Below are 269,110 nucleotides of genomic sequence, written 5' to 3'. Positions count from 1 at the left end.
CCAACACGCCCCTCTGCTCCTCCGGCACAAACTGCGATGTGGCGGCTTGCTCACTGCCATGGGGGTGAAGAAGGAGGTGCGAGACGACTTCGTGCAGCACGGCCAACGGAACGCCGCTCATTGAGGATGTGACAGGATTCCTGCAGGCGGTGCGGAGGAGCTGCACAAGCGCCTGTGTCACTGCCCTCTGTAGGCAGCGGGCACAGCGAACGTGCTCGGCAGCGCCACTGCTGGCCCCTGCATAGGCATTAGCGGGGGTCGACGGCGGCGACGCGAGCTGCAGCACCTTCCACAGCGCGGGCCACACGACATCGCGGTAGAGCGACTCTGCCGTTACGCCGGAAGACTTCGGCGCACGAGCCTCCATAGTGAACGCCAGAAGAGAGGGAGAGAGAGGGAGACAGTGCGGGCGACGGGAAGGGCACGCGAACGGCGGCAAAACGAAAGGCGTCCCAAGAGATCGATCGAGAGAGCGTCTTCTCCGGCCCTCAGGACACCAGCCCAGCAGCGGCTCCCACCCTTACCTCGTGGGCCCGTCTTTCTCTCTCTGTCGCCTCGCTTTCTCGCGTTCTTTCCCTCCTTCTCTTCTGCGTCTCAGCGAGCACGACCGCCACGAGCTGCGCCGGTCAGGGGTGACCGACGAAACGTTTCGACGAGACGTGCGTGCGCAAAAGGGAGAGAGCGAGCGAGGGCCGCTGCTGCCGCTGCTGATTGACGGGGAAGGCGGAGAGAGTACACAGTAAGAAGACGAGAAGCCGCTTAGAGGCGATGTAATGGCGCGACAGGCAGTTCAAGGGTGGTGCAATGGAGCCGGTCGACTGTGTATGAGCCCACTTATATTTGGATGTCACCTCTGTACGCCTGCCTCCCCCCTCTCTTGACCCTGGCGAGAGCTTATGTGCACACACAGTATTGCTCGTAAGTTAGCACTAAAAATGCCCGCTTGGGCACCAAAAAGCGCACGTGCGGAGTGGGCAGTGCCGCGGACGCAATACACCACCTCTGCCCCTCACGAAGGAAATATGCACTCCGCGATAAAACGCGCAGACGCGGTGTGGGGGGTACGGAAAGGTAAGGGAGGGAGGAGAGGGGGAGCTTCATGGCCAAGAGTCCAGAGAGCGCAGCGGCGAGCCACCGATCAGAGAGGTGATGGTGGGAAAAAAAGGGGGCGGAGGAGGAGGGGCGTAGAGGGCGACCCGGAGTGAGCTCGCCACACACTTCGAGCGCAGTCATCGCGGAAACAAGGTAAAGAGAGCGGCATAAAAAAGGCCCCGATTGCCTTGGCCTCTTTTCTCCCTTCTCTCCCTCTCTACGACTTCGCATGGCAGTGACACGCATCGATGCTCGAGTACGCCTCTGGGCTTCTGTGCCTCCTCTCCACTTTGTTTCGCTTCGCTTTAGGTGTACGCAGAGGGGTCTGTTGCGGCATACAAAAGTGCGTGCACGCATAGGCCTGGTCCAGTATGTGATTAAGGGTATTACTCGTGAGCCATGAAGGGGGAGGGGAGGTGGAGAGGGCTGAGGCGCACATGTACAGCTTACGACAGCAGACGCGTTGACGGAGATGTAGAGGAGGCCCACAAGCACAGAAAGCGGGAGGGAAAGCGGAGCACTCCCGACGTGCTTGAGGCCCGCTGCGGCTTTCCTTCGGCGGAAGTGCGCACCGTCAAACGACTGCTTCAGCCGACGTACCCATTCGTGTCTGGTCAGCGATAAGTTTCCTTGTCCCGCATCACTGGAAGAGGTTCTTCACGATAACTTCGCTGCGCTGCGTATCGTCAAAGGACTCGGGCACCATAAAGGCGACCAGCTTCGGCCGTGGCTCATAGTTGACGGCCTTGCCCTTCGTCATTCGGTGAAAGCCCTTGCGCGCCGCCTCGCGCGATGGCAGCAGCGCCCTCTGCATTTCCCTCACCTTCTGCTCCAACTGATTTGCGACGGCACCGCCGCGGCGCACCAGCTCCCGCAGAAAGTCAGCGTCGTCGTAGATCTCTTCGTCGACGTCGCCCTCGGCAATGCGCAAGGCACGCCGCGCCTTAAACTCCGCTGACGTTGCCGCCTTCACGTGCTCAGGGTGCGCCATGATTTCCACGTGCGAGCGGTTCTTCTGCACCTTTGAGCGCAGCCGTGACTTGGCGGACAGGATCGCGGCGATCTGCTGCGGGAGTGGCTGCGCAATCGTTTTAAGTTTCGCGCTGTTCGCCTGGACGAGTTTGCTGCCCCAGTGCTCGAGGCACATGTCGGCGTGCCGCAGCACTTCCGCATGGTGGCGCTCCACCTCGGCAAACGATGGAGTGGAGAGGCCCCCGTCCACCTTCGCCTTCGTGGACGCATTTGACGCGAAGGACTCGCGCGCATTGCTGCCGCTACGGCGTCCGCTACCCGTCGCTGCGGCGTACAGGGTGGCGAGCACCTCCTCCACATCCTCCTGCAGCTCTGCGTAGTGTCTCGACATATCCGCACGCATTTCCTGCAGTTCCGCGGCGCCGTCTCGGTCGGAGGCTGCTGCCGCCGCCGCCGCATCCACTTCAGCATCGCCGTCCAGGAAAAGTGATCGAGCGTAGTACTGCGGCATGACGATGGCTTTGGTGACCGCCGGCTGGAGCAACACGCGCAGACGCAGCAGCTGCCCGTAGACCATAATGAAGTGCTGCACCGCGTCGCGGGTCTGCTGCGTATCGCTTTGCGCAGATAGCGCAGTAGCAGTAGCACTCGAGATTCCCGCACTCTCCGCGTCCCCTGCTGCAGCAGCGCCTACAGCTGGCACAAGACTCATCTGCGCCTGCCGGAGATCGCTGAGCTGCCGGAGGATGTCTGCCTCCTCACTGTTTAGTCCAGCGTCGCGGACGCTGCTAACATCACCGCCAAAAGCGATCGACCGCCGCTGCTTACCTGCCTTCTTAAGCCTGTCGCTCTTCCTCTGGAGCCACGCTGTGTACTCCTCCTCCGTCAAGTCCTTTGCACGGCGCCGCTTTCGACCAACAACATCCTTCTTGGGCACCGCACCGCCGACATTAGCGTCGTTATCGCTCGCTTCTGTATTCGTATCGTCCTTATCGAGGAGCTCTTCGCCCTCCGCGTCCATGTCCCCCATGTCCAGTGCGCCGAAGATGTCACCTATGGCAGCCTCGACGTTCACCGGCGTTGCGGCGTACTTGCCCTCGCTGAGGCTAGCATCGAGCGGGCCACGGTGGCGCAGCCGCGACGCGGCCGCAGAGGACGACAGCCTCTTTTCAGTTTTCTTTGCTAGCTTCTTAGCAGCTGATGACACGGCCCGCCCGTGACTTCCCCACTCAGCGTCATCTTCGCCGCCCGAGTCATGCGGGTTGACGTCGTCGTACTCATAATCTTCCGCGACACCGCCGTCGGCGTACTCATCATCGTCTTTGTGGTACGCACCCTCCGCATCACCACTGCTGAATGCGGAGACAGTTAGCTGCTCATTGACCGCATCAGCCAGTGACTTTTTCTTCTGCTTCAGCGACATAATGTTGCGCCGCCCGCTGGAGTTGGTGAAGCGCGGCATGCGTGTAGGCGCAAGTCTGAGGGCACGCTGAAGTTCTTGTGCGTGTGCGTGCGTGTGGTGCGCTGTGCGCTGCTCGGTATCTTCTCGCTCGGAGGGCGTTCCATACGCTCAAGAAGGAAACGTAGCATGGAGAGGAGAGGGAAGGGTGGCGTGTGGAGGAGGCAGTGAATCAGAGCACATATGTGTCTGTGCATGTGGGGATGTGAGTGGTGGTGGTGGGGACCTGCGCCCTTGTGCGAGTACATCCGCGGCGCGCCGAGCCGATCTACGAGGTCGGGAAGGGCGAAGAAAGCGGGCGAGGAGCTGCAAGAAAGACGGCAGAAGCAGAGCACGGAGGAGGAGACGTCAGAGGAGGGAGAGGGGAGAGGACCATCACTGGCCACGCGCCCGTCACCGACCACCCAGTCGCCACCACCACCACCTTCGTCTCCAACGCGCGCCAAGTTTACTGAGCTACCCTCCAAACACACACACACACCACCTTCTTTTCCTCGCTTCCTTCAATGAAACGCCACGCTGATCGTGGCTGCGATGCATGGCGCCACGCCTCTCGCCCTCCCCCACTCATTCAGCAGCTGCCGTAACGCTCAGCAGGAGTAGTTCGGCCTCGTTCAGACGAGGCGCCATATGCTTTGGGCGCACATAAGATGACACGGCTCCTTCGGTCGCGTACTCACTCGGTCATCGTCCCCACTGCGGTGCACCATGCCTCTTGCCTGTACCCCTCGGATTCCTCAATACTAGGCGGAGGAATCACACCGAGCGTAGCTGCTTTCATTCGCTGACGTGTCTGCCTGTTTCTTTCTCTCTCTCTCTGTGTGTGTGTGTGCGTTCTTCTGCTGCTGTGCCGCGTTCGCTTGCGAGCACAGAGCACAGAGAAGTCAGAGGAGCGTCGCCAGCCGTAGAAAGCCAACTGCACAGTCGCGCACACGAGGGAGGGAACCGAACGACGACGGCGATAGACCGACCGATTACGTTTGCAGGCCGAGCTTGCGTAACTCAGCTTCCAAGGCGCTTGCGCCACCATTGCTGCCACTGTCGCTGCTGCAGCTGCTTGGAGGTCGAGCGGCGGCACCCTTTAGGCGCCTTAGGCGTCGTGACGCGTTTCCGCAGCGGCTGGAGCTCAACTGTTGCTGTTGCTGCCGTGGCGGAGTGCTCACGCGCTCTTGTTGTTTCCCCTCTCGCTTCCCCTCTCTCGATGCTTCACCTGATTGCCTACCCTCCACCCCCTCCCTTTGAGACCTCGGTTCCGCGGCGCATCTAGCGGGCAGTGCTGGCGCGCCTGACGAAGAAGCTGAGGGGCTGTCGCAGAGGGCCTCTCTGTGTACGGTGTCGCGCATCAGCGTTGCGCTCAGGGCGCAGGCCTCCTGCGAGTACTTATGCTGCATCCGCTTTGTTTGGGGTATGGGGCGCAGTCGCACCGGAATCGTGGCGAGCACCCCTTCACGCCTCAGCTGCTTGTACGCGTACAGCCGCCGGTTGTTTTGGCTGTAGTAATGCGCTCCGTCGGTCAGGACGGAGAGGAAGGGCAGGTCGCACGGGTGCAGTTCGCCGTCGCGGAACTGTTGCAGCGTGCTCTCAATGGTACGTCCGCAAGAGAAGCGTGGCCGTATGCGAGAAAATGTGAAGTGCACGATAAGCGGGTCGATGTCAACCACCTGCTCCGCGGCTGATGAGCTGACCTTTCCGGGTGGCGGCATCGCCGTGCCTTCTTGTCTCGAGGCACGTCAATCTAGTGTGCTTTATGCGTTGCCGAGAGTGAGCGCTCTGACGCTGACCATCCTAGTCGAAAGGGGAGGCGCCGCTCTAAGGTGCCGGACCCATGCACCTTCTCCATCGTGGCGTTGGGACGAAGGGAGTTGCAGAGGAGGGGAAAAAGGGGAGGGGCAGGGGAAGCGCAGGTGAAGGGACGAGGGGAGGGGGGGTAGCGGGGGTTCAGCTCCCAGTTGTAAGGGGGGTTTACGATTGAGAGAGGGTGATGGTGGAGGCGCCGAAGGCCGACTGGGCTCGGGCCACCTTTTCGTACCCGCCTCACTTCGTCTCATGCTCGCAGGCCAGTGCAAAGGAGCAGAGGAGAGAACATATGCAGGCGTTCCCACTGCGGCACCCACCCTGGGCGGTTCCCCCTCACCATCCCCTTCGCCTCACGCCTGCCGCGCGGGGACTACACATCTGCACAAACGACTGCGAGGGAGGGAAGAAAAGGGTTTGCCGTCGGGGGCGCCTTTGAAGACGGCCTAAACGCCCCGGAGAGACTCCTGCCCGCGGTGCCGCCAGTAGCTCAGTGCCGCCTTTATCCGCGCCTCGTCCGAAGGCAGCGCGCCTGCGGGGGAGCCCGCTGGGGTGGCAGCGCGGAGCAAGGCAGCTTCCACGCACGCCCGTTCCTCAGCCTCTGCCACGGGGTCATTCACACCGACAGCCACGAAGGCAAAGACACCGCGGCAGAGGTTGCGATCTGTCACCACGCCAGCTGGCGGCGTGCGAATGTCGGGCGGTACGTAGCGAGAGACAGCAAACGTGCACGCGCAACAGCTCTTCTCGTCTGAGGAGGCATGACCGTCATCCTCTCTCTCGCTCGGTGCAGCGGAGAGGGCCGGCAGGCCGGCATTCTGCAGCGTCCACTCAGCCCCCTTTAACAGCCGCGTCGCATGGGGTTGCGAGGCGAAAGCACGCGAGGACGACGACGCCGCGAGATCGTAGAAGCCGTCGCGGCAATACAGACCACCCTCGTCCATGGAGGCGAAAAGTTGACGCGCCGCGGCCGTGCATGCGACCTCCACATCTGAAGAGCCCGTTGTAGTGTTCACTGAATCGTTAGGCGCAAAGCTCACGAGCTGCGGCACCAGTGTGGTGATGAGCATCGACCACGCGGGCGGGGTAGAGCTCACCACGTATTGCATTCGACTCGGCTCTTCATGAAGCAGATCAAGGCGCTCGTAACTCTTCTTTATAGTCGCAAATACGTCCGAGTTGGTGTGGTGACAATAGGTCATGCTTGGGATGGCCGAGAGCGGCAGGAGGCGCAACGGGTTTGGCGCGCGTTCGGGGTAAATGTGTGGATCGGTAAAGAGACGCGGCAGCGCCGGCAAGATGCGCGTGTTACCTAAGCTAATGTGGGCCGAGAGTGTGAGGGAGGTCAGAGTGGAGGAGGTCGGGAAGATGGGCGGAATGCCCGCTCGTCCGCCCGCCATCTCAGCCGTTTCTGCAACCCCCTCTTCCGTCTGCTGCCCCCTATCCGTGCCGATGTCGCCTACCCCGACTAGATCCATGTGCCCGCCAGCGCGGGGCTCCTCGGCACCCTTTTCGGCTCCTGCTTCCCCGTCAGTGGGCGCTTGTTGCTGCATCTGCTGCGAGGGCGACGGCGAGATGTCGAAGAGGTCCTCGAGCGCAGAGAGCGACACATTCGAGGCCGCTGCACCGGCGCGCGACAGCGGAAAGGACGCTATTGGCATGGTCGCACTACCATATCCGGCCACCGGTACAGCGGATGAGACGGCTGGCGATGGCGACGCTACGCTGCTGACCGCGCCCCTGCTTCGAGCCCGACCCGTGTTGGAGCGCTTCTGCGGTAGCACAAACGGACGCGTTCGCGCCCATATTCGTTTCGCCGCCAATTCCTTCGCGAGTGGTATGGCCGACGTGATGAGGTCGCGCGCGTGCTTCAGCACGATTAGATCGTACAGCTCGGTAAGGCAGTGCTCCACGAGGGCGACCAGCTGGACTTCTCTCGCACCGTTCGTCTCCACATACTCCACATCATCCTGCAGCTTGGGCACCATGCCGTACAGATAGAGGTGCAACTCGCCAAAGATACCCTCCACCAGATCCGCCTTGACCTTCCCATGCCCCAGCCGCGAGTGAGCCGAGGACGACAAGAGGCTCCACAACTCGAGCGTGTCGAAGACGAAGTCGAGGTTGACATTCATCTCGCACGCGTCACGCACCAACGTGAAGGTGCTGCAGCGCTCGCTATACAGCCACTGCTGGTCAGGGTACATCAACAGGATTCGGTTCGAGATGTTGTTACCCCAGCAGTTGTCGCCGATGTACTCCAGCCGATCAAAGGCGACGCGACGCCGCCGTTGCTGTGCGTCGAGTGCACCTGTCTGCTCCGTCAGCTCCGCCGCCGCAAGGGCCACATCAAGCACACCGACCTGCTTCAGCGCCCGCAGGACGGCCCTGATTTGATCTGCTCGCTTCTCGATAGACCACCGTGGGTCTGTCAGGCCACGTATGCGCGGAAATAGTGGGCAGTTGTACAGAAGGTCGGCCCATACCGTCATTATATTGTCGATGGGGTATCCTCGCATGGCCAGCAGAGTCAGTGTCTCGAGCGCAACCTCGCGCACCGGGTGAGAGACGTGCCGCGACCGGTCAGCCACGGTGATGTGTGTCCGTAGTGCTCCGTCATTGTCGAAGTTTTCGCGACACAGACGGCAGAACACCGAGGGCACATCCCCGGCAGCATTGCCAGCGCCCGCAGCGGAGCGCCCTCCCTTGTCGAGACCCGCGTGGTCGAATTTGGAGACGTTCTCCTTATGGGCACCTCCGTCAGTGCTGTTGTCACCGTAGTCCACGTCGAAGTCACTGCTTGCCGTCCCTCTACTGCGGCAGGCTCTACTACCACTACTGCCGGTGAAGGCCCCGGCTGCTGACGAGCCGACCTCAGACTCGGCCCCAGGAAAGAAGAAATCAACGGCTAAAGACGCAGGCAGCGTGCGCATGGGAAGGTGAAAGCCGATTTTGGTGCGCGGCGGCCCGTTACTATCATGCGGTTCATACTTGGGCAGACTGTCCAGCGGTAAGTCTGGTGGCGGAGTGGGGCTGCGCCGCGTCAGCTCCACCTCCGTGAAGCCTTGCAGCGGCAAGAAGATACCCTGAAACGGATCCCTCTGTCGGGCGAGCTTCTCTCCTCGTACGCGGGAGGCCGTTTCGGTGGAGCTGCGCCACGACGCTCCGGCCGCTGCTCTGTTGGAGTGCCGGAAAGAGCCGAACGTGTTGGCGTGGGCGACGGCGACTGGTGTAAGAGCTCGAAGTGTTCGTGTGGGGCGATAGGGCAAACCGCTGCCCGCACCTCCGGCGCAGTAGCTGCTGGTCAGCTTTGGGTGGTGAGCGGCCGCCGGTGCCTTCGGTGACGAGCGGACGACTGGATGGCTGGGTGTCGCGGATGCCGTGGCGAGCCGATTCGGGGCATGCGCAGAGCTGATGCGAATGGTAGGTGGCGTCGCCGCTGCTGCGAGTCTGTGTGCCGTGGAGGAGTACAACGCCTGCGTGGTATTGAGATACAGCGATGAGGTTGGCATAATTGTTCGCAGTCTTCTTGGCCGCAGGCCAAAGCGAGTGGCTGTTTCGTTGTTAGACCAAGGCGCGGCGCTCGCACCTCGTGCATAGAAACACTCCGAGCCGGAGAGCACTGTCCCCTTTTTGGACGAGCAACTATATATATATCTGTGCGTGTGCGTCTTCCCTCACCCGAAAGAAAGGCGTGCAGATGATGAGAAAAATATGTGAGGCCGATGACCCCTCCCCCAAAGAAAGGAGTTGGGGGAGCAGCCGAGACATAATGGAGGAGGGAGAAGGGAGGAGAGGGGCACGTGGGCTGTATGGGCAGTGGGGGAATGACCACCAGCAGGAATGCTGCGGTGGCTGCAGGCGACCGAAAGGCTCGCTGAAGTGCCTCTGCTGCCCCACTCCCTCTCTTTTCCTCTTTGTGTGTGCGTGTATTCTTGCGCCGCTGCAGGAGAGCGTTAGCCGAAAGCGAAAAGCGCGCGTCCTTCGCATTCAATCGCGGCCCCCTCACTGACACCTTTCGCTTTTCTATTTGCCGTTGCGCGTTCGCCATCATTTTTCTTTTTTTTTTGCGAGCACCAACGTCTCGTGAGGGGTAAAAGAGGAGCGAGCTAATGCGATCAGGGGCACACACACACACACGCATCCCCTCGCCTCACCTTTCCCCTCTTCCCCACTCTACCTACACGCATAGATGTAAGCATGCGGCATCCATCGCGGATGGGGGCACCACAGCAAGAGACAGCGACCAAAAATGCAGAGCACATGTCTTCTTCTCCCACCCCTTTCCTTCACAGAAATGCATCGAGGGGAAATAGGAGAGAGGGGGGAGGCAGAAGAGGCGAGGAAAGGGGGAGGTGAGGGGGAGCACGCGCACGACCGCGGAAGCCCCTCCCGTGACATCACCATTCCCCTCCCTCCCCCCTCCCTCCGCTCGGTCAATCAGAATCGGCAAAGAACGCCGCAATGTCCACCTCCTCATCCACTCCGGTGATTGTGGGAACACTTGCGAAATCGCTCCCTGGCTCATCGGCTTCATCCAGCCGCGGTGGGGACGACGCCGGCAAGCCCTCCGGATTCGCTGGGGTAGCGTCCGCAACGTTTTGGCTGCCGTCATCATTGCTATCACTGTCAAAGAAGCCCACCGCTCCTGTTACATGCTGGTCTACCGTGCCGGTGAGAAGGCTAGTGCTCATGTTAGGCGCACAAACGCTGAACAGCCCATTCTCACCGGTTTCCTCGCCTCTCCGTCTACGAGCGCCTCCGCCACTGGCGCCGTCGTCCTCGTTGACGCGCTTGCGGGTGCTTTCCGCAGCCGCCGAAGAGGATAGGCCGGTCGATTCGCCGACGCCCTCCCCCATGTGTAAGCGCAACAGTGCTGCGTACTGCTCGTTAAAGCGAAAGAAAACGTCTGCCTTGTTCTCCAGCGAGGGAACGAAGGCCTGGACGCTCGGGTACGGCAGATCGGGCGGCACAGGCTTCAGCGAGCAGCAGTACGTGCACCACACCGTCCCCTGGCGGAGCCGTGGGTTGAGTGTGACGCGGATGGTGTTCTTGGCGTCGCAAACAGGGCAATCGAATGTGCGCAAAGCGTGAATACCGTGCGTGTTCGCATTCTGATGATAGCGACGGGCATCGTAATGGTGCTCCTTGCTGCTGCCTTTCACGCCTCCCGTCTCACCGCGCGCTTTGCGGCTGGCGAAGTTGCCACGGCGAGGCGGTGCCCCGTCTTCCGCACCTGACATGATGGCTAGTCGGCCAGTGTCGGCGTGGGTGGGCAAGGCGGCACGTTCGAATCGATGCTTCGCTTTACTCAGGCACGTAAGGGCGTGTGTAGGTGTGTGTGTGTGTGTATGATGGGGCCGGAGGCAAGGGAGAGAGAGAGCGGATGGGGAGGAGGAGGAGGAGGCGAGAGCAAGTCGTAGAAGTGACGAGAAGAAGCTGAGCGCCCACGGCTGTGCGCCTCAGGCGTGCCTTTTCACTGGCCTGCCTGTCAGAAGCTGCGAATGTGCTGTGCGCGGCAAGGGAGGCGGAACGGTACGATTTGAGCCGTTTCCTTCCATTACGCGTCTGATGGCTCTCAGGAACAACTCCGAAAAGCGCGCGGAGGCTGCGCACAGGCGGCGAGGCTGGAGGGACGAGTCGTTTCCCTGGTGAGACGGTAGCTTCGAAAGGGCACACGCCGCCCCCCCTCCCCTTCCCTGCATAAGCCATGGAGTACGGCGTGCTGGCAAAGCGTGCGATTGGCGGAAAGAAAAAAGCGCAAGCAACACAGCGAAAGAGGTGATGCGTGCGGCATCCTACAACCCAAAAGAAACGGCGGGAGCGTTCGGTAAAGTAGAAACGCTTGGCAAGAGGAAGTGGTCATGACGCTCTCGGAAGTGGCGCAGCCGCTTTCGAGCACAGACGTGCGTGCGCGCGCACCCCCCCACACACACATATGCGGGCACAGCTTCCATCATTAGCCGCCCACTCTGGCCTTTCCACCACATCACACCAGTGGTAGCACCGCACATGCGGCGAGGCATGGCAACGACATCGATTGGGAAGGAGGGGTAGAGAGCAACACCTGTAGACGCAACGAAGAGCGCCCCCTTCTTCACGCGCATAAAACAACACAAGAGAAGCAAGACACTGAAGCGCACGCAGTCATGAACACGCCGCGTGGGCAACATCGGCAGCAGCGAGCCCTCTCACTGAAACAGCTGGTCGTATTCGTCATCCTCGTCCTCGGCGCTGTGCACCTCCTGACGAGGGGCGAAGTAGTGGGCTGCCGCTCCTTTCGTCTCACCCTCGTAGTCGTCGCCAAGGTCAATGGCACAGGAGGCGGTCGGCGCCGTTGCCAGACCCGAGCATGCTGGCATGGCCAGCTTGCGCTGCAGCTCACCCAGAGACTTGACGTGCCTCGATTGCGACGCACCTGACGCGGTTGCAGCAGCGGCAGTATGTGAGCTGAGCTGAGCCCGGTCCGAGACGGCGGCGTCCCCTGGAGAATACACCTCCTCTCCTGTGTTGCTCTGGCTCCCACGGAGGTTGGCGTTCGTCACGCCGGTGCTCAGTCGCGCCTCGCGACCCATTTCCACCCTCTGTAGGTCGTCGTGATCGCGCTGAAGGAGCGCCTCATGAAAGCGAAAGAATACATCGACGGGCTTCTCGAGGCGTATCACATTCCACCGCTTCGTGCCTCCCACGCCGCATACGCGGCACCGTACCGTGGCATCGCTCGTCGCGCGAAATATTTTGACGACGATGGAGGACTTGCTATCACACAGCGGACAGTCGAAGCGGGTAGGGATCTTGTATTTGCTCTCTTTCTTGATGGGCCCGCTGGATGACTTCTTGCGCTTGCCGCCCATCTGCTCCTCATGAAGGGGGAGGGAGAGGGAGAGGCGTGTGCTTGTGTGTGGGGCGTGGGCGCAAAAATGGGGAGGGTGAGGAGGCAGGCGTGGTCGACCTTTGCACTGGTAAGGGTGAAGCCGACACCCACCCAATCGCCCACATACACACACGAAAAAAAACCTATACAGGGCCGCGCAGTATGAGCAAACCTGACGAAAGCGGCAGGAGCAGCTGTTGACTAGACAAGCGAAGTGGACAAAGCGGGAGAATTGCTCAGAGAGTTAAAGGCACGTGTAATACATGTGTGCGCACGTGTGTGTGTGTGTGCGTGTGTGTGTTGAGAGGCAGAGGAGGAGAGATGGGAACGGCACCTTTCCATGTCACCACATATCAACTAGGAAGTCAAGCAACTTTCCACGTGCCATGGACATATTGAAGCCTCGCATGCACAAAACAAGGGCCGTAACGGGGGCGAACTTGCTGTATGCATCCGCATCCTCCGCCTCCAAAATCTCATTCACCGCCTTCCACAGCCACGTTTCGGCCATGCGCTCAGGTCTGTGTGTCTGTGGATGAGAGGGCATCCAACGCTGCGATCAGCCCTGGTCCTTCCTTACCTCGGTGCGGACGCCGTATTAGGTGAGTCAGTTTAGCTCGCCATCTTAATTATGCATGTCAACATGCAAAGGTCCCTCAGAGCAGTGACTGCCCGCAGGGAAAGGGGAGAGGCGCCATCGCGCTGTTTGAGTGATGCCATCCACTTCGGAGAAGAAAAAAAAGGCGAACTCCACTCCTCTTCTGTCTCGCCACAATGGTGTGTGTATGTGTGTGTGGTGGTTGGGGTGTGAGAGAGAGAGGAGGAGGGAGAGGCTTGGAGAAGACGGCTGGCGTGTTCACTGGCAGGTGGACATGCGTATGCCGGCGGGGTCGATACCGAGCGAAGGGTGCGGCACCTTTCATACTCTTCGCCCTCCTCCCCCCTCTCCTATCCTCCCCAAGTGTACCGTCCTTGGCACCTCACGAGTGCCGTCGCGCAGTCGAGCTGCTGCCAGCCACCGCTGACTTTAGCCTGCTTGTGCTGGGGGCGATGCTGCGGTCTCGCTTCCTTCCAGAGGACACCTCCACCTTGCTCGCATCTGCGCCGATGCTTGCGCTCGTCATCTTTGCTGAGGCGGAGCTCCCTGCGATCGCGGCAGCAGTTGCTTTCGCCTTCGCTGCCACTGCGGCGGCTGACTCCAGCACTGAAGCCCACCGACGCTGCAGCTCGTGCTGGGACTGCACGAGGAACTGAGAAGCTTGAGCCACCCACCATTCGGCGGAGCCGACCTCTTCAGCGGCTGCTGTGGCATTGGTACTGGGTACTGAGGTTTCCACGTTCACTGGCAGCGCAGCACTCCGCGGCGCGTCCGTTGCGGTTGAGGAGGTGGCCACCGCGCCTCCGCTTACGCGCGAAGGCGCCTCAGCAAATCGGAAGAAACATCGCTCATACGACACCGGTAGCGTTCTCGAAAGCGATTGAGACAGCCGCTTGTACAGCGCCATCTCACCGTCCTCCTGCGTTCCGCTCGGCCCGATCTTGCTCAGCAGCAGGTGTACATGGCCGGGCCGCATAGCGCGCGCCGTGCGCCCGGCGCGGTGCACATACTGCGACACAGCCTCGGGAGGATGGTACATGATAACGTGGCCGACGTTCGGGATGTCGATGCCGCGCATGAGGGCGTCTGAAGCTACGACGCAGGAAATATCCGCGCTATCGGCGTCGGCCGTCCGCTGCAGCAGCGCGCGGCGCCGCTCCGCTTCGCTAGAAAGCGTTGTGAACTCGACGGACGAGATGCCGGCAGCGGCGAGGAAGTGGCTCATGACACGCGCCTCCTCTGCGGTGGCACAGAAGATGAGAATGCCGGTGCCCGCCCTGTCCTCCGCGTTTGGGTACGACGGCGATGCAGCAGTGGCGCACGCGTCCCGCTCCTCAACCACATGAGGAAGATCTGCATCTCCCTGCGAAAGATCGTCGCCGCCATAGGCAGCCATGTCGGTCGCTATCCGTCGAGCGGTAGTCTCAGCACGCTTCCGTGCAGCTGTGGCGGCGATGCGGTCCCGCAGGGTGTGCACCAGCTTGAGGAGGACCGCTGGCCGGTACGCATCCTCGACGAAGATAATGTGCTCCTGCAGCGTCGGCGGGAGTGCAAATTGTGTGCGCAGCACAGCGCCACCAACAGCTGCCATGCCTGCCCCCGTCGACACCTGCAGCGGTGATGCCACCCCCTGCTCCTCGCGTTCCTCGCCGTTGCTGTCGAGAATGTAGTAGCTGCAGTTGCGCAGCTTCACGTTAGAGATGCGCGCGATCCGAGAGGAAAGTGTAGCGGAGCAGAGAATCTTGTGCAACACAGGGCCTCCACGGGTCGAGAAGGCCGTGGCCGTGGCGGCGCCGCAGCAGCCACCAAGCCGTTGAGGCGTAGCTGGCGACGCCCTGATCCTTGGCTCGAAAGGCTCACCGGGAGACACAACATTTGAGGTGATGGCACGCGTGAGCAGCGCACACATGCGCTCCTGCTGGCGTAACTGGCGCCGCTGCAGCTGCTGCACCTCCAACTCGTACCGCGCGTTTACCTTCTGCACCTGCGCAGCGAAGTTGCCGGCGAGCACCTGATCCGCCTCGTCCATCACCAATAAGCGCAGATGTGCGAGGCGCAGCCCACGCGTGTGGTCGAGGTGATGGAGGAGTCGCTGCGGCGTAGAAACGATCACGTCGACGTTGGAGAAATACCGCGCTGTTGTGTCTCTTCGGCGGGGCTGCTGACGACTGGCGAAGCAGAGGGTGTCTTCGTCGCCGTAGCCGTCGTCGTATTCGTCGTCGTCCGCCGTGCCGGTATCCTCATCACTCTCGCCAGCATCGCTACATCCATCGGTGGTCCATTGCTTGGTGCCATCAAAACAAGGCACCTCCACTCTTCGCACCAACTCGCGGGCCTCTACTGCCTCTAGCTCCAGCGATGAGCTCCTTGCCGCATCGATTGCCTCGGTGCAGATGCACGCAGCTTTGATCGAGGTCGAGCGCGTCAGGCGCTGCAGCTCGCGGTACACTTGCTGCCCCAGCGCTTGCGTCGGAACGAGAATCAAGCACCGCAGCGCATTGTCATCAACGCCCTTTTTGGACTCTGTGAGGAGGCGCACCAATGGGAGCAGGTAACAGAGCGTCTTACCGCTACCTGTGGGGGAGGTGAGGCTGACGTCGTTTGGCACCCCGCTAGCGAGCGCCCGCGTAATGGTTGGGATGACGGCCTGCTGAACCGGTAAAGGCTTGGGGTAGCCGAGAACGTGCTGCAGCGGCTCCCTCAGCCACTTAGCAGGCCCGATGCAGTCATCCCACGCCACGAGAGAAGCCATTCCGATCCTGCGGCAACACGCTTTCCCGCCCTCCTTGGGTGGATCGCTGTGCCTTGCGTCGTACGTTGGTTTGGGTGTACGAGGGTGCACTGGACTGCCCTCTTCACTCGCCTGTCGTGAGGGATCCGTCGCGTATTTATGGATGCTCGAAAAGGGATAGCGAGAGCAATAAAGAGAGAGAGGGAGAGCGTTGAAGAACACATGGTGGAGAGGGGGAGGGCACACTGCAACCCTTTTCTACCACCCGCCCTCCCCGCGCATACACACACACACACAGACTATACCTGCACCTTCCCGCGTCAGATATCTCCATCGAGCACGTGGCTGCCCAAGCCAAATAACCCCAAAGCGGCAACGACGGCCACGTGCTCGGACAGACACACAGATAAATAAATACAAGGCGCCCATACACTAGAGAGAGAGAGGCAGGGGATAGCTGAGGAGCGGAGGCGACACTTCTGTTTGAGCGCCCAAAGAGAGTCGGCAGCAGTAACTATTTTGTGCCCCTGCACTGCTGGCGAATGCGTCAGCGACTCCGTCTTCTTTCTCCTTCCCTCTCGTAGCTCACGCATGTGCCCAGCACTGTCGAACAAGAAGGCCGCCCCTGTGGAGTACACGGTAGCGACTGGGGATAAGCCCAAGCAACAACAGCGGCAAACATACAGGGAGAGGGGGTGCGATAAGATGCTGGTCATAGACACACCGACGCACGCACGCACGCCACTGCTCGTGGAGGAGAGCCAAAGAGACAGCAGCAGATGTGCACAAGCGCGTGCGCTCTTCTGAGCAAGGACCGGCGAAAAGGGACGACGAGAGCTCGTCCAGAAAAGCTCGCGTCTCCCCATGCGCACTTTTGCAGTAAGGGGGCGACGGAGGAGAGGGGAGGGGTGATGGTGGGGGCGCGGAGGGACTTATTGTGTCGCAATCGGCTGCCGAGGGTCGATTGTCACTAGTCGCATCGCTGTATCAGCCCCCTTTTCGGTCTTCTTCCGCCTCACACCGTTGCGTAAACGTACTCGCCTTCGCTGACCTTTTCGTACACGTGAAGGTTTTCCTTCCTGGCGAGGTTGAGGAGATGCGCACGAGTTCGCATGGTGTCTGCTGTGCACATCCTTCCCGCACAGAGGCGCTTCACTGCCATGAAGTGCATTTGTTCATCGAACGAGCGCAGTTTTGAGGTAATCACCGACGAGGCGAATTGGTGGTACAAGTCGGAGTGAAAGAACTTCGCCATGAGGGCCCTCTGGGTGATGGCGGCCTCGCTCAGTACATCATGAGTAGTGAGGAAAGCCGCAATAGATGCCGCGGCACCTTTTCGACAGGGGGCTCGATGGGTACCATCGAGGCTCTTATCAGAACTTCCAACAGCGGTGGCGCCGCTGCCAACTGGGTCTGCGGATGCCGTCGTATTGCCTCCGATGCCGCCGGTACCTGTGGAGGAAGATACCACTGCCATCGCGTTGACGGCAGCGGGTAGCTTTACCGACTTCGCAGGCGGCCTTCTTCCCACCGCTTCTTCGTGCACCAAGAGGCCCTGGAAGAAGACGCCCTGAATCGGCAAAGTGCGCGTGGCGGCAGGCATCTGCAGCTCTGCTGGATTTGTGTAGTCCTTGAAGAACTCGCATATTTTGTCGCGGCCAGCGCACAACTTAGACAGACGGTAGTTGAGAAGCTGCGACTCGAGGCGGTCCTCAATCGTAAATGGCGATCCCGGGGAGGCGCAGATGCCCTGCATTGCAGCAAAGGCCTCGACATCTGCGCTCAGAAGAGGCAGGAGCCGGTACATGAAGTGCGGTTGGTGGATCTGCAAAAATGTTTTGTAGTCAGGAACGATGACGTCCTTTGGCAACCGTGGGAGCCGCGGGTCTTGGCCAGGTGTGTGGGTCATGAGCGCCAAGCGGCGGTTTCGATATCCCACAAAGAAATCCTCAACAAGATTTTCGGTGAAGACAGCGCCGTTCAGCTGCAGTATGCGCACAGGGGTCTTGCGCCGGTTGCGGAGCCGCACAATCGTCGCGTAGGCGTCTCTCTGCATTCGCGTGTATGTGTAAGAGCGGGAGTACGGCATCGACCACGAAGGCGCAGAGAAGGCTGCGGTGCACGTGTTCGTGTTCGCAGGAACATGTGTATATGAGTCAGGCGAGGGGGAGGAGGCGTATGTGCACCTTCCCCAAGTGGAGCTTAGCCCCCCTTGCTTTTCGCTTCTCGAGCCGGGCGTCACGCAGCCAGTGTGATGATGACTGGCATACGCAACTACGGACACACGCGAATCAGCACACCGACCAAAAAAAATGACACAGCATACACGTGGAAAGGGGTGTGCGCGCGGGGCTTGGCTGCAGCAGTTGAACGGAGGGCAGCAAATAACGAGAAAACACACGCGAGCGAAGCAGAAGAGAGAAGACGAGAGGGTAGAGGTGTGTGTGTGCCGTGTGTGTGTCATGTGCCGTGTGCCTGTGAAGAGAGCAGTGAGATGATACCGATATGCGCATCCGATAGCACGCCCTTGCATGCGCTCGGAGGCACTAAAGAAGCTGCGGGGGAGGGGGAGGAACGAAATAGACAGCAGTGAAACGCCTATGCCATTACCTTCTGGTGTGAGGGCGCTGACGCTGCTGAGCCCGCATAGAAGCCCTCCACGCATACACATCCGTTCCTGCGTGCGGGGCCAGAGGAGGGCTACGGACAGCGCCAGCTGCTGCGGGCACGAGAGACGTCAAGGCAGCAACACCCGCTCCACATGCCTTTGCATCGGGGCAGACGCAACGAGAGGGAGAGAGGACGGCAGCGAAGGCGTGTGCGCACATGCTGCCATCGGCACCTCGTACCCTGCCACTGTTGCATTCTGGCACCTGCCCTTTCCCTCTGCATGCATGGGCAGCGATGCGTAGGCATGCGCCGTCTGACGTGGCAGGGCCACGGAGCACGGCAGAATTTGATATATATATATACATATGTACATATATATATATATATATATATGCGTATTAGACTCTTTGTTGCATACCCCGTCGCTGAAGATGATGCAGTGACGTCACAGCCTTCACGACGGACACGACAGATTCTATTTAACGGGGATGGTGAGGTGAGAAGATCGGTAAGCAAGAGGCAACGCTGTCGCCGACCGGCTTGACCGTCAGTGTGGGAGCAATATCGACGACAATAACCAGTGAGGATAAGCACACGCACAGAGAAACCTGTGCCTGCTCCAGCGTGTATTACTTGGACACACTATCGTAGCTGCGCAATGTTGGAAGCAAGCTCTGCCGGATACCGCTGCTACGAAAGATCTGTTGATGCAGCAAGGCAAGGCTGATTGCGCGCGGCTGCTGCAGGAATCGTCTTTGCTGCCGACGCTTCGCAATCCATTTCTGATAGGTCGCCCTTTGGTCTGCGGTAAGATCCTGCCACGAATGTGCTCGGTGGTCGGTGCACGAAGACGACGCTGCTCGGTCGAGGTCGACGACATCCGGCGTGTTCACGTCCATCTTGAGGAGCTCGCGCACAAGCATGCCAGGGTAAACCCCAGCTGGGAGATGCAGATGCAGCTGCAGCGTGCTGCCGTGGTGCCGCGGTAGCCATGACGGAGCCGGTGGCGCTCGACGTCGGCGCAGTAGCTGCTGCTTCGTCTCTGAGCTAGACGTTAACGAGTTCCCAACCGACGGCGGTGCTCGCAGCAGCTGCGAGGTGCCGTTCCACTGCCGGTGGTGAAGATACCCGGTGGCCCTTCTGGCCGCAGCTGTCGAAAAAGGGCCAACATCTCTGGTGAGGCGCGCCCTCTGCGACGCCTCGGCGCCTGGCGGCGCTATCGGATGCGAGTTCGTTTCCATTACCGCGCCAGCATCGGCATCGTCCTCCCCTCTTTCCGGTGACAAGCCTGATTCCACATTTAGCAGCTGAGGCACACCACACCCGTTCACCGAGGTGGCCGCGCTACACGATGAGGAGGGTATCCACGCCGACTCTACATCAGCAGGGAAGCTAGTGTTCGCCACCTGCCCCAAGTCGAGTGCTCGTACCTGTGCTCGGGTGGCCAGTCCCCATCTCTGGTACGGGTCGCCAACCACCCCCTTCAGAAGTCGCCACTGCATCATGTCGGCGTTCGGCCGCACTAGCGCATGGCGGTAAGATGCGGCGATGGTGACGCCAAGCAGATTGCCGCCGCCAGCACGCAGGTCCGGCCTCAGATCCACCGCATCAAGACCAACGTCCGCCTTCAGGGTACAATCACCGGCTCCAAGGTGTCCCCCGTGACGCTCACCATACAACGGAAGTGCGTCCGTGCACGGTGTGCGTGAGCTCAGCTCTTCCTCCATCAGAAGAAAGGTCGAGGTCAGATTGTAGTACGGAGACCGTGGCGCGCAGCTGGGGGACCCATCTTCCGCTGCAACCCTCGCCCTCAATGGCTCCCCTCCGTGATGAGCGAGTGGCGACGGCTTGAAGCAGCGCCACTGTCGCAGCTCGGGGTCGAAAGGCAGCCCGTACCGCTGCAACGTCACCACATACAAGTCCTCCGTGTGGTTCTGTGGAAGTTGGATGTCGGCGCCGGGCAGAGGCAGAGTTAAGTCCCACACTGAAAACACTCCGCGGTCAATCTCCCCGCGGGAAACGTAGACCAACGGCGAGGCGGTGGCTCCGCCTCCTTCGTGGCTCTCCTGTACGGCGGTAGCCGCGACCCCGCCGGCCCTCACAAGGTCACCAGGGAGAAGCGTGAACGTGCCGTAGCGCTGGAGCCGCTGGTTAACGATGTCGTTCCAGAGAAAGCTCAGAAACTCTTGGATAAGCATCGCACACGCGCGCGGCCCAATCACCCGCAGGAACGCCTCAGCGCAGGGGTCGTCGTCGTCGCCCTCCGTGGTGCTTACTCTGGCGGAGGGGGCGGCATTCCTCTTCAGGTTGGCTACTGTACCGGATGTGCGCGACTGGCCTCGGCCATAGTGTTGCCCGGACGCTGCCGTTAATGGTACCCGCCGAGGTTCGCAGCTGCCGATGCCCTGACCATTCAGGCCAATGCCACCGTCAAGGCCATCATCGCCCCCAAGCAAAGCGGATGCCTGCAGCGCGTTGTAGAGCACCCGATGCATTGGTGTTCCGTGCTCGGCAACAGAGCGGTGCGTTCCAGAGCGTAGGAAATCGGGCAGGCGAGCCCCACCGTACCCTTGCAAAGCCTGCATGCGGGGGAACGCTTGCCCGGTGCGCTTCCGCTCTGCCTCTGCCGCGACATTGAGGTAGAACTGCTGCACTAGAATGTGTGCTGCCGCCCTAAACTCACCCTTCAGCAAGTGGAGCCCGGGGTGCATGTTCATGCGCGTGTAGCTGGCGAAGCGCTGCGGCCCAAAGTAGTTGATGAAGCCTTTGGATGCCACGGACGTTACAGCAGGGGCAACCAGAGGAAGGTGCTTGTCCGGAATACGCCGCAGGTTGAGAAGGTAGTCGTACCCCGTGCAGTCACCGGCGCGCAAGTCGTACCGCGCGCTCTCCGCCTCCATGTCGGTGCAGAGGTACTCGAAGAGCTTCTCTGGAGCCAGTCCTACTGCTGCTGCAGCTGGCATTTCCTTTTTGTCGGTCGCCGACCATTTCGTCTTTTTCTTGCCACCTCTTTTTCGCTTCCGCTTGGACGAGATGAGCGTGCCACCCACATCATCCTGCTCCGAGCCAGCCGTAGTTGTGCTGCTGCCAGCCGCGCTGCCACCCGGCACGAGGCGTCGGTTCAGCAATGCGAGGTGCTCATGAACGCGTGGGGGGAGAGACTGCCACGACTGACCAAGTGCGTCTGCAGCGTCGACGCGATCGTGGTAAATGACCTTCATCCCCGAGAGTCGGTAGTAGTTCTCTTTCCAAAACTGGCGCTCGTCGTCTGTAATGAGCGCGGAGCTGTCGGCCGCAAGCGTGATCGTCTGTGAGCGCGCATGACAGCTGCGCGATGTGGCATCGCCGAGTTTTTCTCCCACAGTACAGGCGGGCGGAGCGTTGTGGCCAACGAGGCGCTGCTGACTGCTCGGCGCACGCACAGCACGAAACGAGAGGTTTTCCGGAAGCGACCACAATCCTGCGTGATCATTGTGGTCCCTGCTGCTACTTGCTGTTGCGACAGCTGCAGAGGCTGTTGTGCAAGGCAGAGTCCTGTCGGTAAAATAGCTGCCAGCTTCATCTTGCAGAGCTGCTGCTAGCGCCTCGACGTGAGCGAGACAGCTGCCGCGAATGCGAACTCGCTGAAACGAGTGCGTGCCGCTTTCTAGAGTTCCAGCATGGGAGACGACAACTTTCGGCTCGTACAGCACCGGAACAATCTTTTCTCGATTTCGCACTGCAGCGGTACTGGTACTCAGCTTGGCCTCGCTTTCCTCTACCTCAGTCGCCATGGCGTCGAGAACACACAGCCGCTGCATCTCCATTTGTTCTTGCTGCATCTCCGTCAAGGTGGACACAATGTCCTCGACAACCATGTTGTGTGGTAGGCCTTTGCGCTCCAGTGTGCACTCAACAACGACAAAATCGGCGGAGATAGGCAGGTACAGTTTGCGTGCCTTGCCTGCCACACCCGCGGCCGCGAAAGCCGACGCACTGCTGAGAATCAAAGTACGGGCTACGTTCGACGTCTCTACGAGCGGCCCGGCAGACTCTTCCGCGTCTCTGGCAGCCTCCAGCTTCTTCAGCTCGGAGATGTACGCATCATTGTCTTGCCACTCCTGCCGACGACTGATGGAGACGTAGAGGTAGTCGAGGTCGCCATGGACATGGAGGTCCTTGACAAGGTGGCCCCACGCTCGCCAGACGGAGCTTACAGAGGCGCGCATGCGATCGACAGAGGGATTCTCATCCGAGTCCTCTGCGCTAAACACTACGCCAGTCACTGTGGATACCTTGGTGATCATTTTTCGAATCCATGGAATTCGAATCTCACTATTATCGTATGATGAATCGTAAATGTTGTAAAGATCACGCTCGTTTCCCGATGCTGCCAGGAGAAGTGTGGTGGAGGTAGGTGTTGGCTCGTGCTGTTTCATCATAGTCTTGCCGATAAACGAGCGCAGCATGCGGACACCACTCTGCCCAACCGTCTTCTCGAGCTGGAACAGCTCAGAGGAAAAGTAGATTTTCACCTCGACACGTGGTAGCCGATGCGACAGCGATGGCGACGACCTTTTTTCAGGTGCAATAAACTTGGCGAGGTGAAACGGGAAATCCTTCATGACCTCCTCACTCGCGACGATGCCTCCGGCCACCCATAAAGAGTAGGAGACGTCTCCTTCAGCGGCCGGGACACAAAAAGCGCCGCTAGTAAACGCTTGCATCTCAGCTGCATCTTTTCGACCAAAGAGCGTCACCGCCATCTCCACCGGCTCAAGCAGATGGGATGAAGAAGATAGGCTCTTGTAGCTTTTCACGCCGGACTCTGACACTTCGCTAATGAGTCGATCCACAACTGATGCCTGGTGCTCTTTGGACAAGAGCGCACCACTTTGGCGCCGGGCCTTTAGTTCTGCGAGCACATTTTCCATAATGAGTTGCAGAGTCGAGGCCAGCGTTTTCAGGATCAGCGACTTCGCCCTCTTGAAGGCTTCTTGCTCTTGCTTTATTTTTTGCGATACTGCCGGCACGTTGCTGATGGCGCTGCTGTGACTAAGAGCCACTTTGTCTTTCGTTCTCGCCGCACCACTTTCTCCGGCGACGGAGTCGTTATCACCATTCCACACTTCTCGTATTAGAAAGTCATCTGGAGAACCTTTCATGTATGCTTGAAAGCCTGGCACGCTCGGCTTCGTGAAACGGCTGATATGGCACTTGCGCTCTGGGGCAAGCCCATTGCGCTGTCGTTGCGCGACTTGAAGTTCATGGTAGATGCCCTGATTATACCGCTCGTGTGCTACGCGAAGAATGCTACGGGACTTTGGTGTGTCAAATTTGCTCTGTGCGTCCTCAACGCTGAGACCCAAAATAAGACGCCGCAATGACCATTTCGAGCGATTCATGTTCTATGCGTATTTTCCATGACCATGCTAGACTGCAAGCGGAAGCGTCACTCCTTCTATTACAGTTCTATGTTGTTCATACGCTCGTTTATGTGAAAAGAAAAAAATGCCGTAAGTAGGTTCCGAAGCTTTACAGCAAGACACCATATGTGTCAATGCCTTTTGTCGCGTCGATCAGATAATGTGGAGAAGGGAGGCAGGCACGGCGGGAGTTCCACGCCGACGAGCTTGCTTCCTTTGTCGACCTGGGAAAAATGTGGAGTAGTCACGTTGAGGGGTGAAAATAATGAAAGCACGCAGGGGACAGAGCGAAGAAAAAGGAGAATGCCCTGGATACCTTTTCGCGGGGCACGATGAGACATGGCTCAGAACGCTCGGACCCCACGCAGTGTAGAGCATACGACAACAACCTTGCAGACTGTTGAGCTGCATTTCAGGTTTTCTGTTAAGAAGTAGGGTGGTCATTAGCAGCCCTTTCCTTTAACACTCCTGTAAAGCTTTTATGTGACGCAGGCACATATGCTGCTGCGAGTACTGGGCTTCATAGAGATGAGCACTTTTGAGTACGATGGAATGGTACACCATTGATGAGGAAAAAAAAACAAAGGAAAAAACGGTAAAGCTTGGCGGACAGGTATCCAAAAGCATGGAAAAGGACTCTTGCACATTTTCCCGCTCGACAGAATCATTGTCTCGACCCCTGACGGGTATCACTGAAGCCGTAGACGTCAGTGAAATGAATTCCAATTCGGTTGACGGTGTCTTCCACTCCCATTTCCTTGAAGAAAAAGTCTTTCATTTTGCCGTCTGGACCAACAAGGTAAATGGTGCTGCTATGATCGAACTGATAGGTGTCATCGATTTCTGGCACCGCCACACCGGCTGCCTCACGAGCGTCACGCTCCTCCTCGGATTCATCTACCGACGAGTAGTAGACCCTCCAAACACGTGCAGCTGCCTCGACTTCTGCCCGAGTGCCGCACAGTCCTCGAATGCGTGAATCGTATTTGCGTACAAACTGCTCGACGACCTCCGGCGTGTCGCGAATGAAATCGATACTAAGGAAGGCTGCCTGGAGCTTCTTTTCTTCGACGACCAGATCGGGGCTAGAGCCATACTTGGCGTCGCAGGCTTTCATAACCTTTGAGATGAATACCAGCGTGCTGGGACAAATCTCTGCACACTTTGAAAACCCAAAGTACAATAGCGTCCAATGGTTTTGGAAGAGTTCGTCGTTAGTTATGTACTTTCCGGTTCGGCTTTCCCGCAGTCGGAACGGACCTCCAAGCTGAGTTTTCGGTTTGAGGGACACGGACTGCATTGATTGAAAGTCCGGAGCGAGATCCAGCTTCTCCAGTCTACGATTTTCATACCAATTCATGATGATGACGGAAATAGGAAAGACCGAGGCACCACATACCAGCCCCCAAAACTCTGCCTTTGATCGTGGCCCATACTTCCATCGTTTGCGTGATGGGCCTTCTGTGGATATTGTACGAATCAATAAGCGGTGTTGCAACGTTCTAAAGGGGTGCATTATTGCACGCAGCAAAGCGCGGTTCATTCGCTTAGATTAAGAATGAAGCGGTAGAAAGGTTGAACAGAAACAATTTACGAGGAAGACCGGAAGCGGAGTGAGAGAACAGAGACCCTTAGTAGACACTATGCAGAGTATCAGCCGAAAATGACCAAGAGTGAACCCTCGTTTATCGCATGTAACAAAGAGGCACGACACTCTGGGGAGAGAGAAAGAGTTTGCATCGGCTTATTTTCTGCCTTTGGAGGATCTGCTTGAGCGGCAGAGGAACGCTTTGACCGGTTGCGCCGCCTCTCAAACACCGAGCGTTCGCCTATTCTTGGAGTTTAGATAAAGCACAAGTGCTGTAATTGTAGATGAGCAAAAAAAAACGGCAGCGATCACAGTAGGTCCCTCGGCAGGCTAGTCGTGGAGCGCAGTTTCTGGGGACACAAACATTACTTCGATATCACCTTTCACCACCCCTTCCTGAAGCACTACTGAGAGGATATGAGGAGGGGTTCCAGGCAGCATGAGAGATGAGCAGACCCATGGATGCTTAGTGTTGCCCTGCAGTGAGACCATGAGGCGGTGCTTCGGTACAGTATAAAGGGATCCAGGAACCGCGTTCGATACAACAAAGAGGTTTTCCAGCCCGACTCTGTCTAGGAAAATATCACGCATTTTCAGCTTCTTCGAGAGTCCCAGGCCAATCACCTTCAAAACACATTCCTTTAAGGACCAAATGAGCGCAAAAAGTGACGCCCACTGCTGGCGCGGTACCACTTCTATTTGCGCAAGCTCTTCCTTTGACAAGAAATATGAAGACAATGCTTCGTCTTGCGGGTAGACGGCGACTAGGTCAACTCCTAGAGGAGCTGATGAACAGGCGCAGCACACCCACTCGGCCACGTGTGTGACACTGTAGTTTCCATCTCCGTAAGATGCGGTGAGCGGCTTCCCGTACGCTGAGACAGGTAAGCGCACTTCTCTCTTGCGAAGCCGATACTTCCCTTGCGTGTCACGAGAGTTAATTAGTTCACAAAGGAGGAGGTGCCTGGCTAATAGGCGCGCTTTGTTTAGAGCGCCAGGATGCAGCTGGCTGGCGCACGCGGTTTCGATTGCGCACCGAACTGCGTCTTCTCCGTGCAAGTGGTTCAGGGCTTCGCGGAATTCGTCCGCTGTGGGTTGCCACGCGCCCGCGTTGGCGATGAGAAGATTTGCCATTTTTTTGCTGTGTGCGGGGGGGGGGGGGGGGGGCGTTGGGTGTGGGTTTTTTTTTGGCGGCGCGGGGGGGGTTCCCTGGCTCCTGCGCGAGCGCCAAGAGGGCCGGGCGCGGCGGGGCAGGCGCGCCCGGCAATTTTTTCGTAAGCCCGAAGAAAATTTCGAGGGGCTCGCCCTTCCAGAGGAGGCGCGGGCCCAGTGCGCCTTGGCGTTGGGGGGCCCCGGCGCCGGCGTGGTGCCCGCCATCGGCATGCGCCGGCGGGTAGCGGGCGCCTCTTTCGGCTCTGCGGGCCCTCCTCGGGGCGTGTGGGAGGCCCCCCTTTCCTCGCCCGCGCGCCAGGGCGTGGCGGGGGGCCCGGCCGGGGCGCCGCCCCGACCCGCCCACGCCGTGGGCACTAGAAAGCGTGGCCGCCAGAAGCGATCGGATGGCGGCGTGGGCATAAGGCCGCGCCGCTTGCACAGAGGGAAGGGCATTGCACCTTGGAGGCGCTGCTCGGTTGAGTGTGTGCGCCTCATCGAGTGGAGCGCACGAAGGTGAGGAGGTCAGGTTGAATCGCGCAGCGCGCTTCCTCGCAGTTTGCGAGGGTGGAGCCCCCATGGGCAATTAGGTGCGTTACAGCACAGCAGACATGACATCATCACAGAGGAGACCGAAGTACAATTGAGCATCGAGCGCTCATGGGCACCAAATGCGCTCTTAGTGCGGCTCTGCGTACTGCACAGCAGGGTTCTCGAGTGGGCGGCCAAGCTGATGGAGGCGCAGAGCCCACAAACGCCACAACAAAGCACAAAATTTGAGCGTGTCGAGATGGCGTGGCAGCTCGCAGATGAGATTGAACTCACGCTTTTGCACGACGTCGGTACAGGGCGCATCTTGCACCGTGTCGCCGCCGCCCCTCTCGGCCTCCACTGCCAATTTCTTTGGCTGCTTCACAGCGACCTCGTGAAGGCCTACAAACTGCAATACTGTGCTGAGCTGTACCGTGAACACCTGCAGGGCCGTCGGAGCCACAACGCCGCTGGGGATGCCTTGAATGAAGGGCGCAGCCGTTTCTTTCTGCTCCAGGGAGATGGAGGGGAGAAGGGATGCCACGTCTGTGAAGAGAACGCGCTCTTTGATGTCTTCAACATCACCCTCGACACCATTGCCGGTAGAGTTGTTCGAGCTCTCATTGGATGCCGCGGCCACGGCGGCCGCTGGCGCTACCTCTGGTTCACAGGAGCAGAAATACAGCCCACAGTTGGTCGCAAAAAGTGAGCCGAAGTGCCTCTTGCCGTAGCTGATAATGAAGCCTTGGCAGCTGACCATCACGATGCTCGACTCCTCCGCCGGGTTCAGCTCCAGCTGGCGGGAGAAGGCGTTGAGGAAGGCGGCCTGGCGCATCTGCGCTAGGTTGCTGGAGGCGTACTTCACCACATGCTTCCACGCACGCCCGAGCCAGCTGCCCTTCTCGTCACGAGAAGCACGGCTACTGCGCTGCTCTCGCATCACCGCACCATTTGCGTCCAACCGGTCCGCTGCCAGCATGAGTAGCGCCTCGAATATGCCGTCGATTGAATCGCTCGGGTACGGCGCCGTGTAGTACGTCAGCACAGCGGCACGGCGAAAGTCACGCGGGCCCTGCGGCGCATTCTTGGCTCCCGCGGAAGAAGCGGGCGCCAGCGGCGTCGGCCCGCCTGTGGAGGAGAGAGGCATAGCTCGGAAGATGAAGACGTCTACACGTATATGTGTGTATGCGCGTGCACATGTGCCGCATCTCGCGTCGGCGCTGGCAGGCAGGGGGTAGGCAAAAGCAGCAAGAAGAGACTCGCCACTCCACCCCGCACTTCCGCACAGAGGGGTGGGGGAGGGGCCCGAGACACCCGGGAAAGGCAGTGTGTGTTGGCAGGAGACAGAGCGAGAGAAGTGAAATGGAGGAGAAAAGCGGCGGCTTCGCCACGATAAGACCACCTCGTCTGCGTCATAGAGTGTGACCGCATCATAAACGCTGCCTCGCCCCTCACTGCGCTTTCTCTGCCCACACAACGAAGGGGGCCACCCAGCGCAGAGAGAAAGGGTCAGTCGTCATGGCACCTGCCCACTTTCGTGCTGCACAGCGGAGCTTTTGCATCATTCCTGTCCCTCCTCCTCCGCATCGATGTCTGCAATCGCCGTGTACGCCAGCACCATAGACCTTCACAAAAGCGTTGAGCGGCACGCAGGAAGGGGCATATACTCATAGCAACCGATGGCCTCGACACGGTGGGATGCAACAACCGCCAGGGACAACTACAACGCATGGAGCCGCGCCTCTTCCACCGTCACCCCGAACACTCACGAACGCGCGCGCGCGCACACACACAACCCCATTAAGGGAAAAGAAGGGGGAAGGGAAGGGAGAAGAGGGGGTGGGGGCGATCAATCGAGCGAAATCACAGCGACTGGTGCTGGCGCCTCGTTCGACAATGAACACGAAAGACATCAGAGGCGTGACTGAAACGAGCAGCTAATCAGCCAAATAAAAAAAGCACCTCAGCCCCATCTGCGAGCACCAACAGTGTGAGCCTACCCGCACAAGAGAGTCACAGAAGCGCTTGGGGGTCGGGAGAGGCGAAGGGCGGCACCTGGCGCAGTTGGGAGTGTGTCTGCCTGCGCGGCTACGGAGGAGGAGGAAGGTGTGTGTGTGTGAGGGGGGTTAGCGACGTACCCGTCAGCGTCGTTCGGCGTGAAGGCTGCGCCGAAGGGGAGGGAGCCTGCAAAGGGCATCGAAACACCCACATTCACGACGGCGCGTTCGTATCCTTAGTACTCGCCGACAGACTCCTTAGCCCGCGACATGGACTGGTACGTGATGAGCGGCCGCCCGCTGTCCTTCTGCTCCGACGCCATCTCCAGGAGCAGCATTAGCTGTTTCATTGGAACGTCATGCGACATGAGGCTCAAACAACTGCCCATGTCCTGCGGAGAGGCGAAGGCGAGGCCGAGCCCCTCGCACACCTTCGGAATCGCTGACACAGGAACGCTCGGCAGGTGCAGCTTCACCGAGAAGCACGCCCCCAGCTCCAGGCTGTCCATGATGTCGTACTGCGCCGTAGTGCCCACCACCAAGAGTTTCCTCCCCTCCGGTGGCCGGCGCTTGATCAGCACCAAAAGTGCCTGGAGCAGCGTGTTGCTGTAGCGTCCGCCGAGTTGTGAGAAGTCGATGAGGCGCTCAAGGTCGTCAAGGATCACACAGCTGGCTGGAGACTTGTACGCGTCCTCGAAGGCCTTACGCAGAATGTTCACTCGCTGCATCTCGCTGTAGCCGACCATGTCCTCAGCCGACACCACTTTGAGGTAGGGAAAGTCAGCGATTTCCGCCAGGTACGCGCTGACCGCGGACTTGCCGCTTCCAGGGGCGCCGTCGATGAGCACGGCGAGGGAGTCGATGCGCTTGCCAGCAGCGTTAAGCTGGTCGGTGTAGCGCTTGCAGCGCGACTTGACCACCTCCCACGAGTCCCCGTAGTCGATGATGCCGCCACGACGCAGGTTGGCGCACTCCTCCTTAGCCTGGCCGAACGCCGGCGTCACCTCCTCCACCGCCTTCATGAAGTCCTCGCGCGTGACAAGCACGTTTGTGTCGTCGACCATCTTGTCAGGGTGGTCCAGGTCGATGTGGCGGTTGAACGCGTTCGACGTCGCGTCGCGCACGACGCCCTCGATCTCGGCACCGGAGTAGTTCTTTGTCATCTTCCCTAGCTCCTCTAAGCTGATGTCGGTGGACATGATGTTGTTCTCCCGCATACCGCGCGTGTGGATGCGGAAGATTTCCACGCGGCCTGGCTCATCTGGCAAGCCGATCTCCACGTGAACCTCAAAGCGACCTGGGCGCAAGATCGCCTCATCGATCAGATCGATGCGGTTCGTCATGCCGATCAAGAGAACGTTGTTCAGTGAGTTCACACCGTCGATCTTCGACAGCAACTGGTTGACAACGTTGTCGTTTACTCCCGTCGAGTCCCGCACGGCGCCACGCTGCTTGCAGATGGCGTCGAACTCATCGAAGATGATGAGGTGCAGTCGCGATTGGTCGCCTTTCTCGGCCTGCTCCTTCTCCGCGTCTGCGAAGAGCTTTCGAATGTTTTCTTCGGTGCCGCCAACGAACTTGTTGAAGACCTCCGGACCGTTCACGATCTTGGGCTCGTGGCAGTTCAGGATCTCACCAATTTTACGGGCAATGAGTGTTTTACCCGTTCCAGGAGGGCCGAACAGCAGCACACCCTTGACGTGCTTCAGACCAAGCTTCTTGATGAAGGACGGCTTCAGCATGCGACTCGCGAATGCGCGACGGAAGACCTGACCAAACTCAGCCCGGAGGCCACCAATGCCAAGATTCTCCAGGTTGAAATTGCGCAGCAGCTGCGGCTGCTGTGCATCCATCTGCGCCTCTGACACGTTCATCAGGGCGATGCCGCTAGACTCACTGGCGGTAATGATTACCTGAGACACACCTGGGGTAAAGCAACCAATGTCCAGGCTCGCAGCAGACGCCTCATTCGATTCCACCAGCTCCGTCGCCACCACAGTGGCGCGCATTCGCTCGCCCGAGTCCATGACAATGGCCAGCTGCTGCGCGATGCGAAAGTATTGACCACGGAAAAGTTTCTCCATATGGGAAACGCAGGCTTGACAGTCCAGCGTTATCGACTGCCGCGCCGATATCGGCTCCACTTGAATCTTGAGGATGCGCATGTCCGGTACCCTCGACGGGAACGGCTCCAGTACCACCGTGCTGCGCGCCCCAGTCGAGACGCCAAGGAGGCGGCGCTGAATGCTGTTCATCGCCACCGCGCCACGCTCTACGACATCGCTAGGGCACACCGTAAAAGGGAAGCCCTGAACCAGCACCACGAAGGGGCTGCAGGCGGCTGCTGCCTGATGGCCCGCCACTTCGGCAAAGTCCCGCGTGTTCAGAAAGATGCAGTTTGTTCTCGTGTCATTATCCGTTGGGACGGAGCAGACGCTGAAGTAGCGGTTCATGGCTCGGCCACGGACCACACCAGAGAACGCGAAGATGCGCAAGAAACTATCTGTGTGAGCGGGTGCGTACGTTTCAGCAGCAGTTGCGGAGACAACAGAGACAAGTCGGGCGTGATGACTCTTGAAAGCGCGTGTGCGTCAGTGCGAGAGGAGGGGAGGGGGGGGTGCGTGTCATAAGAGCAGACGAAAAGTGGAGGGTCACAGCTGAAGAGGAGGAGAGGATAGGTGGGGGAGATGATGTGTGTGCTTCTGTGTTAGTGTGTCTGTGCGGGCCTGAGTCAGCGAGTTGCCTCAATCCTCAGCAGGTGCACGCGACAACAAGACATCGCATGGGTAGAATCACACATCGCCGTATGCGTGAGGAGCACAGCGGAGCACCTTACGAAGTACATCAAATGGAAAGCCTCCTTGACAAGAGGGAGGGGAGAAGAGATGTTCGTGATACGTTGCGCTCGGAAGGCTGCATGACTGCACCTCTACCACCCCAGGACAGGCGCTCGCCTCAACCCCTGTCCGGGCGCTACCCAAGAGCCGTTCCAAGAGCACCTGCTTTGGCCACCCCCTCGACATTATCTCCCTCACTTCCGCCTTTCAAAACTCCTGCGCCTTCTCCGCTCGGTGCCACCCACCCCTTCCTTTTAATATCCACGCGAGGTCCTCGCAAGGCCCCGCGCTGGCAACTCACACTCTGCTACTGCCACCAGTTCTCCTAACACACTCGCTACCTCCTACAAGACGGAATACGCACACTGCCTTTCACGCTCGCCTACTCCGCGCTCCTCCTCCGTTCATGCACCGCCACGCGTGACCCGCTATTTCATCCCTCCAAAGTTCCTCTGAGGCGATCCCAGTTCCGCGCGACGGCACCGTAACCAGCCACTTCTACTCACAGACGCCTCCACCCGTCAGCGCGCCACGGCACTCGCGGAGGCGACCGGCGACGCGCCTGCACGACGCGCAGTGCGAAGGAGAGCTCGGGGGCGGTGGGGGAGGAGGGAGGGGCGCCGCAGCGCACACACACGCTCCATGTGTGCTCGTACACCGCCGCCTCGCCCCTCTCTTTGCCATCCACGCGCGCACACACCGCGCCGCACAGCAGCAGCGACTGCCCGTCAGTGAGGAAGCAAAAGGCGTATGAGTTCATCAGCGAGGACGCTCAGACGAGTTGTTCGTCGCAGACCTGAGTTCATCATGCAGTCGCGCCACGCACTCGTCGGCTCACACACACATACACACACACACACAACACGCACACACCCATCGGCTCTGGTATTAGGTTCGAAGGCAACAATGATGTCACGCACCGCAGTGCGAATGCGGTGTCCGTGGAGAGATGCCACACTCGTCATTTGGGGTGGTGCGTGTGTATGTATGAGAGAGAGGGGGGGGGGACGGAAGCGCACACACGCACACGGGTCAGCCAACTCGATGAATGGATTCGGTTACTCAAAGTGTGTCATGTCACCACACCGGCGACGCGCGTCGGCGCTCGACAAGAGATTCCCTGCTTTGGTGTGTCATCACACACATGTGCGTGGCAGCGTACGTACACACGCACGCACACGGCTTCGCCCCACATAGCATGCACAGCGCTTCATTGCTTGGTAGACAGGGTTATCCACTCGGCGCCACGGGAGGGCTCGGACTCATTACATCAGAAACTCACTTGTGTAGTAATCCTGCAGCGGCATGCGAAGGCGCAGAGAAGGCGAGGGAGGGAGGGGGGCAGGCTGGACGCCAGCACGGAAGGACAGGCAGCAGCGGTGACACACCGCTAGTGGGGCTTGCGGCAGCGCTGTTACGCGTTCGCTCAGACATGCAAAGGCACACACACACACACACAGGCACGGTCATTAGGATGTATCACTGCAGCCTCGTGCACACCGCGCCTCCTCAGAGAGCAGCAGTGGGACTCTGCGGAGGACAAGTTCATCCGAGTGTTGAATCATGTGCCGCCAACAGAGAAGTCCAGGGCGAGCACCGGCACTCGCGGAGGCGACCGGCGACGCGCCTGCACGACGCGCAGTGCGAAGGAGAGCTCGGGGGCGGTGGGGGAGGAGGGAGGGGCGCCGCAGCGCACACACACGCTCCATGTGTGCTCGTACACCGCCGCCTCGCCCCTCTCTTTGCCATCCACGCGCGCACACACCGCGCCGCACAGCAGCAGCGACTGCCCGTCAGTGAGGAAGCAAAAGGCGTATGAGTTCATCAGCGAGGACGCTCAGACGAGTTGTTCGTCGCAGACCTGAGTTCATCATGCAGTCGCGCCACGCACTCGTCGGCTCACACACACATACACACACACACACAACACGCACACACCCATCGGCCCTGGTATTAGGTTCGAAGGCAACAATGATGTCACGCACCGCAGTGCGAATGCGGTGTCCGTGGAGAGATGCCACACTCGTCATTTGGGGTGGTGCGTGTGTATGTATGAGAGAGAGGGGGGGGGGACGGAAGCGCACACACGCACACGGGTCAGCCAACTCGATGAATGGATTCGGTTACTCAAAGTGTGTCATGTCACCACACCGGCGACGCGCGTCGGCGCTCGACAAGAGATTCCCTGCTTTGGTGTGTCATCACACACATGTGCGTGGCAGCGTACGTACACACGCACGCACACGGCTTCGCCCCACATAGCATGCACAGCGCTTCATTGCTTGGTAGACAGGGTTATCCACTCGGCGCCACGGGAGGGCTCGGACTCATTACATCAGAAACTCACTTGTGTAGTAATCCTGCAGCGGCATGCGAAGGCGCAGAGAAGGCGAGGGAGGGAGGGGGGCAGGCTGGACGCCAGCACGGAAGGACAGGCAGCAGCGGTGACACACCGCTAGTGGGGCTTGCGGCAGCGCTGTTACGCGTTCGCTCAGACATGCAAAGGCACACACACACACACACAGGCACGGTCATTAGGATGTATCACTGCAGCCTCGTGCACACCGCGCCTCCTCAGAGAGCAGCAGTGGGACTCTGCGGAGGACAAGTTCATCCGAGTGTTGAATCATGTGCCGCCAACAGAGAAGTCCAGGGCGAGCACCGGCACTCGCGGAGGCGACCGGCGACGCGCCTGCACGACGCGCAGTGCGAAGGAGAGCTCGGGGGCGGTGGGGAGGAGGGAGGGGCGCCGCAGCGCACACACACGCTCCATGTGTGCTCGTACACCGCCGCCTCGCCCCTCTCTTTGCCATCCACGCGCGCACACACCGCGCCGCACAGCAGCAGCGACTGCCCGTCAGTGAGGAAGCAAAAGGCGTATGAGTTCATCAGCGAGGACGCTCAGACGAGTTGTTCGTCGCAGACCTGAGTTCATCATGCAGTCGCGCCACGCACTCGTCGGCTCACACACACATACACACACACACACAACACGCACACACCCATCGGCCCTGGTATTAGGTTCGAAGGCAACAATGATGTCACGCACCGCAGTGCGAATGCGGTGTCCGTGGAGAGATGCCACACTCGTCATTTGGGGTGGTGCGTGTGTATGTATGAGAGAGAGGGGGGGGGGACGGAAGCGCACACACGCACACGGGTCAGCCAACTCGATGAATGGATTCGGTTACTCAAAGTGTGTCATGTCACCACACCGGCGACGCGCGTCGGCGCTCGACAAGAGATTCCCTGCTTTGGTGTGTCATCACACACATGTGCGTGGCAGCGTACGTACACACGCACGCACACGGCTTCGCCCCACATAGCATGCACAGCGCTTCATTGCTTGGTAGACAGGGTTATCCACTCGGCGCCACGGGAGGGCTCGGACTCATTACATCAGAAACTCACTTGTGTAGTAATCCTGCAGCGGCATGCGAAGGCGCAGAGAAGGCGAGGGAGGGAGGGGGGGCAGGCTGGACGCCAGCACGGAAGGACAGGCAGCAGCGGTGACACACCGCTAGTGGGGCTTGCGGCAGCGCTGTTACGCGTTCGCTCAGACATGCAAAGGCACACACACACACACACAGGCACGGTCATTAGGATGTATCACTGCAGCCTCGTGCACACCGCGCCTCCTCAGAGAGCAGCAGTGGGACTCTGCGGAGGACAAGTTCATCCGAGTGTTGAATCATGTGCCGCCAACAGAGAAGTCCAGGGCGAGCACCGGCACTCGCGGAGGCGACCGGCGACGCGCCTGCACGACGCGCAGTGCGAAGGAGAGCTCGGGGGCGGTGGGGAGGAGGGAGGGGCGCCGCAGCGCACACACACGCTCCATGTGTGCTCGTACACCGCCGCCTCGCCCCTCTCTTTGCCATCCACGCGCGCACACACCGCGCCGCACAGCAGCAGCGACTGCCCGTCAGTGAGGAAGCAAAAGGCGTATGAGTTCATCAGCGAGGACGCTCAGACGAGTTGTTCGTCGCAGACCTGAGTTCATCATGCAGTCGCGCCACGCACTCGTCGGCTCACACACACATACACACACACACACAACACGCACACACCCATCGGCCCTGGTATTAGGTTCGAAGGCAACAATGATGTCACGCACCGCAGTGCGAATGCGGTGTCCGTGGAGAGATGCCACACTCGTCATTTGGGGTGGTGCGTGTGTATGTATGAGAGAGAGGGGGGGGGGACGGAAGCGCACACACGCACACGGGTCAGCCAACTCGATGAATGGATTCGGTTACTCAAAGTGTGTCATGTCACCACACCGGCGACGCGCGTCGGCGCTCGACAAGAGATTCCCTGCTTTGGTGTGTCATCACACACATGTGCGTGGCAGCGTACGTACACACGCACGCACACGGCTTCGCCCCACATAGCATGCACAGCGCTTCATTGCTTGGTAGACAGGGTTATCCACTCGGCGCCACGGGAGGGCTCGGACTCATTACATCAGAAACTCACTTGTGTAGTAATCCTGCAGCGGCATGCGAAGGCGCAGAGAAGGCGAGGGAGGGAGGGGAGGGGCGCAGCGTTGCTCTGTACGAGAAGGTGAGGAGGCGCCAGCGAAGCTGGACGGGAGTGCCGAAGGGGGTAAACCGGCCTCTCCTGTGGTCCTGCCTATTCAGATGTGAGAAGGTGTGGGGCAAAAGGGAGACGAAGGGGATTGAGGGGAGGTGCAAAAGGGAGGGGTTTGATACGTGGAGGAGGTCGGGCTCAACGGAGGAAGTGGTACAGATGGCCGTACACGAGGGGTCCGAAGTGGGCTATCCGTATCAGGGATTGGAGCAACGGTAGCATCTCGAGGACACACCTTCAGCAGACGGTCTTCACAACGGATGTGCCACAGGGTGGAAGGTCGGGTCGGGGTCGGGAAGGCGGAGAGAGGATCGCGCCTGCAGCTGACGGCCGCGATGGTGTCGGTTATAAGTGGACGGTGCGCCTCTGCGTACCGCAAGATGGGGTTCCGTTCTGTTGTTTCTGCACTCTGTATATATGCGAGGGAGAAGAGGTAAGAGGAGCAGGTGGTGACACTGGTGGGAAGGGGGCGAGGGGGTGGGGGTGGTGGTAAAAACTCACACGCGCAAAAATAAATAAATAAGGGAAGCGAGAGGTCGGGGCGGTGTGCGCGTTGGGGAAAAAGGGGGAAGGTGAGGGCCGTAACACCTAGGGGTAGTGGAGTGTGCGCGACCACGGACACAACGGCTTCTCGCAAATGCGCTGGCACGCGGGCACACCTTCGCAGAATTGTAGTCCAAGTGGGGAGGGAGGAGGTCTTTGGTGACAATCGTTGTCAGCCCTCCCCCGTGCTACGGAGCTGCTTTTTTTTCTGCTCCTCCAGTGTCGCCACTTTCGCCTTTGCCTCCTCGAGCTGCTTTTCAAACCCCTTCGCCTCCTTCAGCTGTGTCAGCGCCGTGGGCTTGTCTCCGCCGCGTAAAGCGGCGAAGGAGTGCTGCTTGCGTGTCGCGATCACGCTCTCCAGTTCAGCTATCATCGCCTGCTGCGCTTCTATCTGCACTCGAAGCGGTGTCTCGTGTTCGTTAAGCAGCTGCTTGACTTGCGCCTCGATCTGCTTTGCCTTTTGCAGCTCTTGCAGCGCCGCTACCTTGTCCTTGTGCTCACGCAGGCACACAAGGGACTGCCGCCGATGCTCGGCCATTTCTTGCTGAAGGGCATCGATCCTGCTCTGGAAGTCGCGCTCAATCTCCTCGTCGAGGTCATCAAGGCCCTGCATCAACTCCTCATCTGCGTAGTCGGAGCTGTGCACGGAGATGCTCGCCATCGCCTCATCGTCATTGCCGTCCCCAAGGCTCCATCCGGTGCCTTTGGCAACCTTGAGTGCTACTGTCAACGCCGCGTCACCGTCAAACATGCTGGCCGGGTCGGCACCGGCCTCATCGAGATCCTGGTCGACATCGGGGTTGCCCAGCGCGAGGGCTTGAAAGGCCGCCAGCTGCGCGTTGATTTGCGCCGCGGTCAGCATTGCCTCCGCCTGAGCGTGCCGGAGACGTTCTTCATCGCTGTCGCTGCCGCCACCGCCTCTCTGCGAACTGTGGTTGACATCATTGACACCATTCTCCTCGCAATCATCTTGCCTCTGCTGAACCGCCAGCGCCGCATGCAGGGCTTCTCTTCTTCGCTTCCGCTCCGCGGCGTTCGCCTCACGGGCGGCGGCGTTCGCCTCACGCTTCGCCTGCCACTGCTCTTTCAGCGTTGGCTGGCGGTGCCGCACATGCTCTGTAGAGGTCAGTGGCTTCTGCGTCTCCCGCTCCTCGAGTTGCTGACGCCGTTGCTGTGGCCTGAGTCGGGCCGGCCGCTGTGTCCGCGGGCTTGGCTTTGGCGCGCTTTGGCCCATTTCAGTCCGCGTCACAAACGATGGCGCCGCTCCCCGGTGAATGTATGCGTGATGAAGGGTTGGGGGAGGGCTGGCTCACGTCACGTGAGAGGGCAGCGATGGTGATGCGGAGGGGGGAGGGGAAGTCTGCTGAAGGATAATGATGTTGTATAGATGTGCGTGCAGGTGTGCGTGTGTGTGTGTAAGTTCCCGTTTCGAGTAGTGCTACACGCAGAGAGAGAGTCAGGGGGGCTTAGAGGCGAGGAGACAGTGCAGGAGGGGAGAAGGGAAGGCGAAATGCAGTCGGCAGAAGGGACTCGTCACACCGCTCTCGTTCCCATCACGTTTACCTCTCTGGGCTCTCACGCTTACAAGGGCCTCTGCCGAAGGGTAGTGGAAGCATGTGCGCGTGTGTATGAGATGAGGGAGGAACGGAAGGCGATAGCAAGCATAACTCTTGACGCTTGACCCTCTAGAGGCCCTCGTGATTCAGAAAGGTACATTGGCGAGCTCGCTTCAGGATGTGCGCCCTGGCGCAGACGCGAGCCAACGACTCAAAACCGCGTCGAGACGGGATGGTGCTGCCGCCAGCGTTACACTACCCTCTGCCACTTCCATCAGGGCCCTGTACTTCATTGCCGAGTCACGAGTCGGAAGGAGGCGTGCGAAGTTGACCGCGCGCCGGTGCTCCTCCTCGGTAGTCAGACACGCATTCAGAGCTTCGTGGTCGCTCAATCCATCGAGAAAGGGGTCGTTGTAACACTTCCGTTCACCCTTTGCAGTGCCCCGACCGCCAACCGCGGAGGAAGCCGCTTTGGGCGGTGGCGGCATCAGGCCCACAAGCGTCAGCGCGTCGGCGATGAAGTTGGCTTTGATGCGCTGGTCGAGGAGTGAGTAGTGCGTGCTGAGAGAGGGCATAATGTTTACCTCGAGTAGCACCGGCTGCAACGTGCTGGCGCTTGCCGCTACCACTGCCGAATTGTCCGGAGAGTTGACCTCGCTCTTGTCCAATGTGAGGAGCACATCGACGCCGAAGGTCTCAAAGAAAGGCGATATACCGTTCGCGGCCCCACACAACGACGCAGCAGGCAAAGACGGGGGTGACGGCGCCACATTGCTGCCAGGGCTCTGTAGCCGCCGCGCCAACGACGCGCGCATCGCGGCTCGGACTTCGGGGGTGACCGAGAGAAAGACAAGCCGCAGCAGCTCATGAATGCGCTGTAACGTACCAGGCCAGTCATAGCCCATCGATGCAACATAGGCAGCCAGACTACTCAGCGGCCACTTCAAGTCCTGTACACTGGCTGCCGCACCGGCCTCGGCCACGCCTTCGTCTCTTTCCGCCGGCGGCACCGGCAAGGCCCCTTTGCTCAGAGTAAAGTTTGTCAGATGCGCTCTCAAGTCGGACACGTCGGCGAGCGCTGTAACCGCCGCCGCCGATGCTGTTGCAGTTGTGCGCGTGTAGGGCGCGGATGCGATGCGCACAAGCCCTTCCCGGTAGAGGTAGAGCCGCACAGGATCATAGGAAGTGACAACGACGTACAGCCGCAGGTCGAACTTGCGGCCGTCCAGCAAAAAGGGGTTCGCCATGTATCGCTGCACAATGAAGGTGCTCCTCGCCGTCTCCGTGGCGGGGGCGGGGACCACGGCGGAAGAAGTGCGGATGGACTCCTCAGCGGAGATACTGCCAAGGCCTCCGACCGCCGCCGCCAACGACGCGACCGCCGCCTCGCTCCCACCGCTTATGAGGAAGATACCGTTACCACCTGCCTGGTTCGTCGGCTTCACGATGAAGAGAGGCGGGGTTGCCGCGGAGACGGACGGCTGCCGGAGCGCGCGCACGCACGCCTCCGCTTCCTGCGGAAGAAGCCAGCTTTCAGGAGTCAGGGATGCCCACGTCGCCGCGCGCGTCGTGCGCGCATCGCTCGGGGCCGCCGAAGGCTCGCTGCCCGCTTGCCAACGCTCTCCAGCGCGTCTCAGCAGCGCGCAGAGCTTATCTTTTCGGCCGAGCGCGTGCGTCGCGGGAAAATGGTTCACCTTCCGGTAACCTCGCGGCTGACCTGCCAGCAGCTGATCCACCATGCTCGGCAGCAAGCGCTTCACCCAGAGGAGCGAATGGGTCTTGTGGAGAAGCGCCGCACGGCCCGAGACGCGGGTGAAGCCCGCCGCACGAAGGGTAGCGAGCAGCGCCGTGAAGGGCGTGCAGCTCTCGTCCATGACGTAGCTTAACCTGCTGTAGGGACCCGTAGGGGAGCGGGTAACGACCCGATGCTGTGACTTCGAATCGTTCTGCCAGGCGGCCGCCGGGTCGCCTCCATGACTTCCGCCGAGAACATCGTCCAGGATACGGGAAGGAAGCCTCTCTGGTCGAACCAGGACATCGGCATGCATCATCGCGCTGCCCTTTTCCGCTCCCTTGCGGCTGGAGTGACGTTCATCGCCGGCCGCCGGCCTGTCGTACGGCACGAATGCGAGAGAGGGGCGGCGCTGCTCGTACGGAGAGTCGATGAGGTAAACGTCCGTTGAGGTGAGGCCAGCGTTCTCGTCCACTGATGCAGCAGCGGAGGGGTCTAGCACGACACTCGGCGACGTGAGAAACGGCTCCAGCACACATCGTGCGCGCCGAACAGCCATCGCGACGTCGCCGCCACTGCATTTGAGGTGAGAAGGAGGTGCGACGAAGCTCCCTGTCACTTCCAGATCGACTCCCCCAGCAGACATATATCTATGTAAGGGCGTACGGCGTGACGGGAGAGGATCTACACGTAGAGGTGACCGAGAGGGAGTGGGTGCCCGCGAGGCGGAGGGAAAGCCGAGCGAGGTGGGCTGGGGTGCATAAGATACAATCGGTGAGTAGCTTTTGTCAAGCAAACAAGCATGCATGCCGAGTCGGTTGCCCACTGCCACACAGCGAGGCAACAGTTGCCTGGATGTCGGACTTGGCTGTGCCTCTTTCCCACGCTCTCGCTGTCTCCCTTTCGACGGCGAAAACCGGGTGCACCATCACAGGATACCCTCCCACTCAGTGCGCGAATAAGGAGTGTGTTTCGAACCTGATGGTGCTCTTCTCCTCTCACCGCGTCGACCTAAAGAAGGTGCAAAGGGGGGAGGGAGGGAGGTGGCAGAGGCTAGTGGTCATGAGGGTGAGACGACAACACGAAAAGGGAGCGAAGGCAGCTCTTTCCTGCCCCCCCCCCTTTTGTTCCATATGGATGTACGCCTCGCTCTTCACACCACGCGGCACCCCCCCTCTGCTCCCTTCCCGTCCTCCTCCTCTTCGCATCATTGCTTACTTAGGGGATAATCTTTACCTGAGTCGCCTCAAAGTCGCGGGGACGACATGACGGAAACACTGCCGAGGCACATGCACGACGATGGGCAGCACAGCAGCGTGCTGAGGCTCGTCTCTTGCCCTCTCTCTTTATCTGTTACTCAAGCGTCGTAGTCATCGCCGCTGCTGTCTTCGGCGTTCGACAGGGGCGCGTGGTGATAGTCATCGAAGAGCGCCAGCCCCTCCTCGAGTGCCTCACGCCAATCATCCCTCTCCATTACGTAGGCGTCGCAGTAGCGGTCCATCTTATACCGCAGTGCCGCTTGCGCCTTCGTGTTCATACCGCGCAGCATCGGTGCGGTGGCATACGTGCTCAGCACATGGGCCCCGACATCCACGCTCTGCACAGCATTGCGCAGCGAGGCGATACCATCGCCGTCGCCGCCCCCCTTCCCTCTACGCAGAGTCTTCACCGCAGCAGAGGGGTCGGCAAAGAGGAGCTCCATCGGGAAGGTGCCGGAGATCGGGTAGCTGACCTCCGTCAAGAGCGGCAGATAGGTGGACGTGCGAAGAGGTAGGCCATAGCGCAGCATGGCCTCACGCGCCGGGTACACCGTCGCCGGTAGGCGTCCAGCGCCGCGCAGGCTGACTGCGTGGCCAAGTACTTGACCAGAAGCGTGGGCAGGCGGATAGGTCGACATGCTGTGCGTCAGCGAAAAGAATCTGGCCTGCAGCCGCGTCTTCTCAGAGGTGGCGTCTGCCTCGGCGCTGTCTTTCGCACGAGTGACGCGTTCGTCGAGAGGCGGCACACCCGGCAGGAGTGGGTTTGCTTGCAAAAATTCCCACAGCTCCGACGCGGCTGAAACGGGCTGTGGTAGCGCACCCATTGCAACCGCCACCCGCAGCGACGGCGCTGGTCGCACCACGCGGCACCACTCGTCCATGTAGCACAGCGGGCCGCCCGACGAGGCTCCACTGGCACGGCTACCGTCTCGGAGCCCGTAAAGAGCAGTGTCCACGACAGCCGCTAGCAGCTGCGCCGTCGCCCGGTCATCTCGCAGCCACTTCGGCGATTCGGTGGGCGACGCGGCGGCTGCGGCGCCTTCGAAAAAGATGTCCCACTCCGACATGGGCACCGGGATGTACACGACTGATGGGTGACGTGAGAGGTGCAGGGTGGCGAGCAGTTGGTTCAGTGCAGCTTCGTCCATGCGGCGCTCGCGGAACGCGATATCAGCGCGGTAGGCCACATCTGTTATGACCTGCGGCATGCGTGCAAAGGTACAGAGGTTAACGATCGGCGTCTTGGGGCCCGCTTCCTCCCACAGCTGCTCGAGCACGTTCGCAGCGGCCCCTCCGAAGAGGCCGTCGCCGTCGGTGAAGCACTGCACACCTTGCAGCTGATCAGCTGCCTCCAGCTGGTGACGCAGCGCGTCGCTGAAGTCCATCACCTCGCCTGACCTGCCTCTATCGCGAAGGTAAGCCAGGCCGTAGCCGAAGCTGTGCAGCGCCGGTAGATCACCGGCTGCGTCCGTGTGCTGGAGTGGCTTAACAGAGGTGACGCTGTTCGGTGCGAGACCGGTGGTAATGTACTGCCACCACGGAACCGTGGTGTTGTGCTCATCGAAGAGCCTTCGCCTTAAGCGGGCTGGACAGTGCGCTTGAGGGCGGCTTGCCGCGGCGCCGCGCCTTCGGCCATCGTTCTTTTCAGCATTCTCTTCAAGCTCTTCCTCGGGCAGATGCGCAGCCGCGTACTCGTCCTCGCCGTTCTGTACCGCCTCCGCATCCCAAGTGTCCTCATTGTCGCTGCTGCTGCTGCTGCTACCGTCGTGGCTGAGGCCATGTTGCTCAACGACGCGACGCCGGACGGCGCTGGCCACACGGGCGAGCCAACGGCTCTCTTCCTCAGCGGCACTGTCCTGGAGTGCTCTGCATGACGACGATGATGAGGCCCCTCCGCCCAGCGCGGGTGCCGGCGAGGCTGTGGAGGGCTTGCACGCAGGGTCACGGCCTTCGTCGATTTCGGCGTCCTCTTTGTATTTGCGAGCCCACGCGCCGATGTCGTCAAAAACGCTCGCGTAGGGGGCGTCGAGCAGCAAAAGACGTGGCACTCGGACACGCCCGTTGGTCGTGCCGCCGCCGCCGCCCAGAACGTCCCCGCTGCAGCACTCAGAATACAGGGTACTGTGGCAGGCGTCATAATATGAGGTGCCGTTTGCCCACTGCGCGGCCACGAGAGCGCTGTAGTTGCCAAAGGCCAAAGTAATCAACTCCCGCTCTCCAAGCATTCTTTCAGCAGTCGTGGGCAGCGCTGAGCCCGTCTGCGTGCGTGTCTGTGTGTGTATGTTTGTGTGTGCCGGCAGGTATGGCGCGCGTGGAAACGGCCGGCGAGGTCTACTGCGCGGCCAAGCCGGAAGCAGAAAAAAGAGGGTTGCCAGAAAGAGACGTGGCCATTGTACTGGAGGAGGGGGGCGCGTTGCAGGAGGGGCAGCGCAATCAGAGGAGGGGGAAGAGAATGAGAGGACGGAAGGGGAGCCGGTCAGCGTTCTGCGCGCGCACGTGTCTCCTTCTATCGCTGTGGTTCGGATAGCACCGAGTTCAATGCGCCAGGCGTAAGCGCGCCTCATCGCTCGCCGCTCTATGAGTGTTACGCCGATCTGCACTCCCTTGAGAGCGACAGAGAGAGGGAGATGGTAGGATTGGATAGATAGGGTCCTCGCCGCAGCCGCTTTGGTGCGCGCGCCTCAGCCACGCGCTGCCGCCTCTACCCGTCCGTCCGGCCATTGGAGGCGTTTTCATTCCAGCGAAGATAACGATGTTAAAAATGGGAACGGCATCGCCCATTTTCTACACACTGTGCCTTCTCCTCTTCCGCCATACACATCTCTGCATAGAGCCACATGCCCTGCAGAGACGTAGAGTGGAGGGAGGGGGGGAACAGTATCCACGGCATCAACGTTTGAGAAGAAAAAAGAAGCCGCGAAGGAGGCCTCCATCATCAACTACGCGAAGAAATTGTTGAGATGCCGATGCGTGTATGCCGCCCATTAATGTTGCTCGCCGCCACGGCTGTATGGGAAGGTGACGCGGACAATGAAAGATTGACAGTCGCTTAGCATTCGGAGAAGCCTTCAAGGCGGACGCCAGGAACGAGACGGGGCGGCCGAGCAGATCGATCTCCAAGGGGCGGGAAGGGGGTAAAGTACCAGCAGCAGATGACATGGCACAGACACAGATAGTGCAATGGCAGGATGCAACACTCACCCCCCGTGACCTGCCGCGGGCGCTTATCGACAAGTCACAGCAGAAAAACGAAAGGCGCACGGCGCCAGCAAAACTTTCAGTCCCAACCCCTCTCCCCCAAACACCCATACACACACACAAGCAAACATACACGCGTGCGTGCATACACACAGCCGCATGCATCTTTGTTATGGACACTGTCGCTTCCCCATCAGACCGTGCTTCGAGTCCTCTGAAATGAAGATGGGGGAGGGGCACTTCGCGCGGGGCTACTGCTGGGCCCCATTAGTGCTCCTAATGCTCTCCCGGCACACAGTTGTCCTCTATCGCAATCTCTACGCTCTCATGCTCGCTAAGCTCCTCATTCTCTTCGTCGTCGTCGTAGTCTTCGTAAGCGGTGCTGTCATCACTGGAGAAGAGAAGGCCGCTGTCGTAGAGGCTGCTGTGGTTGCCATCGTCCCCCTCCTCTCCTTCCTCGCTCTCCTCGGAGCCGCAGTTGCCTCGGTTCCGTACCGCCGCACCCCGGCCATTATTGCCCCCAACGGTATTTTTCTCTATGCTACCACGGCCCCCGTTGGCGCGCATCGCGGCGTACTTGTTCAGCTTGTGGAGCATCTCCGCACGCCGCACGAGCCGCTCTGCTCGCTGGCTCGCTACAGCGCCTTCAAATATGTCAAACTGCAACAGCTCCTGCGCCGTCGGGCGGCTTTGCGGGTCGACATCGAGACAGCTCTTCACGAATTCGTACACGAGCGGGTTGCCGGAGAAGAGCGGCGACAAGTCTGGAGTTTCTGTCAGCTCCGTGAGATACTTAATGATCCCCATCCCCTGCGCGCACTCCACGTGTGCGAACGGCGGGCTGCCAGTGGCCATCTCCAGCGCGATGCAGCCCAACGACCAAATGTCGGCCTTGAAGTCATAGCCGAGACGCTGCTCCACGTCCGCGGTAAGCACCTCTGGCGCCATGTACTGCGGCGTTCCGACCATCGTGTAGAGGAGCTGATGCGGCGCCAAGTGCTTCGCGGTACCAAAGTCACCAATCTTGGTGCGGTTGCGCGTACCCAGGAGAAGGTTCGCCGTCTTGAGATCGCCGTGCACGTAACTCTGCTCGTGCACGTACGCAAGGCCGTGGCAGATGCACGAGAGGTGGTGCACAATCTCTGCGAAGGGTAGCGGCACCCCTGGCAGCTCCCGAATCTTGTCGCGCAGCGTGCCTCCGGGAGCCAGCTCCATGTAAAGGCGTAGCAGTGTATCGCTCTCCTTCTCGCAGTAAAAGTACTGAATGATGTTCTCGTGCGTCAGCGTCGTCATGGCCAAGATTTCCTGCACCACCTCATCGGCCAGCAGTCCGTCGTGCAGCCGCATGCGCTTCATCGCCATCTTGCCGCCTGTCAGTGTGTCCTCCACCTCGAACACGTCTCCAAAAGTGCCTTTGCCGATGCGTTTGCCTATCTTGTGGCGCTCGGCGGAGCTGTTCGTGAAGGTGCGGCGAATCAGCTCCAGCCGCTCCTCCTCATCCCGCATTTCGGTGACGAGCTGCTCTGCCTCCTGCATCGCAATGTGGACAAGGGCGCCGGAACCGACTTTGGGTAGCTCCACAACAGCATGCCGCTTCAGCAGCTTCTGCACGCGCCAGTCGCTGAAGTCAGACGCCATGACCACAAGCGCTAGTCGAGTAGAGAGGATGCGGATGTCGTCAAAGGGGTCGTCGCCCAGGAGCGACTCGTAGTCGTCTGACACGATGTCGATGTGGAGTGGATCGATCAGCAGAATGTCGGCGGTATTCATTTCCAGCTTGCGCCCCAGTTCGCGAAAGCTTGTGACCGGTACGACCGCGTGCTGCCGCGCCCAAAGAACACGGCAGAGCTGCTGCTGGTGCAGGCGGTTGTTGTCGGCGACGATCACGGTAAAGGTACGCGTGGCGCTGGACAGCGGTGCTGCTGCTCCGCCTCCGCTGCCGCCGTTCTCGTCATCCCTTCCGTCATCGGTGGAGCCAGGCACGACGAGCAGCGGCAGTTCCACTCGCACCACGTTGCCAGGGGCCTCGGGTCGTGTGAAGCCATACACGACACCGCCGAGATCGGCCAGTATTTTTTCGACCTGCTCGAGCTCTGCGCCACGACGCGCGCTGGCTGCAGTTAATGTGAGGCTCTTCCGGCTGACGTCAAGACCAGTGCCTGGCTCGCCCCCGCCACCGAGGCCCTCAAAGACTCGCTCGCTAGTGTGCGAGGTCGACTTGGGCGAGGTTGGCTTGTCGGCTGCCGTATCGTCAACAGAGGTGCTCTCTGACAACGCGTCGCCGTGCGTGCGCTCGCTTGCCCTTGTGTCGCGGTGTTGGAGGCAAGGTATGGTTGGCCCGTCGTCGCGAAGCTCGAAGCGGATGCGTCGCAGCGTGGCGGTGAGAGTGTTGGGGATGGGCGCGCTTGTGAAGCCGCGCACTCCAGTTCCGCTCGACGCCGTAGAGCCAGGCGCAGGCCCTGCCGCGACCGTGGTCGGTGAGCTGTCCACTACCCCACCCTGTGCGTGACCGCCGTTGCCGAGGTTGCTTTCGCTCACGAGGGTGATGAGAGGGGAGTCGTAGCGATGATCGGGGCGTGCTGTTTGAGTGCCGTGTGGCTGAGGAGGATGGCCGCGTGGCAAAGACCGTGACGGCGAGTAATCCACCTTGGCGGCCGCCTCAGGCAGAGGGCTAGCGGATGCAGGGGCAAGGGGGGTGGCGTCATTGGAGTTCGCAGCGGAGACAGGCGTGTAGATGACCGGGTAACTGGTCTTCGCCGGCGTGGGCGTCGGGGCCGCCATGTTTCGCTGCCCGTCGGCGGTGGGGCTGCCAGAGTGGATCTCTGACGGCACCGTAAATGACGTACTCGACGGGGCGAGAAGACCGACAGGACGACCTACGCCGCTGCTGCTCCCGCTCACACGGCCGGCAGGACTCCCGATGCTTAGCGGCACCTGATTTGTGTCCTGTGGCTCTACGACCGTCACCCGAAGCTCCGAGTGTGCAACGATCACGTTCCCATCGTCGTCCACATTGGGGCACTGCAACGCGTCGCTGAGCAGTAGCCGCAAGACAGCCAGGACCTGCGGAGCGTCCAGGAACACCTCCACCTTGGGCTCCACCAAGTCGATGTTGCAGTAGTACTCATGCTGCTGCTGCCGCGCAAACGCCATCGCTTCTACTGCGAAGCGGCGCAGCAGCGCCGGAACTCGCACCGGCCGCCACGACTGACTCACCACCTCCATGTTGAGGAGCGAGAACTTCGTGAATTGCTCCACCATGGACATGCACGCATCGAGGTTGCCACGTACCTGCAGCGCGTCCTCGGCCGTCAGCTGCCAGCCATGCGACTCGATCTGCGCCATGCGGCGTTGGAACTGGCGCAGCTGCGGCTTTAGAGACCCCTCCAGCCACTTGGCCACGTCCGCGGCGTACGTGTTCGCGGCCCGATACTTTCCCTCCCGGCCGATCAGCAGGAGCACCTCGGCCGTCTTGGCGTAGTTGGAGGGGATGACCGAGAGCGCCAGACCCACTTGGTAAAGGCCTGTATTCTGGCGAAACGGAAAGATGCGCTGCTCTTTCAGGCCGTGCAGACTGTACTGCTCCCACTTCCCGGCGTAGCGCGCGGCGACGGCGAGGGTGTCGCGCATGTGCTGCCGCCCGTCATCGGAGATGATGAAATCGAAAATACTCTTACCGATTGCCTCAAACGGCGCAAATCCGGTGACGCTCTGCGCGACGGAGTTCCACCGAATGATTGTACCATCCACCACGACGGCAATCATGATACTTTCATTGATGCTCATCGCCTCAGCACTGAAGCGGTAGAGGTTTCGGCTTCCGGAGAAGACGATCTCTCCACGCGTGCTGACGTGGCGCCGGCGACTGGTGGTGGTGGATGAGTGCTTGGTGAAGCTGGTACGCCAGCCAGTCGTGGTGTGACGCGCGGTGGCGCGCGAGTGACGGTTTCGGCTACCATCGCTGCTACTGTCTCGATCCCTCGCCCCATCCACGTCGCCCGTGGCCGCACTCGGCAGAGGGGTGAGGGACGATGCATCTTCTCCGGCACTCTTGGCGGCGACTTCAGCGGCGAAGGAGGGCCCTTCAGACACAGTTGGCGCTGCTAGATAGCGGGATGTGGAGGGCTCCATGCCGGTTGCGTCATTGCTGCCGACGATCACTTTTTCCGCCGACGGGCGAGCCATCGTTGGGTTAGGCTCCCGAGGCGTCGTGCGGAAGCGACAGTGACCAGGGTGCAGCCACCCGCTCCCTGTCTGCGAGTGGCGACTATCGTCATGTTCGCGTCCACTGTTGTGGGCGCGCGCTATGGAAGCCGGCGGTAATGTTCTAGGAGTGGTGCTGCCGCTACCATAGATCGCCGCGTTTGGGCCGTTGCTAGAGCCGCCCGCCCCACCGTTGATGCTGCCCATGAGGGGGGTCTGATAATGCCCCCGCGAAATACGGCGTGACAAAGCTGTGTGGTGCCCGAGCGGCCGTCCGACGCCTTTGCTCTCTCTGTTCTCTCCGACGGCGCCGCCGCGGGTTCGTGGGCCCGGCATCGCACCATCCGCATCTGTCACCGAGTGTCGAGGCAGCTGCTTCTGTGAGAGCCGGTGACGCCGGCGTGCCGCCGGGCCGACGTTCAGTCGAAACAGCATGCGCCGCATATCCTCCTTCAACTCCTCGGGCACAGTGAGCTCAAAGAAGTAGTAGTCGGGGTTGAGCAACATGCTCCGCTTCATCTCCTCAACCACGGAGCGGTTCATGATCGCCTCAAAGTGTAGACGACTGATGCGCGCTGCCTGCACGGGTGCCGTGGCGACGGCAGTGAAGAGGCCCTTACATTTGAACATGAATTCTGTCTCGCCGACCAGCTGCCCCTTTGAGCGCTCCACCACGAGCACGACTGCGTTACCGCTGCTAATAGTATTGCTGTTGTTGCCGCCACTTGCTATCGCGTCGTTGCCGCCCACTGCCCCTGCGCGTGTCACTGCTGCGCTCAAGAGGCAGGTCGTCGGCGTGCTCGCGGCATTGGCATGGATGGTGTTGTCGAGCAATGTGTTCGCCGACTGTTGCAGAGAGGCTGGCACGACCAGTGGCGAGGGCGGCTGGTTTCCATGGGCATCAAGCGAGCCTACTGACGATGTGAAGGGCAGAGGGGAGCCTTGCCAGCTTGACGCGCTGCAATCGTGCTGCCCTTTCCGTCTCCTTCTGCGAGTGTACAGACTGAGGGACTGCGGCGGCCCGTCAGCCACGCCCGGCTCTTCGAGGTGATCTCCACTCCTGCCCTGGCTACTCCCGTAAGGACGCTTTGCCGCGGGTGGCTGCAGCAGCTGTGGCGGGCGCTGCATAGCGGCACTGGCGCCAGGTGAAGGGGACAGCAAGCTCATCAGGGGGCTGCCTTTGGAGGCCTCGTCCAAGAATGGGGCGCCTTCTCCCGCGGACTCCGGCTGCGGAGCACTTGTTGTCGAGCTCGCCGCTGCCGCTGGGGACAACAGGACCGTTGCAGACGGTATCTGGAGAGTGACAGCCAGCGGCGTCAGCGAGGATGACCGGGAGACGTTATTGCCGTTGGGCGCGGTCCCGCATCGTGTCACGGAAGTCCCGGCGACAGTCGAAGCCGCCGCGGCCGAGGCGACGCTAGACATGAGCCCCTCGCTGAATGTCGAGCCGGCCAAATGGGAAAACGAATACGAGGTGGCGGTCATGTGGCGCACATCCTCCTGCGACGCCGCAGAGCGCTTTGACACCAGTAGATCACTTGTCTCGCCACTGATGCAGGACGGGGCCCGGTAAGCCATGCACACACTGCCAGACATGAGCAGGTACATCCACTCCACCGGTGCGCTTTGCTCCGTCAGCTTGGCACCTTGGCGCAGTCGACACACGCGGAAGGAGTCGGCCAGCCGCATCTTGATGTGCGGGGACAGTCCTTTGAAAAGGACACATTCGTTGACGTACTGAAGGAACATATACCTGCGAGCGTCCTTTTCATGGATGACGAGCTTCTGATAGTCCACTTTTTGGAGTGCGTAGAGTACCACGGTGGGTGTCGCGGCTGTCAAGGTGACGCGGCTGCGCTCCACGTGGTACGACATCTCCATTTCGCCGTAGAACTGCCCACGTGCCAGTGTGCGGGTTACTACTCCTTTACGCGAGATCGCCACCTTCCCGGAGACGATGAGAAGCAGCTGCCCTAGTGTGCTGTCGCCCTCGCACACCACGGTGGCACCGCGCTGCAGCTCCGTCCGCGTCATCGTGCGCACGAGTGCCTCCAGCTGCGTCTCATCCAAGGCGGCGAAGGCATCGTAGTGCGCCACGACCTCTCGAACCGCCTCCAGTTCCTCCGGTGCGACCTTGTCCTCTCGCGAAAAAAACGAGTTCATGGCAACCGCGACGGATGAGGTGACCAGCGGCGGCAGCAAGCGCGGCGCCGACCGCGTTGAGGCCTCGAGGGTGGAAGGGGGCCCCATCGCTGTTAGAGGTGTGTCCAAAAAAGCCCCGACCGTAGTCACCCCTACCGCTGCGATCGCTGGCGATGTTGTGGACACGGCCCCCAGAGACACCTCGGCGCTGCAGGTGGCGGGGCCGCTGTGTGTATGGGGCCATGACGCGGTATGCGGCGACGGAAGCGAGGCGTGATCGATGTCAGCACCGCTGCCTTGCACCACGCCCTGCAATGTGCAGTCATTGTGGCCATCCACCGCAGCAGTGTTTTGTCGCGCGTTGGCTGCCAAGGGGTCGCCGACGTATGACTCGTTCGGTGGCGGAGGGCTGCTGCACTCCTCGGTGGCATGCGCGCTGGCGAGGGGCGCAGTTGCCTCAATGCTACTCCCTGAGACGAGAGCCAGGTCGGCAGCCTTGTCCGCGATGCCGTTGCTGATGGCGTGCCCGCTCATGCAGCCTTCCTCGTTCATCTCTGTCCTATACAGCGCTGGCGCCGGCTGCGTGCCAGCGGCAGCAGCGAGAACCACCGCCATTCGCAAAGTAGCGCCGAGATCGACATCCTCGAACTCTGATTCCTCTTGGGCGCAGCGCGGATGCTGCGGGGGCAGAGGCAGTGACGGCGAGTCTGACGCGTTGCTTCCCCACCTCACCACCTCACTGCACTCCTCTGCGGGGGCAGCCAAGGTGTTGGCGACGCTACTCCCCAGTCCTTGGCGCCGTGGTCCCACTCGAGTGTTTGCCTTCAGATCTGAGTCAGAGGCTTGTGGGCATTCAAAGGTATCCAGAGGATGTCTTGAGGCGCTGGTGGCGCTGACATTGGACGCGGGCAGTGAGTGAGAGCGCTGCCTCCTTTGACAATCGCGCGAATATCCGTCAGCGCCTTGACTACCAGCGCCCTCGCCGCCTGAATTGGCGGCCAACTCGGTGGAGACGGGCAGTAGCAACTCCTCAAGCGGCGGTGAGCCGGAAGGCGTGCTGGATGACAGCAACAACGCCGACTTCACCGGCTGCACGTGCAGGTCAATCGGATGATCAGCCGCGTCGAGCAGGAGAGTCGGCTGAGGATCGACGCCGCGTAGTTGAAGGGGACAGTGGTGGGCATCGATGCTTGTGCTCTCGACGCCATCGTAGTTGGTGCCGCGCTTCTTCACCGGCGGCAACGCACTACTGTCCTCGTTTCCTCGCTGTCGGTGCATGCATTTTGGCGCCTCCGGTGAGACGGTCATGCTCGACTCTGTGGTCACAGCAGCCGCATCTGTGGCTCGGAATCGTTTGGCGGTGGTTCGGCTCCCCATATGAGCGGTGAGGCCCTGGTGGGAGGACGTGAGCTTCTCGTTGTTCTCTTCGCTGCTGTTGCCCTCCAGAACATCAGCCGCCGTGGCAGGACGTGCCGTGCTGTGCATTGGTGCCGCAAGCTCACCGGTATCGGTCCTCGGAGTTGCGGCAAGGTCTGATGGTGCAGCTGTGTCGGTGATTCGTCGCCCGTGCACAAAGGCCGCCATTGAGGCCAGGTTCCTGTCACTTACAGAGGACGGAGACACTGGTCTGCTGAGCGGGAGTAGTGGTATAGTGGTGCCGTCGCTGTGGCTGTGGTGCTGTGTTGCTTCGCTAGCTATCGACTGTTGCTCCTGCTGCGGCTGCCTCTGGTGCAATACGGCAGCGGGCGCGTCGCTGTCGGGTGGGTGTGGTAAGGAGGGCTGACGGCGTAGGTCCGACAGATCGGTGCCGGACGACTGCTTATAGAAGGAGAAGTTGCTCTTCTGTGAGTGCGATGGGGGCACATGTGGAAGAAAACTGTCACTGCCTCCGCCATGGACACCCAAAAGGGGCGAGCTCGCCTGCAACGAGCCGACGCGTGCGGTGCATGTCACGGTGTTTGTGAATCGTTCACCATGTGTGCTCTCTAGGCGTGTGGAAGAGGGCGCCCGAAGCATGCCACCGCTGGTGCTGTCGTAGGCGGCCCACCCTGTGACATCAGCGCGCGAGGAAAGTGACGGCCCGCTGCCAGCTACCTCCTCGTGCGTCGGTGGGAGTGAGCGGAGAACGCTTTGACTGAGTGCATCCCGCACCAACGCCTCCACGGAAGCAGACCCGGCTTTAGATACAGACTTCCACTGCCCATCCTCCGGCACTCGGCTCAGCCCACCGCCCACACCCGCGCCGTCCTCGTTGATGCCATTTGTTGCCACAGCTGGTGCCTGGCCACTCCCACTGGTGACAAGATGTGCGAAGCTCGGCACCCGGCCCGTCGGACTACGTTCGTGCCCTAAAGTCATCGACCACGGCCGCCCGGCGGTATGCAGCCCAACCAGCGGCGACGACCCGTCATCCGACAAGCCCAGACCACCAAGCGTCGTGTCCGTTACTGTGCTCGTCATGTTCAAGAGCCCGCGACTGCGGTTCGATGCGTCACCGATCGTGGCCATTACGCTGATCGATGCGCTCTCCGGTGTCCCTGCCGCGTCGCTGCTGCCACCGCTGCTGCTCAGCAGGCCCTCCAGAAACACAATAGCCGCGGCGTACTTGGCGGCTGGCAGCTGGTCCAGCAGTTTGCCGAGTCGACGCGCCGACTCCAACTTCATCGCAGCAGAGAGGGGCGAGGGGGCCGAGGCCAACGCCGCTGCCGGGCCCATGGTGTCTTTGGCGGGAAGGAGTGCCTCGTTTCGCGCGCTGTCGGTGCTGCCGTGCAGCCCTGCAGCCTGACAGAACGCCGACGGCGCCACGGCCTTGGCATCCGTGGCATCGTTATCCTGCACTGTCTTACGCTCCGACATGGGCGTGGATTCTCGAACAACAAAAGCAGAGCCGCTTGTTCGAACACCAGCGCCCGATCCAATGAGACCTGCTGTCAAGTTCGCATTCAACTTTGGGAAGCCAACCAGCTGCAGACTTGCCACGGCCTCTCCGTCTGCGACATCACCATCACCAACCCGCATGGGCAGATCAATCGGCGCGTGCGGTGTGATGAACGGCGACGGTGGTGACGAGCCTCCCGTAGTGGTGCCAGCTGCTGGGTCCGCGTAGCGACCCGCTGCGCTGGCCATGTATGCAGGACGCCGACCGAAGCTGCTGTTGGGCACACCTCGACGGCCAAAACTCGTGTTGGTCAGCCCCCCAGCACCCACGAAGTCCGAGAGCATTGGCGTGGGCAAGACGTTGAAGGTAGAGGACAGGGGCCGCATCGTATACGGAGGAAGGCCTGACGGTGATGCGACAGCTATCGAGGCGTGGGTCTGCGCCAGATGCCCACCCCCTCCCCCGCCCCCACCTACGCTGGCGGCGGCGGAGGGCTGAAGTACGCCAGCCCCACCGGTAGGTGCGGAAAGCGCAGACGGCGATGACGGTGCCGCCCCGGCTTCGCGGTAGTCAATTACCTCGTTCGTTGTCGCGTCCACACCAAGGATGGGAGCGAACATGGCAAAGCCGACGTCGCCGCCGTCGCCCGGATCGCTGTCCCCCTCCACTGCTGCTGCCACGCCGTCTGCTGTCTCCTCCTCTTCTTCGCCGGTCACACCCTTCGCGGGCTCGGATTTCCCGGCTATGGTGCTACTGCTGTGACGGTCCGCCTCTCGGACCTCATCTGCGTTGCGGTCGTTGCTCGCCAGCTCCTCCTCGACTGCGCCACGCTTCGCCGCCGAGTCTTCTGAGCAACTAGTCGGGGAGCCAACAGCCACAGGCCGAGGGCTTCCGCCGCTGGCGTGGCGAGCTTCATTGTGCACCTGCCCCGCCGCATCGGCCGTCACCACCGCAAGCCTGTTCTCATCACGCCTTTGCTGCTGTACAGCAGGGATGGGGTGTGCATGGGCGTTGCCGCCAAGGAGTCCCGCGGAGGAGGTGATCGTGGAGTCGCTCGCCTCCGAGGGCAAGGGTGTAAAGTCGCGCTGCAGCGGGCTCGCGAAAGCCCCTTCACCACCGGTCTGGCGATCACCGGCGTAGCTGTTGCTCTTGAGAAGGCCCGCTGGATCTGCTAGCACCGAAGCCGGAACGGGTGCTACGGCAGCCTCGGCGATGCGTGCACTGGCCACGCTCGTGCAAATCTCTTGCCCGCCGCGGGTTGTCTTATGCGGCGCTGGAGGCGTCTCCGTCGAGATGCTGGACTCGCCCTCCATGGGCTGCTTAGCAGGAGACGACGAAGGATCAACGTCGACAGAGGACGAGGAGCCGGCGATCGTTGTTCGGCGCGATCGCAGCTCCACCGGTGCCCACTCTACGCCATCGCTTCCAGGAGTATCAAGGGTGCTGCGGGAAGACGACGATGAGGGGGAGGAGGCCTCGGGGGTAGGAGGAAGGCTTCGCGGCGCAGCCATGGCTGTTCGTTTTCTCTCTTCGTTTCTCTGCCGCGATCTGCTCGAGGTACGCCGAGATGCTCTAGCGTCGCTGTGCTCACTGGCCTCTGCGGGGCGCGGGGCCAGCGCGGTCAGCAGCGACCCATAGCGAGACGAGCTGCCACTGGCGCTCACGTTTGCGCCGCGCCTCGGCGCCAATGCTTTGTGCTTCCGCGATCGCGCAACATTGCCAATGCGACGGGTGCCACATTGCTGCGAGGGCGCCAGAGCCGAAATGCTCTTCCGAGCTTTCCGCTGCTCTTGCCTATCCACAGCGTTCTGCTTTCGTGGGACTTGCTGGCTGTAGGTGCTGCTTGAGGGCCGAGAGAGACGCAGTGACAGGGTACTGCGGGACGCGCGCCCCACAGACGCAGCCCGACCGATGACTGTGTCAGCTTTGTTCTCTTGGCCATGGACGGCGGCTGCCGACGCTGCCTTTACGCTACCTTCTTCATCACCGGATATGTCGGTCCGGCACCGTTGGTGCGAATACCGCTCCGAGCGATGCTGGCGCCATGAGGCCTCCGCGGAACGTGACCTTGTGGCGCCTCTGCCACTCACCGAGCTGCCCATTGCTCGGCCGCTGTCCAGAAAGGCAACGCTGGCGCTGCTAGGTAGTTCTGTGGAACGTGTCAAGACGGGTGTGTCGCTCTGCAGCGCTTGACTTGCGACCTCGAGAACGCCGCTGCCACTTTCCATGCTACCGCCCTCGCCGATGGTGTTCTCATCATCTTCGTCTTCTTCGCTGACTAAGCGGTCAGCCAGCCAGTCACGAGCGAAAGCGCGCGGGTCAATCGGCTTTGCTGCCATGAGCGACAGCGAAAGCTGAGCGATGAGGGCTGGGATGTGGAACATATCGAGGTAAGCCTCGTCACTCAGCAATCGAGCGTTGACATTGCTGGCCCTCGACGACGCCGAGAATTGCGACACCGCGCGCGAAGAGGCGGCGGCCTTACCCTGTGGATATCGGCGGCGAGAGCGGTTTCGATGAAGTCCACCTGAGCCCGCGCCGGGGGACGCCGACAGCATGTTCGAGGAAGTTAGTGCTGGCGGTACAGCTCCCAAGTCACCGGTGTTCACTGAGTGCCATGAGGCGCGCTGTTTCTGACTCGACGAGCGACGGGGTGGTTGGCCCTCCAAGGGGGACCCACAGGTGGAGATCGAAGACGGATGGCCGCGCTGCTGCTCGAGGAGCTCACCAGGGGTCATCTTCGCTGCAGACGCCGAACAAGGGCTTGGCAGGAGTGGCGCGGCGGAGAACCTCTCCGATAGCACCGCCGTCTCGGCAGTAGGTAGCGGCGAATGCGCCCCTGTCGTGGCGACCGTGCGAGATGGCCCGCTCTTCCTTACATATGCCACCTCATCATCAGCGGCAGAAGACCCAGAAGCTGTGGCGCCAGAAGATGAGAATCGCACACTGCACTGCTGCTGTTGCTGAAGCTCAACTCGACGCGTGAAGATGTCGTCATCGCTGCTGCTGCTGCTCGAAGAAGAAACGTCCGACATGTTGCTTCTCCTTGAAAAAGGCTTAGATGCGCGCACACACCGCAACTCAGAGCAGCCCTAGCAAAAAAAAAACCAGTAGGGAGATGGCCCCAGAGAGCGCGGAGAAAATGGGAGGGATGCCGAGCTTCCCACCTGTGACGTTGTGCTCACCTTCTCTCCACCTCTTTTTGTTCTCAGCTCTCTCACCCGCGCCGGCCCTCGAATGGTCGATGCACTGAAACGGTTTTGGCACTTTTGATGACGGTGCCACTGGAGCGGAAACAGCAGCACCGAAAAAGAAAAAGGACGGCTTCTCTGGTCTGCCTTGCAGGGAAAGTGCCCAAGGAGGAGGAGGAGTTGGGGTGGTGTGCGTGTAGCGATGTGCGAGGCGCGGCAAAGTCGGCGTTGCACTTCTTTACCGTTGGGGGATGACGTTGGGTGTTGACTTCCTGAGCGCTTGAAGGGACCGTCAATGCCCACAAGCAACCCCGCAAGGCACGCCAAACAGAGAGAGAATAGGCGAGGAAATGGGCGAAATACAAACGGCAGAGATGAAGAAGACAAGAGCGAATAGGGCAGACACCGACGCAGGGGGAAGGAAAAAAAATATATATATATATTGCGATGACGTGCGTAAGCCCGTGTGATAGCGCGCTTGTGCAGGAAGGGTGGTGGTGGTGGTGGCCGAGGTGTACACCCACTGCGGGGAGGAAGGGAGGTAGGGGGCGGGGTAGGGGCCGCACAGCGAGAGTGACGAGGAAAAATAACGAGCAAATGAGGTCGGGGTAAAAGCAAAAACACAAAGGAGTCCGCCTTCAACAGAGAGAGACCAGGAGGAGCACTTCACTCACTCACTCTCTTTCCTTCTCCTGCCCTCTTAGCGTATGTGGGCGCCAGTAAAGTGAGGAAGAGACGAGCAGGGGCCGACAATGATTTTTGATTATGTGTTCTTCGTCACCTACGTGCTTGTGTGTGTGTGTATAAGCTGATGGGTGGCCCCCCTCTCGTTGCTGTCATCGCTGCATGCGCCTCTCACTGCAGATCTATCGCTTGGATAGCACCGCGGAGGGGGAAGAGGCAGGTCAGCCAGTCACCCAGCGAAACGGTGCGACACAAAGGAAACCAAACGACTGGTAAAAGGCGGCGAGAAGCCAATAACAGCAACAGCAGAGGCCGAATACGTCAGTCGCGGAACGGAAAGGGGGAGCGGGGCGGTGAGGGTGGACAAAATGGGGAAAAGCCAAAAGGCATGCCAACGTGTATTCCTGTCTCAGAGGTGTGCGCGCATACAGAGCCCTCCAGGGGGGACAAGTCCAAAGGAATGAGGAAAGAGGGACGCTTAGGGGAAGGGGGCTTGCAAGTGCGCGCGCGTGAGTGTAGGGATGGCGCACGCGGCACGTTCTGAATAAAGGAGGTGCGGGAAGATCAGCGGCGCCGAGAGAGAGACACACACACGCACATATATATATATGTGTAAATTTATATATAATCCCTGATGAAGACCGGTGACCGATGGCCACAGCAAAGAATGGCGACAGCGACAACTTCCACGGGGGAGAGGGGCAGTGAGAGAGGTGATGGTGGTGGTGGTGGAAAGAAAAGAACAAAGCTGAGGGCACTAGCACGAAGACGCGCACAGATAATGGCGGACACAGATGCCCTCACCTTCAGAGGCACGTAAAAGAGAGGGGAGTGTGGGGGAGGGGAGTGTGAAACAGAGAGTGCAAAGGAAGATGAAGGGCGATGGAGGTTCGCCGTCGACGGCCTACACACTCGCGCAGCTCCCCCCCCAAAAAGAAGCAAACACAACAAGTAAAGCGGTAAATAAAAAACTGAGAGAGAGAGAAACGTTTCAAAGGATGAATCAGAGGCGACACACGCACGCACACATACAGAGAGAGATAAGTGAGGCGCCCCACAAACACCAGCCAGAAGAGAAATGATTTGTGAGTGTGAGAGTGAGAGAGAGAGACGACACGACACGGCAGCGCCAAACCGAAATTCAGACAAAAAATTTACTGAAATCACGAAGACGACACTCAAAGCAGACGAAGAAGAAAGTCAGCGATCCCACGAACAGATAAAAATAAGAAGCGAAGCTGCTTCAGGAGATGGTGGCCAAGAGAAATGTAACGGGAGAGACGGTGCAGAGACAACAACACCGCACATACATAAAGGAGCGCTCACCAACTCGCTCACAGATGCCTCAGGTGCCTGCGTGTGTGCTCTTGCCTTTGCTTGCGGAAAGGCGGGGATAAAAAAATTTGTGTAGCTCAGCAAAGACGTTCGTGTGGCAAAGGACTGAGGGAGAAAGAGGAAGGAAGGCAGAGGAGACGGCGGGATGGAGAGGGAGGGAGGGGAGGAGGGGGCGGTGAACAGCTGAAAAGAACATCAATACAGGCCCACTTTGCCGCGCGCACAGCAGCTGGATCGATATATATATATAAGTTCGTGTGTGCGTGCGTGTGTGGTTGTCTCTCGCGCTCCCTGTGATGAGAACACAGGCAGAGCAGAGGTGAGAAGGCGAGTTGGATATACCAAGAGGTACAAAGCTTAACAACAGAGAAAAGAGACAGAGGTAAAACTAAGGCTGGAGATGCGGCGAGGCTGAGATGAGGTGATAAAGGGGGAGGGTGGGGCCGGGGAAGGGAAGAGCAGGTAAGCCGCGTGAGGTGGTGAGAGGGCTCAGCAGGCTGTGGGAGAGCACGTGCACAAGAAAGGGAGGAGAGGGGGTGGGGGAAGGAGTGTGTGCGTTGCGATGTGTGGAAACAAAGCCAGAGTGAGCTACAGGAGGGGACCGGCGTGTGCCTGTCAGAAGCTGCGGCTTCTTCCGTGCCTCTTCTCTCTCTATCACTCTCTTGCTTTTACTCCTTTTTGATTGGATGCTCGCCGTGCACTCCAGTTTTCCCTTGCGCTCCGTCGGGATACGTTCAGGCTTGCACACTTCGCATGACCACCGCTGTCTGGGGAGGTTGGCGCGCCTCGCCTCTACGGGTCGCGTGTTCGCACCGCAAGAGTTCCCAGTCGCGCTATATATATATATGTGTGTGTGCTTTGCACTGCGAATGCGAGGGATTTCCGTTAGCGTGGACTGTCCACACACGCACACACACACGAAAAGAAAAAGAAACGTATGTGTACGGCAATGCGAGAGGGCTTGCGTGTATGAGGCTGAGATAAGAAGATGCGCACGCACAAGAGAGAGAGAGGCTGTACAACGACTGATGGTGTGCCCCACGGAAAGGTTGGGGGGAGGGGGAGGAGGAGAGCCTCAGGGTGAGAGGTGAGTACTCGATGGAGGGATAACAAATGAGAGATGCAGCGACGGCGTGGTAAGACGGCCCGTGATGAGTGCGCGCGTGCGCGTGTTTGCTCGCGTGTGAGAGCGATGTCGGTGGCGTAGCTTTTGACGCAAGAGGGCGAGCAGAAGACGCTTCCTCCTCCTCTTTACAGGTGAGAGCTCGCACGTATTTTGTGGCTGGCGCGTTTCGTCTTTGGAGTAGTCGTACGACCTGCCGTTTGCAGGGTGGTATGGGGGAGAGGGGGGAGGGTGGGAGCGCGAATAGAGATGCAAGAAAGGTGTCGCCTGCAATGAGGAAAGATAAGAGGGTATTGCCTAACTTTATCGATCGGGGCAACTGGGCAAGGGCGCAGGAGGGATGTAGGGGTGTAGGGTGGTGGTGGTGGGGAGGAGGAATTGCTTGCAGAGGTACATTTGCCGGCATACGCACATGGCTACTGCGTGGCCATCCTCTCGCACAACATGCGCGAAGTGAGCGCCCATGCGACATCGGCGGCCGTTTCCCATCCTATACTTCTGTTTCCTCTCTCAAACCTCTTCTATGCGTAACACACCGAAGAGAGAGAGAGGCAGGGGGTGGGGAGGGAGGAATGGAGACACCCATCCAGCCATCCCTACACGTGTGCATTCGATGTGTGCGCGTTCCGTCATCATGAAGAAGGCCAATGCGACGCACGGCTGTGAAATCGTAAGCAAACACACAGGAGGAACATACATATATATGTATATAAATATAAAGACACCCCAAAGACGACAACAGCAGCAACCGAACATACGGAGAGAGAGGAAGAGGGAGGGAGGGGGAGGGGGAGGCAGATCGAAAATAAAAAGAGCCCAAATACGAAAATAAAAGAAGCACACAACCGTTAATGGCAGTCAAAGAGATGCGATGGGCGAAGTGGAAAAAAACGGAGATAGAGATAGATAGATAGAGAGAGGAGTAAACGGGTCAACGGGGAAAAAGCCAAAAGAGGGACGGAAAGGTGACGGAGAGAGCCGGCATAGAAGCAGAAACATGCAGCGGTCCGCTGCCATCGTCCTTGTCAGAAGCATTGCCTTCGTTTTCAGCTCTTTTGTTTTTTTCCGTCTCGTTGTTTTCTTCTCACGCTGGGCATTTATTATTTCTTTTTTTTTGGTGAGCGCGCTTCCATTTTTTCCTTCTTCTTCCATTTCCCTTCCGGCTGCTTCGCGGCATTGGGGAGAAAACGGAGGATACAAAAGAAGAGGGGAAGGGGAAGGATACAGCCATCGGGTACGAATTGTTAAGCTAGCGAGGAGCTGGCCACACCGAAGGGAAAAATTATACGGAGTGGTCGGCGCAAGGAGAAGGAAAGAACGCGTAGAGAGGCAAGCGAAAAAGAAACGAAAAAGCAAAGTAAAACGAAAAGGAAGAGTACTCGATAAAAAAAGGGTCATCGAAAAAAAAAGAGTGCAGGGAAGAGGTTGTGGTGGCGGGGAAGAGAGAGCATTACATTGAGCACACACGCACATGATCGAGATAACCGAGAGGCATGCCAACGACACCCACGTAAAAGGCCCCTTTTAGCTTGTTTTTCCACTTCGCCTACGCACCACTCGTCCAGGCACACGAAAGCAATAATATATATATATAACAGTATACGCACACACGCCAAGAACAGTTAACCCCACACCTCTGCTGTGCCCCCTTCAGGTACGCCCGGGTCGTCTGTGACGCGAGTGGCCTGCACGTCAGGCAGGCCATGCACTTCACGGGCCCTTCCTCTGCTGACCTCTGCGTGCTTTGCCTGGATGCGATACGCCATGCCAGGTGACGCTGATAATGCGTGCGCGCAGCGCTTGCGATAGCGCACATTCAGACCTGCCATCAGGACGGGGGCACTGGTCGGGGGACGGCTCACTGTGCCTTCTTCCCCCCTCCAACGATGAGACGGAGGGCGTGTTTAGGCGACTCGCCTGCATATTCCTCATCAAAGGAGACGCCGCGCTGAGCTTGTGGGTGCAGGGGTGGGCGGGTGGTGCCCTCTGCCGCCTCCATCCGATCGCCTTTGAGGGGAGTGGGCGCGTCAAACTTCAAGGGCCCCTCGAAACGATTCGGCGTACGGTGGGCCAAAAGCGATCACAGCCGCAGGTCTCTCCTTCACAACACCACCGCAGGCCGGCCCGCCGACACGAGAGAGCCCGAAGCCGCACCCGAGGCCCGTCTGCGCGACTCGCTGGACTTCCCCACATTGTGCTTCTTAGAGGCTGATACAGCACGCCCCTGAGGTGCGCGGCATCCGTGGGGGAAGGGAGAGGACTCGGCGGGAAGAGGAGCAAAGAGGCAACAGCGAAAAAGAAGCGCACAGCCGAAAGGGGACATGACGAAGCGAGCGACGGGGGGTGGTGGTGGTGGTGGGGCACAAGGACAGGGAGAGGGTGGAGGGGGAGGGGAAGCGAGGGAAAGGAAAAAAAGCACACACATCATCTGAGTACCATACGCGCCGGGGAATAGAAACGGGAGGAGAAAAAAGGCGTCGATGATGAGGTTATTCGCTTCATCTTTCGCGATATATGTGTGTAAATGCCCACATATTCTATATGTAAGTAAATATTTATCTTCATATATACATATGTATCCATGTCTGTTGGCGTTGTGGATGCGAGCAGGTGCGGCCGACGGGTGGCGGGGAAGGGCCTTTGTGTGTTTGATCTCACGGCTTCCTCCCCTGATGCGTTCATATAAAAACAAACTTTTGGGGATGTTCATTATCTTGCAGACATTGGCAAACACTTACTCTCTCTTGCACACACACACACACATTATGAGGACACTCTCAAGAACAATAAAGGCAGCAGCGGCAGCAGCAGCGAAAAGAAAAAAGTACGTGGCGAGGGGGGAGAGAAAAAAAAGAAGAGGACGAAAACAAAAAAAATACGAGCCAAGTCAGCGTTAAGCCATGTCCGAAGGGGACGAAAAGTTTGATAAAAGAATGCTGCTGCTGCTGCTGCCCTTCTCGTCATTGCCTTGCGTGTATATATGTGCTTGTCTGCTTTTCTTTCGTCAAAGTTGTAGCTATGGCCGCAGTTCGACGTCCGGCAGGCCCATCCTGAAGTTAACAGAAGCCCTTTTTACAGATACAGGGAGATGCGTAGGTAACACAAAACAAGCAGGTTATACGAACGATGCCATCATCGACGATAAAGGCACCGACGTAGAGGATCAGAAGTGGCATCCACCAAAATATCAGGCAGCTATGCGCATGCCTATGTGTACACGCACCCTCGTAAAACAGGAGGGGGAAAAAGAGGGGGAGGGAGGGAGTAGGATCGTGCGGTGAAGATAAAAATGCGTCGGCAATATCCGGGAGAGAGGGATGGAGGGGTAGGAGTGAAATAGCAAGCAAAGGGGGTGGTGGTGGTGAGGGCATTTGTTAGTGCAATCGTGCGAAAGCACACGCGTGCGCGCGCACACGCACACGCACACAGAGACACACAGAGGGGGAGAGGGAGATGAAGAGGTGTGGGGGCGGGTGGACTGGCAGAGAATCCCCAATTCGGGCGTGGCACTGAAGTCTGGGACACAGCACAACAGCTGTGTGTTCGCCGCACCAACTCATATGAAAGACAGGAGGGCCGCACATACACACAAGCGCGTGGATGTGTATCTCTAATCATATATATGCGTGCGAAGCGGCGCACTCGCACACACGTGCCCGCGTACAGGCACATACACAGAAGCAGACGTGAACGACGGAAAGGGAGGCGGCGGCGCAACGCGAGCAGACGAACAAACCAACTTAGAAAAAGAGCTCGACAGCACCGACGAGCCAAGTCGAAAAAATGTCCATTGTGAAGTGGCAGAGAAACAAGCGGGCGTCCGCGTGTTATTCATGGGAAAAGAGGAAACGACTTGCACAACAAGAAAGGGAGGGGTGGGGGGAGGGGGTAGTCATACGGCAAGAGAAAAAAAGAGAGGGGAAGCAAGCGCGCCGTGAACGCACACAGCACAGAGGAAAAGAGGGGTGAGGCGTGGGACAGAGGGGAGGGGGGCCAAACTGTCTACAGTGCCGCCCGCATAAGCCGCTCGTGGATTACACACCCCTTACCTCTCGCCCACACCCGCTCACACACGAGCCCCATCCCTCCCCAACTCTCTGCTTTCTATCCGCCATGTCTTCGCTTTTTTGTTGTGATTGCGCGCATGTTTATGTATGCGCAGCCAAGCGCACCTCTTCACGTCGGCAGCGGAGCAGAGGGGGGGGACAGCTAAAAGGGGCCCAGAAGAGGGAGGGAGGGGGGCGGAACAGGCTATATTTCCTTATTTTCTTTTTTCTTTGTGTGTGTGTGTGGGGGGGGGAGGGGAACTTACGGAGGGAGGAAGGGAGGAAGATGAGGGGAAGAGGGGAGAGGGGGGGTGCGAAGAGCGCCCAGTTGAAAAATGAGAAGAGTGAAGCAGCGGAACCACAACAGGAGGCGAAGGGGAGTGGGAGAACAGACAAGGAAGCAGATCCGCACGAAAAGACCGTAACCTCTCCTGCACGCTCGACACGCACAACACCAACGCACACAAGTGCTTCTGCTGAGAGCGAGAGAGCCGCTTCGCTGGGGGTGTTAGACGAACCCAAAAGACACGTCCCTCTTCACCCATGCATGCAGAGAGGAGTAGAGGAAGGGGAAGACGAGTCAGAGAAAGCAGCCGCTCGGCGCCTTGCCTCTATTATTATGAGAAGCTGGTGTTAGGATGGAACAAGTTGTCGAAACTGCCGTTTTTGTTCGCTGGTGTGCGACCACTGACGAACGAGCCAGCAAGAATGTCGACTCCGTTGGGGAAAACGCGGTATTGGCCGTCCCACAAGGTGCCCAGCTGCGCCGTTCCCTGCGCCACCTGTCGCTTATCGACGCCAGTCATGCTTATCATAGCTTGGCCGGGCCGCATCAAGGGCACCGGCTGCTGGGGCACGGTGGGGTATGGCACTGCGCCATTACCGCCTTGAGGGTGCGTTTGGCCATTCGAGTAGGCCATCGCCATCCCGCTTGTTGTCGTCGCCGGCTGCACAAGGAGTGGCACGCCGTTAGCCATGGCGTAGTAGAGCGGCTTGTCCGGCGGAACTGCAGTCGCTGGCGACTGCGAGGTCGTGGGGAGCGGGGGCTGCAGTTGGGACTGCTGCTGTTGGGGCGATGCGTGTGGTGGTAGCTGAAGGACGTATACCGGGAAGGCACCGCCCGGTGGAAAGGGTGGCGCTTGGGCAGGCTGAGGTTGCTCTGCAAGAGCCGGAAAGCTCACATGCTGTGGCTGCTCGGCAGCGAGTAGCATGCTCATGATGGACATGTTCTTCGCTCGCGGGGAGTGCAACAAAGGTTTCGCGGTGCTGCCGACACAAACATCTCGGCCCGACGTCCGTCGCGCGACGTGGCTGAGCCTCATCGCCTCCCCCTCGTCTGTAGCACCAAGACTAGCAGCGGGGCAACGAGTATCCCCTGCAGGCGCCTTCTTTATCTCATCATCGTCCGTGTCCAGTAGCTCTGAGCTGCGCAGCAGGAATTGCGTTGTGCTGTCCGTTGCGTCATCATTGCTCGTCCACCCTGCAGCACTCTGCAGCGACCACGGCATGACGCTCTGTAGTACAGCCGCCTTGTCGGCAGCGCCACGCTGATCCGGAGCCTTTAAGTAGATGTCACTGTTGCCTCGGATGACCTGCGGCGGCGCCGACACATCGCGCTGGCTACCCGAGACATGCTCACCTGCAGAGCCGACGTGGTCGCGATTCATGCCGACGCAACCGTGCGGAAACGGCGCGGCCGCTGTGGGCGTTGTCGACGTGCTGTTGCCGTGTTGCGTGCTGGATGTCGCGGACTTGGCGGCTTCCGCTGGCTCCCACAGGCGCGCCGCCTCCACGCTCTTATCGTTCGCCCAAGATGCCTTCACGTCCATCGAAGGTCGACTGACGGAGGTGTTTACCGAGGCGCCGGTGGCGAGAGCGTGCTGAGCGCAACAGCCGCCGGTGCTTTCGAGGGGCGGCTGCGGTGTTGCAGCCACTTCCATCCTTCGTGGTGAGCTGCTCACCTCCTCGCCTACAATCAGTGGAAGCTGTGGTGATGAGGCTGAACCGCACACGCACGCGGTAGCGGGATGGACGATCTGAGAGGTGGCGTAGTGGTTAGGTGGCGCATGCTGGTAAGACATGGGCAAGAGCGCTGCTGCGTACGCGCAGCCTGACGGACTTGCCATGGCTTCGCTCTGCTGCTGGTCTTTCGGGGCGCCTTTCATATGACTTGGCGCATAAGGGGGCGAAATCTGTGCGGTGTTGGGCTGCAGTGCCACCCAGCCCGTCGCCCCGAGCGCCGGGTTGCCTCCAACGTGCGTATGGGCGCTGCTGCGGGCGGACTTGGATGTGTGGACGCTAGGAGCTGTGCTTATATTTGTGCACGTGTGCTGCTGTGGCGGGGGCACGTTGTACCCCGCTCTCATCTCCATGGGGTGGCCATATGCGGAAGAAGAGGCGAAGTATGGCGCTCCTTCGCCGGGTCTGCTGTTGCTGCCGCCCATCATGTACGGCGGCGAGTCGAATCCGCCGCTGCTGTTTCGGAAGCATATATGCGGCTGCATGAAGGGAGCAGGCACGTACGCACCCGCGCCGTTGCTGCCGTTTGCGGGGTGAGTTTGGTAGCTCGTGTAGAGCCCGCTACTGAAGTAGCCCGCGTTGCCGCCGCCCATGCATCCACCAACACCACGGCCGTGCCGGTCGTTGGTGTTGCTGCTCAAGGTCTTGGGGCCGACACCGTCTTCGTCGTTGGAGCTGAGAACGCCGGCGTGGCTCGTGCGGTTGCCGCTCTCGGTACTCGACCGCGGCGCCGCGGTGCGAGGGGCAATGGCAAGTCCGTTCCCACTGACGCCGGTGGCGGTGGGTAGGCTGGCGGCGAGGGTGCTGCACCGCCCCGCGGGCGTCGCCAGTGAGGTGCTGCCACCGGAGAGCGAGGTCGCGTTGCTGCCTGCTGCGGCCTTGGCGCTACCGGAACGCTCCTCCTTAACGTTCGCCGCCGCTGTCGGTGACGCGTTGCTGGCTGCGAAGGCGCGCACGCCGATCAGCATGGTTCCATAGCGGCTCTGATACAGGGCGTACTTGCGTCCGTCTTGGTTGACGTATAAGGGCCGCTGCATCCAGTACTCCGCCGACAGTGCCCGCGCCTCTTCCGTCTCGGCCTGTAAGGCGCGCACGTGCTCGAGCAGCCGCGCCGTGTGCTTGCCCAGGTATTGGCCAGCCCGGTCTGCGTCAGTTTTGCGCCAGTGGGCAATAAGCATGTCTTTGTTCTGCAGCACGTGCCGCAGCTGCTCGCACTCGTCCTTGAGCTTGTACTTGACCCATCCGCCGCTCGGTAAGAGCATCGGGCAGTGAAAGAAGGAGCTGGCCCACATGGTCGCCTGAGACACGTGCAGCGGATCGAGCTTGATGAGAACAGCAGAGGACGGCGAGAGCCGGGGCTGTGGCGGCTGCTCCGCGCCCGACGGCTTTTTTTCGTCGTCCGCCATGGGCTGAGGAACGACCGCGGCGGCCCGCCCCTCGTCCGCAGGCGTGGTGCCGACCGTTGTCGCCACCGTCGTGGCGAACTCTGCCGGCTTGAAGGAAGGCGTCGCCACCAGTGCTGGTAGCTCGATCAACTCCATCTTAATGAGGCTCTGATCTAGGAGAATTTGGCAGCAGAGGAAGGCGAAGTTTTCCGTCAGCGACTTCAAGGCGGAGTAGTTGTTGCTTGCCGTTTCGATGACTACGCGCGCCTGCTCCATACGACGACACAGAGCAAGCGTGATGGCATCCTCTTCGGACTGACTGAGTGGAAGTGAGCCTGCTAGAAACGGGGACGGTATCGGTACATTGACCCCAACTGCTCTGTAGCAGCCGTCCACCAACAGTGGACATGTGCCCTCTGGCCCGGACCCAGCCCCCGGAACGCTGAAGGCGACGCCTGACACACCACCGGCGTTCTGCTGAGGGTACAGCAGCACATGTCCGCTGCCGGCGTCAGACGCGCTGAGAGCGCCGCCCATTGTTGGCGGTCGATCGCTCGGCAGCGACCGCACCGTAGACGGCGATGATCCGCCAGCGGCACCGGCGTAGAGCCCCATGGCCGCGCTTTGGAGTTTCCCATCGTCCGAGAAGCTGTTCACAGCGAGGCGACTGCAGCTGCCAAGGGACGACGCGTGTGGACGCAGCGAAACTTCGTTGGAGGCGGCGTTGACGTACTGTGTAGGAGTGTAGATGCCTGGCGGGATGCTGGGCAGCGGGATCTCCAACAAGGGGTCGAAATACGGTTGCTGCCGGTCCGCCCTGGGTGGGAGTGCCAGCAGCGCTTGCAGGTAGCGCATCAGTTGCGGGTCGACGCTGCGCTGCTCCCTTTGCCCGCGCAGGAGATGGTCAAGTTTCGCCTGGAGCACGTGGCGACGCCCAATCGTGTGAAACTGCTGCCGAAGCATCACCGCCGCAAGCACGAGCACGCGCTCGAGGGTGCGGTCACCAGCAGATGTGAGGATGGCGGTATTGAGGAACAGAGGCGGTGCGGATGAGCTGCCAGCCCCGCGCGCGTGCTGCTGCTGCTGTTGCAGCGGCGTCTCGGCCTCTCCTGGAAGTCGCTTCACAATCTTGAAGGCGTCCTGCATCTCCCGTGTCATGAGTCCGAAGTAGCCAATGATGTTGATCACGCGCCCCTCCAGCGTAAGGGCGCCCTCTCGCTCTTTGCCGTCCGGGTAGGCGAGGCAGAGAGCACACGGCACGGGCATAAAAGGCTTTGTGCTTGACGTGCCTGACACCGCGCCTGTGCCGAGAATGAAAGGCTCGGCAGAGAGCAGCTCTTCATTCGTATCGAAGAGCGTCGCATCTACGAGGTCAAGGAAGCGGTCCAGGTCCTCTTCAGTGAAGTTGCTCTCTGGCATGATGCGCCAGTAGTTGTCGAGTAGGTGCTCCGTCTCACAAGAGAGAGCTTTGCCGCTGACGCCCTGGCGTTGCTCCAGGAAGCTTGGGACCTGCCACTCGCTCGCTGAGGCGCCTGCAGCCGCTGAGGTCGAGACCGCCTTCGCGACAGACGCCGCCGACGGCAGACTGCCTGCATCTGCGGGGTTGGCGTGCGCTTCCCCGTTTCTATCGTCTCTGTGACGCGTACGGCTCTTCTCTTGGTGCGACAGACTCTGAAGGATGTTGTCAGCGTCGCGGGCATTAGCGTACCGCACCGCTGGATCGCGTCGCATCAGCAATAGCTGTTGGCGCAGTTGTTGGCGCATGTGGCTGCGCGAGCCCGCGTGCTGCAGCGAGAACGGCAGTTGGTGCGGTTTACGACCAGCGGTGGCGGTACACTCGGGTGATCCGGCGCGAATGCAGCCATCGACGTCGACCGCGGCGGCAGCTTCTGCGTCTCTACCGAAGTAGTGCTTTGTCAGGGGGACCATGCCCACCTCGTAACTCCCGCGGAAATAGGAGAAGAGCGAAGTGCACTCGCGCGACGGAACGGCACCCATCCCTTCTCTGCGGGCGCGAATGGCGGACTCAAAAAGAGGAGTGGGGGATGGCGCCAACTCTGCATAAGACGCAGAGAGGGGGAAGGGGGAGGGCTCGGCAGAGGCGGACAGAATCGAAAAACGAAAGCGAAAAGAAACCTGAAGTGTACACGTGTCAGCGCCACTCTTACGGCAGCCAAAGCGAAAAGCAAAGAGATGCGCAAGCTTGGAGGGGTCGATACGTTTTGTGGGTGCTTGTCTGTGCGTGTGCTTGAGGGATGAGGGATGGGGAGGGGGGAGGAGGAGAAGGGAGGACTGCTTGTTGCTGCTTTCACTCGTGCCACTGCGTCACGGTGGCCTATGCGCGCACACCTCGTTTCAGAGAATTCGTGTGAGAGGGGTAAGTAAAGATATAAACCTACGGAGAGGAAACGAAAGAGAAACAAAGACGCTCAGATGAAAGAAAAAATTAGCGAACAGAAGCACAAGGCGCACAGAAACACACACACAGACACACGCACTGAAACAGAGAGGAAGGGAGAGCGACAACAACAAAAGAGGAGGACGCCTGAGTCGCCTACGTGACGGTGCTGTGATGTATGACGGAACGGATCGGCACTATTGTTTTTCTTTTATCGCTCTTGATGCTCGGCAGGTGAAGATGTCGCTTTCCACGGCGAAATCGTCAGAGACGCGTGCGACTCAGAGAGGCAAAAACAGAAAAGCGAAAGAAGAGATCGAAGCGGCAGAGAAGGGAAAGCCCGGGGGAGTAGTTGACACGGCGAGCCGCAAGAGCGAGCGAGGAGCGTGAAGGTAATTGGTGTAAGGGATACGAGGAAGAGTGAAATCCGTGCGCAGGTAGGGCCCGCTCAAGGGCAGTCGTTTTCTCTTACTCTTTCGCCCTTCTTCAAGAGTCCACTTGATTTGCGCCCTTGGTGCACACACTGCACGCCGCTTCTGTGTGAGCGCGATCGGCGTTGCCGTTGGTGCTGAGACGCACGCACACAGACGCAGACAGACAGGCAGACACCTTTTCCTGTCCTTTCCAGCGGCCAACACGAGGTGACGATAAACACAAGACAAAGAATCAGCCGACTTCAACGACAGCAATACAAATGGGCACACAACTGAGACAGGGAGATGGGGTGGAGCAGCTTATCCTTCGGAAGGGGGGCGGGTGGGTGGGTGGGCGGCGGGGCCAAAGATGGAAAAGAGAAGGCCGGGAAAAAAGAAGGGGTCAGTGAGGGAGGGACACCGACAGCGACGACAACGAAGAAGCAATGGGAAGCAAAAAGGAAATGAAACACGCACACGCACCCCCCCACACACACACACCCACAAAAGAGGAAGCGAACAGAATCAGTAGCGGAAACAAAAAACAAAAAAAAGGGGGCAGACAAATGTAGAAAATGACAAAGGCTCTTTCAAAAGGGAGAAAAATGCGGCCAAGAAAAAAAGTGTGCGCCTCAAACGACGTGCACATACGCAAAGAAAGCGAAACAAACGAAAAAAACAAACAAAAAAGAGAAAAACTGCGACAGCGACAGAGACGGGGAGAGCAGAGAAAGAGAGTGAGAGAGAGAGATAAAATGACGCAAAAATGAAAGCGTTAAGGTAAAGGGAAGCGAGAGGGAAATGACAAAACAAAGCCAAACAGAGACGAGAAAAAGAAAGGGGCGAGGTAGAGGGAGGAGCGAAGCGCTAAATGGGCACGAAGAGCGAAGCAGCGACCGACGGAAAAGAAGGCGAAGACGCGTGAGGAAGAGACGAGGGGAGGGAGAGGGGAGGAGTGAGTTCTTATTATTTTTTCCCTTTTATTCTCCGATTCGGCTCTCATAGAACGGAAAAAAAAAGAACAAGAGCACAAAAAGCAAAGTGAGGCGAGCGTGGCACTCGTGAGGGTGAATAGGGGACGGCGGAGGCCAGGGCCGAAGACGACGAAAAAACGAAAATACAATACAAACACACTCACACGCACACACACTCACACACTCAAACAGGTGTATGGGAGCGAAGGGAAAGAAGCGAATGCGGACAAGGCCGAATAGTAAAGAAAAAAGAACGAGAGAGAGAGAAACACACATACACACAGAAAGGCAAGTACGCACACACACACGCACTCACAGCGAGAGGAGAGAGTGATGAAGGGAAAAGAAGAGGTGGGGTCGGCTATGCGAGATGACAGAAGCCAAGGATGGTGATGGTGGTGGTGTAAGAGGGGGAGGGGGAAGGGAGGGGGAAGGGAGGGAGGGGGCTGATTGTTAAGAGAAGAGGGTGGGCGCGAAAGAAAAAAGGAAACGACCTGTCATAGAGACAAGAGGAATACGTAGAGTAAAAAGGACTCTAAAGCCACATATATATAGAGAGAGAGCGAGCGAAGTCACCAACGTTTGTTTGAATATACAAAGAGGAAACACAAAAAATGGAAACCAATGTAGCGTCGAAAGCTCTCTCGCTCCCTTCTTTCTCTTTTGTTTGTTCGAAGTGGATGGCGTTATCGGCTTCTCACTCTCTTTCTCTTTCGCGTGTGTGTGCGTGGGTGCCTGTGTTGTTTTCCCTCGTTTGGATATATCGCCGGCGCCGTTTCGTTCGCTTAGTTCCAAGCGCCTTTTTCGTCCTGCGGCTTCTCCGCTTCCGTCACTGGTATATGAGGCTTTCCGCCCTTTCGTTCGCTCGCTTCTTTTCCTTTTAGTTGGCGCGGTATAGTCTCGGCCTCGTACCCTCGTGAAAACAAAAAGAGACGCGCTTGAGAACGCTGTCTCCGCTTCAGGTGCTCCCTTCGAGAGGTAACACACACACACACACACAACAAAGAACACCGGAAAAGAAAGGGCGAACGCGTAGAGGTACCCTCCACTGTTTTTGTCTGCCTGTTGCTCTTGTTAGGCCACCTGAAATTTGATGATGTACTTGTGAGGGCTGGCTCCTATTTTTCTTTGGGGTCTTAGCGTATGAGTGCGCGCACAGCTCCGTGTACGGAGAGTAGATAGAGTGTCAGAGGAGGAAAGGAGAGGTGAAGAAAAAAAACTTGTATGAGAAAAGAAGGACACCGAAGGTGCCCGGATAGAGGAAGGGAAGGCGGGAGTGAGCAGCCGCAACACTGAAGTAGAAAGAAAACGAGATGGTGTTGCCAGATCCTGAAGCTTGCCCCTTTTTTTCCCGGCTCTGTTTCGTTAATGGTCGATGGCGGTAGAAAAGTGTGTTCTGCGTCGTGGTAGGGAGGGCTGCGTTGCTTATGCTCTTGGAGGGGGATTGATTTGGTGTTGCTGGTGATAATTTGGCCGCGTTGAGCGAGTGTGATGTGTGTATGCGCGTGTAGTGGTCAGCAGGACACGAGACGGCGATTGCATGAACGAAAGAGAGGATCGATAAAGAAGAGTTCATGCAGAGAGGAGTTTTTCTTTTCCGGAACAGCGGACAGGAGGCGACAGCGGTGGGGTGGAGTGTGTGTGTGTGGGGGAGGGGGGGACTAGAGAGGCCGACGAAAACGGACACAATGCTTTCCCCCTCGCCGGCATTCGGGAAGGCTGATGGCGTTCGGTGCTCTCTTTTTTTTTCTTTGCGCGCAGCGAACGTCTTCGCACCGACGGCAGCTCGTGAGCTACACGAATGTGCTTCTTCCATCCATCCTCCCCCATGCATGACGTCCTTTTATCCCGTCCTTCTTCTGGTGGTCTTCACCACCATTTGCTGATTGCGTTGAATTGCCCCTTTTCTGTTTGTGTCCATTGTGGAATGGTCGCCGTGTTCGGTTCATGCAGGAAAGGTGGGGAAGACACCCTACAAGACGAGCCATACGCACAGAAATGATAAACATAAAGGAAGAAAAAAAAGAAAGAAATAGGGGCGGCGGTGGTGATGGGTGGTGAGGGAGGTGTACGCCGTGATGCTGCACCACAGACGCTTGTAAAAAAAAAGAAACAATGAAGGAAGAGCCTCACGCTTACTCGATTTGCTTCCCCGCAGCGCGCACGCACTTCCTTGGGTGTTGTGTAACTCCTTTTCCCGCTCGCGCGTACGTGCGTGTGTGCGCGTGTGTACGCCTGCAGAGCGATGCAGAGGCTCCCGAGGTGAACAAGGAACGACGCACATGGCCAACACTGGTACACCCATGTACTGCAACACAACAGTAATGGCGACGCACGCACACACGCACATTCGCGTTCTCTGGGAGCGAAGGGAGGGGACGGGTGGGTGCGTGGAGGAGGAGGAGGAGGGCGGAGCACATGAGGTTATCTTCACTCTGCTTGAAGGGCAGCTACGATTCCTGTAACACGAAAGTGGGGCACAGAGCCTTCTCTCAAAGCGAAAAAAAAAGAGAACGCACATGTGTGATTGCGTTCATGCGTAGCCTCTTTCCCGGCCGACACCCTCACGCGAAAGACCGGCTTTCGGCTACCGCAAAGCGCTCGCACATCTGCCCGCCTTTCCCCCCTCCGCGCATCTTACTGCCTCCCTTCTTTGGTGTTCGTGCGTGCCGAAAGCGCACCACTATCACCACTACCATCACAAGCCCAATCGTTCCTCTCTCTTTTCACGTATGCGCCAAAGCAGCGGGCCCTCCCCCCTCCCCCTCTTCTCTGCTTCGTAATGGTGCATTGACACGTGCGGTGCCGACCCATCGAGATGCAGAAGCAGAAGCAGAAGCAGAAGCACCGCTTTCCGGCCAGGAGGCTGGTGAAAAAGAAAGAGGGGAGGGAGAAGGACAGACAAAGATTTCGGTGCGCGAAGATGTGCGTGAGATATCGAAGCACAGAGAGGCATTCATGCACAGGTGGGATTCTGAGAAAAGAGACAAGTGAGAAGAGCGCCGCAGCGTGCGCACCAAGTGGAAGGAAAGGAGTTTGTGTGTGTGCTTCCGCTTAGGTCATCTGAGCACGTTCCACTGCTTGGACTCCGACCGCTTCGGTTCCGCATTGAAGTAAAATTCGCTACATCACAACGCGGCCATGCTGGTGCTTTTTTTCCTTCTCCTCCGCTACGGGAAGCAACAACAGCCAAAAAGAAGTACGCATACACTTCTGCAGAGACCAGCCCTGCCATATGCCACATCACAGCCAAGACGAATTGAAGCGCTCGCACACCTCCCAGACCCCAACAATGACGCGCAAGCCTCATACATCCGCACGAACACTCTGAAGGGAGGACAGCGGGCGAGGGAGACAGAGCGTCCCGAGTACGCGCAACACTGGAGAGGGTGACATGAGCCACCGAAGGAAAAACGAAAGAAAAAGGAAAAAACAAAAAGGGGAAGAGACGGTTAAGTTTGGGAAAATAAAACGAAAAAGGGGGCGACATGGATGAGGGAAAGTGGAACGAAATCGCTCAGAGTACTCGATGCACTGCAGCGACAGACGTTAGCGAACAAAATAAATAAAAAAAGGGCATAGAGGACGGCCTGACTAGGGGAAGAGGGGAGGCGAGGAGTTACGACAGGAGTGAAGCAGACGCTCGCCAAAGGAGTCTGAGGGGTGTGCGTGTGTGAGGATAAATGGAAATGTGTCTGCGTGTGGTGGCCCTTTGGGGGGGCGCACGCAGACGTGCGTGCGCGCGAGTGCAAAGGCGCATAAGGAGAGGAAATCAAAAGACACACACACACACAGAAAGACGAAAAGAAACGCAGCCGGTCCACAGACAACGAGAACGAACAAAAGGGGTACGCGAGGTAAAAACTAAGGGAGGTGGAAAAAAAAATACAGCGGCTGTACGCGTCAAGAAAAACGGACACGCCGCACCGTCGAAGGAGAGCAAAAGAAAAATAAAAGGGCGGCATAAATGTGCAAGGGCATTGATGGACTCACTCATCAAGTGAAAAAAGGGACGCGCACAATGGTGGAGAGAGAGGGGGGGAGCGGTTTGGGAAAGAAATCAGAGGGATAAAAACACGAACGGAAGAGAAAGGCGGACGCAAATCCAAAACGAAAACCAACAAAAAAGGACACGCGCGCACACAGATACAAAAGTCTGCCTATAAAAGACACGCCGAACGACAGGAAAGAGGAAGAAATCGGCAGCCACATTCGCAAGGGACGCGACGCGAGGGCGGCGCGAGAAAATACACACGCGTGAGGCAGAGAAGGAAAAAGGGGGGTTCTAGAAATAGACCAAGTTGTGGAAGAGAAGAGGTGACCCCCCTCTCCAAACCTCAGTGCACTCCTCCAGACACATAGGCATATATACATACATATATATACACACTAGCGTGTGCGGCCGCACGTAGGCACGCCACGAAGAAAGAGAGTCACCCCCAACTATAGGGTGATAGAAGGGGCGTGGATGCAAAAAAAAGGATGTGGAGGCGTGACACCGCTCTTGTGAGCGTAGCTGATACTTGACCAGCAACAAGTTTATATATATATGTGAATGCTTGTGGCCATTTCTATACCACCTTTTTTTTTTTGCAGCGCCCTCCTCCTCTCGCCTTCCTTATGGGCCACCTATACACGATTAACTTTATCCATATCCTTTGCCGTTTCGCGGCTGTGCTACGTGGACTACTCGTGTATGTGCGACGGTGTGCCTCTCTCGCCCGCTGTCTTCTACGCTTCCCCCTTTTTCTTTGTTTTCGTCTTTCAGCCTTCCTCTCCCTTCGTCGCGGCCTCCCGGTGAGGGCATGGCGGCGGAAGGCGTGGGCGCGTAAGCGGCATAGGTAAAACGGCAGGCAGCCATCCCACCACGCCACCCCCTCCCCCTCCGAAAAAAAAAGCACCACACACACGAAGGCAAGGCGCACAGACCCGCGCTTGCACAAGTACGACACGGATGCCGTTTCTACGCACGCAGGTGTGTGCTTGTGTGTGCGCGTGGTCGTGTTGGGAGGGAGAGGGGGAAGGAAAAGAAGCTAAGAACGAAATAAAAGGGTGGCGGAGGCGAGGAAGCGAGAGAGGGCTCGACTGCAAATCTTTCTCTGCGACTCCCACACGGGAAGAGGCATCGCGAAGGAAACACAACTGAGGTATACACGCAGAGACCGACAAGGAAGCAGCACCGGAGACAAGGAGAAAGGTAAGGGGTGTCTGCACGCGTGTGGATGAGCGTGGCAAGAGCAAACAAAAAAAAATTGACCGAGAGTCGCCATCGTGGAAGTAGAAATCCAGAAAGCTGTTACCAATGACGTGCGCTACCACCTCCCAAGCCCTCAGCTGCCCGGCCGCCGACGCATAGTTCATGATCTCCTCTTTTTACATTCGCGTTCTCGCTGGCTCGCGTGCGCGGGGGTGGGTGGGGCAGGGAGGAAGGAGGAGGAAGCCAAGATACACATCCAAAAAGGGGGAGCCCACGAAGATGGCGAGATAAAGAGAAAGAGGCCCAACGCTTATTTCAAAGACAAACGTTGTAACGACGGCACACACACACATACCCACATATACTCCGATAGTACTGAGGGGGAGGGGGGAGTGGATGCAACCGGCCGTGCCCGTGCGCATGGTGCCTGGTGAGGCATTTGCCATACCCCGCAAGCCGACACCAAAGCAGACGTGCTGTTCCCGTGAGCTTCAGGGCTTTCGGTTTCCCCCGCTGTCTTTTCCCGTTCGCGTTCGCAGGAGTGCTGCGCGACGGGGAGTCGCTTCGAGGGCGACCGCGTGCGTGATCGCGTAAGGGCGTCAGGGGAGAGAGGGGAAAAAAGAAGCAGAACAAAAAGGCGCATCTGCAAGCAATAAACATGAAGAGGAGGGGGGCATACGCGAGATCTGCGAGCACACGAGCAACACCCCGTCTGCCCTCCACGCACGTACACACATCAACAGAAAAGAAAAGCGCCCAGAAGCAAACACAAAGAACAAGAGCGAAACAGGTACCGTACCGACGCTGTGCAAGCGACGACAAACAGCAGCCAAAACAGAGAGAAGGCGTGTGCGTGTGTGTATGTGCGTGAGAAGGGGGCGGATGGGGTTCGGTCGCACAGAAAGGCGCACATGCGGAGAGGGGCAATCACCATTGCAAACGAGCAAAACAAAAACACAGAGAAGACATAACACCTAGCGAAGCCGCAGAGGAAGAGAACTTCACGGGAAGGCGGAGGGGAAAGCGGCACACAGGATACCATTGGTAGAGGTCGCAGCAAGACAGGCACACCACCACTCAGACACTGCCGCACCATTGTAGGGCAGCTCTTGACGAGCGAGCGGCTTCTGCACGCCCTAAACATACACATGCGTGGAAAACAATGAGCATAGAGACTCTTAAAAATGTTTTTTTTTTTTTTGCGGACGCTGTGACATCCGCCGATGCGGAGCCTGAGAAAGCATCCTTGACGGCCGTTCGTTTGCCAAAGGAAATACAGAGTAGGAGGAGCAGCAGCCGCAGCTCACCGCTGTTTGCCGTTTCGACGGGTTTGTGGTGAGTCGGCGTGCGCGTGTGTGCTTCTCACTGCGGCGTGTGGGGAGAGCCCGACACAGAGGTGCTGAAGTAGCCGATGGGGACGTATGCTTGGTGGGCGGCGTAACACAGCGTCGGGTTGCTCGCCAGCTGCGCTGGTGAGGGCTGCATCGCCGCGAATACCGGCGCAGTCGTTTGCGATCGAGACATCGAATGGGGGAGGGTGGTGATCGGGGCACCGCCATGCCCAGTGGCAAAAATGTCCCCCATATTATAGTACGACGCCGTTGCGGCACTGTCGAGGCTGTGAGTCGAATGTGGGTTTTGGGGGGTCGTCGTGATATGGCTGGCCGCTCCCGCGTACGGCGTACTTTTGCTGCCAGACGACTGCTGCGAGGACGACAGCGACGACGTGTCGCCCTTCCCGTTCGCCATCGTCATTGTAGCCGAAAACGACGGCGCCATGGGTGGGCATTGGGGTGCGCTTTGCCCGTTCGTGTGGCTCAGTTGTGGGGCATCGGCGTGGGAGCTCCAGTTGGGCGCGTGCGAGGTTGGCGCCGACGCGAATGTGATGGGCATCAGCGTCTGCACGCCGTTGCTGGAAACCTGCACAACGTATGAGGTGGGGGCCGTCGTAGACGCCTGGCTGGGTGAGCTCGCCATCGGCTGTGGCGGCTGCGGCGAGTGGATGAAGGGATGCAGCGGCCACGGCGGGGATGGCATGGAGAAGGGAAGCCCGGCCGCTGGCGAGGTAACTTGCATGGTCGAAAAGCAGCCCGGCTGCTGCGGATCTGATAACGGCGGCACCCCCTGTGGCAGGAGATGCAGCGAGTCAGTGAAGTAGATGGGTGCCGGGCCATTCACACCGGCGATCGGCGTGCCCTGACCTGCAAAGGCAGCAGGAGCCGCAAAACCTCTCGGCATTGCCGCCCGCGCGCCACCATCGCCGTTGAGTTGCGGTGGCGGGGGTGGGAGCGGGTGCAGAAAGGTGCCTTGCGTGGTGCTGCTCATGTAAAGGGGAGCGCTAGTGCTGCTGCCTCCACCCATAGTGGCAGCGCTGGTGGAGAAGTTCGAGGTGGAGAGCGTCCGCCCAGACGTGCTAAGGCCTGCCAATGGAGTGCTCGGCGACTTCTTGCCGCGCGCCTGCATGTAGTTGCGGCCGTTCGAGGGCAGCGCATTCCCCGAAGTCGCCATCATCATCAGTCGGAGGTCGGAGGCGGCCGTACTGCAAGAGCCCGTCGATGCTTTGCTGCCTTCCGCGGTACTCGGCGCAGAGCTGGCGGCCGACGATCTCTTGGCGTTGCCGCGGTCCTTGGGCCTATCGGGCTTCGCCGTCTTGACCGTCGTGAGCAGAGGCCCGCAGAGAGGGGAAAGGAAGATGCGGTACAGCTTCATGTCATGACTGTACTCCTGCGCGTCAGACCACGAGGTCGCGTCGTCCGTTGGGGTGCTGCGTGCGCGCACGATCTCGCTGTGGAGGTGCTCGAGGTGTTGCTCAAAGCAGGTTGTGATGGCCGAGTCCCCAAGCAGCGTCTTAGCCCGCGGGTCCGTCGCCAACCAATGCTGTACGCGCCGCTCACGAGACTGGGTGTGCTCGCAGAGGGTGTACTGCGCCCACGAGTCACGAACAGTAGACGTCTGTGTCTGCGTCGTTGCCCACAGCCAGCTGAGCGCGAGGGCGCGGCCGTGGAAGAGAAAGATGATGCCGCGCTCGCCCTTTTCACGCTCGTACGTGCACAAGCGCAGGTCGCCTGGGCGGACAAACTGGCTGTTCTCGATGCTGTGTGTGAGGGAGGTGAAGTCGTAGATGAACTTGAGGGCGGGGTAGTTGTTGAAGGGGGACGACACCACCAGGGGCAGCTTGGTGAGGCGCTCGTAGAATAGTGCCCTGGCAATGGAAACCGGCTCGTACGTTGGCGTGCATCCTTCCGAACTACCAATAAGGGCACTGGTGGGCAGCTCGCACAGCAGATTCCGGGCCTCCTCGCCAAGGCCCGCCAACAGCTCTGACGAGGGACGTCGCTGCAGCTGCTGGAGCACGATTTCGGTAAAGCTGTCCAGGTAATATTTTGTCGACAGCGCAAGCACACGCTCCAGCGTGCGGTCACCAGCGGCCTTCAAGATGGCTTTGCGGATTTGTAGAGTCGGCGTAAAGTCGTCGCGGTCGTCGTCGTGGGTGCGCATGTCAAAGCTCCCGATCACGTTTACGCGGTGTCCCTGAAACGTGAAGCAGTCATGCTCTTCGCGATTGTTGACGTAGATGAAGAGTAGCGCGCACGGCACAGGTCGCACGGCACGCTTAAAGCGCCGGTATGCTTCGGACTTATAGAACTGGGACAAGGACAGCAACTGCTCAGGGGTGCTGAAGGCGGCACTGTCAGTCGGGCAGCAGGACTCGTCCGCACGGCGGTGGTGCGCCTGAAGAAAGCCTTTGAGCCTCAGGAACCAGTCAATGGCGCAGTCCTCCGCGCTCGGCATCTTCGCCGTCTTCTCGCTCTGCGGCGGTGCCTCCGGCGTGGAAGGGGGAAGCAGAAGGTGCGAAGCGGCGGCGTTGAGTGACACCGTAGCAGACGCGGTCGACGCTGGGTGGAAGGAGCTGTTGTTCTCGGCGTCGTCCGACGAGGAGGCGCGCAGGGACATGGACGTGGAACGCAGCCAGCTTGTTGTCTCACGCGGCGGGTATGGGTTCGAGGGGCTTGTCTGGTCACCAAAGCTGACTCCGTTGCGGGACGGCAGCGAGGGCGTGCCGACCGCGCCTAAGGAAAACGGCTCCACAGACGCGGGCGGCTGACTGGGCTTGTCGTTCTCTTCCAGCTCCTTCTCGAGCGTTGGATCGTACGGGTCCGCCTCCCCGTCACACTGCAGGAGGTGCTGGAGGTGCGCCATGCTGATGATTGGCACCGGCAGCGCACCCGCGTCGAGCATCTCCTCATTTGTCTCAAACAAGGATCCCTCGACCGTGTCCAGCAGAGCTTCGAGGTCCGCCTCGGTGTAACTCGCCGGGGGCAACTCCGCCATGCTGTAGCCGCGACGGCGCGTGTGGCTGTAGCGAACATTCGGATCATTGCGAACACGAATGAATTGCTGGCGAAGCTGTGGGTTTTGGTCATTGAAGTAGGCGCGCGTGATGGGGATGAGGCCAATTTCGTGGTTGCCGTAGCGCAGCGACCGAATGGTCGGCTTCGCTTCGCGCGATGGGGCTGCGCCCATTTTCGCTCTTGCCGAAGGTGTCTCTTACGAAGAACAGCAAAGGCGGCGCAACTAGATGAGTGGCCAAACAGGCACACGTGCGAATGCCTGCGTGTATGCGCCTACTCGGATGTTCGGCACCCACTCAGATTCTCGGAGGAGGGGGTGAGAGGGAAAGTGTGTATGTGTGTGTCGGGGGGGCTTTACCAGTAGCGCACACACAGGACACGCACAAGGACAAGAAATAAGAGAGAGAGGGAGAGAGATTGAGGAAGACGCAACACAAAATGTGGCACAAGTACTTTTTTTTCAGTGCAACAAAGAATGCGGACAAGATACAGAGAAAAATAGGGAGGGAGAGAGGGATAGCGAGACAGACCAGCGTATCGTGATCGTGTACGCTCGACTGCAGAGAGCGCGAAAGGAAGAGATGCGTGAGAAAACACACACACACACAGACAAATCCGCTCGAGAAAGAAACGAAGAGAGCCAGCGGGCAATAGCGAAGAGTCAGCGTACGCCCGCGGAGCGATCCGGCAACGAAGCACAAACACGTTCGTATGCAGGAAGAGAGGAAGAGAGAGAAAGCAGCGATGTGCTGATGCTTCCAAAAACGGAAAAAGGCTTCCACACAAAGATACGTTCACGCACACACACCCACAGACACACGCACGCACGCCAACACAGCCGCAAATAAATAATAGTAATAAAAGATGGGGACAGGTTTTTTTTGTAGCTGCCGTACTCTCACTGAGGGCCTCTCAGCAACGCCTTTGATGAATGCTTCCCCTTCCCCTTCTCACAGACACACACGTGGTTGATGATGTGCGTAATTTGGCTTGCCTTTTCCTTCTCTCTTTTTTCTTGACTCGTTTGCTTCGAGCTCAGATATTATCCACCAAAAGACAACGGACAGAGAGGCAGACGAGCAGCCCTTGTGGACGAGCTGCAAAGAGAGAGGTGAGGAGGAAAAATGAAAGAGGTGGGTGCGACACTCGTCCAAGAAGCTCAGGTCGCGGCGACGTACAAAAAAAAATACACGCGGAAGCGTTTAAAAAACGCTCCAGAAGCGAACAACAATAAAAAGAGGGAGGCCGACGCCTGACCGTACTATGCTGCCCTTTTTTTCTTCCGTCTGAGCGTGCGACGAAGGGCGCAGGTGAGAGCAGGTGGGGGGAAGCGGATTTCGAGATGGGCAGAGTGGTAGAGGTGGCAGTCTGACAGTATCCTCAGCGGCGGGCGGCGGAGAGGAGAATGAAAATCAAAAAATAAAAAATAAGCGAAAATGACGAACAGTAAGGAGAAGGGAAGGCGAGTCGCAAAAAAAAAACAGAAGTTGTGTGCTGCCGTTGGCGCAAAGGCGGGCGCAAAGAGGATGTGGGGTGGCGGGAGACACGTAATACACACAACAACAACACAGAACAGAGAGATGCAATCTGAGAGTGTGAAGCGAGAGGCCAGAGGGAAGACGGCGACAAGTAAAAAGAGGGAGAGAGGAAAGGTGGAAGAGGTGGAGGAGAGGTAGGGGGAGAGGGGAGGGGAAAATGTTTAGAGGCTTTCGAGCAGACCAGCCTTCTCGAAAGCGTTTTTGTGCCCCCTTCTCTTTTTGCGTGACGTGAGTTTTGTATGATGAACTGCTTTGCTCGGGTGGTGGTGGTGGCAGAGGAGCACACAAGGAAGAGAGAGAGATCAAGAGCGTGATCAGTTCAGACAGGCACGGGCTTTGCGCTCAGACAGTTGGTAAAAAGAAAGAGAGCGACAGAGAATACCACACCACGCCTTGTTCAAGGAGGAAGCGACAGAGGAAGAGAGCGTCAGGAAAGCACTGAAAGGGAGAGGGGAGGGCAAGAAGATGCGGCGAGAAGCCGATGCGCAAAGGCGATTGCGGTGGTGGTAAGAGGAGATGAGGAGGACTCGTCCCGCCAAAGAACCAGGCCCCCCCTTCCGAAACAAAAAAAAAGAATAAGCGCAGACACACACTCAGTTGCTCTCAAGATAGAGAGAGGGGGGAGGAGGAGGAGGGCGTGTGAACAGACGCAAGCTGAAAGGCGAAGAAGAAGGGAGCAGCGAAACAGTCAGAAAAAAATGAATCAGTAAGAAATAGAAGCGAAAGCTTCGCCGAAAGAGAGAGGGCCTACACAAGACAGGGAAAGGAATTCAAGTGCGCAAGAACAAATAGAACTTACAACGGAGCGAGACAAGAAAACAAAACCACACTCAACAAAAAAATAGTTATGTGAGTGAGAGAGGCGCAGGCGGAAGAAAAAAAGACGAACAACAGAAAGTAAGCCAAAGCGAGGCGAACACGTCCCCCCAACCCCCCGCGTACGCAACTGAAAGAAAAGTATGACGCACGACGGCCGCGAGAAAGGGAGGAGAGAGGACGAACACACGAGCCGACAACACCGCAGCAAAAGCCAAAGCACACACACACACACACACACACGACAGAAAGAGGGATACGAAATCGATAGAGAAACGAAAGCCGCAACTTGAAAAAAAAAATATTTACAACCAGCCAAAGGAACAACAGCAGCAGAAGAGGAGGAGGAAAAAAGCGAAGAAGGCCAAAAAAAAGTAAAGACACCAAGGCGATACAAAAATCTAAAGAGCACAAAAACGAAGGACGACACCGGCGGCGATGACAGGACAATAGAGAGAGAGAGACTTCTTCCGTCACACACGTATCCGCGGATATGTAAGGGTGAGAGGAGGAGAGCTTGGCGTTGTGTGTGTGTGTGTGCCTGTGCGAGAGAATGACAGCGCAAGAGAAGCGGTTTTGTTCTCTTGGGGCAAAGTGAGCAGTGGTGAGGACGAGGGGGGCGGAGAGAAGGGGGGAGTGAGGGGGGCGCTGTGTGCGTGGGGGTTAGGAGCAGAGAGGCGAAAAGCAACACACAACCAGCTACACGCAAGACTGCTAACGAAATAAAAAGAACGAAAAGGGGACGCGCAATCAACCATATATATATATATATACAGAAAATGAAGGGAGAGGGCGACACGAAGAGAAAGCGCGGAGAGAAGAACAGAGTATCTTTTTCAAGACGGACCAAGCTGGGGGAAGGGGGGAGCTGAGTCGGTTGAGGGGCACGCAGCTGAGCCAGGAAACAGAAAAAAATAAGAGAGAGGCTACACGATGCCAGAGAGATACATATATGAAGGAGACTCGCACGGGCAAACGAATTCGTAGAAAAGTGTGCGCACAGATGAACTGAGCACTTACGGACAGACACACGCGAGCCGCCACACTCTACGAGGCAGTTAATGAAGCGCGATCACCAGGCAGACACACAGAGAGACTTGTAGAGAGAGAGACGAAAAACAAAAAGAGGAGGCAGCGTGAGGAACGCAACCGAGTTAGAGAAGAATCGGGAACAGCGATGATGGCACAACACCGAGTCGTTGGGGGAATGGGGGAGGGGGGCAATTCCCAGACGGATCGAAATGGGAGCGAATAAATGAAACGCAAAGCGGGAACCAAAGAAAAAAATGGAGACGAGAAAAGCAGAAAGACGAAGGCGATCCTGGCGTTCGCTGAAGAAAGCGCGCGCACACACACGCACACGCCCTAACGGGGAGAAAGCGGGCGACCCAAAGATCCGCACGAGACCGACGACGAAGCACAACCGTGAACAAAAAAAAAGGAAGCGAAGAAGGCGGCAGAAGAAAGGAGATGCCCCCCCAAAATGTAGAGAGGCGCTTCTGCCTGTGTGCGTGGGCGCTTAGGTAATTTTATGTGGGGGCTGAAGCGCAAACAAACGCGAAGGGACGCCGCGGAGCTGAAGACCCGGAGAAGGCGGGAGAAAACAAACAGCGCGAATTATGATCAAGAAGAAAAAAGACGCGCGCGTATACGAAAAGAGAGAGAGGGGGGGGGCCGGGTAGCGAGGAAGAGAGGGGGCGAAAGAGAATAGCACCTACAAAAAAGAAGAAAGGATGTGGACAAAGAAAGGGCTAATCAGTGATCACACATACAGTCGCACACACCGAAATTGAGCGCGAGACCACGAGGGAATGGCGGACGTACACACGAACCATACAAAGAAGAAAAAAAGGACGAGAAACACAGGAATAGCGGTGCTTCAAGAGCTGATGGGCGCAAAGAGGAGAGGCGGTGCTTGTGGCGGTGACAGGGTTGAACACTTGCGCTGGAGACAAGCGCGCGTGCTCGATTCGAGGCGCGTCAGAGGAAGAGAATGGGGCTAGAAGCGCCAAGTGCGTGCGGACGAAACGAGTCCACTCCTAAACATACACACTGAGAAAACGAAAGAACAACACTTAGGTGTTCTCTGGGGACAAAAAAAGACAATTTAACACCGTTACCGTGCCGAGGGAGGAGGGAGTGGGGGGATCGAGTACCTTTTGCTGCTTCTCCTTTCTTGAGTGCTCGCGCGTATCGTTGCGTCTCTGTGCTCACCCAAGATGATATATATATATGTATATCCAACTGTCTGTCTGAATGCAGAAAAGCGTGCTTGTGATTCGACGGCAGAGGTGTCTTTGCTAAATATATATATAGATAGATAGAGGGATACGTATATGAATCTCTCTGTGTGTGTGCGACGACACAATCACCAACAGATATAAATATATATATTACAGAAGGGGAAGAGGCGTGCAGGCGGAGAAGCGCTTCCGTTTTTGTTTTATGTGTGCAAGTTCGCTCCTGCGTGTCGTCTCGCTCAATATAACAATCAAACGAAATTAAGATACGGTGAAAGCAGTCAGACACACGCACACAAAGGCACTGATAAAGAAGCTAATGGCCTGGGACAACGAAGGATGAATGGATGGATGGACAAACACCCGATGGTCCCGAGTGTTCCGCTTGCGTAAATGTGCTTCAGAGTGCAAAGAGGCTCAAGCCGTGTGCTCGACCAAAAAAAGAAAAGGTTCGATGTGCTCTATACGACAGAGAAACAGAAACACAGACACACTCGAAAGGGAGAAGGGGAAGAGAGAGAGAAGGAGGAGGAGGAGTAAACACGCGAAGAGGTCGAGCGAAGTAAAAAATAAAGCCAGCAAGAGAGACGAGAACCACGAAGAGGGCGAGGCGTAAGAAGACGCCAACAGCTTGATGTGTGCTTGTGTGTGTGTGTCTCAGAGGCGGGGGAAGAGACAACACAAGCAAGTGGCAAGAAAGAATAAGCTCAGTGACAGTGCCAACGTGTCTCTGCCTCCCTTTTCTTCTCTCTTTCTCTCTGTTTTACAAGTGTGTAAGACACACACTCAGTGGTAACGAAAACGCAGACGAAATCAAAGAAAAGTCCGCAGCAGCAGCAAGACGAGAGCGACGCAAATAGTCAGGGCACACAAGGGCAGAAAGAGAAAAAAGGAGGAGAGGAAGCAGCTGCAGTGGTGATAGTGGTGGTGATGAAGCGACAGGGTGGGAGAGGGAAAGAGAGAGGGGAGAGAGCGACGAGTAAAAAGAGAAAAAAACAAAAAATGAAGGAAAGAACAGGAAGAGTGGCGGTGGCGGTGGGGGAGGGGGAGGTAAGAGAAAGAGTGCGGGCTGAAAAAGAGGAAATATAAAGGGATGCGCACACGCACAAAAGAGGAAAAAAAGAGTGAAGTACACACGTGCTCACCAGAGCTGCGATGCAGAGGAGGAGGCCTCAGGGCAAATGCAGGGCGAGGGCACAATGAATCAATAGATGGCGGAAAGAAGGGAGGGAGAGACAACGAGATGGAGGGAGGGGGGAGGGGGGGCGTGCGAGAAAGATGACGCAAGCGCAAAAAGCGAGTAGAAAAATAAAAATAAAAAACGAAACAGAGAGCTGACGGAAACAAACAAACAAAAAAAGGAATACACTTCAGCGCGTCCTGCAGGTGGTTGCAGTGATCTTCTGTTGTTTGCCTTTTTGTGCTCCCTCTACACCAACCCAATGCGTGGGTGACAGGAAGAAGGAATAGGAGCGAGAGCAGGCAAAATGCGGGGGTGCCGAGGGGAGAAGCGGCGCCCCTGGCGAAAGCTGCAAGGTGGAGAGGGCAAAAAAAGACGAGGGTGGGCTGCTCGTGGCGGCAATGGTGAAGGGACAGATGGCGAGGAGAGGAGGAGTCTGTGCAAAGAAACGACAGCAGCCCCGGCAGAAGGCCGTATCGAAGAGAAGAGCTTAGCTTTGCTTGATTTTGCTTCGTACGCGCTTCTTATCCTTTGGAGACGTAAGATGCCTCGTCTCGTGCTTCTTTATCTCTTCTTCGATCTTTCGTGCTACTCTCGGCGAAACAGATAGATGAAAGCAACAGGAAATCGCCGAGGAAAGGATCTGTGTGCTTCAACGCGTAATGGCGCGCAATCAGGAGAGAGGGAGGAGAGCAAGGAAAAGGGGGTCCGCCAGTGAAAGGAGGAGGAGGAGGGTGGGATCCTTTGCGGTTCCGCTTGCGCTCTTCCACCCTGTGCTTCTTCCTTCTCGCTTGCTGTGTCCCGTTCCGCTGATCGCGCTCTCGGCGGCGAAGGAAAGGGTTACGAAGACGAAAAATAAAATACAATACACCCGTGAAGCACGGGGGAACTACGAAAGAGTGGCCCGAATCTTGCGATGGCGCTGCGGCAATTCTTTCTCGCTTTCTCTCCCTCTCCGGCAGCTCTCTTCGTTTTTGTTTCTTATCAAGCCTTTTTATTTCGTGTTGCCGCCCCTTTATCTTTTTGTTCTTGCCGTGTCGTTTACCGTCACTTGTGTACCACTCTTGGAGGAGTGAGAGCGCGAGGGTGGACAGAAGAGAGAGGGAGGAGGGGGGAGAGGTTAATTCTGGAGAGCAAGAGAAGATTGCTGTCCCCGAGAAAGAGAGAGAGGAGGGGGAGGGAGGGCAGAGTGAGAGTGAAGAACAAGCGGCAGAAGAGAAAGGGATGCACCAGACGACGTTAAGCTCTCTCTCACACGCTGACACACACACACACACACAAAGACACGAAGGACGTCCGATGATTTCCTACCGCTGTGTGTTTGCCCGCCACCTTTTCCGCTGCTTTACTGGAGCGAACGGGGAAGGTCGTTTCTTTTCGCTCCTACTCAGGAGGCGGCTTTGAGCCGCGCGTGTGTGCGTTTGCTCTCGGCCTTCTGAGCTTCCCCTGGAATCCGGTCGGGGCGGAGGGGCACAGGAAAGAGAGGCGGCGACAACTTCTCCCGAGGAGAAACAACAGCAAGTTGTAAGGCAGGAGAGGTCGAAGGGTGCGTGATGGGGAAGCCCTGTGTGAGGCTGTGCAGAGATCAACAGCGAAAAAGGAAGAAGGCGAGCGCGTGTGCGTACGCGGCTGCGACCCTCCAGTTGCTGTTGCGGCGGCGAGAAGGCCTCGGGTGCGCGTCTTGTGGGAATAGTGCTGCACCTCTTCTTTTTTGTTGTTCGCGTCAATGTGCAGTTGCGAACGCGTACGCCACCCTCTCTCACAGCAGAAGCGGGAAGCGGGGGGCGGGCTGTTGCGATCGCTCAAGGACGAGGGCAAAATAGTGCGCCTCAACAAGAGCAGCCAACCAGAAAAGGAAGTAAAAGAAACTGCAGCAGCGTTGGGTGCACACTCAACGGGCCAGAGGTACAGCGCCACGTGAGCACCAGTGAAGTAACGCCAGCTTGCACCCAAATGAGCCAGGCGAACAACGAAGATGGTGATGTGGGAGCCGAAGCGAAGATGACAGAAAAAAATCAGGGGAGAGGGCGCCGGCCTCAGCAACCTGCTGCGAACTCCGCAGTATCAGGCGAGGAGTGGGCAGCGCCTCTCTGCGAGGTGGTCGGCGGACCGAGGCACGTCTGGTCGGATGGCCTGCTTGTCCTGCAAAGCCCGCTTTGTCTCCTTCGCGTTCGACGCTGCCGTGCGTGTATGTGGGTGGGATGGGGAGAGGGCGTCGTAGTGGAAGGAAAGAGGGGGCAGACTACTAAATCGGAAAAGAAAAACAGAGAGCGAAACACACAGGAGGGCAACAGAGAGAAGAGGGCTGCTGATGCGGCAGTTCTTTGCTTCTGCGGAGCGATGGCCTTGACAGTGCCGTAGCGGCTGCCCCTTTTTCTGTTCGCGTGATATTTTTTTTTGGAATGCGCGACTGTGTGTGTGTGAGAGAGAGAGGGAAGGTGGAGAACCAAAGGGCAGGGCTGTGTGCAACTGGAAAGAGGAGGTGTGTGCGGGTGTTGTCGAGGGACGAGGGTGGGAAAGGAATGAATAGAGGAATGGAGAAGAGGCAGGCAGGCCGCCTGACCGAATGAAAGGACGGGGAATATCGGTTTATCCCTTCTCTTTCTCCCTTGCCCAGAAAAACGGATGGCCTGCGATGCCACACGAGCAAATACGACGGGCTTTTGCAGAGCGACACGTCACATACACAAAAAAATTATATGAAGAACAATACCACAAGCACACACGTACACGTGAGCGGAAGGCAAAAAAATATAAGAGGAGAGAGGGAAACGCTGACTTTTCCTTTTGTTGCTGTTCCTGAGTGAGGTAGGCTGCGCTTCAGCGACTTCTCTTTTTCTGTGCCTGCTGGTGTGAGGCGGTAAAGGAAAAAAAAAGGAACTGACGAAAGGCGTGCGAATCTCAGCGGAATGAGGGCGAATCGATCAACAGGCGTCGTAGCCCACACGCCAACGGTGACAACAGCGAACGAGGAAAGTCAGAGTAACGAAGAGGAGGAGGAGGAAGAGACAGGAGGCGACGAAGTGCGCGTTCTTTGCTGTACGCGCGCCTCTTTTTTTTCTTTTTTTTTAGCGCTTCGCGTCTGTTTGTATTCTTTTCTGTGGTCGTCTTTTCGTTTCGTTTGCCAAAGAGAGGAGAGGAGGCGGGGGCGATCTTAACGCGAAACAAAACAAAAAGGAGAAACACGCGCGCAGAGAGTGAGCGATGACTGCTTGGGAAACCGGTAAACACACACAAACAAACAAACAAAAAAAGGGATGGAAAAGAAAAGAAGGCGGCAGAGCCTCGTCCGCCACGTGATCACGATGAGGGGCAGAACAGAACAGGAGAGAGAGGGAAAAGGTGAGGAGGGAGTGCGCGCGTCTGTGTTGGTAAGTGTGTGCCAGAGAGAGAGAGGGAGTGTGGGAGCTGTCGTGGCGGCTTTGGTTTGCTTATGGGCCTCTGTGGATGAAGAGAAGTGTAGAAGAATGGCACAGATTCTGTCGTACGTTATCCAACTATATCAGCGCATATATATATATATATACATGTATATATTTGCGTGTCTGCGTGAGAGGCCGAGGGAAGGGGATAGTCGGAGGATGGTGGTGGTGAGCTCGACGTGCTCGGTCCCAGGAGAGGGGTGGTGGTGGTGTAGAGCCGCCGGGGCGGGCGAGGGAGATGGAAACGGAGAGGGAATCGAATGGAATCCGTGCACTGTAAAGGGCCTCTCCGGGGGCGGGGCGAAAAACCGGTCGGAGAGCAACGGCGCGCCACGTTCCTGCCTTCTCCCCTTACTGCCTCTCTCACAAGCGATCATGGCTTCATCCTCATGCCTCACTCCCATACTGCCTCTCTTCCAGCGCATCACGAAGAGGAGTGGAGGAGGAGGATGAAAGAGGGGAGGGAGAGTAAGGGCGCCAGTTGCCGGCGTAGACGCATCGCCGACGGAGTGAGTCATAGGGCCAGAACGATGATGATGCGCTTTACCCCGTTTTTTGCTTTGATTCTGACTCTTTTTGTTCGCTGCGTTGTCCTCCCCTTTCCGTCCATCCTCACCAAAGAGACGTTGCCGGGCTGCCGCGGCCTCGCAGCCCACCGCCTCAGAAAACAAAAACAAAAAATATAAACAACAAAGAGCGAAGGCGATGAGACGCGCGGAGGACAGAAGGCAACAAAAACGTCGACGAGAACAATACGTTGGGACGATGAAAAAGGCGGAGCCGAAGGGGAAGAGGAGAGCGAGTGAGTTCTGCGCGGAGCACGTCATGCTCACCTGCGGCACCTGTCCTTCCCGCCATGACGCGTGTGCCCTAGGCGCCATAGCAGGGAGGATGAGCGCCGGAGTGGGGGAGCGGGAGGCTCATGGCGTCCCTGGTGCACTACAAGCGAGTGCGAAGCAACGCGGTACAGCCGCCGCACAGTATGTTTAGGGCCTGCTCCTCCTCATCACACTTTTCTCTCTGCTTCCCTTATCTTCGGTCCCCCTCCTTCCCTCCCTTTCATTCAAAGGCATTAAAGCACGGCAATCACACAGCTCCCCTCCCCCAAAAAAGACGCACACACGTACACAGACGTACGAGTGTGATTCCCCTCTTATCGCCTCGAGTTGCACACCTTGTACGCCTGCGGATGTGTAGACGTTAGCATTGGTTAGCTCTCGCCGACGTTTGCCCGCACAGGGGGCGCAGAGACATACAAGGGGGCACACGTCTGTGCGCACATTCGCACCGTTAAAGGGGAGGGGAGGGGGGAAACAAAGAGAAGAAAAGGGGGGCGTGCCACATCAATCGACCACTGGGCCACAGCGGCACACACGTATACACATATACACACACGCGCACAGTCCGAGAGAAGCGTATTGCTTTTACCTGAAACGCGAGAGCAGATGCGGAGCGGCGAGCGCGACCGGAGAGAGCAGAGGGAAGAGAGAGGGTGGGGCGGGCTATGAATATCTACAAAGAGTAAGGGAGGAGAGAGGGAGAAAAAACTTTCGTTCTCCCCCCTCTCCCTCTGTGTGTGTGTGTGTGCGTGTGCGTACGTTCCGTTTGTGGTCTTCGTCCTTCCCGTACTTGTGCCGCTGCGGTGGAGGAGGAGGCGACTAGGCAGAAAAACGGGCGAGCATGAGGCGCCGCTCTCGTCTTCTTTTTCCCTCTCTTTTATTATAATGATTTCTTCTCTCCATGTGTATGTGTATGTGTGTGTGTAGGGAGGGGGGAAGGGGGAGGAGCAGGGGGAGAGAGAGATGAGAGGTTTGGTGGTCGTCTGGGGAAGATGTTGAACAGCTGCTTCGCCTGGTGACAGGCGCCAGCTTCACTCACTCCAGAGGAGTGACGAAACGGAAGAGGAGAGGGGAGGAAGGAGACGCGCGCACGAAAGGCGTGTGCGTGTGTGGCTGAGCGCTGGCCGCTCCCTGTATGAGTCGGCTAGAGGACACCACCGCAAAAAAAATTGCGCCAGAGGAAGGAGAGGTTAGAGAGACGGGAGAAGGAGAACGAAAGGGCAGCCGAAGAGTCCACCGCGCCAGCAAGATCGGCTTCTCGATGGAACTTCAACTGCCTATGTCCCTCCGCCCCAAGCTCTTCGCCCATGCGCCGCAGCCCATATGCGGGGCAGAGAGCGATGATGGCACTCTGCGTGCCACGCTTCTCTTCGCTACCACGCCCGCGTCCACACGCACAAGTGTTCATGTTATTCATAGCCCGCTCAGATATCATTGCAACTCTCTCAAACACCCACACTCTCACATGAGCAGGTCAACGGCAGGTATTAGACCCGACAACAGCCAACACACACACACACACATACAAAACGGAAAGGAAGAAAACGAGACACACGGGAAGTGCACGATGGCGACGGGAGTGAGCGAGGAAAGAGACTCACGTACACCTTTTCCCAACAAATAAGCAACTGACGAGAAGTGAAAAGGTCAGGAAAAGGCAAAGAGGATCCGGAGAGCAAAAAAAAAACAGCGGAATGAGACAACAGCGCAGCAACGGAGAAGGGCGTCTAGAGAAAGAGGAGAAACGTTGTCAGCAAGAAACAAAGGGAAAAGAGGATTGGATTCTGAGGAGAGAGGGGAGTGGGAGTGGGGGGGGGGAAAGTGACGAGAAACAAGAGGTCATTCATAGTGGAAGAGGAAAGGAAGAACAGAAAAAAGGGGGAAGGCGGAGGGTGGAGGAGGAGACCGAGGGTGCTGGGAAAAGGCAGGTGACGCAGAAAGTAGAGCCATGACCGTCTTCGCCCATTCAACCCCCCCATCCCCTCTACGCCCGTCTTCCGCTCCATTCCCCTGCACAGGCTGCAGCTCTCATCCAAACACGCGTGTAGGAGAGAGGGTGTGGTGTGGTGTGATGTGTGTGTGGAGGAGGGGGGCAGAAGGGAAACTTGAATGCGGAAGGACATGAAGGCGCCGAGACAGCCAACGTGACACATGCGAGAAGAGAGTGTGAGGAGTGCGACGCCGATAAAGCGGTGAGATGGGAAAGACAAGAAGTAAAAAAAGGCCTGAGAAGGGGAGAGGGGGACGGAGATGTGGGGCAGGGAGCCGTTGGAAGCAGAGCAGCTAAAGCAGAGTAGGAAGACACGCGCATGGTAGAGAGAGCCATGGCGCCGTTAATCGAGACGCCCTCCCTCCCCATTGCACTTCATACGGCTCACCACCCGAGTTCCAACAGGACTCACACACGCCGGCAACAACAACAAAAAAAAAACAGAATCGCCGGTTAAAAGATCACGTTTTTTTTTCTCCCAGCTTACATGCGCCCACTGATCGAGACAGAGGGTTAAAGGGGAGCAGGCGCGTGGCAGAGAGGCCACTCAGCCAGCCAGCCGTAGAGAGACCACTTTCGGTGTTGGGGTGATCCTACGCGTACTGGGCCGCAGATGGGGAGATCGGCCCCAGAAACGATACAGGAATCGAGAGAGAGATATCTGCAGCGACGCGGACGTGAAGAGGGAACGGCCCTTTAAGGGTGGAGGTGAAAACAGCAACGGAAAAGATAAAACAAGACGGAGAGGGAGAGAGAAAGCAATGGAGACGAGCATGCGTCTGCTATATATATAGAGAGAGAGCGGAACAACCAAGAAAACACAACGTCCTAACGAAAGCGAAAAGGGGGAGCCAAAAAAAAAGCACAACAGAAGCGGATAGGAAAGAGAGCAGTGACCCTACGAGGAGCAGAGAACAATGATGACCACTGCCACAACATTAGGATCAGCAGCAGCATGCAAACAGGCAAGCAAAGGAAAAAAACAAAAGAACGCTGCTCTTAGCGCCCAGGCAGTACACTATCTTTTTTTTTCGGTTCTTGGTTGCTGTGCTTGTATGTGTGTGTGCCAGATGAGCCGAGCGGAGAAAGCTCGCTCACGCACCCAAGCCTGCAGCTGCCCTCCGAGCACAAAGCACACCCGACGGGGCCTGTCGCATCCAACAGCAGTAAAACGTTCCGAAACAGACAGCGGGCGATGGGTGGCGACGAAGGAGCTCAATGACGAGCGAAAACACCACAGCGCAAAAAAGAAAGCAACAGCACCAGAAAGGCGAATCGTTCACGGTGAACGAACAAGAAAAATACGAGAAGCTAATCAGGTCGAAAACATAAAACGAAAAAAAAGGAGAGGGGAGCCGAACCAGGAGGAGCAGAGGGAGACAAACAGAGCCAAGGCGGCATCCTGGTCCTCTTCACCTGCTGCTGCTGCTGCAACGGCGGCTTGTCGCGTGTGCTTCTCTGTGCTTTCTCTGTGATGCCTCAAGAAAGGAGCAACCGCGCATGGAAGCGTTCGACGGATGTGCACTGCTACGGTTCTTGTTCATCTTCATTCAGTCTCTGTTTCCTTTTCCCGGTTTCCATTCTGGCGTCACACATACATGTGCGGATGTTCCCCTCTATACCTCAGAGCCCTACCTCCACCATTGCCCTTCCCCTCCGTACTCTGCCCCGTCTATGCACACAAAAGCACTTTTTTGCTTGCATCCCCTATCCACGTTTATAGCTAGGCAAGCGCAGCCAGGGATAGGATAAAAAAGCGCAAAGAAGGGCTGGGGGGGCTGATAGGCCGAAGGAAGCACAGGCACCCTGGACAGTGTGGCCATAGCATGAGTTCCCCCGGCTTCTGCGTGTTGGCTTGCGCGCGCGTCTTTGTGCGCTGCGAGTGCTCCGACAGGGAACACTCGCCTTGCTGTTCTCATCTTCTCTGCAGGAACACAGTGGCTGGCTGAAGAGCCGGCACGTGAGGGCGGGAGGGAAGGGAGCCGGGGTGGGCAGCAGCCGCCGTGTTGGCGGGCGGGGCAGGTTGCAGAAGAGAAGCGATGGCAAAGGTGGCGAGACGTGGGTGAGCGATAGTGGAAGTGGAGGGGAAGAGAGGGAGGAGTCCAACGTACATCGAAGTGTGATGGTAGGAGATGTAATATATATATATATATATATATTGGGTGCCTGTGTGGTGAAAGGCATGCCGTCGCCATCGTCCCCGTGGGCACCGAGGCATCACGAGCAAAATGCCAAGACACACACGCATACAGACACACACACTGAAAAAAAAACATGCACGTTGGAGCCCCTGTGCACAGGGCGGGAGCTCGACAGAGTATGCATAGAAGAAAGCACGTGAGAGGAGAAGCGCTCGTGAAACAGACAGAACAAAAAAAAAGTGAGCGAAAGAACGAACAACACCAGCGATAAAAAGTGTACAGCAAAAGCCGAAACAGTGGAATGATTTAAGCGATGAAGATGTGTATGGAGGCTGGGATAGAGACTGTCTGGAGTGGCGATCCACGTGCTTCTCGCGTCGAACAGGGAAGCAACAAGGCGGTGACGCAGTGACACACACACACACGCACAACCATACAGGGGCTGCTGTGCCCAGCAATGAGAGTCCGGGGAGAGGGGTCAGGCCGCCTGTTGATGGAGGCGGCGAGGATGAATAGTGGGTGCCGAGGCGGAGGCATAGTGTGCCGTGCGCATTCAGCAGTGTAGGCACACGCGCACGCTCGTGGGGATAATCCCATGCATTCGTGTCTGCCGAGCCCCACAGACGCAGCCCTGCGCGCTCTGCGACCTCGCATCACCCCCATCCGTTGTCGGTTTCTCTTCCTCCTCGTAGCGATCTTCACGCATCCTTTTCGTGCCTACCCTCTATATGGTAGGTGGGGCAGAGGGGGTAGAGAAGAAAACGAAGGCGAAAGGGCAAAAAGAAAAAAGGAAGCCGGCAGGCACATATGGGCCTCTCTCTGTGTGCCCGTCCGAGGGAACCGGCCAACTCCGTTGACCAGTGAAGGCAAATCAACAAACAAAAAAAGAAAAAGAAAAGGACGTGGCCCAGCTGAGTGTTGATTACGTTTTCCTCCGCTGATTCGCACCCGATAGACAGAGCATCTGTGACGCAACGTCACGTCTCATGGATTCCTTCGTCCCCGATCCCAATCCGTAGAAACGGCAGGCATCATGAGAGCACAAGGAAGTTTTACACATCGAACGGGGAAGGCAGGAGCTAAAGGTCCACAGCACAGCATCAGCATCTCATACAAATCGTCAGAGGAGCCGGGCGTCCCAAAAAAAAGGTTAAGAGGAGTTGTCCACAGGACAAGAAAAAAGAAAGAGGCAGCATGAGAGCGACACAAAACGAGTGAGAAAACTTACACGCACCCGCAGAACAGATCGCACGCCGGCATGCGGGGTGTGCTTTCGGTCTCTTTCTCACGTTCTCTCCACTGCCAATACTGATTTCATCGCGCTCGTGTGGCACCTGGTCGAGCACGTGAGAAGGAAATCTGCTCATATATATATATATTCGTGTATAGACGCATGTGCACCTGCTGGGGGATCCAACTGTTGCTTCTGTGTCGCGTATGCTGCATAGATGACTTCCCCTCTCCCTCACGGTGGCACCATCGTCTTCGAACCTCTCGTGCGGAAGAATTCCTTTCCGCATTGTACCGCTGCATTTCATCGCCGCCGAATTCACTTGCCGAAGAGCTGAATGCACTGTGCTCCCTTGGCGAAAAGAAAAAAGAAAATGCCCCTAAACTTTGCAGGGGAAGAGGGATCTAAGGAGCGGCCTCGGCGAGCGCCCGCAGGCTGCACGGCGTGCCCTGCCCTCCTGTTCCATCTGACCCTTTCGGCTTGACAGGCGCTGGCCCACCCGTCACGACAGTTTCCTCCTCACCCACCTCCTGACATCCCCTGCCTGTCTATCGAACAATATATTTGTGGCGCCTTCGTTACACCGTTCCTAGCTAGAGTCGTCACTTCACGATGACATGCAAGCAGAAGCGCTAGAATATGGCGAGAGACCCTTCCTCTCACGACCCTCAGGACTCAAGGGGACCATCAGTGTACGAGACGTGTCGATCGGGTATCGGCGCCAGGGAGGACAGTGCACCACACGCCAATCCGCTTGAGCTCCCCACACCTATTTTTTTTTCTTCCTCTTCTGTTTGTTTATTTGCACTTGTACCCTTCCTCACACGCCGGTGCTTCCCTTCACAGAAGGTATTGCGGCACACGCGTACATATTCATATACACATATGTCTATATACGCCAGTTTTTGTGGTGGGGTGGGGTGTGAGTGAGGTTTATCAGATCCCTTTTCTCCTCGACCGCACATTTCTATCTTCTGTCTTGTCTGGCTTAGAAAAAGAGCCCTCCCTCCTCTTCACACAGGCAGAGACATAGGCAGAGACAAAGCGGCAAGAGGAACGAAGGCAGCGGCTCGACAAGAGCACCAACACAAACCACAGTGGAAGGGGGAAAAGAGAAAAAACAAAGAGAAGGGAGGCGTAATGGGCAGAGCAAACCGAAAAAGGAATCGAACAAGCCGAAAGACACACATACACACACGCGCGAATAATAATAATAAAAAAACACCAATCCACCATACCAAACAAGCAAAGAGCACTAAGAGGGGAAACACTCAGAAGAAAAAGAATAAAAGAGGAGACAGGGGAAGAGGGAGGAGGAGAGGGGTAGGGCGGGGAGAGAGAGGGCGACACACAAACAGCGGCACGGCGGCGAAGCAGAGAGAGAGCCCCCCTTCTCGCCACCCAAGAGAAAGAGGGAGGAAGGGAGGGAAAGAGAGCGCGCACGCGCGCGCATGCTGTGCACCTCTTCTAGATATGCCAGTGTACAGTACTGCGTTCGACCGCCCGCCTACGAGCAGAGGAGGCCTCGAAGGGCGTGTGGCAGTCTTTCCTCCTTCACACGCTCGTGGGGGGCGCTGTGGGCTACGGGAAAGAGCAGCGAACGCTTCACAGATTTTTGCTTTCTTCGGCTCCGTTGGCGAGTGGCCGCCACTGCTTCGCCCTTCGCACCTCTCTACTGAGTGCGGAAGAAAAACTGACCGTTTGAGAAAAATCGGCTGCCGTCTTCCTCATCGTCGTCGTCGTCGCGGTCGATGCCACCGTGCCCCCGAATGGCCTCCATCGCCGCTGTCGCAGCCGCCAGAGCGACCGCAGCGTCGTCGTCGTCGTCCATAGAAAAGGTGTAAGAGCTCGCCTTCGGAGGCGAATTTGCCGCTCCTGAGGGGGTCGCCGGATCACCGATCGGTGCTGCAGCACCCGCAGCACTAGGGTTCGCACCGCTGCTGATTGGCTTCGCGTTAGTGCTGTTTGCACTTGCCGCTGGCGCTGACGACGAGCCTTCCTTGCCTGACGAGTTTCCCGTATGCGCGGGTGGATGCGGCTGGGGCTGCGCGTACATATTGGGTATGTTGGGCTGCTGCATTCCTTGCATGTGCGAGGGCTGCTGCTGCTGCATGGTAGAGCCTGGCGCCACGCAGTAGGGCGCTGGCGGCGCGGCGGCGCTGCCTTGCTGTGGTGGCGTACCGGCTGGTGTGCGAGCAGCGCTCCGTGGGCTGAAGGCTTGCGGGTTGGCAGCGGCGGCCATGCTGGCCATCGCCTGCTGCTGCTGTGCCGTCTGTTGGGCTTGCTGTGCTTGCTGTAGCTGTAGCTGAGCCTGCTGCTGTGTATGAGCTTGTTGGGCCCGCCGCGCCTGCAGAAACAACTGTGCCTGCGCCAGGAGTTGCGCCTGCTGCTGCTCAGTGAGGGGCGCCTGCTGGGCCATTTGTGCTTGGTGCTGGAGCTGGCGCAGCAGCTGAGCTTCTTCCTGCGCATCCATAAGCTGCTGGTAAGCTTTCTGCCCTTCGGCTTGCTGCTGTAATTGCTGCTGAGCTTGCTGGTGAGCGTGGTATGGAGCCTGCTGCTGGACGTGTTGTTGCGCTTGCTGCTGCGCGGCGGCCATGCTTATCATGCCAGACATCATGTAGGGGTTCACGTATATTTGCTGTGCTTGCATTGGAGGGGCCTGCGGAGGTGGCATTGTGGCCATCATGTATTGCTGCTGCTGCTGTGATTGCGGAGACTGCGGCGTTGGCGCGGACACTACCGGCACCATCAAGAGTTGGCCGCCGGGGCCCACCATGTACTGGTACTGCTGCTGCTGTTGCAACGGCTGCGGGGCTGCTTGAGGAGTGAAGTACTGTGGCGCGGCCCCCATCATCTGCTGTTGCTGCTGTTGCGGTTGCTGCTGAACGCTGTACATGTGCATCATAGGAGGAAAGGCCATCATCTGTGTCGGCTGCTGGGATGTGCCGGAGCTGTTTGTGGGGCCTGCCGATGTGGCTTGGGTGGCCAGTATCATTGGCTGACCCGTCGCCGGGTCGATCACGTACGCCGGATGCCCTGTCTGCGTCGGCGCCGCTGGCGCCGGCATCACTCGGGAAGTACCCGGCATCTGGACGTACCCAACACCGGGAACGTACACAAGCATGGGGGCACCCGCGGTGGCGGCCGTTCCGACACCTGACGCCGCGGGCGACTGGTTCGCCGGTACCATGCCTATGCAGCGCATGGTAGAGGGCTGGCCCATTGCTGCCGCCTGCGCAGCGAGTATTGAATTTCCGGCACTGGTGGGGGTCGCGGACCCCGTCATCGAGTTGGTTGAACCGGCCTGCGCCACGTTCGCGTGCATTGTGGGTAGGGTGTGCATCATCTGCGTTGCCTGGGGGGAAGGGAGGGATTGGGCCGCTGCAGCCTGCTGCGCCTGTTCTGCTGCAGCTGCCTGCGCTTTCTTCAGCTTGTCATCCTCGGCGGCCAGGCCCTCCTTCACCCAGCGGCGCAACGCCGCGGCGACAATGGTGCTCCCCATCACGCGCTCCTCCTCGCGCTCGAGGCTGCCTTCTTCTTGCAATGCCTCGCGGCGGCTCTGGTTGAAGTGGCGGCGCTCCTTCATCAGCGGCCCCATATCGCATCGGATGAAGGAATTCTTGACCGTCTCGTATGCGGCTGTCTCAGCAATCAGCTTCATCATACGCGCCAGCAGCCCGCCGTCAAAGACGGCCTCGATCCCGCGCTCACCCGAGCTGAGCTCGTAGAGAGAAATGCTCGGCATGGCACAGTGCGTTTTGCGATAGATCTCGTCTTGCGGCTCGGCCGTCTTCTGCTTGCGCTGGCGGCGGCGGCTGCGACGCGTGCGGCGGCTTGTCGCGGAGGCAGGAACGCTGCTAGGCTTTGGGTCTTTCTCCGAATCGTCCATCGTGTTGCGTGCCGACTCGGCCGCGTCTTCTTCGTTTTCGCCGCAGCCCGCTTTCTTTGCCGTCTTCTCCGGCGATGCCGCCTCGGCGCCCGCGCCGAGTTCCCTACTCTTCTGACCGTCCTCGTCGTCTTCGGAGTGCTCGCGGTCTTCTGAGTCGTCGTCACGAGGGTGACGCCGCGGCTTTGCGACCTCGCCGCCGTCGCTGATAGCGGTGTCCATCAAAGCACCGCCGTCAGCTTTCGTCGATACCCCGCTGTCCGTCAACGTGACGGCCATAGCATCTGCCGAGATTTCGCCGACGGTCAGCGTCGTATCCAGCGACACGGCACAGCCGCCGCACGAGGCCGTCTCACCGCCGGCGCTTGCCGCCAAGTGCCGCTCGCCAAGGCCCATTTCTTCCACGTACTCCATGAGCGGAAGCTGCTCCTGCAGCACCTTCAGCTCGTGCACCCGCTCGTTGGAGAGCATGACGTGGATGTTAAGGAGCTGCAGGTGGGCGTAGTACGCGTTTTCCACCTCTGGAGAGTGGACGGGGCGCTGCAGCATGCTGCTGGTCAGGTACTGAGAGCGGAACATGATACTGGCCAAGAAGACAACGGGCTCCAGCAAGTGCATGTATTTCGACTCGTTCTCAAAGATCAGCTCGAAGGACACATCCAGGCCCTTGGCACCGCACTCGCCGACGCGCAGCACGTGTAGGGGCGGCTTCGACTCTGGTCCGTAGAGCTCCCTCGTCTCATCGTCAACGCTTCGAGGCTTGGAGAAGCACGAGAGATACCCAACGCAGCGCAGACGACGGCCCTGCACCGTTACCCACTCCGGCGTGGGCTGGGTGTTGCCTGCGCCGCTGCTGGAGGTGGTCATCGGTAGGCTACTGGGACCAGCGGTCGGCGTCGGCACATTCAGCGCCTTCAGAGTGCTGTTGTTCTGAACGCTGCCGGGGCTCGCGGCGCCCTGCTGCCCCGAGGAGCCCCGACGGCCCGACGTATCCGGCTCGATGATGCATACCGCGCATGGTACCGGTCGCAGCACTGGGGGCGGGGGAGGTGTCATCGACTGTTGCGACGACATCAATGGGCGAGTGGGGTTGCCGACGGTACGAGAAGCCGTGACATCCTCCTTTACAGCCCTCTCAGTCGCCGGGCCACCGTTGGGGCTCTGAAGCTTGTCTACCCCCTTTGCTGAGCTTGCGCGCTTCTCGCGCACCTTCGCCTCAGCTTGTGCCGCCGAATCGAAGACGACACGAGTCGTCGTGAAAAAAGATGCCTCTATCTCGTTCAATAGCTGATCCATGGCCTTGTACGCGTGCACAGCTTTCCGTTTCAGCTCGACACTGGCGTCGAAGTTCATGCCACTGACGAGGGCCGCGTTGAGTCCGGATGGTGGTAGTGGGGGACCGGTGGGGGGTATGACACCGGGTGACGAGTCACTCGCATTGGGCAAGGACGTCTGCGGCGAGATATCCGGCGTTGCGCAATGCGAGGAGATGCCGTTCTGCATAGCTTGAAGGGCGAGCGCGGTCGTGTTGGGTGGCCCGTTAAAGCAAAGTTGAGCCACAGCATCCTTCAGTTTCCTGTTTGAATCGTTGAAATGGCGCCGCAGAAGCGGAATGAGGCATACTTCAGTCGTACCGCCGTTGTTTGGATGCTGCGCTGCCGTCGCGAACAGGAAGTTCGGCGCATCATGAGAAGGATAGCCACCCATTTTCGGTGATTTTTTTTCCTGTGCTCGGCAGATTCGTTATCCTCTCACGTCACTTCCTTTCGACCGGCTGACGTACTACCCCCTTGTGCGTAGACGACGGTGGCGCGCGCGTGCAGGTCTGCTTTCTGTCTGGTGCGTTCCAGCAAGCGTAGCAGGGAACACAGGTGGTGGTGAGTGAAGGGAAGGGAAGTGTGTGTGCGTGTGTGTGTGTGGGGAAGCAAACACAATGCGAGCGTAGATGCGGAAACCAACAGCCAAGCGAGGGAGAGAGGCTGCAAAGAGGGAAGGACCGTTCTTTGGTGTTGGTCACCCACAAACGCCGCCTGAAAAAAAAACTGCAAAGCAACGCGCAACAAGCACACACAATCTCACTCACACACAAAATGGGAGAAAAAGGGACTCAGTGATGCGAAGAAAAGTAGGAGGCGGAGGTGAGATGGGATAGAAATGAGTCCCTGGTGAGACAGAGAAGACGGGGAAGGGCCAAGGCGGCGAGGAGCAGCGCCTATTTTTGTTTTCGTGGTGGTAGTGGCTCTCTGACAACAACACCCAATGCACCCCCCCTCCTACAGAGGAGCGACAAAAATGCTTTCTTAGACGTACACTTACTTTTAGCGTGTGCACCCAACTGCAAGAGAGGTGGAGCGTGGGCACGTGTGCGTGTGTGTGTGTGTCGGGGGGGTCAAGAACGAGCGAAGGCGAAAGTAGGTGGCCGAGCGAGAAGAGAGAGGAAAAACAAGTGGTGGTGGTGGGGAGTGATAAAACAGGTAAAAAGGCGCGCGTATGTGTGCGTCGGCGGGTGGGCTCACAAAGCGTAACGGCAGTAAAAAGATCAAATTCGGAGAAAAACGAGAAAAGGGGAGAGGGGGGATGAAGTGGGGGAGGGAAGGGCACACCTTCTGTCAAAAGAGAGAGGTTATTCTCTGCTGCTCAACTTCTATTGCCTCGTGCTTACGACTGCTCTGCTCGTATTCTGCCCCCCTTCCCCTCTTCACATTCTGCGCGACCTCACTCGCCGACCGCCTCGGCTCTGCCGCGTCTGTCTCTGATGTTATATATATATATATTGCCGTGACGCTACGCCCACAACACGGCTCCGCCCTTTTCTTCTTCGGCCTCCGGCCTCACACGCGCTGCTTACGTGTAAAACGCACACAAGGCGAGCGAAAGAAAGAAAGAAAAGAAAAAACAAGTGAAGGAGGAGGAGGATCGACAAAGAGGTACACTCTGGCACACGAGGAGAGTGAGATACGCTTACGTGCCCACAATACGCACCCAACAACAACACACAGGCACACACACGCACACACACACCGTAAGAGAAGAGGACAAGAAAGAGAGGTGAACGGATAAGGCAACGAGCTCCCGCTGGTGTCTTCTTTTTTGTTGCTGCTGTGCCTCACTTCTGTGTTTCTGTCGTCGCTGTTGTTTCCTCGTTTTTTATGCTGCGTAGGCTCTAATCGAGTTCGCTAGATCCCGCTCGATGGCTCGCCGTCGTGATGGCGACGGGTCACCTCACCTCACTCCCTTTTCCTCTGGCGCGGGGCGGCGCAAAACACAAAGCGAGAAAATAGAAGAAGAGAGAACCCCAAACTGGCACACCGGCACCGACACCACACCCGAGTACAAAGGGGGCGGAGAGAGCGAGAGAGAGGGAGAGGAGAGGAGGAGGGGAAACCAAGACAGGCACGCCGGCAAACAAAAAGAGGGCGTACAACTCTCTCTCCCGTCTTTCCGAGCACTGCCACAACAACAAAAAAACTGAAGAGAGAAAGAAACAAAGAGCAGGAGAAGAGGGCAAAAAAATGTGCAAGCGCGGCAACGGTTTTTTTTTCGCTTCTGTACTCCGCACGTGTTGGATGGGAGGTGCACTCGCTAAGTCTCTCGCTCGATCTCGCGCGCGCACTTTCTCTTTCTCTGCTCCTCGTCTGCGTCTCGGGCTTCGCGTCCTGCTAGGGCGAGTGCCCGGGGAGGGGGAGGGGGGAAGAGCGAGCGAGCGAGAGAGAGGGAGGGAGAGGGAGGGAAGGGCGAGAGGGCGTTAAAGAAGGAGAGGTGTTTTTGAAACAACAAAAAAAGGAGCTGATGGAGTGTCGAAGGGGTCTGACGTATGAACGGCGATCGGAAAAAGGGGGGCGCGATGGCGAAAGAGAGGAGAGGTGGGAATGGAGGGGAATAAGATACACTCGCACAGGCAGGAGGAGCTGATGCCTCACAAGAAAGCTTGATCCTTGCACCTTTCCTTCTCCCCGCTGGCGGCTGTGTGTATGTTTGTATAGGTGCGTGAATGGGCGGGGTGTGGTTTCGTAGATAGGTAGATAGATATTGAGAGAGAGAGGGGTGCGTAGAGGGACACAAGAAGGGCGCACGGCAAAGCACACGCGCACACGAAAATGAACAAACCAAAAGGTTGCAGAGACAGGGGAAGGCTCTGAGGAGATGTAATGCTTCTGCTACCGGGGTGGAGGAAGACAGGGAGAGAGAGGAGGGGCGAAAAAGACAGCGAGGGAGGCGCGGAGGGGACCAACGGCGCAAGAGGTAAAGAAGGAAGAAACGAGAAAGAAAACACTCACACGCGAAGAGGGAGAGGCGAAAGGGTATGAAGATTCAGCGACCACTTGGGCTAGATCAGCAGAGGGGATGCGGTGGAGGATGGAGGAGGCGGACTGCACAGACCGGAGAGCGCAGGGCTGAGAAGATCGGAACACAGAGCCCAGCGGAGACTCTCCTACACAATTTCGCACCCGCCCACACGCACCCACCCACCCACACAAAGGTAGCAAATCCAACCAACAAGGCTAAACAAGCACACGTGCTTACGTAAACCAAAGGGAAGAGAGATACTGCAACGGAATCAGCGAGGGCTGCACTGAACAGAAGAGCTAAGCACGAAACGCGCGCACCTACTCACATTCACACACGAACTAGCGCGCGCACAAACACAGACCCACAGACAGATAGACAGAGGCGCGTGCACACACACACACACACGAAAAAAAATAATCAGAGAAAGCGTGCAAGACGCCGCCGACGGGGAGAGATGGGGAGATGGAAACGTGTGATGAAACTTCCACACCCGTTCTCCTTTTAGCTTTCCTTCGATGCTGCTGCCGGTGTGCCGTCCCTCCTTTTGTGAAGCCGTCACGTGCGTATTCGTGGCTGTGCGGCGCGTGTGTACTGAGAAGCTACCGGGATGGAAACTCAGTCTACCTTGTCGCACTCGCACACACACCTGCACGGGAGGGAGGGAGGGAGGGAGAGGGGCCGCCTACTCGTTGTTTCCCCCACTTCCCAATATTCTTTTGCTTCTGTTCTGCCCCACGTTAAGTTATGCGTTCGTGGAAGAGGAGGTTACTCCGCCGCGACCCTCGTCCGCACCTGCCGCAATCCACGCGCAGGCACCTTTGATACTGATTTACCCACACCCACACCGACACACGCACACGCACGCGCGCGCGAGAGGGTGATGATTGGGAAGCCAAGAGAAAGTGTGTGTGAGGGGGGAGGGGGGGCAAGGCGATGAGGTAAGAGGCAAAGGGAGGGAGGGGGGCGGGAACGGGGGCACAGAGAGACAGGGGGACGAGTGAAAGTCACAGCAACGGGTAAAGGAAAAAATGAGAGAAGGGGAGGGAAGAACACGGCGAAACAAAAAGCTGTGCGAGATGTCGGGGAGAGGGGAGGGGAGGCAGAAGTGGTGGCCGTGGTGGCCGTCGTAACGCACCCACCCCACACAGACAGATGATCCAATGGTGGAAGGGCGGGAGGTGCAGCAAGCACAGGATAGCGAAAGCAGAGAGAGGGAGGGAGGGATGCAGGAAGGATTCACCAATTTAGTTAGCGTGAGACGAGCCTGGCCAAGGGGGATCAAGAACGATACGCGCCGCATACAGCCCCGGACAACGACAGCGGTGGGGGGGGCATGGGAAAGGTGGTGGCACCGACGCTGCCTGCTCGACGAGCACTGGGGTGTGCGCGGCGCTGAGAAGACAAAAAAGTGAGCGACTCGCGAGATGCAGCTAATTTGTCGATGCTGTCGAGGCCATGCTCAAGCAATGGGGGCATGCTCACAGAGAAAAGGGGGAGGGGAGGGGAGGTGGGCCGCCCGGTTTTCCTCTGAAGTTTTGGACCTCCTCACCTTCCAGCGCTTCTCCCTGATTGCCGTGGCTGCCGCGCAAAGCCGCTCTGCTCTTCTCTTTCCACCTTTGGTTGCTTTCGTTTGTTTTCACAAATCTTTGGCATCCGAATGCGCCTCCCACACAGACACCCCCCGTATGCTTGCGCAGGTGTCCTGCCTCACCGGCAAACGCAGCTTTGGCGAGACTACGACACAGGGCACTGCACACCCCTCCTATCGCCAAGGCTACAGTTACGGACGCACGGAGACGCCCGACACAGGTGAAGTGCGGGGTGTGTGACGGGGAGAATGAGGGGAGGAAAAGCGCACCGAACTCCCGTACCAGGCAGGCACAGACAAAAGGGGCGATGCGTGTATAGGCACGTACTGCCGAATTACAACCGAAAAAAAAGAAGGAGTGACGGAAGAGGAGATGACACAGCCACAAACGGATCCGAGCACCCGTCTTTGCGCAGGGCGGCTGCAAGAACACGGCGCGTTGAGGTTGCACCAAAGTCGTAGCGAGTGCAGTGCATCGATCACCTCCAGTCCCTCTCCCCTCATCTTTGCCTCCACAGCAGCAGCGGTGCGGCACCGAGCGAGCAAAAGAGAGAGAGGAAACAAAGCAAAAAAAGACCCACCGGGTGAAGGACTCTCATCAGTGCAGTTCGAGCAGCACAGGCGAGCGCACCACCATCTGGTGAGGGTGCGCCCTTTCCGCTCGCCGCCGAAGTCTGCCACGTCGCCCCCACTCCGCACACTGCCGCCACAAGCGCCCTTACGGTCGACTTCGAGCCTACGCCCAAAAGGCATTGTCTTTAGCTAGCTTTGTCTGCACACGCGCGCGCCACTTGTCCACGAAGGATGCTGGCAACACCACGTATTCTCCAGGCTCGAGAGAGCCAATACCATTGATGCCGCCGTCCCAGGTGAGGGTGCGGGCGTAGCTCACAACGAATTCGTACAGGTCCTTGAGAATCCGCTCGGCAATGGCCAGCTTGGTAGCCGCCTGCGACTGCTGCAGTGGCTGCTCCTGCGTAAGGCCGAGGTTGTGCAGCGCCTCCTCCTGCTCCAACGCCAATCCGAGCACGATACGGATTGGCTGGGCAGCGTCAAGGAAGACGGCGGAAACTCTGACAATGGAGCTCGGCCGCTGCTGGGTGATAGCACCGACATATTGGAAGCTCATCGTGTCCTCGCGAGCGAGGAAGAGGCCGATGCCGTAGCCAGGTGGGAGTGGCCCCGACATTGTGAGAAACACAACAAAGCTCTCCGGTGCAACGCCGAGGTTGACAGTCCACCGCCCGGTATCGACGGCAGATATGTCCGTATGCACAGGGCAACCGGGGACTATGACACCAAAGAGAGGCGGCGATGTGCTACTAAATGGCGCCGCGTAGGGCGCTGCGGGCCCAGGCGTCACCTGCTGCCACTGCATTTCTCTGCTGTTGCCGCGATGCGATAAAAAAAAGGTGAGGGCTGTGGTGCGGGTGATCAGACGAATACGATGCACAAAGAGAAATGGCGCAGAAAGGGAAGAGAGTGAGGGGTAGGCGAGGCACGTCTACGCATGATGCACACCCACGCTCCCAGCCATACTCGCGCGCGTGCCCTTCAAAGCAAACAACGCAGCGCAAGGGGCGACAGCACAAGCAGAAAACAGCGAAAAATAAAAGTTACGGGGGTCAATGATCAGCGTAGTGCGCCGCATGAAGAGGCGGGGATGCGGGGAAGAAGAGCCGGGCACCGAGTTGGAGACACCTCAGCGAGGAGGAGCGCAGTTCCCTGAGAGGCGGGGCCGCAGAGCAGTGAATGTCAGGTCCTTCCGCAGACGAGGCCGCCGCAAGAAAGATCGGAGGAGTGAGGCGAAAAACGAGCCCGAGCAGGCGCTCACAGCTAATGAGGGGAGGGCGGGTGCGGGTGGCGCAGCTGACATGGCGCTCCTATCTGCCTCGCCCGATTCTCTGCCGATTTGTTTGCTCCCATTTGCCTTACCACCCCTTTCTCTTGCGGAAGGGGGAGAGAGGGGGACATCCCTCAGCGTGTGTGTCATCTCAGGGCCTGCAGCACTCGACTCGGCGTGAGGGGAGTCGTGCAGCCTCCACCCCTCTTCCTATCCCTTGCCAACGTGGAGCTGCGTTCGGTGGTGCGCGAGCTCACTTCGTACGATTTAGGTTCTTCAGAGCAACTCACGGCTACAAATGCCGGCGGCCAGGTTCTGCAGGATATGACGTTGAGGAAGCCGCAGACGACGGCCACACGTGTGACATCCCATCTGACGAATGAAGTCCCACCGTGACTCGAGCGTGCTCCACTCGGCCCTCGCACGACCCACTGCTATGAAGATCCTGAGCCGCCCTCGAAAAGTGGCGCAGTACGTGGTGGCAGGCATCGTGTTGGTGGCTGTGAAGCAGCCTGCGAGGCGGTGGTATGACTTTCAGCAGGGTCTGTGCTCTGATGGCTGCGCAAGCGCTTTGCTGTGCAGCGCGTCTACCGATGCTTCGCAGCACGGCAGATGAGTCTGTGACGCGATGGAATCAGTGAGGCTCGACTCATGTCGCGAGAGGGAGGGCGAGCCCTTTGAAAGAGGACGCACACAAAGCGAAACCTCGCGCCGGTTACACCTCTGCTTGTCCGCCTACACAAGGGAAGGAGGAGAGGGAGGGAAGGGGGGAGGTGGCCTCGCCCCTCATCATCATCACTGCTGAATCTTTCCGTGATGCTACCCTTAAGGCATCTTCTTGGTTCTCCTCGTTTCCCATGCATGCACCTTCGCCCCCACACGGCGCCGAGCCACCCGCCACAAACGCGTCACTCGCACTTACGCGAGACCTCAACCGGCGCACTATCGCGACAGGGGCGCAGCTGAAAGCAACAGCAAAGGCGACCGAAAGAGAGAAAACGAGCATCTTGCAGGCGAGCAGACGCGCATGTCTCGGCGCCCAGTTGAGCCGGCGTCATCCTGCAGAGAGCCTTAGCGGCGGCGACGCAACGCGGTGGGTGCGACCGCGCACGCGGCGTTGAGGGAGGACGAGGGAAAATGCTCTCTTCTTTCTTTACAGCTACGGGTTTTCCCCGGCGTTCGAGCCCGCTCTCTGTGCCGCCGCATGAGCCGCCCCCTCCCAGTGCCACGCGCAGTTCACGGCACCAGACTCCGTGACGTACGGCTTGGCGTCTACATGGGCGGGATCGAAGGCGCGTATGCGGCTCATATTGCTAACTAACGTATTCTGCAGAGCGACGATACGGTCGTCAAGGCTCTGCGCTTCTCGGGCCTGACGCTCTTCATCCATGCGCACCGCCTGCGTCTTCGCCTCCGCTTCCTGCGCCCGCTTCGCCACCTCAGCCTGCCGCACCATCTGCTGCACCTCATGGGTACGGCCCCGGTGCACGTAGTAGTAGTAGAGGTTGTTGCTTTGATTCTTCTCTGCGTACACCCACTTTTGCAGCTTCGCAATCCTCAGCACGAGGCGCAGGTGCCGCGCGGAGTCGAGGGGGACGTCATCGTGCTGCTTGCAAAGCTCCCACAAGTCGAGCAGGCGAATCGGCTGGTGAAAAAAAAGCAGCTTCACCACGTAGTTGCGGGGCAGCTCACCCAGGTCCCGTGGCACGGCCTTGATATTGTTCTGTTCCAACGGCTTCTTGAAGAGCTCGCGGATGTTGCTGTTAAACTTCTTAAAGCCGGCCTGGCGAATCATCGTCACCTCGCTGCGGTACGGAACAGTCAGGCGGTACTCCTTCCCAGGGCGCAGCCCTGGCGGGCCCTTTGGCCGGTTACAACAGGAAACTGTTCGTCGCAGCATTTCGACGTAATGTCACTACGCCAGCACCCCGGCCCGTCCGAGTCGAAGGGGTTTAATGGGTGTCCGTGTACCCGAGCGGCAGCTTTGCGCTTGGCTTCTCGCGATGATGTCGCACCTGCCAGGACAGCGAGGGCTTCGATCCTGGCGCTTCGAGTATTGCTGATGGGGTCGACGCGCTGCAGCGTTCAGTGCACCCATTGATTTTCCAGACGCACAAGCACGTAGCTGTTGACACACACACACACGTAGAGGTCACTGCCTAGCAGTTACGCGATTCCACTGCGTTCCCACCCAGGGCGATGCAGCGCATAGAGAGAGGGGAGGGGGTGAAGGAAAGACCTCAGCCGCTGCGGAGGCTCACTCGAACCTGAACGCGTAGCGTCGCACCAGGGCGCATTTTCAGGTAAGAAAAGGCAGCAAGACGGCAGAGAGAGGAGAGGGTGCGATGGGGAATGAGAGTGTGTGCACGTGGGTGAGCGGCCATGGCGTAGGAGTGGTGGTGGTGGTGGTGGAGGGAGGGGGGGCGCATTTTGGCATGGAGGAACAGGAGGAGGAGGGGTGGGGGTATCCCTAGCATGTCTCGTCGAACATTTTCCCAAGCGTCTCGGTTCCCTTCGTCGTTATTGTTGCACTGGTGCCGTCGTCACGCGCGATGCAATGCCCAGTGCACCAGGCGAGAAGACTCGGAGTACCGCGTCGGAAAGGGCTGCCACTGATCGAGTGACGTTACCGTTCGGTCAGCGCATATGTATATACGTGCCTGTATGCAGACTATCCCTATCATGCGCGTGGACGCACAAGTGTACTTCAGTCGTCCTTCCCATAATGCGAACGGTTTGTGCAGGCATGCCAGCGCCGCTCTCGTGGCAGCGCATCACCCCCAGGATGAAGAAAGGGTATGGACGAAGCGGAGACATGCAAGCACATCTCTGTGTGTCGCCCCAGGGTGGTTGGGGGTGTGAGGGGCTCCGTAGGACAGTCTTCGGGAAAAGGGGTGACGGAGCGCCACGACGTGGTATGCGGGGACGGGGACAGGCGCAAAACAGCCCAACCGCACGAGCGAAGGGACGGGGCGGGGGAGAGGATGAGGAACGAGGTGACCACCCTACACAAGCACACAGAAACGCTTAACGAAACAGCCAAGCAGTTGCGCAGGTAAACGGGCTCGCATAGACACACACACACACAGTCTCATCTTACACGCACGCGGGTAAAGGAATGGAAAGCAGTGAGTGTGATGGGAGGGATGGGATAAAATGTTGGCGAAAGGGCCCGTATACGAGGCAGGAGGGAAGGGCGTGCCGCAAATCTATAAACGTACACGCACGCTTACATACCTGCACGTCACTGCGTCGTGATAGCGCCATCCTTGTCCTCCCGCTCTCCGCATTTTCTTCCGTCGCGCCCGCCACACGTCATCGCTCCTCGATCGCCGTGCTAAAGGAGCACGCACAATTAGGAGAGGAGAGATATAGATAGAACAGCGGCGGCCAACTCGTGCAGGTAGCAACAGCTTTTTTATCTTTGCTCTATTTTGCGAAAGCAGCGACACCGCGACAGTGGGGGGGGGGAGAAGGCGTGAGCAGAAGCAGCTACTGTGCTGTGGCTGCCGTTGCCCTGCGCTTTTTTCCAGCAGTTTCTCGGCGGCCCGACGGAAACACGCCCGCTGCGTATGCGGTGCCTCGCCCCTCCCTCCTCCTCCCCCGTGGGCGTCTCGCGCTTGGTTCGCGTACTCTTTCACTTCTTTATCCCGGACGGCTTTGGCCCCGGAGCTGCAACCGTGGCATCGCGCACGTCCGCTTCAGTGTCCTCACTAAGGCACCTCAGCACCGGCTTCGTCAAGCGCGCAGGAATCTTGTCAGCGCGGCTGAGGGCCATGATCGCCTTCGCTACGTTCAGGCGCACGTTCGGCACGACATCTTTCTGAAGCATCACAAGCTGTGGCCATACCGCCAACTCGCATGTGGCCGCGTCAAAGGCAGCGACGTTTGCGAGAGCCGCGTAAAGGTGGCAGAGCGCAACGCGATGGAGGTAGTTGGGGTCTGTTACAAGACTCTGAACCTGTGGCAGAAGCTTCGAGGCGGCCCAGCTGCTCCCGTGCTCGGCTACCAGCTTGCAGCACGACTGCACTGCGGCGTCACGAATGGCGGCTACGCGGTCGGTCAGACGCGTGACGCACACCTGTAGCACTTGCTCGGCGCTCCGCCCCAGCGAGGTGATCACGTAGGGCACCTGTGCAACAACCACCTCGCGCACGCGCCACTTCGTGTCCGAAGCGAGGTTGATGACAACAGGAACGAGGCTCGGCGCCAGCTCCTTTGCCTCTGGCGTGTTGCCCATGGAACTGAAACCGGACACAAGAGCCAGCCGGACATCTGCCTCCGCGTCGCGCAGCAGTGCAGTGCACGCTGGGACGATAGTAGTGCCCCAGAGGTCCTTGGCAACGTGCGCGACCGACTTCAGGACCGCGCTCGCGAGGCTCATGCGGACGTGGCTGACGTCGTCGGACACGAGCCGCGTCCCGGTCACTAGGATATCCTTCTTGCCGGTCGCGTCACGACACGCGGCAAGGACGTTGGCCATGTTGAACACCGCTGACGCGCGGATCTCCGGCTCCGAGTCCTGGCACAGGGAACGGAATACCGGCACCGCATACTTGACAACGTCCGGTGGCGAAAGAGCGGCGGCGAGGCTGCCTAGCGAGTCCGCCGTCATGTAGCGAACACGCCACGAGCTATCCGACGAGAGCGACCGGACGGCTAAGAGGATAGCGGAGTGCTGCGTTTCAGGGAGCACCTGCAGCAGTGACGCACACGTCGCCACCGCCTGCAGGCGCACGCCGTCACTCTCATCCTTGGCAAACGCGTTTAGCACCGGCACGAGCTCTGAGCACCCCTTCGGGCCGAGTACACCAGCGAGGTGCTTGCCCATGGCAATGCATGCGGCGCGGCGCACAAGGATCTCGTCATCCTCGCAGAGCTTCTGAAAAAGCTTCAGCAAGTCAACGCGCGTGTTGGTGTCAGCGTAGGGATAGATGGTGGGGACTAGCGAGCAGGCCGTGCTGCGACACTGCGGCATTCCTTCACCGAGGCGGCGGACCATGCTTACGAACTCGCTTTGAGGCTTTGCTGCTGAGTCCTTGCGCTTGTTGTCCGCAGAAGACACACCACTGCTGCCTATGGTGCTACCAGGCTTGAAGAGCTGGCTGCCAATGAGCTGAAGAGATGCGACAGCCTCGTCGCGCACGGTCACCTCATCCAGGCTGCCCAGTATCTCTAGTGGGGCCAGCAGGCTGCTGGTGTATTCTACACCTCCGACCTCTGGTAGCATCGTCCCCAGCGCGTTCGCGAAGACGCGCAGCACCTCGTCGTTGTCATCGAGGTAGTCTGTGAGGTATAGGAGTAGTTCATCACGGGTTCGCTCGGGGCCCAGCGTGGTTGTGATGAGATGGATACCGCGCATGCTGTTGAGACGTGCCTCGGGGTCCTCGGACCGGAGGTTGTCAATCATGGTCTTCACCGACTCGAACTGCTCCATGGTGATGGCACGCAATGCGCTCCTCGCCTTGGTACGATCACGGTGGGGTGGAGAGGGTGTGTGTGGGGAGGGGGAGGGGAGGGGGGCAGTGGTCAAGGGAGCAGCACACCGATCGAGTAAATGTTTTTTTTTTGGAGACGAAAAGACGATGAAGATTTAATTCGTCGATTTTTGTGCCCTCCAAGGCGACTTGCGTGCACGCCGATATGCTCTGCGGCACGCTCGCGCGTTTGGTGTGGGCAAGGATGAGACACACACACACACACAGAAACAGACACGCGATGCAGGCGGGCTGATGTCATTCATCGACCACAACGGAAGAAAAAATAAAAACAGCAGAGCAGTAGAGGGAGGGAGAGTAAAAATGGCGCTATCAGACGATGTTTGCACGCCGAAAGGGCGGAAAAAAATACACTACTGCGCATAAACCCATCGTTCTCAGACGCAGTGCAGAGTAAAGAGCCTGCAATGCAGCCGCCCTACATCTGGTATGCACAGGGGCGAGGAGGTTCGCAGCGTGGGTGTCCCCTATTGCCTTCCTACCCTTACTGTGCGCACTCTTCAGGCACCGCCATCCCCTCCCTCGCCCTCAATCGGCAAGACCTCGGAGTCAAGCGCCCCCCACACGTCTTCTTATACACCATGCTCCGCTCGCTTGTCTCTCTCTCGAGAGGTGTTCACGCAGAGCGCAAACGCCGGGGCGCCGTATCCTCCCCGATTTCGTCTCTCTTTTTTTTGCCTTACGTGGCGCTTAATCGTTGCCTCATTACACACAAATCGGTGGCGTCCTCACCCCTTCCCCTACTCGCTGCCTTTGTTTGGTGTGCGTGTGTCTTCTGCAGGTTTTTGCCGATGGAGGGAAAGAAGCGCTCCGCGAGTGTCTATGGCACGCCAACCACCGCAGCCAAAACAAAAGGCTATAGAGAAAGAGAGAGACAGCATGCAGGCGGTATCCGAAATCGCAGTAAACGCCGATGCGCAGTAATGCGCTCGCAGAGCGTGCACCACTTCACTGGACATTTTTAGCGACAGGCACCCACGCACACATACACAAACTTCTCCCCCATCCTCCCCCCTCCCCCTCACACTCCCATTCACGCCGACATGCAGATGCAAAAGAAAAAGTTGCGGGGGTGGGAGGAGGAGGCGGAAGTCGAAAATACACACAGGCCAAATACAGCGCGGCCTTCGCTGCACAGCAATGCAGTGCCTCGATAACAGCGGCCAGTCATCGAAAGAGAGACCATCGCTGCCAACTCATCACGGAGGTGCCGCATCGGGGACACCGGAGTCGGTGACGGCCTGAATCTTTGCCTCCACGTAGGTGCGCGCGGACTGCTTCACAGCCTCCACATCAGCTGGCGTGCCGTGAAGCTTCTCGAAGGAGAGGAAGCGCGTGAGAATCTGCTGCATCACCTTCGCCGAGAAGTTCATAGCAACAGTGCGCTGAAAGATCTGCCGCACCTGAAGCGTCGACGCCGTCGGGTCCTTACGATTCAGCAATCCCAACTCTTGGTCAATGTAAGTTGACCAGACGTCCGACCGCTTCGACACCTTGCGCAGCAAGCCTTCAAAGAGCGCACGGCCGTTTTCGGGACTGCCGTGCTTGTACTCGTGAATGGCGATGTGTACGACAGCCAGCGTGGCATCGTCACGCTTCAGAGCATCGCCCATATCCTTCAAGACCCGCTTCAGTTGATCGCGCTTCCCTTGATCAACGAGTACGATGCCGAGACGCTCCCACGTGCGGCGCTCAGTGCGGAACTTGCCCGTCATGGCGCGACACAATGCAAGCAGCTGATTAGGCTTGCGCGATGCCGCATAAATGTCTGCAAGCCGCTCGAACAGCGCGAGCTGATTTAGCTGTCGTTGCTGTGCGCGGCGGAACACCGCTGAGAGCGACTCCTCCGTCCCGTAGAGGTTCTCCACGTTCAGGTACGCCACCCAGACATTCAGCAGCTCCTGCTGCTCTCGCACACCGATCGTGCTCAGTGCCTTCTCGGCCACTTGACGCGCTGCCTCGTACTCTTGCAAGCCGACGTGGTATGCCATGTATTGCGTCCAGATGTAGCTGTTGTTCGGGTTCGCAATCAGCAAGCGCTGAAACTCATCCGGGCTGGTTGGCACCGCCGTCTCCATGCCTCGCTCATAGGCGTCAATGGCCTCCTCCAGTTTGCGGCGACGCGTCCGCTGCTGACGATCCACAGCCGAGCCGTGTCCACGGTCACCCTCGGCCGCGTCCTCATCGTCTTCGCTATCCTCGGCACGACGCGCGTTCGCTGCAGACTCGGTCCGCCATGGAAAAAACCCGAGCAGTCCGTGTGCGGCAGCCGGAGGTTTGCAGAGGCTTGCAGGGAGGGCAGCAGCCGGCCTTGCCTCCACCTCGGCTCTGGTGGGGCGACGGACCGCTGGAAGGCGGTGGAACTGCTGAAGGCGATTCGACAGAATTACGAATGGCATCACATCGCGCAGAGGGGCAACCTCAGGGCTGAACTCGATCACAAGATCCAACGTGTGGCCAACCACCGGCGCTGCGACGGCCCCTTTACCGTCCCAGTCGTAGAGGTAATAGCCTAGAAGGATCACGCAGCTGGTGCCGCCGCCCTGCAAGTCTGTAGTAATGCTCCGTACAGGTACATGGACAACAGCGCAGCCGTCATCTGTCGATGAGAGCAGAACCGTGCAGGATACGAGGTCGCCAGGATGCAGGGTGGCCAGCGCTGCCGCGGAGACAGCCGTGTCGATCGGCGTGCCTTCCACGACATCCGCCTTCGCTGTCACGTTAACGACATCGGCGCTTACATCATAGTTGAGAAGGCGCACCTCGATGGCGTTTGCGCCGGCTGTCGCTGTGCTCTTCTCGATGTTCGCGCCTGCAGCTCGACTTTCCTGCGCATGCTCGGCGTGCATCTCTTTGCCACCGCTGTCACCAACACCATCGCCGCCGCCGCGGTTGTCATGCCGCAGCTGGGCATGCGACGCTGCCCCGCTGAACGACTTGATGGATGCTGTGGAGAGACCCTTGGTGAGGTCTTCGAGAGCCGCTACGGCCGTTATGCGAGGATGAATCGTCAGCACCGAGCCCTTCGCAGATCCACGCACCAGGCGAGCCGCCGTAGTTGTACCGAGTCCCACTAGCAGGTGCTTGCGCAGCAGCATTAGCGCGAGGCGGCGCACCGCCTCAGGGTAGGTGCGTATCGCGCTGAAGCCCTCCTTCAAGTCTGTTGTCAGCAGTCGATACCCCTGAGCATCTCGTTTGCGCATTGGTATCGCCAACACGTGCTCTCGAGTCGAGAGGCTTGCCAGGAGCCGCTTAGCCAGCAGATCATCGCCCAGGGTCGTGACGGTGAGCCGGCCGAAGCCCTTCGTCTCGGGTAGCTGCACGAGGATGCCATCAGCGGAGCTGTGGTGCACACGGTACTCCCGAAAGAGCGGGGCTGCGGAGAGGATGTGCGACATGTTTCACACGGAGAGATCTGTTGCTGAGGGTGAAGAGAAGCAGAGAAGAGGTGTGCGTACGGGGCGGGGAGGGGGGAGGAGGAGTGAGGTCCGCTTAAGGTACAGCAGAGAAGAGGTGTGCATGGGGGAGGGAGGGGGAGGGAAGCAGACTGAAGGCAGCGCCCACAACTGGGATGAGATGCTGCTGATCGGCGTTCAAGTGCCGCCGCACCTGTCGAAGGGGAACACGTCAAGCTCCCACCAGGGAGAGAGAGAGGCAGGAGAGGTGGAAGGACTTGGAGCCCCCACTCCCCCACTGGGCCAGCGCAACTCAAGGTACAACGAAGAAAAGAGGCTGTGCGAAGTGGGTCCAAGCCCTGCACTGGGGACGGGAGAGGGCGGAGACGTGGCCTTTTCAAGCCCACCCACTGGCATTGATGGGCGCACCTTTGGCGCAGCTATGGGGGTATGAAAAAAAAACGCATACCGACCCACACCCACACCCGCGCAGGCACGACAGCGGCCGAGCGGAACTTCTCTCACGCCCTCTTCTGTGCCCTTTCTCCCTATTACTGTTGCCTTTTGTGCTTTTCTTCATCAGTGAATACTCTTCATGTCCAAATATATATGTATATATATATATATATGCGTGTGTGCGTATGTGCAAGAAAACGAGTGATGGTGATGCGCGCGCGCGTTGTGTGTGTGTGTGTGTGGGGGGCGCACCAGCCGCCATTGCACCTCTAATGTGTGCGGAAGCCGCTCCGCATGGCGCCCAAAAGAGCCGCTGTGATACGTGTCTGGCCAACAAACACCACGCAGGGCAGCTGCGCATCTGCAGTCGATTCATCGACGTGCCACTTCACCCCATCCCGCGTTTCTCGTCCCCTGCCGCGCCGAAGAGGTGACAGTCGCCATACAAACAAAAAAGAAGGAAACAGACCGCGACGCCTCCATTTGTTCCTGCAAGACGAGCCAACAGAGTGCGCGCGCTATGACCGAGAATGTTTGGCAACGCGCTCTCCCAGATGTCGCGCAAGAGGAGCCACGCGTACATGCTCCGTATGCGATGCTGTGCGGCAGCGGGCATGCATAAAAATTCCCACGGCCAGAGCAACTGCCGTGTCCGCGACACAGTAGCCACGCGAGAAAACATCGTGGGAGCAGAGCAGGAGAAGTACATGCGGAGAGGCGAAAGGACGCCCTCATCACTTGTAGGCGGTGTCAATCCTCGCACCCTGTGGTGTGCCGTGCCACGGTCGACCGCCGTGGTGTCGTGCCTGACGACAGGCTCAGCAATACCGCCTCGCCAGATACCCTCGACGACAAGACGCCGGACGAGGTTCCTGGGATGGAGGAGCGGTTTCTGCTAGCTACCGTGTTCTCACCAGTGGCCAAAGCGGCAGAGGCATCGGACGGCACCGCCTTCAGGGTTTCCGCACTCAGTGCGCCACCGCACTGAGCCTCGTGCGGCGGCTGCGGCTGTGGCAGTGGAAAGGGAAAGCAGAGGGAGCTCCGATGATATTCAGAGGGGCGGGGCTGCTCTTTTCGACTTGCGAGTTCCTCGTACCGCCGGCGCCAGTAGTTGGCATCGTTGCGCGCCATCTCCAGCGGCCCTCGTAGGCTATCCCGCCCCTTCTCAAGGCGCTCCCGCAGCTCCTGGTTTACCGCGTACTCCCGCTTCAGCTCATCCTTCACCGTGGCCAGGTGACTGCGGCGGAGATCCAGAATGCGCTGCTTTGACTGCAGCTCCGCCAGGACCTCCTTGTGTTGCTGCAGCAGCGCCGTGTGATCCGACTGAAGCGAGGCGAGCTCCGCCTCGAGTCGGTGGACACACTCTGCATGCACCGCAGATGTCACACAGCCCCCGCCACAGGAGCCGATGTGGGACGCGCCGTTGTCATTCTGCCCCATCGAGGCAGCGCGCGGCGGCCACTGCTGCGCCGCTGCTGCCCCAGCCGGTCTGCTTATCGACGCTGATGAGGGACTGCGGCGGCAGTTGCTCGCAACACGGTATCGGGGCGGAAGGCGCGAGGGGCTGAGCTGCAGCGAGTCTGCGTAGGCGCACGTCTGACAGCGCGGGTTGGGCGATTCTTCTTCTTCTGGAAGGTCACTGCTGCCGGTCCTGCACCGCTGACTGCCCTCTTGTCTGCTGCCCATGGCGCCCACATCCAGTCCGTGTGGGGCAGCTGAAGGGTAAGACATGAGGCCATGTGGTGCATCTTCACTGGTGAAAACCTGCTGCGCATGCCCAGGTAGTGTGGTCGGGGAGGCTGATGCGGCAGCGTGCTCTTTGGGTGTCTCCGCGGTGAGAAGCGCTCGTCGCCGCTCGCCGTTTGCTTCCACCCCGCGCGCGTAGGCGTTGAGCTGATCGACGGCTTCGCGGGCTTGCTGAATCAGCTGGGCGTAGGCTTCCATGCGCTGCGTAAGGTCTTGGATCTCGCTTGCCTGGGTGCGGAGGAGCACCGTGCACTGCAGCAGCAGCGCGTCCTGAGTAGCCGCACGCATCGATGACGTCGCGTACGCATCTTCCCAGATGCTAATCTCCTCCTGAAAGCTCTGCACCTTGTCAATATAGCCATCTCGCTCCTCCTGTAGCGCGCTGATGATGTCCTGGGCGCCATTGAGACTGTCTTGCAGCTGCGACACCTCAGCGCGGAGATTCTGCAAGCGCGTCTGCTCCGTCGCACGCTCCTCAAGCAGGTCCGTGATGTGAGACATGTCTGCCTGGGTCGCCATTGGAGACGCCGTTGCAGTGGCGGCGTTCGACAGCTTTCGCGACGTAGAGACAGGAAGGTTCGACGCCCCTTGACGGTAGCCCGCCACCGTGCTTTGCTGCTGCAGTGCCACGTGCAGTCGCTCGATCTCTTCCTTGGCTGTCTCCAGCATGCGCCGCAGCTGCGCCGCGGTGAGGTCTCGGTTCACAATCGCCTTGTTCTTGATGGCCTTGGCGCGAGCACCGAAGCGCAGCGTCGACAGCGTCTCCTGCGCGTTGTACTGGGAAGGGCTGCAGCAGATCATGAGCGCTGTGTGCGAGTTTCCGCCAAGCGAATCCTTCAGTATCTTTGTGAGTACACTGTCTCGGTACGGTGTGTGCGTGGCGCTTTGATCTGTCAGAGACATGATGACCATGCCAAGAGTGGATAGGGACTTGTTGATCAGCTTTGCCTCCTCCAGGCGCAGCCCTTTGGCGTTGGTTTTACCGATCTTCTCACTACCAGCGAGGTCGACTAAGTACAGCTTACCCACCGTTGACACCCCCTGCGCGCGGTCGACACTCTTCACGGTCAGGTTTAGAAGGCAATGGCTACGGCTGCTCGTCTCGTTCATCGCCGTGGCTGAAGTTGCCCGATGCTTGAGGCCGCTCTTCACCAGGCGCAGCACATCCCTGGCAGATGAAACGTGTGGATGGCGGCAGCCATCGATGTAGAACGAGTTGGTGCTCACGTCCTCGGACATCAGCCGACGAAGACGACATTGAAGTGAACGGATTGGAGGTGAGGAGGTCACGAATCTGCTCCATGTACACTTCTACGAAAAACATCTGCACGTCGAACTCTTTGGACGGGTCTGCGTGGGCGATGGCATCGAAAATGTCGTGCACCGCTCGCGGAATGACGCCACTCACAGCGTCACCGGTGAAGACGGAGCGCGGGCCCATTACGCTCTTTGCTGAGCACCGAGGCGGTCCACTGTGGCGAGACGCAGAAGGCAGCGAGGCGGTGGCCCTCGAAGCCCACGCCAGCGCCGAAGAGGGCGATGCAGCGGTGGTGACGGCGGCGGCGGCATCCGCCTTTACCGACGGCTTCCCCCCTGTGTAGGAATGGGCTGCAGCGTTGCTGCTAGCAGCATTTTGAAGTGTGTTGATCTGCTGCAGCTCTCCAAGCGGAGTGACGGTGGCGTTGGCGCGGCAGAAGGAGGATGTTGCTGTGGACGGCGATGACGACGGTGGCGGTGATGAGGTGAGGTTACTCCTAGCTGCCGCTATCGCTGAGCTCGCCGGATGGCCACTCTTGGCGTGGCCACTGCTGTGCTTCGAACGCATGGTCTTGAGGGGCCTCCGAACCGCATGAAAGGTCAGCGGAGACGCGTGCTGTTGCTGCTGTTCGTCGTGTCGCTCCTCTTCTTCCTCTTCCTCCGGCGTGCTGCAGTGCTCATATGCGTGAGGGCCCCCATCTTTGTGCTCCTCGTCGATAAGGCGCGCGCGTTTAGCACTATCTTCAGCCTCCTCATCTCTCGCGTCCTCCTCGTTGTCCTCTGCCTTGGGCGTGACGACTGCAGGAGGCCTGCCTGGGCCGCAAGCGGTTGCCCACGCACCGCCATTCAAGTCTCCAAACATTGTATGCGTCTTGCCGCTTCCCGTCTGCCCGTACACGAAGATGGTGCCGTTGTAGCCGGCCAGGACGTCCACCACGATGGGACGCGCAACGTGCTCGTAGATGTCGGCCTGCCTCGCATTTGGCTGGAAGACGTGCGAGAAGGTGAAGGAGTGCCGCCCTGCTGAAGTGCCGGCGTCACCAAAACCGTCGCCTCGGCCCGCCAACGCCGCACCAGCAGCTAAGGTGCCGCCGGCCACGGAGCTGTTGCCGGCGATAGGGGCAACATAGCAGTCAACTGAATGGGGGCACTGCTCAGGAAAGGACACACACAGGTCACTCTGCATGCGGGTTTCGCTGGCGTTGAGGGGCCGCACGCGACAGCAGACGCGAACGTGATCGATCGAGTCACGCATTGTCTTCATTCAATGACTCGGGGGCAGCTGAAAAGGGGGAGAGAGCGCGCCGAGGTGGATGGAGGGGGGAGGCGGGGCGGCGTAGAGAACGATGGCGATGGAGAGGCGTTCCTGTGCCGAAGTAGATTGTGCCGCTGCTGGCTCAACTGTTTCTCTTCACAGAGGCTGCGCCCAAGACAACGAGGGAGCGGGGAAGCGAAGAGGTATGCGTGTGGTGGTGAGGGTGCGGAAGAGGCCAGGGCAGCAAAAAGGTGCGCATGACTTGAGAGGAACAAGCGTACACAGACACACACGCACACACTTACCAATGCGGTTGCACGCGGCACCACCCTCCTCCTCCTCTCTCCCCTCCTTACGATAGGCGAAAGGCGGGCGGCGGCTTGTCAGTCCCTGCAGGGCAACTCCCCGAAAAGGGTAAAGCTCCCACGCACTCGAAAGGCAAACGAAGGGGGGAGGCGGAGGGAGAGCGGAAGGGTTGTCTATATGGGTGATGAGCGTCTGTATGTGCGTGCGCGTGTGCTCCTCTGCCACAGCACTGACAGGGAGGTGTGTTGATGGGGCGTGACCGTTGTTATTGCTGTGGTGGCGGTGCTAGTCGGGTGGGAGTCGGAGGGTGAGGGGAGGCGAAGGAAGAGGCAGAGATGGAGAGGAGGGGAATGAGTGTGAGGAAGGGGGGTGTCCACGTGAAAAGGAACGGAACAGAGTATCGGCACATGGCGCTTGTACTCGCAGGTATCCTATAGGCTTGTATTCCGGAGAGTGCTCTTTAAAGTTGCGGTACACATTGAGTGAGGCCCAGGGAGATACCCCAGAGAAGAGGGGAAAGCGTAGGCGCTCTTCTCCTCGAGTGTCTTTGCCCGGCAAGCATGCGCTGGCCACTCCGACAGAGCTGCAAGTTCTAGTTACTGTTGGGCATCTCTGTATGTGTGTGTGTGCGTGTGCTTGTGTGCCTGTGCGGGTCCACGGGCCTTCTAGCACTGTCAGCGGATCTAACAAGAGGAGAAAGGGAGTACGATGATGACGAGCGCCGCGCTGTGGTGCAGCGACACGGCAACGCAGAAGGGAAAAAATGGAGCAGCGCCGAGTCGCGCACGCCTGCGAGGAAAGGGGTGCAGGAGGGGAGAGGGCGAGGAAGAGGGGGGTGAGGCAAAAGGTTCGCGACGCACATCCTCACCGGCACAAGGGCAGATAGTGGAAGGGGGAAGGGCACACGCAAGGGCGGCACCCTTTGAGCGACGCTGACCAGCCACTCGTCTCTCTTCTTTTTCTCCCGCCGTGCTCTCCCTCAACGCCCCCCCCGTTCGACTCCTCTACACCTCATCCGCATTTACCCCCCCCCCCCCGCCACATCACCCACCGCTTTACCTGCGGCTTTCCCAACATCCTCATGGCACGCATTGCCCGAGGTTCTGTCGCCCCTATGCCTCTCGCCTGGGAGGGAGGCCGAAGTGGTGCAGCGCCGCCCCCTGGTCGGCGGCCTCCTCGGGAGAGAGCACACTTGTCGCGTGTGATGGGAGGCGCACGGCGGCGTCAGGGCGTGTCTGTGACCCCCTTCCACGTCTTACGCTCTTGCGAGGAACACCAAGCGCGTACTCTACACTCCCAGCGAAGCCACAGGTGTGCTCCCCCGCCTCGTCGCCATCGATGCGGCAGCTGTGCGCGTGAATAGAGGGCTGCTTTGAAACAACACATCGCTCCGCAGCCGACTCCCGCAAAGGCGTAGCGGTAAAGGCGTCGAGGCACGAGGCATGAATACCTTTGCAATATGTGCGGGAGCCTCCGCTGGCGGCTGCTACTGCGAGTGGTGACTTCCTGGACAGGGGTGATGATGATGCGTTGGGATTGATGCGAGATAGCGGCACACGCGCGTGATCGCTCTGCGGGGCGCTCATCTGCCGTGGTCGCTTGGCATCCGACCTGCTGAGGATGCTGGAGGTGTCGGTGATAGGAAACGCAGGCGCTAAAAAGGTGGTGGGAGGCGACATTACGGGTGGGAGATGCACATGACTTTGATCAGCGCCCCCGCGATTAGGTGGTGGCGGTGGCGCGACGTCTGACTTGCGCACTAGCATCGGCCGCTGGAGGGGAGCCGCAATCCGCAAGCTGCCAACGAAAGGCGGCGCCGCCGCGACTTTGGGTTGCACCTGTCTATCCTTTACCACCGACGCACTTGCGTGACTTGTTAGTGTGAGTCGATCTGTGAAATACGCAGCTCCCTTGGCATCGCCGCCTTTCGCCTGGGCGAGCTCAGAAGGCCGATACGTCACGCTCACTAGCGAAGGCGCCGAGCGAGGCGACGCGCCAGGGGACGCTTGTAGGCCTAGCTTATGCATCACATGCGCACCGGTCTGGTCCGTACAGTCAGTGAGAGAGCCCTCATCGGCTCTGATAGTCACGGGAACCTCCATTGGGGCCAGGCTCATGAGCTGCTGGCGCATGACGCCAGCGTCGGTGTCGTCCTCGTGGTCGTCGAGGTCGAGGGAGGCGCTGCTAATGGGGCTCATGGACTCGTTCGGGATTTGGTAAGGCGGTACGTTACTCATCCCGCTGACTTCGGTACTGCCCCCTGCGCCGGGCTGCTGCGACGGGCAGGCGCCGTAGCAGACGTGAGGTGACATTGCAGACCTGCTGGGCCGCGATGGTGAGTCAACGCTCTCAGCGCTGCACTCGACAGTTGAGGGACTCAGCGCTGAGAACGCTCCCGCGACGCGCCTCGTCGGGGCACCCTTGTGCGCATTACCTCTGTCCTGCCCATCCACTGCACTACAAGCGACGTGCTCAAGTGCGTCGCTGTGTAGATCATGCGGCTGCAAGGCACAGCGCAGCGCATCCTCTCGTTTTGTGCTGCCTCGCCGTTGCTCTTGCTGCTTCTGCTTTGGTGCGGATGCACAACGCATCCTCCCGCGTCGTCCCTGCACGCCCAGTACGGTCGCCTTGTGCGTTGTAGTCGTCGGCATCGCACTCGGCACCGACCTCCGCCCGTGCTGCACACGAGCCGGTGATCCGCTTGTTCTTGATAGAGCGCTCCTCACATCCAGCTTCTCCTGCCCTGCTGATGTGAGCAAGCGCAACTGGAGCGCGAACGTTCCGACGCGATCCCTGCCGTCGCCACCGCCGCAGATACTGGGGCTGGCACTACGTTGCCTTCGGGATCCGTATGCTGGTCCTGTCCGGCACCCGCGCGACCCGCCACCGGCATGGTCTCTACAAGCGTTCCTTACAGCGCTGTCCACGTCCTCGTTGTTCATGCCGTAGTTTGCCACAAGTCGCTCGCAGATGCTAACGTCTCGTGGGAGCGCCTTGATATCCGCCTCGACGCCTCGCCTGTTGCTTTCACTGGCGGATGCCAGCACGAGATCACCGCGCCTGCCCAGTAGCGGCCCCTGTGAGCTGAATGGCACGCAGGAGCTGTCAGTAAGGCGCTGCTGAGCCGGCTCTAAGGTCTCCCCCGCTTCGCGACGCATTAGCGCCTGCGCGTGCAGCTGCTGCTGCAGCCCAAGCACGAGCTGCTCGAGCTCCTGCTGCCGTCTTCGCATCCGCTGCACATGCTTTGTGACTGCCATGAGGTGATGATGGAGCGTGGAGCCTCTATGCAGGTCGGCGATCCTGTGAGCGCCCTCGACGCAGCAGCCAGCGAGGGCAAAGGGGCACACGATGAGCGACTGCAGCTCGCAGTCGCCAGCTGTCGGAGAAGAGATGATGGAGCGGCCGCCGGCGGCTCCGTTTGTAGGGCGGGCGGGCTGACAGCGTACGGGGACACCGTCGCCAGCCTCGTTGTCCGTCTCGCTGCCTGGTACAAAGTTTCCGTAGACTCGGAGGTCGTGGCATTGGTGTGGATCGCGCGGGGGAGGCGGTTCTTCGCTGCGGCTCGAAAGTGGCGGCGGCGCGATGGGATCGGTCGCCACCACAGCCATAAACTGCAGCGCGTGAAACGGGGCATTCGTCTGCGTCAAGCTTCCGGCGTGGCTGCTGGCCATCTGATCGGCTTGCTGCCCGGCCAACGAAGCGGAGAGCTTCAGCTGCGGATGGGGATGTCGAGTGGGACTGACATGGTTCCCAAGGCCCATCTCCACGCTGCTCAGTCCTGAATAGTCGAGCGGTACTGCGCCGAGGTCTGTAATGGCACTGGGGGATTGCAGGCCGTGTGGCAGCACTTTGGCAGCGCCGACCGAGAGCGTCGCCGGGGTGGTGAGCTTTTCTGCGATCACTCCACTTCCCATCAGCGACGCTACCTCCGCAGGCGGCGGGGATGGCGAACGCGCCAGAACAACGCTCGGCGGAGTAGATCGATCGGAGCAGGGCGCTTGCTCTTCTGCTATCTTTCCGTGTGGCGTTGAGTGCGGCGGCTCAGCAGCAGTGGCATCCGATTCGCATGGCGTGGTGGGGGTTATGGGATCGGAGGGCACTGCAGCTTCTGATTCCTTCTGCGATACTTTCATTCGAGTCCGCAGCCGCGCCATCGACGAGCGACGCAGCCCGGCATTCATCTTATCAGCGGGTGTCAGGTGCCGCTCGGACACCTTCACGGTCGTGGTGGGTGCGAAAGAGGCTGCCGCCACACTCAGGTGAGGAGGAGCATCCGATATTTCAGCACGCCGAGGTAGAGTTGAAGGCATCAAGCATGTGGCCAAGGCAGGGGATGCGGTACTGTTGTGCGGCGCTGGGGCATGTACGGCTCTGAAGATGTCTCCCACGTGTTCCTCGCAGGCGCCAAGAGCAGCTTTTGTCCGCGAGGCCGCGCCGCCCACGATGGTCGGGCGCGCCCTCACCGCACGGTTTCCATGCTCTTCTCCGACGGGTCGCACATCGGTGGCAGGCGGACGGGGCGGAGACGACGACGCGGGTCGCGGCTTGCTGTGCGAGCGACTGTGATGGCTGTGCCTGACCTCGGTCGGGCGCCCCGAGACACGTGCGCCGTCGCCAATGATTGCAGCCATGGCGCTGGTGGTGCTTCCGCCATCACCGCTGCCGGTACGTCGCAGAGCCGCTGACGGTGCACCGTGCGACAAGGAAGAGCCGTTTGCATCCAGCGGTGGCAGTGATCTTATCGCCATCGGCATCATGGTGGCTGATTATCCTGCCGCCGCCGCCGCCCCTCCCCCCGCTTTGTATTCGCGGCAGTGCAGTGCCCTGCCTGGTGGTGCTTCCGCCTCTGTGGGGGGGCTCAGGGGAGAGGGTGGTGATGGGGGTGGTGGGGATGGGGATGGTGAGGGCGCAAAGGCCCTACGGCAGGAGGAAGGAGGACGGCGGATCTGTTTCCTGCGCTTCAACGAAAAAAAAAGGAGTCCACCAACGCAGCCTCATCAGCGAGGAGCGCAGGGGGGACCACAAACGCGCAGCCTTCAGGACGCGGCGACGGATGAGTGGGAGGGAGGGAGCGGATTCAATGGTAAGCGGATGGGTGGGAGGCAGGAGACGAGTAGAAGCACAGAAGATGCAAAGACAATACGAAACGGGGCAGAAAAAAATATAAAAGATGAACAAAAGGGACCGCGAGGCGCCACACATCACCAAAAAGGTGGCGGCACACGCGCAGGGGCGGGGTGTATGGGTGTGTCGGTGGTGGGGTCGCGGCGGCTTTGAGGCAACACCTAAAGCACAGTCGGTCTTCTCCCTCTTCCTCCGTTCAACTATGGCCGTGCGAGGATGATACAAACTGAAAAAAAAAGTCCTCTGCTCGGGGCGCGGACGCTTGACAGTGAGGGTAAAGGGAGGGAGAGCTGCCGTGAGTGCCCGAGTGAAAGGTGTGGGTGGCTTCTATGTGGATGAAATGCCCAAACATGTGAGGCTGCGTCGTCGTTGTTCTCTCTATTCGCGCCTGCGTGTGAGAGGCACTGCTGTAGCTCGATGTTGTCTACAGATGCGCTCGTGCAGTTTTATCACCCCACCACCTCCACCCCTGATAGCGGAAGAAGCCTTTCTTCTGCTTTGGAGAGCCAAGCGTGCGCCCTGTAGTGGCCCATACGCGTATGTACGCATGGCGACGTGTCAATGGTGGTCACCCAAACGGCGAAAGGAGGTCCGGAGGAGGAGAGGGGGAGGGAATGGTGCAACAGGAAGAGGGAGCAGCGGAGGAACCACGTGCTTGAGAGGAGGCATGCCGCGAGGGAGGGCAGGGGACGTAGAGGATGGCAAGGATGATGTAGAGGGCGCCGAAACGCGAGGCCATGCCCCCATCACCGCTTCCCATGGGCAGCCCATCTCTCATTCGTCCTCGGCGGCAGCACCTTCTTTCCACCCACCCTTCGCCGTCATCCAGCAACCTCGTGAGAGACCTCATGACGACAGGTTCGCTTCTCATCAAACGACGGATGCCCTTTCTACCGTCCTCACACGCTTGCCGTCACTTCCCGGCTACCACGCCATGCAGAGACGGCTGCGGCTCACATACTCAATAGCGGCAGCCCTTCCGACTCCTTTTTGGTTTCCCGATCGCGTTCCGTCTGCCTCCTTTTGGTGGACAGGGTTGCGCAGGGACGCGTGAAACTCGTCGCCCACGCACATGCGTCCCCCCACCCTGCCCCCAGCACAGACACATTCACGCCCGACTTTGCGCGATGGACTGCAACTTCTCCCACTCGCGCTCCGAATAGGCATAGAGCAGCATCTGCTTCACGCGCATGAGCACCTCTTCATCCACCTCGACGGCTGTCTCGCTTCCCGAGGCCGCACCAGCACCTGCAGCACTGCCATGGTGAGAAGGGGCGCTTGCGCACTGCTCATAATGACGAAGCCGCACGGCGAGTTGGCCCAGCAGCTCTTGCTCCTCCGGGTCTACGGAGGATGAGAGGGATGCCGCCTTAGCATCCGTCGCCTGCGTCGATCGAGCAGCAGGTGCGACGGCAGCTTTTACCCCACGTGCGTAGCTGTTGCTCGGTGAGCCCCGTGAGAGAAGCGAAAGTGGCTCATTGGCACCAGAGGCCACCAAAACATCAGTCGCGCAGTCGCGTTGTAGACACAGCTGATTCGCCTCCCCGACAGAGTACACGCAGAGCTCATCAATGCTAACACACACACATGAGACCGTGCGCCCCACCGCGCCACGGAGAAGGTTGAGGGTCACGGTGGACGCAGAGGAGCCTGCCGACAAGCCGTTCGGCACCCCATCTTGGGCAAAAGCAGACGTGTCTGCGGACGAGTCCCGCAGCGTCGCCACACTCGGCCTGGTCGACAGCATCGGCATCGTGGAACAAGGCCCGGCCATGAGCGTGAAAGAGCTGCAGTCCTCCTTCACGCAGCACTTCACGAGGGACAGGGCGTCGCCGTCAACTGCAAAACAGGTGCCGTTGGCAGCCACGAACACGGTGCAAAATGTGTTCTGGGAGTGGCTGTCGCGAACCCAAAACACGCGAGAGCGTTGCACGAGCGGGCTATCACTGAGCCGCGCCGCCCAGAGGCACTGGGCACGCAGCACCATGGTGTCCTCCCCGTGACGCTGCAACGATGCACCATGGCCGTCTCTGCCGGTCGAACTACCAGCCGCGCCCTTACGGCAATGCTCCACGGCGACTGATGCGAAGCACCCCGTGTCGTCCGCCGCCAACGTCGATCCCACGGCACTGGTGACCTTGACGGTTACAGGTGTGCTCATTGCTGCCGTCGCTACCAGAGCACCACCAATGTCTCCGCAGCCGCGGCGGCCGCTCCGACTGCGCTGCCGATGACGCATGGATGCGGGAGGCGCGCCAGACAGATGAGACTGCAATGGTGGTGCGGCTGCCATCCCTGTTAGCGCGGTTGCTGGCGCCGGCAAATATATGATGTACGTGGCCTGTGATGCTCCCGTGCGTCGATGGCGCGGCAGCTCTGAGCCGTGGCTGCGTCTCGGGTGAAGGCAGCGTGCGCTTCCCGGGGAGGCCGGAGACGCGGCGGGGCCATCGCTGCGTAGGAGCTTCACCCCAGGGCCGGCGTTTTTGATGGCGCCACAGCCGGCAATCTCGCTGGCATGCGAGGATGGCGGGCACTGCATGTCGTAAAGTCGAACCGTTCCTCGCGGCAGGCGCCGCTCGCGTCGTGAGAGAGCGGAGAGTCGCAGGACGGAAAAGCGCAGCTCCAGCGCAAGGCCATCCTCGCAGCTGAGCGCCACCGCCACCTGCGACACCCCCACCGAAACATCTACCGAGGTGGGCAGTCGCACATCCGCGCCGTCTGGGACTGATGTGGCAGCGGCTGAAAAAGGAGACGTGCCACGCGCCGACGGGTGCTGCTGCGCGCGACTCTCACGATAACCTAGCCTCCGTCGACGAGGATCACGTGATAATCTGTCATTTTCCCTCTCGCCTTGTCTTCTCACCGTCGCTGATCGATGGTGTTGGCGCGGGTGACGCTCGCTATCCAGCTCTGGCAGGCCTTCCAGCGACAAATGTGCGGCTCCTGTCGTTGCTGAAGCGGTTCTCAGCAGCCCGCTACCACCGCGGTCGCCGCCGCCGCCATTGTCGGAGCCGTACAATCCCCTCGTTCGGGGCAGAAGCGTTGTCGGCAGACTCTGTGCACGCAGATGGGGCACGCTGTCCGCCACTAGAGCAGACTCGACAGTGCCTGCGCCTTGGTGATGTTGTCGCGAGCCACGTGTCGAGCTGTTGGCCAGCACACGTCGTCCACCGGTCGAAACGTCCACGTCGACTTCACCACTGGAGCTGCGGTCGCAGGCATCACTGCCGCTGTTGTAGGCGGTTGTGGTACTGGCACCCAGCTTGCTGTTCCCAATGTGCTCATCCACTACCGTTCCGTTATCGCTGTCACCACTTTCGTCCTCTTTCTGCTCCCTGTCCGCCAAGAGGTTCTCAGGCCTCACCGGTGCAACGCTTCCTCCAAAGTTAAGGGCCCCAACGTTGCCCAGCAGGTCTGTTTCTTCGTCACCGTCGTCGCTGCTGCTACACTGGGCGTCCGCGACTTGGCCGTCGTCGTCAGTGCACTGCTTTAGGCTATTCCGCTGCATCTGTGGGGACAGCACATCGCTTGATCGGCGCAAAGTCGAGCGCCGCACGCTCCGTTCTGCCGCCCCAACAGCCGCTGATAGCGCCGGGCTTGGCTGGGACGCCTCCCGGCCCTCCCTACTATCGCCACTCTGCCCACTGATATGGTGACATACATGCTCAAGCGTCACGCCAGCAGTGCCTGCCAGCGAAGATAGTGCAAGAGTGTCGTGCCGCGCGAGATCGCTGCTGCAAGTGTTGTGGCTGGTGGCGACTCCCCCGTGCATCACCGACACGGAGGACGGCGAGCTGACGGAGAAAACTGATGAGTCCGCTCCTGGCTGAGTGGTTGTCGCACCAGACAGAAAGTCCGATGCTGAAGCGACAGAAGCTTGTGCGCCTCCGTAGGGCCGAAGCGCTGGCGGGTGGTCAAGAGCGGTGCCCGCGGCCGACTCCTGCGCGGCGCCCTCAGTAGCCGAGGAAGACTGCAGTCCCCCTCCGACAGCGGCGGGCGCGGGCGCCGCTGAGGCCAAGTCACCAACTGGGCTGTCTTCGGGGCACGGCATTGTCTGAAGAAGCGGCACGTCGAGTGTATGACTTCCAATGCGCAGCGCCCACAGAGGCTTCACGAGAACTGGCCGGCCCATCTCTGCTGCTTGGATAGCGCGCCTGCGAGCCTGGCGGCGCAACCGACTGCCACTCAGAGGTGAGCCAGTCCCCAGACCAGGTGCTACTTCCGTCGTTGCCGTGGTGGCTGGCAGCGAGGCATCTAAAGTGTGCCCCCCTTCTCCTGTGTGTGCACCAGCACGGTCGCTCCGCGAGTCCGTCGTGGCTCCACCAAGCAGCTCTGTGCTAGTTGAGTCCTGCCCTCCCGAGGCATTCGCTTCCACACAGGCTCCGACGCTGGCGCCCGCGGACATGATCAGAGACGGGCGCAGAGCAGGCGAGGACGTCATCCACGCGCGCGCCATGTGGGATGGCACGGAGGCCTCGCCCTCACGCAGGTGACTGCCGCGACCCGCCGTCATCGACCTCGCCGAGGACGCCCTCAACTTTGCTGCTTCGCCGCTGCCAATGGAGGAGCGTCGACGAGTGTGCTCGTGGCGCAGCTGGTGTCGCTGCGACTGCGAAAGCGTCGGTGCTGAATCGTCGCTCCGGAGCTGCACTGTCAAGGGCAGGTGCGCCGACTTGGGCTGCATATTGCGCCATTGCTGGATATCGCTCACCCCTGCAGGGAGGAGGATTAGGTGCGTAGGGGTGGAGATGAACACAAGCGGAATATATTGGGAAGCAGACGTCTTTGTCACCCTGTCCGGCGTTGTCTCCGCTTCCTGCGGGGAGTCGTCCAGCATCCCGGGGGCGCCGGTGCCCGCGCTGCTGCTCGAGAGTGTTCTCCGTGACCCGCTAGTGCTGCCACCTCTGCCCACCTGAGTCAAGGCTCGCTGGTCGTAGGCGCATATGGGCGACGAGGTCGTGGCTGCTGGCACGTCTGCTGCGGAGGTCGGAATGGCAAACGCCTTCACTGAGGTGATGGGGTCGTGCACAAAAAGGGAAAGCAGACATGAGCCACTGACAATGGAATATACGTAGAGGCGTCGATCGTACGAGCCGAGGAAGATAAGGTCGGCGTCTCTGTCCGGCGAGAGGTCTGCGCAGAGGCAGTTCGACGGTACGTGAAAAACATGGGTCGGAATGAAGCTCTCCGTGCTCCATGGTCCGCCTGTAGAGTGTGAAGAGGGCGTGACACTGCCACCGCCGCGAGCACCGCCAACGGATCGAGCACCGCCATTGCGAGAAGATGAGGTGCGCGGCAATGAGCTGGCGCTGTCGCTTCCCTGATGCAGGTGCCCCCCTGCGCCTGCAGTACCGCCGTCGGCCCCCTCCGTGGACGTGGTGGGATTCATGTTGACAGGCTCACTGCCTGTTCGCTGCTGCTGGGTCGGCTTCAGGAAGTGGTCCGTCACCTCACACTGCCCTTCGAGAGTTACGAGGACCAGGCGGCTCTGAATGGGTGTGTAAAGCACCACGGAGATGGTTGCCGCGAGCGCACGCATGAAGAGCGGTGCTCGGCAGTCTGGCTTCACAACGCACAAGAGGCCTTCCGTCGTGCCCACTATCACTTCCTCGAGCCCGTCGTCATCGACGTCGTACGAGACCATGGCGTTCGCCAGCACAGACCCTTCCGTGGCCAACTTTCGGAATTCCCAGCTGTCGAGAAGGATGGACGGCAGACGGCGCTGCCGAAGAAAGGGTGACGTGGGGGCCGGAGACGCGGCCGCCTCAGATGGCGACACCGACCGAGGCGTGGCCCCGTCGCCAGCCGTCACCTGTGCCCGATCAGAGTTGCCGTCGCTTCGTCGTTGAAGTGGGTCCGCTGTGGAGACGGTTGTCGCCACGTGTGCAGCCGATGCGTGAGACGGGGAAACAGACGATGTCGCAGGGGCTGCTGCTCCGCTGCGTTTATGGAGGATGTGCTCCGCCCTCGTCGGGATGATCGACAGCCGCTCCATGGTCCTTGGCTTCTCCTGAAACGTAAGGCAAAGGGGAGAGGAATAGGAAATCCGCTGACTGCGAGAGCGACGGCGGTGAGGAGAAGCCTGCAGAGGCGATGGCCAGCTCCCGAAATGTGCGCACGAGCCGATGTGTGTGTGTGTGTTATCAGCCCAGTCGATACTGCACAAGGCGAGAAGTTGTGCACGCGACTGGGCTATCAACGGCAATGAAGCGTTGGGGAGAAGGGGGACGGGGAGGACAAAGAAAAGAGGAGGCCACTGTCGCAATCGCTCGAGCCCTCCCCTACCATGTACGAGCCCGGCACACATACACACATACACATATGGGCATGTGCGGAGGAACGGGGGCATGGTGGAGAGGAGGGAGTGAGGGAGGGGGCTCAGGGCATCGGAGAGGGAGAGGAAGAGCGATGGGAGCCGGAGGCAGAAGGCGTCACGGGTGCTGCAACGTAGGGAGCTGAGAAGCCAAAGGCACATGACGGTGAATGGGAGTACCGGCACGACGTGGCCTCGGCAGCAGGGTGAGCATAACGTTCCGACGCAGAACACGAGGAGAGCCTGAGAGCGACGTCGCAGATCATCGAGCAAGTGTGCTTTCAGAGCGCTGCAGGTGAAGAAAGGGAGGGGTGGGGGTATCGAGTCGCAGCACCATTCACAGGATCCCACTCTGACGGTGCGTACAGCCTTTGCGCATCACGAACTGCTCCTCATGGTGCGATGCCGGCACAGGTGATTGGTGGCCGCCGCCCGCCAGCAAAACGGGGCATTGCTGCACTGGGCGCCATGCGCACCCCTTACCTCCCACGGTCGTGCTCTCTTTCCCACTCCCTAACGATTGCCACTGCCAGCGCGCACGGGCAGGGCTATCGGGCCCTGCTTCCACGCCTCTCCTCAAAGACGCTGAGGGGCGCGGGAGCGCGGCAGCCGTCGTCTTTTCCACTTGAGTACCCACCGCAGCGCCATCTGCCCTCCAGTGCTTGTCGTTGTCCTTTGCCAGCATCACTCAACAGAGAGAAAGAGGCACTCGGCGCATCGGCGCACACATGCCTCAACTACCATTTCGTCGGGAACACCGCGACGCGCGGGTCTGGTCGGTCCGGCTTGTGAGTGAGCGGAGTCGCCTGCGTCTCGCGAAACACTTCATGGAAGCAAACGTGCGCCTCATCGCGCAGCTGCTCATACAGACGTGTGAACTCCATGTGTACTTTAGGTCCACGTGCGGCCGGCACACGCCGACCGGAGTTGACGTAGTTGACGAAGTCCTCCACGACGAAGGCTGTATCCGCCTGCCGCTGAATAGCCTCGCTGCGCATCGCCTCATCGAAGGAATTCTGGGGAAAGTGAGTAGTGATGATGGGCGATGCGCCGTCGCCGTGGCCGCTGAGAAGGTAGGTGCACCACTCTTTTTTCTTCCGCGCCCCGAGCAGCTCCATGTGCTGCTTCACAATCTTGGCGTAGAGGGAGCGATGGCGGCGCGGGCACATAAGGCTCACGGTGCCGTTGCTGAAGTCAAACTTGGAGTAGTACTCGGCAAATCGCAAGAGACAGAAGTACACCGCCTCGCCGAGGCGCTCGTCGTCCTGCTCGATCCCCTCATACACGGGTGGCAGCTGGAAGTGGCTGAGATCCCTTTTGACATCGGTCAAGGTGAGCTCGCCGTAGGTGCCGGTCGGCACAAAAATCGGTAGCAACCCCAGTTCCTGCAGCACCATCAACGACATGGTGGTGATGGTGAAGCTGTTGAGCATAGACTTCTCCGGCGCCACTACTTCGCAACGCTTTGCCCACTCCTTGACGAGGTACACATAGGCGCCGTAGAAGTCAGGAAGCACGCGGCGGATCTCGGCGAGTATCCTGGTGTTCTCCACCCCGCCCACGTTGCCAATCGTGATGTCACACCGGATGCCACTGGTCGGGTCTCGAAATTGAACAACGGGGATGCGGGCATTGATGAACCGAACGTTTTCCATTCCAAGCTCGCCCGCCTCCCGCCCCACGCGTGCGAGTCGCTTGCCGTTTTGCTCATCGACCCGCTGAATTCCGCTCAGCCACGGTGAAAAATTACGGAATGTAAGCGACAGGTCCGCGTCCGCGCCGCTCGTGCAGAATCCCGTGGCGAGAGAGCCAAACAGCGCCAACTGCGCCTTATTCACGCACCGAGAGCAAAGATCGAGGATGCGCAACTGAAGGTCAGCGATAGCCGCCGTGTCATTCGATGTCGGCTGCAATGCCCTGTAGTTCGCGATGCTCTCCGCCATGAACTTTCGCTTCCCCGCCAGCATCTCCGCGCCCGCGCAGCGTTGCAATGCTCAAGTTGAGCAGCGACGCGCACACGCCCACAGCAAAGAGAAGAGCACTCCGTCGAAGCGAAACTCAACGTGGTCGACCACTGCCATTTACCCACTCTCGCCCGCCCATTGCCATGCGTCGACAAAGGGGGAGGCGGCACACCCCACACGGCACGCGTTCCGCGTCTCCGTTTCTTTTCGTGCCTGCGAGTCCGTATGCAGCGCGCCGAAGGCAGAGAGGACGCTGAGGCGCTTTTCTGTTCGCGGTGCGACTAGAACCTGACCTGCGTCGCAATTGAAGAGCGCAACAGTAGGGCAAGGGAAGAGTCGAAGGAAAGGGGCGGCGCATCAGCCAGGGGAGGGGAACGGATACTTAGCTTCACCTCTCCCTCACACAGCGGAGCCAGTGACGACGTCTTCGCAGCCATGTGGGTGTGTGCGGTATTGCACGCGAAGAGCAGACGCCCGCGAAGAGACGGAGAAAAGGGATGGAGAGATGCGATTGGGTAGGGTAGGGTGGGAGGATAAGTCGTGGGCAAAGGGAGTTAGCAGCAACGGTTGTGCAGAGGGTCCATCCGCCAGCGGTACCACAAAGACAGAACGGGAGGGAGCAAGGCAGTCATGACGGGGCACGGGAGGCTTCTCAGATACCTTGGCAGGCGAAGGAAGCATACGTGCCTCCTTCCCTCTCCCCTCCCGCACACCTCTCCGCGATTATTTCTGTCCTTCTCTCTGCTGCTCCAGAGCAGCAGCAGCAGCAGCAAAAGTGAAGCCAAGAAAAATGCCCACGCAGTCTGCACCGCCGCGTCTTCCTTACGTGCCGCCGCCGGCCCCTCCCCCCTCCACTGTCCCCTCTTCTCGTCCGTTCGCGCATTCAACCAGCCCGCCTTGAGGCGTACGTTTTCTCGCGCTGTTGGCTCAGGCGCATTGCGAGGCTGTCCAGTGAAACGGCACGGTGCGCTGGCGCTCTGCACGCAATGTTGCTTCCGTGATGTTTCTGTGTATTCGTACCACGCCGTGGAATCCTCCCGCTTACAAAACATAGTGAGCGCTAGTGAAGGGCACGGGCCGCTCACTCATTGAGTCGCGCATGCTGGACGACCACCACTGCTCCCCGCCATCCACCACGCTGGCCGGGAGCTGCACTCGGAAGGACAGCCCGGACGCATCGGTGGCGCCACGCTGCGCATCCTCGCTGAGGCCCTCCGATACTCCTGTGGAGCTGCCGGCGCTCTCCTTACCACCGGTTCCCAAGGCAGCGCCGCAAGCGGCGGCGACGACGTTACCACTGACACCGCCACCACCGCGACGACAATGGCTCCAGGGAGGGCGGGAGGGGGTGGCCGCCTGTGAGCAAGGCCGCAACTTTGTGCGGATAAAGCGGAGAAGGAAGAACTTCACAAGTTTCGTTACCATGAAGCAGTCACGGATGCGGTACTGTGTGAGAGTCGAGTGGAAGGCGGCGTCGAACATCGGGTCGGAGAGCAGCCACAGTGTGCCCCTCAGATAGGGCTGTGGTTGGGGCGACTCTACGGTGGCGGGCTCGTACTCGAGGGAGAGGCGCAGTCGAACGTGCGCGGCTAGCATGCGCACATCGCTGAGCGACACGTACACCTGCAGATAGCGTCCACGCGCGATGGGAAGGTCAGCGTTCAGGGAGACGCTGAAGTTGCCGCTGTACTCCACCTCGATCTCTGCGTCGAGGACGGAGAGCGACCGGGTCGTGTCTTTAGCGTGCCGCGCCCCGGCAGCCTGTGAAGCGGTCACTCCTGCTGCGTTAGCCGCCGAGGACGGCCCTGCTGCAGGCACACCCGTCTCAGCCCCTGAGTGCGAACCACTGTTGCCGGCGAGATGGGCAGTGTGCGCCACCGAGCCTACGAAGCTGCGTTCACGCCCAAGTGTCCCTCTGCCAGCAGCGGAACCCGCCTCTTCGCCTGAGCTTAGGTACCGGAGGCCTGGCAGCACCGACGGATCGCCCTTCGGACGACCTAAGGTGTTCAGAGTGTCCACGCTGGGGTCGCCATTGCGCTCTGCGCTTATCGTCGAGGCGGCGAGGGGGCGAATCACGTTCGAGTACGACAATGAGCCACCCGAGACGGGCGATAGCATCTGCAGCTGAGGTCCTAACCCACTCGGACTGCCCACCGGCATTCCTGCAGTGGTGCGCTGCTGTGCCACCGTCGCAGCGCCACCAGCGCCCATGCCCTCCATGGACGCTAACCCGCCGACGCTCCCAGACAAAGATGTCAAAGCCGCGGCAGAGGACGGCGCTGCTGCTCCTGTGGCGCCCCCAGCAGTGCTACCGCTACTGCCGCCGCCATGAGAGAGGTACACCGCCTTAATCACGGGAGGCTTGCCACCCCAGTCCTTAATGCGTAAGTCAGCAAAGGAGGCGATACCCTTGTCTTCCAGCAGTGCGCTGATCTGATCCTCCAGCTGCGCTTTTAGGGCGTTGAGAACGGGCAGTTCTGACAGCACCTCAGCACTCTTCGCGCTATCACTGTCCTTGTCACACGCAATGCCGCTGCCGCCCGCGGACGCAGCCGATTGCTCGGGAGCATCTTTCGCTACTGGCGCGTCAGCCGCCTGCCGCGCAAGCGAGGTTCCCACACTGGTGCCGCCTCGTGCAGCGGCCGCCTCCGCTGCCTCTCTGACCTGCTGCTCAGCCACTGCGCTGTGCAGCATGTCCAGTAGCGCATTCACGAAGCGTTGCAGCCACAGCGCGCCCTCAGCATTGCGTCGTGAGATGTGTGTGCGACGGGTCGGTATGTGTCGAAGGCGCCGCTGCTTGATACCCAAGAGACCCACAAGCCCAGCAACAAATAGCAGCACGTGAAGAACGGCGGCGAGCATTTGGAATGCTTCTGTATGAGCTACCCGATCGTGAGTACTGCAGCGCGCCCGGCCGACAACAAGCCAGCGTCTGAGGGGAAAGGGTGCTTGGTAGATGAGATGGGGAGCAGCTGCGTGTGCGCGTATAGATGTGCATGCACGCTGAGGTCAGCGCACAGAACGGTTGAAGCGGGCGGGGACTGGGTGGCAGAGAAAGGGCAAAGAGTAGCGGACCTGGAAAGGGAGCTCATCGGACGGCAATGATGATGAGAGGAAGAAGGGGATAGGCAGCGAGTGATTCACACCAGACTAGCACCCAGAAGGCACAGCTTTCGCGGCATGGGGTTACTCACCCGACACACCTCCACGAGCTCCCAAGAGGATGCGGCAAGCTGTACAAAAAAGGGGGAGGGGAAGAGGCACGTAGAGGAAGAGGAAGGCCTCGCCCATCTCTGCTTCGCCGGATTTTCACTATGCTGCGCACCCTCCCACCGCTCGCGCGCTCTGGTGCTTGCTGCGCCTCCTTTCATGGCACGAGCGTTCTCCTGTGCCCCCCTTCTCCCTCATTTACCGCCGCCACCGCGAAAAAAAGAGAAAGTGAATTCAATGGAGAGCACTGGAATAGAACAGCGATAGAAAGAAGGGCCAAAGGCTCTCCTGTGCACAGAGGTTGTGTGCGTATGCATGCGTGTGCCGGGGGAGGGGGGAGGGAAGGGGGAGGACGGGGGCAGAACGTCCGCAGCCTTTCCCTCCATGCTGCTGTTCTGGTCGGCATCGTCCCCCATGCCGACAAAGGCGATGCCGCAAACGACGGTGGACACGTTTGGGCGTCAGTTTCGAAGCAGACGTCAAAGAGAGAAGGATGCTGATATAATACAGGAAGCAGAGTTGCGTGTGGAGCACCAGGGCCTCACGGCACGCCAAGGCGAAGACACAGCGCAACGCGCACATCGATTTTTCTCTTTCCCCTCTTTTCGCTGTTCCCGTTTTACCGCCAACACCTCTCCGATAGGCACGCACAGGGACACACACGCACACACGTCAAGCACAGGTTACCCCACACCTCTGCTGTGCCCCCTTCAGGTACGCCCGGGTCGTCTGTGACGCGAGTGGCCTGCACGTCAGGCAGGCCATGCACTTCACGGGCCCTTCCTCTGCTGACCTCTGCGTGCTTTGCCTGGATGCGATACGCCATGCCAGGTGACGCTGATAATGCGTGCGCGCAGCGCTTGCGATAGCGCACATTCAGACCTGCCATCAGGACGGGGGCACTGGTCGGGGGACGGCTCACTGTGCCTTCTTCCCCCCTCCAACGATGAGACGGAGGGCGTGTTTAGGCGACTCGCCTGCATATTCCTCATCAAAGGAGACGCCGCGCTGAGCTTGTGGGTGCAGGGGTGGGCGGGTGGTGCCCTCTGCCGCCTCCATCCGATCGCCTTTGAGGGGGTTTGATGTGTTCAGTGAAGGAGCCTCGCGGACGGGGACGTGCCGGCGCACAGAGAACTCAGGCCTCGTCGTCCTGAGGGCGGCAGAGGGGAAGATGACAGAAAGTTCTCGACGAGGAAAGTCCGAGAAGTGCCGCCAAGATGCGCATCATCGCACCATTGCGGGTAACATCATGCAGCGAAATGAATTGGTGCTGTGAGCCCCAGGCGCTTCCTGAAGCTCTTGTCGCACACCGGGCTCATCGCTGCAACGGAGGCCCTGATGAAGAAAAGCGGCGGGTCGGGGGGAGGAGGGAGTGGGCTGCCGCCGTGCTTGCAGGGTGGCTGGTGGCAATGCAATCTGTAGTCCACCCTGTCACTGCCAGTCACCCGCCGCTGGGGGCAAACAAAGCGGCAATGACGTTGTGATGTGCGGAGTTGAACGTGCAAGCGTAGCCTACAGGCACTGCGCCTGTCAAAGCGCCTCGGTGGCGCTGATTTACGATGCGGGGTTCTGCCCCGCGGTGGGGCGGTGAGGACGAGAGCTGCCCGGCTGAGGCTCGTGCCTGCCTTCCAGATGTTCGTGCAGTCGCCGCAAAGTAAGTTGCTCAGGTTGCGCACACGGATTGTCGGTCGCCGTGGCATCGCTGCAAGGCGAGGGGGAGGGGCTCCCCATCGGGCTTGTGCGGCCTCAGGGGGGAGCGACGTAGTAAGCCTCTCAAGCCGTGTAGCCGTGATGCTGCTGACGGCGATGCTGTGAGCTTCAGGTACCCTGCGGCGTTCTCACAGAAAACCTCATCGACATCTGCAGCGGACTCGCATCGGACTCCGCGCAGTGTCGCCTCGGTCCGACCAACTCTGAGAAGTTCGAGGGCCGCTGTGCCGCTTTTTAGTGGAGCGCTAAGGGAGGAGGGAGGCTACCGAATGCTACGTTGGCTGCCGCTGACACCGCCTCACCAACGCGCCAGCCATCTACTCTCTTGCACTAGGAGGCGGAGGCCGCCCCATGTCTCAGTGCCGGTGTGCACACATAGGGCGTGCGTAGGGGAGGGGAGGGTGGAGGCGCATGGCCTCTGCATGCATCATCGTTGGTTGAGAGGGGGGCGTGGAGAGCGGGTGGGGCGTTGCCGCGGTGCATCCGCGACCCAACCTCGAGTATGTGTACCTCTTCAATGAGATCAGAGAGAGAGATGCGTTGGCTCATCTCGCCAGCGCGGCTCCCCGTCGCGTCGGCTTTGTCGCGCACCGTAGACGGGACGGCGCTGCCATGACTTCCACCGTGCTCCTCCGCGGCACTGTGTGTGTGTGTGTGCGTGGTAAGGCTTCAGCGCGTCTTACTGCATGAGCCATTTGACTTGCTTTCCTGGTGCGCTTCCAGGTTGCTGCGGAGGTACGCGCTGTCGCGGTGCTCTGAGCCGCGCACGTCATTGAGTCGTTGCCGCTGTGGCAGGCAAAGGCCCGGCGAATCGATGGAGCAATCACACTGCAGCACAGCTTCCCATTCGCTTGGCGAAGAGTTTGTGATTCGGGTGAGCCCCGAGCAACAACAACAAAAACGAAGCGTACGCGTTACCTGAGAGTCTCCCACCTCCGGCAGCGTGAAGCAAGAGCAACAGTGAGTGAACGCCTGCGCGTCGGCTAATGTGCGCGCTCACACACACAGAAAAAAGACAGTCGCTGGGTAGGCTGGGGACGAAGATAGAAAAAGGGGAGAGGGGAAGGGCGCCGTCCCAAACGGTGGTGATTTTAGGCCGGGGTACTGATGGAACACGCGCGGCTCATCCGTTCTTGGCCGCATGCGAGAGCGATGTGAGATGAGAGACGTCAACAAAAGCAACGAAGAAGAAAAAAAGCCTGTCTACGTGTGTCTGTGCTGAAGTTGTGCGTCATACCTACGTGCATCGTGCACCAGAATGCTCCTGATTAGGAGCACAGTTGGTGCACGTGCATAGATGCACATATATGAAGCGATTCGCTCGAGTACAGCAACGTTCAGAATCGTGATGGCGAGCCTTCACAAACAGCTTCACCCGCAGCGCACACACACACACACAGAGCCGATGGAAAGCGGGCGAGCAAACAAAACGAAAGCAGAGGCCACGGGCAGACGCGGCATTTACGCCATCCACGCCAACTTCACCTTGCAAGAAGCCTTGCCGCGCCGTCTCGCACCCTACATCCAGCGGCGGCAGCAGCGGCGGCGCCTTCCTATTCCTCTGCGTTGCTTAATCGGTGCGTGGTGTTTGAGGGCGCCACTGCCTGTACAAGAGAAAAGGCATCATAGGGTAAGGATGGCATAGAATGATGCCATTCCGTCTACACTGCTACCACCTCCTAGGCCCCTTCCACATCGTCATCCTCCTCGTGGAGGCTGTTAACGACGAAGCCTTGCACCGGCTGTCCTACGGGATCCTCTGCGAGCGCACCAGCACCGGTAGCCGGGCTATGGGCTCCAGCAGCTTCGGCGGCCGGTGCCTGTGCGCTTCCGTCCCCGCCAATGCTGCTTATCACGTGTTCCAGCGCCCTGCCGAGTGACTCCATGCGGTCCTCAAGCGCTGTCACTCCCATGAGCATGCGATCAGTTATGCCAGCGGCAAATGCTGGAGACATCGCCGTCGGCGGTGTCACCCGCGCCGAGGACGGATCGCGCGGAATGCCGAACTCGTCCACGATGTCCGCTTCCCCATCCGCGCCCATTTCGCTGGCTGTGAGCTCGCGGAAGAAGGCGTCGTTGTTCCACACTCCGTAAATATATTTCTGCGCACCGGGAAGGTACAGCTTGCCACGACCCTGCTTCTTACCGTGGCGCCAGTTGCCGACGAACACCTGCCCGTTCACGAGCGTCTCGCGGCCTTTGCCGTGCTTGTGCCCAGCCTTCCACCGGCCTGCATAGCGGTCGCCTTTGAGGGTGGTGTAGATGCCGTAGCCCTCCGGCTCATCCTCGACGTACATACCGTCGTAAAAATGCCCTTCGTTAAAAAGATATGCACCACGGCCGGAGCGCTTCCCGCGGCGCCAGTTGCCGCGGTACACATCACCGTTCTTGTAACGCTTCTCGCCAAAGCCGTCGGCGGCGCCGTCACGCCACTGGCCAGTGTAGATGTTGCCACTTTTGTAGTGTAGGCACCCGTGGCCATGGCGCAGTCCCGTCAGCGGATCCACCTGGCCGACGTAGCGTCCGAAATCAAAGATGAGCTCCGTCTCGTCCACGACGTCAGCCTCACAGACAGAGTCGGTGCTGCTGTACGAGTAGGAAGATGACAATGATGTCTCGGGTAGCGACCGCCTGTACTGCTCGGCGCTCTGGCTGCTGTCACCGTCGGAGGCGCAGCATGGCGCCTGCACTTGGCTGGATTCTTCCAGCACCACCTTGCCTACAAGTACCGGCTCGCTCGGGTCGGCGGCAGTTGACACGGTGGCAGTGACTGGCTTCGCCTCTGCGACACTAGCAGACCCAGTAGAGGTGCGAGAAGCGCTAGAAGGCTGTGGCACCTGCGGATCCCGGTGCACAGCGGGGCCTGATGCGAGAGAAGCGGTCGCACTCCTCTCGCCAGAGGGGTGCTGCAGAGCCGCGGTGGAAGCTGCAGCAGAGGTGGCGACGCTCGCCTCATTCATGTTTGTGTCGCCGTTGTGCAAGCCGCTAAGGAGCCCAAAGGGCACAGATGCAGGGAGCGAAAGAGAGAGGGGGGAACGGGGGAAAAGAGGGAAGACGAGCGAAGAGAGTGAGCAGATAAGGGGAAGAAGAGACGTGGTGAGCGGTGGGGGTGAGGAAACGACTGCGAAGCGAGCTCGGGCGATCCGCGCACCCTCTTTGATGCTCTGGCTTAGAGGAAGCCGCAGATGTGTGTGTGTGTGTGCGTGTGTGGGTAAAGAAGGGGAAGAGAAAGGCCCGGGGAAAAAGGGCGGGGCGGCACCAAGCTACAGGTCAGAGAGGGAGAGGGGGTGGGTGGGTGGGAGGGCAAAGGGATCTCTTGAGGGTGTGCATGTGCATGTGTGTGTGTATGTATGGTGACGGTGGTGGTGGTGGGGAAGGGGTGTATGAGGGGATGCACCCTCGACTCGCGCCTATGCTCAGCATGCGCGGAGTCACGTGCATTTCCTCCCCGTTAGCTGTTGAAGTCCCCGGAAGCGCACATACACACACGCGTACGCGGGCGACCCCTCAGAGGTGTTGCCCCCTTTTATCTGGTCGCCTGGAGCATTAAAGAGGAGCCGGTGATGTTTCACGCGCATATGTACATACAGGAGCATGCACACGTGCATGCATCACCGTTCTCATGACGGGGTGGTGCCTCCCAGCGCGTGGCATCCCCGGACGCCTCGTATACAAATCTTTCTGGCATGGAACCCAGACGGCGACCTTGCCCCTGCCACTGCTGAGACACCGCAGTGTGGTGACCGGATGAAGCTCCTCACAATGAGGAGCAGCCGCCTCCCTTTGCCCATAGCTGACATCAGTGACCATGCCGTGGACGGCATTGCGGAGCCCACGTTCCACGGGAAACGCATTTCATAGCACACATGTACTAGGCAACGCATCCGCGTGACTGGAGGGCGTGTCAGCTGGCACCCACTGCCAACCAACGTATGTGTGCCTGTGTGTCTGTGTGTGTGTGTGTGTATGAGGGGCCTTGAGCCGCCCTGGAAGGATGCAACGCACGGCGGCTGCCATGATGGGAGCGGCTAAGAGGCGACCTAAGAAAGGAGATGGGTAGGCAACGCTTGAGGCACAGGCGTAGCGAAAATGCATGAGGGGGTTGCTGTTAACCAATTCGGCCCCCGCGTTGCACCACGTCACGGACTTGTAACACAGGGTCAGAGCCGCAGCGAGTCGTTGACCTCCTGTGACACATGGAAAAGAATAGATACGTGGATGTATAGGACGTCGACGCTTCCGTTCGTGCAGCCACCAAACTGGAAGAGTACGCGCTCCGGTGGGTCTGTTTCGCCGCACGCACAGCGGACTGGCGGCGATGCGTGGAGAAACACACACACACACACACGTGCGTGTGGCGAAGCGAAGCGAAGTGGCATCGCGCACCATTCGCGATGTGGGCTGCTCGCATGCCACAACGTTATGACGCTCCCCTTAGTTTTAAAAGGACTGTTGGCTATCTCTCTGCCAAGTCGATATGTGCATCGCCCGCTATCTATACCACCTGCGCGACTTCGTCAGCGGCTTAGTCTGCGTCGGGCCTTTCCGTCGTGACAGACGGCAGCAAAGGCGGGGTGGGCACATGCCGATTTCGACGTTGAGAGAGAGCGCGCGCTGCGACGATGGCCGCCACACTTCCACGCCGACTTATCGCTCCTCGGCCCCACTCGCTTCCCCGCCTCGCCGCCCAACACAACTACCTCTCGCCTCAATAGGCGTTGGGGCAGCTCTCCGCGCGTAAGCTTTTCCTCAAGTGCAGCCCAAGACGGACAGCATTCCCCGCGCCGCTGCCTACGAGCCCCGCGACCGCATCGATGAGATGAGTGCAGACGACGCCTCTGCAGCCATCGCGAGGTCCCTATCCACGTCCAGGCCCTGATCTGCCACAGCGGAAGCTGAAACGAGAAAAGGCGTGAGTTGCATCCGCTCTGCGTTGGGACGGTGCCGTCTCCGTCGAAGGGCGGCTTTCCCTCTCCGCAACTTTGTGGTGCTGCTCGATGTGCCGAGTGAGACGTGCAGCGACGGGGTGGCCATCGACGATTCCACTCGGCTTTCCGGTCCGCGCGATGCACTTGGAGATGTCAGCGCCGGTGTGAGTGGTAGCGATCTTGCCCGCTGGGCATGAGCACAACTGCCTTCATTGGTGCTCCAAGCGCTGCCGCTTACTCCATGCAGTCGCCCACTACTAGCTAGCGGCGATGGGCAATCCTCATGCAGCGAGGCACGACTGTCAAATAACTTTGCCGGCATCTTTGCACTCCGTGCGATTGCACGAGCCCCGCCAGCAGCAGCGGCAGCGCTAGAATTGCGGAAAGGCTCCTGAAGCAGCTCGCTAGGGAAGTGCATCGGCAACGCATCGGCCATGCCACAGGCGCTGCTCTCAGACGGCCGGCGCGGGAGGTAGAAAGAAGAGACTGCATCCCCGCCTGCCTCATTCTCGACGTTGACGTGGTGACACGGTCCAGTCTGACGTTTTGCGAGGCTCTCCGGCGCTCCACACCGCATCTCTGTTCGCAACGCCCCGAGAAGGCGCTCCCTGTGACGCCGCGGCGCCAGTGCCGCCTTCATGGGAAACTTGAAGATGCAGCTGCTGCTGGCCTGCAGCGACTCTTCTGCGGAGATGGCTACGGAGGGCGGGGTGCGCGCCCTCTGATGTCGAGCGTCCACTTCAGACATCCACCTCCCCACCTCTGCGGCATCCCGGCGCGCCATCTCGGCCTCCCACACGTTCAACGCTCGCACGTACTTGCGGTAGCGTATGAGCACTAGAGCGCACATCACCAGGAGGCTACAGGCGATGCTAACAAGTGCCAGCTCCACTTGCCGTCGCCACCGATGGTTCGTGGCGAGGGTCCAAATAATGGACTCCTTCGCTGGAGGTGTAGAGGATGCCTCGAGACGCAGGAGATGCGCGCACACGCGCTGCCCACCGCGCAGCAGGCTACACAGAGTATACAGTACATACAGGAGCAGAAGGCGTACGGTACACAGCACGCTCACCAGTAGGTGAGCCGCAGCGGAGGCAGGAGGAGCGGAAGTCGCCGCGTGCCCGCCAACGCTGGAACCTCCTCCTGCCGCGCCGAATGCGCCGTCACCCACGGCAGCACTTACACTGGATGGTGTCGCCAGCCACCCCGCGAGCAGGTGGCCGCCGCTGCCCATCAGTCCGCATTCCCACGTCCACCACGAACTCGCCCACGCATACGCTTGCCGTCGGTAAAAGTTGAGCGTGGCCGCCACAACGAAAACGCTCCAGTCCTCCATCTGTGCGCCGGTGGGGAGTCCGTCAAGCAGTTCGAGACACTCGGACGGAAATGCATCACTTGTGAAGCTGCGAGCCAAGTACGGTGCATTGAGCAGCCGCCACTGCGTTGTGTTCTGAGTGCCTGCTGCGCCTGGCGCCGCCATCGGTCGGTTCGAGCCTTTCGGCTTGGCACCCCCACCGGACACCACAGGCGCATCGCGCGCACTCTCGCCAGCCATGACGCTTGCCGTTTCGCTCGCCGCCTCCAGAGGATAGCAGCCGTGCTGCGAGGCGTTGGATATCGGTGTGCTCATGCTGACCGTGGACGAGCATGGGGTCCAAGGGGAATGGAGCATCGGGTCGAGAGAAGATGCATGCAGCAGCGCCCTCAACGCTGAGCGGTCGGCAATGGAAGAAGCAGTCACCTCCTGAAGCGCCACCGATGAAGGCCCCTTGGGTGACTTCATCGGTGACGTAAGATCTGTGATGGTGATGTCGATGGGTGGGCTCTGTCCACGCATACAGTTCATGAGGCGCCAACAGCGTCGCCGCACGGCCGCGCTGGGAGCGCGAATCCGCGTGTGCGATTGCACATCCAGCACCGCGGCGTCTGAGTAGATGTACGCCTCGAGCTCCTGCCAGCTGTTCAAGGTCGCATCCAGTGGCGACCGTCCGCCGCCGTTTCGGGCGGTGCTTCCGCTGCGCGGCAGCGGCTGCTGAAGGCCCGCCTCATGAATTTCAGAGGGGAAGTAGTCATCGCTCACCTGTTCAATGACCTGCGCGCAGCCACCCTCAGTCGTATGCATTGCATGCGCGCAATGAGAGGCCGAGCTGCAGAGGGCCTAGGCGACTCCAGGTCAGTTCAATGAGGAGGTCAGATAGTGTGTGTGTGTCGGAGGGAGGAGCGACGCCAGTCCACGATAGAGTTGATGCACATGCACTGCCTGCACGCTTTCGACATTAAAAGAGACGCCAGCACCGACTGCTGAAGGACTGACCAGCGGTGGAGGTAGGGCGCCTTCTGTGTTTGTGTAGGTGAGGCACCGAGTGCGTGAGCCGGCCCGCTCCCTTTTCTCTGGTTGCCAGTGAAAGGGGAGCGGAGGGGGTCAAAGGTGCTCGCAAGGAGCGTGTATTGAAGACGAGAATATATATCAGACGAGAATATATATCAGACGCACCTGTGAAAGGCGCGTAAGTTGAAAGCAAAAGTGCAGAAGCGACGAAGAGCGAAGCAATCATGAGAAAAGGGAGGTGAAGCTCCGAGAGAGAGCGCGTGCGTTCGCGAGCACGCAGCGTTCCGGCGTTTCGGATCTATGGTCGAAGAAGGTGGCCGTACTGCATTTTAGCATGACATCCCACTCATACACGCTTTTACTTCCCTCTTGCCTCTCTCCCCTCGAGAGGAAGTCGAGAGCCGAAATATTCGGGCTGTAGGGAAAGGGAAGAGGGCGTGTGTGTGTGTGTGTGGTGGGGGGGTGGAGGGCGGCAGAAGTTGCCGCCGGACCGCCCTTGGATGCGATGCAAGCGGAACCATTGCAGGTGTCTATGCTTTTGTGTGTCTTCGTGTGTGCGTGTGTGTGTGGGGGAGAGAGGAGAAGAGAACGGAGAGGGGTGACTTTTAAAAAATAATTTCCTATTCTTCCATGCACCAGCGAAGCTATTATCGTCTTCGTCGCAATCGCGTGCACAGATATGTGTCTGTCTGTCTGTGAGTGGGGGGAGGAAGGGGGAGTCAGGGAGGGGGCGATCAGCACGTCACAGCAACAACGGCAACGAATGGGAGCCATCATGTGAGCATAAGCCCGAGAAGGACGAGATGCCGCTCAGCAGGTACATGCAACCGCTCTGACCACCACGATCCCTTCTCTGATAGACGTAGGGTATACACGCGCACACACACGAACAGAAAAAAGTACGGTACGAGACGCGCCATAGTTGTTCGCCTCCTTGCAGGATTGCTGTTGCGTGCCACACCCTCTGTTCAGATTGTGACTGATGTTTCCACCTCCCCGCCGTCATTCCTCCCTCCCTCTCTCATCGTGTGAGGCTGCTGTTCCGCGCCCTCCCTCTCTTCATCAGCACGATGCGCTCAAGCACGCGAGGAGATGAAGACAGGGGACAGCGAGAGCTGAAGGAGGGCGGGAAAGCTGCTCCCCCTCCCTCCACCCGAAGTGGACGACACAAGCATAAACGCATTCGAGAGCAGGCGCGAGGAGCGGCGAGCGCGAAAGGAGGTACGCGCTGCGAAATGAGAGGAGGAGAACGGGGGGAGTCGCGAACATGTCCTTATACCAGAGAGAGGGCAATACGACAAGCAGCCGCAGTATCATGATGATCGCCACCCCCCTCCTTTCCTCCACACAGCGTTCATCTCACTTTTGCTTAGCCGTCAACGTTGTTCTCTCTTTCGCAGGATGTAGTTGGAGGGGCGGGGCGCCTTGGGCGGCATTCGAAAGCGCACGTGCGTTTCTCCTCACCACCGAGAAGGCAGCGGTGTCCTTCCCTCGTCGGTTCTTTTGTCCCCAATTCGTCACGCCTGTCCGTTTACCGCTTCTCTTTCCGCGTGAGACGGAGCACAACCGCATTGTCTCTCCACACCACACTCCATTGCCCCCCCCCTCACTCACTCCGTTCCCTATCCTCCCTCAGCACCGTCATCGCCTCCTCCCCGTCTTTGCGTCTCGCCTCTCCTTTTCGACGGCGACACACACACACACACACTAAAAGCGAAGGCCACCACTCTCATCCTAAAGGGCACTCGGCACTGGACGCCTCCCCGTCTTCGCCTCCTCCGCTTTCACCATGACGTCATATGCTCGTTTAGCTCGACCGGGCAGCAACGGGCAGACGGCGCGCGGCGCATTCAGCGGGCCAATTCACCTCGCTACCAGAGGCCGCCGCGAAAAACGCGAGGAACGGCGGCGAGGGGTCCAGCGGGGTGGAGACGAACTCCGGGTGGAACTGCACAGCAAGGAAGAATTTCAGTGACGGGTCTTCGATGGCCTCGACGCGCAGGTGCTCGCCTGCGTTGGGGTCTGAGACGGCGGAGATGACGAGGCCTTCCTTGCGTAGATCATCGAGGTACTTGGCGTTCACCTCATAGCGGTGACGGTGGCGCTCCAGCACAACCGGGGCGTTGGAATAGATGGTGCGCATGCATGAGTTCGGCTCCACAATGTGCACTTCACGCGCGCCGAGGTGCATGTTGGCACCCATCCTCTCTCGGTCAGCGTCCATGATGCGCACCATCTGGTGTGTACTGGAGGGGTCGAACTCCTCGCTGTTCGCGTCGCGCCAGCCGAGCTTGTTGCGGGCCCGCTCGATGATGGCGACCTGCATACCTAGGCAGACGCCAAAGTATGGGATGTTGTGCTCGCGAGCCAGCCGCACCGCGTTTACCTTACCGTCGATGCCACGAACACCGAAGCCGCCAGGGACAAAGATGCCGTCGCACTGGAGCAGCGCCGCCTTGGCCTCCTCGGCGTTCTCGCCCTCCAGCTCCCCGCTTTCCAGGTAGAAGACCTCAACGTTGATGCCGAGGGCAAGCTGGCAGTGCTCGAAGCACTGCAGCACCGAGAAATACGCGTCCGACCCACCTGTCACGTACTTGCCGACAAAAGCAATCCGCACCTTGCGGTTGCTGGGGTTCTGCAGAATCTGAGTGAACTTTTTGAAGGTCTCGTAGGTCGGCACGTCCATCGGCGGCACGCTCGACCGCAGGCGCAACTTGTGCAAGAGGCGATCAATCAAGCCCTGATCCACAAACGTAATGGGGATCTGGTACAGACAGTTCACGTTGGGTGCACCAATGATATCTTTGCTCTGCACGCCACACTGGTTCGACAGCTTTTCCTTCACATCTGCAGCCAGCGGCTGCTCGCTGCGGCAGACGAGAAAGTCCGGCTGGAGGCCCAGGGAAAGGAGGGCGTGGCAGCTGTGCTGTGTCGGCTTCGTCTTCTGCGTTCCGCCAAACACCGGCAGGTACGTCGCGTGGAGGAGGCAGAAGTCCTCCGGAAGAATAGAGTAGCGCAGCCGGCGCAGCGCCTCGACGAAGGGCTGCGATTCCATGTCGCCCACCGTGCCGCCGAGCTCGATCATGCAGATCTCTGGCCGCTTGCTCGAGCCGTTCATGGGCGTCTGGCAGATCTTGAAGATGTGGTTCACAACCTCGTTCGTGAAGTGCGGGACGAGCTGCACCGTCTTTCCCAGAAAACCGCCGGCGCGCTCCTTCGCTAAGAGCTTCTGGTATACCTTGCCGGTGGTGATGTTGTGGTCGCGTGTCAGGTGCACCGACATCCAGCGCTCATAGTTGCCGAGGTCGAGGTCCGCCTCACCGCCATCCTCCAGCACGTATACCTCACCATGCTCATACGGGCTCATGAGACCTGCGTCGATGTTGATGTAAGGATCGATTTTTATGCTGCAAACACGGTAGCCCGCAGCACGCAGCAGGGCGCCAATGGCACTGGTCGTTATACCCTTGCCCAGGGAGCTGCAGACTCCGCCGCTCACCACGACAAACTTCACCCGCTCCTCATCCTGGTTCTGCGACAGCAGCATCGGCGAGGGAAGGTAGTACGCACTACCGGACGCGGTCTTGCGCTCCGCCATGCTGAGCAATTCGCACGTTGGCCGATCCCCCCCTTTTTTCCCCTTTCACTGAGCGCACAACGAGTCAGTGCAGAAGAAAGCGGCAATGACGTGGCGGCACCGTAATTAAACACCTCGATTTTTGTTGGCTTCGGTGACTTTTTGTGTGTTAGAAAGGCAAAAAAGAGAAGAAAGGGGAAGGGGTACCGCGGGAGGAGGAGGAGAGGACCGCTTCCGTCTAATGTTATGCTGGTAAAGGGAAGGAGGAGTCTCTATGATGCAGCAGGTGAGGTGCAGCAAGGCAGGGACTTGGTGGGAGAGTGGAAAGGCCGCGATGAGCCACAGTGCTGCTCGTTGGCTTCAGCAAGAGTTAACGCGAACGCACTAAGGAATGAGGGCGAGAGGGAGAGAGGAGAAAATAATGAAGTTTGCAAGCGAATTCGCTCGGCTCTGTGCTGCGTCGCCGGAGAGCGCGGGAACAGAGGTGGTGGGTGGTGGCGCGGAGAGCGGCACCGTCAGCCTCTCCGTCTCCCTCTGCTTTCCCCTTCGCTGAACTCCTGTGCTCGTCTGCAGGCTGCCGCGCTCGCCAGTATGCGATCCTCAAAACGCACAAAAAGCAACAGAGACAAATATGGCGGCTGCCACACAATCGAAAGCGGTTGGTGAGACAGACAGTCAGAGAGGCAGACGGGGTGGGGGGAGGGGAACGGGATGGAGTGCTGAGCCGATAGCCAAAGAGGCGCATGCCTAACGATTCACGCACCTCTTTCGGGCACCCCCCTTTCTGCCTTCCCGTCTTTGACCTGCCCGCACGCATCCGCCTCCTATCTCGCGCTGTTTCATTGGCTCTTTTCTCACCAACGCAATCGCAACTGGCCCAGCAGCTCGCTCGTTAACTGTCCACAATACACCCCATCTTGGAAGCGCATCACACTCCCTCTGCCCCCCCGTACTTGGTGCGTTTGCACCTTCGCTCGAAGTATGCTATCCGCGCACAGGCGCATGCACAGAGGAGCACATGCGCCCACGCCATCCACAAGTGTCACGATGATCGGTGAAAAATGCGATCGCATCACTATATATAGACATATATATATATTTGTTTATGCCGTTAGCTCGCATTGAACCAGTGCTTGTACGCGGACTTGAGGGCGGCGCAACTCTCCATCAGCTGCGCGCGGGAGATGGTGCCTGCAGATGACGCCGCCGCCTGTGGTTGCGAGCATTCATCACCCAAGCTGTAAGGCAGCTTCGAGACTGCCGCCTCCGCAATGGTCACCGAAGAAGGGCTGCGATGTGCCTCGTACAGCTGCAGTGCGGCCTTCTGCCTTCCTGATAGCGCATCCCCTTTCGGAACTATCACCAGGGCGTGGTAAAAGATTACGTGAGGTGCGGCCGCCACCGAGGCTTGGCTTGTGGGCTCCGATATACCATACAAATCCAGCGGAAGCACCTGACCGCTTCGCACGCACGGCGGCACGTGTAACATGCCGAAGCCGTTTAGTGTTGGCACCTTCACACGGCCACCCAGTAGCGCTACGGAGAGCGGCAAGGGTAGCATAGCATGCAGCTCGTGGCTCCTCTCGCGACTGCGATAGAAAAAGTGATGCTCGCTTACCAATACAGTGACCAGCACATCACCAGCGTGGCCACCACGCACCCCGTCATGGCCGTGGTGGCGAAGGCGGAAGAGGGAGTTGGACAAGGTACCGGCGGGCACGCTCACCGGCACCCGCACTGTCTGGCGAAGTTTCACACCACGGCCGTCGCAGGCGCGGCACGGCGGTGCTGGCACAGTCCCCCCGCCGCCACAAAAGAGGCAGCGGCGCTCAATGTGATAGGTGGCACTTGGGAGATGCGCAGAGCCACGCCCCAGACACTGCGGGCACTTCCGTGGCGTCCGCAGCTGCTGGCGGCCGGAGCCGCGACACGTGACGCAGCGCACGTTTTTCTGTATCTCCACCTCTACTTCACACCCTGTGAGACTCTGCTCGAGCGTGATCCGCAGCAGGTGAGTAATATCCTCGCCTTTCAGCGACCCTGCTGCATCGGCCGCCTTGTAGGCGGTCGCTGTCGATGAGGTGATGCCGCTAGCGCCCTCGCCGACGCCGGTGGCGCTACGGAAGGCGTCGGCTAGCGCCTCCGCTGTCGGCACCTCGCTCCGGCTGGAAGGACCTGCGCTGGAAGTCGATCGGCAGACTCTCCCACTAGGCAGAGAGCCGCCAACACTGCTACTGGTGCTCTCGCGGTCGATGGCATGGTCCACGTACGTGAATTGCCGGTGCTCTGGGTTGAAGTTGGCGGCCACCTGGCCACCGTCGCACAGGACGTGCAGTCGAGCGTCGTTCGAGGCGTAGTAGTGACTCGTGTAGTTAGCGCGGAAGCTCTCGTTCTGGAGGCGGGTGTAGGCCTCCTTCAGCTCTGCCAGCCGCTTCTTGTCCGCTGCGTTATTTTCGGGGTCCTTGAGCTCTTCAACGCGTCGCAGGAGTGCCTGCCGCAGTTCAGTGGTGCTGCGGCGCACACGGCGCGCATCGCTGTCTTTGGCGAAGCCCAGTTTGTCATAAAGTGACTCCTGCGGTCGATCGTGGCCGCGCTGAATCACTTGAAAGAGGCGACGCTGACAGTGCACAGGGCCCCTAGGCTGCCATGATGTGGCCCTTCGTAGACGTGGACCAATAGACGCGCTTGTGCTAACGCTGCTGCTGCTGTTGCTAGTAGCACGCACGATGCTCTTTGACGCTAGCATGCTAGATGCGCATCCAACGGCGCCAAAGGAGCTCAGGAGAGCGGCAGAATGTGCGAAGACGGGTGCGGACACACACACACACACACAGGCACGCTGTCTGCGTTGAGTGGGGGCAGAGGAAGGGGGGTACAGAGAAGTAAGAATGGATAGAGGGGCTGGTGATCCGGCAGTGGAATTGTCCGGCGCAGCCCTCTTTCATTGCCAGCACAAACGTACAAAGAGAGTCATAGAAAGAGAGAGGGAGTAGTGCGTGCAGGCTTGAAGGAGGCGCGGCGATGGCATCTTGCGCATGAGAGGAGGAGCACGCCGCAGAAAGCGGAGTAAAGATCTGCCGCCGGGCACCACGCTGCGTCGAAGCGGTCTGTCCTCTCTTTTTGTCTCTCTCTCTCTGTATGTGCGTGAGCGTGTGTTTTGCCCCTCGTAGGCATGACGTTCAGGTGGGCCTCCACACCACACCACACCATTGCAGCTGCCGACTCTCCTTCGGCCACAGCTTGCCTCTCGATGAGTCTACGCAGGGCAGAGAGAGAGACGCACAGGGAGGACCACCATATTTAAGGCCGCCAAGTCCCTACTCTGCACAAGCGACCGCCCTACACCAAGACGAGTGCCTTCGTGATTGTGTACTGACGCTCACAGCATTCGAATTCGGTCAAATCAGCCTCCGTTGTGTGGGTGTGTGCGTGTGCGTGTGAAGAAGAGGGCAGGGGACGGGTGCACTGCTGTGGGACCGCTCAGGTGCAGCTCTTCGGCCAATGGCCAGTGCGCATGCTTCTTAGGATAGGCCGAAGGGTGGGGGTTGGGTTGGGGATGCTTAGCTCTCGTTGCCGCCACGTCGGAAGCAATGAATACGAAGAGTGGACACGGCATCCAGAAATGGTTGCAGCGTAGTCAGTCACCTCGAAAAACGGTGGGGCGAGAAAGAGGGAGGGAGTAAGGAGAGGGTGGAAGGATTACCCATAGGCCCCCCCGCCTTTCTCCCGAGCACACAGGCGCACACAAAGACATCCACGGTGGCCCTCTTTTACTCCAGATCGAATTCACCCTCGTCGAAGTCTTCGACTGCGCCAAAGTCGACATCCTCTCCGCCGTCCTCTCCGGCCTCGCCTTCGAACAGCGCCCAATCCGCGGACTTTAGACTGTTATCCCACAGCTGCCGGCCTGACAGCTTCGAGGCAGACATCTTAACCTCTTTCTTCTCGAGCTCCGCCCGTGCCTGGGCCTTCTCCGCGTTGTGTTTGCGACTCCACTCCTCGAAGAGCTCGCGCGTGACGGCCGTGCCGAGTCGGATGGTCGGGTCCGCTTCTACAGCGCCGGCGCGCTTTGCTGCCTCAGACGCGATCAATTCGCCGCGGCGCAGGAGGTCCGCCTTCTCCTCTTCCTCGAAGGCGCGCGCGAGAAACTCGTGGACCTGCTGCAGCACCAGCACAGCGCTGTGCATGCCGATGTTCTCCTCGCATGTGGCGGCTACTTGCTTAATGATAGCCCCCACTTGGATGCGCCGCGACTTGGCGATGCACTCCACCGTGACAGAGCACGGCGCAGTTTCGGGGTAGTCCTCGGTCGGGTAGGTGATGAGCACCTTCAGCTGCGGCGGTTCCGTCTCTGTCGCTGCTAAGGAGACGCAGTACGACGGCGGGTCATCGGAGAGGCGCTCGTACGTGTCGTACATGGCCTGCACCATCTCCATCTCCATCTCCTGCAGCTCGGTCGCCCGTGGCATGGCTGCACGGAGCACAGAGGCGGTGCGATGCCACGTCAGGTGTGGCGCGGCCGCAACGTTCAGGCTCCCGTGTGCTTCGCTTCTTCGCTCAGGCGGCCCACGGTTTAGACGCGCCTTAGCTGCACTATCCTTGACAGAGACGAGCAAGACGAAGTCAAAAAGGGGCAACAGCGCCCCCCGAGGGAAAGCACGCAGATCTGAGAGAGAGGCCCGCTGTGCTCACGAGGCGCACACCGCCACATTCACTCTTCTATTTCTTATGTCTGTCTGTCTGTCTGTGTTTCCGTGCGTGCGGCCAGCATGAATCTGAAGCAATGTGTGAGGCTCAGTGACCTAGGTGGCATCAACACTCTAGCACACCTGCAATCTATTATAGGTTGGGATGTGCAGAGAGGAGAAAGGTGTGCATGCGTGGCAGAAGACGTGTACAGCAGAGCGGTTTCATAAGGCGCTTACAAGCGGGCGCGAACAACGAGTAAGAGGGAGAGAAGAAGGCGCGCCCGCTCCGCTCAGTCGCGGGCCCGCTCTTCCGTAGGAGCTGCGGATTTCGCCCCATCTCTCCTCCCTTCTCAGTCTTCGCTCCTGTTCGCCCCATTTCTCGGGACCTCAGTGCTTCATGTCACCGGAGAGCCTGCTGAAGTGCCCAGCGCCGACTCTCTTGGCCAAGGCAGCCCACGCTTCCGCGTTGCTCGTGGAGCTCTCGCGTTCGTTGTTGTCTTGCGGTTCTTCGCATGTGTGCGGCTGTGCGCCCGAAATGCGATCGATTTGATATGTGCGCGTGTGTGTTTTATTCGTTGGTTAAAACAACGTTTGCGGTCAGCGAGAAACGACGGCAGCCAAGTGCTTTCATCGAGTCCGCTACGCGCGTACGTGCGTGCATGATGCGCACCTCACCACCACCCTTTTTCTAGCGTGCATTCGTGCCTCACTTCATGCGAGCGCGGCCCGTCAGCCATGCCTCATCCCATTTGCTGCGTTCGTCGAGGTAATGCTCAAAGCTGCCCTTGGCCGAGGTCACCTCGTACTTCAGCTTGGGGTTGCCGGCAGGGATCCACAGCATCATGTTCGCCTCCTCATTGCGCGCGTACACCTTCAGACCACCTTTGATGCTTGTCTCCTCCGTGTGCGCGTCCATGATCGTGCCGATGAGACGTACCGGCCGCGGGTTGTACTCGAAGTTACACGTTATGGGCGAGCCAATGATCTGCTCTTTGGTGTGCTTCCACGGCTTCATGTATCCCTTCTTGATGGACTCCATTGCCAACGCCCGCTGAATGCGGGCAATGGGCAGGCGAGAAAAAAAGGCGTTGGCGCGGGACACGAAGAAGTGCCGATTCGTGCGCTCGCGAGTGTAGCCCATCTTGTTGCTATACTAAAGAAAAAAAAGCGGCGATGTGGGATGGATGCCAGTGTGCAGGCAGCTTCCGCCCTGCGAGAGCGTCGCGCGAAACCTGCTGTGTCAGCCAGCGCTCTTTGCAGCCCCCGCTTACAATGGCGAAGCACAATCACACCGAAGACAGGGAGAGGGGGAGGTAAGGGAGAGCACCAGGGTGAGGCGTGCAGATGAAGTGTGTGTATGTGTACATCCGCTGTCGAGAGCGCGTTGTGGAGACGTTGAAAGAGCGGGCGCCGAAGCAGGAAGATGACGGCTGCCCCCCCACTGCTCCAGGTGTGAGAACCGGTATTGGTGGTAGGGTCTGCTACCCGCCACGAGCCGCTTCACACAAGCGCATGCTCATGGCACCGAGCGCAGACACCTCGTCAGGCAGTCGTCTCCTGAGAACGCGGCGCCCACAAGCAAAGCAAGACCAGGCGCTGAATGACCGTACAGGGCCCCCCTCACTGACGCGCGCCTCCCTCCCCCTCTTTTCTGCCTCTCTCCCCCTCTCTCTTGGGTAGGGTGGGTGGGCGGAAATGCGCACGTTGCATCAGCCGTGCTTCGCATGTGCATGTGCATGTGTGCAGGTGTGTGCGTGTGTTGCCTCCTCTTGGCTTTGTTCTAAGAGTAGTGCATGGCAACCGGCGTGTTGAGAGGAAGGGGGGCGGCAATAGAGGGGCATGCACACTGCGAACGATAGCACACGGAAGAGTCGACCGGTGCCGATGCGAGGAGGGGGGCCACACATCAATATCCTGTTGCCCCCCTCTCTGCGCGCGTTACGCGAGCGTCGTGTACGCACCAGCCACACGCTTGTTGTCCTCAAAGGTGCCCGTCCACACATCCCCATTGGCAAAGGCCAGCGAGCCTTGGCCGTCCATCGCGCCGGCGACCCATCGTCCCTCGTAGACGTATTGCCCCTTCTCCGAGGTGAAAGTGCCATGACCGTCGAAGAGTCCCTTCACGAAGCCGCCACGGTATACATCCCCGTTGGCAAAGATGAGCAGTCCCTCCCCGTGCGGCCAGCCAGCCTCGAACCGACCTGTGTAGGAGTGCCCGTCCTCGGCGAAGCGGTAGTAGCCGAAGCCATGGAGCTGAAAGTCGTACACGTGCCCCACATAGGTGTCTCCATTGCGGAAGCGAATGCGGCACTCACCGCTGCCAGCCATCGAGGCCGAGGTAGAGGGAAGGGGGGCGACGCGGGTGGGGGTGTGCTTTAGCAGCTCTGCTGATTTGCCGGCAGGCAAGCGAGCGCATCCCTCACGGTGCGCAGGGGCACCAAGCCACTCGATGTAGTCACCCTGGCCCAGCTGGAGAACATACGGTGCACGCGCCCGGCCTTCCTTGAGCGCACCAACGAACAGCGCCTTGTTGTCTAGCTCCACAACGGCGTTACCGGTGAGCGTGGCCGTGCCAGCCGCGGTGCTTGACGTGTGTGAGGCCCTGGAAGGGCCCGTGCCGGGCGCTTGTGCCCCACCGGCGGAGTTCCCGGAGACGAAGGAGACGATCCCTTTGCTGTGCCGCGTTTGAAGAACAGCGGGGCCGGCAAGTTCATCGGCGCGCCATCTCCCTTGCACCGCCGTGGTCGGCAACGACAACACTCCGGTGCCGTCTCTTTTGTCCTCGTGCCACGTGCCGCGAAAGAAATGCTGGCGGGCCGCGTCGTAGTACTGCGTGCCAGCACCATCGCGTTTTGCCGACAAGACGAGCGGTGGTGCGGGCCCCGTCGAAGAGCAGCGCGCTCGAGCAGCTTGGTTCATGATCGCCGCAGCACCCTCGGTGAGGGCTCCCTGGCCAGTGAAGCTCCTGCTAGGGCGGTAAGTGATGACGTCACCCTCGTACAAGTGTGGTACCGTATAAGCAAGCCGCTGTTGGCGACGCAGAGCCGTCGGCACCTTAGCCGAGGTAGGCGCGGCGGACAGAGTGCCACGCAGGGCCCGCGCTTTTACACTAGCCTGACGACACTTAGCCGATCCACGAGGGCTCTTCTCCCTCGATGCAGGCGACGCAACTGGCAGCCCTGCAACAGTCGGTGACACCCGGCCAACCTGATGGGCGCGATAGTGAGGCGGTGTGAGTCGGGCACTTTCTTCGCTGACCTCTTTCTGAAGCCTACCCGCGGTGGGTATGCTGATGTTCTCTGGCCGGGGAGCAGCGGCGGCAAGCTCCGCAGCGATACGAGAGGCGTACGTGAATGAGTTCGCCACAGCCGACTCCGCTGCTTCCTGCAGCTGCCGTTTCTTTGACAAGTAGTCATTCACTTCTCGTGCACGTAACTCAGCGGCGGCAGACGCTTCCAGCGAGGCGCGCAGCTGCGCCTGCTCCCTTGTAACCCGTTCCACCTCTTGCAAGCGTGCACGCTCGGCTGCAGCGCGTGCTTGCGCTAGGCGCGCACACTCTTCCGCCTCCGCCTGCTCCACCGCCAGCGCACGCCGCCGACACTCAAGTGCTGCCATCTCTTGCTGCATGGCGGCGATCTTCTCTCGATGAAGAAGCGATGCGGCTTCGGCGAGCTCCCTCTCCTCGATGGTAGGCTCCGCTAACTTGCCCAGCGGTGCACCGGAGAGCATCGTAGCTGACTGAGCGTGCTTCGGCGCTGGCGCGTGTACCGAGAACTCGGTGTCGGTAGAAGCCGAGGCAGCTGCAGAGGGCTGGGTGCAGGCAGGCAAGGACCACTGCGACCCGTCCGGCGGGTAGGGTTGCGCCGCGTTCTTCTCTGTCTGCAGCGCGCCTGGCGCGCTCGACGAACCGCAATCGCCTCCCATCGGCAGAGTGGATGACATTACATACGCATAGGGATCTTCGACGACTACCGGTGGCTTCTCCGTCGTCACGGCCGCGAGTGTCGTGGGACTCTCCACAGTTGAGGCTTGCGGCGGCTGCGCTTCTGCTTGCGTTGCTGGGTAGCGCTGACGAGCTCGCCACGCAGCGAGCCTTTCCTGCAGTGTTGGCTTGTGGTGCCCCCCCTCGGCTATCGTGCTCGGCAAAGCAAAGGTGCGCTGCGCCTTCGCTTCGCGGGCCCGCTGCACTGCTGCCTGCACCCGTTTCCTTTCGACAGTCGCCTGTGACGCCAGAGAAAACTTGGCGGGCGGCTCCACAGCGGGCAAGTCCGCTGTCGCGGAGGGGGCACCGCGAGGGGATCCGTCTTTGGTTGAGATCAGTGGGGGCGCAACGCTTGAATAGAGCAGGGGCGATGCATCGCCTGTGTCCGTTACGTCAATTTCGAGCTTCTCGCAAGCATCGCTGCCGCCCTCTCTTCCGTCCACGTGCGTTTCGCCGAGCTCGTCGTCGGCTGCCTCTCTTCCTGCCTCCGCACCGCCATCACTGGCGGTTTCAGAGCGAATAGCCCGCATCACCTCACCCTCCGCCAGAGGCTCTGTACGGCCATCACGGTGCACAACTGGAAGCACCCACACGGACTTGCGCGTCATCGCATTGAAAAAAAAAACAGTGTTGTGATGCTCCTTCGAGACGCTGTAGCGCCACATGTGCTCGCATTCGCCCGGCGACGGCGGCGACGCTGATGGGTCATCGGCGCCGCTGAGGAAGTCCGGCACGTAATAGTCTTTGTTCTTGCGACGGAGGTGTACATACGCTGTGGGGCCAACCAATATCTTTTCTGGCACACGGGGCATTCGCATCGCGTGCTAGTAAGGCTCTCCCTCTCTATGAGACGGCGCTAATATCGATATCTATATATATATGTAGATGAGGGCATCGAGGAAGGGCGAGCGGGGATGACGGGGGTATGCAGATCTAAAGAAGAGCGCTTTGAGCCGGTGCGCCGTTACACCGTCCTCTCCCCTCTTCCTCTCACTCTCGCCCCGCAGGCGCTTGTCTGCCTCAACGATCCCGACTAGAAGAGGGAGAAAAAAGATGAAGGCAGCTGAAGGGAGGTCCTGACGAGCTTTCGGCCATGCGAGCGTGAGAGGCGTCAATCAATGTGGACTCGTACGCTTGTAGTTGCTGCTTCGCGGCTCTGCGTGGAGCTTTGGTGCTCTGGTGCGATTCCGCTCGACAAATCGAAGGAGATGATGGCAGCGAGTCAGCAGAAATGAATACAACGTGGGGGAAGCGAGCCCATCCTCCTCCCCCTCCTCGATCGTGGCGTTACAGCGAGCACACCGCGCGCGCGAGAGAGAGGGAGAGAGGCTGCAACTCACATACGAACTGAGAGGCGGCCGTGACGGTGACGGCAACGGCGCGCAGTATGCTCGTAGCAAAGCAGGAGCCTTCTTAGGAGGGCGTTGTCCCAGTGCTCCTCCCTTGTCGTCACGCCCACACGCACACAACCGAAAAACGCACCTCAGCCCTCCCTCCGGTGGTGTGCGATGTGCGTGGCGCCATCCGCAGACCCTCGCGGACGGCGACGTTTCTTTTTTTTTTGCCCCTGTTGCCTATGCGCTTTCCTTCGCTTCTTTTAATGACAGAGGCTGCACGGCAGGCGACAGACACACCAACGGAGACTCAACAAGGCAGGAAGGAACAGTGTGCGCGCGCTGACGCACGCAGGGAGACAGAGAGATAGCAAAACGTGCCGGCTCAAACCCTGACGTGCAAGAGGTCACCACGCGCTCGGCGCCACCCTGGCATCGGCCACCGTCACGGGACCCAGCCGCCATTCTTCCTCAGCGCCACCACTACACAGACAACGGAGAGGAGCGTGTCGCCGAAGACGACTCCAGTGGAAAAGTGCGCACCACAGCGAGCACATCACGCAAGGGGCTTGAGCGCGATTACATGGGCCCATGCCGTTTCGATGACCACCGCGCCACCTGCGTCCCGAGCAGTTTGCGATATGTGCTGGGAAAATCAGGAACACCTGACTTGATGTCCATCTTGAGGAACATGCCGGAGAACTTGCGAACAAAGCGCTCCCGCTCTTGCGCGCGTGCGGCCTCCGGCTGCTCCATCTTGAACTTCGCCAGCCGCTCGTAGTAGACCGCCTGCTCTGAGAGCTGTTTCTTCTCGTTGTCCTCCAATGGCCGGGTGTACGAGAGGCCAAGGTCTCGCGCCACCTCGGAGCGGGAGCGGCCAGTCTCGACACAGCCATTGAGGCCTCGCGGGTCAAGCACATCTGCAAGCTGCGTGCTGATGGCCAGCCCTGCATTCCAGTCGTACCGCCAGTACGACCCCTGCCGGTAGGTCACGAGGTTTGGCGGCTGTAGAACGTCCTGTACGTCGTGGTCACGGATGATCTCCCAGTACCGCCTAAAGTCTACCTTGCGCAGCCGGCGTAAGGTGTGATTCAGTTTGCGCTCCGTGTTAGCCAAGATTGTCTTCACAATGTTGTTATGCGGGTTCGTCAGAAGGTGGTTCCGCAGCACGCGCACCTTCAGCGCCCGCTTCACCGCCAGCACGGCGGGACTGGTCGTGTCGAAGTCGTGCTCGGCGTACCGCTCCATGTACATCGCCTCCTCTGCGAACTGCTTCTCTTGAATCGTCATCATGCTGCTGCTGAAGGCGCTTTTGATGTGATCGTTGTACCCCTCCAACATCTCGGCCGGTACGCTGAAGCGCTGCTCATAGGCGTGGCGACGCGTCGGGTACTTCTTGTACCAGAACGGGAACCCCTTCGGCTGCCCATCCAGTTGCTTCAGGGCCGTCGCGAGAAGCGGGTGCTGCTGCTCGAACGTCATGATACGCGTCTCGGGGATGTTCACGCCGTAGAGCATCTGCTCCTGCTTCTTCTTCTGAATGGGGCTGAGGTTGGTAAAGATGGCGCCGTGAATGTTCTTCAGCGCGCGCTTCGACGGCATGTACGGCGTCGGCGGCTCCGGGTTCTTACGCCAGGGGTACCACAGCCAAATGGCTGGGTGCTCCATCTCTTCGATGGCATCCTTCAGCCCGCTGTGCGAGCGGCGGTGCACGCGGCCGCGGCCCTTGACGACGTCCCCATCGACCGTCTCAATCTTTACCTTCTGTGCTTTGTTAAGATTCGTCACCTTCGTGAAGTTCGACATGCGCTGCGGGGCTTTGTTCTTGCGGTTGAACACCCGCAGCCGGGCAGAGGTGCGCGACAGCATCGGTGCAGAGCAAGCGGATCGTCGGGTGAAGGGAAGAAAGCGGTGGAGAGAGCCCGGAAACGGCGTCGGAGAGACGCACGCGAAACGCCCTGATAAGGGGAATCCGATGCAGAGTACGTAATTTAAAAAGGGAAGTTGCCGGACGAGTGCGAGCACACGCACACACGCTCAGAGTGAAAGAGAGAGAGGGGAGGGGAAGAGAGAGCGCGGTGGGTGTGACTCGAGAACACGGCAACGGCTGCGGTTCCTGCGCCCGGCGAGGCCTTTCCTGGTGTGCGTGTGTGTCGCAGCTGCGCCGCTTCGATACGCGATCCTTTAACCCTCGCTGCCCCGCTCCACTAAACGAAGACAGCCACCGGTCCCCCGTCTATGCTCGCAGTCGAATGCGCGGGTAATAGGAAAGCGGAAAGGTGTGTGTGTGTGTGCAAAGAAAATGCCGAGGGTGGGAGTGTGGGGAGCAGAAACGGTCGAGAGATCGACCCATCGAGGAAGAGGAGAGAGAGAGGTGTGCTGCAGGAAACAGGAGCCGAAAAGAGGGCCGGACATGGAAGGGGGGAGGGGAGGAGAAGCGGTGAGAACCAATGTCAGTAATCGCACACAGCTAACTCTTTCGGCTAACGCCAGGCAGCAATATGTGCGTAAATCACCGGCTACCACCAACACACCCTTGCGCGAACGGCGCCGTACCCCGCACCCGGTGGGAGCTGTTGGGTGCAGGCAGGCGAGTCAAGACTCAGTAGCACACCTCTTTACGTGTTCCTCGGCATTCCCACTCGCCTCTCCGAAGAATGCGCTGCCCGTTCCGCGTAAAGCTGAGCTTTTTTTCCTACAGTACTATTCGCACGTGCGCATGCGCGCCATTCGTGCGGCCTTGGTGGTCCCGAGCACCCCCCTCCCATCCCCACCGCGCGACGCCACGGCGAGTGTGCGAGAAGGTGAATGGGAGCGTACCGAGAGAGCAACGCGCGAGCAAGGGATGAATAGCGTACGGGTGTATGCATGTGTGTGAGGAGGAAGAGGCAAGTTAAGCACGTGTGACGGGATACACACACACACACACGCATAGATGGCAATCGAGAAGGCATACTGGCCAGCAAACGTGGAGCAGAATCAGCGCTGGCGCGGGCTACATGTCATCACGTGACAAGAAAATGCTGGCGAAGGAAGGGGGGGTGCGGCTTCCACAGGTGCGCCCGTGCGCACAGACGACACCTACAGGGTAGATGATAGGTCAACTGCAAGGAGGTTCCGTGCGGCATCGCGGCCGTCGAGTTAAGTGTCCGAGTGTGCGTCGTCATACGCAGCGACCGTCGCGCTGGGCTCGCAGCTCCGTCGAGCTAATATCGACGCGGAACTCTTCGGCTGGAATGCCAACGAACAAGTGCCGAAGGCGTGCTGGGATGTGCAGCGACGACAGATCCTGCCAGCCTGCCGCACCGCTCATCTTGCGCCCACCCACCACAAAGAAGCACCGCCTGTCGGCAATATCGCGTGTTAAGGCCGCCACCATTGCCGCCTCCGCCTCCGCCGGATCCTCGCTCGTGCTGTAGTACGTCGGGTCCAGCACGCGCATGGCGGTATCGACGCCAATGAGGAACGCATGGCATGGGAAAAGCCTCGCCTTGGCCACGAAGAGAGTCGCCGTTGTCACGGCAATGCGTTCACCGCGGCGCAAGAACTGTTGTACACGCCGCATCAGGTCATCTGCCTCGATGGTACCCTTATCTGCTACTTTCACTGCGATTTCATATGTCACTTCAACCGACCCCGGCAGCGCGGTCTGTTCCCTACACTGCTGCTGTCGCTGAAGTAACACACGGGTGGCCGCCTGCACAAGCTCTGTGTGACCGTAGTGAAGTGGGTTGAAGGAGCCAGGGTAGAGCAGACGAATCACTCTGCTACCTTCGGTAGGGGCAGCAGTTTGGTCAGGCTCGCCCACTGGTTGGCAATCTCCTGCCGTTGCCACACCGAAAGGGGCCCCTGCGTATGAAAGAGCGCCGCTCCATCGCAGCTCACCATGCTTGTTCCACAAGGCACACACATTCCGCGCACTGTCGTCGTCAGGCGCACCTGCAGGCGCATCAGCGCGTGAGACGTTCTGCACCGCACGTCGCACCTCGTCGAGCGGATCCAAGCACACCGGCTCCGGCGCCGACTCGGACGGCGTGAAGCACAGTTGAGCACAGCCCGAGACGGCGGAGGTCCCCACTGCTGGGCCAGGCTCGCTCACACATCGACAATGGGCGGCAGCATTCTTTTCGGCACTGGGAAGTAGGGCTTGAAACACAGTGCGTGGATAAGTCCGCCGGCCACCTCCATTGGTGTCCCTGCTCACCACCTCCGCGTCGGGGGGGATGCACAGTTCCACTGTACGTGCAATGGCATGAAGTACCATCAGCTCCACTTGCTCCTCCTGCTCCGCCCTGCTCAGCCAGTCCGGCAAGTCCATGTGATATAAGCGGACCTGGCCGAGCATGGCAGGGCCGCCCCCGCCCTCGTCAGAAGCGTCGTCCGGTACAGTCACCGGGCCGCCCCAGACACACACGTGCGCCGCGTCCTTGCTGCGCCGCGAGCGACTTGTCTTGACCGCAGAAGTGGCGCCGACGCCGAAGAAAAAATTGGTCGATAGCCCAGGTGATGTCGACGCGAGTTGCAAAGGGTGACGCACCTGCTCACGCGCCTCGGCAAAGGCGAGGGCGCGAGACTTGTGGAAGGCGTGCTGCGCCAGCAGCCGAGCTGCGTCAGCGCTGACGATATGACGCGGTAGACCATCTAATGCGGCCCGCGTAGAGCCGCGATGATAGAAGACGTTGGCTTCGATTAGGGTGCGGCTGCACTCGGGCGCGCGCGTGAGGCGGCGAATCACGCCGGAGCCCCCACCACAGATGCATAGAGACAGGCGAACAGGCGAAGCATGAATGGCCTCCACGAGCAGCTCAGTCGGCATGACGACGGTGGTCCGCTTCAATAGGCCGACAAGAAGGGGCTGCGCATCGAGGAGAGGTTCGGCGGGCAGCCGAAGAAGAAAAGCGCACAAGCGAGTGAATGATGTGAGGGTCCGATGGGGAGACGGGACGCGGTGGAGAAAGAGAGAGCAGAAGACGGTGCACACGTGCCGCCGCCTCTGTGAGTGGGTGCGTGTTTGTCTGTTGGGAGAGTAGAGCACAGCGAAAGAGAGTCGCCCTCACAGGCGTTGACGGTAGGGACCCCCTCAGTCGCAGCCAAGGAGACGGGGAGGAGGGGCATAGCTGAGTGACGCCTTTCTGCGGGTGTCTACGCGCCGACGCCCTCCCCCGGACGAGCGAATAGGCAAGCGACATCTTTTCTCGCTCACTCTGGCAGCGGATGTAAGGATGCAGCATGCTCTGCTATCATTGGCCGACGGCTTGGGGACCGCGAATCGGCGAGGGAGCGAGCGTGCGTAAGTGCGTGTGGGGGGAGGGAGGAGGGAAGGAGAGGGCCGCTTGCGCGCTACCTGGCCATCATCGCCAAGCTGCTCTTCTCGTTGGTGCGCCACCTCATGACTCCGTCTCAAGATCACTCGATTAGGCCTGATGAGGGACATGGACCAGTGACACTGAAGCTAGACAGAGGCGGCGGGGCCGAAGGAAAGAAAAAGAGGGGGACCTCCTTTCCACTTTTGAGTTGGCCGGCACGCATGTCATCGAGTCGAATGCTCCGTCGGCTGCGCGCGACATGTGTAGACGAGCTTTGCGTCCATGCCATTCATGCGACACTGCGGGCACTGAAACGATGTGAAAACAGATGAAGGGCGAGGCATCGGCAGCCGCATCATACAGGTGGCGCAAACGCACTGCGGCGCTACAGCCGTCACGCCATCCTCCTTCGTGCCGGCGCGACCGGCGGTCGATGGAGTGGGCGTGAGAAGCGCGCTCATATCGCTCAACTAGGGCAAACAGGGGTGTGCCTGTGGGTGTGTGTCCACACAAGATGAAGCACAGTGCCGGGTGGCGCGGTGGGCGGCTACAGTGGAGTGCCGATGCGAGCGTCAGCCGTACGAAGTGCGAGAGAGAGAAAGGCGGAGAGGCATGGGCAGATGAAGAAGGCGTAAATAGCTGCAGCGAGAGAGGAGCAGTGGGTACCCTGCTGCCGCCAAGCGTGAAAAGGCCTTCAGACAAACACACATACACACACAGTGAGACTACCAAAGCAACGCGTGTCATTCGAGGACGGTGCATACAATCGTCCAGTCGACCAGCGATACAGAGAAGTCACCCGCATCCGTCATCTCCGTCTCTTCGGCACATGCGGAAGCAACAGCGGCGGCGGCTTGGAGCCTCATCGATCGATTGCGTGGGAAGGAGGCGGAAGGTATATTAGACACCTGGACAAGCGTGGGAGTGAAAAAGGGGCGGGCGGTGTGTGTGGGGGGGGTGAGAGAGGAAGAGCAACAAGTGCACCACGTCAGCCGCTACGCCATTAGATGAGCTCAGCTCGACAGCAGATGCATACACACACGCACGGCAATGTGGCAGGCGCCGGGAGAGGGGAGTGCGACCCTCTGCAGCACAACACGCAATCTTCTGATCTGTCGCATCGCCTCACAGTCCTTTGAGAGAGAGGGAGGGGCACGTAGGCTTCCCCCCTTCTCCCTCCCTCCTTCACCCTTTCCGACACATATCTCAAATCGTGTCGTACACGGTGGGCTCTGTCCGAATTTTGTAGAACACTGTCGAGGCACCGGTGATATGTGAGCAGATGGGGCACACGAGACGTGAGTCTGGCTTGAAGTAGAGCTGCGCCGTGCAATTGCCGCAGACATACAAGGTGCCTCCCTTCTCTTCCCGACCAGGGTCGCCAAGAGTGTCCTCGGTGGGGAAGACGCTGCGCGCCGACTGCTGCGTGGCCGCGGTGGCGCCGTACTTGCCTTCCTCCTGCTTCACCTCCGTTTTCATAGGCAGTGCAGACATGACTCAACTTTTGCACACACGCACCTTACTGCGGACCCCTCCGCAAGCGGAGAAGAGAGTCCGTGGAAGGGTGGAGGGGCGGCCGTGTGTGACGCGCAGAGGAGCACACGCACGCAGGCACGGAGACGGTGGTGGTGTATGCTTGGGTGGGAGAGGTGCGCCATGACGCGCGCAGCGATGCCAAAGTGTGTGCAGGTGTGCGTATGTGTGTGTGTGTAAAGGAGGTGGAGGTGTTGGTCGTGGCTGTGAGTGCGGTAAGGTCAGAAAGCGCATGCGCCACTAGAACATGTACGCCCATCTGGATCGACACGACAGCGCACGTATCGATAGAGGGAGGGAGAGAGGGCGAAAGAGAGCACTCGAGTGCGCGAACGTGCTGTGAGAGGTGAGCGCGGCACGGAGGTGGCAATGACGCACACGCTCGTGCGCGTGCGGCTCAACGCCCAGCGCGTGCAGCACCGGAAAGGGACGCCGCCATCGCGTCTCCCACTCTTCGAATAAACGCCGTATGAAACACAACACAAATGGAAAAAAATGCGCGCGCGTCAAGCGCCAACGAGCGCAGCGCATCCCTCAGTGTCAAGTGATGTGGCCGGTGCTTATGTGGTTGGGGTAGTGACGAGAGAAACGACCGCCAATACGAAGCCAAGGGGGGAACGGGGCGTAGGCGTGGAACGGCCCCCCTGGCCCAAGCTCGAAGGGAAAAGGTCATGCTCTCTCGGCTTCGACTCATGGCAGCATCGCTTGCACACTAGACTCTAGCGCTGGCCACAAGGGCACCTTTTTCGCCAGCATTGTGTGGTACAGCTGAGCGGCAAAGCTGTGCAGTCGCTCCTGCAGGAGGCCCTTAAGCAGCAGGTTAAGCGTCTGCTCGTTGCCGCGCACACGACGGCGCTGCATATCAGCAAGAATCGCCGTCACGCGGCCCCACTGCTGCGATTTTTCACAAGCAAGCAGCAGCAGCGTGTATGTTTCGGCGTTCGGCTTCACAGAGGAGTCACATATGGCATCGTAGAGAGAGAAGCACGAAAGCGCCTGCTCAGAGAGCAGCAGGGTTTCAAGGGACGCGTTCAGCAATGGCGTGGACACGGCTACGTGCTGCATTCGTGACAGCAGCGCAACCGCCTCCTCCACATATCCGCTTTCATTCAAGCCCCTCAGCAGCGCTGTCAGCATGGGTGCATCGGCGGGTAGCTGCAGTGCTTGCACCGCGTCGGTGTAACGCGCGATGGCGAACTGCATTGCATTGTTCACGTGGCAGACGGTGAAGTACGCCGTGTATGTCGTACGTGTCGGCAGCACGACAAACTTGTCCGCGTCGAGGAGTATTCGATTTGCCAAATGAAATGCCGTCGTGTTCGGCGCCACAATGGCACTGAGTGTCGTCATGAGATGCTCCAGTGAAAGGGGCGTTGGGCTGACAAAGCAGCGCTTCTGATGGGAGTAGAGGCGGCGCATGTCATCTAAAAACGGGACATCTTGCGGCGTTCGCGGCACCACCGCGGTGTTGCCTCCACTCGAGCGGGCCGCCAGCCGAGCCGCATCCTGCGTGCTGCCCGCGTGCTGCTTCGCTGGCCCGTCCAATCGGCGAAGAAAGCCGGCGTGCGAGTAGAGCAGCATTACGGACTCACACGTCCGTGGCTGCAAGGCCAGATGCTGCGAGTAGAAGCCGTCTAGGAGGAAGTGCGCCACCTCCTCCGCTTTCGCCAGTTGGGGCATAGGTGAAGCAAGAAGCTCACACAGCTGCCGCTCCTTCCGCAGGTTCAGCTGCGCGTGTTCGTCGAGCATGAATGGCTTGTCTGCAAGGCTGCGCTGCCGACTCAGCTCACCGACACGCTGCTGCGCCGCAAAGCGCTCTTGATTAGAGGGTACGCACATCTCGCCGAGCGGCGCCGCGATTCGTGCGGTGGTGACCTGCTGCCCCGTCACCTCATCCACGTGCGTCTCCAGCTTGGGCATGCTGGCGCCGCCAGGCCGCTCGTGCAGGTAGGCTGAGCTTGCCCGGTACTCTTCTTCGGCCTCGGCAATGAAATTCATTGCGTCGGGGGTTACGCCGTGGTCGAGAAGTCCTCTTTCACTGTTTTTGATGGCGAAGCGAAAGGGGCACCGCTCTTGCGAATCCGCATGCTGCGTCCCACCGTCGTTCAGCATCGGCGAAGCGACGCAGCTGCTGGACAGCCGGGGACTCGGCGATTTGGTCAACCTCTCCACTGGCGGAATGAGAAGACCGAAGCGCTGCTGCGCAACTGCACATGACGACGCTGCCCATGCGGACGTGTGTAGCGAGGAGAAGGAGTCCACGCATGGCACACGACGGCGCAGGAGTGAAGAAGTGCGCAAGCCTACAGCTTTCGTACAGCCACAGCGCCTGCATGGCCACCCCAGCATCGCAGCAGGTCCGCTGATCTCCCAAGGAACTAATTTACCCGCACCGAGCAAGTGCGCGCCTATGCGTGGGGGTCAGCGCGCGTATAGCTCCAAAGGCCCCTCTGAATACGAGCCGAGACGTCCAACTCTCAGGTGGATGCGAGAATCCTCTGTAGAAGTGAGCGTTGCTGTGCGTGCGCAGCAGGGAGAAGAAAGGGTAAAGGGGGAAAAACGCAGATGTTGTGCAGAGGGCAGAATAGAGGGCATACAACGTACGCATCTGCGTACGCGGCACCAATGCTCACGTCATTGCAACGGCGTACGTGAGACGGAGCGGCCAAGGCAGGCACTTGCCTCCTCACATCCACAGGCCGCCCGAAGACCCGGCGCCGTCGCTGAAGTATGTGCATATGCGTCTCTGTGCTGATGATGCGCGCACTGAGTAGGCGATGAGGAGCGAGTCAGCGGGGGCAGCGATGTTGCCGCAGCGCACCAGTTTGAAAGCGGCAGCCGCCATCAAAAGAAGCTGCAGGCCATCACAGCACGCATCGCACTCGGCAAAATAGACCGACCAACAACGATGCAGACGAGAGGGGTGAAGGATAAGGCACCCTCCAAGAAATCCGTACAGCCGGCAGATGCATAGTCTGTGTGTGTGTGGGGGGGGGGTAACGCAACGGCAACGCTGTTCGTATGAGCGGCCTGTGACTGGCGAAAGCGTTAGAGCTCCTCCGATGTCGCCAGCACCTCGGCAACTTCGCGGTAGGCCTGCTGCACATGTTCAGACTTCACGCCGACGTCTTCGTAAGAGGACATGAAGGCACCAGACGACACCTTTAGAGCAGCTGACCGGAGAAGCGGGAGCAGCACACGTCTGTTTAGCTCCACAGCCTGGTTCAGCACCAGTACACCATCAAGGACTTCGAACATCTTCGTTACCGGTGCACGGCGCAGCTGTAGATAGTGCCGGTACAGCGCTGGCGGCATCTTCGAGGCGCGCTCCAGGTACACGCGCCGGTCGAGCTCTTCGCCCTCGCTATGACTACAGGAAGTGCGACCCTTTTTGTACTCGTCAGCGCTGCCAAAGCTCTCGTCACCACCTCGCACCCCAGTACGTCGTAGAGAGGGCACCGAGAATGACGCAGCCAGCGGGCGCCGCCGTGCGGCCAGGCTGGATGAAGAGGCCGCAGCGGCGCCTGCACTGAGCCCGCCGCCGGTGCCAGACCGCAGAGTATAGCCGCCGCGCTCCCCCCTTTCACCGGAGAGTCGATGCCGCGCGCCCATGACATCCCCACTCTCAGATATGTAGTTCGTGCTGCTTCGGTCGCCCACGCGTTGAATATTGTCACTCCCGTCACCTGCGCGCTGCAGAGCCGTGCGGCTCAGCATTTCGTCGATGGGTACTGTCGGCACGTGCCCGGGCAGACGGGTCCTGCCCCCGTCGACAATGCAAAACATCGCTCGGTGCACGCACTTCCGCATGGTGGCGTAGCTGCGCTGCGGCGCGGCGAGCAGCGTGAGTATTTTGTTGCCTCCAGTTGTTCTCCGGTACGTGGGCGGAACGCACTGCATCAAAAGCTCAGTGATACAGCCGGGGTGCCGGCCGTAGCGCAAGACCGGGAGCAGCAGTGCTACGAGGATCTCATTCGCCTCCTTGAAGGTGACGCACCGCTCCATGAGCGACGCGCCTGAGCAGACGCTGCTACCGCTCAGCTCCCCTGGTGCCATCGCGTCGTCGTTGCGCAGGAGGAGAACGGCATCCGCGTGCCGCTGTAGCACCTGCAGCGTCAGAGCGGTGTTCAAGCCCTGCGTCGCTACCTCTCCAAGCGCCTGAGGGGCAACGGCGATGCTGACTAGGTGTCGCGCTCGGCGCTGCGTCCCGCAGGCACCGCCATCGAAGCCGTCATGGCGCCTCATCTTGGATTCGTATACCTCATCCACCTGCTGGCCCGGAGGTGGCTCTGTGAAGTAGAGCCGCAGCCGCGCTGTAAGCTTCGATGCCAGTCCGCTCCCTGTCCCGCCGACGAGGCTGTGAATGACGAGAATGGCCTCGAAGTCGCCACTGCCATCCTCCGCGCTGCTCACGCGACGCGTCTCGCGGTGAATGGCGAGCAGCGCCCTTCCCAGGACATGGTCATCCTCCTCGCGTTGATCCCGTCCGATATTTCTAAATGCTCGCTGCACAGCTGCGTTGCGCTCCGTACGCATGCTCTGCTCCGTCCTCACGCCGTAGTAGCCGAGGCCCCAGTTGTTGCCGCGGCCGGACTGGCCATAAATGACGTTCTCTGCGCGGATGAAGTCGGGGTGCCGCTGCTGCACCCCGAGCACGACCTTCGGCTCCGTGTCGATAAGGATGCAGCGCGCCTTCCCGTCACGTGCAAAGAAGGGCGAGGCGGTCACAACGGAAGCAGACGACCTGGCCGTTTCAGATGATGCGCTGGAGGAGGTGCACAGCGCCAGCTGCGTGAAGAGCTCGTCACCGAGCTGATTGCCGCATTGCCCGACGAGCACCACGACTATGGCCATGGCCGCCTTTCTTCTCTAGTGTGTTTTTGTGCCGCATGGAACGCAGAGCGGCGCACACAGACACATGCACGCTCGTAAACAACGCGCCACCAACACGCAGATGTGTGTGACAAGAGAGGGACCCACGGAGGGAGGGTGACAGAGATGACTCAGATGTCTGGCAGTGTCGTTGTTAGTGACGTGTACCGCTCTTCACACGTCTCGATATGCGTACATACAGAAGTGGGCATATATATATATACATGTGCGTCTGTGGCTGTGTCTGTGTGCTGTACGTCCACGTACACCCGCTTGCGTGCTTGCATGCACAGCGCCACTACCACCTGCTAGGCAGCGTCGTGGTCAGTTCGACAGGTGTTGGTAGGTGGGTGCGAGTGACTTCTGAGACGGACCACAAGCGAGGTAGAGACAGCCTACAGCGGAGGAGCCGTACAACTGATTGTGTGCCCGTGTGAAGAAAAGGGAAGGGCAGCGATGGGATGGGTGAGGGGATCGGTAGCCGAGTGGCGACATCCCCAACACACCAAAACATTACCTCGGAGGCAGCGCAGATGAGTTTAAAACTGCGAGGCACTCCTCACCTGGCCGCCAAGCAGCGCAGTTAAGCGCTGAGCCTCAGCTAAGTGTGTGTGGTTGTGTCTCCATCTTTTCAGGTGGTGCTGGTGGCTCCCCTCCTCAGCGCGCTGCATGCGCGGCGCTCTTGATATCCATGTATGCTGATGTGCACAAGCGGTCGCCCCTCCCCACGAAAGAAAAAAGAAGACGCGTCAACACCCAACAAAGGGGGAGCCTCCGCTCATCTGCACCAGTACGCGCATGTGCGTGCGCACACATGTGCGACTCTCCGGTATAATGCCCTCCTCACGGTGGCAGTGCCGCGTGCGAACATGCGCTGCTCTCGGGAAAGTACAGAGCGTAGAAGCTCCGGTAAAGGGCGGTGGGCAACCAGGAGGGGGTCCCCGTCCCCCCCCACTTCCTCCACACACGCACACATCCTCTAATACTGTCGCCGCATTGTGCTGAAGACAGCCCGTGAGCTAATCAGTCCCAGCTTTACCAGCACCATGCGCAGCTTCCACAGAAGCCACTGGACAATGTACGCGATAACAAAGTACTGGATCCAGCCCCACTTCAGCACCTCGGCTAAGGACGGCACATACTGCACCTCTGCTGGTAGGACGCGCAGCTGCACGTACCAGGTAAAGGTGTTAAGGTCATCTAAATCTTCCCACAGCCCACGCACAACGCCCACGTCGCTGCGCAGCACATCCAGCCCGCCCGCTGCCTCGACGTATGGACGCACCACAATAGATTGATTGCGAGCAGCATAGTTGCCGGCAAAAAGAGGCAAGTCTAGTAAGTCGGACGGCTGGAGCGCGAGCTCTTGCAGAGGGCTCGACGTGTATGTGTCTGTATACGATACGTAGGGCGAGCTCATGAGGCGTTCTGTCGTGTAGAAGATCATGTCCGCCTTCGTCAGCGCGCACACAGGGGCGCCACTCCAGCTGAACGTGGTCAAGGTGTCTGTGGTGACGTTGCCGAAGCCTTTTTGAAATGGCCTTCGCCGATAGCGCAGCAGCGGCGCCACCGTCATATTTACCCGCACCACATTATGGTTGATGCTGTACACGAACTCCGGTAGGAAGTGAACCTCGAGGATGGTGTCGCGTTGCGAGGTCGGCGCGTCGGCGCCAACACCCGCCACGTCAGCGGCTGGTGTGTAGAGTGAGGGGACCTCGAGCGCGTCACCGAGGGGAAAGCTCATCAAGAAGTTCGCATAGTCCATCTTGCCGTCGCCGTCCCTGTCGTCCTCGTTGACGGCAAAATAGGGCAGAATGCTCAGCGATGTCCCCTGCAGTGCGCCGTGGAACAGGTCAGAGCAGGTCCAGAGGTACTCCTTGCCCAGGACAGTGCTCACACGCACGGCGCACCGTCCCGTGAAGGACACCTCTGGAATCGTGTAAAAGTAGTTTGCTTGCAGCCAGAAGTTCTGCAGAGCAGCCGCCATGATGAACGGGACCACGAGGATCGTCACCAGGCAGAGCACATAGAACAGCCACGAGGCCAGCCCGCGCGGGGCGTAGCGCACCCCGTAGTGCTCATGATACAGAGACAGGAACATCAGCTCGAGCGCTGGCCGTCGGGTTGGGTATGTCTGCGCGTCGCTATAGTTTTGCTCGACCAGTGGCGGCGTTTGTGTGCGCGTTGTGCTACGCAGCAGGTGTCGCCTGCTTGACTGCCTCTCTCTCACGCTCTCTTTCTCTATGTGGTGGTGCTCACAGCTTTACTTGTAGCGCTTTCTTATTATTCGGGCCCTTTGCTGCTCACTGCGTCCCCACCGTTTCCTCCCCCCTCCCAGGAGGCGCTGAACGCACGCACCGGAAGACGTCAGACCCGTCTCTACCGTGACGAGCAACAAGCGCCACTCCGCAGGAGAAGCGTGATGGCTGGTTGGCGCTGCATCGTTGACGGAGCGCCAGCACAGATTCGAGGCAGCGTTTGTCCGGTCAGCAGAAAAAGGGCGGCCGACGCCGGAGAAAGAGTCGAAAAGGGTCAGTCAGACAAGCGGTACCAGCGGTAAAGCGCAGGCAGGGGAAGGCGAGGGGTGCAGAGCCGGGAAGAGGAGCTCAAGAAGAACGAGCGTACTCCTCCATCGGCAGTTTTCCTGCGCGCCCGCGTCGGAGCGCGTGTGACGGATGCCGCAACGGACATGAAAGGAGTACGCAAGGCCACATGCGGTAGGCCACGGGGGAAATGGCGCTGCCTTCAGAGGGGGCGGGCGACCTCCTACTCGGGCGTGCGGCCCCCGTCCCCTCCCCCTTTAACTCCACCATCAGCACTTCTATGTGACAAGAGAGACCGCGTCTCATCGTTCTCTCGTATTCGACGCGCGCACTGGGGGGGGGGCAGACAGGAGGAGCTGCTATGCCTCGTCAAGACAACTCAGTGCGCAAAAATTGGAGGGGGGCGGTGCCATAGGACCTTTCATCAACTCGCAAACGCTTACGCGTACTCTCCTCTACGATGGGATAAATGCGCGCTCGCCTCCTTCAGACGCCCTCGCCTCCCGCGCTCTCACCGTGGGCGGGCACACTTTTCGCTACGCCCTCCGGTGCGGGCACAGCTCCCACACGCTGGCTGCCCTCCCCCCTCCCCCCTACAGCCACCCCACTCGCCTTGCTGATCTCATTATGCTTCGCTGCCTGGTCCCAACCCACCCCCACCCCCTGATGTCGCCCACACGCATCACGACAGCGGCAAGGCGGGGCGAGGAGAGGTAAAGACAGGAAAACGCCAGAGGGCGCACACGCCCACAGGCACCGGAGCTCACCGTGGTGACCAAGACAATGCCGTCGGAGGTGCACGAAGAGAGGGGCCACGGGGTCAGAGAATGCAGCAGAGGCGCAGAGTGACATCAGCGCACGATGAAAGCAAAGGAAAGCGCGCATACATTCACACAAGCGCACGCGTGCAGACGAAACAGCGCCAACAGCGGGGAGCCCAGCGACCGCGGTGGAGAGGAGGGCCTGCCCATCGCAGCTTTCTCGGCTGCATGGCCTCCGTAGTCTATATATGGGAGTAAAAGAGCAGATCGCCCTTTTACAGGCGATGATGCGAGGGATTGCGCCAACAGGAACGTGAAAGACCGGGGCGGTGGAGCGGCGAAATGGGGCGCTAGCCGGCGTACCCCCACCCCACCTCGTGCGACTGCGTGTCCGTGCCCCAGCCGGCTGGGGCACGCACGTGCAGATCAAAGCTCTTTGAGAAGGCGCTTCTCCTGCCGCGGGCTCGGCAGCGGGTTGGTCTGGGTCGCGCGGATGCCCTCAACGTATTCCAGTGGTAAAATATCCGCTCCCTCCAACACGCGCGATAGATACTCGCGCGACGGTAGCACCTCTTCGGAGGTGTGCTGAGCAACATATGCCCAGCACATCAGTGGTGCTGCCGTCGGGTCACTTAGGTCCGTACAGCGATGCAGCTCACGGCGGTAGCCTTTTTCGTAGCCGTCCATCATCTCTAGCTGCACCTGACTTATCTCGTACGCAGCACCACACACGTATGGCGGCATGATGCCTCGGTGCTTCACGAGCCCTTGCGCCACCTTCTCCTCCCGCGATGCCACCGGCTCCACATTGTAATACCCAAAGCCGCCACTGCTTGGGTGGCCAATGGATACGGCGTTCGCGACCAACACGTAGCCGAGCAGCTTTGCGCCGCGGCGCTGGTACGGCGGGCCGATGCGGACGCACACCTGCTCCCATGACATGTTGGAACCGTATGAGAAGTACCACGTCTTGGCCTCCGGTGGGTCTGTGTCCACATCACGGGCCTGCTGGTACACCATACGATGCATCGCTGTCGCGTACAAGTCGGTGCCACCACCGTCCAAGGACGCTGAGCCTTGGCCAGCGCCCCAGTCGGCGCCTGCCGATGAGCCACTGCCTCTCTGCTTGGGCGCGATGCTCACGTGCAAGTACTCACTGTAGGCCTTCTCCAGGAGCGCCACATAAGCTCGGCTGGGGGCAACCCGAGCCGAAGTGATGCAGTTGCACCAGTGCATACCGGGCCAGCGCGATTTTCCAGTCTCGGCGGCGCCGCTGAAGATGTCACCGGCGGATGTTGCAGCACCGCCGATCAGCCCTGGTTGCTCCCGAGCCCCTTTTGGCTTTGGCAGCGGCTGCCAGCGCAGCTTCATGACATCCTCAACAAAGAACTTGCGCTCAATCAGCGGCATGTCAAGTGCCGCGATCACCAGAGACTCGCATATGTGCGAGTCTGGCGCCCGGAGGCCACGAAGCACGTCGCTCATTTCGTAGCACGTGAGCATGGCGAACATGTTGAACGACCCTTCGCGCGCGACAGCCTGCAGGAGTGGCTCCCACATGCTGGCGGAAAGCTTGTACAGCATCCCGCGAACGCCCTCGCGAAAGGCCGCGCTGTAATCGCGCGGCGCGCCAGTTTTACCGCGGCTAGAGGAGTGGCGCCTGGTCGATGGATCTCGGGGGACGAGGTTAAGCGGGGCAATGTTAAGGCAGCCCAGCCGCGGCCCCTCCGCACTCACGGCATCGCATACGAGGCGGTAACCTGGAAGCAGGGCAGGGTGGGCGGAGTGGATGATCGGTCCAGCAGCGCCTGAGACGGCGGCAAGAGACCGCTGCAGCTCCGCGGCATCGATATAGGATCCGTAAGCGAAGTAGTAAAAGTGACTCGGCGTATTTGAGGTCATTGTGGCTCACTTCGTTCCTCTGCTCCACTGCCGCAGGTTATCAGCCTCGCGTCCGAGAGCTGGCGAGCAGCGTTGTTGTCTTTGGCCCTCGCTCTTGGTGCCACGTTCACTCTTGAATTGCGTCGCCAGATGGATGCAGCGGCGGCGTGTGGGAGACACATTCACCCAGCCTTCCCTCCCCTTCCCACCTCTTCCCCAACCCACGCCGAGAGAGCAGGCGGGGATGGAGTCTGTACACGAGCAAGGCACCTCTCTCCTCACCGCTTCTTCTGTCGCCGCGCGCAGTGGGGCTTTGCCTGTCAGCGGTAATACCCGAAGGGGACCCCCTTTGACACGCTTGAGAGACTGCCAAATCCTTCGCGCGCACACGTGGTGAACGGTGCCACTCCGACTCCGGTGGAAAGTAGCGCGAGGGACGGAAGGAGGGGGGCGGTTAGCACAACTCATGAAGACAGCGCGGAGAAGGAAGAGAGACAGTGAGAACGCGGAGGCCACACCGCTGGAATCGCGCATCACATCCACCAGCGATTGCAGCGGCCACGGCCGCGGCATAGCGCTCGCGGTGAAATGAGCGTCTCTGTGAGACGTGTTGGCGCAGGCGAGAGACGTGCACGCCAACGCGCGCACGTGCGCGCGACCGGAAAGATGAGGTCGGCACAACAGCGCGATGGCGGATTGTCAGTGAGAGCACACGGAGTGAGTGGAGGGGAGAGAGCAAGAGGTTATGCGATAGAAGGCACGACTCTTCCGTAAACAAAAAAACGAAGACAGAAGCACGGGTGTGCACGTCGATTTTCGTGCTCAGCGTGTGCACTCTGTGGCACGAAGCACAGGAGCCTTAGCCGAGCTCTGCTCCATCCCGCCTGTCGCAGGCCCACCCCCTCGCCCGCCGCGAAGCAGCGCTCGACACGCGGCACAGCCATGCGCCGCCTCTGCCTCAGGCTCGGCTCACCACCCCGACCTCGCAGGTAGCCTCGCAGTCACTCCCGTTGCGCTGGCCAGCATGTGGTGCGTCCCCCTCCGGGGCGGCTCAGGCGTCCCTCACGAGTAGGCGGTGTGAGAGCCGGGCAGCATACGCTCGAGTCGCTCGGACGCCACGCCATGCAGGACTTGGCAGCCGGCGTCAGTAGCGGTGAGCCCCTCGGACCTCCCTGCGTCGCAGGCACCTGCCCCGGTGCCCCCCACGAGAAGCGGCTCGGCATTGAGAGGGATCAGGAAGGAGGAGGGGGGAGGGGCTGCTTGCCCACCTCGGCAGCACAGCGCAGGGGTGCCTCGACCTGTGAGCTTCCACGCACAGTGTGGCGCCCCCTCCCCTCCTCGTCATTGAGGGGTGCATTGAAAGCCCAGAACAAACGCCCGACGGCCCTCGAAGGCACGTCATCTAGTGTCGCCGCTACAGCCTACCGCTCCCCTCGGGTGCCGAGGAAGTAGCAGAGAGAGCGGCCAAAGGTCAGTCGCGAGACAGCTCGCCGGGAAAGACGCTGGCATGCCCAAGTTGCTCTCATCACGACCACACGAACGAGCGGGGGGCATTGGCGCATCCGCGCGTTCGCTCACGGCCCCTCCCCTCCATCCGCCCACCGATTCCTCCTCTCTCTTTCCATTCCGTTACGTTTGATTCAGCGGCGGTGCGGCCTTTCACTGCGGCACGATGTACGGCGCTGACAGGGGAAAGACACGCATACAGCGTGAGTAAGAGAAAGCGAACGATGGCGCACATGCGGGGAGGCGTCTCATCGAGGCAGCGCACCCATGCAGAGACAGGAGGGGGTCATTGCGTACCGCTCTGTGTGCGTGCGCCGCTGGTGGGTGGCTCATTGCCACAGCGGGCGTCAAGACTGCTGAAGCAACAGTCACACGCAGGCGGGGCTGCCAAGGCAACGCAGTTTCACCCCGACGTCGATGCTCCGCACGATCGCCACCGCGGCACGCAGCATCCCGGCGATTCACACAGCCACTGCCGTGCTTTGTACGAGCTGCCGCGCCGCCTCGATCTCTGACAATCGCCTCGCTTCATCCCAGTGCAGCAGATTACCCATGACGCCCGCTAGCGCCGGTAAGGCCTGAATGGCTTCTACGGGACTGGTGTACGCGACGTGTGTACGTCGGGCGATAACGTCGACTAAGCGCTCGGCGTAGGTGTCTTTAACAAGGGCTTCCAGGCGTGCCTGTGCGCTTATCGGCGCGCTATCTGAGGTGCACAAGAGCGAAGTCGGTGTCCTCAGCTGCAGATAACGCGTACGGCACCGACGGACTTGCTTGCGGGCCCGCTGTGTAAGTAGCGGCGGATCGTGGTAAACAAGCGCGTCGACCGCCTCTTCCGCAATCTTGCGCGCCAAGAAAGGGGCACCGCCGTACACGTGGAGGAGCGGAACGTCGCGGCGGGCAGCATCCGCGGCGCCGTCTGCGCCTTTCTTGGGCGAAGAAACAGCTTTCTCGATGCCACCCTCGCCGCCTCTCTCGCGTAATGGAAGTGAAGAGAAGTGTAATGCATAGCTGCGAAGAAGCAGAGCTCCGGCCCACGGCACTTCCTGGGGCCCTTTCACGTGCGGAACGGTCTGCGAAACGCAGGAGAGCAGATGCGACGCATCCACATCGATGCCGCAGCTGCGCAGCATAGAGAGAGTACGCTGCCGCTGTGCGGCGTATACATCCGCCGAGTGCAGCGCCGTTTTGGTACTCGCTATCACGGCCGGCGGCATCTGCGGTACGGGTGATATGCTCGGCCCCAGCATCACACACTGGTCCCACCACGGTAACACCATCACCGAGGCAAAGCTCAGTCGTGGAGAGCTGAAGACTAGAGCCGACGCTTTCATCGTCTCCGAAAGCGGTGGGCATGCGCCTGCCATTTTCTTTCGGCCATCGCGCCCATCTGCAGGCGGTGTAAATGAGGGCAGTGCAGCTTTCACGGCGTTGGCGGGAGCGATCAGGTACGAGTACGCCTGGTATCCGGCGAACGCAGTCGGCACTGTATCATGGGCGTTGCCATCGTACATGGCCTTCACAGTGTCTGCCCAGCAGCCCGCGCAGTTCACAACGGTGCGTGCGTAGACGTACGCCGTGGTCGCGGTCTCTGCGCTCAGCACACCTCTCGACGGCGATGCATCCAAGTCCGCCGTTGACGAAGGAGAAGGGGCACTGCACTGTCCCCACCGCCGCCCAAATAAGGGCAAGGGTGCCGGCTCGGGCGGTACTGGCAGATTCTCGGTGGCGGCCAACGCGTCTCGAACAGACACTACCATCACACCCGCGCCCGAAGAGGGATATGTAGAGCTGGACGCCGGATTTGTGTCCATAATGGTCGGCGCGCGGACCTCCTGGATGGCGAACGCAGGGGCGTAGGACAAGAGCGTCACACCGAGCTCCTCCGCGGTACGCGCGAGCGACACGGCGATGATGTTTCCACACAACGCGAAGTCGTTGGCGACGATGCCACCTCGCAAGCGTACGGGTGCGGAGGCCGGCGCCGAGCCGGCTGCTAGAGCCGGCAGGCGCGCCTCGACCGAGCGCCGTGGCAGCACGACGTCCAGACGCAGCGGGCCACAAAATATGCTCATGAGGCTGCTCAACATTGCCGCGCAGACGTACTCCGCCATCTCGAAGGAGTGCAGGGCTGGCAGAAGCGTCGTTGCGGCAAACGCCGAATCCGAAGGCGGCATCGAAGGGGCTCTCGCTGACGGCTCGGCCACGTGTAAGAAAGCGGCGGGGGTGTCGTTGGCATCCTTGACCCCTGTCGCGGTGCCGCAGCTGCTTTGGCCGACGGCGATTCGCCACCGCCAGCTTTGCCAGCGTCGCCTCAGCGTATCTGGGGCCGCCACGCACTGCGGCGCGACGTTGCGCCATATCGTTTGTTCAGTGAGCACTGTTGCGGCCATCCCAAGCCAGTCCACGTTGCGCTGTCGAATGGCTCGCTGCACGTAAGGCAGAGCGCCTGGAGAGAGGGAGGGCGTGCACGAAGTTGTGCTGCCCCCACCGAAGTCTCCCGCGTCGACCAAAGCCACGCGCAGCCCGCGCTGTGCTGCGTCGACAGCCGTGTAGAGGCCTGTGAGGCCCCCACCGACAACGAGAACGTCAAAAGGGTCTGCCGCCGTACTCTGTTGCAGCGCCGCCCAGCGCGACCAGCGGGGCGCGGGACTGTCGCCGTCATCATCGTCGCCATGGACTGGCCGGTAAGTCGATGCCGGTAATGCGCTGGAGGCACGAAGTTGCCACCGCCGGTAAATCAATACCCCGGCAGTGGCAACGGCGGCAGCTCGCATCAGGCGCACGTGCAGCTTGCGACGGCGCCGGCTCATGTCCATGAAGAGACAGAGGCAGAGGGTGGTGATCAGGAAAGCGAGACGGTTGATGGGCAAGTGTAGGCGCTGATGAATGGTTTCGGAGGTACGAGTGCTCTGCTGGGCCTCCCTCTCGTCTCCTCCTACCCACGACGCGCAGATGCGAAAGCGAAAAGCGTTGAGCGTTGGCCTCACCGGATATGTCAGCCTTTTGATTTTCTCTGCACCTGCGTGTGCTCGGGTGCGTTAGCGGTGCCGGTAGCGTTGGCCTCCGTCCCTCGTGATGCGCTCGAGTTCAACACACACCCGAGGTCACGTTTCTCATCGCCACGCTCCTGACAAAGGCCGACGGCATGCTCCAGTGAGAGAGCAGCGCCGAGTGTACACTCACACTCACACACATATATATATATTATAGATACACGCGTAAGGGGCTCGACGAGGGGAGACGGTGATAAGGCGTCGGGGGGAGGGGATGGGAATGTGGTGAGCAGAGGTGAAGGCGAAGGGGAGGGGAGAAGGGGGGGAGGAGTTCGTGCAGGCGCGGCAGTGAAGCGACAGGTCTGCGCTGCCGATGTCCATCCATGGCGCGGGCAGCCTCCATCCGAGTCCTGTGAGGAAGAAGAGAGAGGTCTGAGAAAAGGAGGCGCAGAGATACCGAGACGCCTCGCACTCATCTGGCTGCCTGAGCGGTCTTCGCTACCGAAGCGACGTCATCTTTGTTTCCGTGAAGGGGTGTAACGGAGGTGGGCGAGTCGCGAGTAGGAGCGCATTCGGCGCCGTTGGCAGCACCTACCTCCAGCGAAGCCCGCTCTCCTCCAGCGAATCAAGCGTCCTGTGAAGGGCAACCCGCTTCTCTCTTCCCGGCAAGGACACAGAGGACGCCAGTTCTTTGGTGCACGCAAGCACGCACGCACACAAACACACACACACACAGGCATATATACACATACATTAATCTGTATAAGTTTGCGTGCGCACACACATATATACGGGGTCAGGTGAGACACGCAACACCCCTTACAGGGCTTAATCGACCCATGCGTTACCCGCAGAGCACCTCACAGCAAAGGGCAGCAAAACAAAGAGGGGGACCGAAGCGGAAGGAATCTGTGTGGTGAGAGGGGGTAAGAGCGAGGGGACAACGAGCCGGTGAGAGAGGGGGAGGGGGGAGCCGAGTAGGAGCCCGAGAGGAGTAGCGGTGTGCATCTGCGCATGCGCTCGCTTTATCGCGGCCTTCGCGACGGTTATGAAGGAGGGAAGGGGATGGAGGCAACACAGAATGGGACCGACTCTCGCTCCCCCTCCCACTGCATGATGCCGAGTTGCCACCCGGTCAGAGGCGGGCTGCCCCTGAGTGACACACACACACACACAAGCACACACACAGGCCAGTCGACGGGCTGCTGCAGCGGAGGCGGACGCTAAAGGGCCCTGTCCCACCCCTTCACTCCCTTCCCTTTCTCTGTAACCTCTCATCGCTTCTTGTAAAGAGATGGTACCAGCACATCACCGGGCTCATGCCGCAGCTGCGTGTTGGCGGCCGTCTGTCCATCCTTCTTGAGGAAGTCGAAGGCAACAAAGTAATCGCCAGCGACGTCGCTGTAATCGACATCGAAGCCGATGTCCTCTATGAGCTCCGCGAACTTGCGCGGGAATGGTACACGAGAGCGCACTTCCACAATCTTCAGCAGCCGCTTCGGCTTCAAGATGCGGAAGGCCTCGAAGAGGCTCTTAATGTAGTCTGTCGCCATTAGACTGAGCGAGAAGACGCAGACATCCACGCTCTTGTCCGCGAGGGGTACTTTGGTGGTGTCCGCTACCGTCACCAGCGGGCTCAAGGCGAAGAAGTCAAAGGAATGAACGGTGTACCCCTTCGGCGTGAGCGCCGCAGCGATTTGGGCCTCGCCGCAGCCCATGTCGGCCACCACCCACGAGGGCGGGATGTGCCCCGGCATGCTCTTTCCCTTGTTCGCGAGGAACCGGCCGCGTCGATCCCCCAGCAGAGACTCCACGATCAGCGTATTTGGGTTCATGGGCCACTGCACCAACTGTTGGTGGTAGCCAGTGTGGTAGTCGCGAAAGGTCGACTCATCGCGCAGCAGCCGGCTCGCCAGCGCTGTGGGGCCGTTGTACACCTGCTCATTCAAGAGACGAAATGTGCTCGCGCTCAGGCGCTCGCGGAAGTGGTCGAGGAGATCCTCGTCCCCCTTCTGACGCAGCACCCGTCGGCGCTGCGCCGCACTGCTTGCTCCAGCCGCCCTGGCCGAGTTCTGCCGCTCCGGGTCGATGATTCGGTTGTACTGAGGGATGCGATGCTCCTTCCGGTACGTCTTCTCCTCCATTTTGCTTGAAAACGGCACATTTTTGCGGTTATTTGCCGAGTCGCGGCTCGCCGCGACGTGACCGTGTGACACAACGGGTCCCTTTAGCGTGCTGCCATCCTTGCGCTGGGCCGCTGCTCCCACGTCTGCTGCGCTGCCGTCGCTCTTATTGCACGCAGGCGTCTGGGCCGCCTTCTTAGCCTCTTTTTTCCTTTGCTTTTTGACGTATTTTTTTTGGTAATGGCGGCCGCCCAACATGTCTGCGAGCGCTGCTACGCCGCCCCTAATCGTGACCAGCGGAGGGGAGAAGGAGGGGGGCAAAAGTTGTGCGTGGGGGGAGATAGGCGGCACGCAGAGTAGAGAAGAGACGAAGAGGCCACTGAAAATGATGAAGCAGCTCAGTGATGAGCACCCACGGTGGGATGCCGATGACACGTAGTAGGGAGAGAGAGAGCGCGGGAAGAGAGCGGCGAGGTGGAAGATGCAGGCGGGCAGCTCCGCGTATGAGGTTGCCCCCACCCCCCACCCGCAGACACACCCGCATGTGCCAAGGGCGACACAAGGGCGTGAGAGCAAAGGGGGTGGCAAGGGAAGAGAGCAAGAGAGAGAGGGAAGCAGCGCAACTGAACGCATTCCTCGCACGCGTGGCTCTAAATGCACCGCGCCAGCCAGCACCGGCTGAGGAGAGAGAGGGGCTCACGTCCTGCATTCTGACCTGCGAGTCTTCGCCCGGCACCGATGCAAGTCCAAGACGCCGCAGGCGCGAATGCACTGCACACACACGCACGTGCGAACGCACTTGAGGCGCTTGCCATGGTGGCGATTGCATCCGCTGGCCTGCGCATCGACGCATGTGTGTGTGTGTGTGGATAAGGTGAAAAGGCTGCACAGCAGAGCTGCACACACACGCGCGCGCCTACAAGAGAGACGGCATGTTCAGAGCGCACCTGCGACAGAGCGCAAGCACACGTGTGCGTGTATGCGTACGTGGGCTCGTATGGGTGTATGGACAGTGCTACAGCGGCATTTCCATGAGAACAAGTGGCCTCTGTTTGCGCCCAAGAGGGAGAGGTGGATGGGGGGGGAAGGGAAGGCATGGCACTGGCGGTGGCCCCTGTCTCGCTGCACTTCTTGTCGGCTTTCAGCACGGCGCCTTTTTGCTCCACGAACCCCTCTCCGCTTCTCCCTCTGGTGCGGCACCACCCACCCACTCATCCCCCGCCTCGCGACACACATGCACAAAGAGCGACACGCACACACATATATATATGTGTGTGTGCGTGCCTGTGTGTGTCACCACCATCACCATTGCCCTCGAGCCGCACATCAGCGAGGCGACTCAGTGTCCGTCTCGTCATCGCTCGGCGACATGGCAGAGGCGCCAGCGCGGTCATGGGAGACCGCCGCACGCGCGTGCCTATCAGCAACCCCTCGTCTGGCCTGAGCGCCTTGGAGGCTGGCAGCTGCCGAACTCTTCACGATGGCGGCACACTGCGCCAGGAACTCCTCACGGCTTCCCACGATGCGGCGCAGAACCTCTGAGGCGCTCGCGTGGAAAGTGTTCATCCGGTGCTCGTGCGCCTGCACCGCAGGATCGGCGTAGGCGTGGCGAGTCGTAGTATCAAGGGCAGTCGGGGCTTCCGCTGCCGTCTCGTCTGCGCAGGCGGGGCTGTTTGCGGTGGGAGGCGCCAGCGAAAGCGTTGTCTCCGCAGCATGCACCTTCGCTGGCGCTCCGACGCTGGCGACACCCACGGCATCGTCCTCTCCTGGCATCAGTGTACTCGTGCAAGGTGACGTTCTCGAGATACCAGAGAGTGACTCCACTGTGGCGGTAGGCGAGATGGCTGACGCATCCGTGGCCGCCGCAGCTGTCGCGAGTGCGCCTGGTGAGGGCGTCCGCCCGATTCGTACATCTGGCCGTTCACCTTCATCCTCGCTGCGGACAGTCCTCGTCGATGGAAGGGATGGTGGCGCTGCCGAAAGATGTTGCCGCCGCAGTCGGCCACCCTCCTCGGAGGCGCAGGGCGCAGCGTCTGTGCGCAGGCTTGCTAGGGAGTCGCTGGCTCTAACGTGCCGGACTCCTGACGAGTGGCCCTCCATGGAGTGTGCGACGTGCGGCTTTGCGAAGATGCTCGGCGCAGGGGCAGTGGCGGCGCTCAAGGAGGGAGGGTGGGCGATGCGAACGCCTCGATGAACGTCGCGGGCCCCATGCGTAGAACTCAGCACGACTGGGCGAGGCGGCCCATCCGGCTGGGCAGCAGACCCCAGCGTCCCTTTTTCGCCACCGCCGATGGCATTCGCGCTAGAGCGGCAAGGCGCTGACGAGCTCTGCGGCGACGGCGTCGCGGTGGCTGAGTGCACAAAACGCATCTGTGGGGACGTCGTGGACACCGTAGGCGTCAGCAGAGCGGTGCGCAGCTGCTCCCGCCGCATCTCACTCGCCGCCTGCTCCTCTGCCTCCTTGGCCTTTTTCTTATAGGCACGAAATTGCTCCTCAAGCCGTGCGCGGCGGCCACGCTCGTCGTCGAGCTGCTGCCGCAATCGCTGAAGCGGCTCCGCGGCGCTTGCAGCGAGGGCTTGCATTTTGGCGTCCTTCTCCCGGAGCTGCCGCTTCAGCTGCGCGATGGTGTCCTCAGTGCGCACCTTATAGGCTGCTGCCGAGCTCTGCTGCTCGTGCTGCGTCTCTTTCCACTGCAGTTCCGCCTGCGCCACCTTCATCTGCGTCTGCTGGTGCTGCGACTGCTCCTCGAGTACCTCCTGCTTGAGGCTCTCTATCTGCGACCGAAGAAGCTCGATGGTGTGATTTGCGGTGTCGATGTGCTGCTGCAGCGTTTTCGACTGCTCCGCCGCGTTCGCCTCCTGCACCTCCAGCCGCCGCTTGTAGTCCTTCAGCATCTCTTGATAAGACTCCGTCTCTTCTTGTGTTATCGAGTCTCGCTGCAGCAGTTGCCGGCGTAGTTCTTGCGTCTCGGCGCGCAGCGAGGCCAGCTCCGCCTCTGACTCCTGTGCACGGTGCGTGGAGGCGTCGACGAGCTGCTCGTACTCCGTCTTGAGAGCTGCGTGGCTTTCTTTGAGCAGTTTGTGCTTGCGATGGCCCTTTTCAAGGCAGGAAATTCGCCTCGTTGCCTCTTCCAGCAAGTCCTGGTAGCCCTGCGAGGTTCGCGTGAACTCCGCCTCCACCTGGGTGAGGGCAGTCTGTGCCGCTGCCTCCTCCTGCTCCCGTCGCTCCTCAGCGGCGTGCGCCAGATGCTGTAACTGCGCCTCACGCGCCTGCCAATCCACTTCCCTTGCCTTCCACACCTTGACCTGCGACGCAAGCTCTGCAGCTTCAGAGGCGGCCGTCTGCGCCCGCGCGCGCCACTCCGCCGCCTGCGCTGCATCCTCACTTTTACCCTTCGCAAGTGCGGCGTACTTGCGCTGAAGGGCCTCTAAAGCGTGCGCCGAGTCCTCGAGGTCCATCTTACGCTGAGCCGCTTCGCGACGCGCGAAGCGTAATTGCTCCTCCGCCTCCATCAGACGCTCGCGCTCCGTCTGCAGCGACGACTGAAGAAGATGCTGCTTGATGGAGAAGGACGCGGCGAGCTCATCAGCGGTCTGCTTCGCTGCGTTTGCCCGCTCGTGACTGAGAGACTGGCGCAGCTCCGCCAATTCCCGTGCGTGATCCACACGAAGCTGCAGCATCAAATCCTCCTTGGCCTGCAGCTCTGCCCTCAGCTGCTCGGTGACACGGGCGTCAGCGGATGCTGTGGCAGAGGCAACGGAGTTCGTCAATGCGGCGGAGGCGGCGTTCGCTAATTCAGCAACAGTGCACGACGGAGTCTCACAGGCTACCTGCGGATGTGGAATGAGCTCTTGGACCTGAGGAGCTACGCCTCTCGAAGAAGCACCCGCTCCGCGAGCGCACCCATTGCCCGCGCAGGATTCCGTTGGTGAAGAAGATGACAAGGACGATGGCGCGGGTGAGCTTTGTCGGTGTGGCGCAGCCGTCGCCACTGCAGCCTCACGTCGCGACGTGGGACATGCGGCCAACGGGGTCGACTTCGGCGGATCGGTGAGCATCTCCTTGAAAATGTTGCTCCACCTTTGCCCAAACTGCGATAGCATTCCAGCAGGCACGCCGTCGCTCGTCTTCTGCAGTTCAGAGCCGGTGCACCGGCCAGACTCGTCGCGGCTGCGGTTCTGCGCTGAGCCAGGGCTTGTGAAAAGCGATATGGCTTCGCTCGGCATGGAAGCACTCCTGTGCTGCTGCCGCACCCGCCGCCGATATGCAGCGGAAGACGCGGTAGGCTTCTGCGTCGACTCTTGCGCCGCTACATGCGCACGGTACGCGGCGGTCTCGGTGGTCGCCGCGGCTGGCAATGGCGATGATGGCGAGGAGGAGCCATACAGCCCAGAAAGCGACGCCGACGGCGGTGTATGGGAGGTGACATCAGCAAGGCGACGATCGATGCTGTCACAAAGCTCCTGCCGCTGCCGCCACGGAGGCGGCGGAGAGGAGCCGGGAAGGTGTGAAGGGGGCGGGCGCAGATGGGGGCGGCGTGAGTGGCGCGGCGGCTTTGCGAGGGACGCCGGGGAGGAGTTCGCTGTGCCGTTAGAGAAGTTAAGCGTTCGATGTGGCGTTGACGCCGAAGACAAAGGCCGCCGGCCGGCCGGCTGAAAGAGCCGAGGCGAAGATCCCGCAGAGGCAACAGAATCCCGACAGGGCACACACGACGCGCGCCACTGCCCTCGGCCGCTCCTGAGAGAGGGTGGCTCGCGATCGACGGCGTCGTCACTGCAGTTGCCTGTTTCCTCAACTGCCTCGTCTCTCTCATAGGCGTCCGTGGCGTCGGCACTCGCGGTGGCATCGTCTGCGTCGTCGTCGAAGTAGTCGTCGTCGCTGCTGCTGTATTCATCGCTCTCGGCGTGTCTTGTGCGTTCTGTCACTGTTGCTCGCGAGCCCTGCCAATCGCTCGGAGTGCTGCCGTAGTCACCTGCGTGCAGCATTCTCCGGGAAGCAGATTGCACTTTCGCCCTCCGCAGAACATCCGCCCCAGCGCCGCCACGGCCATCGCTGCTGCCCTTGCGGATGCTGCGGTGGCGGTCGTCGCGGTGCGCCTCGGTAAGCCTGTCGTCCTGCAATGGTTCCACAGCTCCGCTGCCGCGACGGCCTATTCGGTGCTTCCGCCGATTCGCCCCCTCTCTCGCGATTATCGGCTGCCCCCCGACTGCCGCCGTCGAGGCCGCGGCGTCGCGGCCGGCCAATCGGTAGAGCTGCTCGATGCCGCGGTCCGTGTAATCGATAAGTCGCTGCAGCTCACGCGGAATGTCGTGCTTGTTGTACGTGCTGCGTGCCATTTTTCAGGGGGAAAGGGGGGATGCAGGCTCGAGTACGCCCACACTCGGTGCTCGCGGGTACGCAGGCAGACTGAGATGAAGAGACAGCCGGGCAGTAGTGGAGGAGCTCACGCCGTAGCCACGGCAGCACGGGGGCAAACAAACAGCGGTAACGACAAAAACAAAAAAACGCTCGGATGCGGGTTCCTTTGCGCGGATTCTATGGGTGCGCGTGAGGGTGTGCTGCGCTGTGTGTGTGTGTGTGTGTGCGTCGGTGTGTGGGTCTGTGTCACCTGTATGGATGCGTGTTCCTGTGTGAAGCAATATGGATGACTTGCCCGGGAAGGAGATCCCGTGTGTGCACTTCGAGCGCTGCAGCGGGCCCTCGTCAACGAATAGGCCGGGCCCTTCACTCTGCAAATCGCATGCGTGCGTGCCGTTGGGTGGCCTGACCAGGGTGGCCTCTTGCTAAGAACGGAGCGAAGTACCTCGCGTCTCCAGCACGCCGTGCAACGCATCAGCGAAGGGAAGAGGAGGAGAAAGCGCGGTAAGAAGGGAGGGGTACTAGCGATGTGTGTTGGGGGGGGCACGAGGACCGCGTCTAGGGCAGAGGGGAGAGGCGAGAAGGAGAGCGCACCGGTTCAGCAAACGCAAAAAGCGGGGGCGCGCCTGGGGTGCCATCGCCTGCAGCATGCGGTCTATCCTACCGTCTCGTGCTACAACAGAAGCCCCTGCCACCCCTCTTCACTCCCTCGTCCCCGTATCGCTTGGAAGTTTACCCACAGGAATGCGTGCAGATGAGAAGCAGACGACAAAGCGAGGCGGGCATAGGAGCTGACAGAGCAAACGACCCCGCAGAGCCTCGCGAGAGACGCACAAACTTACACACACACACACGCACGCACACATTGACTAATAAAAGGCATGACGCGCCGTGTTGCCTCTGAGTGGACCAACAAAATGGATATCACCTCACCTCGTATGAGGATGCGCATAAGGTGCTGTGCAACGCGCCACCCAGCACGGCCTGTTTCATGTCCATGAAGCTCAGCTTGGCCACTCTTCGCTCAGCAAGTCGATGACGCTATCGTCAGCCACCATCTCCTCGACCAACCGGGATCGAAGCTGTCGAGGGCGTACACGACGACGACCACCATCGCTGGCGCCAGCGGACTCCTGCAACAAGGCGGCGGCGGCGGCACTCGAGATAGAGGACAAAGCGCCAGAGCGGTTCCGTCGCCGTGCCCGAGTGAGCCGCTCGTTGAGCCGACTAAACGAGGATGCTAGCAAGCTGTCTCTCTCACTGCCACCCCAGCTACCTACATGTTGAGCCGCAGAGTGCTCTGCTGTGTGTTCACAGCGCATGTTGGTCGCCATTAGTAGGTGCGTAGGGCGTGAGCGGGTGGTCGTGTGGCAACAGCCTTCAGCTTCGAATGTGCCACTAGTCGCTGTATCATCCTCCCAGCTGAGCACTGACTCCATGCTAAGCGCGATATGACGGTAAAGGCCCTCACATCGTGAGGAATCTCGCGTCACAAGGTCACATTGGCGGTAAGGAAGCGACTTGAGCACGCTGTTGTCCAAGTCTTCATAGGGAAAGGTGTCTAGCGTCTCAGTCACTGCGTCATTTTTTGTGGTGCGAGGCAACGCTCTTTGCGCGCACACCGACGCACCAGCACGGTGCGCAGCACCGTTATAGCTACTCGATGCTCTTGCCAGAGTTACGCGTGGTGTAGCGTGTGTGCACCGCCGGCTCAGCGGTGTCCTGCACCCCCTCCTCGATTGCAGAGGTGACTTGATGACCATGGCAGAGCTCCTTTACATGGGCACGTCCTTCGGTTGTTGTTTTGCGGGGGTGTGCCAGAAGGGATTGGGAAAGGTAAAAGCAGTCCCGCACCATTGGTGGTGGTGGTGCTTATGTATGCGTGTGTGTGTGTGTGTGTGTGTGCACGTTGTTATCACCTGTACCTTCCTTCACCCATCACCAGTGGATGCGGTGCGCACCGCCTCTAAGGACTTCGGGTGGACGCAGGGACGGCGAGAGACAGAGGAACCGCAGACAGCGATGATCGATAAGGTTAGCAGCAGATAGGACCACGTTTAACAGAAGATGCAGAGCCCCCCCCTGACGCTCACAGCTGCGCTTTCCTGTCCCCCGTCTGCGTCTGTCTTTGAAGGAGGGGGAGGGGGGTAACGCTGCCAACAAAGGCAAGCGCGGGGCTCAGCGTAAGGGTAGGAGACAGGGGAAATCAACCACACGCTCGCAGAAGCTGACTGGAGGTATGTCGACGTTTCAGGGAAAAGGGGTGGAAGAGAGCGCCTGCGGCAAGTCGCACTGGCCTGTCTCGTCGACCGGCGAGAGCAGGGGGAGAAGCTCTTCTGCGCGTTTCGCATGCTTTCTGATTCGAGTCATTTCCTTCCGCTCAGTGTGCGCAGGCTCGCCCGGCGACAACCGGAAGGCAGACAGGGGAGAGCAGCCAGGGAGCGGAGGGGAGAGGCGGCCGCGGCGGAGGGAGGGGCGGCAGCCTCGACAGCGGCAGCCGCAGCCATTGAGGCGAACTTCCGCACGCGCTCCAGCGTGCATAACGCCGGAGAGGAAGCGAGTTCGCTACTTGCGCACCTTCGCAAAGGGAATGGACAAGTCGAGGCCGAAGTGGAGGAGATGGCGGTTGCTGAGCACTGCGTGGCTGCGGAGCAGCTGGCGGCGCCGCCGCTTTCCGCCTCCACTACCGCCGCTAGCGCGAGCTTCGGCATCCCGCCGCATCTGCTCCTTCGTCTGTCGCAGCCGCGCCTCGTCGGCAAGTGACTGTGCGCAGAAGACCGCGCGGGTGGCGGCGCGGATGGTGGCGTCTTGGGTGGGGAACGTCGCCTCTCGTAGCGCCAGCACGGTCGGGGACGGATTCTGCGTCCAGGGGAGGGGAACAAGCTCTGACCACGGCTCGGAGGCCGCGGCCGCCCTCTGTGCCGCCGCGTCGTCGCCGTTCTTACCACGCAGCGATGAGTTTGCTGCTCCCAACACCGACTCATATGGGTATTGCCATGAGGGCAAGGGGTTTACAATGGGATCTGCAATGCGGCTTTCTTCCGGGAGGACGAAGTTGTCGAGGTGACGGTCGCGCCGCACGAGTACGCCCGGGAGGCTGATGATGTCCTCCCGCACTTCGAGGCCCAGCACATTCTCGACGCCGTTCACCGTCAGGATCAGCTTCAGTGTGCAGGCCTGCACCGCCTCGATCTCCACCTTGACCTTGGTAGCGACAGCGTACGGCGGTGGTGCAGCCGCCGCACCGGGGGCTGCCATCGCTGCAGATGGCAACGCGTTTGTCCCTGCCGGTGTGCTGCGCACAGAAACATTCTCTCGGCGTATTCGCAGTGGCTGCCGCGGTGCTGCCGCCAGTGCTTCCAGCCGGCTCGTCCCTCCCCCGCTGGTGGTTGGGTTGGCGTCTCCTAGGTTTGTCAGCTTCACACCTGCCAGCGACCACTCCACACGCAGCTCGTTTGGAAGCCCCAGCTTCTTCACGGCAACCAGGTTGTCGAAGAGGAGCAGCGCCCGCTCGCCCACGTAAAAGCGCGTCGGAAGCGAATGCGCCTCCTGCTCAGGCACACCGCGGCGTGTAAGCAGGCGATGCTGTACGCAGACGCCAGGTGGGAGGGCAATGTAGGTGCGGTCACCACCACCTCTGCCGCCGCCGAAGGCTTCATCCCGCTCTAGGAAGGACTCCAGTAGAGACGACGTCGCTTGGCCAACGTTGCTTCTACTGCTGCTGCTACCGATACCTGTGCCGCGCCCCGGACCAGATCCCACTGCCGCGTCGCCCCCAACGGAAGATGGCGCGTCCCGCATACCGAACTGTCTGTATTCCGCCTTGTCGTACGTGTCAGGGAAATAGTACACCAACCCTGTGTGCACCGCTCTCCGTAGCAGGGCTGCTGAGATGACAATTTGATCGGTGTGCAGTGCCACGCACGCTTCGGGGTCCAGCATTGTCGACGGGGACTCGATGCGCGCACGCAGCTCATCCAGTGTGTTGACCTCGGCACGAGCACACAGTAGCACATACTGGGCCCGCTCAGCCGCGGTTGGGGACGACAACTCCGGGGGCGAGACGGACGCGTCGTCCTGTACCGCCTCCGCCCTCCATTGTGCCGAGACGGCGGTACCGTAGGCGCGGTGCAGTTCAATACTGCGATGCCAGCAGGCGCCCTCCTCGATGAGTGTGAACCATTCCTTTGGAAAGCGCTGCACCGCCGCCCCATGCGGCAGGAGAGAGTCCAACTGCGCCAGCGTGTACGGCTGATTCGGGTGACGGCTGAGAAACTGCAGCAGCTCATAGTGCTTTGTGAGCTGAGCGGGGCTCAGTATGAGCTGAAACTCGCTCATGATGGAGAGCCCCGCCGTTGGCCACGAGAACAAATTGGGAAGTATGCAACGAGGGCGAGTCACGGTCTTGATGGCTTTCCGCGTCGTGGGTGTGCACTGTCGAGCAGCGACAGCGTCAGGCACGGAGGAAGGGGTAGGGGAAAGGGAGGACTCGCTACCTACAACTGCCCGCACACAAACTGCGCTGCTGCCACTGCTGCGTGTGCGTGGGTGTGTACATGAAATACGCGATCGAGCGCGCGTATCGCGTGGCGAGGTGAGAGGAGGAGAGGAAGACGGGGGTGGAGGGTATGATAGAGACACAGAGAGGCAGAGATGGGAGAGGCGTCACCCGCACCGGGACGTGCCGCCCGAAACACATGCGGGCGACGGTACCGCGTACGCCACCGTCGCAGAGGGCGAAGAAAAAAGGGAGAGGAGGTGAAGCGAAGCTTCACGCGGTTTACTCTTCGTCGGCGTTTCCAAGCGGGATGAGCCCGTCTGTACGGACGTTTTTCGACAAGCGTAAGCACACACGCACAGGCGGGCAGGCAGCCGCTGCAAACGCTTTGCCCTTCAGTCTCTCTGCATGAAAACGTGTGCGTGTATGTGCTTCCCTGTGCCCAACGCTTCTTGCCGAGGTGCTCTGTGTAAGCGGGAGATGCGACGCCTACCCGACACGCGTGTCTACATGGCACAATGAAAAGCAACGCCCCAAAGATGGCGATAGTGCAGTGCATGGAGAAAAAGGTCTCTGCGACGCACCCTTCTTGATGTGTGTCCAGTGGGAACACTTCACAGCATGTCGCAGAGCGAGCTGAGTGGCATCACGACAACCGTCACAGAGACCCTCAGCTCGTGATCTCGCTGAGTGTGGAGCACACTCAGCTGCCGCTGCGCGTTGATCTGTAGTGTCAGCCGTTCGAAGCCGCCAAAAAGCGCCCCGACAGCAGCGCCGCCACCGCTGCTACCGGCACCGACAGCAGAGGCGGCGAGGCCCATCAGTATGTAATCGGCGTTCGACAAGCGCCCATCTCGCCCGCTGAAGCTGCCACCGGCGGCGCCTGTGCCGCGCAGACAACCTCCGCCACCTCCCCCGGCACTGGAGATGCTGCCGCCGCCACCACCACTCGCCGTGCCTCCCCTTGTGCCGCACGCCAAAGCGAGATGGTGAGTGTAGACGCGTGTGCTGGCAGACTGCTCGCGCGAAAGTGACAACAGTGCCTCGGAGCTGGCGTGAACGTGCGCCTCTACCTCGCCAAAGGGGCCGCCCTCGCCGCGCAGAATGACACCGAGTTTTGGGTCAATGTGGATAGACACCTCACTGCACTGGGCCGCGGTCAAGTCGGCGATGAGGTCGCGCACGGTGTCACCCTGCAATGTCACCTGCGCCAGAAGCGCCGCCTCGGAGAAGCGCAGATCTAGCAAGTGGTCCCGCACGTTTCGAGTGACAAGCAGCGACTGAAGCACACGAGCCCCGCCAACATCGAGGTCCGCCTGCAGCGGCGGGCCACCACCCGCCAACCCTCCAGCGCTGCCGCCACCGGAAAAGCGATCTGTCGGGGTCAGCTCCACGAGCAGCTTCGCGTCGTCGGTCGGGTACGCAAGAACGGCCCGTGTCGACGCCGTCGCGACTGATGGACCGAGCATGAGAAGCGCGTCGATCAATGTGGGGATATGCAGCGCAAAGCGCGCCTCGACAACTGCGTACTCGGCGAAGAGGTGTTTTGGCAGAGTGCACGTCGCCGTCATGTTCTCATCTGTCCCCTCAACGTGCAAGACAACGTGCGAGTCCGTGAACACAACGGTGGCCCATCCATCTCGGCTGACCGACACAGTGTAAAGTGCGCGAAGAAACACCTGCGGGGACGCAATACGGCAGTAAATAGACATGGGTGCTGGCGGGTGTCTGGATAGCACGGGGCAGTGCAGCCCGTACGCGTGTGCTGCTCTCTGCCTTCGTTTTCCAAGCCCTCCCCCGCCCCTCCCATCCCCTCTCCCTCGAACACACACACACACACCTCACCCTCTCGTCCCTCTCTGAATGCGCTTAGGGCTCAGATGAACGATTCGAAACTAACCTCTCTGGTGTGATGAACGGGCCTCCACCCGCGACAGAAGAGCGAGCACAGACAGGTGCGCTCACGTCTGCGGCAATGACGAGAGGCGGGTGCGCGACTTGTACACCGCAAGGCTGGGTGGTGGCACTTTACAACGTTGACAACCCAGCGTCCGGTAATGTGTGCTGCTGCAACCGCGAGGCCAAAGAGAGGGAGAGAGTGGCAAACGGTCGGAGGCGTTGGAGGAGGGGAGTGTCGGTGATTTCAGCATGCGCTGCACCATCTTTACATGATTGCGCATCAGCCTGCAGAAATTTGCGCCAGCAGGACAGGTCCCGCATTCACTACAAAACACAGAGACGAAGTCCCACCCGCGCACTCACGCAAGACACCGCGAAGCAGCCACAGAAGGCAGTGCACGACTGCACATGCGCCACGATTACTTTTTGCTCAGCTCACGCTCTCTTTTTTTGCGCTGAGAGCCCTCCCGCTCACTTCGCCCGCTGCATGCGCGTGCGTGCGTGTTTATGTGTGCATGTTGGGGGAGGAAGGAGGGTGGGTTGAGGGCAAGCAGGCATACCTGGAAGAGGGGCAAAGGTGCGATCGTGACAGCCAGTATTGTGCGTGCACCGGATTCAGTCTCGTGAGGACAAGGGGGTGGGTAGGGGTGGGTAGGACACGAGCGCCATCAAAGTGTGCAGACGCATACGCCAGAACAAGCAAGCGCACACACATAGGAACAGCTGTCGGCGTGTGCGTCCCGACTCTCAATCGGGGGCTGCGCGTTGTAGTGTGAGGGAGAGAAAGGGGGAAGATGGCCGGAGCGGCAAGACTGGCTCGCTCGTCCAAGCCCATGCCTGCCCGCCCCCTTTTCGCCCCTCCTCCTCTTCCTCCTCTTTCAATGCACAAGCCTGTGCGCTTTGCCCGCGGTGGGACCGTCCCGTTTCGCCGCCCCAGCGCTCCCGACGAATAAGTGGATAAAGCGCGTGTCCGCGGCGACGTTATCGTCAGGGAAAAGGTATTCCCCATCCGCGACAGACCACCCCGTCTCGTGAAAGTAGCGAGAAGGCAGCACCAAGTCGATAATGCGTTGCCCGTTCTCCGCCATGCTGCTGAGCGGCTCCACGGGCGGTAGCACACTGCTGTACGGCAGCTTGCCAAGCAGCTGCCCAGCACCGTCTGGGGAGGAGGGTGGGCTTGCCGCCCAGGCTGTGACCATGGAAGCAAAGCTGGGCTGCAGAGACAACGCGTGTAACATCAGGTATGTCGGTGGCGCTAGCGAGAAGGTATCGCTCGGGTCCTCGTGCCGTCGCAGTGCCGCCCGCGGGCTCACCCAAAGCAGATCGGAGACCTCGCTGGTTTGCTGGAGGAGCGGTAACTCCTGCGGTGAGATTCGGCGAATCGCCTCGCAGGCGTTCGCCGCGTCACCACTAAATGTCCCTGTGCAACGGGACGCGCGCGCCGCTTCGCCCGCCTCTGTGCTGATCAGCGCGGCGTTTACGAGAGCGGCGTAAAAGTACGTGTCGTAGCGGTATTTCAACTGCCGCGGCGAAACCCAGCGCGCAACGGGGCGGAGGCTCAAGATGGCAGACAAATCGTAGATGCGAGGCGGTGAGGTGGCAAGGGACGAGGCGGAGCCGGTGGAGGTCGCACGTAGCGCACTCGCGTCATCGCGTAACTTCTGCCACGCGATCCACTGGGCCTCGGAGCAGATGCAGCTGTCTCTTCGAAAAACACACGCAGCCTCCTCAGCGAGCTCGCGCAGTGCCCCAACGCGGCAGGCCCACGCCCTCACCTCGGCCTCCTCAGCGGTCGACTGCGCGTTCGATTCAAGAAAGCGCTGCGTCGCCCTCTTCTTGTCCTTCGCATCGCGCCGTTTCCAGCCATAGTGCTCCTCGAGGTAGTGCTCCGCGGTAGCGTAATCAGCGCCCTCAATGCCGCCGCCAGGGAACACGTACACGTTCGGCATGAACCGTGCCCTGCTATGCCGCTTCATCATGAGTACGTGGATATCGTTTTCTGGTGAAGCGTTGTCGCCCGTCGCTGGTTGCTGCTTCGATATGGCGTGCTGTGGGTTTCGAGCGAGAAGAAGAATGGTGGCAGCCAGCCGCGGAACGGCAGCCTGCAGCTTCGAGCTCATGAATGCCGTGCGAACTGAGAGAAAGCGCTTGGAGTTCCGCGAAGCACGTCCGGCGAGCTCTGAGGTGGCACAGCAAGCAAGCAGGGCAAAATGATGATAAAGAGAATGCGAGGAAAGGGGAGTGGAGGGCCGCGTCCACGTCACTCTTTCGGCCATGGCGAAGGCGGGGAGAGAGGCCCCACATAATCGACCTCAGTCATGGACGCTCACAAGGGTTGCCATGTGCATTCAACCCACGACCGCAGGCACACACCGTCCACACAACCCCTCCAAGACTGCTTCTACTCACCAACGTCACGTACGTGGACAAACATTCATAGGCAAACGAAGAAGAAAAAAAAACGCATTCGTGGGAGCCGCCGGGCCGGATGTCAGTGCCCACGCCGTACTGTTCCCTCCCATCTGTTGCGCACCGTCTCTTCATGGCCCTCGCCACAGCAGACAGAGCGGCGCGCTCCGCCGACGCCCCTCCCAGGCGTGAAAAGAAAGCTCGAGGATGCGGCGGCCTCATGGAAGCGGAGCGGGGGCAGAGGGAGGGGGGAGAAGGGGGGAGGGTGGCAGGCGAATGGGAAATGAAGGTTGCGATTTGCGTACGCGGGCACAAGAGGGGATGGGGATGAGGAGGAGGAGGGGCTAAAGCTCCAGGCGCGTATGTGAGACAGTGATATCGTGATGGGGTGCGCGTGCGCGTCGCCGATCCTCAGTCATTCGTACTCAACTGGCGGCTTCGCCCGCTGCGGAATGCAGTGGGGGTAGACAGTAAAGTGCTCGAGAACTTCGGTCATGGAACGCTTGCGTCGCGCATCACTTGGCACCGGCCCCCATCGACTTGGGTGCTGTTTCAGGTGCGGAGGCCGGTGCTCTTCAAGACCTGGGCCTGTCAGGCTCCGCAGGTAGGCCCGGTCGAGTTGGTGCACCTTCGATGGCTCCTGCACAGCCACCACATAGACGTGCAGCTCGCGCGTCGCGGCGTCGAGGCGGAAGCGCAGAAAGTGTTTGTACTCCTCCATCTGAAAAGCGGAGTAGGTGGCGTTGTACATGTAGTCGAAGGTCGTGACGGAGAAGAGCAGAAATGTGCCGATCAGCACGGAGACGATTGGGGTGATGAGTACCCAATAGAAGAAGAGAACGTACACGTAGTACAGTAGCACCTGGAGGCGGGACGCCGTGCTGGAAAAGTGCGCCACCTTGCCGCCGCTCACGGTCATGGAGAGAAAGACGAGGGACTCGAACGGGTCAAAGCAGCGCAGGAGGACGCGCAGCCACTCCATTGGGATGATGGCCTGAACGATATCGTAGCCGCGGCTCACTCGGCGGGACACCCACGACGACCCCCCGCCAGTGATGCGCCGCAGATAATCAGCGACGGCTTTCGCCATGAATGTCGCTTGGTTCTCCAGCTCAGTACCCCAATGTCCGCCAGCTGACTGGAGCAGACCGTGATTCATGAGGTACAGGAGCTGCACGTGCAGGAACGCCATGGCGCCGGAGCAGCAGAGCAGCACCGCAAAGGCCCACACGCCGCCATAGCACAATCGCCACAGCAGCGGTGCATGACGGTCCGCACCAGCGAAGGAGAAGCACATCCAGAAGAAGAGGAGGGGGAGGAGCGAGATCACACCGCGGGTAAGGACGTGCGACATGATTTCCGTCGTGTAGCCTACCCAGAGCGAGAACACCTGCGCCACCCGCATCTTCCTCCTACCGCCGCCAGTAGTGCCGCGGCCGTTCAGATCCATGTGCATCGGTAGCGGCAGCACCGATAAGAGCAGCACGAAGCACAAGAAGCCAACGATCAAGTCAAACTTCCAGTTGATAACGCGGAAGCCCCACAGTCGTGAGGCCATGTTCATGAACGTGTTCCGCTCGGGAAAAGCACAGGCACGGGCGTATTTCGTTCCCTGGGAGATGATAACATCGTCGCGGGCGCCGTGCAGAAAGGCGCCGCCCCCGCCACTCACCACCAGCGTCGGCGCCTCCGATGAGGCATTGCGCGGGGTATGGCGGGAGTAGTGGTGAATGTCGCCCGCCAGCCGTAGGCGCAGGCGCGTGCCGAGGGCGTCGGCAACACGGTTCAGCTCAGGCTGTCGCGCTTTCTCATCTCCCTCCATTGCATCGTACAGCCAGCCTGGCTCGTGCGCCGCCAGCACCACGCAGCTCTCCGCGTCCATGTACTTCTCAATCACGTCCAGAAAGTAGTTGCGCTGCGCCACATCGATGTCCTGCATGTTGCCGGTGTCACCGCACAGTATGAACCAGTTCTGTGGCAGCCGCAGCACAAAGAAGCTGCTGCGCTGCGGCATCAGCCACCCGCCGATCCACGTCCGCTCAAGGATGTACTTGCGGTAAGTCGTCAGCCCGTCGAACCAGTCGTGGTTGCCAGGGATCGCGAACAGCAGCGGCACGCTCCGCAGCGCCTCCTCCGCCGTTGCGCGCCCCGTGCGCTGCGCGGTACGTCCCGTCGCCATCCCAGACACCGTCTCCGCGTCCAGCAGATGCACGTGCGCGACGTCCACGTCGCGCGCGTCTGCCACGACAACGCGCTGCTGCTCCGCGTGGAAGACGCTCTGCAGCCGCACGTTGCCGCTCATCGCGTCGTGATACGGCTCGAACAGACGCATCGTGTACGTCTCGTCGCTGGGGCTGGGGTAGGCGAGGTCGCCGCCAACCAAGACAAAAGACCCGCGCGGCAGCGTTACAAAGCCATCCTTCTCTGCGTTGAGGAGGGCTCGAGACTCAGCGGCTTTCGCACTCTGAGTTCCCTCCGAGGCGGTGCGACGGCGTGGCGTACGTCGCGGGTGCACGGAGCTACTCGACGACAACGATTCTGTCGTGGGCGTTTCCGTTACCGTCCGATCCTCTTTGACTCCTGGTTTGGGCCTCGTAATCGATCCCCGAGCAGCCGCAGCCACGCCGCTTGTCTTAGGAGGTCGCTCCCACAGCGCCGTGCGTGCCGCAGTGCTCTCTGTGTCGGTAGTAACGACGTCCGGGTGGCTAGTGGTTGACACCGATGCTGCACGGGACAGATTCAGTGAAGCCGCTCCATTCTCCGCAATGCCTCCCTTACGCGCCTTGGGCGTCGTTGGCGCCGATAAGCTGCCAGACTCGATGACGGGGAGAGCGTCAAAACTGCCGAGGCGCGCGGCCTTTCCTAGGCCGTGCGCGAATCGCCGCCAGCGCTTTGCTTTCCTGGTCTCTCGGAGAGGCAGCCGCAGCATCGGTTGCGCGAGGAGGCGGGCCATGGCGTATGTCGGGTTGAAGCCGTCACCGACGTCTGCGATCCAGTCGAACCACACGTCCGGATTAGCGGGGCACGGCGCCGCGGTGCTGGCGGGGGCAGAGCGCTTCCTGACGCCACTGTCGTCTCTGCGCACGGTATTGACCTCGTCACAGCGTGGAGTCGCCGTCGCAGCTGAAGACGCGATGCGCCTTTCCGTTGAGTCGAGGTTGCGGAGACCAGGAGGGCGGAGGCTGGGGTGGCACTCGTCACACAGGGGCGTCGCTGTGGTGCGGCCGAACTCCTCGGAAGCACTGCGCAGTGTCTCCCGAAGCGATGAGAAGAAGTGGAGATGAAAAATCTTCGGGGTCGTGTAGCCCTGAATGGTGCGCACGTCGAAGGCGAGGAAGCGCAGCGTTGCCCCTGCCAACGTCTGCCAGGCTGTGAAGAGCACAAACGTCGACCACCACGGCACCATTCCGGGCCGGTTGACGGGGTGCTGCGCTTTCTCGGCTTCTTTGACAAAGAGCTGGGGTGTTCGAAAGGACATGAGAGTGGTCGCAGTGGTGTCGAACGGCTCCGCTGTGTGCGCTGCACTGCCCATGACTCCAGCGGCCGGGCCGTGTGTCAGGAGAGGGGCGTCAGCCACGGAGTTGGAGGAAAGCCGATTTGGCTTCCACTGGGGCACGCCGCTCGCCCCGCCGCCGCAGATACGCCGCAGCTCCACGTCATCTGCGTCGTACGAAGACTCCAGCAGATCCAGGTTGACGTCTGGGGGGCACTCATGGTACAGAATGCGCGGTGTGGGTAGCGTGTGCGTGGCCACTTCCTGTGCCATGGAACGGGTAGGGCTCTCCATCACGCTGAGATTGGAGACCGCATCACGCATGCGGACTGGAGCAGGTGTTCCCGAGGCTGCAGCCACAGCCGCCTGCTCGGCAGTCAGGCGGGCGCTGTGGGCGGCAGGAGCGTACACTCTCGGCGGCGCCACCAGCTCTCGCCAATCGCGCCGATCCTCCTCGCCATTCTTTTTCGCCGTGAGCACCTCCTGGCGCATTCCCCTGTTCAACTCGAACAGCTCCGCCCACAGAATACCGCGGGCGGGATCGAATCCCATCCACTTCTTGTAGTGGTAATCTGCGATGATGAAGAGCGCAGACAAGGTCAGCAGCTTTGCCACGCATTCAAAAGGGTGGGTGGACGCGGAGCTCAGCATCAGGTAATGCAGGACAGTGCACCATACGTGGTGGGACGCGTTTTCGCGAAGGGTGTAGCAGTAGGCGTAGTGCACCGTGCCGAGGGCCGCGAGCACCAGAGAGTTGAGGGCGATGACGGAGAAGCGGCCACCATATGTGAGGCCGAGGCCCCAGCGCCGCTTCATCTTGTGGAGCAGCCCGAACCAGGCCGTGAAGACGATGAAGAGCGGGAAGAAGAGGATGGGCACCGTGTCTTTGGTGCGCACGCCGCTGATCTCCTGCCGCTTTTCGTGGAGCAGTTGAGGGCCGAGGTGGAAACAGAAGTAGACAATGGTGCTCCACGTCTGAAACACCTTTGTGACACGGCCGTACGTGTCCATCGCCGCCGTGGAGTGCGCGCGAAAGGGCGAGTGAAAGAGGTACGCGGAGCCCATGCAGGCGAGGTAGGCCAGCGTGTACAGGACGTCCGGCTCGATGCGGTGGCTGAAATCGACGGCATGCTGGATGAGGGGTTCGATCCACACCGTGGAGAAGTCCACAAACGGGTTGGCGCCTTGGACGCTCCACCACCACCACTCCGACATGGCGCGAAGGCGAGGAGTGGGCAGACGAAAAGAATCAAGAGAGAGAGACTGGTGCCGCTGTGCGACGAAGTGGAGGACGGATTGCAAGAGGGAGAGGGAGGTGATGTGGAGTGCCTCTATAATCGCGTGCGTGAATCTGAGGGCATGCGCTACCATGGAGAGAGCGAAGAGGGGGGCAGCGGTATCGTAGCACTCGAAGACGAAGACGGCGGATCGCATCTACGTTTTCGTGCAACTTCGCCGCCGCTCCGCGTGCTGGACACACGCAAAGGACGAGGCTGAGGAACGGAGTTGGAGAGAGGAGGGAGGGGTTAAGGAGCGTTTCATCATGACGAGGTCAGCACATCGTGCACAAAAAAAAAGAGGGCACGAGGACGCGGTTGCCAACGTGGAGCGACACCCCTACGGCACAGCGAGCACAGGGCGGGGATCGATGCCTGATCATGGGGGCCATGATCACGAGTCCAGACGAAGGCATTCCCCTGGAGCACGTTGGCGTGCACTCGCGCACCCGAGGAGAAAGAGAGACCAGCGAACGGGCGGGACGAAGAGCAGTCCAGCGAGAGGGGGAGGGGGCCAAGTTGTGCGCCAACGGGTGCTGCGGTGCATCGGCAATAGGCAGCAAAAAAGAGGAGGCAGCGGGCAGAGCTCACACCCTCCGTGCTGAGGTCCGGAAAAAGAGGAGGTGGGCCCCGAGCGCAAGAAAAACAGGATGGCCATTCACATGTGCGTGCGTGCATGCGTGGGCAAGCCAGGTAGTCGGGGGTGTGTATACGAAACGGTGCTACGAATAGAGAAACGTTATGCTCTCCGTCGCCGAAGCTCGAATGAAGCTGCTAAAGATATGCGTTGGAGACGCGCAGGGGCCACACACCCACACAACGGCACAGAAAAGGTCTGCGCGATCATAAGCATTGGCGCGAATGTACTTGGACGCAAGGTCGCGTTAACCAGAGAATACAAAACAGGTGCCCCATAGGAAGAGAGCGGTGCGCCGCAGTAACGCCTCCACATTGAAGAGGTGTGTGTATGTGTGTATGTGTGTGTGTGTCGAGGAAGGGGGAGGGGGAGGTGCAGTGCGGTATACGAGGAGATACGTAAACCTACAGGCTTGGTGGGCGGGAAGAGTGGCAACGAGAAAACAGGGAGAGGGGGAGGAGCCGAAGAGACTGCAGGAGCGATGGCCATCACAAGGCGCTCCAAGTAGATTGCTTTGCGCAGACTCGCTCCCTTGCGGAATTCACAGCACCACGCGCCTTCGCCTGTATTTTCTCTTCACGTTTCGATCTCCCCAGCTTTGCTGTACCACTTTGGTGGCTACTTGAGCGGCTCCTGCGCCACGGTGCGCCTGACGGCATACGTCACTGTGGATAACTGTGCGTAGTTGTGTGTGTGTGTTTGGTGAGCACGACCCTCTCTACTTCCCATGACCTCCAGACCCCTCCAGACGGAGAGGGAGGTGCCAATGGTCGAGAAAAAACACGTTGGCAAGAGCCGAAGAGCGGACTCGATAAAGACACACACACACACAAGCGTTTATGCGCCATCGCCCTCTCGCCCCGTCGCATGCGGCGCCCCTCTGCCTCGTAGAAGAGCAGGTGAGCAGGGGAAAACGTGTGTGTGTATGTGTGCGTATCACATGCATCCACCTCTGTGTGCGTGTGCGCGGTGGAGGCTTGGAGGAGGGAGGGGGTGTGCAGAGACCCGCTCTCGCAGGCTAGACAGATACGACAGGTACCAGAACACAGACATGTCGATCGTTTGTGTCGATGCCCCCGCACGCGCGACGTCAGCCAAAAGTGGAACAGATAGCACCACAAGGAGAGGAAGACGGCGATGGTGGTGTAGCCGGACGCCGCACCGAATGGCGGCAGCTGCGCCAAACTGCCGCCCCTCCCCTCCTCAAAGCGTTGAAGCCATGCCGATTCCTCCCGCGGCGTCCTGCTGGAAAGGGGGAAAGGGGAGAGGAGCGAAAAGGGTTTATCCGAAACGGTCCGCCGACCCCGCCCTCAGAGGAAGGCTCACAAGCCGCAGCACCCTCTCCACACGCGCGTCCGTCTGAGAAGCTCTTCCAACGTGTCTGCAGGCGCTTCAAGAGCATCCCTCCACGTCCATATCGAGAGCGAGCGAGAGCGCGCGCGCAGGAGATACAGAGGGGGAGCGCGTCGAGTGAGGGAAGTGGCCCAAGAGGGCCCTCGCGGCTCTTCTCCGGCTGCCTCGGGGTGCAGTAAAACGCAGGTTCATAGGACCCCGCTCTCTATGTAGTCGCTGGTGTCAGCAATCGGTGCGGAGCACACACAAAATGCTCAAGAATTTCTACTCCCTCCTCCATGCCCTCATCGAGCGCCGCTTTCTTCCCGTCGTCGCGCGTGGCAGACGTGCGAAAGTGCTTGCCGTGCCAGCGGCTCGGGTGGGAGCGCAGGTGTGGTGGAGTCGCTCGCGCAGCCCCACCCTTCAGCTCCGCCTGGTACGCAGAGTCCCAGGTCCACGACTTGGGCACGTGTGGCATGATGACGACGTACGCGTGCAGCTCCCGGGTCGCCGCGTCGAGGCGGAAGCGTATGAAATGTTTGAACTCCTCGATCTGAAAGGCAGAGTACGTGGCGTCGAAGAGACAGTCGAACATCGTCACACAGCACATGAGGTAGCTGCCAATGACGAAGGACACGAGCGGCGTTACGAGGATCCAGTAGAAGAATACAAAGTACAGGTAGTACAGCACCTCGTCGAGGCGACTGGCATCCGCTGCAAAGGTGCCCATTTCCGGCGAGCTTACCTTTTCCGACAGGTAAGCCAGCATCTCGAACGGGTCGAGACACCGCAAGACGACACCGCACCAGCTCACCAGCGGACTACCATAGAAAGACGCCTGCATGCGGTGCAGCTCGTAGGCGATGACGCTGGCATCAGCCCCGCCTAGTACCTCCTGTGTGTGATTCAGAAGAGTATCCACTGAAGCGCGCACCTGGTCCTCCACAACGCTGCCCCAGTGGCCATCCGCGGACACGAGTAGGTCGTTCTCCAGCATGTACTGCAGCGTGCAGATCAGGTAAGCCAGCATGCTGCAGCAGATGAACACAATGAGGAATGTCCAGCAAGACGAGTGAAGCAGCCGCACCCACACAGGCGTGCTCTTCTCCGCCCCGGCTGACGCAAAGGCGGCGAAGAAGCAGAGCGTTGCTAACACCGACGCGATGCCCTTCGTGAACAGCGTCACAATGTAGACGCATACTCGCTCCCACCACGCCACCGCCGCATCCGGCAGCGTCATGAGCGGGACACTCTTGGAGCCGCGCCGCACCTTCTTGATGGACTGCGGCAACAGTGAGACCACAACAAGAAAGCTACATACGCCGATGATGAGGTCAAACTTCCAGTTGACCACCCGAAACCCCAGCAGCCGACTCAGCAGCGTGGGAAGTGTGTTACGCGCTGGAAAGGCGCAGGCGCGTTGGTATGCCGTTAGCTGCGACACGACGGGTGTGTCCCGTGGACCGTGCAGAAAGGCGCCGCCCCCGCCACTCACCACCAGCGTCGGCGCCTCCGATGAGGCATTGCGCGGGGTATGGCGGGAGTAGTGGTGAATGTCGCCCGCCAGCCGTAGGCGCAGGCGCGTGCCGAGGGCGTCGGCAACACGGTTCAGCTCAGGCTGCGTTAACTGCGGCCTGCGCAGCATAGAATCGTACAGCCAGCCTGGCTCGTGCGCCGCCAGCACCACGCAGCTCTCCGCGTCCATGTACTTCTCAATCACGTCCAGAAAGTAGTTGCGCTGCGCCACATCGATGTCCTGCATGTTGCCGGTGTCACCGCACAGTATGAACCAGTTCTGTGGCAGCCGCAGCACAAAGAAGCTGCTGCGCTGCGGCATCAGCCACCCGCCGATCCACGTCCGCTCAAGGATGTACTTGCGGTAAGTCGTCAGCCCGTCGAACCAGTCGTGGTTGCCAGGGATCGCGAACAGCAGCGGCACGCTCCGCAGCGCCTCCTCCGCCGTTGCGCGCCCCGTGCGCTGCGCGGTACGTCCCGTCGCCATCCCAGACACCGTCTCCGCGTCCAGCAGATGCACGTGCGCGACGTCCACGTCGCGCGCGTCTGCCACGACAACGCGCTGCTGCTCCGCGTGGAAGACGCTCTGCAGCCGCACGTTGCCGCTCATCGCGTCGTGATACGGCTCGAACAGACGCATCGTGTACGTCTCGTCGCTGGGGCTGGGGTAGGCGAGGTCGCCGCCAACCAAGACAAAAGACCCGCGCGGGAGCACGCGAGTTGTGCGGTCGGTGGTCGGCGTCTCCGCAGGTGTCACGTCTCCAAAGGTGGGCAAGAACGAGAGGCCAGTCCGTCTGCAGGGCGGGCGGTGGAAGGGCAATGTGAGGAAGGGCCTGGCGAGGAGGCGGGCCATGGCGTACGTCGGGTTGAACCCGTCACCAACGTCCGCGATCCAGTCGAACCAGACATCTGCGCCGCTTTCCCTCGCCTTCTTCTTGTCACGGTTTTTGGCAGAGGGCGGCGAGTCCGCTGCCGGCGTTTTCTGGCGCCGCCTTGATGCCGAGGCAGAGACGTCAGAGAAGGTAGCCGCAGGGGCCGCTGGGTCCTTGTCAGTAGCGTGCGTGCGGTGCTCTTTTTCGTCGGCGCCTATGCGCGGCAAATTCTGCAGGGAGGACTCGAAGTGGAGCGCAAACACCTTCGGTCTCACGTAGTGCTGAAGCACGCGCACGTCGAAGGTGAGGAACTCGAGGGACATGCGGGCGAGCGCCTGCCACGTTGTCCGCATGACAAAGGTGGAAAACCACGGCACCATTCCTGGCCGGTTCGTGGGGTGCGAAACGTATTTTTCGACCTCCGCGCTGAGTCGGTCGTGCTCGTCCTGCCACCCCACCGGGTCAGCGCCGCCGTCGCCCCACTCATGTGCATGTCGTGCTCGACTTGGCGGCAAAATCGTCTTCGGGGCCACCTCCTGAAGCCTTGGATCACCCTCGGCGAGTCCAAGGCACTCTGCAGCGTTGTTCTCGCTGGCGTGAGCTCGCCGCTGAAGCCAGCGGCGGAAGATGAAGGAAGCGCGCGACGAGGCAACCAAAGAGGAGTGGTGCCTGCCTGTTTTCTCCGGATACAAGTCGGCCCACAGAATGCCGCGCGATGGATCTCCGTCAGCAACGCGCTTTTTGTAGAGGTAATCGATCCACACGAAGCCCACGCAGAGGGAGCAGAGAAAGGCGATACACACAAACGGCTTCGTGGTGACTGGCTGTGGACAGACAACCTGCGATGCCCGAGTCCACACCGACGGTAGTGTCAAGTTGCCGATGCCCAGGATCGTCCACGTCCTCTTCGGCGCCTCAGCGGTCGCCTCCGCCGTCGAGAAGACTTTGCTGCATGCTGTGTAATGCATCGTCGCGAAGCAGGACAAGAGCACCGAGTTGATCATCACGACAGCGAAGCTAGGCCCGTAGGTAAAGGACAGCTTGTACCGGCGTTTGACCTTGTGGAGGAGTAAACAGAAAGAGCTTGTGAAACAGAAGGTCGGGAAGAAGATGGCGGCCACTGCGTCCTCGGCGAGGATGTGCTGAGCTGTGCCCAAGGCCGCCGACTTTGCAGTCGCCCCAGCAGCAGTGGCAGAGCGCGACTCTACCACATGCGGCCCGACGTGGAAGCACAGAAGCACCACCGCAAGCCATATCTGTAGCCCCTTAGTGACCTGCGCGTACCAGTCCGTCCGGGTCTCCACCTGCAAGCGGAATGGTGAGTGAAAGAGGTACATGAGGGCCAACAACAGCACATACGAGAGAGTCCAGAAGATGCCGGACTGAAGCGACGTCACACGCTCCGTCACCGAGACCAGAAAGACCTGAACCCGCTCATACCACTCCAAGCGGCGAAACCTGATAAGCGGCGCCTCCATTCCAACGCCGCACAGCTTCTGCGCGTGTCTGGGGAGGGAGGGAGGGAAGAGAGGAGGAGGGGGGAGGGCCGCGGGCGCGGCGACATGTACAGTCTTGCAGCAAACAGAGGCAAAAAAGCCTCGAAGAGGCGCCGAGGGAAGCTGCCAGCGCACGAGCTCCGCCGTTGCAGCAGCGGCGTTGTACAGGGGAAATGAAATGGAAACGCAGCGATGCGCGCGGGGCGTGTGCGGCTCAGCGGCGGGCGAGGGCTGTGAAAAGAGCAATTAGACAGTCGCGATGAGCAGACACGCAGCGGCGCACATTCGTACAGATAATTTTATGCGAGAGCACAGAGACACGGACAGCAAATTGGCGACAAAAAGGAGAGGGGGGGAGGGAGGGCGATGAGGGAAATGGAAACGCGATCGCCGCAGCTTCTCAGGTGGCGATGAGGGCTGTGTTGGTGTTGGCCGCACGGGCGAGGCCTACACACGTACTTGTCAGTACGCAAAAAGGAAAAAAAATAGAAGTGTGTGCGTCTGTGTTCTCACGGCTCAGAGTATGCGAGTGACGCCTCGGAGTGGGAGAGGGAACGCTGTGAGCCTGTGCGCGCCAAAAATACGAAAAGGGAGAAGAGCGATGGGAAGTGGAGAGGCGAAGGAGAGCAATCGCACCTGCGAGGGCACTCGGACAACGCAATGCCAAAAAAAGGGGAATGGGGGAAAGGGCGAAGGGGGGCCTCGCCGAGAAGCCCAAGAGGCGCGGAGGGGGGCGGGCGGGCGAGAGGGGCGGGGCAGAGTGGCCCTTCGCCGCCGCCGCCACACACACACACACCGGGCCCCTACCTTTTTTTCGCTTCCCTTTCAGTCGTTCGTGTGTGTCTCTTCGCTGTTGTGGTGGTCGCAGTCTACTCGGAAGCATCGCGTGCGCGACATACCCTTCGCGGCTTCGCCGTCGATCCCGTCTCAATCGAAAACGAGATGAACGTGCGAGACCTCACGCCAGGGCGAACGAGACGCCGCCGCTTCGTGTGCTGCAGCCCCGCTAATGGGGCTCGCACACTCTCACTAAGGCGTGTACCCTCTTCTCCGCCCCACTCTTTTTCGGGTCCGCGAAAATGTAAAGCGATCGACCGTACGTCCCCCTCACTGCCCATGTGCAGAGGTGCACGAGAAACGGGGCTCACGTTGCACCACTTCGTCGACAGCACGGAGAAAGGCCGCCTCAAACCACCCGCGAGATGCATCTTCGAGTGCTTCCGCCCTTCAGCCGGCGTGAAGCGGTGCGCATCTATCCGTGTCCTACGAGGGGAAGCGAGGGAGGAGAAGGCGGGGAGGGGAAGAGTCATGTATGGGAGGCGGACGCCACGACGACCGCGCAAGCAAGCGGAAGAGAAGACGCGCACTCGCGAACACGCGCGTAAAGCACTTGGAACGCGTGCGGACGTGTTGGAGCGGCGGTCGGTCGGCTGGTGCGAGAGGGACTCAGAAGGCGGTCACTCGAATGGACGGCAGAAATGCGGAAGTGAGACCAATAGAGGGGACCGAAAGAAGAAGAGAGGGGTCAGGGGAGCGCGGAAACGCAGGGGAAAGGCTTCAAGCAGAAATGCGCGTTGATGAGCCTCATGGCGGAGCGGAAGATGGGGTAGGGGGCAGAAGAGCCATCCTCGAAGAGACGCCCACGGAGAGGCAGAGAAACATGTGAACAGGCGCCTCGGCAGCGTATTGGATGAGTACGTCTCTGTATTTATGTGTGGGTGGGTGTAGCTGAGCATGCTCGAATGTGGGGCCTTCCGCTCTTTCCCTTCTTTTGTCATCGCCGTCCCCTCCACACGCACACGTAGAAAACGAGAGCGCGCATACACATTAAGGGAAAGGAGCAAGCACACACTCTCCTCGCCGTACCAGTCCACACACACACACACACCTCCCAGAGGGGAGCCCAAGGGGATTCACACAGCCATCACCCCGTCTCCTCTCTCTCCAGGGAAGATGAAGGGAGAGGGGAACGGGGTCAGCCATAACGCACCCCCGCACAGCGAACGTGAGGAGAAAAGAGGAAAAAAGAGCGGCTGATGGTGAGACGACGCACACGGACACGCCCAACCTCACGCCACGAGGTAAAGGCTACCGCGACATCCCCCCGCCCCCCCACACACGCAGACACACATGCACGGATATACACATGGAGAGTGCACACAGGCACAGCACACAAAATGAGAAGGAAAAGGAGGCCGAGGGCGACCCAAAGTGAAGAGCAGCACATGACATGCAGGAAACGCACACACACACACACGAAACGGTACCCCTCAGGCTCTAGGCGCGAGGGGATCACGTGCACGTGCTCATCGACTCCGAAGTGCGTCCTCCGCTACGTGCGCAATGGCTTTCTGATGAGCACGCGAGAGCTTCTTTTCTCGCTGCGTTGCTTCTGCAGTTAAGTGCTCGATGCATCAGCACGCTTCAACTCGCTGCTACAGCCGCAACTGCAAGGACTACACCGTACCGCTGTCGCCACTCAGCACGCCGATCACGGGTTGCCTCGCCAAAAAGATTCACAGAGCAATGGTTGCGCGCTAGCCGTAAAAGCGGGCAGCTCTCCACCCCTAGAGCAGGCGCACTTTGCAGTGCTCCCAGTGAAGCGCAAGCGGAAAGGGCGAACGAACAACAGAAAGGGGAAAGAAGCGCGTTGAAGAGCGGAGAGAGCGCCAGACGAAATGGTCACAGTGCGAAGCTGGGATGAGGGCCGCCAGCACAGCGTCCTTACGTGCCTCGTCAAGCTAGATCGCCGGATAGAGCAAAAAAATGCCCAGAATGCCTCTCTTGAAAAAGCACACAACAATGCAGGGGCCACATCAAAAATCGGGATAGGCAATGTATTCGCGTTCTTTACCCACACAGAGGCAGCGCCGGTCATTTTGAATCTGTCGCCAAGCAAGCCCTAGCACAACTTTCGTGTCTTCCGTCCCCTCTCACCGACGCTTCCCCTACACCTATTCCGTATCACATTCTCTCCTTCCTGGCATGGGCCCCCGGTCGCCTGTGCAGATACCACAGCCACCCCCCTCGCGGGAGGAAGCAGTGCCAAGACAATGGAGAAGCAAACATCGGGGAGGGAAGAGGTTCAGGAGCAGGAAAGAGGAAGATGGGCGATCAGGCGAGTGTGACAAGCACGGGCGTGCGCCTCTCCTCCTCACATAACGCAGAATGGGAAGGAGCAAGAGGGGGGAGGGGGGGAGTGGAGACCGAGCGATAGAGCCGCTATGGTCGGCATCCCTGCTGTGAAGGCGATGACGGGTTTGGAGGAGAGGGCCCCTCGCACAATAAATTACAAACGGCGGAGGCAGAGAATCAGGCGCGCAACGTGACACAGCAGGGCGGGTGAAGAAGACACATAGGCGCACCGCCGTAAGGGAGAATGTAACGGAGGAGCACACATACACAGACAAAGAAAAGATGCGCGGCTCTCAGCAGGACAGAGGAAAGACAGAAAGGCAAAGCACATCTGAGTAAGAAAAACGGGAAAGAATGCGCCACGCGGCACAACAGACAGCGAGACGGAAGGGGTGGGGGTTGGAGGGGGAAGTAGATGGAGAGGCAGTCCCATTGGGGGCGACTAAGGAGCGCGACGTGAAACACTCCAACACATTGTCAGCTGATGCGCTGCGATTCTGCACGCCTCCTCTCCTACCTCCCCTCCACTCTGCCTCTCGGTCCCGTCGACCGCCACACACGGCGACGGTATCGCTCACGTGAGCAAGAGCAAAGGTGCCTGAGTGTCTGTGTGTGCGTCAGAGAGAAGGGGGCGATGAAGGAGTCCACAAGAGAGCGAAGAAAGCGCAGACAACGTGCCTTCGAGAGGCTCCATTGGCGAAAATGTCGATCGCAAGCGAACTACCGAGCATAGAGAAGAAAGACGCGAACACACGAGCCTGCGGGGAGGGAGAAGTGGTCGGGGGAGGTGCGCCTAAACACACACACGCACAAGCATGCCCGGGAACTTTATCCGAAAGAGATAAGGAAAGAATACACATATATATAGAGGGAGAGAGTGATCGATACATGTACGAGCCCGGCGCACCGGAGTATACGGCATAAAACAGCAACGCCTATACGCACAGGGGTGGGGGATACGCTGAGAGAGCTCACGCATGGGAAGAGGAAGAGGGTGACAGGTGGAGGGAGGCCCAACGTCGCCGCCCCCCGCTGCGCCTCCGTACACGTTATGGAATATCTACGGCTCTTCTGCGCTCGAGCCCTCCTCACCACTCGACTCATTGCTGCCGTGGCAGGACGGAATACGGCTAAGGCCCATCTGCGTCTGTGTCGGCACCTGCGCCGGGTTGTCGGCCAACGTCTCCAGCTTCGCCTCCTGCTCCTTGCGAATTTGGGCGTGCCTGATATACAAGCGACAGCAGGAGATGACGATAATGAGAGTGATCAGCGCGATGAAGCTCATTATGGCGATGACGAGGCTGGCCCACCATGGGAACGGCTCCTTGCAGCGCTGGTAGATCCAGCGGCCTTGCTGGTCGACCTCCGCCAGCCTGCCGCAGTGGTAGTACTCTCCTGAGGGGCGTCGCACGATGAACTCACCATCCGGGTAGGTGGGGAAGATGGCGACGTCCGACTGGTGGTATTCGTAGTACTCGCACACCCACTGCGTGTAGTACGTGACCACATTCGCGTTTGCCCATTGGCCGCCGCGCATCATGTACGGCTGGCGACTACCCCAATAACTGACGTTGCTCCACCAGAGCGGCTGGCCGGGGGCGAAGTTGTTGTACACGCCGTCGGCCGGGCCGCCTAGCAGGTTGCCTTTGTACACGATGCCGAAAAAGAAGGTAATTTCATTGTGGTAGTGCAAGCCGTGATTGAACTGCCACGTGCAACTCGCGTCCAGGCACGCAGATTGGCGCGACTCACCTCCGATCGGAGCTGTGTCGAAGTTGCTGTTAGACAGCACCTCTGCCGCAGAGACCTGATAGCTCTGCAGCTTGGGCATCATCGAGTGCCCTGTGTCATCCTGGGCGCAGTACCCTAGCGTCTCGAAGTTCATCATCCCTTGCGGAGAAACCTTACCAGCATAGCGAACAGAGTAGGAGCGCACCGCTGTCGCTCCTAGCAGCTCCACGAGGGCGACCAGCAGGACAACAGTCCGGAAGCGTACCAGCGAGTGCGTCATCTCGAAGCTGAACGCATTCGCATGCACACAGAGGCGTTGATGAGGAAAGCCCGCACTCGCAGGTGAAGCCGTGCGGCAGGGGGCGGGTGTGGAAAAGGTCGAGCCTGCACCTGTTGAGTATGCTCGTACGTACAGCTTTGCGAAAGTGGATGTACGGAGGCCAGGATTGAGATCGGGGGAGGGAAGGGGCAGTGAGCCGAGCCCTAACAATAACTTCGAGAGAGAGATGAGTAAACAGAGATGCGCCGGAGAAAGAGGCAACGCGCGGAGCTTCAGGGTGGGGCGAGGGGGCAATGTAGAAGGCGTTGTCGCTTCTGTTCCGGTGAGGTATAATGGCGCGAAGACGCCGCCTCCTACCCCCACATGAACGAGGGAAAAGGGGGGAGGGGCGAGAGCGTGACAAAGCGAAGCCGTGGGCAAGTCCGCGTATGTGTCTCCGCTGATCCCAACCGCTGTGCGCGGTGGGCGCGAGCATGCCGCCTACAACGAGACAACTGCAGCAACACCACGGGGCGCCCTTTTCTAGAAGGGCATTCAACTAGATACATGGGCTCGCCCTACGCCTGCGTACTGACGAGAGTGCGATAATGGATGGCCTTTGGGGGTACCGGCCACACCACCGAGAGGCGCAGAAGGGGGCACCTCGAATAGGTAAGCTTTCATATACAGGCTTAGAGAGTCGAAACGGCGCGAATGGCAGGATGATGAAGTTCCCCAAGGACTTTCTCAGAGAAAACGAGACACTATACGCGGCACAGAGAAGGGGCAATGGGCGTCTTCACTCGCAACAAGAGAGGCTGCATAGTCACCCTCGGCCTCAACGCAGCGATTCAGTCACACCAAAGACGTGCAGAGAGAAGTGAGGAGACCACTCGTCTCCTCTTCGACGTCTCGGGCTCTCGGCAAGACTACCACAGCTCACAACCGCCCCATCCCGCCTGTCGCAGGCCCACCCCTTCGCCCGCCGCGAAGCAGCGCTCGACACGCGGCACAGCCATGCGCCGCCTCTGCCTCAGGCTCGGCTCACCACCCCGACCTCGCAGGTAGCCTCGCAGTCACTCCCGTTGCGCTGGCCAGCATGTGGTGCGTCCCCCTCCGGGGCGGCTCAGGCGTCCCTCACGAGTAGGCGGTGTGAGAGCCGGGCAGCATACGCTCGAGTCGCTCGGACGCCACGCCATGCAGGACTTGGCAGCCGGCGTCAGTAGCGGTGAGCCCCTCGGACCTCCCTGCGTCGCAGGCACCTGCCCCGGTGCCCCCCACGAGAAGCGGCTCGGCATTGAGAGGGATGAGGAAGGAGGAGGGGGGAGGGGCTGCTTGCCCACCTCGGCAGCACAGCGCAGGGGTGCCTCGACCTGTGAGCTTCCACGCACGGAGGTGCGGCCTTCACTATCAGAGATTTCGAGCACCGAGGAGGGAATGAAAGAAGCGGTGTGGGAAGTCCGCCTTGAAACGATTGCCTGAAGAGGACTGCACCGTCCGCAGACAGTATGCGCGGAAACAGGAAAGAGGGTGACGGCGACCACGACGGAGCCGCTTAGTCAGCCGTGCAGTTACCGCAGACATCAACACCACATCACTGGCGTCGATGTGCATCCGTCCGCATTATGCGATCCCACGCGAAGCCAAACAAAAAGAAAGGAAACGCGGCAGCAGCGGGGAGGAGGAGAGCTGATAGGGGAGACACAGCGCGCCCCCATGCGGCACCCACACCCTTCCCACCCTTCCACCGCAGGAAACGCAGCAGAGAGGAGGAAAGGGAAGAGCGACGCGATATCACACACGAAGCGGAGATACACCACAGCGAGGAAAAGGTGGTCAGAAAGAGAAGTGCGCGGCCGTTCGGGCCAAAGGGGGCCGATGGCCCGCAAGAGCGATTCCAAGTGCGCCTGCAGAGACGCTTACAGGAAGAGAGAAAAAAAAAACAGAGATCGGCAGGGCCGCGGAGAAACACGCAGGCGTAAGTATACATAGACATCGATGGTGAGTCAGGGAGCCGCACGATGAGAAAAGGGGCAGGCGATGTAAGTACATCGAAGTCACAGGTGGTAGGCGCGCTCGTTGGCACTGTTAATGTGTTCATGTGCGTCCGTGAGCAATGGTGTGCGTGGCGGGTAGTGAGCAGCAGGATGTTCTTCAAGAAACGGCGCACGTACGCAAATGGTGTGGGCTGGTCAGCCGCGCGGCGAGAAGACAGAAGGAATGGGGAGGAGCGCGAAAGAGGGGCGAGAGGCGGGTCAGGGCGCCAGAGCGCACGATCAGCAACGTACTAAAGAGAAGCGGGCACAGGTTCCACAGAATGCAGTCTATGCCGTGCAAGGGAGGAACGAATAGACTCGAGTGCACTCAGCTCGAGAGACGGAGGGGCCACCGCGCACCACCTGCAGTGCTTTCGCAGACTCAAGGCCCCGAAATGCACTGAAAGTGGCACGCGCAAACGCGTACAAAGAAATACCACCCGGCCAGCACAGTTTTGCACGAGGGGGGAGGGAGGGAGGGAGGGAGGGAGGGGCTCGGCAAAGTGTTCGCGAAGCATTCGTCACTGGGCTACCGGGCTCCCAAGCGCCTCCTTCGCTGTGGTGCTTGTCACGCGCTCCGGTAGTGGCAGTAGGGGCAGTGGTGCCAAGGAGCTCTGCAGGGACTTCATATAGCGCCTTGTCTTACTGGAGTGAAGGAGCTCTTGATGTAGCGAGGCACCGGTGGCCTTTGTGGGGTCCGCGGAAGAGGAGCGCCGCGTGTTATTGGGAAGCATTATGTTTGCTCCTGCGAAGCGGTGCGAGTTCAAAGAGGTATGCAGAGTCGGGCTGCTGTTCGGTCCCCTCGTCCAGTTGAGCCGTCTGCCGTGGAGGAATGGCCCCTCCAACCGCTCATTCTCATCGACGAGCGATCTCTCCAGGAATACGACCCCGCCCATGTTGTTGTTGGCACCGACGGTCTCATCAGCCCGGCACTCTGCCCGTAGAGCTTGGGGAGCAGTAGCGCCCATATCTGCGGCGCAGTCTACTCGGCTACCCTCCGCTACTGGAATCTTACCCCTTTGCGGGACAACATCCTGACACTGGAGTTGGTGACCGGACAGCGATCGCAGCGAGGGCATGCGATATAGCTCCTCCTCCGCCGCGGGCCGATGGTGGCTCTGCTGCCACACCTGCGCTGCGCCCGGCTCCTCCACGAACTCTTCATGAAAGCTGAAGCTTGAGCTTTCTCCTGTCTCGGCAATACCTGTGCGGTGTGCCAGGTCGTCAAGACCGGTCTCGCTGCTGCAATCACCTGTGCCGCATAGGCCTTCTGCCGCGTCCTCGCCGCCATGTGTAGCCACGGTCTCGGCAGCGCTATCATCGTCGAAGGACTCGCCCGCTTCCAGCATAAACGTTATCGATGAGTCAGTAGGGAAGTAGAAAGACGAGATGCCTTTGTAATGCACAGACGCCGTGTCTCTGACCGATGCCGATAGCTGGAGTGACTGGTGCGACGGGCAACGTGACGGTTTCGGCAACGATGTCGACCCTGACTGTTTGATGCGCAGCTGAGGGGCGCGCAGGGCTCGGCGTAGGGCCGTTATCTGGAGGGTACCGCCGAACACGCGCTTAAACGCGGATGGGCGCGGCGGGGCGGGACTGGCGCTGCGCAACGAAGGCTGCGGGCGCGCGGCGTACTTCACCCCGTTTCTCAAGGCAGGGGGTGGCACAAGTGAGTCCGATTGGGACGTGAGAAAATCCGCGCTACACTCTAAAGTGTACCGATAGCTTGAAGACTCTGACACCGTCCGCAGGTGCGGCTGGTAAACCGGTGACGACAGCACCTGAAAGTAAGGGGACCCCGGCGCTGGCGCGGCTGTGTTTGAGTTGAACGCCACCTCATCATCCTCATGAGACGCATCATATGAAGCGATACGCTTTTTCGACTGCTTGCAGGTGTGCGCAGGAGGCTGGTCCGTGCGTTGGTTGACCGGTTCGTGGAAGAGTTGCTCCGGAGATGAGTCGTGCTGCTGCTGATCGGCCTGCATTTGGCGTGCCTGCCACAGCTGGCGTGTCCGGTACAAGCGGGCCGTCATGAGACGGATGCTCTTCTCGATCTCCTTACTTCGCTCCGCATTCTCGGCGCGGCGGCGGTAGGCTCGACACCAGCTCGCGACCAACAGGCCCGCCCAAGCGGCAGCACCGATCCCCGCGACGGCAAGGAGGAGGTCAAGCCACCACACAAGCGTATGCGACGCTTCGCTCACCTCTCGGACTTCCTGATCGTCATACGCCTTCGGCGGTGACCACGCACTGGCTGTGATGGCACAGAAAACAACTATGAAAGCGATAGGGAGTGACGTTGCTGTGAGTTGTTGCTTCGTCAGCACTGCAAAGAGTGCCAGGACATGTGACGGCGGCATGGCGGCGGCGGCATGCCGTTATATACCCGCTTGTGCTCTTTTATATCGCAAGACAAGTCGGGGAGAGAAAACGAGAGAGAGACGATGACAAAAGAGGCGCGGATGGTGGCGATGTGGCACGGGGGGGGGCTCGCACACATATGCTGTCACAGACATGCACACACAAACGCGCAAAGCCAGTCCGAGACAGAGACAGAGAGAGTTGCCCTAAGCCTCTCACGTCCTACGTGAGAGGTCTTTCGTGTGTTTCCTGGGCGGGCAGGTGCACCGACGCATGCCGGCAACATGGAATAGATGCCTCGCCGAAGAAGCGAGCGGCGTGCCTCCTATGCCGACGATCGTCTGCTACTCGCCTGCCGCTGACAATGAGCCGGCACTCCACCCCAGCAACCCACATCACACGTCCTCTGGCACTTTTCCCTTCGCCTCCCCCTTCCCCCTTTTTTCCCGCAACGAAGACGGACTACGTGAGGAGCGGCAAAGCTGCCCGCGCAGCGAAGGCGCATGCGGCTGTTGGCTTTCCCACGCGCACCTTCAAGCGTATATAATGCTGATGAATCTGCATCCTCGAGAGAGGCTGCAGGCAGCTCCAGAGAAAGACAGGCTCAAAGGCGCAGGGCGCGAAAGCGTGCGAGACACTGCTCACACATCATCGCCTTAGGACGTCCACAAATGCACGCGCGCGTGCTCACCGGCGCTCAGGGACTTCCAAAGCACTGCTAAGCGCACGTCTCATTGCCGCGGCACTCACACATCTTGAGGAGCTGAGAGCAGCCGAAAGTAGAAGACAGCGACGCGATGCCAAGAAGGTGGGCAACTGTTCTTTGACAGTATTTGCTCTGATACCTTTACTCGTCGCCTATTCGCTTCTCCTCTTCCTGTCACGAAAGCGCAGGCGTGCATTCGTTCCTCTCGTCTTGCGCCATTGGACGGCTTCACCGCCGCGCCTCAAGAGGAGCATCTGCAGTAAGATCATTACTGACGACGACCTTGCTGCCAACCAACGATCCGTAAGCAGGTGCCTTCGCCTCAAGCGGGCGGCGTGCCGCATGGACTAGCGTCTCCTCGGTCGCGGCATCCCTTGCCGCGACGTTTCTGAGAGGCGCGGGCACGCCCCGTGAAGCGCTCACCAGCTCAGACAGCGGTGGCTGCGGAGGCGCCATTGAAGAGTTCTTTGGGAGCTGATGTCCCACAGCCGTGCAGGCCGCGTAGCCTCCGCTCGCCGCCGCCATCACCTGCTGCCGCGCCGCCGCCTCCGCATCGCGACGGTAGAGCTTCTCGCGAGGGAAGATGGCGAGGACAGCACCGACGAAGCAGACGCATGTGATGAGAATGAGCACGTTGACGCAGGCCGATGTTGGCGCCACGCTGTTGCCGAGCATCGCCGAGGCGATGGAGAGCATGACAAGAGAGCACAGATTGGCGCCGGCCATGAGAAGGGTGCCAGGCACGGACTCGGGCAGCGGGTACGAGATCTCCATCGCGAACTCGAAGCAGATCGGGATGGCAGTGTTCTGAAAGACGCCGGCCACGACGTAAATGGCGGAGCAGAGCCCGTCCATAGTGAGGGTGTGGCTCGGAGCCTTCAGCATGACGACGATGAGCCCAACGCAGCAAAGCACGGAGCCGATCAAGCACACCAGCAGAGGGGACTTGTAGTGCCGTGTGCGGTCCACCCAGAGACCGACAAGATAGGACACAGCTGTCCCGACGACGACGTTGGCAGCACCGATGCTTCCGGCCACCTTGGCCGTCACACCGAAGGGCTCCACAATCTGCGCCAGCACAGAGGCGAACGTCCACACGCTGCCCATGCTGATGCTGAAGGCGCCGAGTAAATAGAGGAAGTCGCGGCGGCAGAGAAGTCGATGGACAGTGTGGCCCACCTCGAGGAACGTGATCACGTGCTCGTTGTGCCGCACCCGGTGCCACATCGTCATCTTTTTGTGCTTGCTTATGCTACCGCGATCGAGTTCGGTGTAGGAAGTGGCGGTCGGGTCCACAATGTCCTCCGGCGCACGGCAGGCACGCCCGCCTGGCTTACTCGTACACTCGACGCTCGCAAATCCAACGGAAGGCTGGGTTGCGCTGGCCCTGTCGCCGCGGGCACCGGTGCGCGCAGCGATGTATGGCGCGATCGGCTCACTCGGCGCCATGCGTCCGTGTCCGTGTCCGTGAGCAGCGTCGTGGTGTGGACCTGCACCGGCAGCGATGCCGTCTTTCTCATCCGAGCCACCTCCGCAGTCGCCCTCCCGCCCATTACTCGCCAGCTCACTATGTAGCTCGTCGTCAGTGACGTCCTCCTCTCGCTCACCGCGTCGCGGATGCGTCTGCTGGGCAGTTGGGAAGCTTACACGACGGCTCGTCACGTCCCCTTGAGCAGATGCGAGCTCTCCAAGTAATGCCCGGCTCGGCGCCTTGAATCTGGGCGGCTTCAGGAAGAAAAAGACGCCGACGGTTATGAGGAGGCAGAAGCCCATCTCCAGGCAGAACAGCAGCATGAATTCTTCTGTCGTGCCGGCGCTAGACTTGACGATCAATGGCGGCGCGAAAAGAGCGACGGCGTTGCCGAGGCTGTTCGCCGTGGCTGCAATGGCTGTCGCGAAGGTGCGCTGATTCGGTGCAAAGTACTGCGCCGCAATCAGCGGCGGCGTTGACAGCACAAATAGCTGCGCGATGGAGTTGAGGGTCTGGGGCACGATCAGGGTGGCATAGCACGGCTTCTGCAGCCCGGGGGCCACTTTGAGGATCGACCCCAAGGCATTCAGTCCACAGCCGACGAGGACGCCGAGGCGTACACCCCAGCGCTCAAACGTCGTGCACGTGAAGTACGCCCCGACGACAAAGACAATCATGTAAACGGACGAGAGCATGTTCAACTCATTCGTCGTGAGGTTGAAAAAGGCGCGGGTTGCCGTCGCGATGGACGAGTACGTGATCCATTGAATCGCGTTCGATGCACTGTAGAGGCAGAAAAGTGCCAGCACAGTCCACCGCCACGGGTCACCCTTCGAAGCGGGAAGCATGGCTACTGCGGCTTCGTTCTGACACCTGTGAGCCTCGATGGAATCTCAGTATCGCTGAGGAGATGCGCACGAATGGCGTACGACTGGGCCGCAGACGTAATGCGATGGGCCTTGGTGTCTCTGTGTGGTTGGATATCTATGGTGGTGATGGCAGGGCACGAACCAAAGCTAAGGGAGAAGAGAAGAGAGCCGCTCGTCACAGGCAGGCAGACAGAGTTAGCGGAGGAACCGATTAAGTAGCAAATGCGGAAAGAAAGCGAGCGTCACCTCAGGGAGTAGTGGCACACACATACACAGAGGCGCGCAAAGGCAGCCGTCAGAAGCGCCGGTGCCACATACACAGCGAAAGGGATCAGCTAAAGGGCAACCTCTGAAGACAGAATGGAGCTTTACACATATAACACCAGCGAACAGAGAAAGGGAAGAAGAGCGCCGTCCCTTTACGTGCTTCCTCTCTCCCGCCGCATGCACAGAGAGAGAGAGCAGCACGGACAGCCACACACGATCGCGCAGAGATCAAACGGAGGAGGAGGAGAGGGGGTTAAGGAGGCACGTGGGTGTTAGAGAAAAAAGGGGGATTACCGCCCTGGAGGCAACACCAGCAGGCGCCGACAAACAGAAAAGAGGGACACGACAGGGGATGGGGGGAGGGAAAGGTCTGGGCGTGTCTGCGCGGGAAGCGAAGATGAGAGGACGCAGAAGCCACACGATGCGCGTATTCGATGGGAACGGGCAAGATCAAAGGACTAAGAGGGACCGTGGTGCGGAGCGCGCTGAGGCAGGTCGAGGCGGGGCGTCCAGAGGCGAAAGGGAAACGTAGAGGTCGGGGGAGGGGGCGAAGGTAGAGTCGACCATGCGCATGACAGCCGATAAGGCGTGGCTTGTTTGGCGTGGATGCGAGTGTATGCAGAGACTTTAGGCTGGATGTGCGGCGCTGCGTGCACATCCACGCACTCAACCGCCCGCAAGTCCGCAACGTTCGTCTGGAGGCCCCCACGGCACTGTCAGGCTATAGCATCAGGCTTCGTCGTCTCTATCAACAGCGACGCCTCGTTGAGCAGGGCCCCCCTCTTTAGCTGTCGCTTTGAGCGCTCCGCAGCTCTGTCACGGGCACAGCACGCACGTGCGGAGAAGGAGTGAGACGCACACGACATGTCTAGCGCAGTTGCATAGGAGGAAGAAGAGGACACTACACCAGCGGCTATGAGCTGACAGTCCTCTCACCCACCCCTTTTCGGATGTGACACCGTATTGCTACAGCGAAAAAAAAATGCCAGCCGCATACTCTCGGCCAGCGAGCAGTGCGCGTATGCGCACCTATCACCCGAATGCACCGTCCACCGCGGCGCAACCGTAGCAAGGAGAAGCTGGTGACCACAGTCAATGAGAAGCGACGCTCTTTCTTGGTGCCGGCATTACAACACACACACACACAACACGCACACACCCATCGGCCCTGGTATTAGGTTCGAAGGCAACAATGATGTCACGCACCGCAGTGCGAATGCGGTGTCCGTGGAGAGATGCCACACTCGTCATTTGGGGTGGTGCGTGTGTATGTATGAGAGAGGGGGGGGGGGGGACGGAAGCGCACACACGCACACGGGTCAGCCAACTCGATGAATGGATTCGGTTACTCAAAGTGTGTCATGTCACCACACCGGCGACGCGCGTCGGCGCTCGACAAGAGATTCCCTGCTTTGGTGTGTCATCACACACATGTGCGTGGGCACCAGGTCGAAGAGCGGATCGCATGTGACGCGTTATCCAACTGCTCATCAACTTCGCAAAGGCGAAACGGTCTTTGATGCAGTCTTATAGGACGGAGGCGCTGCCTCGTCCTTGCGTGGGTGCATGAGTCGACAGCTGGTAGCGCACCCGCTCTCGCATCACAGAATGAGAGGACGACGTTGCGATGTGCTTCGCCTCATGTTGCGTCCATTATTTCGTCAGAGAGCACCAGTGATGCTCCCCTCTCGCTGGCGAGGTGCATGAGGTGGCAGTTGCATCGGGGAAGGGAAAAGGCACCAGAGGTCGAGCGCATCGGCAACACATCACCAGAGGTGCGCGAGCGAGGCATAGGGAGAGAGGAAGAAAGCGAAGCGGCCTTTGGTAAGTAACACGCGTGGAAGAGCTATAGCAGGTTTCGCGCACGGCCAAGCCGGGGCAGCAGCAGAGAGGTGGAAAGAGGGGACGACATCGAGTGTACAAGACCGTCAAGGCACGAGTCTTTCCCCTTCCACATCCCCTCTTCGTAGCCCCCGCGCATACGTGAAGCATGTGACGGCGCGTACTGCATTGCCTCACTGCATGGTACCATGAACAGCAGCTGGAGACGGTGTCGTGGTACGTGAGGATACGGCGCCCACCAGCGCCGGTACCAAACGAGGTGCGGGCGCTTGTCTACTAGCACTCCTGTACCGCTGTCGCGGTTTGCACACGCACACACTTCGCCCTCGTTTATATGTGTGCGTGCGAGCGTCTGATCCCCAATCTTGAGAAAGCGGGCCACAGAAAGAGAGTCGCGGGTGCTCAGTAGCCGTACACAGCGAAGTCGTCCCGCGCGTGGTACCGGCGAGCAAAGGCACGGCCCATCGCGGTTGGCTCACTGAAGGCGACGTGCTCTGCCGGCACCACGAATCCGTAGCATACGGCACGCCGGGCCCGCTCCACCATCGAATAGGCAACCCCACGCCCTCGTGACGACGGTGACACCCACATCAGTCGCACGCCACACAAAGGGGTACTCATACGAAAAATGTCACCGAGGTAAGTGACCTCCATTAGCGGCGGCCCTTCCTTTACCGAAGGCTGATGGAAAGAAGCGCTGCAAGCAGAAAAGGTAGCAGAAACAGTGGTGGTGCCATCAGTCAAGCCTCCCCGCGGCTCAGAGGAGATGCACGGGTTCGTCCACACGGCTCGGTACGCTTGGGGAATTTCTTCTGCCACGCACACGCCATCCAGGTACCACACCGCCGCACGTTTATCTCTCTTGGGCGATGATGGGCAGCCTGCATCCTCGTTAGCGGCTGTGAGGTGCACCACCACTACACAGCCACCGTGGCCGACAGCCTCGGCACTGCCGATGGATCCGTGGGCAGTATGCAACACGTCCAGCACCGCGTTGCGCAAGGTCGCGCTACAGCAGCTGGGTCGTACTGAGTTGCTTTGTCGTCGTTCGCCTGGTACATCGCCAGCGGTGCCATCGCCGCCTGCACATCCCGCAGGAGTCCCCGTGCTTCGAAGACGCTTTCGACGAAGTTGCTGGGCGAAAAAGTTGAAAAGCACAGCGGTGGCACCACTGATCGGTCGCCCGGAAGGCTTGGTCCCACGAGCAGGAATGCCACAGTCATCCTCCACGACATAGCCCGGACTAAACACGTGTTTTTTGAAATCGGCGAGGGTGAGCCAAGTCGAGGATGAAGCGCGTGCCCCGGCGCCCGCGTCTGTAAGCATCACCGGTGCCGGCATTAGGATTGGCGTAGGTGTGTGCCCGTGGCTGAATCCAATAGCGCCTACAGAAAATGTGAATACCAGTTGAGGGAAGCGCTGTCACTGCAACGGCGGCCAGGCGCGCTAAGAGAAGGGCAGCGGTGGAGCGATAAGTCATCTGAGGCCCGTTGCGACAGTCAACTGAGGGGAAATGGAGGAAGTGCTATATATATATATATGAAAGGCCGCATGCATCATGGCCGCACAGGTTGGACATTGGGCAGTTGATCATGGCAGTGCAGTAAAACGTGTGTCAGAGCGTTGTACGCATTTTAGCAGAAGCGTGTCATCCATCGATGACCAACGCGGCTGCAGGATGCAGCGCAGACACCCTCCACAGAGATACGGTGGCGCGAGGCGATCAACAATAGGGTCACACTAGTGTGGGTGTTGCCTCACATGAGACAACCATCGCAGAGGGGCTCATCTCCGCATGTCTACCTGGAGCGGTGGTGTGTCTATGTATCGGTTCTGTGTGTGTACAGATGCGCACGCATATATATCCGCGTTTACCTGCACGCTGTGCGCCTTTTTTCCCCTGTATATCGAGTCAACTGGCGCTCAATGCGGCGGCCCCAGCACTGGCGCATTGGATAGCAGGAACGGCGGCGTGGAAGGCGTCGATGGATGCGCCGAGACCTGCCGTGACTCACGAAGTGCGCGGAGCTGAGGCAAGTAGAGCACCTTCAGCTCTTTGACCAGTTTTGCCACCTTGGTATCGCGTGACAGGTGGCTTATCGGTGGATCGAGCGGCTCTTCCCCGCAGACAGGGCACGCGCGATCTGTCGCCGACACCCCTTCCACCGTTGGTGGCGTCGGTGCACAGCGCTGGCACAGCACCGCCCCACAGCACGACATGGTCAGCGTCAACAGCGGGAGATGAAAGCACTGGCCGCAGAAGAAGTCGGTCAGGCTCGCGTCAAGGGTCGACAATTTGCCTTCATCAATGAGTTCATTCAGCTCTTTGATGTCGTCGCCGCTCACAGCAGACGGCACGACAGCCAGCACCTGCTCCTTACTGAGCAACGAGTGCGGCGAGTCACAGCGGCGGGACACCCGATTGGGCTCCTCCTCACTACACACGCGCTCGGCGCAGCGTGGTCGCTTAGCCACCCCCGCAGCAGCCCCGCCGTCCGCGTTGAGAGAGGAGCCCTCGTTGGAGGCCCACTCAGCGGCGAGGCCGCTGACATTGCCAGAAGCCCCTGTACCACCGTCACCAACACCGGCAGCGACGCCTGAGCTGGCACCGACAGCTCCCACTTGGCTCTCTGCCCAGACGCCGGCGTCGATGCTGACGTGCAGTAGATTATCTGCATATGTAAAGACAACCAGACGACCATCTTGCAAGAGGTCCTCGCTGACATTGAAGAAGATGTGCTCGAGGGCATCAGCGGCAATCACACGCAGCGGCGCCAGCTCAATACCTCCGTCGGAGGCACGAGCAGCGTATGGTGTCTGTACCATGACGCAGTTAAATGTGAGATCCTCTCGCTCCATCGACATTGTGGAGGACAGCGGCGACTCCCCCCAACAGAGGTCTCTCAGTCGGGAGCCCGATATTTGCAGCGGCGAGCCTGGCGTAGGGGCAGCAATGTTGTATTTCCTCTTGCCCCAGTCCCGCGCATGGCGAGAGCGGTAGGCCGTCTCTCGGGACGCCGAAACAAAGAGTCGGTCGGCAGTCAGCGTCTGCGGCAACGCCACACCGCGGCCTTTCACAACAAACACGAACTGCATTTACTACGGTGAGAGCACCGACGATTTGGATCGAAGGGGAGGGGAGAAGAGGGCGTGGGTGCGGGCGAGCAGTTGCCAAGGCGCAACTTGCGCTGCTCACTCCGTCTGTCGCAGCACACAAATCAGGTGTGTGTGACTGTTCGGCGCGATGGGCAGGCGGCAACGAATACATGCACACGCACAACGTTTTAACGACAGTTGTGCCCCCTCCCCTTCTCTCGCTCTCGCTCTCGCTCGCAGACGAATGGGTGAATGCAAGTACTGGCGCTTAGTACCCGGGAAGAGTCGGGTATATATATATATGTGTGTGTGGAGGGGGCCACAAAAAGGGAAGAGTTGAGGGGGGAATGGGGTGCCGAGGGGAAGGAGGGAAGTTTCAAAGCAAGCGATAGTTGCACGGCTCTTGCAGCAGCTGCACGCGGGGATACCCTCCTCACGCATTTGTACCGATGCATGCGCCTGTGTCCATAACTGGGTTGCAGCGTCTAAACCAAGAGGCACGCCACACGGAGACCGCTCGCACACATACGGCGCTGCTGCGTCTCTTCTGGCATTGCTGGCAGAAGCGATGGGGAAAGAATTGAAGACAGAGGGGGGGCGAGCGAAGGCACCCCTTTCCCCCTCCCCTTTTCGTTCGCGCGCATTTGTGACCCCTGCGGCTTCTCTCACGCATGGCTCGCCCCAAAGGGAGGCACCGGCAGATGAAAGTAGTGCGGGCCTGAGTGCACCTGAAGCGGTGGCGGAGAGAGGGAGAGAGGAAACGAGGGAGGGCGGCGGCATTAGCCGCAAGCGGGGTAATGAGCGAGCAGCACAGAGTGAGGTGCTGCCACACCCTCCCTCTCTCCCCTCTGCTTCCCCTCACTGCTATCCGGGCGGAGTGCTACTGGTAAGGATGAGAAGGTGTTCCGTAGACGACCCTCGATGAGTCCGGCGAGATCCATCGTGGACGCACACGACTCATACCGCTGACGTCATCCACACAGCGCCCCAGCGAGAGATCTGATCGGCCGTCGCCAAGGACCGCCTCCACACCTTTTGGCAGTGCTCCGTAGGCCTGGCACACAGCTGACGCCACCCCCTGTGCCTCTCCGTCGCCTCCACCACTCATTATGTGAGTCTGCTTGAAGCCACGAAGCAGCCTCGTACGAATGTCCTCCAGCTCCTCCACTACTGGTAGCGGCAGAGCTGGACGACCAGCTCGGTGGGCGGCAAGCACGTAGTTGATCTCCTTGATCCCCTCCAACACCGTGGGATGGTCTACCAATGACGAGGTCAGCCCAGTAGAGATATCAGGAGCACGAGTCACCGGCCGCCTTGGGGGTATCGGTGCAGGAGTTGCATCATCAGTGGGACTGGTAGGCGTTGTCGTCGCCAAGCGCGCTCCCGTTTGTCGCTGAGATGACGACGGCAAGCGCGCAAAGGCCGATAGTGCCCTCTCTTCTGTGTAAAAGCGCGAAAGTTGACGGCGCGGCTCCAGTGATGCGATTGCTCCGTGGCTGTCGGTTGGCCAACGTTCGCTGAGGCTCAGTGACGTTTCGCGATGTGTTCCTAGAAGAGTCGCCCCCTTCGCTGCCGGCAGCACGCCGTCAGGCGCCCTGTTTACGCCTTGCCCGTTCATCGGAGGCGATGCGCCATGGCAAGCGTCGCTGGAAAACACGTCGCGTTGCTGTTCAGAAAGTGCCGCTTGGCAGCCATCTGCACCAGACGCCCCATCACCGGCGCTTGGGCACGTGTACGCACTCTCCAGGGTGCTCTCTAGTTCGAGGACACGCCGGTGAAGGCGCTGAATCAGCTCTCGCTGGAGTCGAATGTGCTCTACGAGCTCCTCCCGCGGCGCTTGCCGGAGCGCCTCCTCAAACATGAAGGCCCGCCAGCAAACGATGGCCAGGAAGCAGAGTAGGTGCCGCTAGGAAATAACGGGAAGGAGGCGGCCAGCCTCACCGTCGTCTCCCCGTGAGCTAGTCGTACCAGTGCCCGTCCCCCTCCCCCCTCTCCTTCGTCGGAACTTGAGAAGCGGTGCGCTACTGGCTGGTTGTGAGCGGGAAAAAAAGAATGAAGAGTTCCTCCTGGGTCGGCAACGTGCTTCGCGCAGGCAGACGTCTGGCGTGAGCGCCGCCCTCACCCTTTCGCTGTGTCTATGCGCGTGCGTTTGTATCGGTCTCGTTTTCATGCATCGGCTCCTGACCCTCAGGAGACGTGGCGATGCACAGAAAGCGAAGCTCGTAATCGAGTAGGCGGGAGTACGCGTTTGGGCGGGGGTGACGGTGGCAAATCACGCGATTATCAACGAGAAAGCGAAGGAGGAGGGGAGGGAGGAGGATGCAGGACGAGGAGAGTCAAGACGTAGGTGATACGACAGACAGACACACTCCCGCAGGGACGCCCTGCGTTCCGGCACATCGGTACGCGCACCGTCAACAGAGAGGGGTAAGGGACGCTATTAGCCGATGTCCAATCAAAAGATTCAGCGTTTTTGCGTTTGTGTGTGCGCGTGCGTGCGTTCTGCGCTGCCCCTTATGCAAGGCGGTTACTCGTTCGACGCAGTGACTTTACAGAGGATGTGGGGGCGGGTGTGAGTGTACGTCCACTCGTGGCAATATGTCGGGCAAGCCGCTGCAAAGCCGAAATGCGCAGCTAGAGCGCTACTACCACGCTGTCTTGATGCGGCTCTGCTGCAGAAGCTTGGCGACGGCCGCCTGCCCGCAAACAACAGCAGCCGGTGATCGCGGAGCCTTGCTGCCTTTTCGCTTCTGCCCCGCCGCTGTCGCGTTATTATCTGCTGCAGAAGTGGCGCCAGGGCGCAGCAGCACACGCTCCCGCCGCACGATCGGCGCGTGGGCAACCTTGACCACGGACGCCGGCGCTTCCACGACGACGTCCATTTCATCTGCCTCAGCAGCGATGACGGCAGGGTCGACACGACGTGCTTTCCGGGCAGGGGATCGCATCGTGGCGCGCGCCGTGGCTTTTAAGTTTGATGCGTCGCCGTTAGCACTGCCTCCCTCGCTATCATCTGGGTCAGCAGGAGCATCGCTAACGGCATCGTGCGTCTCATGGGCAGTGTCAACGACATGTGGGCCGTCCCGGTCGCTCCTCTCAGCCGACGTTGCCTCCTTAGCCAATAATTGCGCGCTCCCCTGCTTGTAGGCGGCGCGCACCTGCTCCACTGTCATTAGGGGCTGTCCATCCAACAACTTCATATTGGGAAAGAAGCGACGGACGCGCTGCTGCACCGCGATGGGTACTGCGCCAGTGCCTGAGGAAGGGGTTGTCACCGTCAAGTAAGAGATGGGCTCATTCATCACTAGGCCCGCTGTCTTGTCCTGCGCAGCGCCCTCCTCGATGAGCGGGTTGCCGCGCACGTTCAGCTGCTCCAGGTAGCGACACCGGCGCAGGGACACCACCGACGCGAAGAGGTTATTGCTGATGTCGAGGATGTGCAGAGAGCGCAAAATGACGCCGTCCGGCTGAAGAGAAGTAAGGTAGTTCTGTGCGAGGCGCAGTTCCGTGAGCATCGGCAGGAACCACCGCGCTGGCAGCGAATGCAGATCACAGCCGCTCAGCGACAGCTTCCTCAGCCGTGACAGCCTCTCAAATACTGAGAGGGGGTGCGCCATGGCCAACGCACGGCGCCGTTCCTTGTACGTTGCCATCTCTGGTGAGTCATCGAGAGCGTCGCGAGCGCCCGCAGTGCTGGTTGAGGCCGACCGACCAGCTGAGGGTGAAGTCTTCTCTCCATGGATACGTCGCTGAGCCGTAGGGGCACGGCACGTCTCCTCACCGTTCTCGGAGTCGTCATCGCCGCCAGCGGGCATGGGGGTAGTGTCGTTGGCCACCTCGCCGCTAGCCTCGTCGCCCGCCGCAGCACTCGCGCGATCTGGAACTTCACCGCACGCCGCCGCCACTTCCTCTGCACTCCAGGTGGGAAAGTGCTCGCAGAGGTGCTTGTTGCGGGATAGTACGATCGTCTCACACTCCTGGAAGGTGGAGAAAATCGCGTAGTTCCGCCGCGCCACCGCGTGCAGGCCCGCGTCGCGGTTGCCATCACTCTTACGCAAGGACTCTGGCAAGTGTTCACGGAGAGCTTCCACGTCCACCGCAGCCTCGGCGCCAGCCACCGCGACGGCGTCGAGGAGCGGAGAGCGAAGCTGCAAGCGGTTGTCGTTGGCGATGAGGGTGCGCAGGGTGAGCGCGGTGTGCTCGAGCCCCTCCAGCGATTCAACCGCGCAGAAAGAGATGTTCAGAACGGAGAGGCAGGTCCCGGAGAGACCCTTCAGCGAGACAAGCCGACGGTTGTGTGCGACATTCAGGTTCGAAAGATGTTGCAGCGTGGATAAGGGGCTGAGGTCTGTCAGATCGTTTCCCGAGACGTCCAGTTTCCACAGCTGACGGCATAGGGTCCCAATTGGTGACGGAAGGGCAGCAAACCCTTTCTTACTCAACAGCAGCTGTCGTGTGGTCTCTACATCAATATCAAGCGATATCGACTCCACGAACTTTTTTGCCGTCTGCGGAGAGCTCTTCGCCATGGCCCTGAGAACCGCATCACGCGCAGCCTTGGCCTCCATCTGCTGCACCGGCGTCAGCTGGATCGCGCTGGATGCCTGAGTCTTTGCAGGGTTGCCGTTACGCGGAACTCGCCTTGCACCTGACCCGGGAGAATTCTGCAGCGGTGGTCGCAGGCTCTGCGACGGCGCACCACGCGGAGCTTCTACTGGCGTGCGGCGGCGCTGCATGATATGTCAGGGCAATCGCCGTTTTAAAGAGGTGGTGTTCGATCGGCAAGGAGAACGTCTCAGAGCTTCGCTGGGTGTATAGGCCAATGCGCGGGTGTTGGCGCTTGGTCATGGGGAAGAAAAGCGGGAGAGAACTCGAAAGATGACGTCGACGCGTAGAAGTACGCACAAGCGGCAGACTTCCCTTGGCGCATGCGTGTCCTCTGCGAGAGGAAGGGAGAGAGAGAGCGAGCGAGAAGGGTAAGGAGCCAGCAATACCCGCGCCGTTCGCTACCACTGCCGCCATGCACGCTCTCCTCCTCCCACATTTCTATTCAAGGCCACATAATGTACGGCACTGTAAGTGCCCGCGCTATCCGCCTCAATTTTGTCCTTTGTTTGTTTCTCTGAGATGATAGCATGAAGATGCGCCTCTGAGAAAGGAAGAAGTCCGCCAGAAAACGCGCACGCACCAAGACGCACATCCGCACAACCACACAGACATATCGAGAGGCGCACAGCCTCCCCCCCTCACGAGCAACGAGTTCAGCTGTCACGCAGGGAGCGAGAGGAGAGAGGGGAAAGAAATCTGGCGTCAGGTACACGCGGCAAGCTCAAGCTCTCGCTTTGGCGACCTGCGTTCAACATTCGAGCGCAGCTGACGCACATTTCATAACGAAAAGAAGCTGCAGTGTGTCAAGCGGCAGAGCACTCCGTCACGAGCCACCTTCTTACAGGACCAGGGAGCGGCCATCATGCGCAGCACCCGGCATCTTCTCCGGGTGCCGGCGGTGGTCGTACACGGTGAAGGCGCTGATCAGAACAACTGCCATAATGTACGCGTGGTAGCGCTTCAGTGTCTCGAGAACAATGTGCCCGGTGCGCAGGTACTTTTCATTCGGGTTGCGAGAAGTGATGTATTTGGTCATTCGGTGAAAGGCCTCCTGCGAGAAGCCGCCGCGCATCACATGAGAGCGGTGCAGCATTGCCCCTTCCGCCTCCTCCTTTGCTTGTTTGTGTGTGTGTGTGTGTGCGTCTTCGCACCTTCACACGCCGAAGTGACGGGCAGGGAGTGCGGCAGCGAGAGTGCGATCTGATGGACAGAGGGACAAAGTGGTGCGAAAGCGGGCACGCAACCGAGGATAGATGAAGTTATACAATACACTGGTACGTGTAGGCACACCGACAGAGGAGTGCGGAAGTGAGTGTGGAGGTGGGCAGGGGTAGGGGCAGGGCGAGAGGGGAGGAGGTAACGTAAGAGAGAGAGAGAAGGGTATTGCAGAGATGAAACGGAGAGGTGAAAAGGTACAGAAGTTGGGGGCATGCAGTGCGTTTGTGACGCTGTCGAAAAAGCGAGCAGGCGGCAGAGCGAAGGGGAGGGAGAAGGGGATCGGTCAGGTCCTTCACTCTCGGCATGGATGAGGCGTCGCGAGAGCATCAGTCTTCCTCCTCCTCCACTCCCCCTTATATCCTCTACAGTACTCCTCTGGGCTGTACAGAAAACTAAGAGCCTCAGGCGCCTGCGGCGCAGAGGCCATATACACGTACCAGCGGAGTACCCATTTTTTGATGCGAGTGTTTCTCAAGCCCCTCTGCTCAAGCGCCGTTTGCCCGCGTGTGCTCCGGTGCCATGGCCGCGTTCAGCGCTATCTTTTACCACGGCGTGATAGCTCAATCTTTCCCTTATCCACTAGTCGCCCACGTGCCCCATATCGAGAGGTCTGGAAGTGCCCACTAGGCAAAGAGCAAGCGCCCACTTCTAATGGTGCATGTGGGTGCATGGGACACACAGCTGCACCCATGCAGCACTTGCCCAGTCGCGTGCGGTGGAGCGCCAGACTCGGAGACACGTTCCATGCAAGTAGGTAAAGACAGCGAAGGAAAGAGAACCCAACAGCGAGACAACCCGCAGCAGGGACGGGTGTGATAATTAAACATCTTCGCCAGTCGGATAATGGGAGAAGCCAAACGAAAGTGAGATGGAAAAAATGCACCGACTGCTGTGCTGTCATTCCTTCCTCGTGCGTCCGCCTGAGGCCTTTCCCCCTCACGCACACACACACCGGAGGACATCTCCGTGTGGGGGATCTCACAGGCATAGTTCCCACTCCGTGTGGAAGGAAGACAAGTAGCTTCCTCATCCCTCTCAATGCCGAGCCGCTTCTCGTGGGGGGCACCGGGGCAGGTGCCTGCGACGCAGGGAGGTCCGAGGGACTCACCGCTACTGACGCCGGCTGCCAAGTCCTGCATGGCGTGGCGTCCGAGCGACTCGAGCGTATGCTGCCCGGCTCTCACACCGCCTACTCGTGAGGGACGCCTGAGCCGCCCCGGAGGGGGACGCACCACATGCTGGCCAGCGCAACGGGAGTGACTGCGAGGCTACCTGCGAGGTCGGGGTGGTGAGCCGAGCCTGAGGCAGAGGCGGCGCATGGCTGTGCCGCGTGTCGAGCGCTGCTTCGCGGCGGGCGAGGGGGTGGGCCTGCGACAGGCCGAAAGGAGCCCCGATAAGGCTGCTGTCCTGAATGTACAGAGAAGAAAAAAAAAACAATCACGAATCACTGACTGAGTTACTGCTCGGTTGCGAGAGAGAGGGGGGAGAAGAGATGCGCAAGCGCCACAGCCACACAGCTGGCCAAGGGAAACAGAGAGGGGCTAGCAAGGGCGGGGCGGAGGGCGGAGGAGCTGCTCGAGGCATCAACAACGAGAGTGAAAAGCGGTCGTGGAGGGGAAGCTATGGTGCGAAGCGAAGAAGCGGAGCAGATCGTCTGCCTTGTCTCATCACACACGTAGACACGTGGAGACGGAGAGATCAACCGTAGAATGGCCCGCCCACCCACCCCACTCCCGCATTCAGTCGGCCAAACATCAGTGGCACAGCGCGTTGAGAGGAAGGAAGGTCTAAAAACAAAAAGGACGAAGCATAAGTGGGGGCCCTCTTCGGGTACACCGTCGACAGATGAGTACAAAGCGTGGGAGGGGGGAGGGGAAAAGGGGGGAAAGGAGGGCAGGGGATGAGCTGAGTATCGAACGCGCCGGCATCGGCAGGATCAATCACGTAAAACAGAAAATGAGCGCGACAGGGGGGGCACACCCACACACACACACACATCTATATATATATATATATGGTAAGAACAAGCGTATGTGCGAACACGCGACGAATGATGAAGATCTAAAAGAGGAAGAGACATAAGCGCGCACAGAAGCCCACACGCACACGAGGATGAGATCTGTTCCTCACCGCCCATAACAGAGAGAGATGAGCAGAAGAGAGAGACAGTACGGAAGGTGTGCAGAAAACAGATCACCAGATCGCGACACCCTCGATGGTACGCGTACATGCACACACACGCACACAGAGACAGACATCAGTGAGGCGCGCCCAACAACAACGCGAGCAGCCGCTAGGAGGAAAAGATTCTGTTGCTTGGAAAGAGTGCGAGTGAGAGAAACGGTTCTCGTGTGTGTGTGTGTGGAGGGAAGAAGGGATGGCGGTGCAAGGGAACAGCGGCGATATCTGAGGAAAGAACAGAGGTGGCGAGAGCACTCAGACTCCCCTTTCACTCAATTCGGGACGCGCACCATCCGTCTTGTGGAAAACCAAAGGCGCGTGTACATGCGTGTGAACGCATCTGCGTAGCGCTATCCTCCTCTTCTGCCAGCCGAAAACGCCAATGAGCCGAGAAGTGGTGTAGTAGGAGAGGAGGCAGAACGAACGTTGGGGTGGCATTGGCAAGTCAAGGCGAAAAGACCCCGAAAAGATGCGAGAGAGCTGTGATGCCTCTTTATAGTGAGCATGAGAAGGCGCCGCGACGTTCGCCCTCCCCCTACTCACACTTACAATCCGGTACAGCCCGCCAGCACACCCATGCAGATAGAGGAAAAAGAAAGGGCGGACAACAGGAAAGCTCAGGCAAGAGTCCAGCGTTGCGCTTCTGAAACCCCCCCGCCAACGTCCATACTTACGCTCGTACAGAACGAAAAAAAAGGAAGCGCTTCTGCGTGTCGGAAGCACCGCCGCTGGGTCGTACAGCCCCCTGTCACCAGCCGCACGGACGGAGACAGTGACTGCTGCAGCTCAGAGCACGAGCTGGATACCGGTGTTTTCAGGCGAGTAGATCTCATGTGCGTCTGCGATTCCGTGCTGGTTGCCCATCAGCACAAATCTCTTTGGCACCACTGGGCAACAGCCAGCATCGATCGCACTAGAAAGCTGCTCAAAGTACTCGCGCATGTACCGGGAAGCGCCCCGGTCTATGCCACACCTGGAGAGATCGATGACGGAGAAGATGTGGGGCTCGTAGTGCACAGCCAAAAAACTCCGGAGAATCACAATGAGGCCCGCCGTGCCTACCCCCGGGTTGTCACTGAGGCTAAGCACCGACATGGAAGGAAACAGCGGCACTTTAGGGCCATGCTTCTTGGCTGTGATGAAGGCCCCCGACGGCCGCGAGACACGACTGCCAGCAATGCGCAACACCCCCGCGGCCGGGATGCTGCGTGTAGCATTCCGATCCACAGGAAACAGGTACGCAAACAGCCCTGCCACGGAGTATCGATCAAGGTTCATGTTGTTGAGGTAGAGTTGCCGCAGTACTGGCAAGATCGTCTGCTTTTCGTTCGCGGCCGACATCGTGGCGAGCATGGTACCGAAGCCGGTATCGGTGAAATAGTTGCCATCCAGTCGCAGCGAGGTAATCCACCGCAGTTCCTTGAGCTGCGGAGAAGCAAACAAGCGACCTAGCACGTACGGAGCCGTGGGCTCCATGTAGCAGCTGCTGAAGTCTAGCTCTACCGTGCTCGGGTCGTCCTCATGCTGGGTGGTAAGCCGCGTTTGTACGTCCTGCAGCAGCACCCGGTGGTAGCCGTCCTTAGTGACACGCTCGTGCCGCAACTCTTCGCGCCACCACGCCCACGTCCCTGGCTCGACCTCGGCGCGCTCCGTAGGCGATATGCGAAACAGCTGCGGGGCGCTCAACGATGATCCCGTAGATAAGTCCGTCATGTTATCCATAATCGCGCGCAGCTCCACCGGGCACATCGGATTCAAATCCCCCTCCGTTGCGTAGCGGTTCGCGCTGGCGCTGCGCTCCGCCTTAGCCGCCGAGTTCATCGAGTGCTCCGAGGCACCGCGCTGCTGTCGATCGCCAGGGCTCATCGAAGCCGGAATTTCTATCGTCTCCTCAAACTGGGGCCTTGGGGACGTATCGGTTGAAGCGCCGCTACCAGGTACACTGTTGTTGCCCTTCTCACCCTCACCTTCCTTCGTGGACTTTACGCGGCTGGATCTGCACCCCATCGTGATGCTGGAAGCTGACGCGGTGGAAGAGGGCGGGGGAAAGTTGTCAAAGGGCAACAAAGTCCTCGAAAGACCACGGCCACAGCAAAGATCGAGTAGAGGCAGGCAACAACGTTTGAGCGACAGGGAAGACGAATCGTGTCGCTGTCAGCGCTATGCACCGGTAGGGTATGAAGGAGAGGGTGGGTGTCCCTAATGGACCTGAAGAGAGGACGAAAAAAATGGAGGGCAAAGGAGAATCAGATGTGCCGGATGCTCGCCTGTGCTTTGCGGTATATGTGTGTGTGTGTGTGTGGAAAAGGTAGGGGTGGAAGGAGCTGATGAGACCAGAGGGGAAGAGGGGGCACCAGCAGCGGCGGCGTGTCCAGGCTGCGTCACCCGCGTGAGAACCGTTTCTGCAGAGGTGTGACGATGCTGCAGAGTTGCGTGTATGTCGGGGAAGAAGAGGAGGGGGGGCTCAGAGTGAGGAAGGGAGGCAGGTAGGAGGAGAGTGTGATAGAGGTTGGGAATAGTTGGAAGCATGAGGCTGCATAATGGCGCGCTTGCCACGGACGAGCAGTCGGTCAGGAGAACGAAAGGGGGTGGGGGAAACCTGTGCATGCGATCACATACACGCGCACACATCTGAATGGTGCGCAGGGGAAGGTGTCGGAGGGTCGCTCTTCGGTTGAGGCAACGGACGTAGAGAGAGAGGCCTGATTATAGACATCGGTAAGGCTCGCAGGCTCGCATACACGATCCCACCCGCTGCCGACCTCCAAAGAGGAAGCGGAGGCGATGCCACCGTACTCTCAGACTAAGAGACGGAAGGCTCGCTGTCAAGCGCAGTAGAGAGAGGCGGTTGCTATTGGGTGTGTGGGCCGCTGCATCAAAGTGTGCGCAGCCATTCGTCCAAGCTTGCGCTGCACTTTGGCCTCAGAAGACTGTTTGCATTAGGCTCGGGCGCGTAGGGAATAAACAACATCGGGTGCGTCGCGTCTTCGGTGCAGGTTGGTGTTACGTGCGGTGCGGGCAGCGGCGGCGATGGCAGCAATGCGCTCCCGTGAGCACTGGCATGTGGTTCGGACTTCGTGAGCGCTTCCCGCTTACTGCAAATGCGGGTGCATGTGTCGCACAGGTCACACTGGTAGCAGCGCGCGCACTTCCATCGGGTGCCACGAATCACCATGCGGCACCGATTGCAGAAGATGCCACGGTGGCACTTGAGCTCCTTCGACTGGTTTCGCCCCAACAACACGTCGAGCGGAGCGACGTTGGAGGGGCCCCACAGCAGCGGCAGCGACGGGGTCCACACGCCAGCAGGAATTCGCAGAAGGACGTGTTGAGGCGGGTGGCTCAGAGCTGCGAATGCACACACCTCGCACAGGACACCGCTCCTATCCTTCGAGGGGCAATGCAAGCACCTTACATGTGCAACGGTGTCGACGTCCATGAGCAGCCTGCAGCGGACACACATGGCAACGTGCATCTTCCCTTCCCGTCGCAACTGCGGCGTTGCCCATTCTAACGACGATACAAGCGGGGCCGAGGGCTCCATAATCTTGACGTGGAACTCGAAGCCGTCTAGCTGGTGCATGCGTCGTAGCTCTGTGGCAACCGGTATCAAGTCGCGTCCGGTGACGTACTCACCGCCGAGTTTCAAGTGTGAGATGGCAATGCACCCCACAGCCTTCCACGGATCAATAGTGTGTGGGTCGCATATGACGTACTCCCGTCCAACGAAGGCGGCGAAGCACAACGGAAGGCGGCGTTGTGCAATGTGCGCGCTCAGCCGGCCGGCGAGGCCGGCACGCTCCTGGGCAGCGAGACTATGCCATGTGCTCTCGTCCTCATACAGAGCCGGCGTTGCTGCACTCGCCTCGCCTCGCCTGTGGTGCATCTTAGGTGTGTCGTGGACGCCATGCAAGTCTTTCGCCACCTCAAACGCATCGTGTGAGGAGCGCACAATCACCGGTCGTCTACTGTCGCACGTCCACAGCTTCATGCGTGAGGGTACCTTCTCACATCCGCCACGGTGCCCTGGGCGCGTGTCAACGATGAAGGGAAGTTTTTCGATGTGGAAAAGAGTCGCCACCTCTGACTGAAGGCCCTCACAGCCGCACCACAGCGACAGCAGGTCAACTTCAGGGCTCTTCCAACCACGAAGCCCCCCTTTCAGCTTCTGGAACGCTGCACGGGCCTCGGTAGCGTCCTCGTCCACGTTCAGCAAGACAATCTGTGCCCGCTTCGGAAGCGGCTGAAGCAGCTCGATGCGGAAGGCTGCCTTCGTCGGGAGACGTGGCAGCACGTCGCCGTACTCGGCCGCAAACGACAGCCAAGGGTCTTTGTCCAGCAGGACGGCGTACCGCCCTGAGAGCCCCGTTTCTTTCAGCGTCTCTCGCAGATGGGAGTCGTTAAACAGATGCCGCTGCAACCACTCCATGCAATTAGGATAGAGGTATGACCACGCAACAAAGACAGAAGGGACAGTGGAGGCAACACAGGCCAGCGAGACCCGTGCCTCCCTCGCGGCGGCCATAAAGTTCTTCAGCGCTAATGACTCATGAGCGCAGTCCGCGCCGCTTTGATCCTTCAGTGCAGCAGCGCCCTTGTCGAAGAGGTGGCTGAACTCCTGCGTGTAGAAATGCAGTGTGTTTGCGTGCCCTGAAGTGCTCAACTTCCCCGGCGACGCAGTCGTCGCATTGCCTCCACGGCCCGCTTCCTCCAATGCCACCTTCTCGCTGGTCGACGACGTCACCACTGCCTCGCGTATCAATTGCTTGAGGCGATGCTTCACCTTTTTCTGCCGCATGTGCGCTGTGCGGAAGATGCCGCATTGCATGGCACAGTAAACACGATACCAAAGCACGTACGCAGTTGTTTGAAGAGACGGCATGAGAGGCTCCAGCAGCGCATGTGGCACGGGGTCGCCTGCTTGCAAGCCTGCCGTGACGGCAGTATCGAGGTCGCGCACCGAGTGCAGGCGTATCTGCCGCACAAGTGCCAGCAGCGCTTCCCTGTGGCAGTACCGTACACGCCCGTAAAGAAGTAAGCGGCGCGTGCTGCTGCTAGCATCTGCATGAATGCCGTAGCATACAAGCTCCTCTCTTTCAATGACGCGGAGGTGGCCATGGCGCAGGCACGTCCCGGAGATCCGCTTGAGCAGGTGGTACACGGCCTCTACCTGCTCGTACTCCGCCAGTGCCTCCCACTTCTGAGCATTCGATAGCGCTCCCTCATCTGGCGCCAATTCTACCGAGAGCGACATCGCTGCGAGCCCTCTAACGATGGGGAGAGCAGGCAACGGAAGGGGGGAAGATGACAACAGCAAAAGTCTATACGTAGCAGATTTCCACACATGTGAGAAAAAAGGAAACCATCAAAGAGGGAAAGACCCGGGAGTAAAGGGGAGCGGTGAAAGATACAGGCGTCTGTCGAGGACAGACTTCTTTTGAGGGGATTCGCGGAAGTACGCGCAAAGCGGTGAGCGATAGATTCTTTTGGTGTGTGAAGATGTACGTGTGTCTCTTTGTATCATCAGTTCCCACAGAGAGAGAGGGGAAGCAGTGAGTAGCTAGGGTGATGCGTAAGAGGGAGTGGAAAGGCGCGTGGCATGGAAACAGAAGAGGGGCAACATAGAAAAGGCTTTAAATGCGTGAGGCCTCATCAGTGTGGCTTGACTAGAGAAATTCCCTTCGCAAGTAGAGGGCTCGAGTCCTCTAGACTTCACCCTTCAAAGACCGTTATCAGGGCACCACAGACATTCTTTGAAGAAAACGGCTCTTCGACCAGTAAGCATATCAAGCCCTGAGAGTACACTCATACTGAGTCACATTCATCTTCGCGTGGTTGGCGCACCATTCTTTGCTACGGCCCCCATATGCTCGAGATTTGTTCCAGTATAGGCACTAATTTGTTTCCGGCATTCTCCCATGCATACGTACACTTGTTCGCCCCGCCACATCCAGCGATACGTACCGAGGTGACACCCTTTTCTTTCACGAAAAGGAATACAAACTAAAAGATGCTTCGAGGCTATGCTGACAACATGAGAATGAGAAAGAGCAAAATGCGCAACAGCAGTACGGTAGAGCTCTACCGAAAGCAAAAACAGAAACCAAAGGGAAACGCCGACGAGGTTCGCGTGACCACGCGCCGGCAGCTAACGAAGAAAGAAGGAGAGAACAAACGGGAAACTCATCACATCTGTGCAAGTGAACAGAGATTCATTACCCCGCTTCTATCCTCTTCGACGCCACCGACCCTCGGCAAGACGACCACAGCTCACAACCGCCCCATCCCGCTTGTCGCAGCGAAGCAGCGCTCGACACGCGGCACAGCCATGCGCCGCCTCTGCCTCAGGCTCGGCTCACCACCCCGACCTCGCAGGTAGCCTCGCAGTCACTCCCGTTGCGCTGGCCAGCATGTGGTGCGTCCCCCTCCGGGGCGGCTCAGGCGTCCCTCACGAGTAGGCGGTGTGAGAGCCGGGCAGCATACGCTCGAGTCGCTCGGACGCCACGCCATGCAGGACTTGGCAGCCGGCGTCAGTAGCGGTGAGTCCCTCGGACCTCCCTGCGTCGCAGGCACCTGCCCCGGTGCCCCCCACGAGAAGCGGCTCGGCATTGAGAGGGATGAGGAAGCTACTTGTCTTCCTTCCACACGGAGTGGGAACTATGCCTGTGAGATCCCCCACACGGAGATGTCCTCCGCCATCCACAGTAGCACGGCAACGATAGAAGAAATCAGAGAAACAAGTCACTTCACCCGCAGAGGCTCGCAGCGACTACAATTCATAGAGAGTGTACCGAAAGCAAGCTCACAAAACGGTGAGAAGGAAGCGGTGGGGCAGCAGCTTAGTATGTGCAAGAGTTTATTCCCCTGAGGGCGCTCTCCATGTTGAGCTGCATAATATGGCGAATGGAGTGAGAGCCACTTGGATGGAAAAAATGGCTCTTTGGAGCCTGAGTTGCATATCACCCTCGCAGGCCTATATGTTTTCGTCGTGGCAGTGCTCTGCTTCCGCAATCTTGATATAGTAGTATGCCCGCGTACCGTAGCCTTCCATAGTCTGCAAGAAAAGGTCGCCCCCAAGCAGCTGAGCGTACACACGTGACATTGGAAGCCCGTACCCGTAGCCCGCGAGCGGTGAGGGCGCCGTAGATGCGCATTTCTCGCCTGAGTCGCTCAGTTGTAGCGCTGGTTTCGTGACTGATGTGTACGAGTAGGCCATAGCCATAGCGAGTGCCTCGTCCGTCATGCCCATTCCTTCATCCGAGATGCAGATGCACGCGTGTTCAGTCCCTTCTTGGAGATTGATGAGCACGCGGACGGGCGGCATATCGGCGCACGTAACGATACCGACTTCGTTGCGCTTCATGTGCGACTCTACTGTTGCACGGAACGCGTTCTTCATGAGCTCGAGGATAATGTACCGGATAGTTGTGCTCATGTAGGGAAATCGGAAAGCTGTGGAGTCAGAAGTGAGCTCGAACTCGGTGTCTGGGCAGTCACCGTAGTAATCCGTGCAAATCTGCTTCGCCTCATCGACAGCGTTGCGAACAACGTGCTCAAGATTCATCTCAAGGTCAACCATCCCGACTCGGCTAGGTTTGCTGCACATCATAGACTCCGGGTCGTGATTGAGAAACATGCGCGAGATGAAATTGTATGTGATCATGCAGCGGTTCACGGAGTCTAGTGGAGCTTGAATGTCTTGAATCTCTGAATATGTGAGCACGTGCTCCTCCGTCATCGGAATACTCGCCCATCGCTCAGATGTCTTCTTTAACTCTACGAGTGCCCTCCGATGGCACGAAACGTACTCCTTCAGCTCAAGAATACCAAACGCCATGGTTTGTAGCAGTTCTCGCTCTGCGTGCGCCTCGTCTATGTCCTCAAGCACTCTGCGAAAGTGCTGAACTTGGCCGTCAGTTATAGGGATTTTGCAGTTGATGAGCTTCTTGAAAGAGTGAAGAAGCGTGGCGCGGACCGACAAAATCGATGGCATCGCGTTGAGACCAGAGGGAAGCCTGTCAAGACCCGTGATAAAGTGCGCCAGGACAATGGGAAGCGTCTTGTGGCAGAAAATAGACGCATTATACGCCCTATCGTTGAAGATACCAAGTATGCGCTTTATGTCCAGTGTTTTCATTTTTCGAGAAGCGTAGAGGTCAACCAAAGCATTCGCAGCCTTGCTTTCCTCCAGCACCTTTAGCTTTGACTTGATGACATTCACCTCCTCTACAAGTCGCTCTAAGCGCTCCCTGTCCGAACTGTTTGTCGTTGTCGTGCGTGTACCGACCGTGGAAACGAGCAACGTTGCGGTTGAAATCAATCGCCGCATTTTTCTTCGGAGTATGCTAAAGCGCTCCCTTTCGTTCGGCCCCGGGATTGGTGATTGAAATGCCCACAGATAGATATTTACTATGTCGTAAATTTCTCAGTTGTAGTTGAGCTATGAATGATTGAATAGAAGGTGCAAAAGAGCGGCAGGCAAGGCGGTAGGCACGATGTTCTCAAAGCGCCTCCGCGTGACATATAGTACGAGGATGCGACCCAGCACATTCCTCCTCATCCTGCGTAACAAGCTTCCACTGCACACGAAAAAAGAAAGAGGTGACCTTCACTGTATATTACCCTCTGCGTCTCACAAAACTACTTTGAGAGAAGTTGTCCGAGCGTTTTGCCACTTCTACAGAATCACTTTTTTTTCGATGGAATACCTGTACAGGAGGCAAGGGCCTAACTACATCGTGAAAGAGAGAGAAAGAGAGAAAACAAGGGCGTCGAAAAAAAAAAAGAAGCGCCAAAAACTCTGCGCTCATTCAGCCTTTCGATGCGAACGCGCCGCATACCTTTGCGCCTCTTTCAAGGCGGCCTCCTTGCACCGCTGTCCGTTAACAGGATCATCTTTGTAGATGAACAATGCATCTCTGTCGAGCTTCTTCAGGGCTACCTCAATATCTGCGACAGTCTTCTCGAGCTCTGCCTTGCGCTTCCGCATCCCGGCCGTATCCTTCGAAAATGGCATCTTCTGCAGTTCAGATACGCACTCCTCATTTCGCCTTTGCAGATCTTGCACCAGCTTCTGGTGCTCATCATGAGAAAGAAGGTATATGTACTTGGCATGGGCTTGCTGCTGCCGCTGAGCCTTTGCCTCTTCCAATGAGCGCACAAAGGCCTTTTCATCAGCGATTTCTTTTCTGACACGTGATAAGTACGCTGGCGGCTCGCCAAAACTCTTTCGACTGGTAGGAAGTGGCGCTTGCACCTTTCGTCGCTTTGGAACCATGTTGCTCACTTCCACTATGTTTGACGCGACAAAGTCTTTTGTCGCATCTCGTAAGCAGGAGTCGCCTCCTTGTCGGTCAGCTCTGTAGTCACCACTTTCATGGCCGTGCGCTTCCCCGTCGTCTACGTTTCCGTGCTCCCCAGCGCTGTCCTCGCCGCTGCCGCCCTCGCCGCTGCGCCGAGAATTAAGAGCGCCACCTTCACAGAAGATAGGATTGTCATCCGCGTTACACTGCACCCCTGCCGACGCGCCCTCTCCATCACCAAGCTGCTGGCCTTGTCCGCAGGGGCTTGAGTTGTCCACAGGTGGTTTGCGGTATGTCTTTTCCACGTGCTCTGCCGGTACAATGCAGCGGATGCCCTCTCCCTTTTTGAGGTACTTTTGAGGGTCAACCGAGTCTCCTACATTCTTACCAATGACAGCCTCCCTCTGCTTAAAAAAACGAACATTTGTGCCGTCGTACTTCTTTCCTTTCGCAAAAAATGTGGAGTAGGTGGGCTTCTCCGGCTCGGCAATGTGCTTGTCATAGACGCCAGTGTACGGCGACTCCCTTTTGCTGAGTTGCTTCTGCTCTGCGGTACTTTTCGCGTAGAGGTCAAAAATACTTTCCCCACTCATCTTTTGGAAGCTACTCCTCTGGTCTTTGTTGCTGGTTCGCTCAGTAAACGGAGGATGAAGCATCGGAAAAGAGATGAGAGGCATTGTCACTGGAACTAAAGGTAGCAAACTACAGGACATTGACCCGCCCTCCTGTAGAGTCTCAATTGGCGAACAAATGAAGAGGTATTGAAGAATAGCTTCTGCTGCACGTGCTCGCTAATCTCGAGAGCTGTTGCAAACACGGGAAGACATATATCCTCTCCTCATGCTCGAAAGGCGTGGCATACATGAGAGGAAATTTCTTTTCCATTCTGTATAGACGCATACCATATGTATCGTACAGGGTGCGGAACGTCCGAGAAAACAAAGCACAGAACGAGACTCAAGGAGACGATCTCATTCCAGAGAAGTATAGCGACGCAGACTCTCTAGTTTACTCGCTTTCCGCCTTCTGGGTGGAGCAGCTAAGGGGTGCGATACATTCTGATAGCTCATAAGGCCGCCATCACATAGCATTCCAAGATTAGTCTCAAATGCGAATTCCTGGTACACACGTCTGGCAAAAGAAGCCTCTTGGATCCTTAGTCTTCGTACAAGGAGCTCTAGCGTCGAGCGTGGAATTGTTAGGCCAACCTGCGCGGACAAGTACAGGACTGACTTAGCTACCTCCACAGAGTCCGTGGTGCGGAGAAGATCGTTTGCTACATAATCTGCCGCAGAAATACTATCCTTGAAGCTATCTTTGAACCGTTGCAACTGCAACGCCTCCCTCGCACATAACGCGCGCGGTGCCGTGTCGGCAACAACATGAGAGATGCAGGGGCGATGTGACACAAGGGGGGCCTTCCGGCTTGACAACAGCAAGGGATCGGCTGCGGCGGTGGAGTACGCTAGCTGAGGTGCTCTCTGGTGTGTGTCATGCACAAGATTGAGCTGTGTGTGCGCGAGTAGCTCTCCAGACGGACGTCGTACAAGATTCATATCTGTTTCCAAGTCTGACGCGCTATAGCCCTCCAAGAAGTCCACTGCCGATGCCAGAATGGAGCCCAGACAGGAAGCGTTTTCACTGAGCGGCAAAGAGGTTAGCGGTGCGAGAGCAAGCTTTTTCATGCAATCTTGACCATCTTCTATTGGCGCTCGTGAGGCAGCTACCAGCTGTAGAGAGCGGGCAACCCGCTGCATTTTTTTTACTTTAGGCGCTCTTCAAGTTTCGAGAGTAGGCCATATCGAAGATACGAAGAAAACAAAAATAGTTAGGTCGAGAGCGCAGTGGTTAAAAGGAGGAAGAAGCCCTTCGTGGTTTTGCGTCAGGACTGGACGTAGCGCATAGAATTGCTGTTCCGCAAGTCATCAATCGATGATGATACTGTAACATCGCATGAGATGCGCAGCGAATTCAATGTAGTGAGTCTCATTTATCCTTGCTATTCCCGGACCGTTATGACAACTCAGTGTTACAGAGCCTTCAAGAGGCATGGCACCAGCGGTGATCTGTGACGCCAGCCATGTTTAGAAGAGCTGCGTACATACGCGGTCAAATCACAAGTGTCTGAAGTGAAGGGTGGACCTTAGTAGCGGCAACTTCTGATCAAGAAGATATGGAACCGCGCTTTTCTACGACCCCCTCATATACAGCCCCCCCTCTCCCCTTACTGAGTATGTGCTATTCCCATCTCTCTTAGGTGGAGTTTGTGCGAGGTGCGAATTATTCGCCCTGACCTCTGCTTACTTGAAAATTTACTAGCTGCATCATCATCGTGTCCTCCTTTCTCTCCCCCTGAAAAAAGTCGCTTGTCACACCTGGTCTCCTCGCATGAAGTGCGCCACTGTATCATTGACAAGCCCTCTACTCGAGCCGCCTCAAAGAGCTGCTTGTGCACACTAGGAGCGGCTGCAGTCCGATATTGGGGGACGTGCTACCGAGAACTTGGCATCCGCTTCTGCCTAGTCACTTGTACAAGCGCTGAGCCTTCTGTTTTGCAGAGTGCCCTTTCGCCGGGCGAACAGAGAGCTCGTTACTGAAGGGCATCAGGAGCTTCTGGGGCACTGCAGGAGGTTGGAGCCACCTGTACTATGTGATCTTGTTACGGAATAAAGTGCATAACTACTACAATAAAACACAGAGGTGCTGTTCCATGAGCAAAAAACCTGCATTTTGAGAAATGTAGGGCATCGGTGACACTCTAGTCGGGCAAAAACCAGTCCCGCACGCTACAGATGTGGTGTAACCTACTGCCTCCTCAGCGCTTCGTAGAGCTTGCCGTAACAGTCTGAGAACGCGGTGACGATTCCTTTTCACAGACGTGTCTGGCGGTGGTGCTGCGTCTCATGATTCTTATCTCATTATTATTCATTCTTGCATTTTTCACTTCATGGGTGCATTCTTTTGCGGTGTTCGTAATGCCCCTCAAAAAAAATCAAACTATCTTCCCATTGTGTTCTGGTCAGACAGCCTTTGCGGTGAATGTCGCCATGATTCTAACGCCGACGGTGACGCGAAATCTGGAGAGCATCCAGCTGGCCCTGGAAACTAGCAATGCAGTCCTTATCCAAGGCGAGATCGGATGTGGAAAAAGCGCGTCAGTTCATCATCTCGCAGAAAAGTATGCGGCAAAAGAAACTATGATTCAAGTGAATGTGGACGATACGTTTGACAGTAAAGATCTTCTCGGCAAGTTTAGCGCGAGTCGGACGCCAGGAGCCTTCCACTGGGTGCCGGGACCGCTGACGTTAGCTGTGCAGAAGGGGTATTGGGTTCTCATGGAAGATATCGACCTCGCCTCGTTCGACGTCTTCTCCGTGATTCTCTCACTCCTCGAAAGCTCGACCCTCTTTATACCGGACAAGAACAAGTTTTTGCGCGCACATGACAGGTTTAAACTGATTGCGACGCAGCAGCTCTACTCTTCTGGTACAGCTTTACTGACACGCAAGTCGAACTCCGTGCCCTACGCTGAGCTTTGGGGAACTGTTATTATGGAAAGCCTGACAGCGGAAGAAATGTGCACCATTGTTAACCATACGTACAGCAACGTTCCCTTGCCCATCGTCCAGAGCCTAGCGACACTGGCCTCTCCAACATCTGGCGCGAGCCTCGTTGGACTGCAAAATCTCCTGAGGTGGAGTAAACGAGTAAGTAAGCGTCTTTCAAGCACGCTGTTTTATGATAATGCTAATAGCAAAAGCGCCCCGACCTTTATCTCCTCCCGCATGCGGGAGATCATGATGAAAGAGGCGTTTGACTGTCTGGTAGCAAAGTATCCTCCGGGAAATGAACGTGCCGGGGTGCTGAAGATGATCTCGGAAGCTTGCGGGGTGCCGATCAATATGGCGGAGCCTCTTGTTCTGGATTGCAAGCCGCAAGAGTCTCTTCTCACGGACTCGTATTCCGTGGGGAGGGTCTGCATTCCGCTTATTTCTACTGTTTCTGGACTTTCGCGCGACAGTCGTGTTGCATTTGCACCGACGACGCACGCCATGTCTCTCTTGGAGAGGCTTGCGGCAGCAGTAGAATCGCACGAGCACGTACTACTTACTGGTGAAACGGGTGTGGGAAAGACGTTTATTGTACAGTATCTTGCGGATCAGCTGGGACAGTCGCTTATCGTGCACAACCTCAACCAGCAGACGGACTCGTCGGATTTCATGGGCGGGTGGAAACCATTGGACGTCGGTGTGGCGGTACGGGGCCTCTACAGCAGCTTTACGGATCTGTTCGCTGCGTGCTTCAATGTTGAAAAGAACGCACACTTTCTTGACATACTGCAGCGCTCTATCAATGGCCGTAGATGGGACCGCGCGCTGCATCAGATCATCAAAGGGTGCGGCTCCTTCAGGTCGAAGAGCGCAACGGTCAAGTACGATGTGCCGGTGCAGCAATTATGGGAGGAGCTGGAGCAGAAGGCAGAGGAGCTGCTGGACACTGTGGAAAAGACAAGAGCGAACTTTGCGTTTCACTTTGAGGAAGGCTCCCTTGTTAGGGCGTGGCGCGAGGGGCACTGGATTCTGCTGGATGAGCTCAATCTGGCCAGTACAGAGGTGCTGGAGCGTGTTTCCTCTGTGCTCGGCGATGTTGACCGCCTTTTTCTCACTGATAAGGACTCGTCAGAGCCGATCATGCGCCACAAGAACTTCCACGTGTTTGCGAACATGAATCCGGCTACTGATGTCGGGAAAAAAGACCTGCCACCCTCTCTGCGCTCGCGGTTCGTCGAATACTACGTGAGCGAGCCGTTCAACCGAAACGACATCAACATTGTGGTCAGAGAGTACATCGGCTTTCTTACGGCAGACCCAAAGGTGGACGAAATCACGGATTTTTTTCTCGACTGCGTCAACAATGCTAAAACAAAGCTGTGTGCCTTGGACGGTGAGTCGAAGGCGCCGTCGTTCAGTCTGCGCACACTGACACGCGCTCTCTCGTACGTGCGCCGCGCCACGCCACTTTACGGTTTCACGATCGCTTTGCTCGACGGGCTACTTCTTGGGTTCGCTACCCCTCTGCAGCGTCAGTTCCACGCGGTTGTGGAGCAGCTTATTATCAAGAATATCTTCCGCGGGAGGCGCCCGAACTCACCTACCCTGCCGACCGCCCCGAAGAAGGGATCGTTTATCGCATACGAGCATATATGGATTCCTGCAGGCACAGAGACTCCGTATTGCGACGAGGCATTTATCCTCACTGACAGCGTCAAAGGCCACCTGACGAATCTTAGCCGTGCAGTTTTTGCGAATCGTCCGGTACTGCTCGAGGGCCCCACATCCTCTGGAAAAAGCTCCATGGTGAAGTATCTTGCAGAGCTGACCGGCAACAAATTCGTGCGTATCAACAACCATGACAGCACCGAGGTCCAGGAGTACCTGGGCCACTATGTGACTGATGAGCTTGGAAAGCTGCGCTACGTCGATGGCATTCTAGTGAACGCGGTTCGTCATGGCTACTGGGTGGTGTTGGATGAGCTGAACCTTGCCCCTACCGACGTGCTCGAGGCCCTCAACCGTCTTCTTGATGATAACTGTGAGCTGTTCGTTCCCGACACCCAAGAAATCATCAAGCCTCACCCGCAGCTTCGCATCTTTGCGACGCAGAATCCAGCCGGCCTTTACAGTGGCCGTAAGATGCTTTCCCGCGCCTTTCGCAACCGCTTCCTCGAAATTACTGTCGACGAAATCCCAACGACGGAGATCAGTACTATTTTATGCCGCCGTTACTCACTTCCACAGAGTTTTGCGGAAAAGATGGTAGAGGTGATGACAGCGTTGCAAATACACCGCCAGAACTCTCAGATCTTTGCCGGGCGTCATGGCTTCATAACACCTCGTGATTTGTTTCGGTGGGCGGAGCGGAAGCCGGAAACGTATCAGCAGCTGGCGGAGCACGGCTTTTTGCTGTTGGGTGAGCGGTGCCGCAAGCTGAGTGAGCGCCAGGTTGTGCGTGACGTTATCGAGTCGGCGACCAAAGCGGAGCTGGACGACAAGGCCATTTACCACCCATCGCACTGGCCATATGTACACAAGTACTTTAGCCAGATTGAAAGTGGTGCCATTGACGACTTTAAAATTGTATGGACGGAGTCGATGCTACGCCTTTTCACGGTTGTTGGCATTTGCCTGGAGCACAAGGAGCCTGTTTTGCTCGTTGGCGAAACGGGGAGCAGCAAGACCACAGTTTGCCAGCTATGGGCGGCGCTGCTAGGCATCCCGCTCCACATCTTGAACTGCCACCAGCACACAGAGGCATCCGATTTTCTCGGCAGTCTCCGACCGTCGCCACCGGATCGACGCGATCAGGCGCTCTTCGAGTGGCGCAACGGGCCGCTGGTGCAGAGCATGCTCGAGGGTGACATGTTTGTGCTGGATGAGATTTCGCTCACTGAGGACAGTGTTTTGGAGCGACTAAACAGCGTTCTGGAGCCGTCCCGCTGTGTTACACTGGCGGAGAAGAGTAGCGCAGACTGCATTGTAGCGCATGAGCGATTCCTCGTCATGGCAACTATGAATCCTGGTGGAGACTTCGGCAAGAAGGAGCTGTCGCCTGCCCTGCGCAATCGTTTCACGGAAATCTACGTTCGCCCCACTACGGACGTTACGGAGGTGGGCATGATTCTATCACGCCGCCTCGAGGCGGGGCTGGCGCTGTGGGCCCCTCACATGGCGTCCGTGCTCTGCCGCGTCTCGCAGTCGACTGCCACGACGGGCTTACCACAGCACATCAGTATCCGTGACATCATCAGCTGGGTGTCCTTCATGAACGCTGCCCACGGCCGGTGCCCGCCTGAGGTCGCCTTCCTGCAGGGGCTCGACGCTGTGATACTTGATGGCATTGGTGTCGGCACCGGTCAGTCGGAGGCGTCGTGTGCGGCGATGAAGAGCAGCTGCACGTCGCACGCGGTGCAGGAGGTGATGCAGTACGGACACGCGCCAGTCGACCACAAGGCCCTGCTTGCGAAGCCGTTCTGGGAGGTGTGTGAGGCCATGACGGAGCCGCAGCTGCCGCCGTCGATGCAGGGCCGCTTCTTCTTCGGCGCTCCAGCAACGCGGCGCAATTTGTCCAAACTAATGCGGGCGAGCCTCGTAAAGAAGGCGGTTCTCCTGGAAGGTAGCCCGGGCGTGGGCAAAACCAGCATTGTAGAGGCGCTCGGCTGCGCGCTGGGCCGGCCGGTGGTTCGTATCAACTTAAGCGAGCAGACGGACATCATGGACCTCTTTGGCACCTATCTGCCAAGCCCTGGTGATGTAGTGGAGCAGGAGATTGCGGCCGTAGCAGAGGGAGAAGAGTGGACCGCAACGGCGGGGGATGAACTGAAGCTGCGGCAGCCGTGCGACGGGCGAGGTCAGGTGAAGGGCCCGCAGTTTGTATGGTCGGACGGCGCTCTGTTGCGGGCCCTGAAAGAGGGCTCGTGGGTGATTTTAGACGAGCTGAATCTAGCAAGCCAGTCGGTGCTGGAGGGACTGAACGCCTTGCTCGACCACCGCTCGACCGCCTTTATCCCTGAACTGAACGAGGAGTTTCACGCACACCCCGATTTCCGCGTGTTCGCTTGCCAGAACCCGCTGCTAGAGGGTGGCGGCCGCAAGGGTCTGCCGTGCAGTTTCGTCAATCGCTTCATCAAAGTGCACGTTGAGGCGTTAGAGGTGAGTGACCTAATTGTGATAGCTCAGGCGGTGTGCCCCGATATCGAAGCGGCGACGCTGCGGCGCATGGTTGACTTTGTGGGCCGACTTCAGCACGACACGATGGTTCTCCGTGCGTACGGCTTGCGGGGGAGCCCATGGGAGTTCAACCTGCGCGATGTGCTTCGCTGGGCAAAGCTTCTGCAGTCGTACGAGGCGCGTGAGCGACCGACGATGTTTGCTGACATGCTTTTTATCCAGCGCATGCGCACCGATGAGGATATGGCGCGGTGCCGCCAGGCGCTCGAGTCGTGCTTTTCGAAGGCAGAGGTCGAGAGGGACGTGGAAAACGGGTGTGATTCGGACTTCCTCATCCACGACGGCGCCGTGTACTTCGCAAAGAAGCGACTCGTGCAGCGCGAGACCGCTGCCATCAGCGCCGCAGACGCACAGCAGCTAAGCTCGCTGCTGCTCCTTCCTTCACAGGCGCACCTTGTCAAGTCGCTGCTCGTATGTGTCGAGCAGAATCAGTTTGCTTTGCTGGTGGGCCCCTCCGGCGCTGGCAAGACCTTTGCGCTGCGCACCGCCGCCGCCCTTGCCGGGGCTAAGCTGGTGACCTTCTCCATGACTGCAAGCTGCGACACAGTTGACTTGCTGGGCGGATTCGATCAGGTGGAGGGCAAGCAAGGCGAGTTCGAGTGGCGTGACTCTCTCGTGCTCGAGGCGATGCTGCAGGGACACTGGCTCGTATTGGACAACGTCAACTACTGCAACGCGAGCGTTCTGGACCGACTGAACCCACTCGTGGAGCCGAATGGCGTTCTTTTTGTGAATGAGCAGGGCGTCGTGAAGGGGGAGGTGCGCGTGGTTCGGCCGAATCCTCGTTTCCGCCTTTTTGCCACGCTGAATCCGCGCTATGGCGAGATCTCTCGTGCCATGCGCAACCGTGCCGTTGAGCTGTACGTGGCACCAGTAGCCATCCCATCCACAGAGAGTATGGCCCTTGTCGCCCACGCATCGGTCGCGGCGCAGGAGCGGCACGGATTGCTGCAGCATGCCCAGGGTGCAGACGAAGCGATCACCTCTATCGTGCCGCTGAAGCCGCCGCCGGTGGGCTTACTTTCCCGTCTGCTGCGGTACCACCACACGTTTGTATCGGTCGGCTTTCATGCTGACTCTCAGCACACCGGGTCTGCGCAGCTCAGCGATGCGCTGTCTGCTGGGGCACCAAGTGTGTTCACGCTACTGCGGACGAGCCGCCTTCTACGTCCCAGCAGCCTCGTCGCCGACTTGGAGAGGCTGATTCTGCACCGATACATCCACAATCGCAGTGGCCACTGGGTCGGCTTCAAGCCGGAGCTTCTCGAGCTGCTACGCTGTACGATGGACCGCGACGCCGATGAAGGCGACACTGAGCCTTTTGATGACGAGACGGTGGAGGTGCTGCGCGCACTGCGACTGGGTTGCCGTGGTGACGAGATGTTCGACCAGGCTGCCGATGCTGCGGAAGGTGCAGAAGCCGCAGGTGCTAGCGAACCGGTAGCGAAGGCTCTTGTGTGCCGCCGCGTTGATCGTTCTGCCCTTGCGCTGCACCTGCTTCTTTCGGAAGTGGCCAGCACACTTAAGCAAGACGTGAAGGACGCCGCGGAACCTGTGAAGCTGAGGGAGCGGAAACTGCGCAACATTGCCAATTCCCACCGGCTGGAGGACTTGGTGCTGTGCTTCGTTCTGGACCAGTGCCGCGATAGTGTCCCCCTCCACGCAGTCACGAAGGCGCGTCAGCTTTGGATAAGCCACCGCCTCTCTGCTGAACTCGCGCGGCGCGCTCTCTCATTGGTGAGGAAGGACTATTGCTCGCCAGAGATGTTCGCAGTGCTGTACGCGCGTGCTGTCCTCCTGCTTGGCCCGCATGCAGATGCACTGAAGGCGCTGTGGGGATCGCAGATGCAGGTGACCAGCTCCACCTTCGTGAACAGCGCTCTGGCTCAGCTGTGCGGTGTATTGAGGGCTGCGTTTGACAGGTACAGTGCGACTGCCGCGCCACCCGCGGCGTTTCAGCAACTTCTCCGCTTAGCAGCGCCGTTCGCGCGACTCGTGGTCGAGCACGCCAGCGAGGAGTGCGGTGTGCACACTGACAACTACATCCCCATCGTCACGTACACGGTGCTGGTGTCCAAGGCCGCCTCAAAGATGGACCCGCCACTGCCCGACGCTGTGGCGCTGGCTCAGGCCGCCACACGTTTCTTGGACTCACTGCAGCAGTACCTCGATCTTCCCTTCCCGCTTCTTGGTGACAAGGCCCCGCTGCACCGCTATGTACCCACCCCCCACATTACCACCGCAGAAGAGCGACGCCTCCTACAGGTGTGGAACACGGCTGCGGACGCGGCATCGGCGTCAAAACCTGCGCGACAAAGCATTGCCAGCCCAACGCCTACGCCGAACGTGGCGACAGACTCGAAGGCGCTCCTTCATCGCCTCTGGGAGTCTGCCGCATTCCGCGAGGGCTTTTCGTGCCTTCAGCAGCTCTTGTACCTTCGCGCCACAGTGGCCACGTACGCCAGCGTGGCAGCGGTGGTTCCTGTGCCCAGCGTGCACCACCTTCTCCCTGCCTTGCAGGCTCGAATGGGTGCTTTCGTTGACACGTATACTGTGCGCTTGCCACTCTTCACTGAGCTAGAGCTAGCCCTCTGGCGCGGCGTGCACTCGCTGGCTCTCGAAAAGCCGACAGACACGTTGGAGGCCCTGGCGGAACTGACACCGTTGCTGGTGAGCCGCTTCGTCAGTCGCCACGGCGTCGCCGGCACGCGTCATCTCTTCGCTGGCGCCTGGGCAGCGGCCGCGGCAGAGTGCGTACACTATGGTGCGCAGGTGCCAGTCATGGATCTCGGCCGTGCCGACAACCCCCGCCTGCAAGCGCTGGCTGGCCTCGCTACTTTTCTGGATACCTGCCCCTTGGCGGCTGCGTCACCGCTGGAGGAGTGGGCGACTAACTCGCAGCGAGAGTTGGTGGGAGTGCTGTGCGCCTGCTTCCCAGACCTTGCCTCCTGCGCCCCAACCCCGCTGCCGCCATCTAAGGCCTCAGCCGCGGCCCTGACTCGGCTTTCCGTCTTTGGCCAGGCGGAAACGGTCATCGCATCCGCTGCGTCAATGCCGTCTTTGGTCCTCGAGAGGCAGCGAACGCTGATAGCCGCTCTTTTGCGCCAACTTCGCCGCGATGAGTGCGACGGCGTGGACATGCTTCCGGCGGTGACGCTTCTCTGGGTCCTCAAATGCCGCTTGCTGCTGCCGCAGTCCCCAGTGGATCCAATGTATCGGCGAGAGTGCAAGCGAGTGGTCGCCACCGAGGAGTTGGAGCTGCTCGATCGACTCAATGGCGCGTTTGCCTGGGCGGAGAAGCTCTCACTGCGCCAACACAGTCCTCAGCGCGAGATTCTATGGAGGCTGCGTGCGCAGGAAAAAGAGCTTCTGCAGCAGACTCATCGTAAGTACGTCGCTCGCCCAGACTCCACTGGCATGAAATACGCCACCTTGACCCGGCAGCTGCACCAAGTATGTACGACGTTGCTGTGTGACACGCGTGTGCTTGGCTTGTTTGAGATGCCGTCGACGTCTGCTGGTGTTTTGGATGCGGCTACGGCCGCGGAGATCATTGCCAGTCGAGAGGCATGGAGTGACCTGTTGTACGAACAGGTGATGCAGCTGCTGGCCGAGTACGGCGGCTATGAGGATGTAACGTTGAACTTTGCTGAGGCGGCGCTGCTGGCTTCCATGGCATCGCGCGCCACCTGCACCACGGATATTTGCCCGGTCGCCGACTCTGCCGGATCCTCTGCGCTATCGCGCACACTCTTCAGCCGTGCTGAGACGCTGCGCCTGTTGCAGTTTCCGCCCCCTCTCGTGCGTGCGCTGCCGGTTCCTCCACTGCAGCACACCTCGTCCCTCCTCCGTCACCGCGTCGTCTACCTGGATTCGTGCCTTTTCCTGCTCTCCGGCACCGTGCCGCAGGGGATGAGCCGCGACTTTGTAGAGAACGTCTTCGCTCAGTACCGCTCCCTCTTCCGCCAGATCGAAGAGTGGGAGACGCAGGAGCGCCAGGCCGACCAGCTCGCGGTGATGTACAAGGAGAAGGCCACCGTGATCGAGGGTGACGATGAGAAGCTGATGCGAAAGCTGAGGGAGCTGTTCCCAAGCTACGAGACCGAGTTTAGCGTCGACGCGCTTGAGGACGACACGACAGAGCAGTCGGAGCGCAAAAAGGCGGAGGAGCAGCAGGATGGGCGTCGTGCCAAGTTCGCCCGCATTCTCTTCAGGGAGCGGAATGGCGCCTACCTACGCCACCTTGTCGAGGTACATCGATCCTTCTACTGGCGCCTCATCTCTTGCCGCATAGCAGAAGCAGCAACGGCGCCCAGCGCAACATCGCCTCAGTCAGCCGCGCTTCTGGTGGCGTTTCAGCACCGCTTCGACGCCCTCGCCGCAGAGCTGCATTCCTTTTCTGCATCGAGCGGCAGCGCCTCCGGGGCTGTTGGGATGGAAGAACAGCTTCTCAAGAATGGCTTTGCGGCTCGCGTATCCCTGCTGCGCGCCGACATGCGCGGCGCCGCCTTCTCGCTGGAGGAGCGGAGGGAAGAAGGCTTCAATATTTTCCTCGACACAGACGTCTACGAGCTGAGTCGCTTCAGTACCCCTCTGCAGACTCTACTGGATGCCGTGCAGCGACTTGCCAAGCAGTTTCCTGACACGCCGTCATTGCAGCGGTGCCTGCGCATTGGCCGCAAGATTGCCGCACTTCCGGGGATGAGTACCCCGCTGATGAAGGTGATGGTGGGCTGCGAGGTGCTGCTTCGAGAGTGCTACGAGTGGGAACGCAATGCGTCACACGAGGTCTCGCTGATGCGCCATATGACGGAGCTTTCCTCTTTTGTGCTGCGCTGGCGTCGGCTAGAGCTGCACTGCTGGGCATACGTGTTTCAGGCGAAACGTGCCGAACTTGAGCTCCAGGCAGCGCAGCAGTGGTTCACGCTCTACGACCTCCTCCTCGGCGAATCGGTGAGGCTCGGGTCGAACAGTGACGAGAGCAGCAATATTGCTGAACTGGATGCCGAGACACCACTGCTGCGGCGGTGCCGCGCCGCGTTCGATCATGTTTCTCGGTTCATGTGGGATGCGATCCTGGGTGACTTCAGTGTGCGACTCCGCCTCATTCAGGGGTTCGGATTTCAGCTCCTCGCTGCGGAGGGGGCGCAGGCACCGCTGGCCAACACGGTGCTGCACATCTGTGACTTCTTTGCCCAATTCGAGACCCTTGTCGAGCGGCAACGCGACACAGCTGTGCGACCGATCGAGGAGGACATTGCGGAGTTTACCAAAATTATGCGCTGGGAGGACGCCAACTACTATGCCGTGCGCGCCACTGCGGAAAAGTCCCATATGAAGATGGCGCGCACGCTCGGCAGCCTGGAAGAAGCGCTGCGCACCCCGGTCCTCAAGGTCGTCACAGCCGAGGAGCAGCGGTGCGAGGACGATGCATCGCTCGGCTTTGCTCTGCCGACGAAGGTGAACGCCAAGTCTAAGAAGGCAAAGCTTGCAAGGGGACTGGCCGGGCCTGGGGGCAAGGGCGCAACTTACGCCGGCAAGCGTCAGCGCAACGGAAAAGCCATCTCTGCCGCCACAGATAATCCAGCAGGGGGAGCGGTTGCCACGGCCGAGGATCCTGCGCTACAGCTGCTGAGCCGAAACGTGCACCTCGAACAGGCTCATACGTTCCTTCGAGATGCCGCTCAGGAGGTGATTGAGAACGTGACGACTCTTCAGCAGCCCAAGACGCCGAATCAGATGAAAGTACGGGCCCTCAAGGCTCTCTTCGACCGGCTCTCTGAGGCCGGTGTACCGCACACGCACGAGAGCCAAGTCAGCGCCTGGGAGGTTTTGTTCTCCACAACTGAGGCGATGCTGGGGTGCCGTGAGGCGCATCACGACCAGACAACGGCAGCCGCCCGTCTCAGCGCTGCTGCGGCGCAGCATTATCGCTTTGCACGGTGGCTGCAGCGATTACGCGAGGTGGAGAGGAGGCCGCACCACGACCTTTCCGCTGCACAGGCAAAGCGGGCAACGGGCATAGCGGAGAGCCTTTTCGCGAACGCTGTGAGCGTTGCTGCCACTCTCTGCGAACTGTTCCATCTGCATGAGGAGCTTTATGTGCTGGAGGTTGCTGTGCAGCACAGCGCGCCGGCCTCAGGTGGTGACGCCAGCGGAAGTGGAGTGGGTCACGCTGTGTCGCGCACCCTCCTCGACGACCTCGTTGAGGTCGCCTGTCTTATACAGTCCGTGTGCAGCGGGCTGATGTGGATGGCACAGCAGCCGCACATGCTCGCCGGAAACGCCACAGAGGATCTCGGCCTCGTTAGCGAGCTGACGAGTGTCACGAATGAGCTGTGGGTGGTTTGCACCTCGTACGAGCCGCTGCGCCGCTCCGCTGTATCCGCAGTGCCGCCTGGCGTTTCCACTGTCTGCTTCGATGTGCTGCACCGTGTGTTGGGCGTGGTGTGCCGCATACAGGCGTGCGGTCTCCTAAGCATCGCTGCTGCTGCAAAGCCTCTTGTTGCCGCGGTCACTGATGTTCTCGCGCGCCATGAACAACCATCAATGCAGACGAACGAGCGTCCCGCCGCGGAGGCGAAGCGGCGCCGCACTGAGCAGTTGCCGAAACTGTGGGCTCAGCGGCTGCGCGATGCCATCGAGGAATTGAGCGATGCCCTCAATCCCTGTGGTGAGGGTGAGGGCGTGGTGCTCGAGGATGATGCGGGGGCACCATCGGCGACGGCCGCGACGGACGCGGAGACGAGGGCGAGCGGCCATAGTAGCTCTGAGTCCGATGCCGATACGCCTCAGCGCGAGTCCACTGTCTATGCTCGCTACACTACGCATGTCGCTGCGGTTCACGAAGCATTGCAGCGGCTCGTGCCAGTCCTGGAAGATCTCCTCACCTCACTTGTCAGCGTTGAGGATGCTGCCACTGCAGCTGCCTCAACCAGCCCGGCGCTGCCGCGCACATGTGCACTTTCTGCAGGCGAAAAGGCAGAGCTGCTGCCAAGGCTCTCTGTGTGTCGCCGTGAGGTACAGCGCGCACGTGATGCGTGGAGCACCGTACTGGATGCACAGTGCTCCTTCGGCGTCATCATCTCTCGCCTTTTCACCGTACTCCTCAAGAAGGGCTTCTGCAAGACCGAGGACGAGGAGCCCGACGACGGCGAGGGCGACGGCGAGGGTGGCGGGCAGCAGAATGGCACCGGCATGGATGACGGCCAAGGCGAGAAGGACGTCACGGACCAGATCGATAATGAGGACCAGCTCATGAACATGAAGGACAGAGAGGAGGTGAGCGACGATGAGAAGGACGAGGGCGACGAGGACAAGGCAGCGGACGTTGAGACAGACTTCAACGGACGAAAGGAGCAACGCAGCGAGAGCGACGAGGAGGGCGACGACTCGGAAAGGGAAATGGGTGACGTCGATGACAGCACGGAGCAGACACGCAAGAAGTCCAAGAAGGACGCTGGCGACATGGACGACATGAACGAGGATGCTGGCAGTGCGGCCGAGGATGTGCCTGAGGACGACCTAGCCGAGGGTGACGAAAATTGCGAGGAGAACGAGGAAACCGGCGGCTTCGACGACAAGGCGGACGAGATCCGCGACGCCGACGAGGAGCGGTCCGGCGCGCATGACCTGGTCGGCGACGATGCCAAGAGTGAGATGGACGAGGACGGCAGCGACGGCGGTGACTCTGTCGAGCACAGCGATGCCGAGGGGGAGGAGCGCGAAGAGAGTGTACGGGATGATAAGCTGCCCAGCGACGCGGACGAGGAACCTGGGGAGGGGGACTTCGCCTCTGAAGATCGCGCTGACAGTGGTGCCGAGACCGACGGGGGGCATAGCGAGTTTGGCGAGGAGGAGATGGAGCAGCAGGATCGCGACGACGACGCGGGTGAGACATCTGACATGGAGGACGCCAGCGATGGTCCCGACGAGAACGTGTACGAGGGCGGCCAGCAGGATGACCTGGAGGGGCACGAGTCCACGGAGAACCCGGACAAAGACAAGAAAAAGGACACCTCCATCAAGAACCGCACAGAGCAGGCCGCCAACGAGGAGGAGCAGCCGGGCGCAGAGCAGGAGCAGGACGACGCGGGGCAGAACTGGAAGAAGCAACAGGAGCAGAACGAGCAAGCCCAGCGCCGCGACAACACGGAGCAGACCCGATCCCAGCACAACCCCTATCGTGCCATCAAGGAGGCCCTGCAGTGGCATCAGCGTCAGCTTCAGCAGCTGAATCTCAACAAGCAGGTGGAGGTAACGGACGAGAAAGATGAGCGCGCGGCGGAGAAGCTCCCAAAGCCAGACCAGGCGGATGGGCAAGAGGACGTGGAGGAGTTCGACTGGGACGAGGACGGTGACCACGAGGGCCTGGCGGCAGCTGAGCAAACAGAGGCAAAGCCGACCGAAGCAGAAGAGCCCGAGGAAGATGAGAGCCACAGTGACGGGAGTGGCGAGGAGGACGAGGACCAGTCCACTGACGCCCTTCAAGACGCGCGCCGCAAGCGTCGCCAGAGCAAGGACGAACTCACCGAACTGGGGAAGGAAGCGGCAGAGGCAACAGCCAAGCGATCGAAGAAGGTGCGGACGACTGCCTGTGAGGAGGAGGCGAGTGCGCCGGAGGAGACGGAGGACGACGACGACAGCACCATGAAGGATAGCCAAGGTGCCGCTGCGGAAGCGAACGCGAAGCTTGAGCGCGGCCGGCAGCTGTGGCTGGAGCAAGAGACGGCAGTGCAGGGCCTCTCTCAGCAGCTGTGCGAGCAGCTCCGCCTCATCCTCGCCCCGACCCTCGCGGATAAGCTGCAGGGCGACTACAAGACAGGTAAGCGGCTTAACATGAAACGCATTATTCCGTACATTGCCTCCCAGTTCAAGAAGGACCGTATCTGGCTACGCCGAACCAAGCCAAACAAACGCACATACCAAATACTTGTGGCCCTTGACGACTCGCTCAGCATGCGGTGCAACAATGCCGGCGTGCTATCCTGCCGTGCGGTGGCCCTCATCGCCAAGGCTCTGCAGCAGCTAGAAGCGGGCGAGTTCGGCGTTGCGTGCTTCGGCAAGGAGACGCATGTGGTACACCCGCTGGAGGAGCCGTTCCTCACTGACAGCGGCCCGCGCCTCTTCAGCGAAATTACGTTTGAGCAGAAAGCCACCGACATGAAGCTGCTGCTGGAGACCACGTTGGACTACCTCGACAAAGCTCGCGATCGCATGCGTGGTCAGACCCGCTCCACAACACAGCAGCTGCAGCAGATCATGTTCATTATTGGTGACGGCCAAATCACAGAGAATCGCGCCGACTTGCGGCAGCTCATGGTGCGGGCCGAGGAGAACCACCAGATGGTGGTGTTCGTGCTTCTAGACATCAAGGCAGCTGGGAGGGACGCCGCGGCTCCCAGTACTGCCCCCGCAGCGACCCCAGCAGCTGCAGCAGCGCCAGTGAGGGCAAAGTCGTTGCAGGGCCTCTCCACTGCAGAACGCATGCGCCTCCTCAAGGCGGATCGAGAAGAGCGACTGCAGCGCGTTCAGTCGAACTCAATCCTGGACATGCAGATCGTCGAGTTCCAAGCTAGCCGCGTGGTGCGCCGCCCGTACATGGAAGACTTCCCCTTCCCTTATTACCTTATTATCCGTGACATTCAGAATTTGCCGGAGATCATCGCGGACGCCATGCGGCAGTGGTTTGAGCTGCTCAACGCCGGAGTTTAGCAAGAAAAGACCTTTTCTCATGGCCTCGCCTTTCATGTGGTGACGTCTTTCCTATTCCCTTTCTATCTTTGTGTATTCCACTTATGCTTCCGCATCAGCCAGCTCGTGCCCCTCCCTCCCTCCCTATGCCTTCACCTCTGCAACTGTGTCAGATTTGGATGCCGATATATCGTACAAGACATGTGCCGTATTCGCTGTTGCGCATCGCTGCCGCGTGCGAATCGGGCGAGACATTCTTTCCTGTGAGATTCATCTTGTTTCATCATGTGTACGCATCTTTCTTTCCGCTCATGTGTTCTCGATTGATCCGTGCGCGCGCTCTCTCTCTCTCGCTGTGCGCGTGTGTGTGTGCGGAGTGTGCCTTTTCCCCGCTTTGTAAGCAACGCGTTGCCGTTCATCACTGCAGGCGATAGCGACGACGCTCCCTTTAAAAATAAAGTGCGTTTCGATTTTTCTTACTCATGCCGTTTGCGAGTTGTCGGTGTTGTGTGCCGCCCCCTCTCAAAGGGGACGTGAGTAGACAAGCGGGCATGCAGCGAGTGTGCTTGCTCTCGTCTCTCGCTCCCTTCATGAAAGCACCAAGCAACAGAAAAAAAGAAAGGTAAACGCAGAAGAGATGTCACCCATGGCGGCAGCATCGTCGTGAGGCCGGACGGGCACACGGTAGTAATGCGGGTGGCAGTAGTGTTCATGGAGGGAGAGACGGACGCGCGTTTGTGAAAGAGTTGAAGGGCGAGGGCGGATATCAGAGGGGGACGTGTCTCTCTCTCTCTCTTCGCCTCTGTGTATGTAGGATGCGCGCGGCTGGTGGGTGCCTCACGCGCTGATTCAGTCTCTGGTGCTTGACATGGTTTTCCTTCGACGGATCAGCGAGTGCGATCACCCACACGTGTACCGCTACAGCGGCTGCCGGCGGAGATCTTTACCCTCTTCTCTTATCTGTGGTAATCGCATCCCATCCGTTTTTCTGTCGCAACTCGGCTGCCTTCACCGTCCTTTCCACGCCTTTTTTCCCTCTCCGTCTCTCTGTCGTACACATACAGCGAGACAGACCCGCCGGTAGACTTGCATGCGGTATACAGGGGTGTGGCTGAGCTCTTCTTCAGGACCAAATTCACGCGTCTTCCTCCCCTTAAGTGCCCTCCCCTTTCACACAGACTCGATGCTGAACGTCAGGGGGCTGACGCCTGCGCTATTATTTTCGCCACGCGCTCGCTGAAGGAGTACGTGGGGCCGACGAAACGGGCCATCCGACACAGCCGCGCATCTCTTTCTCTGGTGTGCATGGAACCGCGTCCAGCGACGAGTAGCGCGCATCTGCCTTTTTTTTCCACAAAGCGCCACTGCCATCCCTGCCCGCCTTTTGGCACCCCTCTCCTCCACCACCGCTGCACGCAGCTCGTCCCTCCCTCCATGGCCGTTGTCTAGGGGCGTTTCTTCACACATACTGTCAATCGTTCCGCTCTTCGCGGCTCAACCGTAAAGCTGCGCTGCAGACAAGACACCGCTTCTCCTTTCCCGAAGACTGCAGAGACGTCCGCTGTTCTTCTGCGTCAGGTCCACCGCTCCCCTCCGTCCTCTTCCTTCATCGCTGCGCTCCATCTCTTCACAGCCATTGACATGCGCTCCTCTGCGTCAGCACCAAAACACGGCAAAAGACGCTCCGCCGCGCCCCGTGGGAAATCTGTGTCAACAAAGACAGGAGCTACTGCCAGGGAGGACTCAGTGAATGTGCGAGTGCCAGGTGGTGCTGCGCAGCCGGCGCCGAGCACCTCGCAGGTATCCGGCGTGGATTTCCAGTCGTTGCTGCATGCGACGCAGGAGGAGACTCTTCGGGCCGTTCTGTCGAGCCTTCCCACTTTTGGTCTGCAGGCTACTCAGATTGGCCGTGCGCGCCAGCTCGTGCAGCAGATCCTTCATCACCGCACACCGGAGGATCGCGTCTTCCTCGCATACACATCCAACATGATTTCCTGTGGCCTTCGCGAAGCGTTTGTCTACTTGGCTCGCGAGCGACTCGTGGACTGCTTCATCTCGTCCGCCGGCGGCATCGAAGAGGACGTGATAAAGTGTGGCGGCAGCACTCGGCTCGGCCACTTTGGTCTGGACGGGCGGGCACTGCGCCGCCGTGGCATCAACCGCATCGGCAACCTCCTCGTTCCAAATGACAATTACTGCTGGTTCGAAGACTTCTTCACACCCGTGCTAGCCTCGATTCACGAGGCGCAGCGGGCGTCGCGTTGGGAGACGCACACGGCCCCATCCGAGATTATCGAGGCCATGGGTGCCGCCCTGGCGAAGAACCACCCTGACACATGCTCCTCCAGCCTGCTCTACTGGTGCTACCGAAACGAGATCTCTGTCTTCTCGCCAGCCTTCACAGATGGATCGATGGGCGACATGATTTACTTCTACAACTTCTCGCATAAGGGGCTCGTTGTGGACCCGCTGGGCGATGTCTTGCGGCTGCGCCAACGAGCGGCGACAAAGGGCGGCCGCAACTTGGCTATCGTACTCGGCGGCGGTCTTCCCAAACACCAGCTTCTGAGCAATGTACCGATGGACGCCGTGGTCATGGTGACCACAGGACTGGAGGCTGATGGCTGCGTCAGCTCCGGCGTTCTCGCTGACGATGTGGCGTGTGGCCTTCTGAGGGAAAACACAGAGGTTGTGCGCGTCCAAGGCGATGCCACGGTCGTGTTCCCGCTGATGCTCATTGCAGAGTAGGCTGCATCGCTGGCGTAGGTGACAGTGCCCATGTATGTCGTTGCATTCGTAGAAGGAAGCGCGCGTGCCGGCACAAGCGAGTGCGGAGGCTGAACCTGCACGGCACTCTCACGAAGCACAGATAACGCAACAGAAGCTCGACTGCGTCAAACAGCGACAGCCAATTCCTCCAACGCTCACGAGAGAAGGGGAGGCGGCGGCCACAAATGATCGACTCCCTTCCGGCACCCGCACTATAACGGCCGCTGCTTCGTGGGGCGCCTCATCGAGAGGTAATCTCTGTTTTAAAGGCTGTTTCGTTTTTTTTTCCTTTCTCGGCGTGGCGAAGAAATGCCCTCTTTCACGAGTCGAACAGAGCGAGGCGCGCTTTTTGGCAGCATGCTCTGTTGGCGACAGCGAGGCTACCAAAGGCCGCATCTACGAAAAGGCTCTCCCCCCTCTCGTATGGAGGCGTACTTGGTGGCATGGGCATGAGGACCGGCTCTCTGCCGGCCTCGTCGCTGCATTCCGTTATCGTCGACGGCTCTGCAGACCCCTTTCTCTTAGCTGTCCGTCTTACTGCTTATCTCTTTTGGTCTCTGCTCCCCCCTCCCTTCCCTTACTCGGGCCCACCCGTCCTACAGCACTAGCCTTCCCTGACAAAGACACGTGTGCCGGCTGCAAGTGGTGTCAAAGGCTGCTTGTGCCTCCCCAATTCACGGTCTCGCTCAACAGCCTGTTCGGCGACCTGTCCTCCTTTCTCGAGCCACGAGGTGCTTTATTTCTAATCCCACTTATCACCCCCTTTCCCGGTCTCCCTTCTAGCAGCCATGGCGTCCCTGTGGAAGATGTTGTGTCTGCTGCTGGCAGTGCTCGCCTTCGTGTGCGCTAACTCGGCGCACGCGATGTCGCGGTCTTATGTGCTGGAGCGTCGTGTCGGCAGTGACGGCGAGTGGGCCAAGGTCGGCTCCTTCGCCATCTCGCGTCTCTCTTCTCAGGCACTAGCTCGCATCTCCACACAGCTGGGCGGTGAGGCGAGCCTCAGCATCGAGGAACGCAACCGCTTCGCGGCGGCTGACCTCGTGTACTACCGCGCCTACCCTTACCAGGAGGGCCGGCCGGCACCAAAGCACGCCACAACGGTGGTGGTCACGCCTTGCTCGCTGATCCGCGGCTTCGACGCGATAGACAGTAAGACAGTGGTGCTCAATGAGGAGATCAGGATTGTCCCGGGCCCCAATGCCTCTCTGATGGGCCTGCAGGTGAGCAGTGAGACAAACGTTTTTCATTCGAAGATGCAGAGAGGTGATGAGTGCGACCGCAGCGTGGTGCAGAAGCTCTTCCCAACGGTGCGCTTGAACACCAGGGTCGGTCTCGTGCACCCAGTCAAGGTGGCGCGGAAGGTGCGCTACGAAGACCTCTCCATTCTGATGGAGGAGGCAAAGGACAAAGGCGAAAAGCTGCGATCAGAGAAGCGCCAGGTGCGCAACGCGGAGGGCGAAATTGTCGAGGAAGAAGTCCCTGTGGACGACCGCTCCTTCTTGCAGAAGTACTGGATGTACTTCGTCATCCCCATCGCCATGTCCGTCCTCCAGAACATGAAGGGCTAAGCTGGAGGCAGGGCGATTACAGGGGCACCTGACTCCCAGAGTGGGCAAAGGGCAGCACAAGGGGGCGCTGCCGCGTTCGTTTTCCCTCGCTGCCCTCCCCCCTCCCCCTCTCTTAAATGTTCCTCCCTGTGTGCGTGTTGTGTGCCTGTGTGTGAAAGCGCCCGTGCATGATGTTGCTTGAAGCGCGAAAAAAAGGGCCAGCTTCCCCCCCATCGTCATCGATAACGCCGGAAGTGTGTATGTGTTTGTGTGTGCTCGTGAGTGCCTTCGCTTCTCTTCGTTGGGTCGTTCTTCTTTCGCCTTTTCGCTTCGTCTTTTCTGACTTGAGTACGGCACCAAACCCACTGTTGTATTCGCACACGCTCCCGCGTTCGGCGGAAAGCTCCGCGGGCTATGCAAGAGCTCACATGCGTCCTGGTCAGAGTGGGCAACGGTACCCACCGGCTGAGGCAGAGAAAAGAGGAGAGAGGGAATGTGTGAGAAAGGGAACAAGCGTGCTGCCCTCCGCACTTCGGTTTCACAACCGGGCTCGCGCAGTCGACTTCGCCCTTCCATATCCTGCCCTCACGCCTGCGATGTGCGCTTGCCGGGGCTCCTCCCCAGCTTCGCATCACGGTGTCCATGCAGTGCTGTCATATGTGTGCAACGCATTGGGGGGCTCTCTTGCTCTCAGCAGCAGCCGCACTCGTTTGGCATTCTCTCGTTGCGCCACTCCTCCTTCGCCCCCCTTTTCCCTTCCTCTCCCCTCCTCCCCTCTCTCGTCGCGCTCCTATGGTGCGCCAGCTTGCGTGAGAAAGGGGCGTGCGCATCAAGCGGAAACGATACTCGCCCCCCTCTCTCTTTCAACCTTCGTAAGTTAACGAAGAATTTGAAGTGTTTTGGCTGCACTGCTGTTCACTATCGGTCGTCCTTCACCCGCCACTCTCTGCAGCGATTGCGTTTTCTTCTCTTCGGACTGTCGCTGTGGACATCGCCGAGTTTCGGAGGAGCGGAGTTTTGCCGTTCGACAAAATCTGAACGAAAAAGGCCGCACTCCGGCGCAGCCTCTCTCCGTTTCATTCGGCCATCCGTAAGGGTATGCGCCGGTATGCTCCTCTCTGCGCCAGGGCGGCCGCAGGGGCGGGTGCAGCCAAGTGCACCGCTGGCGACTCTTCCCCTGGCAGCGCCTCGTCCCTCGATGCACGCCGCAACGCCATCTTTTCAATGCGGCAGTCCCCCACGTCTCTCTACGTGGACTCTATGCACAGCAACACGCTCACAGACCACCCCCTCACGCATCGCAGCAGCCGTGACGAGCTGGCGTATCGCAAGCGGAAGCTCACGGAGCGGGGGCAGTATGAGCAGGCTGCCAGGGCGGAGGAAGAGGCGGACCAACGCGACCGAGAAGGCAAGGCCGGCGCAGAAACGAGGGAATACTATTGGGCAATCCTGTGTGCTGTACTTGGCTACTTAGTGGCGCACGCTCTCGTGTTCAGCTACTATTACCCAGATGACCTGCGACCGAGCTACTCACCAGACCGCGGCTACTCTGACGACGTCGCTGCGCGTAGGGAAGAGCTGGAGGCGGTAGATGAGATGGTGGGCTTGTCGGTGCTGGAGAGCTTGTACAGCAAGCGCAAGGCTGCTGTGAAGCGCCGTCTCGGTGGTGCCTGAGCGTAAGTGTGAAGCGTTACGGAAAGGTGGAAAGGGGCTGGGCCACGGTGACGCAATCGTGGGCTAATTCAAGCTCACACTGAAGGAAGAAGCACCCGATCTGGACGAGGGGCGGCGTTGTGTCTTCCGGACCATACTGCGTCCTATCCATGCTCTGCAGCGGTACTGTTTGCCAGTGCGTGACGGTCTGCGAGGCCTACGTGTGTGTGTCCTTCATGAGCTACCGGATCCACTAATTTTGGGTCTCAGCGCGTACTCTGTCATCTTCGACCGTTTTTCCCCCCTCCCCCTTCCCTACCTTCCGTTGCCTTCCTCTGATGTGGCCGCCCTCCCCGCCCGTTAAGTTGCGTCGTTCCGACACAAACACCCAAATGTAGCCACGTGTGCGTTTCTCTATCACCCGCATGTGCCTGCGCGCCAGCGCTCTTCGGCACGCTCCATTGCCTTCGCATCGGCTCTGTCTATCCGCGTCACTTTCACCCCTCTCCCGGTGCACATGCTGCTGCTTTCCCCAACCGGACGTATTGCAGGCAAAGATGTTCAGCTGCCTTACCGCTTAGGGAGGCTGGTCTCTTGTAGGCACTGTCGCAGCTGCTGCAGAGGTGGTGGTAAAAGAGGTATTCGCACCCTCTCTCGTCTCTCTTCCACCCCCTCTTTATGCATGAACTTCCGGGTGCACATCTTTGCCTGACGTTCTCCCCCCCTCCCCCTTCCCCTCCTTCCTCGCTGACCGACTCGATTCATGACCGCTGCCCCTCCACCCCACTTCAGATATTTTCTGTCTCTTTGCATGGCACTCTCGCTGCCGGCGAGTTCTTTCGTCCCTCCCTTCTTCATCAGGGCCAGCGCCCTACGGGCGTCGACCCGTGCGGGCCTCACTGCGCCAGCCAATCCCACTGCCTTCCACACCCCGTCGTCCTCTGAGGCGCACTCTGTAAAAGTTTATCTTCATAATGAGCAGTGACGATGCACACGTCGCTGATGCGGCCGCGGCTGTGGTGCACTTCTCCAGGCACGGTGATAAGGACTCGAACCAGGAGCTGGTGCACGCCATTGACCACTCCCTGGACGTTGGCGGCACGTTGGCAGCCCACACGATTGCTCCAAAGTTGCTACGGTGGGTGCTCGACGACGACACAGCCCGCACGTCCCCTGGAACGGTAACCTATGTGTGCGCTCTCAATCGGCACTTCTGTGTGCAAGTGATACTGGACCGCCTCGCACAGCCCTTGGATCGCCGCCCTGCCGGCTTGGAGGAGCTGCTGCAGTTCTACATGATAACGCTTCGCAGTGTTTCGGTCGAGGCAGCATGC

At 59.6% G+C, this 269,110-nt stretch overlaps 69 protein-coding genes across 69 annotated transcripts in view; 5 read left to right on the top strand and 64 right to left on the bottom strand.

The window, feature by feature from the left end:
* LSCM1_06434 (uncharacterized protein) overlaps positions 1–367 on the bottom strand; it is a gene marked incomplete at both ends in the record, with an annotated part of 6,324 nt that extends 5,957 nt beyond the window's left edge. Inside the window, one exon of the mRNA XM_067323863.1 lies at positions 1–367. This exon is cut by the window's left edge and continues 5,957 nt beyond it. Within this exon, the coding sequence (XP_067179177.1) occupies positions 1–367 (367 nt within the window).
* Positions 368–1,732: 1,365 nt separating this feature from the next.
* LSCM1_06433 (uncharacterized protein) lies at positions 1,733–3,526 on the bottom strand (the record flags this gene model as incomplete). Its single annotated transcript, XM_067323862.1, has 1 exon — positions 1,733–3,526. One exon carries the CDS (start codon positions 3,524–3,526, stop codon positions 1,733–1,735), a length of 1,794 nt encoding a protein of 597 aa, XP_067179176.1.
* A 971-nt stretch (positions 3,527–4,497) lies between these two features.
* LSCM1_06432 (uncharacterized protein) lies at positions 4,498–5,226 on the bottom strand (the record flags this gene model as incomplete). Its single annotated transcript, XM_067323861.1, has 1 exon — positions 4,498–5,226. One exon carries the CDS (start codon positions 5,224–5,226, stop codon positions 4,498–4,500), a length of 729 nt encoding a protein of 242 aa, XP_067179175.1.
* A 537-nt stretch (positions 5,227–5,763) lies between these two features.
* On the bottom strand, positions 5,764–8,829 carry LSCM1_06431 (uncharacterized protein; the record flags this gene model as incomplete). The annotated part of the gene is made up of 1 exon (XM_067323860.1): positions 5,764–8,829. The coding sequence occupies one exon, from the start codon at positions 8,827–8,829 to the stop codon at positions 5,764–5,766; it is 3,066 nt and encodes a 1,021-aa protein (XP_067179174.1).
* A 924-nt stretch (positions 8,830–9,753) lies between these two features.
* LSCM1_06430 (uncharacterized protein) lies at positions 9,754–10,560 on the bottom strand (the record flags this gene model as incomplete). Its single annotated transcript, XM_067323859.1, has 1 exon — positions 9,754–10,560. The coding sequence occupies one exon, from the start codon at positions 10,558–10,560 to the stop codon at positions 9,754–9,756; it is 807 nt and encodes a 268-aa protein (XP_067179173.1).
* A 948-nt stretch (positions 10,561–11,508) lies between these two features.
* On the bottom strand, positions 11,509–12,171 carry LSCM1_06429 (uncharacterized protein; the record flags this gene model as incomplete). The annotated part of the gene is made up of 1 exon (XM_067323858.1): positions 11,509–12,171. One exon carries the CDS (start codon positions 12,169–12,171, stop codon positions 11,509–11,511), a length of 663 nt encoding a protein of 220 aa, XP_067179172.1.
* A 1,000-nt stretch (positions 12,172–13,171) lies between these two features.
* Positions 13,172–15,541, bottom strand: LSCM1_06428 (uncharacterized protein; the record flags this gene model as incomplete). Its single annotated transcript, XM_067323857.1, has 1 exon — positions 13,172–15,541. The coding sequence occupies one exon, from the start codon at positions 15,539–15,541 to the stop codon at positions 13,172–13,174; it is 2,370 nt and encodes a 789-aa protein (XP_067179171.1).
* Positions 15,542–16,535: 994 nt separating this feature from the next.
* On the bottom strand, positions 16,536–17,576 carry LSCM1_06427 (uncharacterized protein; the record flags this gene model as incomplete). The annotated part of the gene is made up of 1 exon (XM_067323856.1): positions 16,536–17,576. One exon carries the CDS (start codon positions 17,574–17,576, stop codon positions 16,536–16,538), a length of 1,041 nt encoding a protein of 346 aa, XP_067179170.1.
* Positions 17,577–18,759: 1,183 nt separating this feature from the next.
* LSCM1_06426 (uncharacterized protein) lies at positions 18,760–23,514 on the bottom strand (the record flags this gene model as incomplete). Its single annotated transcript, XM_067323855.1, has 1 exon — positions 18,760–23,514. The coding sequence occupies one exon, from the start codon at positions 23,512–23,514 to the stop codon at positions 18,760–18,762; it is 4,755 nt and encodes a 1,584-aa protein (XP_067179169.1).
* A 685-nt stretch (positions 23,515–24,199) lies between these two features.
* Positions 24,200–25,051, bottom strand: LSCM1_06425 (uncharacterized protein; the record flags this gene model as incomplete). The annotated part of the gene is made up of 1 exon (XM_067323854.1): positions 24,200–25,051. The coding sequence occupies one exon, from the start codon at positions 25,049–25,051 to the stop codon at positions 24,200–24,202; it is 852 nt and encodes a 283-aa protein (XP_067179168.1).
* Positions 25,052–25,453: 402 nt separating this feature from the next.
* LSCM1_06424 (uncharacterized protein) lies at positions 25,454–26,257 on the bottom strand (the record flags this gene model as incomplete). Its single annotated transcript, XM_067323853.1, has 1 exon — positions 25,454–26,257. The coding sequence occupies one exon, from the start codon at positions 26,255–26,257 to the stop codon at positions 25,454–25,456; it is 804 nt and encodes a 267-aa protein (XP_067179167.1).
* A 694-nt stretch (positions 26,258–26,951) lies between these two features.
* Positions 26,952–27,950, bottom strand: LSCM1_06423 (uncharacterized protein; the record flags this gene model as incomplete). Its single annotated transcript, XM_067323852.1, has 1 exon — positions 26,952–27,950. One exon carries the CDS (start codon positions 27,948–27,950, stop codon positions 26,952–26,954), a length of 999 nt encoding a protein of 332 aa, XP_067179166.1.
* A 1,086-nt stretch (positions 27,951–29,036) lies between these two features.
* On the bottom strand, positions 29,037–31,253 carry LSCM1_06422 (uncharacterized protein; the record flags this gene model as incomplete). Its single annotated transcript, XM_067323851.1, has 1 exon — positions 29,037–31,253. The coding sequence occupies one exon, from the start codon at positions 31,251–31,253 to the stop codon at positions 29,037–29,039; it is 2,217 nt and encodes a 738-aa protein (XP_067179165.1).
* A 5,689-nt stretch (positions 31,254–36,942) lies between these two features.
* On the bottom strand, positions 36,943–38,004 carry LSCM1_06420 (uncharacterized protein; the record flags this gene model as incomplete). Its single annotated transcript, XM_067323850.1, has 1 exon — positions 36,943–38,004. The coding sequence occupies one exon, from the start codon at positions 38,002–38,004 to the stop codon at positions 36,943–36,945; it is 1,062 nt and encodes a 353-aa protein (XP_067179164.1).
* A 495-nt stretch (positions 38,005–38,499) lies between these two features.
* Positions 38,500–40,617, bottom strand: LSCM1_06419 (uncharacterized protein; the record flags this gene model as incomplete). The annotated part of the gene is made up of 1 exon (XM_067323849.1): positions 38,500–40,617. The coding sequence occupies one exon, from the start codon at positions 40,615–40,617 to the stop codon at positions 38,500–38,502; it is 2,118 nt and encodes a 705-aa protein (XP_067179163.1).
* Positions 40,618–41,415: 798 nt separating this feature from the next.
* Positions 41,416–43,542, bottom strand: LSCM1_06418 (uncharacterized protein; the record flags this gene model as incomplete). Its single annotated transcript, XM_067323848.1, has 1 exon — positions 41,416–43,542. The coding sequence occupies one exon, from the start codon at positions 43,540–43,542 to the stop codon at positions 41,416–41,418; it is 2,127 nt and encodes a 708-aa protein (XP_067179162.1).
* A 1,249-nt stretch (positions 43,543–44,791) lies between these two features.
* Positions 44,792–56,476, bottom strand: LSCM1_06417 (uncharacterized protein; the record flags this gene model as incomplete). Its single annotated transcript, XM_067323847.1, has 1 exon — positions 44,792–56,476. One exon carries the CDS (start codon positions 56,474–56,476, stop codon positions 44,792–44,794), a length of 11,685 nt encoding a protein of 3,894 aa, XP_067179161.1.
* Positions 56,477–64,734: 8,258 nt separating this feature from the next.
* Positions 64,735–69,519, bottom strand: LSCM1_06416 (uncharacterized protein; the record flags this gene model as incomplete). The annotated part of the gene is made up of 1 exon (XM_067323846.1): positions 64,735–69,519. The coding sequence occupies one exon, from the start codon at positions 69,517–69,519 to the stop codon at positions 64,735–64,737; it is 4,785 nt and encodes a 1,594-aa protein (XP_067179160.1).
* An 8,346-nt stretch (positions 69,520–77,865) lies between these two features.
* LSCM1_06415 (uncharacterized protein) lies at positions 77,866–81,027 on the bottom strand (the record flags this gene model as incomplete). The annotated part of the gene is made up of 1 exon (XM_067323845.1): positions 77,866–81,027. One exon carries the CDS (start codon positions 81,025–81,027, stop codon positions 77,866–77,868), a length of 3,162 nt encoding a protein of 1,053 aa, XP_067179159.1.
* A 16,897-nt stretch (positions 81,028–97,924) lies between these two features.
* LSCM1_06414 (uncharacterized protein) lies at positions 97,925–101,845 on the bottom strand (the record flags this gene model as incomplete). Its single annotated transcript, XM_067323844.1, has 1 exon — positions 97,925–101,845. One exon carries the CDS (start codon positions 101,843–101,845, stop codon positions 97,925–97,927), a length of 3,921 nt encoding a protein of 1,306 aa, XP_067179158.1.
* Positions 101,846–106,752: 4,907 nt separating this feature from the next.
* On the bottom strand, positions 106,753–107,394 carry LSCM1_06413 (uncharacterized protein; the record flags this gene model as incomplete). Its single annotated transcript, XM_067323843.1, has 1 exon — positions 106,753–107,394. One exon carries the CDS (start codon positions 107,392–107,394, stop codon positions 106,753–106,755), a length of 642 nt encoding a protein of 213 aa, XP_067179157.1.
* A 1,624-nt stretch (positions 107,395–109,018) lies between these two features.
* On the bottom strand, positions 109,019–109,759 carry LSCM1_06412 (uncharacterized protein; the record flags this gene model as incomplete). Its single annotated transcript, XM_067323842.1, has 1 exon — positions 109,019–109,759. One exon carries the CDS (start codon positions 109,757–109,759, stop codon positions 109,019–109,021), a length of 741 nt encoding a protein of 246 aa, XP_067179156.1.
* Positions 109,760–111,496: 1,737 nt separating this feature from the next.
* LSCM1_06411 (uncharacterized protein) lies at positions 111,497–113,296 on the bottom strand (the record flags this gene model as incomplete). Its single annotated transcript, XM_067323841.1, has 1 exon — positions 111,497–113,296. The coding sequence occupies one exon, from the start codon at positions 113,294–113,296 to the stop codon at positions 111,497–111,499; it is 1,800 nt and encodes a 599-aa protein (XP_067179155.1).
* A 1,260-nt stretch (positions 113,297–114,556) lies between these two features.
* Positions 114,557–116,755, bottom strand: LSCM1_06410 (uncharacterized protein; the record flags this gene model as incomplete). The annotated part of the gene is made up of 1 exon (XM_067323840.1): positions 114,557–116,755. One exon carries the CDS (start codon positions 116,753–116,755, stop codon positions 114,557–114,559), a length of 2,199 nt encoding a protein of 732 aa, XP_067179154.1.
* A 1,203-nt stretch (positions 116,756–117,958) lies between these two features.
* On the bottom strand, positions 117,959–120,193 carry LSCM1_06409 (uncharacterized protein; the record flags this gene model as incomplete). The annotated part of the gene is made up of 1 exon (XM_067323839.1): positions 117,959–120,193. The coding sequence occupies one exon, from the start codon at positions 120,191–120,193 to the stop codon at positions 117,959–117,961; it is 2,235 nt and encodes a 744-aa protein (XP_067179153.1).
* A 2,691-nt stretch (positions 120,194–122,884) lies between these two features.
* LSCM1_06408 (uncharacterized protein) lies at positions 122,885–126,529 on the bottom strand (the record flags this gene model as incomplete). Its single annotated transcript, XM_067323838.1, has 1 exon — positions 122,885–126,529. One exon carries the CDS (start codon positions 126,527–126,529, stop codon positions 122,885–122,887), a length of 3,645 nt encoding a protein of 1,214 aa, XP_067179152.1.
* A 1,475-nt stretch (positions 126,530–128,004) lies between these two features.
* LSCM1_06407 (uncharacterized protein) lies at positions 128,005–132,891 on the bottom strand (the record flags this gene model as incomplete). Its single annotated transcript, XM_067323837.1, has 1 exon — positions 128,005–132,891. One exon carries the CDS (start codon positions 132,889–132,891, stop codon positions 128,005–128,007), a length of 4,887 nt encoding a protein of 1,628 aa, XP_067179151.1.
* Positions 132,892–133,946: 1,055 nt separating this feature from the next.
* Positions 133,947–135,176, bottom strand: LSCM1_06406 (uncharacterized protein; the record flags this gene model as incomplete). The annotated part of the gene is made up of 1 exon (XM_067323836.1): positions 133,947–135,176. One exon carries the CDS (start codon positions 135,174–135,176, stop codon positions 133,947–133,949), a length of 1,230 nt encoding a protein of 409 aa, XP_067179150.1.
* Positions 135,177–136,214: 1,038 nt separating this feature from the next.
* On the bottom strand, positions 136,215–138,035 carry LSCM1_06405 (uncharacterized protein; the record flags this gene model as incomplete). Its single annotated transcript, XM_067323835.1, has 1 exon — positions 136,215–138,035. One exon carries the CDS (start codon positions 138,033–138,035, stop codon positions 136,215–136,217), a length of 1,821 nt encoding a protein of 606 aa, XP_067179149.1.
* A 3,737-nt stretch (positions 138,036–141,772) lies between these two features.
* LSCM1_06404 (uncharacterized protein) lies at positions 141,773–143,053 on the bottom strand (the record flags this gene model as incomplete). The annotated part of the gene is made up of 1 exon (XM_067323834.1): positions 141,773–143,053. One exon carries the CDS (start codon positions 143,051–143,053, stop codon positions 141,773–141,775), a length of 1,281 nt encoding a protein of 426 aa, XP_067179148.1.
* Positions 143,054–144,884: 1,831 nt separating this feature from the next.
* LSCM1_06403 (uncharacterized protein) lies at positions 144,885–147,143 on the bottom strand (the record flags this gene model as incomplete). The annotated part of the gene is made up of 1 exon (XM_067323833.1): positions 144,885–147,143. One exon carries the CDS (start codon positions 147,141–147,143, stop codon positions 144,885–144,887), a length of 2,259 nt encoding a protein of 752 aa, XP_067179147.1.
* A 2,014-nt stretch (positions 147,144–149,157) lies between these two features.
* Positions 149,158–150,948, bottom strand: LSCM1_06402 (uncharacterized protein; the record flags this gene model as incomplete). Its single annotated transcript, XM_067323832.1, has 1 exon — positions 149,158–150,948. One exon carries the CDS (start codon positions 150,946–150,948, stop codon positions 149,158–149,160), a length of 1,791 nt encoding a protein of 596 aa, XP_067179146.1.
* A 1,090-nt stretch (positions 150,949–152,038) lies between these two features.
* LSCM1_06401 (uncharacterized protein) lies at positions 152,039–153,673 on the bottom strand (the record flags this gene model as incomplete). The annotated part of the gene is made up of 1 exon (XM_067323831.1): positions 152,039–153,673. One exon carries the CDS (start codon positions 153,671–153,673, stop codon positions 152,039–152,041), a length of 1,635 nt encoding a protein of 544 aa, XP_067179145.1.
* A 1,024-nt stretch (positions 153,674–154,697) lies between these two features.
* On the bottom strand, positions 154,698–155,396 carry LSCM1_06400 (uncharacterized protein; the record flags this gene model as incomplete). The annotated part of the gene is made up of 1 exon (XM_067323830.1): positions 154,698–155,396. The coding sequence occupies one exon, from the start codon at positions 155,394–155,396 to the stop codon at positions 154,698–154,700; it is 699 nt and encodes a 232-aa protein (XP_067179144.1).
* A 925-nt stretch (positions 155,397–156,321) lies between these two features.
* Positions 156,322–156,756, bottom strand: LSCM1_06399 (uncharacterized protein; the record flags this gene model as incomplete). The annotated part of the gene is made up of 1 exon (XM_067323829.1): positions 156,322–156,756. The coding sequence occupies one exon, from the start codon at positions 156,754–156,756 to the stop codon at positions 156,322–156,324; it is 435 nt and encodes a 144-aa protein (XP_067179143.1).
* A 797-nt stretch (positions 156,757–157,553) lies between these two features.
* On the bottom strand, positions 157,554–160,409 carry LSCM1_06398 (uncharacterized protein; the record flags this gene model as incomplete). The annotated part of the gene is made up of 1 exon (XM_067323828.1): positions 157,554–160,409. The coding sequence occupies one exon, from the start codon at positions 160,407–160,409 to the stop codon at positions 157,554–157,556; it is 2,856 nt and encodes a 951-aa protein (XP_067179142.1).
* A 1,101-nt stretch (positions 160,410–161,510) lies between these two features.
* Positions 161,511–162,800, bottom strand: LSCM1_06397 (uncharacterized protein; the record flags this gene model as incomplete). The annotated part of the gene is made up of 1 exon (XM_067323827.1): positions 161,511–162,800. The coding sequence occupies one exon, from the start codon at positions 162,798–162,800 to the stop codon at positions 161,511–161,513; it is 1,290 nt and encodes a 429-aa protein (XP_067179141.1).
* Positions 162,801–164,094: 1,294 nt separating this feature from the next.
* LSCM1_06396 (uncharacterized protein) lies at positions 164,095–165,747 on the bottom strand (the record flags this gene model as incomplete). Its single annotated transcript, XM_067323826.1, has 1 exon — positions 164,095–165,747. One exon carries the CDS (start codon positions 165,745–165,747, stop codon positions 164,095–164,097), a length of 1,653 nt encoding a protein of 550 aa, XP_067179140.1.
* A 714-nt stretch (positions 165,748–166,461) lies between these two features.
* On the bottom strand, positions 166,462–166,698 carry LSCM1_06395 (uncharacterized protein; the record flags this gene model as incomplete). The annotated part of the gene is made up of 1 exon (XM_067323825.1): positions 166,462–166,698. The coding sequence occupies one exon, from the start codon at positions 166,696–166,698 to the stop codon at positions 166,462–166,464; it is 237 nt and encodes a 78-aa protein (XP_067179139.1).
* A 745-nt stretch (positions 166,699–167,443) lies between these two features.
* LSCM1_06394 (uncharacterized protein) lies at positions 167,444–167,731 on the bottom strand (the record flags this gene model as incomplete). Its single annotated transcript, XM_067323824.1, has 1 exon — positions 167,444–167,731. The coding sequence occupies one exon, from the start codon at positions 167,729–167,731 to the stop codon at positions 167,444–167,446; it is 288 nt and encodes a 95-aa protein (XP_067179138.1).
* A 729-nt stretch (positions 167,732–168,460) lies between these two features.
* Positions 168,461–170,119, bottom strand: LSCM1_06393 (uncharacterized protein; the record flags this gene model as incomplete). The annotated part of the gene is made up of 1 exon (XM_067323823.1): positions 168,461–170,119. The coding sequence occupies one exon, from the start codon at positions 170,117–170,119 to the stop codon at positions 168,461–168,463; it is 1,659 nt and encodes a 552-aa protein (XP_067179137.1).
* A 699-nt stretch (positions 170,120–170,818) lies between these two features.
* On the bottom strand, positions 170,819–172,624 carry LSCM1_06392 (uncharacterized protein; the record flags this gene model as incomplete). The annotated part of the gene is made up of 1 exon (XM_067323822.1): positions 170,819–172,624. The coding sequence occupies one exon, from the start codon at positions 172,622–172,624 to the stop codon at positions 170,819–170,821; it is 1,806 nt and encodes a 601-aa protein (XP_067179136.1).
* A 997-nt stretch (positions 172,625–173,621) lies between these two features.
* LSCM1_06391 (uncharacterized protein) lies at positions 173,622–174,746 on the bottom strand (the record flags this gene model as incomplete). Its single annotated transcript, XM_067323821.1, has 1 exon — positions 173,622–174,746. The coding sequence occupies one exon, from the start codon at positions 174,744–174,746 to the stop codon at positions 173,622–173,624; it is 1,125 nt and encodes a 374-aa protein (XP_067179135.1).
* Positions 174,747–176,375: 1,629 nt separating this feature from the next.
* LSCM1_06390 (uncharacterized protein) lies at positions 176,376–177,851 on the bottom strand (the record flags this gene model as incomplete). The annotated part of the gene is made up of 1 exon (XM_067323820.1): positions 176,376–177,851. One exon carries the CDS (start codon positions 177,849–177,851, stop codon positions 176,376–176,378), a length of 1,476 nt encoding a protein of 491 aa, XP_067179134.1.
* Positions 177,852–179,797: 1,946 nt separating this feature from the next.
* Positions 179,798–182,149, bottom strand: LSCM1_06389 (uncharacterized protein; the record flags this gene model as incomplete). Its single annotated transcript, XM_067323819.1, has 1 exon — positions 179,798–182,149. One exon carries the CDS (start codon positions 182,147–182,149, stop codon positions 179,798–179,800), a length of 2,352 nt encoding a protein of 783 aa, XP_067179133.1.
* Positions 182,150–183,606: 1,457 nt separating this feature from the next.
* Positions 183,607–184,713, bottom strand: LSCM1_06388 (uncharacterized protein; the record flags this gene model as incomplete). Its single annotated transcript, XM_067323818.1, has 1 exon — positions 183,607–184,713. The coding sequence occupies one exon, from the start codon at positions 184,711–184,713 to the stop codon at positions 183,607–183,609; it is 1,107 nt and encodes a 368-aa protein (XP_067179132.1).
* A 1,068-nt stretch (positions 184,714–185,781) lies between these two features.
* Positions 185,782–189,792, bottom strand: LSCM1_06387 (uncharacterized protein; the record flags this gene model as incomplete). Its single annotated transcript, XM_067323817.1, has 1 exon — positions 185,782–189,792. The coding sequence occupies one exon, from the start codon at positions 189,790–189,792 to the stop codon at positions 185,782–185,784; it is 4,011 nt and encodes a 1,336-aa protein (XP_067179131.1).
* A 1,026-nt stretch (positions 189,793–190,818) lies between these two features.
* Positions 190,819–191,577, bottom strand: LSCM1_06386 (uncharacterized protein; the record flags this gene model as incomplete). The annotated part of the gene is made up of 1 exon (XM_067323816.1): positions 190,819–191,577. One exon carries the CDS (start codon positions 191,575–191,577, stop codon positions 190,819–190,821), a length of 759 nt encoding a protein of 252 aa, XP_067179130.1.
* Positions 191,578–192,379: 802 nt separating this feature from the next.
* LSCM1_06385 (uncharacterized protein) lies at positions 192,380–194,152 on the bottom strand (the record flags this gene model as incomplete). The annotated part of the gene is made up of 1 exon (XM_067323815.1): positions 192,380–194,152. The coding sequence occupies one exon, from the start codon at positions 194,150–194,152 to the stop codon at positions 192,380–192,382; it is 1,773 nt and encodes a 590-aa protein (XP_067179129.1).
* A 774-nt stretch (positions 194,153–194,926) lies between these two features.
* LSCM1_06384 (uncharacterized protein) lies at positions 194,927–196,024 on the bottom strand (the record flags this gene model as incomplete). The annotated part of the gene is made up of 1 exon (XM_067323814.1): positions 194,927–196,024. The coding sequence occupies one exon, from the start codon at positions 196,022–196,024 to the stop codon at positions 194,927–194,929; it is 1,098 nt and encodes a 365-aa protein (XP_067179128.1).
* Positions 196,025–197,089: 1,065 nt separating this feature from the next.
* On the bottom strand, positions 197,090–198,331 carry LSCM1_06383 (uncharacterized protein; the record flags this gene model as incomplete). Its single annotated transcript, XM_067323813.1, has 1 exon — positions 197,090–198,331. One exon carries the CDS (start codon positions 198,329–198,331, stop codon positions 197,090–197,092), a length of 1,242 nt encoding a protein of 413 aa, XP_067179127.1.
* A 704-nt stretch (positions 198,332–199,035) lies between these two features.
* Positions 199,036–203,328, bottom strand: LSCM1_06382 (uncharacterized protein; the record flags this gene model as incomplete). Its single annotated transcript, XM_067323812.1, has 1 exon — positions 199,036–203,328. One exon carries the CDS (start codon positions 203,326–203,328, stop codon positions 199,036–199,038), a length of 4,293 nt encoding a protein of 1,430 aa, XP_067179126.1.
* A 2,257-nt stretch (positions 203,329–205,585) lies between these two features.
* LSCM1_06381 (uncharacterized protein) lies at positions 205,586–209,224 on the bottom strand (the record flags this gene model as incomplete). The annotated part of the gene is made up of 1 exon (XM_067323811.1): positions 205,586–209,224. The coding sequence occupies one exon, from the start codon at positions 209,222–209,224 to the stop codon at positions 205,586–205,588; it is 3,639 nt and encodes a 1,212-aa protein (XP_067179125.1).
* Positions 209,225–213,437: 4,213 nt separating this feature from the next.
* Positions 213,438–214,388, bottom strand: LSCM1_06380 (uncharacterized protein; the record flags this gene model as incomplete). The annotated part of the gene is made up of 1 exon (XM_067323810.1): positions 213,438–214,388. One exon carries the CDS (start codon positions 214,386–214,388, stop codon positions 213,438–213,440), a length of 951 nt encoding a protein of 316 aa, XP_067179124.1.
* A 2,536-nt stretch (positions 214,389–216,924) lies between these two features.
* Positions 216,925–218,766, bottom strand: LSCM1_06379 (uncharacterized protein; the record flags this gene model as incomplete). The annotated part of the gene is made up of 1 exon (XM_067323809.1): positions 216,925–218,766. The coding sequence occupies one exon, from the start codon at positions 218,764–218,766 to the stop codon at positions 216,925–216,927; it is 1,842 nt and encodes a 613-aa protein (XP_067179123.1).
* Positions 218,767–219,701: 935 nt separating this feature from the next.
* Positions 219,702–221,792, bottom strand: LSCM1_06378 (uncharacterized protein; the record flags this gene model as incomplete). Its single annotated transcript, XM_067323808.1, has 1 exon — positions 219,702–221,792. One exon carries the CDS (start codon positions 221,790–221,792, stop codon positions 219,702–219,704), a length of 2,091 nt encoding a protein of 696 aa, XP_067179122.1.
* A 2,532-nt stretch (positions 221,793–224,324) lies between these two features.
* On the bottom strand, positions 224,325–225,263 carry LSCM1_06377 (uncharacterized protein; the record flags this gene model as incomplete). Its single annotated transcript, XM_067323807.1, has 1 exon — positions 224,325–225,263. One exon carries the CDS (start codon positions 225,261–225,263, stop codon positions 224,325–224,327), a length of 939 nt encoding a protein of 312 aa, XP_067179121.1.
* Positions 225,264–225,845: 582 nt separating this feature from the next.
* On the bottom strand, positions 225,846–227,018 carry LSCM1_06376 (uncharacterized protein; the record flags this gene model as incomplete). Its single annotated transcript, XM_067323806.1, has 1 exon — positions 225,846–227,018. One exon carries the CDS (start codon positions 227,016–227,018, stop codon positions 225,846–225,848), a length of 1,173 nt encoding a protein of 390 aa, XP_067179120.1.
* Positions 227,019–227,898: 880 nt separating this feature from the next.
* Positions 227,899–228,879, bottom strand: LSCM1_06375 (uncharacterized protein; the record flags this gene model as incomplete). Its single annotated transcript, XM_067323805.1, has 1 exon — positions 227,899–228,879. One exon carries the CDS (start codon positions 228,877–228,879, stop codon positions 227,899–227,901), a length of 981 nt encoding a protein of 326 aa, XP_067179119.1.
* Positions 228,880–229,663: 784 nt separating this feature from the next.
* On the bottom strand, positions 229,664–231,754 carry LSCM1_06374 (uncharacterized protein; the record flags this gene model as incomplete). Its single annotated transcript, XM_067323804.1, has 1 exon — positions 229,664–231,754. The coding sequence occupies one exon, from the start codon at positions 231,752–231,754 to the stop codon at positions 229,664–229,666; it is 2,091 nt and encodes a 696-aa protein (XP_067179118.1).
* A 710-nt stretch (positions 231,755–232,464) lies between these two features.
* On the bottom strand, positions 232,465–232,719 carry LSCM1_06373 (uncharacterized protein; the record flags this gene model as incomplete). The annotated part of the gene is made up of 1 exon (XM_067323803.1): positions 232,465–232,719. One exon carries the CDS (start codon positions 232,717–232,719, stop codon positions 232,465–232,467), a length of 255 nt encoding a protein of 84 aa, XP_067179117.1.
* Positions 232,720–235,811: 3,092 nt separating this feature from the next.
* LSCM1_06372 (uncharacterized protein) lies at positions 235,812–237,032 on the bottom strand (the record flags this gene model as incomplete). The annotated part of the gene is made up of 1 exon (XM_067323802.1): positions 235,812–237,032. The coding sequence occupies one exon, from the start codon at positions 237,030–237,032 to the stop codon at positions 235,812–235,814; it is 1,221 nt and encodes a 406-aa protein (XP_067179116.1).
* Positions 237,033–237,900: 868 nt separating this feature from the next.
* LSCM1_06371 (uncharacterized protein) lies at positions 237,901–240,279 on the bottom strand (the record flags this gene model as incomplete). The annotated part of the gene is made up of 1 exon (XM_067323801.1): positions 237,901–240,279. The coding sequence occupies one exon, from the start codon at positions 240,277–240,279 to the stop codon at positions 237,901–237,903; it is 2,379 nt and encodes a 792-aa protein (XP_067179115.1).
* A 1,719-nt stretch (positions 240,280–241,998) lies between these two features.
* On the bottom strand, positions 241,999–243,354 carry LSCM1_06370 (uncharacterized protein; the record flags this gene model as incomplete). The annotated part of the gene is made up of 1 exon (XM_067323800.1): positions 241,999–243,354. The coding sequence occupies one exon, from the start codon at positions 243,352–243,354 to the stop codon at positions 241,999–242,001; it is 1,356 nt and encodes a 451-aa protein (XP_067179114.1).
* Positions 243,355–247,302: 3,948 nt separating this feature from the next.
* LSCM1_06368 (uncharacterized protein) lies at positions 247,303–261,828 on the top strand (the record flags this gene model as incomplete). The annotated part of the gene is made up of 1 exon (XM_067323799.1): positions 247,303–261,828. The coding sequence occupies one exon, from the start codon at positions 247,303–247,305 to the stop codon at positions 261,826–261,828; it is 14,526 nt and encodes a 4,841-aa protein (XP_067179113.1).
* A 1,620-nt stretch (positions 261,829–263,448) lies between these two features.
* Positions 263,449–264,555, top strand: LSCM1_06367 (uncharacterized protein; the record flags this gene model as incomplete). Its single annotated transcript, XM_067323798.1, has 1 exon — positions 263,449–264,555. One exon carries the CDS (start codon positions 263,449–263,451, stop codon positions 264,553–264,555), a length of 1,107 nt encoding a protein of 368 aa, XP_067179112.1.
* Positions 264,556–265,364: 809 nt separating this feature from the next.
* LSCM1_06366 (uncharacterized protein) lies at positions 265,365–266,144 on the top strand (the record flags this gene model as incomplete). Its single annotated transcript, XM_067323797.1, has 1 exon — positions 265,365–266,144. One exon carries the CDS (start codon positions 265,365–265,367, stop codon positions 266,142–266,144), a length of 780 nt encoding a protein of 259 aa, XP_067179111.1.
* Positions 266,145–267,221: 1,077 nt separating this feature from the next.
* Positions 267,222–267,797, top strand: LSCM1_06365 (uncharacterized protein; the record flags this gene model as incomplete). Its single annotated transcript, XM_067323796.1, has 1 exon — positions 267,222–267,797. The coding sequence occupies one exon, from the start codon at positions 267,222–267,224 to the stop codon at positions 267,795–267,797; it is 576 nt and encodes a 191-aa protein (XP_067179110.1).
* A 953-nt stretch (positions 267,798–268,750) lies between these two features.
* Positions 268,751–269,110, top strand: part of LSCM1_06364 (uncharacterized protein) — a gene marked incomplete at both ends in the record, with an annotated part of 2,850 nt that continues 2,490 nt past the window's right edge. The window contains one exon of the mRNA XM_067323795.1: positions 268,751–269,110. This exon is cut by the window's right edge and continues 2,490 nt beyond it. Coding sequence (XP_067179109.1) covers positions 268,751–269,110 — 360 coding nt within the window.

This window comes from Leishmania martiniquensis, chromosome 20 (assembly GCF_017916325.1).
Source record: "Leishmania martiniquensis isolate LSCM1 chromosome 20, whole genome shotgun sequence".
NCBI lineage: Eukaryota > Euglenozoa > Kinetoplastea > Trypanosomatida > Trypanosomatidae > Leishmania > Leishmania martiniquensis.
Note: the sequence above shows the minus strand (reverse complement) of the source record. Positions and strands in the feature narration are given on the sequence as shown.